Genomic DNA, 288,358 nt, shown 5'->3' with positions numbered 1-288,358 from the left:
CCAATCAGTTTTACCAGAGACGAGCTGCTGAATATTCGACAGCACATGCCAGACAATCTTTTACTGTTTTTTTAATATTCGGACGTTCTGTTGGATATTTTAGTCAGAGGAGCTGTGGTTCTGTACAAGCGCACAAAAGAAACAAACGTGGGAAGTGAGCTGGCATGCTGGTCAAGCTCCGACAGCATGGCTTTCGAACCGCGATGCCAAGCATCCATCTAGCAAATCTCTGCTCTCTTCCTAACAAAACAGACAAATTACTTCTCCCCACCCGCAAAAATAAGGACTTTGCAAATTATGCTGCATTGTGCTTCACGGAAACCTGGCTGAGTGAAGCCATTCCGGACAGCACATTACATCTGCCGGGCTTCCAGCTGTTCAGAGCGGATCGCACCGCAGATTTAACAGGGAAAACGAGAGGCAGTGGAAAACGTTTTTACGTCAACGACCACAGACCTGGACGAGCTCACAGATACTGTGACATCAAATATCAGTTTCTGTGGGGACATTTGCATTCCTACTACGACTTATTTAACATACAACAACGACAAACCATGGTTTACAGCAAAACTCAGACAGCTTTGTCAGGTCGAAGAGGATGCTTACAGAAGTGGGGATAAAATATTGTACAATCAGGCCAAATACAGACTGACAAAGGAAATTAGAGTGGCTAAAAGAAGCTATTCTGAAAAGCCTGCATCAGTGTGCAGAGGCCTGAAAGACTTTACCAACTACAAGACCCCATCCTCCAACACAGTAGGGAATCAACAACTGGCTAACGACCTGAATGTGTTTTACTGTAGATTTGAAAAGCTCAGTCACACAACCCACACCCACTCCAACATTCACAGCACACAAACATTTACACCTCCTGCCACCACCATCCTCCCCTTTCCTGCTACTCAACATGCACTTAAGATCTGTGAAGAAGATGTGTGCCGGGTCTTCCGGAAACAGAAGACAAGAACAGCACAGAGCTCAAATGGTGTTTCACCCACTTGTCTAAAATCCTGTGCTGACCAGCTGGCCCCCATCTTCACACAGACCTTCAACAGATCACTGGAACAGTGTGAAGTTCCCTGCTGCTTCAAATGCTCCACAATCATCCTCGTCCCAAAGAAATCCAAGATCAAAGGACTTAATGACTACAGACCAGTCACTCTGACGTCTGTGGTCATGAAGTCATTTGAGAGACTGATGTTGGCCCACCTAAAGGACATCACTGAACCCTTTCTGGATCCCCTTCAATTTGCTTGTAGCGCAAACAGGTCTGTGAATGATATAGTCAATGTGAAACTGCACTTCAACATCTAGACTAGGGACTTACGCAAGCATACTCTTTGTTGACTTCAGATCGGCTTTTAACACCATCAAACCTGCTTTCCTATGGACTAAATTAACCCAGCTCTCTGTTCCTGGCTCTATCTGTCAGTGGATCACCAGCTTTCTGACAGACAGGCAGCAGCAAGTGACAATGGGGAAATTCACCTTCAGAGCATGTACAATCAGCATTGGTGCCCTCCAGAGATGTGTGCTCTCCCCACTACTCTTCTCCCTCTACACAAATGACTGCACCACCAAGGACCGCTCTGTCAAGCTCCTGAAATTATCAGATGACACTACAGTCATTGACCTCATCCAAGATGATGCTGAGTCTGCATAAAGAAGGGAGGATGAACAGCTGGCCGTCTGGTGCAGTCAAAACAACATGGAGCTGAACACGCATAAAACAGTGGAGATAATAGTGGATTTTAGGAGGAACACCCCAGCATCAACCCCACTCACCATTCTAAAGAGCACTGTGGCAGCAGTGGAGTCATTGAGGTTCCTGGGCACTACCATCTTACAGGACCTGAAATGGGAGACCCACTGTAACAAAGGTTCAGGTTGGGCAGATAAATGTGGAAGCGGGAACCAGTTTCCACAGTTCACGTGAGTCTGTTTTATTCACAAATAACCAGCAATCACTGTGCAGCTTCACTCAAAACATAAGACGGCTTTTCAGCGTCACTCAAAAAAACAGTCTACTTTTCAGCTTCACTCAAATAAACAGTCCACTTTTCAGCTTCACGCAACACAAGACTCTCTCTCAGGGGACAGACATGAAGACTCTGGTCTGCCTGTCTCTCTCCTCTCTCTGTGAACTGGCCGTCTTTTTATCTCCCCCGACTCTCATTGTGAACATAGAGATGGTAATTAGTCACAATTCATCTCAGATGGATGTCCTTACCACTTTCTCTCTCCCCAGACGGGCGCTCGACCACGCCCTCACCTCCACACCCACATAGACTCAATTTTGAAAAAGGCCCAGCAGAGGTTATACTTCCTTTGCCAGTTGAGGAAGTTCAACCTGCCACAGGTGCTGCTGATACAGTTCTACTCAGCAGTCATTGAGTCTGTCCTCTGCACTTCTGTAACTGTCTGGTTTGGTTCAGCTATCAAGTCAGACATCAGAACAATTCAAAGGATATTTTGGATTGCTGAGAGGATTATTGGCACTCCTTTACCCACCCTGCTAGAACTGTACACATCCAGAGTGACAAAAAGTGCTGGTGAAATCACTCCTGTCCCCATTCTCCCAGCACACTTCCTCTTCAAACTGTTGCCTTCTGTTTCCCTCTGGCTACAGAGCACTGAGCACCAGAACAGCCAGGCACAAGAACAGTTTTTTTCCCCTCAGGCCATCCACCTCATGAACAGTTAAAACTGCCCCAAATACTTTCCTTTGGACAATACAACTGTAGAGCTGAGGAGGGTGGGGCCAGGCTGGAATGACGCATGCCCGGTCCCCAATCAGCCTGATGGGGCGCGCGAGGGATAAAGGCGGCCGGGGACGACAGTTCAAGAGAGAGAGAATTGCAGGCAGCTGTACTGTGTGATTATGGTTGTGTGTTTTTGGTTGTTTATTATTAAATATTATTTATATTCTTAAGCCAGTTCTCACCTCCTCCTTTCCACTGAACCCCCTTACACTGGTGCCGAAACCCGGGAAGGAGGAGGGATTCCTGTCGCAGAGTCCTCGACACTGCCGTCCACCCAGGTGAGCGCTGCTGCCATCCGACGGGGGACGGAGTAGCCCGACCACCCGGACGCGGGGAACGGCCGCCGTCCACGAGGCGAGTGGGGACGGGACTCCCCGACTGCCTGGAGTGAGGGAGCTGCTGCCGGGGGCGGAGGAGTGCCCTGCTGTCCCCCGGGAATGTGGAGGGGTCAAGAGAAGACCGCCTGGAGTGGTAGGGCCGCTGCCAGGGGCGGAGGAGTGTACCCACGGGACACCGGGAACGCGGAGGGGCGTTCTGGCCGCTGGGGGTCGGAGGTCTGACTCCGGTCCGGCCGGGGAGGAGCGGCTGCTGTCCGCCTGAGAGGGTGGAGGAGTGATCGAGGACCACGCGACGGCGCATCAGAGAACCGGTGAGTTTCTTTTTCTCTCTCTCCTCTCTCTCTATCTGTCGTTCCGTGTTGGCCTTTCCCTCGCCTATTTTGTTTTGTTGTTGTTTTTCCCCTCCTGTCTCCTCCCAGGTCGAGAGAATTGCAGGCAGCTGTACTGTGTGTTTATGGTTGTGTGTTTTTGGTTAAGTTTATTATTAAACTATTATTTATATTCTTAAGCCGGTTCTCGCCTCCTCCTTTCCACTGAACCCCCTTACAACAACCATGTGCAATTTTTAGTCCATCCATTCCTACTTATATCCATATTTCATTTATATTCTTTAACATATCCTACGTCTTCTTCAATACATTACATCACGTGCGCATAACTGTATATCTGTATATAAAATATTCTAACAACATTATTATGCTATATTTCACTTTTTTATCTGTTATATCCTTTTTTATAATAATTTTATGTCACTATATGTATATATATTTAAATGTATATGTTTGTATGTATGTATATACGTTGCATTCTCTTGCACTGGAAGCTTCTGTCACCATGACAAATTCCTTGTGTGTGTAAGCATACTTGGCAATAAAGCTCATTCTTATTCTTATTCTGATTAACCAGTCAGAACCCCGTTTTTCCTCATCAAATTATATATAACCAGCATCGTAGTGGCACACTGCAGCAGCATGATAACACTCAGCATTTTTCAAGCCTCCTGCAATCATCATTTTCGCTATTTTCTCCTTGTTTTCTCACCTCCATGCCTCATCTCAAGCTTCAGACCCAGAAAGTAGAAGATCAGGGAGCTGATTGAGTATCGTACGAGATCCTGTAATCCCTATCCACAAACACACCAAAGGAAATGTCATTTTCCGGGCATGCCCGAGCCTACTAGACCGAGTGTTAACATCTCAACTATGACGCCGATCTACCCACGCTGCCGCTAAAAGCAACATTTAAACTGCAGCTGACGAAATGATTATGTTATCGAAAGACCTCATAGTCGAGCAAGACAGCATTATTTTAGAGTATTATTTTAGAATGTTATTAAATGCAGCTATCACCAGAGCCCTTATAAAGGGAGCTTACTAATTCTGCTAAAGCAGCAGTTTACCGACAACTTTGGGGCGCTAGACTGGAAAGGAGATAAAGTTCTTTCTTCGGATGTGTTGTCGAAGAGTATATAAAAGATCTCCAGTATCACCTGCAGGGACTGTGGGGGTCCTTTGGCTGATCATGACGTCACACCGTTCTTTTGGCAGCAACAAATCATTTATCTACAGCTGTATGATTCCTTCTGCAGCAGCATACCACCATCCTTCATAGGAGATTTTAACAGGTATATATTTTATATTCATTTTCTAGAAGACAATTCAAGCTTTTAAAGGTATCTTTACATAACTGTGTTAAGCCTGCTCTGTACCTGCACATATCAGTTTTAAGTGAACAGAATTAATTTTAATCATTTGTTTTAAAAGCTTTGGAATAGTATTTACGATGAAAGTTATCTGTCTAGCTTGAACGCAGTGCCGCATTGAAACGAGACTAGGGTTCGAAATTGCATACTACCATACTTCCATGCTATTTCTGCCATTGACATGCGGCGGAGGTAGTGGGGGTGGTGTGCAATTCTGAACTCTCCATAAATATCACTACTCTACAAACTCAGCCTCGGTGTAAGTTTTGTACAATGGTTTTGCATAATGATGGCAGCTTCAGAGCTTTAAACTTGTCATATAAGCATATTTGATTTTATATTTTAAAGCATAATGTCCATCATCAGTTGTTGCAATGTAATTGATGTATAAATGCATGCATGTCCACTGAATACCATTAATCTGTTTGAAAATTTACCTGAAAGTACTTTGATCAGTGGTTCTCCACCCTTTGACTTCAAGGTCTCCCATTGTCAGAGAAAATATTTAAAGGCCTTCCATATAGGGTATTGTATTATTATAAGATATTGCGTTTTAATTTTTTTTTATGAAAGAAACTACTATCGAAAATAGATTAAAACTACACTGTAAAACAAATCCTGTTGTTTCTACCAAAAAAAAAAGAAAAAAAGTGGCAGCTGTGGTTGACAGAATAATGATGTAAAAAATACAGTAAAAATGTAAACAACTTTAAAGATACAACCTGTAAATTTTACAGTTTAAAACTGTTGTAATTTACATGACCATGCTGTCACTGAAAAAAAAAATCAGTGATTATTATGTACTCTTCACCCAAAGATGGGTGCAGAGTATATAATATGTATAATTATATTAATATACAGTATAATAAAAATAAAGTATTAGACTATAAGTACAGCTATAAAAATCTATTTTCTTTTCTCTTTACATCATTATAACTCTCCTAAAATGTACCTCATACATTCCCTTCCAGAGGGACTTTGTTCCCTTCTCACTCAAAGTGCTCCCGCTTGTTAAAGAGTGGCGTGCTGTCATAGCAACCATGTTACATTCCGTTTCCGATTGTCCTATGAAGGCCCTCTCGTTTAAATGAGATTTGTTTAATGGAGGACACTCGGTATACTACAACCTTCAAAGGACGCGTCCTACCTAGCATGCAGCCTTCCAAACAAGACACAGCCATTTTATCATAATACAGTATATGCATCAATGTGCATTTCTTAATGTGAAGAAAATTGGCTTTTTTTTTTTTTTTTTTTTTTTTTTAAAGTTTGTGAGTTAAAGATGGATTGAAGTGAACAAAAAGGTGAGAGAGGGTAGTCTTCACCCCATTATGCACTGCAACAAAATATGATTTTGATTTGTTTTTATTTTGGCTTGTTTTCCAAAATAAATATCTAAAACATTTACTTTAGCAGCTATACTGCAGAATAAAATGAGAATGTTGAATATAATATTAAATATACAAACATTTTAAAATATCTAAAAATCCTTTAAAAAAAAAGATGCATTCACCTGAGAAGCAGCATATAAGATATTTAGACTTGCTTTTAGAGAACAGATCTTGAATATAAGTATATTTTGTCTTTACTGCACTCACAGAAGTATAATCAACTGAAAAAAATACACTTATATACAAAATACACTTATATTTGTCTGTTAAAGAAAGCCTAAATATCTTATATGTTGCTTCTCAAGTAAATGTATTTTTATACAGTTTTAAATGGAAAACAAGACAAAAACACTTCATAACAATAGGATTTTTTGCTGTGATTTTTTTTACTAAATTAAACTTAATAAAAAGTATTTATTTTATTTTATTTTTTCGTTTAATTCAGGGAATGTCATTTAGAGGTATTTTTCAAAGATGATTTTGTCCACTTTATTGTTAGCAAGCACGTTTAATACAACCTTTTATGTCTGGGCATAAGCTGAATAGTCAGTTAAGAGCTAATGATTAATTGTTGCAATAATCACCTGAATAGTCAAATAATCGTTCTAATAATCATTAGATTAGTCGATTATCAAAATAATTGTTAGTTGCAGCCCAAATGTGCTGTCTAGGTGCCGCAACTGTGGCATCTTAGGGCCGAGCAACTATACCTAATGGCATTGCAAGCAGCGCAAATGAGCTGTCCAGGTGCCGCAACTGCAGCATCTACGGGTCGACACTGCAACAGTGCAACTGTGCTGTCAAAAAATAAATAATAATAATAATTAAAAAATAACTGGATAAACTAGACAAATCCCAGTGGGAACACATTTTTAACACACACTAGGGATACACTGCTAGCTACACGTGACTGAAATCCATCTCACTGCAGCCCACATGTCTGGCGGTCAGATCTGCTCATTGGGGGAGGGATCACCTTTTTTGCTTGTCTTGTCCATTTATTTTCTTTTAACGAGGCTTGGGGGATTTTATGTTTGTTCAGCAGAAGCTGCACGCTTCTCTGTCAGCAGCAGCAGCGCACGGGTTCCGTGAAACAGCAGCAGCATATTTACTCATGTCAAGTAGCAGTAGCAGATCTAGTCTGCCAAGAACAAGCCCATACCATGTCATATATATATATATATATTCAGTACTGTACAAAAGTTTCACAAAAACATTTGTCTTAAGATGGTTATTTATATCTTCAGCTTTAGTGTGTCAATAGGCAAAATACATTTTAGATTCCCAAACATTACTTTTGCAAATAGAAAAGATTAGAATAAAAGAACAGGGTGCTCTGCAAGAGATGGCATTGCCCCCACAGAGCCCCTGCTGAACATCAAGTCAGTCTGGGATTACATGAAGAGACGGAAGCAATTGAGACAGCCTAAATAGATAGAAGAACTGTGGCGAATTCTCCAAGAAGCTTGGTACATCCTATCTGCCATCAACCAAGAAAAACTGTGTCCAGGTGTACCTAGGATAATTGGGGCTGTTTTAAAGGCAAAGGTGGCCACACCAAATATTGATTTAGCTTTTTTATGTTTACTGGACTTTGTATGATGTTAATTGATAAATGAAAACCATTTGAAGGAACCATTTGAAGACATCCTCACTATGCAACATTTTTCACAAGTGCCTAAAAATTTAGCACAGTACTGTATATATATATATAATATTAAATAATGTTGAGTACTGTTGAAAAACCATGGTTGGTATAGTCAGAGACTATTTAGCAGAGACGGGCCACATCTAATTAAATGGGAGAAATTGGAACGCCCAGCCAAGCAGCTCCAGTGCCCAGCAGTCAACAGATGTAGAAAGGAAGTCCTGCCTTACAGGTAAAAGAGCCAATTACATTTTAGATACAGACATTGTCAATCAACTCGCTAACCTGCATGCGCATTAGCTATACAAGCCGGGAAAATTGCGTGTTTTAGCATAATATGAGGTAAAAAAATACAATTTATGATTCCAATATTATAACATTTTATTGCTGATTTGAAATATTTTATTTGATAGTAAGCTTGACCAACCATTTTTGAGATTTCGGTGTCCCCCCATGTGTAAAGTAATGAATTACAATTACTCTCATTACAGCACTTGAGTACATTTTTCACATTTTTCTACTTCTTTAAGTATAAATCAATAATAGTAATTTTACTTTTACTTGATTTGATTAAAAATTAAAAAAGTATTCAACTTCTCTAAAGTTATTTTTCACCACAATTACAAAGTACAAAAAAAAAAAAAAAACATAATATTTCGGAATTTTGGGTAAAAAATTAAGTGTAATAGTATAAGCTCTAAATCTGTTTATAAACTAAAATACGCTGTGCGGAAGCCCGCAGGGCACAGCATCATGAGCACAGCAGCTTGCATAAACTGCTTCTGGTGTCCTCTCTTCCCTAGCTTCTCCAAGACTTTCTGCCCTGTCACTATACAAAAACTGTAATACTGTGACTTTCTGCATATTTCATTTTATTCTGGAAAGGAGCCATCCAATCAGGTACAAGGGAACCGTCTGAACACGTTTAACCACTGATCAAACTTCACTTGTTTTAAGGTAGGCAATGTTTTAACTGTGTCATACATTAACACAATGTAGTTTGACATATATGTAGGGATATCTTGTTTAACTGCTAGAAATGAACAGGTGTTTTATTAATAATATCTGATATAGTTACATTTACATACATTGCAATCTTCTTTTGATTTTTCACTGAACATTTTTTCCCGCCATCCTGTTCCTCGCACCATCGCGCACACAGATGGGCTCTACGCTTCTAATAATCCACATCAGTTCGGTATTGTACTCCCGCATTAAATTCCGTAACTGTTTGCCCCTCTTGTTCAAAATAAACTGCTTTAGCCGGTAACACTCTTGCTCACGGTGCTGTACTTACTTCCCTGCCCTGTGCTGCTGTTTATCTGTCTGAAAAGCCTTACCCGCGAGAGGCCAAAAGTGCACAAGGAATGGATGTTATATAAAGAAGGTATAAGAAATCACAAAACATAATGTAACCAAATGCTACAAATTACTTAATAATAATATCTCAATGTTAAATAACCATAATATTAATTAAGACTTTATTATTACAACTGTAATACACTAATATATATACAGAACAGCCACTTTTAGTGTTTGAATCAATCGTATCTCTCACTCAACACTGTGTGAAATGTTTATTTTTGCCTTATTTTATTCAGTTGGCATGTAGGAGTTGATAACAGTTTGCTTAATAATCTCATTCCATATCTGGATAATTGCTGCAATATCATAGAGGATACATTTCCTACTCTATGATATTGCATTATATTAGTTTTGTACACTATGTTAACATAATAGCCAAAATACTTGGACAAACGTAACTTTAATAATGTGTTTCAGTCACAATGAACATTATGTAGTTTAGAGATAATTTAGAGACATTTAGAACAAATGGCTATTTCTATTTAAATAAATGTTGTATTCTTAAAATGTTCTGTTTGTCCAAGAATCCTCTTGCAGCAATGCAGGTATTTGGCATTTAGAAGCTGCTAGTTTAGGACCTGTGAGGAGTCTGTTTCTCAAACTAGAGACTGTGATTTACTTGTCTTTTTGTTGTGCATCTGGGCCATCTACTTCCCTCTCTATCCTGGTTAGAGATTCTTTTTTTCAAAACAGTAAAGCATGGAATAGCCTTCATCTCTCTAAAACAATAGACTTTAGGAGAAAATATAATTTCAGGAGAAATGTGTTTCTTTTTGCCTATTTTTAAAACCAAAATTTGACTTATATATTATATTATATTTGAATTTGTGTGTGTGTGTGTGTGTGTGTGTGTGTTTCTATACACCTATAGGCTCCAAAGTTAATGTAAGTTCATTGTTAATTTCACTGTTCATTTATGTACATGTATATAGTTGCTAATATAGCCTTTAACATTTTATATTGTGATAAGTTTATAATGTTATTTTCTCTCTAATCCACATGAATGCAGAGAGCTCCAATGCAATATGCAATAAGCATTCTATCAAAGGAAACTGAATTATGGATACACAGTATTTCCTTCTGTTAAAGTAATGTAAGTGTCAAGTCCGTATGTGTACCCAGGCTTTATTATCTTATTTTATTGTATTTTTTTAATTACTTACAGGAACTGTCAATCATCACTAGTGAAGCTCATGTCCTCATAGATATACAGTATTAATATTTGAGCTATCTGAGTTGCAACATTATCCACTGCTAATACATTCCTAACACTACCAAGGACCATTAATCAAATCCTTTAAATATTGTAGCCTATTTGTTAGTATCAATAATCAAACTTAAAACTAATTCAAACACAATCAGCAACAATGGGGAGTACTTGCAAAATAGCATGAATAAGATTTTGAAAGAGCAGAGGATTAAAATTAGCTGTGGTGGTTAAATTGTTATTAAAACTCATGACTAAAACTAAAAATTATTAAAAGAAAAAATAATTTTTACATTCATTTTTTAAATTATATTATGCTCAATTATACATGCAGGGAAAATCATTTAGTGCCCATTTGTATATATATATATATATATATATATATATATATATATATATATATATATATATATATATATCAGCCCACCCAATAATACCAAAATCTCATAAATAATATGCAAAGGAGGTCTCTTTAAACAAGAGCACTTTGACAGAAAATTATGACAGTTTCCCACTGAGGGAGCTCTGTGTTCTCTTGTCAAGGAGCAGGGGGTGTGCAGCAGGTGGTTGTGAGCATTGGCGTGCACAGAACGGAGGCTACAGGGGTGCAAGCCTCTGCCCCTTTTGTTCATAAATCTAAAGGTGCTCTTCACAAATGTAAAGGTGTCCTTTTAAGTGGAGGTGCCTTTAAGCTTTAAGAGTGGGGAGATGTAAGCGGAGGTGTCTTACATCTCCACACCCCAAGCATCTTACATCTCCGTAAGATGCTTGGGGTGCTAAGGTCTGTGCATGTCACAGGTTGTGAGTAAGGCTGGCAGGTCACATATGGGGATGGTAGGTTGACAAGAGGAGCCTCAAGCGTTTGCAGAAAGAAGCGGGTGCTTTTTAAAGTTGCCTTTGGCAGTGGTTTTATCATGGTGTAGCTTGCAATAATGTTGAGGGGTCTCAAGACAGACACAGTGAGGTGGAGAAACACCTTAAAGAGGTTTTAATTTTAAACATTTAATTGAATTTAATTTTAATTTTTGTTCACCAAGAGTTTTAATGTTTTGTATGCTAAAACTGGTTTATGCCATCTGACTTTCCAGACTACCCGTAGCTAGAACTAGCATGTGCACCTTCGCAACTCCATTAATTTGGTTAAATTACGTTAATATACTGCTAACCCAAACCCTAAACCTAACCCTAAAAACAATTAGACAAAAACTGCATTCTTTCAACTTCTGTGATCAAAAGAGGTATTTTCAAGGCATGAATATTTGCCACATGGTGGCACTTATCCAGAATTCAGCATATTTGGATCCGACTTTAAGTGGAATAACATTCAAAATGAACACATTGATTTCTCAAGTGATCAAGTTTCTCAAGTGTTGGATCCAATAATGTAGGGTCAGTCTATCATCATCATTTTCACATTCACATTAAATACTTGGCAGATGCTTCTATCCCAAGCAACTTACAGTGCATTTGGTGTGTATATTTTATCAGGCCATACATTTCCTGGGAATAGAACCCATGACCTTTGCATTGCTAGCACCATGCTGCACCAATTGAGCTTCAGGAACACATTTTGTGGCATTGGATAAGTCATTATGAACTATTTTAATACATTTGTAAATTAAATGATTTGTCATATGACCATTAGGACTCAAAACCATACAGCATAAACAGTTTCTCATAAAAACTGAATTCTCTCAAAATCACACATTTCTTTTGTGCATTCTGGAATAGTTTACATTCCAGCATATTCATAAGAATGGGTTTTTGGAAATACCTATGTACATAATAACAGAGAAACACATAATTTTTATTTATTTTTTTAATGCAAAACAGGTAGTAAACTAAACAATGCCACTGATTGCTCTCAAATTGATTAGACCTTCCAAACTCTCTCTCAAATGCAGTGCTTCTCTTGAGCAGCGAGGAAGTAAACACACACGTTTTAATGGTGATTTAATAGAGCCATAATTTAGGGTGCCTATGCAGACTCTAATAGAAGCTATTAAACTGCATCACATTCCCACAGATAATAAGAATTAAAGGTGGTCCAGAGTTATTATCTGTTACTCAGATCATACTACTTAAAGGATTAGTTCACCCAAAAATGAAAATTCTCTCATCATTTACTCACCCTCATGCCATCCCAGATGTCTATGATTTTCTTTCTTCAGCAGAAGATTTTTAGAAGAATATCTCAGCTCTGCAGGTCCATACAATGCAAATGGATAATGAACTATAAAGCTCCAAAAAGTACAGACAATCATGGTAAAAGTAATACATACAACTCCAGTGGTTAAATTAATGTCTTTAATATTTAAGCCCTTTTCACTGTAATTGTTTTCTTCCGTTCCCTCTCTAATGTGCGTTCGTGACGAGGCCCAGTTCATGCTGCCTCTCGCTTGATGTAAGCTGGTGTGGGGCTTCACTGGTTGTTTAGATCAGTGTTACTATCAGAAATAATTATTCATTATTTCTTTAGTTATTAATTGAACCTAACTCATTAAAACCTCATATGGGGCTCCAGTAAATGTAGTGTGCTACGTTTAGGAGCGGGTTTGGTTATTAGCAATAATTAATAATTATCAGAGATAATTATTAATTATTAAAATCAATAGAACATTGATGAGAATCAATGCTAGCTTTTTCTAATCCTTTAAATCAACAATTATCAAAGATAATTATCAATTATCAAAAATCAACAGAATATTAATAAGGATTAACACTGATGGGGCACCACCCTGGAATCAGGGACTAATAACCAGATAGTATAACAGTCTCAATATTAGATTGATTTCTTAGGAAAATCGACATCCGAAGAATATCGATTTTCGGGAAAAAATACAATGAATGAAAGCTTGAATCCGAGCACTGACATCCCGTCAGCATGACACAGGTGTAGTTTATTTATGCAGTAATATCAATTAATAATTAATACAATGCAGTCAATAAACTTCCGACTTACAACTACAAACTAAACAGTGATATGATTAGATATGGAAACTAAAATAATCCTATAACACATAAGGTGTGTGTGTGAGAGAGTGTGTGTGTGTAGGTGTGTGTGTGTGTGTGTGTGTGTGTGTGTGTGTGTGTGTGTGTGTGTGTGTAAGGAGGGACGCGCACAAAATGGCGGATGTGACTCTTGTTGGGAGTATGTCACGCGAGACTTCCAGCCAGGGAATATGGCCGCGAATGTGGGCGGAGAGAAACCAGTCAATGGTAGCTTAGGGACAAAGCTGAGCTTTATCACGAAGCTATCTACTAGCCAAAAATGTGTGCCAGAATGTTTGTGAGGGGTCACGTGTGTGTGTGTGTGTGTGGTTAGTACGAGAGAGAGAGAGAGAGAGAATTAAGTGACGGCCGCAAAGCCGATTTTGCGATCGTGGGAGAGAAAGCAGCTGTTAGTTTATCACTCAGAGACGCGGTGGACGGCTCGTAAACCATCCCGCGTTCTTTGATTCTTTAATGGATAAACTCAGTTTGCCGGTCTCACCTGCGATGGCGGAAATGCACAACAGCCCAATGTGATTGGGGTTAACCTGTGGGATGGGATCAGACTGGTGTGTAAAACGTGGCTGTACGAGGAGTGAGTCCAGTCTGGCCTGTAGGTGTTGAATGTACCTGTACATGGTGTGTGCAATAATTGCGATGATGATCCAACCACTGAGGAGCCAGAGGGCAACCAAACTGATAGGGTGTTCTTGGTAAGATGACGATCTGCTTATGTGACTAGGAAATATAGTGGTCAAGCCAGTCAGTTTGAGACTGAACTTCACTAATTTCATCCCTTCAGCCTGAAGCTGCTGTCCAAGGGTGTCATCAACGGTGAGGCTGTGACCTCTAAATGCGTCCATGATCTCAATTTCTTTGTCATGTTTGTCGACGTTGAGATGATGGAGGACAATATCGTCAATGTGCACCTTGGGGAACCATTAAGAACACCATTTGGTTTGGTAGCCTTAGTTTAGTGGCTGTATCATGGCAGTCGTATGACATTGGGACTTCGGTGACTGGTGTGTTAATGAGCCAGTGATTGCCTGCTCGCTCTACCCTTGTCTCTGTTCCTTCATCTTTGATGGACATGCTACCTTAACACTTGTTCAGGGAGGTAGTTAGTCACCTCTCTAACAAAGGGGTTGCATTTGGACAAACCCAATGAATGTTCTTTGTCTTGGTACACATGTTTAGGTTAGGGATAAGTTAGAGCGAGGGGTCCTCATCATGGTAGGCGAGTGTTGGTGGTGTTTTGAGGTGAATGTGTGCATTACCTCTCTGAAAACCAACATTAAATACAGACTTTAGTCTATATATATTCTGCCTATGATGGTAGATTGAGGATAAATCCTATTTCGAGGTTCTGAGGATTTACATGGATTGGAATTTCAATGCCAAAACTATATGCCAGGTGTATCTGTGAAGGTTGCACAATGGAGATAGTAGCAGATCTAAGGATTTGTTCGACAAGGTCTAGGGAGACCAGGTAAGCTGGTATCCTTCCACCTCTCAGACTGTTGACTGAGGAGCTAATTTCCCTGAGGAGGTCCTGCATTAGATCTCTAATGATACACGCATAAGTTGTCTTCTCTGACAAAGTCCCTAAAGCGTGCAAAGTGTTATTGACAAGAACGGAGTGCAAATTTACAGTGACTATAGTACCCTGAAGGGTTTTATTCAGGCCCTGTAATTGTTCTTATTGGAGTCGTCGTCTCTGCTGGATTTTTGGATGATGGCGACTTGTCCATCTGAAGCTGACGAACTGTTTTCTGGACCAAGTGGTCTCGGTATGTCAACCTGAGCCCACGTGTCCACAATGGCAGTCAATGAGCAGAGCCAATCAGTTCAGTAGGTCCTGGCCAATTAACAGTGGTTTAGTATTAATGGGACATATGTAAACAGGGTCTATTAGCATCATTCTTTGAAAGGTAATGTCGATCCACACCCGTTTTGTGATAGACGACTTATCTTGCGCTTAGCTTGTGATGCTTAAGCTGCAGTTCTGTCTGTAACAGTTTGCCAAGGGAGAGCTTTGCTCTAGCCACCTCTGCGAAGGTGTTGGAACCCATTAGACTTATTTTGGAACCAGTGTCGAGTAGTGCGTGGGAGCTGAATGACCCATGTGTCAGGCGTTGCCCTTACGGTACAGATCGCCCAAGAAGGTCAGAAAAGGAGGGTGTGGCATGTTAGGAGTGACTGTTTTGGGGAGCAACTTGGACCCTGTTCCCCTTTTCTCGACCTACAAAGTAAACTTTGGCGTTAACGGGAGGGGGTACATTGTCTAGTCATACTGATGGGGTTTCAGTGCCGTGTTCCTTTGAGGAGGTCGGCGGACCTGGTGAACAACGGAGCACGTCAAGCTTTGTTACTAACTCAGTCAAGCATCTCCTTATATCCTCCATTTCTTTTCTCCAATCTTGTTCTCTGAGGGGATTTGAAACCTTTTCTACCCACCCACCTACTTGTTTGGGTTTTCGAACCGCGCCTTTCCTTTCGGCCGGCGAACATTTTGTTATTTAGGCCTGCCATGACCCTGGGGGTGTGTCTGGTCACCACCCCCCTGGTTTTGTTGCCTACCCTGCTGGCAGGGTGATTGGCGCCTCTGGGGTCCTGTTCTAGCATTCACCTTAACGCGAGGCATTTCGTTGCCTTCAAACGCTACGTCTGCATATTCCAGGGCTCTGGCGTCACCTTCGTGCCCTTGGGCAGGGCACATGCGTGTCTCTCATGCCAGTTGCACGTATCTTCTGATTTCCTGCATGGTGGGGTTGCCCATTCTGCAGTGCATTGTGACGTCATATCGCACGCACTCGTGGAGGTTGTGAAGGAAAAGAGACTTGAAAGCTCATTCCTCCTCCAGACCTGGTGTGTTACTTCCTTGGAAGTACGTGGTTCTCAGGCGTCTGTAATACTCACGCAGAGGCTCGTGCCTCTTCTGAGTGATGGCGAAAGCAGCTATGGTAGCGGAGGCTTCGTCGATACATACAGCGAATACTCCTCGCATAGGGCTTTACACAGAGCTGAGTAGCGGTTTCGTGTACCAGTCGGTAACGTTTCCATGAACGCATGGACACTCCTTACCGTGGTCTTCCATATAAGCTTGAGTTTTTCACACGATGAAGCGTAAGGCAAGTCAACCAGGCAGTGCTCAATTTCTCTGAGATAATTGTCGATGTATGAATCTCGATTACTTGGATCAAAGCACTCTATTACCCCTGCGAGGGACTCGAGTTGTCGGATGCACAAGCATTGGTGTCGGTATGACCACGGGTCGTACGAGTCATCCGAAACGCCATAGTCACTCGGATCACTATAGCGATGAGGATGACTTCCTCCCCTTCGTGGTGGGGAAGGAGTCCAGTCGACGCGTGGGGGTGGACCCCGGGTTGCGTACAGCTCCCTGGCTAATGGGATTTTGGAGCCGCTTACACCACTCTGGGCTTGAAAATAATTGTCCCCCCTCCGTGGTGTGGAATCAGTCGGTTTGAAACGCAAGGTGGCATGACTGAAAAATGACTGGGGGGGCAACTGTAAGGAGGGGCACCTGCATCCAACCAGTGGGCCGCTGAAGGAGCTTGAAAGGTATCTTGGAGGATGAAGTCAGAGACTGTACCACTAGGGGCAGCTCGGCTCCTAGCGTGTGTCCCTGGGTTTCTCAGGAAGCTATCTACTAGACAAAAATGTGTGCCAGAATGTTTGTGAGGGGTCGCGCGTGTGTGTGTGTGGTTATTATAAGAGAGAGAGAGAATTAAGTGACGGCCCCAAAGCCGATTTCGTGATCGTGGGAGAGAAAGCAGCTGTTAGTTTATCACTCAGAGACGCGGTGGCCGGCTCGTAAACCATCCCGCATTCTTTGATTCTTTAATGGATAAACTTGAATGGTTTTCCGGTCTCACCCGCGATGGCGGAAATGCACAACAGCCAGTGTGGTTGGACCACAATACAGCAAATCAAATTCGTGATAATTAATACCCTGAGTATTAATAATGAGCGGACACGGCGGTCCGTAAACTGTACAAGCAATAACCTTGAAACACAAGAATAACACACTATAATATTCTATCTCTGCCCAGACGTAAATCTCTTACTTGAATCACATGAGGATGCAGAATGTGTGTTCATCCGTCCTTTAACTCAGACTCGGTTCCTCGAGGCTTGGGTGATGATGGGAGGCCATTTCCTCGCTCTGTCGGCGGGTGGTACGGCTGCTGATTCTCGGTGGGCTGGCGGAGAAATTAGTGACGTCGACTTGATTGAAGATGGAAGAGAAATCTTTTATCTCTTCGCTTCTGCAGGCAAACGGATGAAGATGCGGATTGCTCGGCGGTCTCCTTCGGATCCGTTAGAGTGTTCGGTGGAACACAGAGTAATCTCAACTCGTCCAGCGAGATGGAGATTGTATGGCCACAGTTTCAAGTCGGACATTACTTCCTTGTGCCACGAGGCTGCACCTGAGAGCAGCGATGAGCTGCGTCTACACACGGCGAGCAAAGTTGCTAGAAGCAAATCCCGGAAGCATTTCAGAGGTATTTCTACTCCTGATGATGTCATGGTTGAGGTGCGTTCTGTCGTGTGCCTCATCCAATTGGAGTTGAGAGTTCGATCCTTTAGTGAGCAAGGCTTCATGGGATTTGTAGTCTGTTTTGGACTCCCTTTGTTTGATTTTGCCGTGATTTTTATCAGTATAATTTATGACCTGGTATGTGGGGGCCTGAGTTAGGTTTTACGACTGTGTTAGGCCTGCCTTTGTCTTCTATCTGAATACATGAGGCCCAACACTGGCATGTTCAGTTGAAAGCAAAACCAGTGAAGCTTGTGAACAGCGTTCTCTTATAAACAAATTGAGCTGCACTTCGGGTTGTATCGCATCAGTTCTTGTGTGAGCATGCCAACTCGCTTACGTCACGCAAGAGGCTGTGTGAACTGATTCCCCTCATGAATGTGCACTGGAAACAATTACAGTGAAAAGGACTTAAATATTGACCCGTTTTTCACCCAAATCGATCGTATCGCTATAGAAGACATTAATTTAACCACTGAAGTTATATGGATTACTTTTACTATGATTGTCGGTGCTTTTTGGAGCTTTAAAGTGCTGATCACCATCCACTTGCATTGTATGGACCTACAGAGCTGGGATATTCATCTAAAAATATTTGTTTGTGTTCTGTAGAAGAAAGAAATTCATACACATCTGGGATGGTATGAGGGTGTATAAATGATGAGATAATTTTCATTTTTTGTTGAATTATCCCTTTATCCCACTGCTCATTTACCACAAAGAAAAATTGAACAGAACATTAGTTGGTTTAATTCATGGTAACATATTTGGTAATAGCATTGTAAATCTAGTGAGTTGGATCTAATTTATGTATGTGAGTGTGTGTTATCAAGGTACAACATGAAGTGAAACAGTGATTATGAAAGAGACCAATCTAAGTTAGGCATCATTAAAAAATAATCACAGTTTTTTAATTATTGCTTTGCTTGGGGCATATAAAAACCCACACCGAGACGAAGTACCTGCAGATTAGATCTCCCAGAAAGGTCAATAAGTTTCATATCATTTTATTAAGTTCAAGTGATGACTTCAAATAGCTATTATTTGATTTTATATTTTGATTCACAATCACTTGACATCAAATGTTTTGTAGCTGCCAGAGCAGCATTAGCGCAAATTCGGTTTACTGTTGTTGATCAAGCATGACATGATCACACGGAAAGTCTACATGTTGTTTCCGAATGTTGCTGATATCAGCACCATTATGCAGAATTACTGATTACTGATGTAAGCACCATCTCACATCAGACATTTTTGCATTGGTGCAAGTGTGTTTATCTTCTCCTGTGACGTGACTGATACTGCATTGTGTAAGCTGCATGGGAGACACAGGTTCTTGTCTGATAAAACCAGGAAGTAAGGGAAGAGCAGAGGTTCCATTTTCTCTCTAACATTAATTTTTTACTCCACAGATGGTTGGGTTTAGGGTTGGTGTTTGGGTTTGGAAGTAGAGTTAATAAAACATGCATTTCTGTTGACTGTATTACATCATTTACAGCTATAAACAACTCGCTTTACAACTTGCTGTTGGTGCCCCTATGTTGGCACTGAACTCAAGAAAAGTCAACCTTCTGTTTCCGAATTCACTGTGGGATCAAGCTGGATATGAAGCACTACAAATATGGTGAAAGAGAAGAGCTTGAGTCTTTGAACCTTAAAAATAAAAAAAACATACAACTTTATTGTAAAATGCCCATTCTGAAGCTTTGTATCAGTCTCAATGCTTACAGAAAAGGGTGCTCGACATGACTCAAAGAATGTCATCAACATGCACAGCCATGGGTAAATTCAGGACAAAACAACCAGCACTCTGGACAAATATTAATGAAGGATCTGATTCTGTTGTAACTCATACTGAAGCTCACTCAGGCTATCCATATGACAAATGAGTTAGCTTAGGGTATCAAGCTGTCACTTCATCTGAGATCCTTTGGGCAATATGTGGCAACACACACAAGCATGCCTGGGTGTTTTGATTTTTGCACCTGACTTTTCTCCCTGGAGATATTAACAGGAAATTGCTTCTCTACTCAGAAGCCACTTACCTACATTAGATGGCATAATATACTTTGCCAGGGAGAAGACAGCAGTATTCTTATTGATTGTGCCTACTGGACACAGTTGAGACCAATTCACCCTCTGAATAATTCATGTCTCCATTACAAACATTGCCCTAATTGTAATAATGTTTTGACTGCAAATTTCCAGAGAGTCATGGAAAAGTTTTTATATTGATCCACGTTAGCAGAATGCACAAGCAGGTGCAACAGATGGAATACAATTAAAATAATAAATGTGGTCTAGCATACAAGGCTAATGGGGTTTATAAGGATCTCCCATTTGTTGGCTTAATTAAAAATCAGAAAGCACTTTTTTGGATGACTGGTTCACGGTTTGCTCTTTGCTGCCCCCGGCAAATTCATCCCTCAGTTCCTCAACTGTGCATGAAGGCTCTGAGAGCATGAAATATGCAAAGGAAAGTGAAGATCTGCGGTCTGATGTGGAGCTCATAGAATAAAAGGAGATTCTGAATGTTTGCTGACTGCATTCACTCACAAAGTGTAGAGAAACACAATCTTTGTTGCCTCTCATAGTTGGATTAGAAATTACCTAGGCCCCAGGCAAAAATGCCACCAAAAGTGACAAAAATGCAGTGAGAAGATATTGAAAATGTGTAAAAAATAAATAAATAAATAAAATGCCCCTGTAGTGAATTACTCTGTTATCTAACATTTTATATATTTCATGGTATTCTCTTCTGCACCCTTTGGGAGGGCTGCTGTTTTGTTCCTATTGGTTTTGTGGTTTTTGTTTCTATTGCTCATGTTTTTTGTTTGTTTGTTTTGTTTTTTTCTTGTTTCTTTTTTGTGTTTGTAATTTAGTCTTATTTTGTGGCTTTGGAATAATTTGGTTTCATTTTTGTTGGGTTAGGGTTAGGATTAGGTTTCTTTTTAAGGGAGAGAGGCTAGCTCTTCTTTCCCTTTAGTGGTGGTTGTGTCCCTCTCATCTATAGTGCTGTCATCTATATCCAACTTCATATGTGTGGAGTGTGTGTATTTGTGTGCACAGTTGTATGGTGGAGTGTGGTTTCTGTAGACCCATCATTTCCTTATTCTAGCCTGCCTTCTGCTGGTAAGCCTCAGCCCTGTAACTGAGTTTGTGTTTGATGGAGTGAATTTGAATATATTCACTCAGTCAGTGTTTGGGATTGACAACTGCATTTACATACAGGTGTGATTCTTGAAAGCAGTTTGAATACTGTCTCTATGAACTAACAACCAAAGTCAAACCCGTATTCTAACAGATGTAACCATAGTAACAGTGACTTAAAGCATGTCTTATTTATTAAATGACTTGGCATAAATTGTGATGAGCCCAATCAAGGTGTGAGTTCATCCATCAGAACCTAATTAACCAACAGCTGCTTTGAATGCTTTTTAACCATGTGCAGAGTGCAGCTTTTGTGTTGCGCGGCTCATGCCCATGAGCAGCTCTGGTGGAAAACAACGGCTGAATCTTCGGATGAGAAGTAGCTAATATCTCCGTCTTCGTGAGTTAACGAAGCCCCACATAAAACACACGAGATATGCTTGTGTACAGTGCAGCGTGGCATCTTTCACATTAAATGATGTGACAAACAACTAGTTGTCCAGTATGGTTCTGTTCACAAAAGAGAATTGTGAAACCTGAAAATTCATGGGTGTCAGTTCGGTTATAGAATGCTGTTGTCACTCTCATTAATAACCGAACTGTGTGTAAACGTAACCGTATTAAGCACTAGTGGTCGACCGATATGGGTTTTTTAAATGACCAATTGTGATATCCAGAGAGCAGGGTGGCCGATAGACCGATACAATGCCGATATATCACACAATTTAATATAGTAAATAACAAAAATAAAACTGCTTAAAATTTTTTTTATAAACTCTTATTAGCACTATATTTACTCAATTTCACACAAAACTAAAAAATAATATTGTATTTTAAATGGTAGATCACAGTTTCTTCAGATTTCTGTTTAGTCATCAAATTCTAGTAATTTATTTGCACATGAAGAAATATTTAATATATTAGGAAGAAGGAAATAACAGGACACACAGTAGTCCAGCAACCATGGTTGGCATGTGCGCATAAACAATCGCATTTACTCAAAAAATACTGAATCAAACCAATTGTACATACAGTGCATAGTGAGTAAGACATTTACTTATAGCACACATGAAGCGCTTTTACCTTGGGCTGCATCCGAAAACGTAGGCAGCTGATTTGCTACCTTGCTGCCTAATCAGTTAATGGCTTAACTGACATCTGTTTTCAGTGAATGAAACTCTTAAGGTCTCTGAACAGTTTGAAAAGCACCTTATTTTCATCATTCCTCCGTATACAGCCTCCGGAGGCAGCATTTTCCTGGTTTCGGACACAGCCTTGAAGTTGCACTCACACGCTCATGCAGATCCACCGCGAGCCTCAATCTACTGACAGTTTAAACGGCCTGGATCGCCTGCTTGGAGTAACATGGAGTGACTGTCATGATTTGTGAATCAGAGGAACTTTTGATCCTGATCCTGAAGTTTTTGATTCTGGCTGATAGAATACGCGCTTCAGAGGAGGATATTAGATGAGCGCTCGGCGGGAAGAAAACGCTAGATTTTCGTGAGGTTCATGAATTACATATGTTTAAACGAGATATCTGCATATTTGCAAACAGTATATAATACAAGTTTTATTGATATTTGCCTTTTAGCATTAGAAAAGAAAGTTAAAGTTGACAGGTAACTGTTGAGGAGAGACTGTTAGAATATGTGCTTCAGAGGAATATATATGAGCGATCCACAGGATGCTGGACCTTCTGAAGTTGTGTGAGGCTGGGTTATTACATCTGTTTAAACGAGATGTGTGCATATTTGCAGACAGTATATGATATAAATTTTATTGATATTTGCCTTTTTATCATTGGACAAGACAGTTAAAAGTTACTGTTGAGGAGAGAGAGGGAGAATGAAACAGGCGAGCACTTCAACATTATGAGCTCAAATGCGTCTGCCGCAGCTCTGATATGTGGACCGTTTAAATGACACTGTGTTGCATACCAATCTATTATTGTAGGAATGAAACAGGCAAGCACTTTAACATTATGAGCTCAAATGCATCTGCCACAGCTCTGATATGCAGACCGTTTAAATGACACTGTTGCACATTATTATTTTAGCAACACAATGGCACATAACAACAAAACGAACCGTGACTGGTCATTTACATGTCTCAGTCACTTCACATGCAAGCAGGCGATTCTCGGCGCCCTCAAGAAACAAATCGGCCAAACGGGAAAATGTATCGGGCAATGCGATAATTAAAAAAGTCTGAATATCGGCCGATTTATCGGCCTCGCCGATATATCAGTCGACCACTATTAAGCACTCAAAACAGGACTGACACCGTATTCTGCTGCTGTGTGAACGTGGCCTTGGAGTCATGTGTTTTATGGAATAACAGCTCTTCTTAAATATATACTTATATGTGTGGACAGGAAACCTGTGAAGTTGAGTGAACATATTCCAATATTGCATGTGCAATTAAGTGTTGCTGCTTTATTGGTTTGAAGAACTTGCTCTGATTTTACCCAGTTTATTGTGCTTTGTATTAAATCAAGAATTTCTTTTTTTATAACTGGACCCATGTCTCTTGCCCGTGTAGGAAAAACCTGTGTGATCCTTCTGGTTAAACCTGGTGGTTTTATTAATATTTCCGTGGGTGGAATTCCCAGTGTGGTCGACTCTTTTTTCTAACTTAAAAACTACATTTGATATTTTTCATTCCACGCCGCACGCCATAGAGTGATGGTCAATGTAGTGACCATTTCAAGTAAATTATTAATTTACAGTATTTGGCATAAATGGATTTTTATTTTAATTTTTGTTAGAAAAATATGCCTTCATATGTTTGAAATATGCCTTCAAACAATGCAACTGGAAATCTGTTCCAGTGGGGGGGGGGGGGGAAGAATCATACCTGACTAAAATTAAATACTGCATAATTATTACCAGATTTCTGGAATACTCATTTCTGATTGGTCAATCGCACCTTTCAGCTGTCTGATATTTCTGAATAATAACAGAACATCCTGGATAATATATTTCACCAGTCATCCAGCTATTGCCAGTCATCTTTCTTAATTCTCGTATCACTCTGCGAGTTCTACAACAAAGCTAATACAATTATTTCAACTCAAATTAAGATTTCATGTCTATGTATTTATTTATTTGGCAAGTCTTGAAATAAGTAGGATAATGAGCAGAAAGAAAATCATTTTTACAATAAAATCACACACTCAAACCATTGTGTCATGTCCATTTATTCATGTATTTGTTAAGTAATCATTTAATAAGCAGGATAATGTACAGCTAGGCTGTAGTTATCACAAATAATTCCCTTAAGGGTGCTACAAGACTCTCCACTCCACGTCAGTACATAATGCCTTATTCCTGTATATTATCTCTTACTTAAATGATAATTACTGAAACTGGTTGTAAGTTGTGATAATTTGAAGGAACATGAAAAAGATGTGAAATTACGAAAAACATTGATGCAAGTGATGCAGATGGCATGGTGCCATATGTCCGTTTACTCTACAGGGGGAGTTTAATTGCATAGAAAGATATATTTTTGGATTTTTTTATGTTTTATTTTAATTACATTTCATTATAATTATCTATTGAGAGGTGTTATTAGGATGTGCCTTTTTGACAACATTTTGTGTGTTGGTTGGATTTGTGGGTTTATAGAGTCTCATCATGCAATGCCTTACATTTAACATCCTTAAAAACATATCAAATTCTTCAACTTTATGGCTAAACCACAAACTTTTTAATCACATGGTAGCAACAGTGTGTATGCGATTTAAAGACTTCTTAAAAAGAGGTGCAAAGCCCTGCATTGCAAATAAAAGGCAATGTAATCACTTTTCGTTGTTGTTTAAATATGACTTAATCTTGGAATTGTACCTCCCTAGGGGAATATTTAATTGTAAAAGCTTGAATTAATTATTTACATTTAGGTAGCAGAGAGAGCATAAGCATAAAAAAATAAATAAATAAAAAACAGCCTGGCTCATTGCCCAAAAGATCCTGATTGGCCATTTGTAGATGCAGATTAACCAAGACACAATCTACACTGTTTCCTGCATCTTAAAGCTTGATTTTTTTTTCTTGAGACTTTAAATAATTACTCACTGTTGGAACAAAAATCATCTCTTGCAAACCATGCATTCTATAAAAACTGTTTTAATCTAAAGATTATAGATGTGCCTCTACTGTACTGTATATTGTTGCCACTAATAGCATGTATTTTATTGAAATTTAAAAAATAATGTTTCTTTTGGATTTAAAATATGTATATAGTGCTGACATGTAGATTACATTGATTTGTGTTGTGCTGCATTAGCATGCATCACTGTACACCGACATGAGACCAAAGGTGTGTCTGTCAGTGAAATTCTCAAACACTACATGTCTCATCTTATGCTGTTTAAGCTTTAAATTATATTGTAACATCTGGAAGGAAGTCATGAGAACTGGATCTAGATGCGGCGAAACAGTATTTAATAAAATAAAGTACAGAATAACGGGGTAAACACAGGAACAAAAGAAACATCCATGATGGGAAAACACAGGAACAGAGAAAATATACTCAATGGGCACTGGTCATACACAGGAGGTCAAAACACATAACAACTGACCAGGACTAAGCAAACTACAGGGCATTATATACACAATGGAGACCAGACCTGGACCAAGGAGACCAGAGCAGATCAGGCGGACGGTCAGGAGACCCAGAAGACCAGAGCAGATCAGGCAGACAGCCAGGAGACCAAGGAGACAAAGGAGACCAGAGCAGATCAGGTGGATGGCCAGAAGACCTAGGAGACCACAGTATATCAGGCTGATGGCCAGGAGACCCAAAAGACCAGAGCAGATCAGGCGGATGGCCAGGAGACTCAGAAGTCCAGAGCAGATCATGTGGATGGCCAAAAGACCCAGGAGACCAGAATATATCAGGCGGACAGCCAGGAGACCAAGGATACCAGAGCAGATCAGATGGACAGCCATGAGACCCAGAAGACCACCTCAGGGTAGGGACTGAATCAGGAGGCCTGGTTGGCGGCCACAGGGCTGAAACAGGGTCAGGAGGATTGAGAGGCGGCCACAGACCAGAGACTGGAGCTGTGGAAGGTGGAGCTGTAGTAGGCTCGGGGGCAAAGCTGTGGAAGGCGGAGCCATGGGAGGCTCGAGGGGCAAAGTCATAGAAGGCGGAGCCGAGGCAGGCTCAAAGAGTGAAGCTGTGGAAGGCGGAGCCGTGGCAGGCTCAAGGGGCGGAGCCATGGGAGGCTTGAGGGGCGGAGCCGTGGAAGGCGGAGCCATGGCAGGCTCGAGGCTAAGAGTCCAGGATGACTGGGAAATGACCTCAGTGGTCGTGAACATGAGCAGAGTCTCGGGAGCAAACTCTGTGGTCGTGGGCATGGACTGAGACTTGGGAATGACCTCTGTGGTTGTGGGTGTGGACAGAGACTCGGGTATGACCTCTGTGGTCGTGGGCATGGACTGAGACTCGGGAACGACCTCTGTGGTCGTGGGTGTAGACAGAGACTCTGCTACAACCTCTGTGGTCGTGGGCATGGACTGAGACTCGGGAACGACCTCCGTGGTCGTGGCCATGGACAGAGACTCGGAGATGACCTCCATGGTCGTGAACATGGGTTGAGACTTGGAAATGACATCCGTGGTCGTGTGCATGGGCAGGGACTTGGAGATGACCTCTGTGGTCTTGAACATGGGTTGAGACTCGGAAACGACCTCCGTGGTCGTGTACATGGGCAGAGACTTGGAGATGACCTCTATGGTCGTGTACATGGGCAGAGACTTGGAAACGGAAGCCTTTCTCCTCCTCCTCTGGGAGGCCGACGTAGGCAACGCTGGCTCTGGGACGGACGAGGCTTCCAGCTTGTTGGCCATGGCAGGCGTGGGCATTGGCTCGTTGGCCATGGCAGGTGTGGGCATTGGCTCGTTGGCCGTGGCAGGTAGGAGTACTGACAAGCTGTGAGGAAGGGTCTTCGTGACCCTACGCACCAACATCAGTGGTGGATAATTCAACTTGGAGACAAGGGCCAAGGAGGGCTTCAAGCAGGGAGTCGCAGATGGCAAGGTTATGACATGGCGTGGAACCAACTCAGACTTGCCTGGAACATAGCGTGGAGCAGACTCAAACTTGACTGGGACATGACGTGGAACAGACTCAGATTTGACTGGAACAGAGCGTGGAGCAGACTCAAATTTGACTGGGACATGGAATGGAGCAGGCTGAGGCGTTGCTGTGACATGGCATGGAGCAGGCTGTGGCATTGATGTGACATGGCATGGAGCAGACTCAGGCATGGCTGTGACATGGCATGGAGCAGACTCAGGTGTGGCTGTGACATGGCATGGAAAACACAGGAACAGAGAAAACATACACAATGGGCACTGGTCATACACAGGAGGTCAAAACACATAACAACTGACCAGGACTAAGCAAACAATAGGGCATTATATACACAATGGTAATAAGTAAATGAAAGACAGGTGAAAACAATCAAGGAAAGCTGGCAGTGATGAGGGCAGGGAATTATGGGAAGTGTAGTCTGAGAGGAACAGATGACAGGGGAGAAACACAAGGCAAACAACAGTGAATCATGACAGATATACATTCACCTCTGACTCACAAATAGTTTTTCTCCTTCCCTTCATCTTGTTTTCCACTTTTTAGTTTGTTTTTTATTTAGAAGTTATATTTATTCATAAGAGTGACCTCATGTTGTTCTAATTCAAGCATTTTGCTTGTGCTGCACTATTAACTGTGTTCAATTATTTTCAGGTTAACTTACTATATGTGAATGTTTTCTTCAGTGCATATAAAAGAAAATATTCCATCATGTAATTCTCAGCCACTTATTTACAAAGCATGATGACATTTCTTCAACTCTGAGCAGAACACCTAGATCACTGAGCAGTGTAATTGTGCTTGCAAGCTTTCAGGTCCTTCCCATTAGGCTTGCTTGTTACATTTACAACACATTACCACAAATAAAATAAAAAATCTCTTGGAACAGCAGATTCCACAAGAACTGAAGGATGAAGGTTTTGGTGGAAGCTTTGAATCGTCAGCATTAGCATTAATAAAGAATGCAATTCTTTAATGTCTTGCTTGGATGATCTCATGAACGTTGTCCTAAGGCAGAATATAACTCCTGGATAAAAAATGCTGACACTTTCTTTTTCACACTTGCTAGATATTCAAGACATGGCTGTCCAGAATTGAGGGAGAAGATGAGAAAAAATCTAATTTTTAAGCTCTCTGAGCAGCGGAAGATATAAATCCATTCTGAGGCAGTCCTTCTGTCATCTTTACCCTCTGTTCAGATTACAATTTAGCTTGACGGCTGAACTAAACAAATAGCAGACTGGGATGTTTGTGATGAAACACTTTGTGATTTAATGTTTTCTACATATCTCAATCCTGGTATCCAAACACATTATATCAAATTATGATGTCTTTCCAGTGCTTCTGCTGAGCTTTCATTTTATTTTTAGGCCAGCCATTACAGGTTCAAATTCATGAAGTTGTATATGCTTCCAAAGAACAGAGGATCTTGTCAGAGATGCATGACTGTGTACAGCTGGACGTTGCCCCTTTTGGAAGATAAGATCAAAGACACTAGTGGGCCATCTCTTTAATTCAAACCACTTCATCATCCATGGAAAAGAAGGAAATTTACAAAAGGACAGTGGCTGATTTGTATATTTTGTTTGCTGTGCAACTCGAGCGGCAAGAGCGAGTCAGAACAGTAAAACAGCACAGAAGAGTGGCTTGTGTTTCACTGTTAAACTTTTACCTTGTTGTGCAACAATGCAGCATTTATGCAGTGTTATATAGGCTACTATTATGGAAGCAAATGTTAAAAGTGCTCATCAAGTAAATGTAGTTCTACTATCAGTGTTTTAGTTTCACAGATGGAACACATATGAAGCAGAACTGAGCTTGCCTCTATAAATTATTCAAATGTTTTGCTTACTTTCATAAAATTACTTATACTGATGAATTTCCTTGCAGGGTAGTGTTCACTTAATTTGCCCATATTTTCACCATAATAGTGTCACGGCTCTGGTGAGTTCACCGGTTTATTATGTTTTTATCTCTCCCTCATGTCTTGCAGGCGGAGCCGGCACACATGATCAGTGTTTTCATGGGAACGCTGATCATTTGCGGGGAAGCGCTGATCATGCCGCTGATTAACGTGCTATCTACACCTGTTCCACTCTGATTGCACTCCCTAATTTGTAATCCTTGTGTGCCCTCACTGTCTTCGCTAGATAATTGCTTGTGCTGTCAAGCAGCTAACCTTGCTCTCTTTGTCTAATTGCTGCTGTCTCATGTATCTGTTGGTTGCCTATCTCTGCCCATGTGTCGGGAAGTGTGGTTACCTTCCAGTTTGCCGTAAGCCTTTCCTTGCCGCCCACGAATCGCCAGTGGAGGATTCTTTGTCTCTGCCCGCATGTCAGGAATACGACTGCCCTCCTTCGTCCAGACTTTGCTCTCTGCACCACACCACGCTCAACGGACTCTTCCTTCGGATCTGCTCCTGACTTCCACAACGCATACACCTGTCTACAAACACACTCATCCTTTGCCCGCTGCATGGCCACAATGTGCACACAGACTTGTTCCTCGCCTCCTACTACTGCAGCTGCTGCTGTGATTCCTATTTATCGCCAGCACAGTTTATGTTGGCATTTGTTGTTAATAAACCCTTTGAACTGTTCTTCTACTGTTGGGTCTCTGCCTCACTCTCGCTCTGACAGAATAATCTAGCCAAACATGGACCCAGCGGAGGAATCATCTCTTCGCTCCACCCTCTCGCAGCAAGGAGCTCTGCTAGGGTGTCAACATGACCAAATCTCAGCTCCTAATCGGGCAGTGGAGATGATGGCATCGCAGCTTGCTGAACTCACCGCTGTGGTCCAACAACACCACCCTTCTCCCGATCCCAGTCCATCTCCTGAAACACCTCCATCGGCCTTGACGGTTCACCATGCCCCTTGGTGCTCAGAGGCTTGCATTCTCCCTCCAACTCCGTTCTCAGGTGAGGCGGGTTCCGTTAGCGCCTTTCTGTCTCAATGTTCTATGTTCTTCACCCTACAGCCCTCTACGTTTGCATCTGACACGATGAAGGTCGCATGTGTTACAACGCTCCTCTCCAGAAGGGCTGTTGAATGGTTAACTGCCATGTGGGACAACAGGCATCCATGCTGCGCCACTTATCCTCTGAACTTCACCAAGTCGATCAACACCTGACTCTATGCTGCAATCACTGTTGGCACCGCTCTTCACCCTCTCAAGCGGCTGACCATTCCCTCCGACCCACTACTTCGACTAGGTCACCTGAATCTCGCCTCGACACTGAACCCATGCAAGTTGGGAGAACCCCGATGTCATATAAGGAGAAGCAGTGACGCCTAGTTAAGGGACCTTGCTTTTCTTGTGCCTGGCCGGGCCATTTCTCTTCTGCCTGTTAAAAGACACCACTTGTCAGTAGGAAGGGGGTTACTGGTGAGCGCAACACCTTTGAACAAAGCCCCCATACTTCGTACTCTTCTCCCGGCCCGGCTGCAATATGGCTCTGCCAGCCACACAGTCTCAGCACTGGTGGATTCCGGAGCCAAGGGAAACTTCATTGACATCGACTTGGCCTCCAAGTGGTGGCTTCCCAGGGTCCAGTTGGATGAACCCATCACCGCCCACACCCTCAGTGGTACGCCCCTGTCAGTCATCACCCAGTCTACCAAGCCAGTCACCCTCGTCTCTAATAATCACTCAGAACATCTGTTCTTTTATCTTATCCGATCCCCATCAACCCCGGTAGTGTTGGGGCATCCACGGTTGGTAACGCACAACCCACACATAGATTGGACAACCAACACTGTTCTTGCTTGGAGCTCTTATTGTTCATCACACTGTCTTAATTCTGCTGTCTCCCCTGTCCTGTGTTTCATTGCAGGGTGAGCCGGTGGATTTGTCCAGAGTGCCATGGAAGTACCATGACTTGAGGGCAGTGTTCAGCCGGTCCTCCCTCCTCATCGCCCATATGACTGTGCCATTGAACTGCTTCTCCTCCTCAGGGATGGCTGTATTCACTCTCAGCTCCCGACAGGGAGGCCATGAACAGGTATATCAATGATTCTCTGGCAGCCGGCCTCATCCGCCCTTCCTCATTGCCTGCAGGTGTGGAGTTCTTCTTCGTGGAGAAGAGTTATGGCTCGCTTAGACCCTGCATAGATTATAGGAGGCTGAATGACATCACGGTGAAGAATCTTTATCCTTTGCCATTGATGTCCTCAGCCTTCGAAGCCTTCAGGAAGGGGGATGAGTGGAAGACGGCCTTTTAATAGAGGGCACTTTTAATATTTGGTAATGCCTTTGGGATTGGTCAACGCCCCCGCCATCTTCCAGGGGCTTGTAAATGATGTGCTTAGAGACATTGTCGATCATTTGGTGTTTGTTTATCTTGATGATATTCTGATCTTCTCCCAGAATATCCAGGACCATGTACAGCATGTCAGGCAGGTGCTTCAGCGACTGCTAGAGAATCAGATGTTTGTCAAGGCAGAGAAGTGCGTTTTTCATGCACAGTCGGTTCCGTTCCTGGGGTTCATCGTTTTGTCCGAGGGAGTGCATATGGACCCTGCTAAAGTCAAAGCCATCTCCGATTGGCCAACCCCAGATTCTCACAAAGCATTGCAGAGGTTTTTGGGGTTCGCTAATTTTTATCGGAGGTTCATTAGAAACTACAGCCAACTCGCCGCACCTTTGACAGATCTCACCTCCACCCGCAATGACTTTTGCTGCTCCCAGTGGGCTAAAGCCACATTTTCCAAGCTAAAGGAGTGGTGGAGTTAGATGCGTCTGACTTGTGTTGGACCGGTCCTTGTGCAGCACTCTCCCTCAGATGGAAAGATGCATCCGTGTGCGTTCTTTTCTCACCGATTAACACCGGCTGAGCAGAACTATGACGTTGGTAACCGAGAATGGCTGGCTGTCCGGTTGGCCTTGAGCAAGTGGCATCATTGGTTAGAGTGTTCGGGGATATGGTCTGGACTGACCATAAGAACCTACAGTAGAGAACATCCGTAGCGCAAAATGCCTCAGCTCTAGACAGGCTCGCTGGGCATTATTTTTCACACGGTTTAATTTCACCCTTTCTTATCGCCTGGGCTCTAAAAATGTCAAGCCAGACTCCCTGTCTTGATGTTTTGAAATCAAGACCTCCACCATCCCACCGGATACCATCTTACCCACCTAATGTCCGTGCTGTGCTACGAAACACCATGCCCCCAACACATTCCCAATGGGCAGGTTGTTTGTTCCACGGTCAGTTCGGACGCACGTCCTACAGTGGGGTCACTTGTCCAATGTCGCTTGCCACCCAGGAGCTGTCCGTTCCCAGGCGCTCATCAGACAGCGTTTCTGGGGGCCATCGCTTGCGGGGGATGTACAGCAGTTCATTGCCGCTTTCCCCATTTGCGCAACTAACAAGATCTCCTGTAACCCCCTGGCCGGGCTCCTCCAACTACTGTCAGTTTCTTCGAGACCCTGGTCACACATAGCATGGATTTTGTAAGTGGCCTCCCCCTTTCCCATGGCAACACAGTCGTTTTGACTGTAGTGAACCGGTTCTCGAAGGTGGCTCATTTAATTCCCCTCCCCTAGATCTACTCCTGACTTCCACAACGCATACACCTGTCTATGAACACATTCATCCTTTGCCCGCTACGCGGCCACAGCACGTACACTGACTTGTCCCTCGCCTACTGGTACTGCAGCCGCTGCTGGGATTCCTATTCATCGCCAGCACAGTTTATGTTGACATTTGTTGTTAATAAATCCTTTGAACTGTTCTTCTGCTATTGGGTCTCTGTCTCACTCTCACTCTGACAAATAGCACAAACAGTTCTTTTCAATTGAATCTTTTCAATGAATCGGTAGATCGAGGTTCACAAAATTGGTCTGAACTTTTAAAGAGATTTTCATTTAATAATGACTTAAATTTCTGTCTGTTTCTCCTCCAAAGTTATATCAAATGACTTCAGAAGACTTGGTATATATAGTGCATGAGTAGACTGGACCACTTTTATGAGACGTTTGTGGTGCTATTCTGTCCTTTTTAAAGCTTGAAAGCTCCAGTTCCTATTCATAGTAATTGCATGGAAAAGAGTGACCAGTAAATTCTCCAAAAATCATTTGGCAACAGTATGTCAAAAATGTTGCTCATGAAATCGCTCTCTCCTGTCCGAAATTCAAATCACTGTGTTAGAAGTGTTGGTGAATGTATGTGCACATGTGAGCTAAAATAATTTGGGTTTGAAAAGACTTGAGGTTGAGTACTGTAAATAATGACAGAATCTTCATTACTAAGTGAACTATTCCTTAAACTAGCAAGTAAAGGAGCAGCTCCTTTCCTCCTCATGTCACTCATGAGTTTTTGACTGCAATATGTGAAAGGAAAAACATGTTTTGATGCAGACTTCTCTAAGTGGCTGATTCAGCATTAAATTGCAGCATATAATACCGCATCAGTTGGCAATGCCCCTATCTATTTCAAGATCTCCCATAGGTTCAGACTTTTACCCTGCCTCCCAGCACCATCATTCCCTCCTCCACAAAGGTTGAGTCTGAGGGAAGACCCCTCAGCCAGGGCCAGGACCAGGGCCGGAAATCGGCTTTAATCAATCCTATTTACTGTGTACCGCATCATTATTACTCTTTTGATGCAGGGAGGATTTTCACTGGCAGCTGTAGCCTGTAAATAGTGTATTTGAACTGCGGAAAAGACAAAAATGTCCTCTAATCTCCAGGTTGTGCTTATTATGTTCCTAAATTCTCATAAATTCTATTTGACTTTTGTGAGGGCTCATGGTTTTATAAGAGGTCATGGAGGAATATTCTTCAGCAATTTGAAGACCAGAGCACCATCAAAGAGGTGTGTCAGATAAATTGTGCTTTATTTTGTGGCCCATGCCATCAATATATTATGGATCTTACACAATTGTGGTTTTCCAATATGAGTCCATAGGCATTAAGAATTTACAACCGTGTCTGTGCTTTTGTAAGCTCCCTGAAAAGTCACTGAACACTTACTGCTTTATTTCTAAAGGTCACGGTTGCTTCATATTGCAAAACAGAATATTTTAATATGAGATCTGTGATCTATGAAAATAACATACTGTACATCTCTATGTATATACAAATTATGTATTTAATATACAATATATTATTATTGAGGTTTTAGTGAAATCAAATAATTATTTGACTTGCATGTTTTGTTTTATTTTTGAATTGTGAATTGAAACAGTTTGAAATTGTATTACTGAAAGTATTACTGAAATTGCTTTTATTTTGAATTCTTTTATTATTAAATAAAACAAAATTCATTACAAATTTGAAACATGTAGGCCTACATGACTTTCAGAATTTCTTGGTGTTTGGTATTTCCAACTTTTGCTTTAATGGCATCATGATCTCAAGCTGGCATGGATAAGTTTGTGCAAAACCTGATGATCCATGAAGATTTAAGCAAGAATTTGAAATGTTCCACCGAGCATCTTGTGTGCTTTAATGAAAGCAAGGAAATCTGGCTGAAACACAAGACACAGAGAAGAAGTGACAGCCTCTCCAAAGGACTATTCTGGGACGTCCTCTCTGCTGATGTTTCATCACGCTATGTGGCCGGACATTTAAAGGACAAGAGCATGGGAGTATTGTCAACAGCGAGGCCTCTTGGGATGATATGCCGTTGTCTTGCTCTTTGTTCCTTCTTAAGAAATGTCTCAAATGTATTTAGCTATCAAAAGGACAGGAAGTCTGGATATACACAGCATTAAGCTGGTTGATCCTCAAATCAAGTCTCCATTTTAATTTTTATCCTTTCAAAGAATAGATGGAGCTTTCAGAGGGATCTCTCTACTTGTAAATCTGTCTGTGGGTTCAAAGTAACGTGTTACTTTTATCCAAGGTCTTAGTCCAGTTCTTGCACACTGATTAAAATCCAAGCATTTTCTCCATCAAGTAGGCAAGTCTGTGTATTTATTGCAGTCCAATGCCAAAAAAGTTAACATCAGTTAATCTTGAAATATTTGAATTCATAACCATTGTACAAACTTTCCAGTTTAAACTATGAAAAAAAAAAAAAATTGTAATTGCAATGAGCATGTCTGTGTACTTTGAATTCACACATTTATAAACAAATCTGACCAAAATATGTAATATTTGTCTTTCAGCATGCTCTGCACATTGTCTTGGGTGCACCCTTTGATTTGACCTCTTTAAGTAATTTATTACCACTTCAAGTAATTCAGTTTGACTTCATACTGATGTTGCAGCTGATATTTAAAAATCTTATTTTTTTTCTGTCTTCAAGTGTGACCTTCCCAATATAACGAAATGGAGGACTCTCCAGAATTAGCTCTGAAAGGTATCTCACTATTTCCTTCCAGACCACACTACACTGTACGACAATTCTAAATCAACCAAAAATGTATGTTACAGGACAGAAGCCTTTGTTCAGGAGTCACTTCCAAGAGGAGAACAAGGCACTCCCAGCAGCAATGAGGTATGTCAAATATAGACATATACATATAGATATGTATGTATATACAGTATATCACACACACACACACACACACACACATGTTGGTGCAGCTATCATTATGAGGACTCTCCATAGACATAATAATTTTTATACTGTACGAACTGTAGATTCTATCCCCTAACTTCAACCCTAAACCTAACCGTAACAAACAACTTTCTACATTTTTACATTTTCAATAAAACATTGTTTAGTATGTTTTTTTTACGCAATTTGAATTATGGGGACACTAGAAATGTCCTCATAAACCACATTTATAGCAAAATACCCTTGTAATTACCAGTTTATAACCTAAAAAAAAGTCCTCGTAAACCACTTAAACCTGCCCACACACACACACACACACACACAAATATACTGTATATATATACAGTATATAGTTGTTGTTGCAAATATTAAAGCCAGTAATTACATTATTCTTTACTCTTCTCTAATGAAGGAGCTATCAATAATTAAAGAAATTAAAATGATCTCATCAGTTACTCAGCCTCATGATATCCCAGGTGTGTATGACTTTATTTCTTCAGCAGAACAAATTTGAAGAAAAATAGAAAAATATCTTAGCTCAGTAGGTCCTTAAAATGCAAGTGGATGTTGATCAGACTTTAGAAGCTCCAGAAATCATAGACAGTCAGCATTAACATCATCCATACAACTCCATTGGTTAAATTAATGTCTTCTAAAGCGATATGATGTAAAGCATCGCTTCCGTCACCAGCAGTAAGCGTGTGATGTAATCACATTGGCATGTGAGACACGCAAGAACTAATGCATGTACGACACACCTGGAAGAGCAGCGATGTTTACAACAGAGTAGGAGGAATGTTGTACAGAAGCTTCGTTGGTTTAGATCTGTATTTGGTTTAGATCTGTTTGTTTACTCACAATGGTGCATTTGTGTGCTTATCCTGGATGTTTCAACCAAGAGGAGAACATGAGATTACGTCCGAAACATGGCAACGCAAATACATCACTCGAGAGACCACGTGAACTCGGCACTCTCATGAAGCTTACCGGAAGCATTTGATTATAGTTAAAAAGTACATAAATATTGATCTTTTTCACACCAAAAGCGATAGTATTGCTGTAGAAGACATTAATTTAACTGCTTGAGTCGTATAGATTACGTTTATGTTGACTGTCTGTTCTTTTTGGAGCTTCAAAATTGGGATCACCATCCACTTGCATTTTAAGGACCTACAGAGCTGAGATATTTTTCAATTTTTCTTCAAATGTGAAGAAAGAAAGTCATACACACCTGAGATATCATGAGGGTGAGTAAATGATGAGAAAAATTTCATTTTTGGGTGAACTATCCCTTTAAAGCTTGCTCCATTGAAAAAATGTATCAAATAACAAGTGGAAATCATCTCTCCAAAGTAGCCACTTCTGTTTTATCATTTGGTCTAAACTTGCACTGAAGAAATTTATGGATGGCTTTTCTTGGCTTAAATCAATTTTGTGCAATGCATAAAAGAGATTGTATGATAGACTCCCATCACATAGGCCTATCACATAGGCTGCACTTTCACAGCAAACAACATTAAAGGGCATGCACATATGATAAGACATCAAATGTAGAGATGAAAGATCACTGCAAACACTTTCTGCTTTCATTATGCATTAATGTATATTTTGCATATTATCCCCTTAGTCTCTTAGTAACACTTTCTGTCTCTGGGTAATCTCTGGATATAAACCTAAAATATCAACACACACCATCAATTTCCCATCATTTATTTTTTGTTCTTTAATGCTGAAGTGTATAATTATTATTACAAAAAAATTGCAATAAATAATCATTGTTTCCAAACAGGTTTCCCAAACACTCCTCCTGTCTGTCAGGTCAGACAAACAAATAGTCCCACCCCAAACTCATGCTACTGGTTGTGCCAGTGTTGCTATATTGGGCTTGTCGGGATGCTCAAACAAACTGAGCAATGTTTTCACAACATAGCACAGCCTCAGTTTTTACACTTTTCAGGGGAATCAACCTGCAAATGGCATTTTTATAGTTGTCTCTGCATTAAAGGGTTGTGAAAACCCTGTATGATTTTCTTTTTTTCTGTTGAACACAAAAGGAGATGTTAGACAGAATGTTTGACTCAGTTATCATTCACTTTCATTGCATCTTTTTTCCATACAATGAAAGTAAATGGTGTCTGACACTAACATTCTGTCCAGTATCTCATTTTGTGTTCCACAGAAGAAAGACATATGTGTTTGGAGAAACTTGAAAGTGATTAAATAATGACAGGATTTTCATATTTGGGTGAATCCCTAGCTGGGATAGGGGAAAGTATTAATTTTTTTTTTAAATAACAAACCTTAGCATTAAAAAGGCGTGTCACTCACTGACGTGAGGCGTCTCACATAAAATTACCAATGTCAATGTCAAACACCATGATGTGCAAGTATATGATGAAGCAAGTTGATGACAAAAAAGCACCGGGGTTCAACAGACTCAATCAACAGAGTAAATATAAGTCTGAAATCAGACCAATGCCGCAGTGGGTGCTTGGAATCACACTCAGATTCGGACTGCACCAAGCGTCCCCAGTATAAAAACCACCAAAGTTCAGACATGAACCTCTGAATGCCGAAATCTGATAGGTTCTTTGAACTTGTTATCTGTTAGGCAGTCAGCTTACTCACAAGTGATATGTCAAGCGAATCGGCTCACATGGCAAAAGCTGATAGGTCCTTTGACGTGTAATCGGGTAGACAACCAACTTGCGTACTCTCTCTTTGCCTAACGTTAAAATTACTCAGTTTGCAAGCCGGTTTCCCTACAGCACTCTGCAAGACTTTTCTCTGAAACTCTCCACCTTCGCAGCTCCACCTGTCTAGATCTGCTACATGGGTATTGTATTCATGTCTTATTGTGATGCAGCATGTCTGCATGCCTGTTTTGCTAATTGCAGAATTACAGGTGTATCTCAATAAATTAGAATGTCGTGGAAAAGTTCATTTATTTCAGTAATTCAACTCAAATTGTGAAACTCGTGTATTAAATAAATTCAGTGCACACAGACTGAAGTAGTTTAAGTCTTTGGTTCTTTTAATTGTGATGATTTTGGCTCACATTTAACAAAAACCCACCAATTCACTATCTCAAAAAATTAGAATACATCATAAGACCAATAAAAAAAACATTTTTAGTGAATTGTTGGCCTTCTGGAAAGTATGTTCATTTACTGTATATGTACTCAGTACTTGGTAGGGGCTCCTTTTGCTTTAATTACTGCCTCAATTCGGCGTGGCATGGAGGTGATCAGTTTGTGGCACTGCTGAGGTGGTATGGAAGCCCAGGTTTCTTTGACAGTGGCCTTCAGCTCATCTGCATTTTTTGGTCTCTTGTTTCTCATTTTCCTCTTGACAATACCCCATAGATTCTCTATGGGGTTCAGGTCTGGTGAGTTTGCTGGCCAGTCAAGCACACCAACACCATGGTCATTTAACCAACTTTTGGTGCTTTTGGCAGTGTGGGCAGGTGCCAAGTCCTGCTGGAAAATGAAATCAGCATCTTTAAAAAGCTGGTCAGCAGAAGGAAGCATGAAGTGCTCCAAAATTTCTTGGTAAACGGGTGCAGTGACTTTGGTTTTCAAAAAACACAATGGACCAACACCAGCAGATGACATTGCACCCCAAATCATCACAGACTGTGGAAACTTAACACTGGACTTCCAGCAACTTGGGCTATGAGCTTCTCCACCCTTCCTCCAGACTCTAGGACCTTGGTTTCCAAATGAAATACAAGTTCACCCAAATTCTTGAATCGATTTTGCTTGACAATCATAAGGCTGCGGTTCTCTCGGTTGGTTGTGCATCTTTTTCTTCCACACTTTTTCCTTCCACTCAACTTTCTGTTTACATGCTTGCATACAGCACTCTGTGAACAGCCAGCTTCTTTGGCAATGAATGTTTGTGGCTTACCCTCCTTGTGAAGGGTGTCAATGATTGTCTTCTGGACAACTGTCAGATCAGCAGTCTTCCTCATGACTGTGTAGCCTAGTGAACCAAACTGAGAGACCATTTTGAAGGCTCAGGAAACCTTTGCAGGTGTTTTGAGTTGATTAGCTGATTGGCATGTCACCATATTCTAATTTTTTGAGATAGTGAATTGGTGGGTTTTTGTTAAATGTGAGCCAAAATCATCACAATTAAAAGAACCAAAGACTTAAACTACTTCAATCTGTGTGCACTGAATTTATTTAATACACGAGTTTCACAATTTGAGTTGAATTACTGAAATAAATGAACTTTTCCACGACATTCTAATTTATTGAGATGCACCTGTATGCTTGCTTAAGTCAATATGGTTCTGTATGTTCTAGCAGACCTCTCCAGTGTAGCAGATCTAGCAGAGAGTTGTCATGACTGAAATAGGGTTTATTTATAGTACAACTGGTCATGAGGATAATATATCCTCCATGACATGTGAACTCAGTTTGAAAGTCTCAGTCCATTTATATCCATCAAGTGAATGGTAGATTATGTTTGCATCTGAAAATGTTGATGCATTGATAAGCAAGGAAAAACACATTTTGTAAGACAATGAGGTTGGAGGTTGCACACAACCTTAGGTCACTATCTCTGAATATGATAATCTGATTCATCTAAAATATAGCCTGTTTTGTTCCATTTAATAAAGATTCAGTTTGGTGCTATTTATTTTATATTTCAGTATGTAGTATGCACTGTTGAATTCCTGTGATGCACTTGATGAACTTAATGAATGAGATAACAAGATCACAGGTCAAATTCACAGTTACTTTGTAGTCCTGTGTTATTCAACACTGTAAACACATTCCTGCATAATGTTATATCCACTGATCATTAGTTCTCTTGGATAAAATACTGTTAACAGAGAAACTGTAGTTTGTTTGCTTGCTTGCTTGATTGTTTGTTTGTTTGTTTGTCTGTTTGTTCCAATCAATGCTGCGCTCACAGGAACATTAGGCCTTCTGTTCTCATGTTGTCCCTGCACAGATGTGGACGACAAAGGACATGTTTAAAAAATACCTTATTTTTCCAGACCACAAGTCATTCAATCAGAGCCAAGGTCTACATTCCTGCTGGGAGCTGGTCTGCTATAAGCACAGGCTGTTCTACCTTATTCCACTCTGAAGATTAATATCTAACCACATGAGGTCTTGTGGCCCTGGGTTTTCACATGTGGCATAGTAATACATGTTGATATAATTGAGCATTCACTTTGTGCCTTTGCATAAGTGGTGTATGGAGGTAGCGGAATAAATAAATATAACAGAGCATGAGTAATAGAGTGTAATATAATGTGTATAGGTTTATACTTTATGTTGGTTTGCATAGGCGTAATTAGCAAGATACAAGGGGTTCGCTTTTATCAAGTTAATGTGCTTAAAATTGAAACCTAGCTTGAGAAACTTAATTCTGGACTCATAGCTCCCTAAACCCAGACCTTGGGCTAGAAAGGGTACCTTTCTAACCTTGGGAAACAACAACAGATAAAGATGTCACTCTAAGCTTCTGCCAAGAGGAAAAGTCACCTGATAAAGTATGCAATCTGTCCGCCCGAGGAGAAGAAACAGAGGATGTTAAAACCAATCTCAGCCCACTGCATTTTTCCCACTATGAACATAATCTTTTCAGCTCAGAAATGTCAACTGCAATGATGCAAGACTGGTGGCACTGCTGCCAAAACAAACTGGCAAACTGATTAACATCTTTTGCCTAAAGTTACTGCACATTCTGAAAAGGGGATGCTTGGTACTCTGGCAGGTGAGATTCCGGCCTCAGTGGTTTGCAGTGATGATTGCATCCATTAAAGACAGGCTTGTGAAAAATAAATGTATTTGCACCAGATTGTATTTGTGTTGTCTGCACAAGTTTCACATTTGGATAGTGGATGAGATTTTAATTATTTGTTGTAAAAACAAAATAGCAATCTAGAACCCATAAGTGCAGGGTAGCCCAGACAGAACAAATATTAAATATGTCAAGCATAAGGCAAAGGATAGTAGGCAAAGGAGTTAATTTTGTTCAGCTTAAAGAAATAATTCACCCAAAAATGAAAATTCTGTCATTATTGGCTTAGCTTCTTGTTGTTCCAAACCAGTATGCTGTTATTTAATGCTGTTAAGTGGAACACCAAAGGAGAAATGTTGAAGAATCTTCATGCAGCTTTTTGCAATATAACAACAATTTATAGTGACCTCGTATAGTGGCTATCAAACTCCAGTAAAATCAAAGAAGATTTGTGGGCTATATTCCAAGTCTTCAGAAGCCTTACAATAGCTTTGTATAAGCGATAAACTGAGAGTTAAGTTGTTATTCACTGAAAATAACGAAAACACTGCAAATCTCAAATCACATCCTCCGTTACGTATATTCAAAATGGAACGTTATTTTCTATTATGACACACAAGGTCAAGGTCAATTTATTTATAGAGCACATTTAAAAACAAGTGTATAACAAAGTGTTGTACATGGGCAAATAAAACAATGAATTAAGGGGAAATAAAAAAGACTGACATTAAATACAACAAACAACACAATATACATTCATATAAAAGCCAAAGAATATAGATAAGCCTTCAGACGTGATTTAAAAATGTGAAAAGTTGGAGCGGATCTAATGTCCAGAGGTATGTTATTCCATAGTGTAGAGCCAACTACAGAGAAGGCAAGATCCCCTTTAAAGTTCAAGCATGGTGTATGCAGGGGAAGTTTATCAGAGGATCTGAGAGTCCTGGAGGATTGATGATGACTAAGGTGTTCAGAGAGATAAGATGGGGCTAAACCATTTATAGCTTTAAAAACAAATAACAAAATCTTAAAATGAATCCTGTGGCTGGTAACCAATTCTTTCCCTCTTCCTTGTTCCAGTCAACAACCTAGCAGCTGCATTTTGGACTAACTGCAAGTGATACAGAGATGAATGACCATAACCCATGTACAGTGCATTACAATAGACAAGTCAAGGCATGAATAACTATCTCCAAATCTTTAAATGAGAACAATGGTTTTAATTTAGCAATCAACCTGAATTGGAAAAAGCTGCCCTTCCCCAGAGCACTTATTTGCTTTTTAAAATTTAGAGCTGAGTCAAAGATCACACCCAGGTTTTTAGCAAAGGGGTGAACATTTAATGACAGGGTCGCTAGATTGCTAGTGAGATCAGAGAGAGTGCTAGGGAGGCCAAACACAACAATTTCAGTCTTGCTCTCATTTAGCTGGAGAAAGCTTCTTGCTGTCCAGCATTTAAAAATGGCAGAGTATGAATCACCAGAACTAAATGGGACATGCAGGTGTGTATCATCGGCATAACAGTTATATGAAATGTTACATTTCCTAAAAATTTAACCCAGGTGAAGCATATAGTATAAAGAAAATAAAATAGGGCCCAATATGGAACCTTGAGGTACCCACAAGTGAAAGGTGCAGAGGGAGAGGAAGAATTCCCAATCCTAACACTCCTAACACGAGAAGTAATGGCGTTTTGGTGGCAATTTTTTATCTGAATATAAATGCAAATTAAACTTAGAGGTAGAAGGAAAGATTATTAATTAAAAATGAATGCTATAGTACTGCTTCAGAAGACTTGGGATGAAAAGCACAAGTCATATTTACCACTTTTATGTTGTTTTTATTAGTAGTATTTCTTTATTTTAGGAGCTTGAATGGTATGGTTTCTGTGAACTGGCATTGTATGGAGAAGTGCATAAAGATTATTAAAGATTGCAGCATACGGGTTTGGAATGACATGAGGGTGAGTAAATAATGACAAAGTTCATTATCAGGGTGAACAATTAGACTTCATTACACAAATATTACTTCATTATACAAATATTCAAGTGTTTTTTTTATTTATTTATTTTTTTATTTTATTATTATTATTTATCCACTTTTCTCACAATTTGGAATGTCCAATTCCCACTACTAAGTAGGTCCTTGTGGTGGCACGGTTACTCACCTCAATCCGAGTGTCAGAGGACAAGTCTCAGTTGCCTCCACTTCTGAAACAGTCAATCCACGCATCTTATCACGTGGCTCATTGTGAATGACACCGCAGAGACTCTGCATGTGGAGGCTCATGCTAATCTCCACGATCCATGCACAACTTACCACACGCCCCATTGAGAGCGAGGACCATTAATCACGACCACGAGGAGGTTACCCCATGTGACTCTACCCTCCCTAGCAACTGAGCCAATTTGGTTGCTTAGGAGACCTGGCTGGAGTCACTCAGCACACCCTGGATTTGAACTCGTGACTCCAGGGGTGGTAGTCAGCGTCAATACTCGCTGAGCTACCCAGGCCCCTATAACAAGTGTATTTTAATTAAAATCTTTATTGACAGCAAAGGCTTTTTTAATAAACAAGATCATATACACACACAGAGAGCTTCATGAAAAAGACTGATTTATATAGCCTGTCCGTGTATGTAAGAGGCAGTTCAGAGCAGGCTGGCCCTGGATTCTTCTTTTCTCTAATCAGTTGTAGAGTGACAACAGAGACAGTTGGTGGCTGCCCAGGTCCAGACCTTTGGCTGATGGATGATGCATCAGTGAGGAGGGCACTGAACTGTGTCATAGAAAACAAACATGTATACTCAAACACCTGAGCTAACATATTTAAACATGAGGCTGAGGAGCTGAGAATGTGAATCAGTCAGTTGCGAATCATGTTTTGCCCAGTGAAAGTAGGTTTGAGCTGCATTTCAGTGTGAAATATCTGTGTTGAACCTGTATTCTCTTCATTTTGACCAGTGACCCAGTTTCTCCTTTCAGTCTCCCCTATAGTCGGAAGCAAAGTCCAGCTATAAAGGTAAAAATTCAACTAAATAGACATTTAACTCATTCAATGCAAATCTAAAAAAACATAAAACCTAATGCTTTTGAATGGATTATTTGGGTTATTCTGTATACTGTATGTCAACTCTAGAAAAATCACATCTTTATCTGTGAGATGTGAGAAAATCTCATTGGAGAGCTCTGAGAGCTACACTGCTTGACATAAAATAAATGAAAAGCATACATTTTTTACAGTGTTTTCCATCTCCAAGTGAAGGAATGTATTGAACAAAAGCTGAATATAGCCCAAAATCATTCAATGTCCAATACTTTTCATTCTTTATGTTGCATAAACTCAGGCATATATGCATACACCCAGCACAGTAGGGGATCAATGTTTCCCAGTGTCACTATTCCATTGCATTACAGAGCTGTAAATATGAAAAATAACATTCATGCAGCAGGGACATCTACAATAGCACTGAGAGTTTACTTAAGTTACCACATTTACTATTACTGTAAGTTACATACAGATAAATTAAATATTCTCCAGCAAACTCTTTTAAGTGCTCCAATCCTTATTTAATGTGCTGTACACTTTTATGCCACGTAAATGTGAGTGGGTCCAAAATGGCAGCAAACCACATGAGGAAATATGCTAAGTTTTATCAGAGCACAGGGTTAGACAGCTCATTTGAAGCGAAGTAATATCAAATTCAGGTATTAGAAGAGGTTTCACATGCTCAATTTGAAATTATTATTTACACAGGAAGGATTACTTAAGCAGAAAATGTATTGTGCTTATACAATAACATGCACATTTGAGGTAAATGTATTTCACCTCTTCATTCATTAGATGAATGAGCTTTGCATGCAAAAGCCTCTGTTCCAGCCCTCTTGATTCAGCTCGTTCATCATCACTTTTCTCATTGCGCACCAACAGACAGCCCAACTCAAAGCTCAGTGCAATGCTTTGACTTGACTTCAAACCCAGTGACCCTCTCTGTACAGGTTAATTCATATTTAACAGAAAAACTAAGGTTGTATTGCTCATTAAACTCACATTTGGGTTGTAAATAGGCTGTGAATTTTAGTATGATGTTGGAAGTGTGAACTGTAACACGTTTAAAGGAAAGTAAAGATGTATTTTAAATAATCTTTTATCTATTCACACACAGAGTACTTGTGTGATAGAAAATTATGAAAAGTCCATATGGAGATAACCTAGGCCATAATAAATGTATTACACAGCTAACATAAAATATTATACAAAACGTAAAATATTTTTTTTTAGTTTTTTTTTTTTTTACCAAGTCCTAACATTCTAATTTCTTCTCTTTACTGTTCACACTTGCAATAACATTATAGCCTATATTTTTATTTTTATAGATATTTCATATATTAGTATTATCTTATACATTATATAGATAATTATACAGTATTTGATTACTGAAAAGATTGCAAAGATTGTATTCCCAAAAATGAGGTGTAACAAACTCCAAAATTTCCCATTATTAAAATATTAAATATGTATAGGGCTATCGATGTAACGCATTGTAACATTTGTTCGTATTTGGATCAAAAGGAGGAGAGGGACACAGCGATTCCAACTCAGGAATGTCACTTTTTATTAACAGAAAATAAACACATTCGCTTAAAAACGGTGAAGCTTCAATTTAAACACTCAAACGTTGAAACACGGCAGCGGCCAACACACAAACAGCTTCTAAGCTGGGCTCTCTCTCCCTTTCGGTGGACTGGGCCATCTTTTATCTTCCCCGACTCTCACTGTGAACATGGAAATGGTAATTAGTCACAGTTCCTCTCAGGTGGATGTCCTTACTGCTTTCTCTCTCCCCAAACAGGCACTTGACCACGCCTTCACCTCCACATACCCCCACCGCCTGACTCAGGCCAGGGGAACTGTCCGAACTGCCCACTCCGGCAGTTGGCATCCTTCATGTGGTGGAGCCATTGTAGCGGGGCATGGTCCGAACAGAGGGTGAATGCTCATCCCAACAAATAGTAGCGGAGAGTGAGGACCGCCCACTTCATGGCCAAACACTCCTTCTCTATGGTGCTGTACTTCGTCTCTCTCATAGAGAGCTTTCGACTAATGTACAGCAGCAGGCACTCCTCCCCCTACAATTGGGAAAGAACAGCATCCAGCCCCTTATCTGATGCATCCATCTGTAAAACAAAAGGGAGAGAGAAATCAGGGGACTGCAGAAGTGGCCCACCACAAAGTGCAGCTTTTACCTGTGAGAAAGCTAGTTGGCATGACTTGCCATGTTGCAAAATAATTTCTCTGACGTGTTCTCGCCTCTTCCTGGCTGCACTAATCTCATAGAACACCACATCGAGACAACCCCAGGGGTAGTGGTACATAGTTGTCCCTACTGCTTACCCGAACACAAGAAACAAGTAGTATGGGAAGAATTAAAGGTCATGCTCGATATGGGCGTAATAGAAGAATCCCACAGCGATTGGGCCAGCCCAGTGGAAGAGCGATGGCTCGGTCCAGTTCTGTGTGGATTATAGAAAGGTTAAAGCAGTGTCGAAATTTGCACATGCAGCATCTGAGGGTGATTCTGAGATCGCTGCGACGAGCGGGACTCACAAAAAACCCCAAGAAGTGCGCAATTGGGTGGTTGGAGGTACGGTATCTGGGGTTCCACTTGGGCCATGGGCAGGTGTGTCCCCAAATTGACAAGACTGCGGCGATTGCGACGTGCCCGAGGTCCAGGACCAAAAAGGGGGTGAGACAGTTCCTGGGGCTGGCTGGCTGGCTATTATAGGAGATTCATGCCTAATTATTCGGACGTCACCAGCCCGCTGACTGATCTCACTAAAAAGGGAGCTCCAGACCCGGTCCAGTGGACGGAGCAGTGTCAACAGGCGTTCACGCAGGTTAAAGATGCATTTTGCGGGGGGCCGCTTTTACATTCACCCGATTTCTCTCTCCCTTTTGTCTTACAGATGGATGCTTCAAACAGAGGGCTGGGGGCTGTACTCTCACAGGTGGTGGAAGGGGAGGAGCGCCCGGTGCTGTACATTAGCTGCAAGCTCTCGCTGAGGGAGACTAAGTACAGCACTGTAGAAAAGGAGTGTCTTGCCATCAAGTGGGCGGTCCTCACTCTCCGGTACTACCTGTTGGGGCAGGCCTTCACCCTCTGCTCGGATCACGCCCCACTCCAATGGCTCCAACGCATGAAAGATACCAACGCGCGGATCACCCGCTGGTATCTGGCTCTTCAGCCGTTTAAGTTCAAGGTGATCCACAGACCGGGAGCGCAGATGGCTGTCGCTGACTTCCTTTCCAGAAATGGGGGGGAGTGGTAGACAGGCCGAATGTCTCCCCGGCCTGAGTCGGGCGGTGGGGATATGTGGCAGCGGGGGCATGGTCAAGCGTCCATCTGGAGAGAGAGAAAGTGGTAAGGATGCTTGCACCTGAGCTAGATCATATTTAACACCTGTTTCTAATTCCAGTGAGCATGAGGAGAGTGGCATATAAGCAGCCACGCCATCAGCAGAGTGAGAGAGCCTGGCACAAGGAAGGGCATGATGCTCCTGAAGCTGAAGCTGTTACGTTTAATCTGTTATGTTTGTGAAGCTGATGTGTTTAAGTGACTATGTGTTTGTGAAGCTGATGTGTTTAAATGACTATGTGCCTGTGAAGCTGATGAGTTTGTGAAGTTGTAAAGCATTGAAGTGGCCTATTAAAAGTCCTACCTGAGCCTGGAAAAACCTGCTTCCCTGTGTTCTCCTTCCAGTCTGCTGTGAAGCTGTACTACAGTATTTAATTTCATTTTTGCTCTGTGAAGGTCCCTCCTCCCAGTTTTCCTTCATGACATCTTAGACGCCACGGGGCTTACGCCCATATAACAATTAAAACAGGGAAAACCCCGTGGAGGCTTGCGGGACCTCTCGCACAGCAAATAACAAGGGTTCGAGCCACTTATCTCAATTCTGAGCATCTTTGTACACACCTCACCTTAACCCGATTATTTGTATCCAATGCTCCATTTTGCCCCAGTCATTGATGAATGGTGGTTTGGTTACAACCTGAATCCACCAAGGCTTGGTATGTACCCCCCAATACTCACGGGTATTTGGTACGTCCGGCCCAATCAGGGGCGGCCTGTGGAGTGTTGGGGACCAGGATCAACATCCCCACCTCCATCACCGGGCACTGTTCATGGACGTGTCCCGGCACCCGGCACCCCACAACTCCAACAGACTGGCCCAAACCTCATGCCCACATCAGTGGCGGCAGCTTCCCCCACCTGAGAGGAAGAATTGGTAGAGCTGGGGGAGAGAAAGACAGGAGTGTTAGTACACCCCTGAGGACAGGGAACCGGTCTCGGGGGATTGTTCCAATGTTTCCGGGGGAACGGGATATGACAGAAAGAAGAAGGGGAGGGGGAGGGACCGAGAGAGAGAGCGGGGCATGCCGGCCCCCGGGTACGCTGCAAAATGGCCCTCCGCCAACTGCACTGCTTCATCCAGTGATGCCGGTCAGTGGCACTGGACCCACTGCGCAGTTCCTTTCGGTAGTTTGGAGACTAATTGTTCCAGTACCATGAGATCAATGACACCCCTGCCATCACTGGGCTCCTTGGCCAGCACCCACCGCCAGCAGGCGCCACGGAGCTGTTGAGCGAAAGCAAACAGGCGGCCGACTTCGCTCAGCCTCAGGGATCGTAACCGCTGGCGATGCTCTTTGGGACTGCAGCCGACCCGCTGCAGGATGGCTTTCTTCAGCTCAGGGTACTTCAGGAGGTTGTCGACTGGGAGATGTTGGGCCACGAGTTGGGCCTCTCCGGTCCAGTAACAGTGGTAGGAAGTGGACTGCCCATTGTGCCCGCGGCCATTCCAGAGCTTGGGCCACGCGCTCGAAGAGCTCCAGAAAAGCCTCCGGGTCAACTTGTGCCCCCATCTTTGCCAGCATCACATGGGGGTTCACTACTGCCAGCAGGTCCTCCGGCACCTGGCGGACGGAACTGCTCCTCCCCTTCTCGGTAGACGGCCGCAATTCCTCCAGCTCTCAGCGGCCGGCAGCAACCTCCATCCCCAGGCAGATGACCGCAGCTGCTCCCCTGGCGGATGGCAGTGGTGAGGACAAAGCTACAGCGAATCCCTCCTCCCTCCCGGGTCTCGGCACAGGGTAACGGGGTTAAGTGTGCAAGGAGGAGGTGGGAACCGGCTGAACAGTCAACATAAAGTTTAATGTAAAACTCAACATAAAATAAACAAACACACACACATGCAGAGTGGCTGCGTGAGTCGCTCTCTCTCGAACCGGCATCTCCCGCTGCCCTTTATCTCCCTCTCCCACTGATCAGCTGATTCAATGCCGGCCGTGCTCAATCAAGGCCCGGCCACGCGCTCCTTTGCGTCACAGGGATGCAGTTTGCAGAAGACCTTACCCCACTTGACTGAGAAGGACGAAAAAGTTATGGCCTAAGAAGGAGGAAGCCCGTGCTGCAGGAAAGTCTGCATATTTTGTAGGCACCCGTGCTTACATTAATGGAGTCGAGATTCATTTGCCCACGTCTGCTGAAAGATTAAAAAAAAAAAGTCTACAGACAAAGTTCATGTCTATGGATAAAGTCTCCATTCACGGATAAAATTTCCTGTTTATGGATACAGTCCCAATGTGCAAACAAAGTTCCCATCTAAGGACAGTTCTCATCTATGAATAAAGCTCCCATGCGCTGACAAACATTTCCGTTCCTATCTATAGACTAAGTCCCCACTGATGGATTAAGATTAAGTTCCCGTCTATGGATAATATCATCTATGCAGATAAAGTTTCCATTGACTGACACAATTCCACGGATAAAGTCCCTGTCAACGGATAAAGTTCCTGTGCGCGGACAAAATTCCAATTTGTGGACAAAGTTCCCATCTGTAAACAAATGATGAATTAAGTTCCTTTCCATAGGTAAAGTCTTCTGTGCAGGCAATGTTCCTGTCTATGGACAAAGTTCTAGTCTACGGAAATACTCATGCATATAAAAACTGGTATGACATTTAATACATTGTTATTTACTAGTATGGTTAAGGTTGTGCTGCTCTACTTAGCTATAGTTGTCATTTATTGGTGGTTACCTATTAATATTTGGTCAGCTGAGCTACTGTCAGGTTTACACAAATTTTTGTGCTTTTCTTGCACTTGTTATAACATTCTTGTTCATTTTTTTTTCTCTCTTTTTCATTATATCTGTTTTTGTTATCTCTCTAAATGCCAGGGGAATTAGAGATTCTGTAAAGTGTAAAGCTCTTTTTCTTTTTGGGAAAAAATACAACACAGATTTTTGTTTTTTTTTCAAGAGTCACACTCAACTACGATTGATTGCAAACTTCACTGCAAATTCAGCAGGTGTATTAGTGCTTAAGAATAAATTTGCTGGAAAAGTTTTACATTGTTACTGCGACCCTCATGGTCACCCCATGTTCATGGTTATCTCAATCAATAATATCTTTCTGATGAATATTTATGGATACAACACTTTATGTGAAAATCAAGTTTAGCTTGATTTAATTGAAGAAAAGTTTGTATTTTGGCAGGATTAATACCCCTCTGCTATCCTTTGTATGGGAGGAGATTTTAATATTGCTCCAGATAATATGCTTGATTGTATACCACCTACAAATGCCACACCTATTAATTCTCTATTGAAAACATTTATGGAGAAATTTTACATAATAGACATTTGGAGATAAAAATAACCAAACAGTAGAATTTACACCTGGAGTAATAATGATTTTTCCAGACAGTCAAGAATAAACCTTTGGCTTACATCTACAAAATTTTGATTTAGAGATTATTTCTGTTGATATTTTTCCAACCCCTCTTACTGACTATAAAGCTATTTATCTTAGTTTACACTCTATTGAAATTTGAGGCTGTTAAGACAGAGATTATTTATTTGATTAATCATTTTTTAAGAAGGCTAACAGAGAAAAATTATATTGTGCTAATTGGGAACTTTTCAAATTTGAAGTTTCAAAGTATTTTAGAACTTTTAGCAGTCACCTTGCTAGCAGTCAGAAAGAACAAGAAAACAAAATCATACTTGGAATTACTTCACTTCTTAATAAAGGGTCATGTAACTTTACAGATGAAGATAAATTAAATATGGTTGATTTACAAAATAAGTTAGATGACATCTATAAAAGAAAGGCTGAAGGCGCCTTTGTGAGATCAAGGAAAAGATGGCTGGAGGAAGGAGAACAAAATTCTTCCTATTTTTTTTTTTTTTTTAGGTTAGAAAAGTTTCAAGCTACGTTAAATACCTTCCAACAATTAAATATTAATGGGAACATCACAAATGACCCAAAAGAGATTTCAAAATATTGCTCCACTTTTTACAGTAATCTTATTTATATAAAAATGCATGTATTGATTTTTTTATTATTATACATTAAGAGAGGTTAGGAAGATAAGTAACTTAGAAAAAGGCATGTGTGATCAACCCATTAATCTAGAAGAAATAATTGATTCAATTCACAAGTTAAAAATAATAAGTCCCCTGGAACTGATGGCCTAACATCTGAATTCTATAAGATATTTGCTGATCAACTAGCTCTTTTCCTCCTTCATGTTTTTTATGAGAGTATATAGAATACTAGCCTCCCATCATCTATGACTCAAGGATTAATTATCTTGCTTCCCAAGCCTAAAAAAGATCTACTTTTTATTGATAATTGGCATCCTATAAGTCTTTTGAATAATGATTATAAATTGATTGCTTCTATTTTTGCTAAAATAATTAAAATAGTTCTAGATTCTATTAATGATTAAACCCAATCAGGCTTTATGAAAAACAGACATATTTAAAACAACATAAGAGATTAACTGAACATGGGTTTCTTTTGTCCTCTCTAAAAGTTTTCGGTTTTGGTACACTCCTTTTTGTATGTTTAATATGTGTAATTATATAAAGTGTATAATTTTTATGTTTATTAAAAAAAAAAAAAAAAAGTACAGGAATTTTGAGACGAGATTTTCAAAGTTTCCACTACTTGACACAGCGTCCTAAAAATATGGTGTTTATGACGCTGAATACATGAGATGCTTCAATCGCATAGGTCTGAAGCTGCATTCACACTGCCAGCGACTTTGTGGCTTGGTGTCACTACACTCTGTGATCTGTGTGGCTAGTGGGCATTCCTACTGTTTGTCGCTGTAACGTTATTGGAGGACTGCACGTCTGGCAATAACGTTTAAAAAATGTATCACAGATGAGACCTAATACTGGTCAAATTAAGATATCATTACAGTTTGACAAGGAATCAGTTCTCTTGTCTCTAAAATTGTACATTCTGCAGTGTAGATAGTTTTATAAAATGTTCAGCAGTGTTCAGCGTATTAAATCATTAATAAGACAATCAATCTATCATGAATGAATGAATCAAACTCACTCGGAATGCAGACCGTTTCTGACACACTTTTCCACGCATTGTTTTATTATATCCATGCATGTGGTTACAAACAAATGATATAGAACAGTAAAAATCCCTCACGATGCTGAAACTTCTCTGTCTTGCGTGCACTCGTCCCCAGTCTGCCAGGAGACAGATGACGTGAGCTCTGCTTTCCTCACTCTCATTGGCAGTTGCTCGTGAATGTCGCTCGTCATTTGCATAAAGTTTACATTTTCTCAACTTGTCTTGTCGCTCTCCAAGGCGATCTCTGTCGCCAACGGCACGGCAGCTCGTGTTGCCGGAAGTCACTGTGCTCTCACTGAAAATGAATAGGATCGTGTCGCTGGCGGTGTGAATGGGGCTTGAGGCATACAGTGCATCCAGAAAGTATTCACAGCGTTTCACTTTTTCCACATTTTGTTATGTTACAGCCTTATTCCAAAACTGATTAAATTCATTATTTTCCTCAAAATTCTACAAACAATACCCCATAATGATAATGTGAAAGAAGTTTGTTTGAAATCTTTTCAAATTTATTAAAAATAAAAAACGAAAAAAAATCACATGTACATAGGTATTCACAGCCTTTGCCATGACACTCAAAATTGAGCTCAGGTGCATCCTGTTTCCACTGATCATCCTTGAGATGTTTCTACAACTTGATTGGAGTCCACCTGTGGTAAATTCAGTTGATTGGACATGATTTGGAAAGGCACACACCTGTCTATATAAGGTCCCACAGTTAACAGTGCATGTTAAAGCACAAACCAAGCCATGAAGTCCAAGGAATTGTCTGTAGACCTCTGAGACAGGATTGTATCGAGGCACAGATCTGGGGAAGGGTACAGAAAAATGTCTGCAGCATTGAAGGTCCCAGTGAGCCTCCATCATCCATAAATGGAAGAAGTTTGGAACCACCAGGACTCGTACTAGAGCTGGCCGCCCGGCCAAACTGAGTGATCAGTGGAGAAGGGCCTTAGTCAGGGAGGTGACCAAGAACCCGATGGTCACTCTGACAGAGCTCCAGCATCTCTCTGTGGAGAGAGGAGAACCTTCCAGAAGAACAACCATCTCTGCAGCACAGAGTATTTTTGTATTTTTAATAAATTTGCATAGATTTCAAACAGACTTCTTTCACGTTGTCATTATGGGGTATTGTTTGTAGAATTGAGGAAAATAATGCATTTAATCCATTTTGGAATAAGGCTGTGACATAACAAAATGTGGAAAAAGTCAAGCCCTGTGAATACTTTTCGGATGCACTGTACATGTACATAGAGCGGCAATTAAAAATACCGCTGACAAAACGCAACCCATGAGAACAGGACAGATCGACAATGATGGCTGTCAACTGTAGGCCTGTTCAATGATATGAGAATAATAAATATATATATATTTTGAGTTCCTAAGCCACTTTTTGTATTGTCTAATAATCAATGTGTTATTCATCTGCCATGATAATGCAATTTATTTTAAACTGAATTTCAGTCTGTATTATATAGGCTATTTATAGGCCCTACATATTATGTTTAGAAGTATTTGAATTATTAGGCATTATTTCTATTATCTTTATTTGGGGGATTTTCTCAAATAATGCTGTAGCTATGTGATAAATTGAGATTAAATCTGCATGTCATGTAATTAATTTGATTAAAATTTGAATCGATGGACAGCATAATATATGTGCTCCATGTAGCAAAAACATCCGTACTCTTTTTTTTTTTTTTTTTTTTTTTTTTGACCAAAGTTGTAATATTTATTTATTGATCTATTTGTTTATTTAATAGGGACAATGCACGTTAATGAACATCAGTATAACGTACAAGATGTAAACATGCCGGATTTTAGCAATATTGCTAATTTACATCCGTAGTCAATAGGCAGGTAACAAAAACAGAGACATTATAAGTGATAATATACAGATACAAATATACAATACTTTAGTAACAACATACAAGCTAAAACTACGTTTCCCATCAGCCCTCTCTGTGTGATCATTACATTACCCATAGAGCTGTTCTGCTCTCTGTCTTCTGGAAGGTCGTTCAGTCACATTGAGAAGAGCTTTCAACTTTGCCTTCGAACCATGCTCGGACAAGCCGTGCGACGATTTGCAACCTCTGCGGTTCGCTCCAGTCACTATGCTGAGGGACCAGGAAAGGTAAAAAAAAAAAAAAAAAAAAAAAAAGCCAAATAATATGAGCAACATTTATTAATAATGCATGTCTAAATGAAGCTTCCGCGTCTGTATGAATCACCGACACACGGCCTGCACTCATCTGAAGTCTAACCAGACGGCGCTTTAGTTTCACCAACAAAGTGATTAAAATATAAAATTAAATAAAAAGATACGGTCCAGCGTTTGGTTCTGTTTACATTTTTTGTGACAAAAATGTGAAAACACTGGTTGTGATTGTCTTTAAAAAGCTATGTGGAAGTCACTGAATCATTAGCTTATCACATGTAGCTGGTTAGGCCACAGCGCCTCTTGTATGTTATGATTCGTCAGGGAAGACCTTCACTGATCCTTATTATGCATGGATGTCTTATGTACATTATGAAAGGAGGTTGAATTTTTTTTATATACATAATCCTATGAAATTGTTTAATGTCCTTGAATTGGTAATGTCAAGCTGCTGATTGCCAAAATAGTCTTCTGGAAAGTGTATTTGATCTGAAAGATGATTGTCTATGAAATTAATAAATTCGGTGACTTACAGGGTGTTAAACACTAAGAAATTTACTTGACTAAGAATTTAGACACTTGGCAGAGTTTGAGCAGGACTGACATCTATTGAAGTTTTGTAGTCCTTAAAGCATTTTGGTAAGGTCACCAAGACCTTATTCAGTTTAATTGATTTTTTAGGCATTGTTTCTAATTGGAAAATGAAAAAAAAAACAAACAAAAAAAACAAAGTCACAACATAAGGAAATGTTTATGGTTTTTCTTTATTATTTCTTTACTCTGGAATGTGGTTTAAAATGTTTACATTTTCTTTTTCTTTTTTTTTTTTTTTTTTTACAGAACCTGCCATTCTCAGTAGAGAACAAGTGGAGGCTTCTGGGCATGATGGTGCTGTTCTTTGGCAGTGGATTTGCCTTCCCATTCATCGTTGTCAGGCATCAGATCCTAAAGAAGTGAAGCTCCTATCAGTTACACATTGTAAGTTTCTTTAGAGTCCACATTTTTTAATTGAGCCAACTAACTTTTCATCATGCACATTTTGAATACACATTCTTGTATCTGAATGTCCATTAATAATTGTTGTTTCTATCTAAATTTCAACTCTGTCACGTTGTCACAACAATATCCAGTGATTTCTGGTTTTGTGCTTTTGTCTCTTACATTGCTCTTTTGTGTTTTGTTCCTTTAGGTCAATGTGAATCTTGTGCAGCACAGCTCTCAATTTCTTCTGGTGTGAATCCTGTAATGTTATTGTAAATAAAATGACAGATTACATTATTATGTTTATCTCATTCTTTGTCCTAATCTTTCCAAAAACTTGAAAGCATAGGTTGAGCTTTAGTATATTGTGTAGACATGTAAGTGTACTCCAAAAGAGGATCAATTGATAATTAAAGGATAAAGGGCAGACTTGATGTACCTTCATCTAATCTTAAAAAATGAGAAATCTCCTTGTTTTTCTTATGGGTGTTTCTGATTTGCCTACAGATAATAAGGTGATCAGTTTCTTGTGCTCATTCATGTATTTTGTAAAAAAAAAAAATGGCAATTTGTATATATGCACCAACTTTAAGGAGTGATCAAGGTCTGAAGTGTATTGTGAAGTCATTTTCTTCAAAATTTCCAGACTTGTATCAAGTTAGCAACATGTAACTCCCAAAGTTGCTGTTAACCATAGTTTGATTGTGTTAAGCATGACATGTAGTTGCACGAGTTTATGGTATGATGTGATCGTTTGGCAAAACAATGATTACAGAGGGTAGTAGTGCGAGGGTAATTTAAGATCTGGCCTGGTAGCAAAAATCCTGCAAGTGTAATCGCAGGTTTAGTGGCTTTTTCCAAAATACTTGTTTACTGTGCTCATTTCAAACTGGCAAATACCCTCATTATGTGCATATTTTGTTCAATGATTTTCAGTTATGAATAAAGTAAATAATTGAAAGATCTTGACAGTCATATGAAATAAAATGTTTTCTGGTAATTTTTCATTGCTAATTCATTTTTATGCTAATTTAATAAAAAAAAATTTTTACTGTAAAGTTTTTCATATATCAAATGTTTTACACTATTCCATGAGCACCTAGTAACATTACATGAAAAACCTTAAAAGATTTCAGGTTTTCACATGCAACTCTTACCCCAGCAGGGTTCTGTTCTGTAAAAGATTAGATTAGATTAGATTCAACTTTATTGTCATTTTGCAGAGTACAGAACAGAGCAAATGAAAGACAGAAGCATCTAACCAGAAGTGCAAATAGCTATATATATATATATATATATATATATATATACATGCACAACCCTAATTCCTAAAAAAGTTTGGACAGTATGACAAATGCTAATAAAAACAAAAAGAGTGATTTGTAAATTATATTCACCCTTTGCTATATTGAAAGCTCTGCAACTACACACAATATGATGTTGTACCTTGTGAATTTTTTTTATTTTAATTTTTTTTTAATGTACAGTAATTTCAAATCAGATGATTTCAACAAGCTCCAAAAAAGTTGAGACGGGGGCAATTTGACTAATAAAAATTTGATGAGTTGAAATAAGGCAATGTGAAACAGGTGAGGCATCATAATACTGTATACTGTATACGGTATAAGGAGCCTCCAAAATCAGCCTAGTCCTTCAAGAGCAAGGATCATTCAAGACTTGTCAATTTGCCAACAAATGCTTCAGCAAATACTCCAGCACTTTGAGAACAATGTTCCCCAAAGACAAATTAGGCATTTCACCCTCTACAGTGCACAATATTGATAAAATATTCAAGGAATCTGGTCAAATCTCAGGCGTAAAGGGCAAGACAAAAACCACTTCTGAATGTGCGTGATCTCTGATCCCTCAGTCACTGTCTTAAAAAACGTCATTCATCTGTAATGGATATCATGAACATGGGCTTGGGATAACTTTAGTAAGCCTTTGTTAGTCAACACCACTCGGCGCTGCATCCACAGATGCAAGTTAAGACTTTACTATGCAAAGCAGAAGCCCTACATCAACACTGTCCAGAAGTGCTGCCGACTTCTCTGGGCTCGGTCTCATCTTAGATGGAAAGTAGAACAGTGCATCTGTGTTTTTTGGTCCGAAGAGTCCACATTTCAAAAAGTTTTGAAAAACACAGCCATCGTGTTATCCGGGCTAAAGAGGAAAAGGACCATCCAAGCTGTTATTAGAGTCAGGTCCAAAAGTCAGTGTCTATATGGGCTAGGGGTGTGTCAGTGCCCATGGCATGGGTAACTCACACATCTGTGAGAACACCATGAATGCAGACAGATATATACAATATATATATAGCACTTTTCCAGCTGTCCCTGCATTTTCGAGCAGGACAACTTCAAACCACATACTGCCCAGATTGCAAGTGCATGGCTGTGTAAGCAGAAAGTGTGGGTGCTAGATTGGCCTGCCTGCAGTTCTGACCTGTATGGTGCATTATTAAGCACACCATCCAGCAATGAAGACCCTGTACAATTGTGCAGCTAAAGATCTACATAATGGATGAATGGGGGAAAATTCCACTTTCTAAACTTAACAAACTTGTGTCTTCAGTGCCCAAATGCTTAATAAGTTTTATTAGAAGAAATGGTGATGTTTCACAGTGGTAAATACTCGACTGTCTCAACTTTTTTGGAGCATGTTGCATTTTGGGGGAAAACAATAACAATGAAATTCACAGAGTAAAACATCACGTGTAGTTGCAGAGCTTTCAATATGGCAAAGGGTGATTATAATTTACAAATCACTCATTTTTGTTTTTATTAGCATTTTTCATACTGTCCCAACTTTTTTGGGATTGGGGTTTTATATATATATATATATATATATATATATATATATATATATATATATATATATAGAATATATAGAAGTACAGTGTTAAGTAAACAGTTTAAAGTAATGAGCAACTGGTATGATACAGTTTTTTTTTTTTTTTTTTTTTTTTTTTTTTTTAAAGGGTTACATATTGTTTTTAAGTTCTGTATTCAGCAGGCTGACAGCTGAAGGGAAAAAGTTGTTTCTGAGTCTGCTGGTTCAACAGCGGAGACTCCTGTAGCGTTTTCCAGATGGAAGAGGAGTAAGAGCAGGGACGGATTAACCACCGGGCTGATTGGGCCGTTGCCCAGGGGCCTCTAAACCCAAAGGGCCCGAGTTCTAAATCAATAATTTATTTATTTTGAGATACCTATTATAAATCCACATTAATGTCAGCCTTATGTGAAATACCATTTGTTCGACGGAATGCGTGCTGGACAACAGCAGCGCGAGCACAGGCACACGAGTGCGTGCTCAGGGAATCTGCATCTCACAGGTGCAGCGCATTTATTTGAAGGACTACAGAGAACAGCATCCGATTTACAAAACGCTTCCAAACACAACGGTTATGGTGTTATTTGTCGGGACTCGGGAATAAAGAACGTTTATTGCCATGCGTCAAACACAGTCTCAGATAGCAGGGAATAAAGTGCACAGTGAGCTATGAGCCTAAAAAGCACAATACATAGATCTTCAAATGATAAAATTACATTAAAGTTGAACAAAAATAATCTCTGTCACTGCCTGCAACATAGCAGGCCTATTCTTAATAAATGGAAAATGCGTAATTCTTCCCGGGCAGGTTCATTTTCCATGAGGCAGCAAACGTTACGGATTATAGGACATTTTCTGGATGCTTTGATTTTTAAATGATTCAGCATTTAACTTGTATAATTATTGTCTGCACACCAGAGTAAAAGGGGAAAAAACAGTGGCTCACCGTTTATCAAGTGCTGAAACTTTGCCAGGTGAAAAACAATCTGGAATCATGTGTTACAGTCACATTAAGTCCTCTTTGCAACCTGAACTTCATCAGAATGTCGATTTGTGACACCAGCACTGAAAAAGCTTGATGCAGCACTACAAATGGTGAAACAGAATACAGGTGTCTCGAGATGCGTTAATAAATATTGAAATTATTTTTAAGTTAACAGTGTCTAAAAATATGCGATGGTCCTGCACAACGAATTATAAAACAGAACACAGGTGTTTTGAGAATCGTTTATAAATATTAAAGTTCTTTAAAACTTAATGAGTTGTGGCACAACGATCAAAGACGTCTGTCCAGTGTGTGTTTACATGGCTTCGACGCACATGTGAACAACCTGTAACTCGCCCTATTGTCTACTTGAAAAACTGACCGGAACCTGGCCCAAAACCTGTAGGTTTGTCGGGTACTGTCGGACTCAGATCGGGTTGAAGACCTCTAAACATGTGCAGAATAACCGAATAGTGATTTTGGTATTTGAATACCATGCACATCCCTATTAATAACGCATAATTTTGAATCGGTTCATAATTAAAAAGTACATATAACTGGCAGTGTTGCGACATTGCTCCAAAACTTTTCTTCCGTCAATATGAAAAATCCAACCAAATCTGGCAAGTGTCCTGTAGCACATAAAAGTGAATATAGTCACATGACACATCATGGGGAGCCTCCATGGTGTACCAGCCCATGGGCCTCTCAGTTCTTAATCCATCCTTGGGTGAGAAGAATCACTGATGATACTTCTCACCCTTTGTAAGCAGTGTTTATGATGAATATCCGTGATGGAGGGAAGTTGGGCTCTAGTGATGTGTTGGGCGATTTTCACCACTCACTGGAGGGCTTTCTGATCTGAGACAGTGCAGTTACCATACCACACCATGATGCAGTTTGTTAGGATGCTTTCAATGGTGCAGCGGTAAACATTTGCAAGGATCTGAGCAGACAAGTGCACTTTCCTTAGTCTCCTAAGGAAGTAAAGGTGCTGATGTGATTTCTTGATGCGAGTGGATGTGTTGAAGGCCCAGGAAAGATCTTCAGAGATGTGAACACCCAGGAATTTGAAGCTGGACATGCGCTCTACTTTGGCCCATTGATGTAGATGGGTGTGTGTGTGCAGCCTCTCCTTGTCCTCTGATGTTCCACAATGAGCTCCTTGGTCTTTTGAGTGTTGAGAGCCAAGTTGTTGTCAGTGCACCACTCTGCCAGGTGTTGAACCTCTTCCCTGTAGGCTGTTTCATCATCACTACTGATCAGACCTACCACCGTGGTGTCATTTGCAAACTTTTTTACTGAGTTAGACCCATGCACTGGTTGCAGTCGTTGGTGAAGATGGAGAAGAGAAGAGGGCTCAGCACGCAGCCCTGTAGTACACCAGTGTTCAATGTGAGGATAGAGGAGGTGTGGTTATGGAGCTTAACAGATTGTGTTCTGTTAGTAAGAAAGTCCAAAGTCCAATTGCGTAGTGAGGTACTGATGCCAAGATGAGTGAGTTTGGAAATCAGCTTGGATGGGATAACAGTGTTGAAGGCATAACTGAAATCAATAAATAGCATCCTAACATAAGAGTTGCTATTGTCCAGGTGAGTCAGGGCAGAGTGGAGAGCTGTGGTGATGGCATCCTCTGTTGACCTGTTGTGACAGTATGCAACCTGATGTGGGTCCAGAGTTGGGGGAAGGCAGGATTTAATAGGGAAGTGGACCAGCTTCTCAAAACTCTTAATAATTATGGGAGTAAGAATGACCAGACAGAAGTCATTGAGGGCCACTGCAGAATACTTTTTTGGAACTGGTACAATGATGGCTGTTTTGAATCGAGTGGGGACAACTGCTTGGGCCAGGGACAGGTAAAAATGTCCATAAATACCCCGGTGAGCTGCTCTGCACAGGCTCTGAGTACACAGCTTGGAATACCATCAGGACCTGCAGCTTTGCATATATTCACCCTGCTCAGGGTGGAATATACATCACTGGTAGAGAATGTGAGCAGTAGGTCATCAGGCAGAAGCTCAGCTTTAATTGACAGATCAATGTTCTCCATGCTGTTAGATGGTTTGTAGTCTGTGAGGGTGTGAATGCCTGTCCACCTGCGTCGGGGGTCGGAGTTGCTAAAGTTCACTAGTCCACTATCCGCAGCTTATATTTATATTTAGCTTCTTTAATACTCCTCCTCAGATTGGCCCTGGATAAACTGTAGGTTTCCCGGTCTCCAGACCTGAAAGCAGTGTCACGTGCTTTCAGTAGTATACAAACTACAAATGCATCCATGGTTTCTGGTCGGGGTACATTTTTACTGTTCTGTGGCTGGTAACTGTATCTACACATCTGTTGATGTGATCCAGAACGTTTGTGTAGACATCAATGTCCGTGTGGATGTCCTGTGTGGCCCAAGTAGCAAACTCATTCCAGTCTGTGTGCTGAAACTGATGCTGTAGTGTTGAGTCAATTCCCTCAAGCCACACTTTAACAGTCCTCACTGCGGGCTTCACACGCTAAATGATGGGGGTGATCAGATTGTCCAATGTGGGGGAGGGGAATGGCTTTGTAAGCCCCAGAAACACTAGTATAAACATGATACAGGGTGTTGTCTCCTCTCATGGGGCAGGAAATATTTTGGTAAAATTTAGGGAATACAGTCCTCAAATTTGTGTGGTTGAAATCACCAGTGATAAATGCTCCGTCCGGATGCACTGTTTGTAAATTGCCAATAGTAGCGCCAAGCTCTTTCATTGCAAGTTTAAGTTAAAAGCACACATACAGCTCCAAGACAGCACTCGCTTAATGAGTATGAAAATAGACATTCTAATACAGCGTCATTATAATTTTGAAAATATAGAAATTGGTATGTCAGTAGGAATTGTAGACATGCACTGCAAAATCAGACAATAGCTTGGAAGGGTATTGTTTTTCCTCTGAGCTTTTCAACTTTATGCCTCTGCTGGCTGAATTACATATATGAACCCATTATAGTTCAATTAACCTTCCACTGCCAAAAGCTATAAATATCTGTGAACAACACAACAGGGAGGGAGAACTGCAAAGTGACAGGGTAATTTTCAAAAAGAACTGCTTTTATTTCCCTGGGAACTGCTTCAGTCGAGTTTTATGAACATCATTCAAGGGAATGTGGGCTGACATTTTTTAAAATGAGCTGCAAAAAGTAAAACTAGCTTGGCAGACCATCCAAACCATCCTGTTACATTTTGATACTGTACTGTAGGTTGGTTCTGCATCTTGAACAGATTGGTTATGCACAGAGCCGGTCAACCCATTAGACCACCATTCTAAACCATTAGACCGGCCACCTAGGACGGCATCTCATTGGGGGCACCTATCCACATAGCCAAACTCAGAATATTATTTAATATGTTATTATGTGCCTCCAATTGTGCTACTGTCACTAAGATAACAAGTACTGGCAGCCCATCGATACACTCATGCGGGAGTGAGGGGGTGAAGTCCCGGGCATACTTTGTTTTTGCGCGTTCCGGTTCAACTCGCGCCTGGTTGACCATGTTGCCTTTGTGAGTATATTCTTCTGACCGCAAGCGAATACGAATGTGTTTAATGCATGCCCACTGCAACTTCTTTGTGATACTATTTTAGTACAGTCAGTAGCAGGCACATACGTCAGCAGGTCAAGAAAATCTAGGCGGTGTGCAGTCAAGCAATTTGTGTCACACATACTGTGCACGGAGCGATCCGCAACACGGACACCCGGAGTATACTTTGGCTTTACCATACATTTCTACTGCCATGGTAAAACTCAGCTGATCACTGCTCACCACGCTAGTGAGCTTCCACTTTGGTGGGTGTTTGTAATATGCAAATCCAGTGTGTTTGGTCTATCATTGTTTTCAGTACAAGAGCAATAATATCATTTTATATACGCACAAATACAGTTGGAAAGATGCCAGCTAATTTCCGAATGCTCACAATATACAGTGTTGATTTGTTACAAGTTTGCTTACTCAGCCTCAGTATTGCCACAATGAATGCATGCAATCATCATTTGAAGTCGGTTTGATGTCAAAATTAAATATAAAGATGTGATTTAAGCACTGAATACAGCAGTAGATTTTGCGCCCAGTGTTTTCCACCTCTCATTTGCTTAAAGCTCAGAACTCTCTTTTTTGATGCTCTCGGCTGCTCCCCATGCTTGATCCATATCGTTGTGAATCCCACAGTCGACCTTGAGATCATGGCGTTCAGCTCCCATTTAAATAAATTGAAAACGCTCACTCAACTTTGCTCATCACGTGCCAATGAAAACATACGGTTAAGGACGCCTACACACTATAGTTTTCGTTGCGCCAGAGAATGCTACGAATGCATTGATTTCAAAGGGGATGGTGCGTCGGAAGGATGGAGAGGGAAAACGCAAGGGTTTCCAACAGTGAAGCTCCATCATGTGACCAAAAGTTGAAAACATTTCCTGCAACGCAGTAACTAGTCTTAGGTGGGACTAGTTACGCTGTGAAATAATAAAAAAAGATAGTAATTGTGAAGAGAGAGCCTGGAGAAGAGTTTCAATGTTTACTGGTACATCATCAAAAATATATATTTAAAATAGGCATCTCTATCCTTGACTGCCTCTTCCCTCTGTGGTACACCCCTTCCAAACGGACCTTTAGCACTCCCAAGCATCAAACGCCTCATCTGAACTTTCCCTAGTGTGTAAGTGCCTAAGGCTGACAGGTGCTGTGAGGCATGAGCGCAACAGGACCATTCATCAACCAACGATTGCGGTCAAAGGCTATTAAACATATGTACGTTAGTTAGTTTCATGCATCAAAGCATCAAATGAAAAAACTACACATTAAATACTAATAAAACAGAATCTATCACTATGTTTGTACAAAAACCTAGACCAAATATTTTTAAGACATCATGACATCATTCGCATGAAATCTGACATATTAACATTAGTAGTACAAAAGTGTTAGGTAAGATATGATGCAAGATGAAGTGGCAAAAACCATTGGGAGCTCAATACCGAAAAAAGAAGAGGAGTGTAGGATCTTATGGGCAGAATAATTATCAATTTCTACACTGAACGACTTAAATCCAGGATTTACACTGATATTTACTTTAAGTTATTAAAACTAAGACACTTAGGCCAGAAGTCACACCAGAAATTCCTCAAAGTCATAAATTAAAGACTCTGCTCTGCTGGTGCCAAGGAGTCTGAGCTAAAACATCATCTGGCTATTGTTAACTGCCTTGAAAACAAACAGAGTTCTGTGGATGCACCAAGACCCCTCCTCATCCATATTATAAACCAGGAAAAGCTCATGTTAATGGTCATCACGTGACTTATACGGCCATCTCAGCAAGGAGACCCTCACCCCTAAATGACAGAGGTGATGGTTAGTATAATCCTTGCATGACTATCCTCATTGTTCAAGACAGAGATATTGAACAAACTCTCACTAGATCTGAACCACTGAACTCTTTTTAGCAGGGCACAAAACTAATGCTCTGCTCATAACTTTAAATGTACAAATGAACTTTTCAAGTGTATACACATATCAGGATATACCAAAGTAATCCATGAACATTTCACACAAAGTCACAGTACTTTGCTGATTTAACCCTCTAAAATGCACAGAATCTACCTTTTTGTACCAAGATATACACAATACCTAGTCTTGCTAGATAATTCTGAAAATGATGTTGTTATGACCTGTAATCACTTTTCTAACTGACAAATTGATGATTATAATCTTTAATCTTGTTTTATTCATGTCATATTACTAGAATGATAAGCGCATCATGTTTACTATCGTTGAGATTATTTCTGCTTTTCAGGAATGTTTATGTTAATTAATTTTTTATATATTCCATTGTATCTGAGATATTAAAGGAATTTTAAGAGGCTTTTACACAAAGGATCATTAATCACCTTCAGAAGGAGGGACAGAGAGATGATCGCATGGTATCTGAAAAGACACTTCTGACTGGCTCAAGACACCTTTGGGGTGCAGCCAACCTCCGATCAACAAAACCTCCCCGCCTAGGACGAACACTCCCATTCTTGTTGCTTGTTCCTTCTCTGCGCACTTGCCTCTTCCTCTCTGCGCTTCAGCGCCCCTCTGCCCAAGTTCTGCACAATGTAGAATTCAGGAAAACTCGGAACGCAAAGTTCCAAAAAGAGTTCTCTTCTCTGCGCTACGACTCACACATTTTATGGGGAGTCACGAGTCTCCCTTGCGGGAGGCCTCACTTCAAAGCCCACCTCATTATTCTAGCAACTAAATACCCGGCATCCACGATCTTAACAGAGGTCCAAAACATCGATGGAACAACCAGAACTTTCTACTGACACAGCCAAAACAAAGTAAGGAAATGCAACGAAATGCAAGTACATCTCCAGACTTTTGCTAGAAAGTGCTGGTGCTTTATATAAATACTTCGGGTAACCTGATGGCAAATCGAGGTATACTAAATTAAGTATCGATGGTTCTCAAGTCATTGTCTATAGACTCCATAAAGTTCAATTTACTCTTGCAGTTCACTCACCAACCTGTTTTCATGTTCGTCTATGTGTTAGTTAGTTTTATGTTGTAGATTAGAAATAAAGTCTTGTTTGTATTCTAAGAGCACTTGACTAGTATATTTTGATAAATAATCTTGTCAATTGATTTTTAAAAGATCTGAGCTCGAACAATATTTCAACATACAGTACTGTGCAAAAGTTTTAGGCACTTGTGAAAAATGTTGCATAGTGAGGATGTCTTCAAAAATAATGCCATAAATAGTTTTCATTTATCAATTAACATCATACAAAGTCCAGTAAACATAAAAAAGCTAAATTCACCACAGTTCTTCAGTCTATTTAGGCTGTCTCAATTGCTTGTCTCTTCATGTAATCCCAGACTGACTCAATGTTCAGCGGGGGGCTCTGTGGGGGCAATGCCATCTCTTGCAGAGCTCTCTCTGTTCTTCTATTCTTATCTTTTCTATTTGTAAAAGTAATGTTTGTGTCACGTACTGTCTCCCTCATGTTTTCCTCGGACTCTTATTTTGAAGTTTCCTCCTGGACTACATCTTCCACAGTGCACTACCCTCATCACTACCAGCTGTTCCTCATCATCCTCACCTGTCTTTCATCCCCTCATTAGTTCCTTTGTGTATAAATACCTTCCAGTTTTGTTTGTTGTTTGTCAGTTCTTGTCCGTGTAAAGCTTGTGTTAGTTTGTTGATTTCGTTTATGGCACGCCATGTTGTCTTATATCTTCATCTTCTTCATTAAAGCCTGAAAATAGATACATCGCCTCTCTTGCCTCTCCTTCTTCATCATCTCTAGCACAACTTGTGACAGAAGAACTGACCAACAAGGATGTATCTAGCGGCTGTACAGATCATCCTCCTCGAACAGGGGGAGCGTCCAGTTGAGGATCACGTTCGTAAGTTTCTCCTTCTAGCGAATTTGGTGCACTATGATGACCATGCGCTGGTGAATTTCTTCTGAGCTGGTCTGAGTAGTGCACTGAAGGAGCTGATGCCTCCGACGGGTCCTCACTGGACGCTCGCTGATTATGTTGAGGAGGCTCTGAAACTTAGCGGCTCACCATTCTCTGTGGGTAAGGAGAATGAGGATCTTGAATTTTCTCCCACAATGGATGCCATCCAGCCTTCCACGGCTTCTCCCTTGTCACCTTCCATGGCTCACGAGCCAGTGCCCATGCCTGCCACGGTTAACGAGCCAGTGTCCATGCCTTGCCATGGTAAACGAGCCAGTGCCCATGCCTGCCACAGTTACCATCCCAGAGCCAGAGCCTGTAGCCTTGACCGTCCCAGAGCCAGAGCCTGTAGCCTCGACCGTCCCAGAGCCAGAGCCTGTAGCCTCGACCGTCCCAGAGCCAGAGCCTGTAGCCTCGACCGTCCCAGAGCCAGAGCCTGTAGCCTCGACCGTCCCAGAGCCAGAGCCTGTAGCCTCTACCACCCAGAGCCAGAGCCTGTAGCCCCATCTTTCCCAGACCCAGCTCTCACCAAGTTGGTAGACCTGGGCTTTATTCCCACCCTGATCCCCACCCTGACTACCCTTCACCCTCCGTTGGTTCCAGCCAGCATATTGGACACCCTGGTTCCGTCTTGTGCCCTATCCCTTCCTCCTCCGCTGGCTCCACTTAAGACATTCGCTCCTCCTCTTCTCTCTGTTCAGCCAGTTCCCCTCAAGTCACTGGCTTGACCATCGGCCCAGTTGACTCCACAGACAAGGAGATCTATCGACCCTCTGCCCTGGCTGTCTGAAACCTGGACTCCGCCTTGGCCCTCCGATCCCTCTTCATCACCTCCACTCTACGTCCCCTCATTTCCAATGTGGGCCGTCAGCCTATCGGCGTCACCGGGGTCCCTTGTACCTCCAGCTTCGCCTTGGTCCATCGGTCACCTGGCTCCGCCTTTGGCTCCACCAGGGACCTCCTTTCCCCCAGCTCTGCCTCAGTCCTCCGATTCCCCCAGCTCTGCCTCAGTCCTCCGAGCCTTCAGCGCTGCCTCAGTCCTCCAAGCCTCCGGCTCCATCATGGTCCTTTGGGCCTTCAGCTACGCTCCAGGAACTAAGATCCCCAGTTCCGCCCCTCGAGCCTCTCATGGCTTCACCTTCCTTGGCTCCGCCTTCCTTGGCTCTGCCCCCGAGCCTTCCACGGCTCCGCCTTACCTGGCTCCGTCTCCCTTGGCTCCATCCCTCAAGCTTTCAATGGCTCCACCTCCCTTGGCTCCACCTCTCATAACTTAGCCTCCCAGGCCTCCTGATCCTGTCCTTGCTCTGTGGCCTCCTCCCAGGCCTTCTGATCTTGTCCCTGCTCTGTGGCCTCCTCACAGGCCTCCTGATCCTGTCCCTGCTCCGTGGCCGCCCCCCAGTCCTCCTGACTCTGTCCCAGCCCTGAGGCCACCCCCCAAACCTCCTGACTCCACCCCTGTCCTTTGGTCACCTGTTTCCTCCTGCCCCTCCATCTTTAGACACCAGGAGTCGCCTTGTAAGGGGGGGAGGGGGGGGGTGTAGTAGTGATGTCACGTACTGTCTCCCTCATGTTTTCCTCGGACTCTTATTTTGAAGTTTCCTTTCGGACTACATCTCCCACAGTGCACTACCCTCATCACTACCTGCTGTATGAGTATCCCCTCATTTGTTCCTTTGTGTATAAATACCTTCCAGTTTTGTTCATTGTTTGTCAGTTCTTGTCCGTGTAAAGCTTGTGTTTGTTGATTTTGTTTATGGCACGCCACGTTGTCTTATATCTTCATCTTTTTCATTAAAGCCTACAAATAGATACATCGCCTCTCTCACCTCTCCTTCTTCATCATCTCTACCACAACTTGTGACAGTTTGGGAGTCTAAAATGTATTTTTCCTATTGACACACTAAAGTTGAAGATACAAATAACCATCTTAAGACAAATGTTTTTGTGAAACATCTTAAGTGTCTAAAACTTTTGCACAGACTGTATTTGTAATATTATTTTCAATGGCCATGAGAATAGTATTACTCTAAAGAGTTAACAGATGTGTCATACCAAATGAGCATGGCCGAGTGATCAGATGTACACCTTAATTCTTTAAATAAGTGAATTAATCATAATTCCCTTATTAAGCTAATTCCTTACATATAAATTGTGAGCAGATACAATGAGCCTGTTGTATAACAAAGGTATTATGTAACCTCTATCATATGTAATTTTTCTTTGGTGTTAAACAATTTAGATAATGGATGTGCAATAAGTGAGAACGGGGTTTGATAGCCAACAAACTTACTTGCTAATGGTAGGTTAGCATGGCTCATGGACCTTATTATTTTTTTCTTTATAATTGAATGCTATCACAAAATGTTTAACATAGAGATATTATTAAAACAAAGATCTAAAACTGTTCAGGTGAGAGTTTGTTTTTCTTTTCAGTGTCAAAACAAAAAACTAGCCATCACCCAGCCACAAATGTTATTGACGATAATTAAAATATGAATATTAAATGGTGGGGAGGGGGGGTTCTTGCCTAGGGTGCTAAATGGGGCAGGACCGGCACTGGTTCTGCATGGTTGCTTCAGATAAAAGCGTCTGCCAAATGAAAAATGAATAAATGAATGTGTCATTATATCTGGTGAAAGAACAACCTTTTACTAATTGTGTATAAGGTATTGTCTTTATTTTAATGTCCCCTTAAAGGAATAGTTCACCCAAAATGAAAATTATATCATCATTTACTTGGCCTCATGTTGTTTCAAATCCTTTCTTCTGTGCAACACAAAAGGAAATGTTAGGCAGAATGTTACCCTCAGTCACCATTCACATTAATTGCATCTTTTTTTCCTTAAAAAAAGGTCCCTAACATTCTACTAAACATTTCCTTTTGTGTTCTACAGAAGAAACTCATAGGAGTTTGGAACAACATGAGGGTGAGCAAATGTGTAAATGATTTTAATTTTTGGTTGAATGCACCTTTTAAAACATTTAGTAAAAAAAAAAAAAAAAAGCATTGAGTAAGAATGAAACTTTTATAATGACAAAAATCTATTTTGGGGCCTTTGTCATTGACTTTTCTGTTGAATATATTTTTTATCACACTATTGAGCCTCAATATGTCAAGTAATTAAATACAGTGGTTAGTAATATTGATGGCAGCCAATCTGCAGTATAGCATACAATGCATTGTTGTGCGTGTTCACAATGTGCAAGCTGAAACATGGATGCTTTTTGAATATGGAGTTGGTGTTTTTTTATCAGTGGATCAGGTCTATGTTCTGAAGAAAAGTAACAGTTTTTACCCTATTTGTTTCTATTGACTATTGTCCATTTCAAAATGTGATACAACCCACTTTAAGCATCCAAGTATAAATCTTGTTGGCTACTTATTTCACATATTCACTTTAAGTTTAATGGTTAAGGCGGTTATTTATATTCATGTCAGAAGGCTCACGTTAAACTTTTTCCTTGTTTTGTGAGCATGTAATCTCCACCGTCAGCTTCAGTGTGACTTTCAAGCCCTCTCAGTGTTCTGTGTGTGCTGGCTCAGAGTAACCATTTATGTATAACTATAACACTGCTTTGTCCTTGAGAACAAAGATGTTATCATTGCCAGTGCCCGAGCTCTAAGGTCACAAAGAACAGGCCATTAAAACCAACCACCCCTAAATTAAACTCTGCCAGATATGATAACTCTTCCCTTGGGCGTAGGCCCTGATTAAAACAAAGCATATCCATTAACAAATGAATTCCATAATTGTATATTAATGTATAATGATTTTGGTCCATCATGCAGCAATATAAAACTAATGTACCATTAAATTTGCTGTGAGCAATGAAAGTGAAGGCAACAATAAACTGTTTTTGTTAATTGTCGATAGATTTGTACTTGAAATAGCTTTGAGAAAAATTTTAAAATTCTAGTCATTTTAATGGAATGCTACTATTTTACCTCTGGTATTCTTAAATCAGAGTTTTTTAGGTTAATTGTTTGTTTTTATATATACTTTATTGTGTCTTTTCATTCACTACATTGCTTATTATGCCTTATTATGCTTTTGGGGATTTTACCTTTCCTTTAGTGTGTAATATAGCAGTTGTGCATGTAAAATGTCTGCAATGTTACAAAGCACAAAGTCCATGCAAAAGGGAGTTATTCTCTCCCACAGACAACACTGCTCAAGAACTACAAGAAACGGGCTGTTTGTAGTCCAGCCATTTCTTCTGTAAAGTATCTACGTCACTATGTAATACATTTGCATAATGCCCGCCTAAGGGCTACTTTGGCCCGCCCTCAAACAAACGTAGTTATAGCAGAGGCCAGGATGAATTGGGTTAGTGTTGCGCCATGTCGAGAAGATGCTGTTTTCTTCACTGCAAAAGCAAAACCTCTTTGTTTGGACTTCCAAAGGCAGACGAATTGAAGAATCTGTGGTTAAAATTTATTTTAATTATTTAGCAATACAACCACAACCAATGCCGGATTTTCAGGACGGTTACTCCTGAAAGATGGTGCAATTCCCACTTTGTTGGGACAATCTGGCACCTCAGAATCACTTTAAGTATGCTTGATTATTTGTGGATTTATCTGCTACTGAGAATTCAAATGCAGAGTTCCCTATCTGTCACTCATTCGACATTGCGTCGATGTAGTGACACAAGGGGTCACTCTTGGGAGCCCGAGACACCTCTGGTCTTTGATAAAAGGCCAATGAAAATTGGTGAGTGGTATTTGCATACCACTCCCCCGGACATACTGGTATAAAAGGAGCTGGTATGCAACCACTCATTCAGATTTTCTTTTCGGAGCCGAACGGTCGATGTTTACTGAGCTGACTGTTCATTCACCTCTGCTGGATCTGATGGCGCATTTCAGCGGCTACTCCCTCCTCTGCACTGGTGCACTGCAGAGAACTCCCCTGGGCACTTTGGCAGAAATAAGAGAGTATATTTTTCTAAAAGAGTATATTTCTGTAAAAGAGCAGCACATACGGAACATCTTTTTAAAGACGCGTCTTTTTAAAGATGCCTTTCCGTTTGTGTATTATTCCTGGTTGCGATCATTATCTCTCAACTTCTGATGGTCATGATCGCTGTCTTTCATGTCTGGGCGCGACCCACACGGAGACAGCGTTCATGAATGGATCATGTACTTATTGCGAGAACATGACCATGGCAACATTGCGGTTGCGGCTTGCTTTCGTAAGAGAGTCCGCCGGCTTGTCTCACGGAGAGTTCGACCTCTTGTTCGGAGCCCGTGAAGCTGATGAGATCTCGAGCGCAGCATCGGAGAGCGGGCTCATCCAGTCGGATGCAGAAGCCTCAGCTGGGCTCCCCCCCTCGGGTACAGTCACAGGCTGATGCAAAAATGACAGACATGCTTTCCCAGGCAGCCGCGAGCGTCAGGCTAGTGTGGAACCCTCCGCGCTCCCCTGAACCCTCACGGCTTGATGATTGGTCCCTGGGTCCCTGGGTCACCCCTGAGACGGGTGACCCAGGGACGACATAACCCACTGCCTTGAAGATGGTAAGCAGACCACTCAATCCCCCGCTGGAGGGCCGGGAGGAAAATCTTTTGTTGCTTTTTCATTTAATTTCGCCGCATGCCCAAGTGGCTGCGGTACCCAACAGTTCAGCAAAAGAGCAGTTTCCTCGTTCCCTGGGTCACATACCCGGTGTGCACGGCCGTCATCACGACCACCGTCCACCATTCCATTTTGGCAGGTTTGGCACTCCAGCGGGAGTCTCCCCGCCCCTGCGCGCCCAGCTGTGGCACAGATCCGCTCACGATGTGATAGTCTCCACAGGTCACGAGGACAGGCCTCTTCCTCCCCCATCCCAGGCTGTTCCGGGGGTGGTCACAAGGAGCCAGGTAAGTGCTTTGATGTCCCTGAACTCAGCACGGGCACAACATGGCGTGGCACCTCAGGCTCCGCCCTGCCTCAAGGCCCCACCCGCCGGTACATCCGACAAGATTGTCCCCTTGGTCCCCCTTGCCCGGAACTTGGACGCATGGCTTGTGCTTTCTGATCCGCGATGGCTGATCCGGACCGTCCAACTCGGTCCAGATCAGTTCGCCAGGCATCCGCCCAGGTTCAGCGGTATCCACTTCACCTCGGTGAAGGGCGAGAACGCTGCTACCTTGCGCACGGAGATCGCTACCCTCCTACGGAAGGATGCGATAGAACCTGTCCCTCCAGCCGAGATGAAGAAGGGGTTTTACAGCCCCTACCCCTACATTGTACCGAAAAAAGGCAGTGGGTTGCGGCCAATCTTGGACCTGCGAGTACTGAACCAGGCTTTGCACAGACTCCTTTCAAGATGCTGATGCAAAAACGCATCCTAGCGAGCGTCCGGCATCAAGATTGGTTTGCGGTGGTAGACCTGAAGGACGCGTACTTCCACATCTCGATTCTACCTCGACACCGACCCTTCCTGCGGTTTGCATTCGAGGGTCAGGCATATCAGTACAAGGTCCTCCCTTTTGGCCTGTCCTTGTCCCCTCGCATCTTCACGAAGGTCGCAGAGGCAGCCCTTGCCCCGCTAAGGGAAGTGGGCATTCGCATCCTCAACTATCTCGACGATTGGCTAGTCCTAGCTCACTCTCGGGATGTGTTGTGTGCGTACAGGGACCTGGTGCTCTCGCACCTCAGCCGACTAGGGCTTCGGGTCAACTGGGAAAAGAGCAAGCTCCTCCCAGTTCAGAGCATCTCTTTTCTCCGCTTGGAGTTGGACTCAGTCTCGTTGATGGCGCGCCTCACGAATGAGCGTGTACAGTCGGTGCTGACCTGTTTGAAGGCGTTCAGACAGAAGATAGCTGAAACGTCGTATGTCACAACTCGTCCGCCGTCTCATCCTCTGGAGTCAGCAGCACCTCAAGTCGATGCGAGCCACTCACATCCTGGGCGACCTCAACACTGCAGCGGACGCACTGTCACGGCAGGTTACCCTCAGGGGAGAGTGGAGACTCCACCCTCAGGTGGTCCAGCTGATTCGGAGTCGATTCGGGCAGGCACAGGTAGACCTGTTCGCCTCCCAAGAATCCTCCCACTGGCCGCTCTGGTACGCCCTGACTGAGGCACCTCTCAGTATAGACGCGCTGGCACACAGCTGGCACCCTGGCTTTCACCCAGTGAGCCTACTTGCACAGACCCTGTGCAAGGTCAGGGAGGATGAGGAGCAGGTCATCCTGGTAGCACCCTACTGGCCCACCCAGACGTGGTTCTCGGACCTCACGCTCCTCGCGACAGCCCCCCTCCCACCGGAAAATTCCCCTGAGGAAGGACCTTCTTTCTCAGGGACGGGGCACCATCTGGCACCCGTGACCAGACCTCTGGAATCTCCATGTCTGGCCCCTGGACAGACGTGGAAGACTTAAGCGGCCTACCACCCGTGGTGGTAGACACGATCACTCAGGCTAGGGCCCCCTCTACGAGGCGCCTGTAGACTGTCTGTTCGCTAAGTGGTGTTCTTCCCGACACGAAGACCCCCAGAGATGCAGTCAGATCAGTGCTTTCCTTTCTGCAGGAGAGATTGGAAGGGTGGCTGTCCCCCTCCACCTTGAAGGTGTATGTAGCCGCTATAGTGGCACACCATGACACAGTGGATGGTAAGTCCTTAGGGAAGCACGTCCCAATCATCAGGTTCCTGAGAGGTGCCAGGAGGTTGAATCCCTCCAGACCACGCCTCGTTCCTTCATGGGACCTCTCTGTAGTTCTTCAGGGTCTATGGAAAGCCCCCTTTGAGCCCTTGCAGTCAGCTGAGCTTAAGGCACTCTCTTTGAAGACTGCCCTCCTGACTGCGCTCACTTCTATCAAGAGGGTAGGAGACCTGCAAGCGTTATCTGTCAGCGAAACGTGCCTGGAGTTTGGTCCGGGCTACTCTCACATTATCCTGAGTCCCCGACCGGGCTATGTGCCCAAGGTTCCCACGACCCCTTTTAGGGATCAGGTGGTGAACCTGCAAGTACTGCCCCAGGAGGAGGCAGACCCAGCCCTGACGTTGCTGTGTCCAGTGCACGCTTTACGCATCTATTTGGATCGCACGCAAAGCTTTAGAGTCTCTGAGCAGCTCTTTGTCTGCTGTGGTGGACAGCGGAAAGGAAGCGCTGTCTCCAAGCAGAGGATCGCCCACTGGCTCATTGACACCATAACAATGGCATATCATGCCCAGGACGTGCCACCCCCGGTAGGGCTACTAGCCCATTCTACCAGGGGTGTAGTGTCCTCCTGGGCCTTGACCAGTGACGCCTCTCTAACAGACATTCGCAGAGCAGCGGGCTGGGCAACACCCAACACTTTGCGAGGTTCTACAATCTCCGGGTGGCACCGATTACATCCCGTGTAGCGGCACGCACAAGCAGGTAAGTCTGGGACAGCTGGCTGGGTGTATCGCTTGCGCATAGTGCCTTTCACCTCCCCTGAGCTGAAGCCATGTGCTGTTTACTCCCAGTAGTGTTCACAAACTGTGTTCCCTGGATGATTTCCTCCAAGCCCTGTGGCAGAAGAGTTTGCAGAGAAACTCGCTGTCGGCTCAGTACATGTACTAACTAAGCCCTGTACTGGGGTAGGTGCTCTGCATGTGGTGGTTCCCTGTAGGTAACACCATGCGACATATATCTTCCGCTAATTTGTTACCCTGTTGGTAAACTGTGTCTTCCTTGGGCAGAGTCCCCTCTGCCCCAGTCACCATGCTTGTAGAAACTCCTTCCCCCGCAGGGTAGGACCTACCATGGGACTTCTCCACATGACATACTTCCAACAAAGCTCGGCAAGACCATGTGACATATTTCCACTCAAAATCCCCCCCCCCCCCCCTTGGGCAGAGTGTGGTCTCCGCGGTGTCTTCCACTTGGGAGTGACACCCCCCTTACTAGACCTGGTGGCCCCAGTCGGTTAATTCCTTTTTTGGGGAGAGGAAAAAATGAGGATAAGAGGCCACGACTGGGCTAGCCTGTCTCTATCCTTTGGGCAGTCGACTTGTCCCCAAAGTGCCGTTCGACACTCATAACAGTGTTGGGGGAGGTTACGTGTTGGCCTGGTGCGCTGGCTACGAGGCACACAGTGGTCTGCCCGTCACTCACCTCCAGTTCACGTAACACAGTTCAACCAGTTGCGGCATTTCGTATAGGGACCCCTAGTGTCACTACATCGTCACAACATCAAGTGAGTGACAGATAGGGAACGTCCTGGTTACTTGCGTAACCTCCGTTCCCTGATGGAGGGAACGAGACATTGTGTCCCTCCTGTCACAACGCTGAACTACCCGCTGAAATGGCCGGGACCTTGTCTCGGCTCCTCAGCACAAAACCTGAATGAGGGGTTGCATACCAGCTCCTTTTATACCCGTATGTCCAGGGGAGTGGTATACAAATACCACTCGCCAATTTTCATTGGCTTTTTATCAAAGACCAGAGGTGTCTCGGGCTCCCAAGAGTGACCCCTAGTGTCACTACATCAACACAACATCTCGTTCCCTCCATCAGGGAACGGAGGTTACACAAGTAACCAGGATGTTTTGTGTTGCAGCTACTGTGAACACCCAGTGCACAGTTGTAGGCCTCTGCTAACCTGCTAGCTAATGTTATTGTGTTGAAATAGTTTTGCTAATCAGCTGCGGTCCCACTTTTACCTACAATTGTGTAGAATTATGCACATTGTTTGTCGTTTATCATGGATAGTGATCAAGTGTGGAGATGGATTTATTTTTACAAACGGTCATTTTACGTCTGCAATCCACGGTAGTGCTCGGCTAACTTGCTATGTAAAGTTATTGTTTTGGTAAGGGTTTACTATTCAGCTGTGGGCCGGCTTTTACCTAAAACTGTGTAACAAAATGTTCGATCTCAAGAGTCTTATATAATTATAAGTTCGGCTACACCCATTCCAGCAAAAGATGACTAACTTAGATGCACTACGTGTCTTTTACTTGAAGCTTTGTTAGGTTCTCAATATCAACAGTGCACTTGTAAGAAAGCTACAAAATTAAAACTTACCACTGTGAAACGTCCTGCTCAAGTCGTGCTTGCAAAGGTGGTTCGGGTCAATCAGGTTGTTCTTCCAAACTTTCATTATCGGACTCGGACTCAAACTGATATGGCAAAAACCAATGCCACTGTTACCATAGTTACCAGTGGCGCCTGCAGCTGTACAGCCGTATGCACTGTGCATACTATGAGTGCTCCAACTGACCTGAGAAATATTTACTCTCAGAATATTTCACCAATCATGAAATGTGTCCCGTATTTCTGTTGGCTGTTTAAAAGTACTAGCAATGCACAATTTGCGAATGAATCATTCTTTTGAGTCGGTTCTTTTCAGTGAATTGGCCAAAAGGGCTTGCAAAACAGTCTGAATTTGTGATTCAGTACAATTCGTTCAGAGCGCTCTCTCGCGGAATCATTTGGAGCAGTTTCTCACACAGTAAAACAGTATCGGGATATTTATGAATGCAGTGCTGGATACAGTGTAAATTTACCTACAGTCAGCTGAAACAAAAGGCTGCATTATTGAGAGGTAACTTTGAGAAACTTAAGCTAGTGCTGTGTCATGTGAACAAGAGGTCATTCAAATTGAGAATGTTTTATTGTTAGCTCGCACTGTTTTTCAATCGTTTTCCATGTAAACATTCACTAAATGGATGTCTTTTGACAACTGCATCACATTTCACCGTTTTTAGCACATTTCACAGGAGCGCTGCATTTTTAAATGCTGTGTCAAGTTAAAAAGAACTTCTTCAACAGATAAAAACACGTCTTGACACTTGCGTTCTGTTCTATTTGTTGTGGTGCGTTTTGCTTTTTTAGCACGAAAACATGCCTGTCTGAACGGTTACTGGAAGAAATGCTTTAGCCAATAGTTACATGAATGCTACTCATACTCGAGAAAATTAAGAAATGCTTATCACCAGAATTGAACACTTTGGTGTTGTTTTTTGCAACAAAAAAATTCTCACGGGGGAGCAGACCCCCCTAGATATAAGGTTTATTAGGCAGATTTAGAGGTCTGCAACCCACCCCGGGCCAGATGGGACCTGAGAACCCCACAGGTTTCGGGTCGGGTTCAGGTTTGTAATTAATGAAAAAATAAACAGGTCTTGTTTCACGCACGCGTTCTCACTCACAGATACGCGCGAACGGACGAGTTAGGGGTTGTTCAGGCTGAATGTGTTTTTGTGCACGTCTGTTCTATTTTCCCATTGTTTAAACACTTGCTGGATGAATGTCTTTGACATTTGCACTGTGTCTCACTTTTTCTTCAGCGTCTCGTGCAGGACCGGCACTGTTTAAACACCATGTCAAATAAAAAAAAATTCACATTTTCAAAAACGCATGTTGAGACACCTGCGCTCTGTTTCATTCTTTGTGCTGCGTCTGCATTGTGATTGACTGGAACACATTAAGATCGGAAGAGAAAAACGTCTTGGTTACTTTCGTAACCTCCGTTCCCTAATGGAGGGAACAAGACGTTGTGTCGATGTAGTGACACTAGGGGTCACTTTTGGGAGCCCCAAACACCTCTGATCTTTGAGAAAACGCCAATGGGAATTGCCGAGTGGAATTTGCATACCACTCCCCCAGACATACGGGTATAAAAGGAGCTGGCTCGCAACCACTCATTCAGGTTTTGTGCTGAGGAGCCGAGACAAGGTCCCGGCCATTTCATCGGGTAGTTCAGTGTTGTGGCAGGAGGGACACAATGTCTCGTTCCCTCCATCAGGGAACGGAGGTTACAAAAGTAACCAAGACGTTCCCTATCTGTCACTCACTCGACATTGTGTTGATGTAGTGACCCTAGGGATCCCTATACAAAACGCCACAACTAGCTGAACTGTGTTACGTGGACTGGCGGTGTGAGATGGGCAGACCACTGTGTGCCTCGTAGCCAGCGCATTAGGCCGTCACGTAACCTCCCCCAATGCTCCTACAAGCATTGCATGGTCCCCAGCACCTCGGGGACAGGATGACTGCCCAAAAATGGGGACAGGCTACCCCAGCTGTGGCCTCTTCTCTTCTTTTTCTCCCCAAAAAAAGATTTATCTTTTGATCGACTGGAGGCCATAAGTGTCCGTGGGGGAGTCCCTCCCAACGGGAAGACACTGTGGAGACCACATCCTGCCCAAAGGGAGGGTAGTGAGTGGAAATACGTCACATGTTCTTACCGAGCTGAGTCGGCATTGCCGCATGTCCACGTGGTAGGTCATACCCTGAGGGAATGAAGCTCTACAAACATGGCAACCAGTGGCAGAGGGGACTCTGCCCAAGGAAGACATGGGTTTGCCAGCAGGGGAACCATCTCGTGGAAGATACATCACACAGGGTTACTGACAGGTAACAGCGCATGTGGAGCATCTACCCCAGTTCAGGGCCTACTAGCACACATACTGGGCCGGCAACGAGTTTCTCCGCAAACTCGCCTGCCACAGGGCTAAGGAGGAAGGACATCCAGGGTCCACGACTTCGTGAACACAACTGGGGTGAAAAGTGTACGTCTTCACCTCCGGAAGGGGAAAGGCACTATATGCAAGCAGTACACCTGGCCAGCTGTCCCGCAACTTACCTGCTCAACTTTACCCCAGCCTGTCTTGGAGGTGTCTGTCATGATGACGATATGCCTGGAGACCTGCTCTATGGGAACTCCTGCCCGTAGAAACACCAGGTCCGACCAAGGGCTGAAGAGGCGGTGACAGATCGGCGTGATGACCACGCGATGTGTCCCGTGGCGCCATGCCCATCTTGGGACTTGAGTCTGAAGCCAGTGCTGAAGCGGTCTCATATGCATCAACCCGAGCGGTGTGGCCGCGGCCGTGGATGCCATATGCCCAGGAGCCTCTGAAACTGTTTCAGTGGGACCGCCGTTCTCCGCCTGAACGATTTCAGGCAGTTCAGCACTGACTGCACATGCTCGCTCGTGAGGTGTGCCATCATCGAGACTGAGTCCAACTCCAATCCAAGAAAAGAGATGCTCTGAACCAGAGAGCTTGCTCTTTTCCCAGTTGACCCGAAGCCCCAGATCCCTGTGCGCACATAACAGATCCTGAGAGTGAGTTAGGATTAGCCAGTCATCGAGATATTTGAGAATGCGGATGCCCACTTCCCTTAGCTGGGCAAGGGCTGCCTCTGCGACTTTCATGAAGACACGAGGCGACAGGGACAGACCGAAGGGGAGGACCATGTACTGGTACGCCCGGCCCTCGAAAGCAAACCACAGAAAAGCCTGTGTCGAGGTAAAACCGAGATGTGGAAGTACGCATCCTTCAGGTCTACCACCGCCAACCAATCTTGATGCCGGATGCTTGCTAAAATGCGTTTTTGCATCAGCATCTTGAACGGGAGTCTGTGCAAGGACCGGTTCAGTACTCGCAGGTCCAAGATTGGCCGCAACCCACCACCTTTTTTTGGTACGATGAAGTAGGGGCTGTAGAACCCCTTCTTCATCTCGGCTGGAGGGACAGGCTCTATCACATCCTTCCACAGAAGGGTTGCGATCGCCATTCTCGCCCTTCACCGAGGTGAAGCGGACACTGTTGAACCTGGGCGGGCGCCTGGAGAATTGAATCGCATAGTCGAGTCGGACGGTCCAGGTCAGCCATCGCGACGGGTTGGAGAGCGCAAGCCACGCCTCCAAACTCCGGGCAAGGGGGACCAAGGGGACAATAATGTCGGATGTACCGGCGGGTGGGGCCTCGCGGCGGGGCAGAGCCTGAGGTGCCACATTGAGGGGGCTTGAGCCCCAAACCTGTGGCCATGCTGAGTCTGGGGACATCAAAGCACTTACCTGGCTCCGGATACCCACCATAGCACCGGTCAGGGACAGGGGAGGAGGGAAATCGTCCCCGCAGTCCATCAGAACCGGCCTGGCGTGGGTGTGCGGGGGGGCCACCCTGGAGCGCCATACCTGCCATAAAGGAATGGTGGACAGCAGTCATGATAACGACAGCCGTGAGCACTGAATATGTGACCCAGGGAATAAGGAAACTGCTCTTTTGTTGAAAATTTGGGTACCGCAGCCCCTTGGGCATGCGGCGAAATCAAAGAAAAAGGGAATAAAATATTCTCCTCCTGGCCCTCCACCGGGGGATGGAGTGGTCTGTTTACCACCTCCACTGCAGCGGGTCTCCACGTCCCTGGGTCACCCGTCTCAGGGGCACTTCAAAGCATTTCTCGGGTTCTTGGCGGCAGGTTGTGAGACGGGAGGTGTCTGCTTCCTGCCGGTGGCTCCATGCCAGGGCCGGGCCACGGGAGCCAGTGTTGTTGCCGCAGGGGGACGCCCTTGGTGACGAGCAGATGGGGTGCGGGGTCTTGATTCACGCCGGGGAAGGATGTGCTGAATAGCCTCCGTCTGCTGTTTCACCATCAAGAACTGCTGGGAAAAGTCCTCGACAGTGTCGCCAAATAGGCCAACCTGGGAGATGGGGGCCTCAAGGAATCGTACCTTCTCAGCCTCCCTCATCTTGACCAGGTTGAGCCAATGGTGGTGTTCCTGTACCATGAGGGTGGACATCGCCTGCCCGAGAGACTGCGCCATGACCTTCGTCGCCCGGAGAGTGAGGTCGGTCGCCGAACACAGCTCCTGCATCAATCCCGGGTCAGAACTACCCTCGTGCAAATCTTTTAGCGCCTTGGCTTGGTGTACTTGCAGGAGAGCCATGGCGTGCAGGGCAGAGGCGGCCTGTCCAGTGGCACCATAGGCCTTAGCCGTGAGACACGTCATAATCCTACAGGCCCTGGATGGGAGTCTCGGGTGGTTCCGCCAGGTGGCGGCACTCTGCGGGCACAGGTGCACCGCAACCGCCTTATCCACCTGGGGATTGCCGAGTACCCCCTGGGACCGAGGCGGGGAGCCGCTGGGGTGGCTTTCCCTCTTACAAAAGAAAGCCTCGACCGCAACGTTGCCATGGTCATGTTCTCGCGGTGAGGACATGACCCGTCCACGAACGCTGTCTCCGTGTGGGCAGTGCCCAAACATGTAAGGCAGCGATCGTGGCCATCGAAAGCGGAGAGGTAATAACCTGGAAATACACAAAAAAGGAAAGGCATCTTTAAAAAGACATTCCCGTAAGTGCCACTCTTTTAAAAGAAAATATGCCCTTTCAGAGGAAGAATATACTCTTTTAGTCTGCCGAAGTGCCCAGGGGCGTTCTCTGCACTCCACCAGTGCAGAGGGGGAGAAGCCGCTGAAATGTGCCGTAAATCCAGCAGTTTGTAGGTGAATGGATTGGTGGAAGAATTCAGCTCAGTGAAATACAACCGCTCGGCTCCGAAGAGAAAATCTGAATGAGTGGTTGCGAGCCAGCTCCTTTTATACCCGTATGTCCGAGGGAGTGGCATGCAAATTCCACTCGCCAATTCCCACTGGCCTTTTCTCAAAGATCAGAGATGTTTGGGGCTCCCAAGTGTGACCCCTAGTGTTACTACATCGACACAACATCGAGTGAATGACAGATAGGGAACCTCAACTCCAGCAAGCCTTTCACAGTGGTCCCTCATCAGCACCATATATTTTGTGTTCAATTTGTAGGCGATAGTTAAGACATGACATGCTTCTGTGGTTATAAAGTTCCGTATTACAAATGCCACAAAGTACTTTATTTTTGTCACAAGTCCCATCTTGGTTTGTTTTGTACAAAAAAATATGTGAAGAGGTTTTTTCTCCAACACAGAATCACCCTTGTGGGTTTTTTTGTGGTGTATACAACATTGTAAGTTGCCACCCTGTTCCAACTAGTGAATAAAGCTGAGTAAACAGAGCTGAATAAAATTCCAGAATCTAATGCCAACATTGGTAATGTGGTCTCAGACTTTTGGACCACGTTGTATCAAATTAAGTGTCTGTCCAGTGTTAGCCAAGTACAAAGGGCTTGTTTGTGGGCAAAATATAAATTTGCAGCTGCTGACAACATAAAGTGCTTGCCTGTAAATCCTGAATATATAGTTGTAAGTTTGAATATATAAATATAAATTGGAATAAATAGCTGGAAATTCTGAATAAATAGTTGTAAGTCTTAATATATAAATATAAATCAGAATATATAGTTGTAAATCCTGAATATATATTTGGAAGTCTGAATATATAAATATAAATCAAAATATATAGTTGTAAATCCTGAACATATAGTTGGAAGTCTGAATATATAAATATAAATCGTAATATATACTTTTAAGTCTGAATATATAAATATAAATTTGAATATATACTTGCAAGTCTGAATATATAGTTGGAAGTCAAAATATATCGATATAAATCTGAATATATAGTTGTAAATCCTGAATATAAAGTTGTAAGTCTGAATATATAAATATAAATCAAAATATACAGTGTTAAATCCTGAATATATAATTGTAAGTCTGAATATATAAATGTAAATCTGAATATATGGTTGTAAATCCTGCATATATAGTTGTATGTCTGAATATATAGTTGTATGTCTGAATATATAAATATAAATCTGAACATACAGCTGTAAATCCTGAATATTTAGTTGTAAGTCTGAATATATAAATCGGAATATATAGTTGTAAGTCTGAATATATAAATATAAATCTGAATATATATTTGTAAGTCTGAATATATTTTTATAAAATCACTTTGTTATCAGGCTTACTGATAGACAAGCTCTAATTTTTCATATCTGATTAAAACAGTTAACATACTTAATAAAAAAAAAAAAGAATTGTTTTACACCATGACGGTCATAATTAGCCACATATAACTAACTGTAACACCCGAGGTTGTTACCCCTCCTACCAACCACCAGAGGGAGCCCTCTCCCGAATACTAACTCTGTACCGTTTCTTCATTGGTTACTTCCTGTCTGAACTATATAAATACCATGCTGTTTCCACTGTCATGTTGCAAAGTATTGCCAGCTTACCCTGCCTTATCAAGTGGTTTTCCATTGCCCTTACTGATTGTTTATTTGTTATGACCTTTGCCTGGTTCCTGGATTTTCTACTTTTTGGATACCCCTTTGTTTTGTTTGCCTTGTTGGACTGTCTTTTTGGTTTATTGGATTATACAGCCTGCATAACGACTATCTCTATTTGCCTGCCGATTTGGATTGTTTGTTTGTGTTCTAATAAACTTCCAGCACATGGATCCTAACACCGTCTCCATGGCCAGTTCATTTCAATAAGTGTTTATTTATATATTCATTTTGGTGGACAGTTGAGCTTGTAGAAATGAACATGCCCTGTGATGGTCACGACATATGCCGCTGTTAATGTCTGAATAAAATCATCATTGGTCAATATTTTATTTTTTTTTATTAAATTTTTTTACTCGTACAGAAGGAAGTGTATAACATTACTAATAAAACATAACAAAATAAAAGTGCCAGGGGAAGGTGGTCAAAAGATTGTTTACACTCTCTGGCTCTCTCAGCCAGAGAGTGTAAACAGTTTTGCAATTTCTGTACACTGATTTATAAGGACCCCAAAGTCTAAGGACCCTTTGGCATCCATGTTGCAGCCAGCCTTCAATTTTGTAAAGTAGGAAAATAATCCAATTGGTCTGGATAACTGATTTGTACAAAACTGAATTATTTAGACATAGGATCTGCTTTTAATTACACATTTTATTCAAGAACATCTGTCTATGATCATGCCTGAAAGTTATAACTACTGTATATATTCTGATTTATATATTCAGACTTACAACTATATATTTATATATTCAGACTTACAACTATATATTCAGATTTGACTGGCGGCCAAAAGTTTGGAATAATGTACAGATTTTGCTCTTATGGAAAGCAATTGGTACTTTTATTCACCAAAGTGGCATTCAGCTGATCACAATGTACAGGTGCTGGTCATATAATTAGAATATCATCAAAAAGTTGATTTATTTCACTAATTCCATTCAAAAAGTGAAACTTGTATATTATATTCATTCATTACACACAGACTGATATTTCAAATGTTTATTTCTTTTAATTTTGATGATTATAACTGACAACTAAGGAAAATCCCAAATTCAGTATCTCAGAAAATTAGAATATTACTTAAGACCAATACAAAGAAAGGATTTTTAGAAATCTTGGCCAACTGAAAAGTATGAACATGAAAAGTATGAGCATGTACAGCACTCAATACTTAGTTGGGGCTCCTTTTGCCTGAATTACTGCAGCAATGCGGCGTGGCATGGAGTCGATCAGTCTGTGGCACTGCTCAGGTGTTATGAGAGCCCAGGTTGCTCTGATAGTGGCCTTCAGCTCTTCTGCATTGTTGGGTCTGGCATAATCGCATCTTCCTCTTCACAATACTCCATAGATTTTCTATGGGGTTAAGGTCAGGCGAGTTTGCTGGCCAATTAAGAACAGGGATACCATGGTCCTTAAACCAGATACTGGTTGCTTTGGCACTGTGTGCAGGTGCCAAGTCCTGTTGGAAAATGAAATCTGCATCTCCATAAAGTTGGTCAGCAGCAGGAAGCATGAAGTGCTCTAAAACTTCCTGGTATACGGCTGCGTTGACCTTGGACCTCAGAAAACACAGTGAACCAACACCAGCAGATGACATGGCACCCCAAACCATCACTGACTGTGGAAACTTTACACTGGACCTCAAGCAACGTGGATTGTGTGCCTCTCCTCTCTTCCTCCAGACTCTGGGACCCTGATTTCCAAAGGAAATGCAAAATTTACTTTCATCAGAGAACATAACTTTGGACCACTCAGCAGCAGTCCAGTCCTTTTTGTCTTTAGCCCAGGCGAGACGCTTCAGACGCTGTATGTTGTTCAAGAGTGGCTTGACACAAGGAATGTGACAGCTGAAACCCATGTCTTGCATACGTCTGTGCGTAGTGGTTCTCCCCCACATTTTTGAATGGGTTTTGTTTCACAATCCTCTCCAGGGTGCGGTCATCCCTATTGCTTGTACACTTTTCTACCACATCTTTTCCTTCCCTTCGCCTCTCTATTAATGTGCTTGGACACAGAGCTCTGTGAACAGCCAGCCTCTTTTGCAATGACCTTTTGTGTCTTGCCCTCCTTGTGTAACGTGTCAATGGTCGTCTTTTGGACAACTGTCAAGTCAGCAGTCTTCCCCATGATTGTGTAGCGTACAGAACTAGACTGAGAGACCGTTTAAAGGCCTTTGCGGGTGTTTTGAGTTAATTAGCTGATTAGAGTGTGGCACCAGGTGTCTTCAATATTGAACCTTTTCACAATATTCTAATTTTCTGAGATACTGAATTTGGGATTTTCCTTAGTTGTCAGTTATAATCATCAAAATTAAAAGAAATAAACATTTGAAATATATCAGTCTGTGTGTAATGAATGAATATAATATACAAGTTTCACTTTTTGAATGGAATTAAACTTTTTGATGATATTCTAATTATATGACCAGCACCTGTATAGTCAGGACATTAATAATGTGAAAAATTACTATTACAATTTGAAAAAAAAAAAATGTTCAGAACTTCTTAAATTACTTCAAAGAGTTCTCATTAAAAAAAAACTCCTTCACGTGCAGCAATGACAGCTTTGCAGATCCTTGGCATTCTAGCTGTCAGTTTGTCCAGATACTCAGGTGACATTTCTCCCCATGCTTCCTGTAGCACTTGCCATAGATGTGGCTGTCTTGTCGGGCACTTCTCATGCACCTTACAGTCTAGCTGATCCCACAAAATCTCAATAGGTTAAGATCCATAACACTCTTTTCCAATTATCTGTTGTCCAATGTCTGTGTTTCTTTGCCCACTCTAACCTTTTCTTTTTGTTTTTCTGTTTTAAATATGGCTTTTTCTTTGCAATTCTTCCCATAAGGCCTGTACCCATGAGTCTTTACTGTTGTACATGCTGTTGAGTGCATAGAATTCAGTTAAGCTATCAGTTGAGGACATGTGAGGCATCAATTTCTCAAACTAGAGTCTCTGATGTACTTATCCTCTTGTTTAGTTGTATCTGGGCTTTCCACATCTCTTTCTGTCCTTATTAGAGCCAGTTGTCCTTTGTCTTTGAAGACTGTAGTGTACACCTTTATATGAAATCTTCAGGTTTTTGGCAATTTCAAGCCTTCATTCCTCAAAACAATGATTGACTGACGAATTTCTAGAGAAAGCTGTTTCTTTATTGCCATTTTTGACCTAATATTGACCTTAAGACATGCCAGTCTATTGCATACTGTGGCAACTCAAAAACAAACACAAAGACAATGTTAAGCTTCATTTAACGAACTAAATAGCTTTCAGCTGTGTTTGATATAATGGCAAGTGATTTTCTAGTACCAAATTAGCAATTTATCATAATTACTCAAGGATAAGGTGTTGGAGTGATGGCTGCTTGAAATGGGGCCTGTCTAGATTTGATCAAAAATAACTTTTTTTCAAATAGTGATGTCCTGACTATACTTTATGATCAGTTGAATGCCACTTTAGTGAATTAAAGTACCAATTTCCTTCTGAAACAGCAAAATCTGTACATTATTCCAAACTTTTGGAACCCGTCTGGCAAAATCTATACCTTATTCCAAACTTTTGGAACCCGTCTGGCACCAACAATCATGCCATGGTCGAAATCACTGAGATCACATTTTTTCCCCATTCTGATGGTTGATGTGAACATTAACTGAAGCTCCTGACTCGTATCTGCATGATTTTATGTACTGCACTGCTGCCACATGATTGGCTGATTAGATAATTGCATGGATGATTGTTGGTGCCAGACAGGCTGGTTTGAATATTTCTGTGACTGCTGATCTCCTGGGATTTTCACACACAACACTCTCTTGAATTTACTCCAAATGGTGCCAAAAACAAAAAACATCCAGTGAGTGGCAGTTCTGTGGATGGAAATGCCTTGTTGATGAGAGAGTTCAACAGAGAATGGCCAGACAGGCCATGACCTGACAAAGTCTATGGTGACTCAGATAACCACTCTGTACAATTGTGGTGAGAAGAATAGGTGAGCAGATTGGCACTGTTTTGGCGGCATAAAGGGGACCTACACAATATTAGGCAGGTGGTTTTTATGTTTTGGCTGATAGCCATGTTCACACAGCAGCAGAATGCGTTTGTCAGTCCTGTTTTATAAATCTGAGTATCGTCTGCATAAAGTAAAAACTATCCTGCTAATGTCTCCCAGAGGAAGCATTTATAAGGAGAAAAGCAGAGGCCCTAAAACTGATACCTGTGGTACTCAATACTTAACTTTCGTTTGATCTGACAATTCCTCGTTTACACAGACAAAGTAGTAGCGGGCTGTTGAATAGGACCAAAACCATGCTAATGCCTGTCCACAAATGGCAACATAATTCTCAAGCCTCTTCAAGAGAATGTCATTATCTATGGTGTCAAAAGCAGCACTAAAATCTAAAAGCACTAGAAGAGAAATGCTCTTATCATCTGATTGCGGCTGAAAGTCATTTGCAACTCTGATAAGTGCAGTTTGATAGGTCTAAATCCTGACTGAAATTCTTCATATATACCATTTCTCTGTAGAAAAGAACATAGTTGGGAGGACACTACCTTTTCTAGTATTTTCAACATAAATGTCATATTTTAGATCAGTCTATAATCAGCAAACTCTCCAGGATCAATAAGTGGTTTGATAACTTTCAGCTTAAAGTTTCTTCAGACATGGCCTAAGGATAGTAAGGAGTTAATAGTATTAAGAATAGGTTCTGAGATTACAGGAAACACCTCTTTTAAGAGATTAGTTGGTACTGGATCTAACATACATCTTGTTGCTTTTGATGTTTCAATAAGGTTTGTTAGCTCTTCCTTACCTATGACAGTGAAGGATTGATTTTGCTCGTGGGGAAAATTATGAGACACTGTTTTCTGCGGTGCTGTAGCAGATGATTACATAATTCTGTTTTTATTTATGATTATTTCATTTTTAGCAGTAATTCATGAAGTCATTATTATTGTGCTGCGATGGAATATCTGGTTCAGTCGAGGTTTATTCTTAACAAATTTAGCCACAATACTGAATAAACACCTAGGATTGTTGTGATTATGTTCTTTTCTTTCTTTTCTTTTCTTTTCTTTTCTTTAATGTTCTAATTTACATTAGTGGTCTTAGACTTCAAACCCCCATTCCTTATGTATCATATTTATAATTATGTGATTGACAATAAAACATGACTAACAATAAACATTTTAATAAATTCTATTCCATAGCTCAAATCCTGCATCAGTGGCCCTTTAATTATTTTTGAATACTTTAATTCAAAAGCACTTCAGGTCCCTACAATTTGATTCCAGAGAGAAGACTGCTTTGACCAGTGGGTCAAAAGTCATTGCAATGCTCAAATGTTTTTCACAAAGATCGGTAAAGCTTTGAGTGGATTTTTCTTATCTCAGATCAGCTATGTAGGCCTGTCTTTCCTGAACCATTTAGTGCCATTTTTGCATGGGCAAGCATGAGAAAGGGCTGCAGAATATAATTACTTCTTATAGAAGCCAAAAATTGTCTTCTGTATGAAACTGATTTAGAAGACTATTTCTTTAAATTACTCTTTCTTTTTCAGACTCACAGTAAGACAGACTGAAATTAACCAGCAATTTTAACTTATGATAAATGAGCCATATTCTGTAATTCTCAAATGTTATTAAATAGATTAATCATGACTTCATTAAAGATGTATCCGTTGGGTTGAGCAGCAGATTAAATAAGTATCCTATATGCCATCTCTTCTTATATGTCTGTTCAGCTCTTTCTTAAACATATAAAGTCTTTCAGATATTGCTCACCAACAGTCTTTATGTAATCTTATGATCTTAAATAAAATATAATAATATTTACATATTTTAACCATAAAACAAGACAAAAAATTTAGTAACCCCATTCGATAAAATTTAAACAATTATCTTAGCAATATTACACACACTTCAACCTCTTGACATTAAAAAATAAGTTAATAAAAAACATGATTTTCTTCCTAATGTCCCACAGCACATTTTATGTACAGTACTATATCATAAGGGATTTCGGTAGATTACCATGCAGGGGTTTCATTAACATCACTGTTGTGTTTAGGTTATTTGTCTGTGAAAACTCATAGTACATATGTGTTGGATGTTGACTTTGAATGGGACAGGAGATTTCAAAAGGTACAGGTATATGCAGGGATGGATTAACCTCCAGGCCAATTGGGCCATTGCCCAGGGGCCTCTAAACCCAAAGGGCCCCGAGCTCTAAATCAATTATTTTTTTATTTTGAGATATCTATTATAAATTCACGTAAATGTCAGCCTTATGTGAAATATCATTTGTTAGGCCGAATGTGTGCTGGACTACAGCAGCACGAGCACAGACACTCAAATGCGCATTCAAGGAATCTGTCTCACAGGTGCTGCGTGTTTATTTGGAGGACTACAGAGAAATGCGTCTGATTTACAAAACGCTTACAAACCACTGGGGGAGGTGTGTGTGTGGGGGGTGGGGGTTGGGGGCATTGGCTTACCCTTTATCATGCACTGAAACTTTGCCAGGCGAAAAATGATCTGGAATCATGTGTAACAGTCACATTAAGACCTCTTTGTAACTTGAAGTTCATCAGAATGTCAATTTGTAACACCAGCGCTGAAAAAGCACGATGCAGCGCAACAAATGGTGAAACAGAACACAGGTGTCTCAAGATGCATTAATAAATATTGAAGTTATTTTAACTAAACAGTGTCTAAAAAAATGCGACAGTCCTGCACAATTAATTGTAAAACAGAATGCCGATGTCTTGAGATGCGTTTATAAATATTAAAGTTATTTTAAACTTAACAGTGTCTAAAAAAATGCAACGGTCCTGCGCAATATGCTGAAAAAAGTGAGTTTGACAATGATCAAAGACGTCCATCCAATGCATGTTTACATGGCCTCGACGCACGTGTGAAGACTATCGAAGAATAAACTGCACCTGCTGATGGTGTTGTTTATTTGTTGTTAACACCTGATTCACCAAAAGAATTATGCAAATCGTTAATACTGCAACTACGTTAGTCGCTTTGGATAAAAGTGTCTGCCAAGTGAATAAATGTGAATGTATATACTCCAAATACAAACACAACATACAGTCTATGAAGGTGTCATCCGACTATTGCAAGACTTCAGTGTTTCGCCAGTGATTTAAACAGGGGGGTAACTGTTAGTCTTGATCTCTGCATTTGTCTCTCTCTTCCTTCACACAATCCTTCTCACTGACCAGGCCTTTTCTACTTGGTCTTAGAGGGAGAGAGCTAAAGAGCAGGAGTCGGTTTGTGTGTGTTTGCAAAAGAATGTGACTAACTGAACTGATGACTGCTTATAAAGTACCTGAGCTCCAGCTAAGGGAGGACAATATGCAGAGCTGTTTTCCATCTAAGGGAAGACAATATGCAGTGCTGTTCAGCAAAAACATCAATGTTTGTTTATCACCTCCATTGCCCTTGATATGTAATCTGAAGAAATGTACTTTTGTGTTTCTTCCTTGCAAAAGCAGTCCGTCTCTTCTTTTATCAAGATTAAGTTTTACAGAGTAGATGTGTTCATCATTGTAGCTGAAAGTGATGAGATCAACTTTGTTTTTTTGTTTTTTTACTTAAAATCTAAATCTAAAGGCTATTTGAGGTCTAAATTTTTTTCCCCAGGAGCTTAAGCAGCAAAAAATAGTTCACCCCCAAAACAATCTGTAATAATTTACTCACCTAGATGTTGTTTCAAACCCATATGACTTTCTTTTGTATGCAGGCCACAAAAGGAAAAAAAATTCAATAAATATCCCCATCCGCCAACAATAGCAGATGATCAGCCTGGTCTCATGAACTAATTGACCATGACAAAATTTTTGCAAAATGAAATTATGTGTCTTATTACAAGTTTGGCTGCAGTTTCACAGTGAAATGTCCAGCAGGGGGTGCCAAAAGCGAGTAAAAATGGGTGTCATAATCCGATGAGGTTATTAAGGTGAATATTAGATGGAAGTTTTAAAGAGTAAAACGTACCTACCTAAACTAGAACTTTAAACAAAACCTAACCAACAGTGTCCTAAAAACAAATCAGATCTGAACAAAACAGACATCCTTACCCTTAACCAACACCTAAACCAAACCAACAGTGTCCTAAAACAAAATGAGAAATGAAAAGCAAATGTTCTAAAGCAACCACGTCATTTTGTGTCGCTTCATTGACACTCTCGTCTCACGTGTCACCTTACATGCTTGACTGGCCTCAGACTGCATACTTCAGAGTCCAAAGTCCGACGCTCAATCAGGTGAGCTTCTGCGGAAGCTAATCATGTTGGAATAAGTGTGTAAATGTAAACGGGTCTGTAATACAAGTGTTAAAGGAATCAACAGCAGTTGTGGCATAATGTTGATTACAGTGGCGAATTCTCAGGGCCAGCAAAGCCTTCTCTGCTGGCGTAACATGCCAAATAAATAAATATTTTTCATCCTTTCATTCTCAATCACCTTTTTGCCTATGTATTTTTAACCGCTTTCCACTCTTAATTAATCTACAAACAAATAGAGAAAAACGAAAAGCTTATCCAGTCAGAATTTATTCCTTGATGCTGACAACTGTTTCACAAATCGCATGCCTGAAGCAGCGCCTGAGTCTGAGCTCCACCCCCTCAGGCCTTCAGAATTTCTAAAGAATCCCTCAACAGTGCAAACGAATGAGCAACTAAAGTCAGATTGTCAGATTCATCAGCCAATCAGATTGATTTATTTGTTCTTGGTGGGTGTGATCTTCAGGATATGTCTCGGTCGAGGCCTTCTAGCTGGCCTTGAGTGATGCAATCACGCTTTAAGTGATGCATGTAATTCAAGAGCGTAAAGCACGAGATCTTACTGAGTCGGCTGTCACTGCCACTTCACCACTGAGAAAGAGATCCTTACGGATTTAAAAACACGAGATGTTCTGCATGACCGTGTGATTGCTCAATTTATTAAACAGGAAAGGAGGACTGATTTTCACTTCAAGTAAATTGGTAAGTGCTTTTTTCATTGTTATAGCAACATCAGGAGTTTTCTAAGTGTAAATTAGGCTGCTTGAGCATTCACTGTTGGATCAAGTTTTGAAAAGTAGTGCTGCATTCCATTCAACTCGGAAAGTCGGATTTTACAACTTCCTACTAGGAAAAGTGCAATGGAATGCATCTTGAAGTCAGAATTACAACCAGTAGGCTTGTGCATATATTCTCAACTCCGATTTCGCCGAGATGCAGGGGCATGATGTCACACAAACATGTCGACACTCAGGGAGATATACAAAGTAAGTGATAAACATTCACTTTAATAAGTAATATCGATAAATAAATTTGTTTCCACATTTCATGATATTAAAGATTGTTTAACAAATGCCTGCAGAAACAGGTGTATAAAACATGGTAAATTATAATCTCTTTTGATAATCGTACACATGAAGCACAAATGCTAGCGCTGCAGCAGTGTTTATCAGTTGGGTTGCTAGGAGACATCTCTAATGAGAGTCAAACCCCTGCTAAGCTAACGGGAGCACTGCAGTTCTGAATATCGGGGAATGGAATGCATTTATGGTCGGAGATATCAAGTAGGAATATCCCACATCCAACTTGAATGGAACGCAGCATAACCGTGCACCCTGACAAAACGAAATTTATTGCAAGCAACATTTAAATCTCAAATATTATTAGATAGATTTTTCTTTATAGACCTCCTTGGTAGATTCATATGAAAAATTATGATTTTTGAATGTCTGTTCGGGAGACCTTCATTTACAAAAACAATCATACTGCAGTTAAAATTAGGCTTGCTTGAGCATTAAGTGTTGTTTCAAGTTTTGGCTTTCGTGCGTGGACGTGTTTTTAAAATGTCAGGTGGTATTACTAGTTAGCTGCGACATAATGTGTGATGCCCAAAGGCATAGGGTGTCTTATTCATTGTGAAACTGTGTTTTCTTAATGGCATGAATCACACTGAAGGCCTAGACTTTAAATGCATGGCCCGCCACTGGTTGATTACCAAAAAATTAATTTTGACTCATCCCTCCTTTTCTTTAAAACAAAAAAGAAAGCATTGAGGTTACAGTGAGGCACTTAATGTACAATGGAAGTGAATGGGGACAATGAAAGTGAATGTGGCCCATTTTTGGAGGGTTTAACCATACAAATATGAAATGTTACATCGTCATGGTAACGAAGTTGTAAAATTGGCTGTAACTTTACATAGAAAAGGTTATTAAGCGATTTTATCACACTAAAACCATGTTAACACACATATTGTTTATGTCTTGTAACGTTTTTCAAATGATGCGTAATAGTAAAAGTGTTTTGATATCATAACATAGCATTGTGTGAAAAATAAGTGTTTATAAAGTCATAATCACCCTATGTATACGTGATTTGTGTGAAAGTGAATAAAATGCACAGTTGTTTGTTTAGCGCCTCGTGTTAATTTCACCAGGAAACTGTGACGACATAGAATTCGGCACGTAAATGTCAGTTTGCAAAAATGTACATTCATTCTATGAGACTACATTCCAGTTCATAGTGACTCACTTTTAAGCTTCAAAAAGCACCCACATGTATCATAAAATTAGTCTATGTGGCTTGTGCAACATATTCCAAATCTACTCAAGATATAAGATTTTTGGGAATCAAGTCATTTTTCTTTAAAAAAATTTTTTTCCTTTTTTTCATTTTACAGAGCCATTGTGTTTGCACTCTTCAGGAAGTCAACTTATAAATTACTTAAAGCTGTCTCTGCACATTAAACTGGGTCAGGTAAAAGTATTTCAGCATAGAAAAATTACATACTTCACAAAAAAAACAAAAAAAAAACATCAATCATTTTATGTTATATAAAGTAATTAATATAAAACTACATTCCTTGTATTAATATGAGCTTCTCTAGTCCTGCCTTCCCCATAACATCAGAGCCTTGCTGCATGAGAAAATTATAGGCTAAATGGACTCTAAAGAGGGTTCTCTAAGTAGTCTTGTCCTGTCATCTTTTGTGCTCTGCAATCTCTGACAGGCTCTATTTTTGGTTCAAGCTACATTACTTGCTCAGAGCAATCGCTGGCATTACAATTTCAGTAAATGAGCCATAATTTCGGTTATGCAATTATCTAATCAGCCAATCATGTGGCAGCGGTGCAGTGCATAAAATCATGCAGATACGAGTCAAGAGCTTTAGTTAATGTTCACATCAACCATCAGAATGGGGGAAAAAAATGTGATCTCAGTGATTTGGAGCGTGGCATGATTGTTGGTGCCAGATGGGCTGGTTTGAGTATATCTGCAATTGCTGATCTCCTAGGATTTTCACGCGCAAGTCTCTAGAATATAATCTGAATGGTGCCAGAAACAAAAAAACATCCAGTGAGCGGCAGTTCTGTGGACAGAAATGCCTTGTTGATGAGAGAGGTCAACAGAGAATGGCCAGACTGGTTTATGGTAACTCAGATAACCACTCTGTACAATTGTGGTGAGAAGAATAGTATCTCAGAATGCTGTTCTGAGATGCAGGTTGGCTCTGTTTTGGCGGCACGAGGGGGACCTACACAATACTAGGCAGGTGGTTTTAATGTTGTGGCTGATCGGTGTGTGTGTGTGTGTGTGTGTGTGTGTGTATATATAATATATATATATATATATATATATATATATATACACACACAGGGTTGGGAGGGTTGCTTTTGAAATGTATTCCACTACAGATTATGTGCTGTAAAATGTAATTTGTAATGTATTCCATTAGATTACTCAAGGTCAGTAATGTATTCTAAATACTTTGGATTACTTCTTCAGCACTTGTTTTGACTAAAAACTCTGCCAGTACAGTAAGACAAAATACACATGTTAACAATACATATCTGAAAAACTTAAATATCTTATGTGGTGTTGTTTCTAAAACAAGATAAATCTAATTTATCTTGTTTTAAGGATTTTTAGATATTTTACAGGAAAACAATACAAAAATAATCAAGAATAAGATTTTTGCCCTAAAATCAATCAATCAATGTTTATATAGCACATTTAAAAACAACCAAGGTTGACCAAAGTGCTGTACAGTCAAAAGTATACAAACCAAACAAGCAAACATTAAGATGCACTCACAGGGAACAGAGAAGATTCAAGGAAGTTTAAAAGCCAAAGAAAATAGATGAGTTTTAAGTTGAGTTTTAAAAACCGAAATAGAAGGGGCAGTTCTAATATGAGTCGGGAGACTGTTCCAGAGCTTGGGACTGGCGACTGCAAATGCACAATCTCCTCTGTTTTTTTAAGTCTGGATCTAGGGATAGTAAGCAGGTCAAGATCACTAGATCTAAGATATCTAGATGGTCTGTGAGGGTGCAACAACTCAGAATGATATTGTGGGGCCAGATTGTTTAGGGATTTGGAATTTTTTGATGGGGAGTCAATGCAATGAAATCAGGACTGGTGTGATGTGGTCAAATTTATGTTTCCCCTTTAAGAATCTGGCAGCCGATTTCTGGACTAATTGAAGACGGCAAAGAGAAGAATGGGAGATTCCAAAATAAAGCGAGTTAAAATAATCCAGATGCGATGAAACAAAGGCATGAATCACGGTTTCGAAATTGCTCATGGACAGGAAAGATTTAACTTGATAGATGATAGACATGATTTAACTACAGCGCTTGTTTATCAAATTTTAGGCTGCTGTCAAACAGTACACCCAAGTTCCTAGCACATGAAATACTGTATGGGGCAAGAGAGCCTCAAAGGTCTTACTAGAAAAAATAATGATCCAATGTGAATTTTCTTGATAAAAAAAAAATATGATCATGCCTGGTAACGTGCATGTAAAATGGCTAGAAATAGCATTTTAGCTTAGCGTAAAGCTGATAATGTCACATATTGTGTGTAATAGAGATGATGAAGAGGCGATGGATCAACTTTCAAGCTTTTAATGAAGGAGATGAAGAATTCAAACAACATGGAGAACAAAGAACCAAATAAACTTCACACTAACACATATAGTACACGTACGAGAACTGACAATGAACATAACTGGAGGGTATAAATACACAAAGGAACTAATGAGGGGATGGAAGACAGGTGAGGATGATGTGGAACAGATGGAAGTGATGAGGGCAGTGCACCATGGGAAATGTAGTCCAGGGGAAAACTTCAAAATAAGAGTCCAAGCGAAACATGAGGAAGACAGAACGTGACAATTTACACAAGGTTTATTTCCATTTCTTCTGCTCCAAACTTACTTCAGACTTACATCTCTGTCTGCTCATATGCTCACATCATAAGAAAGTGTTTCACAGCTGTTCAAATGCACTTTGGATCGTATCATTTATATGGATACATGTTTTCCATCTGAAAGGACTAAATATTAAATGAAACAAATGACAATAAAATGCAAAGTAATCTCTTCAGTAATCAAAATACTTTTTGAATGTAACTGTATTATAAATACCAATGATTTAAATTGTAACTGAAGTGGAATACAGTTACTTATATTTTGTATTTTAAATATGTAATCCCATTACATGTATTCCGTTACTCCCCAACCCCGTATATATATATATATATATATATATATATATATATATATATATATATATATATATATATATATATATAGTACAAACTTTTGAAGAGACTTTAAGTCTACCCCTCAGAGCTTTGATGTCATTCCAGTCAAAAATTAAAGGTGCGGGGCCTAGGTAGCTCAGTGGTAAAAGACACTGGCTACCACCCCTGGAGTTCACTAGTTTACTAGTACAAATCCCAGGGCATGCTGAGTCACTCCAGCCAGGTCTCCTAAGCAACCAAATTGGCCCAATTGCTAGGGAGGGTAGAGTCACATGGGGTAACCTCCTCATTGTCGCTATAATGTGGTACGTTCTTGGTGGGGCGCATGGTGAGATGAGCACAAATGCTGCTGTGGATGGTGTGAAGCCTCCACACATGCTATGTCTCTGTGGCAGCTCGCTCAACAAGCCACATGATAAGATGTGTGGGTTGATGGTCTCAGACGCAGAGGCAACTGGGATTTATCCTCCGCCACCCAGATTGAGGTGAATCACTACATGACCATGAGGACTTAAAAGCGCATTGGGAATAGGGCATTCCAAATTGGGTGAAAAAGGGGAAAAAAATAAAAATAAAATAAAGGTGCACTCAGTAATTTTTTTAAGTATGTCGATGTGGCTTACATTGGCTTACACTGACACCAGTGGCCTGGATGCTGCATCATTCAAATGCAGTAGTTGTAGAAATTCACTATGCACAGAAAGCCAGGATTAATTTAATCCATGAATGAAAGTGTCCAATAACAGGGCAGTTACTAAAATTAAGCTAGTATTCAGCTGGTCAAGTAATGCTAACATGGACGTCACTGCTCCATGTAGAATATGACAGCTTTTATAAGGTTATTGATATGACTGAACTCTTCATCTCAAATGAGTGGTCATGATTTTATACGTTTCAAAATTACTATTCATTTCTTTAGAAGTAAAACTTTTTAAATAAGGACAACAATTACTGAGTGAATCTTTAAAGATGGCGATACTGTGAATAAGGTCCATTGGAGCCAAGCCAATACAGTGCCAGGCACCTTTGCCGTATCAGCTAAATAAAGTCAATAAATCAGATCTCCAATTCAAGACACACAATTCAACACAAATGCTACAGCAATATGATGAATTTCCCAGGAAGACAGAGTGAGTGTGTGAGAGAGGATGGGATCACTTCAGTCCTATTCATTCAGAGGCCACTGAAAAGTTTCTTGTGCCTGAAAACTGTAAACAGGATTTATGTATTTTAATTAAGTATTGGTAGAATTACCTTTATTTACGAGTGCAGAGGCAGGGCTGAGAGAAATGGACTGTTGCTTGTGTCTTGGGACTTGTAATTTTCATTTTCATTGTTCCTATGTCACAGAAACAAATTGTCACAAAATGCTCGTGTGTGCATGCCACACATGAGCACACTACACATTCAAATGTCGGAGTCATTGATCTGTATGGGCAGTTTCTGGTGCAATCAAATTTATGGATCGGGTAATTGAAAATGCCCTCGGAATTTGGCAGGGGGTGGAAGCCGAGAGAGAGATTGCCAGAGAGGGAATGGAAGTGGAACACTGTACTGTTTTCAGCATTCAGCACAAATCTCCATCTCAGCTCTTCTCTTCCTCCGTATATTTTAAGTCAGGCTGGCACAATAAAACATTCACGGTTATGTGCCATGAGTGACAACTTTTATGCGTTGTTAATTCTATTGTAAACTTGTAATGAGGTGAAACTGAGACAAACACATCACATTTAAATAGGGCCTGTCAAAGTTATATGTAATATGCAATAATAGATAACTATAAAACTTTGTGACTGACGTTAGACTGAGACTTGGTGGATTGGGAAAGACAATCTCATTGTCCTTCATAATTAACTATTCATAAAATAGTTGTCCTGTCACTTTCAGGGCTCTACACTCTCTACTCTATGGTTTCAGAAAGAATATTTCAGTCCTTGCATTAAGGAAAATTTACTCACTCTCTCTAGCGGGAAAACTGATTTGAGAGAATCTGAGAGAACTGAAGTGCCACTGTTGCTTTGGTAAGAGGGACCCCTGCTGGAGAGATAACTTCTGTTAATCAAGATTTATGTGTTTGTTGTTTATGTGTTTATTTTTCAGTTGTTTACCAGTAAAAACAACAAAACACACACGTAGAATGTAAAGTAGTCATCTGCACTCCCTTGTGAGTGTACTTAATGGACATTATGTGCAGTGTCCCACAGTTATTGCATTTGTGTGCTAACTTGCAAGCTCGTAAATGCAGCCACTTTAATATTTACTTGCTATTATTATTTCACTATAATAATAATGTATTTTCATTTGCACAGACCACACTCTCTACACATTTTATATTTACATTAAAATGTAAATCAAAACAAATCATATTAACAGCAAATACCAGAACAAGTAGCTGAGAGTACATGACGCTTGTTCAGCTAGGCAATAATCACCAAGAAGAAGCTCTTAACTGCAGATACATTTTATTGAAAGAACCAGCATAGTTGTGTTTTGTCGCTGATCCCCAGCATACAGAACTGGTGAGCTGGTGTCAGGCTTCCAAGCTAGCTTAGGGGGATAATTCACCCAAAAATGAAAATTCTTATTTAATCACCCTCATGCCATCCCACATGTGTATGACTTTCTTTCTTCTTTAGACATTTTTTTAGAAGAATATCTCAGCTCTGTAGGTAATTTCAATACAAGTGAATGGTGGACAGATCTTTGAAGCTCCAAAAAGCAGATAAAGGCAACATTAAAGGAGTTATATTTTGGTCTGTTCTCACTCAGAACCCATTGGATCACTTCAGATGACATTGATTTATCCACTCTAGTCTTATGGATTACTTTAATGATGCCTTTATCTGCTTTTTGGAGCTTCAAAGGTCTGGTCACCATTCACCTGCATTGTATGGACCTACAGAGCTGAGATATTCTTCTAAAATCAGCATTTGTGTTCTACATAAGAAAGACAGTTTTTAATATGGCATGATGGTGAGTAAATAATGGGAGAATTTTTATTTTAGGGTGAACTAACCATTTAACCAGTATAGAATCCTTTGTCATCCAGCCTTACCAGGAAAATTTTGCTTGTTGGCCAGCTTCACCGGCTAACTTTTGCAGTTATAAGCTAAATGCTGGTCACTAGCCAGCTAGCACTAACCATCATACACTAGTCTTTACTATCATAGAAATTCTTGCTGGTCTAAGCTGGTTTTTTAGCAGGGAATACCATAAATCATATGCAGGATACTGCTGTATACTGTACACTCAAATAATAATAATTATAACAGGCTAATAATAATTTTAAGATTTACGCATTTTAATTTCATAACAAAATTCAAATCATATTGAACTGAATAATCTTTAACAAAATAAAACGAAATATTTTAAGATCTATTAATTTAATTTTGTTAATTGTGTAAATTAAAAATTGCACAAATCAATGTGATGAAATTTTGTTATGAAATTGAAATGTGTAAATCTTAAAAACAGGCTAAAATATTGTTTAAGTGTACATACAAGTATTTAACTTTGTGGCTGAATTTATAAATAATATTCCATATATGAATGTGTTGGTTTTCTACCAATATAGCCTAAACTGTCTGATTTGTAGGTACCAAATGTCCCCACAATGATAGTACAAACTTTTTTCAGCTACATTGTGAGGACCAGTCAATTATTTAGTTCTTGGAATTTGGTTTCCAACACTAAGGATCAAGAAGTTGCATGATCAGTAGAGGGAACCCTTGTCATACCTATATCTTTGTACTAGCTCATATTTTTTTCTATCCAGTTTTGAAACTCTGAAAAGGCACTATTCTCTCTAAGGCTGTTTTATAACATTATGAAAAGCACTGTACAAATAAACTGAAATTGAAGTATGTGAGAATGTAAAGTCTATATTTCCCCCCACTCTGCTTTGGTCAGTAATACCAAATCCAAAAGCTTTAATTCATGTGATTATTAATGTTTAAACTGGCATTCCAATCTTTGCAATACCGAGATTAACCAAATGAGGGCAACACAAAAACAGTTTTAAAAAAAAAACTAATCTCAAAGGGATAGTTCACCCAAAAATGTTAATTCTCTTTTCTTCATTTACTCAGTCTCATGCCATCCCAGATGTGTATGTCTTTCTTTCATCTGCTGAACACAAACAAAGATTTTTAGAAGAATATAACAGCTCTGCAGGTCCATACAATGCAAGTGAATGGGTGCCAACATTTTGAAGCTCCAAAACCCACACAAGGGCAACATAAAAGTATTCCAGATGACTCTGGTGCTTAAATCCATATCTTCTGAAGTGAAATGATAGGTGTGGGTGAGAAACAGGTCAATATTTAAGTCCATTTTCCTTCACTTTCCCTTTCTCCTTGTTCTGTTTTTAGTGATTCACATTCGTGCATGTCTCCCCCTTCTGGGCAGGGAGGTGAATTTATGATAAAAAATGACTTATATATTGATCTGTTTTATACCCACACTTATCATACTGTGTCTGAACACATTGATTTAACCACTGGAATCATAAAGGATTACTTCTATGCTACCTTTATGTGGATTTTGGAGCTTCAAAATTTTGGCATCCATTCACTTGCATTGTATGGACCTACAGAGCTGAAATATTCTTCTAAAAACCTTAACTTGTGTTCTGCAGAAGAAAGAAAGTTATACACATCTGGGATGCCAGCAGGGTGAGTAAGTGATGAGAGAATTTTCATTTTTATGTGAACTATATTTAAAGCCTCTTATCATATAAGGCTCAGTTCAGGGGTTTTCAAACTGGGGTGCGGGAACCCCTAGGGAGCCGCAAGGGGGTGCTGGGGGGTCAGCGTAAAATTTAATATGAATTAAAGTAAATCAAAGTAATTTCAGCAAATTAAAAAGTGAGCTAAAAATAAAAAAATAAATAAAATTAACTTATTACAAAGTATATATGTTCCAGGTAATATTGATATGATATCTAAATCCTGGATTTAACGTCAGTTCATGAATAAAGTGCATCAAAATCAGCCAGTTTCATGATTCTGAACTGTGAACCAAATTTCAACTCCAAAGTGCAAACAGACCTGACCGTAAACCTGATAGCTTCACAGTTGTAACATCACCTATGCACTGCTAAGCTTGCCAAAGGAATCTGCAAATTTTAATGGAATCTGATGTCTGCTTTGTTCAACTAATGAACTGATGTGGTTAATAAAGGAAATTTGTTTCCCTTTGGGAGCCCTAAGAGTAGCTTTCAGTCTGCTTGTTTGTTTATCTTTTCTCCTGCCACTGAATAGGTCAGAACTTGATACTCTGAAATGAAGCAGGCCCCAAGGCATCTGAGACAATTTCAGTTTTTTCTGTCATTGTTATGGTCTCTCATAAAGGAGCTCTTGGATGTGATTTGCCTGGGGGCGTTCGGAGAGAAAGCTAATGAAAAACTTGAGTGGAGGGGAATAAACATCACTGATTCAGCCCAGAGAATATGTACTATAGACTCAAGAGGGAACAATTTGTTTCTGAACTTGGAGCAGTCTAAGCCTTATTGATACATGTAACATGTTCTTTCTTGAATGCAAACATGCTTGTATGAAGCTTATGGGATCTGGTGTTGTTCTATTAGTGAAGGAATATTCAGTTGAACAATAACTTAATGTGTATGTGAGCAATTACATCATGTAGGTTATGTTACAACTTCTCTATATGTCTCTTCTCCCTGTTTGTGCATATGTTTGTCAGCCTGTTTTTTTTTATATTTATCCAACACATCCAACCTCTTCTGCCATTTCATTCCTCTGGGAAAAAAAACAAAAAAACCATTTGCACTGTACATAACAGATAACAGATTTGTATTAGATTGCACTACATATGTGTATGTGTGTATGTATGTATGTGTGTGCCTGTGTGTATGTACGTATGTGTATAACTATTTTTTATTTTTTATCATTATCTATGTCTTGCTGCTGTTTTTGTATTGTTTTTGTATTGTTGTACACTGGAAGCTCCTGCCACCAAGACAAATTCCTTGTATGTGTAAGCATACTTGGCAATAAGGCTGATTCTGATTTATGCTTCTTATGGTAGAGTGTTTAGAGCAGAAGGCTTGAACAGGCTAGGACAGCAGTACTCTCTGAGGGCTCCTGAGGAGGCTGCAGTCACAGATGGGCAACTGCCATGTACACTCACTCTCATCCTCATCAGAGCCACAAATGGTTACTGCTTTTCAACCATCACAGAGAAGATATATTTTAGAACTTTTTCAAATTCACATACTTACCAGAATAATTATGAGGCAGTTTTCCTATGCACTGCACGGACACATTTAAGCATTATCTTACTATTGATAAAGTATGCAAATAGATAACAAAAGCACAATAAAAGTAGTCCATACAACCCATGCATTACATTCCAAGTCTTCTGAAGCCGTGCGATAGCTTTGAGTGAGGAAAAGACCAAAATCCAAGTTGTTATTCTCTGATAATCTCCATCTCTGCCAATACTCTCAAATCTCATTAGCTGTCATGTGATATGCAAGAACCAATGACCTTTGGCATCAAAAACATCAAACCTGGAATAGCATATCTAAAGGCAATACTAATGTGAATGAAGTTTGTGAGCTCCATTGGAGGAATATTATCAGCGAATACATTTTAGTCCATTCCTCACACAAAGCTATTTTATGGCTTCAGAGTACTATAGTGAATATATATATATATATAGTATGGGCTACTTTAACCCTTAAAATGCATGGTGGTTTCACCAAATATTATTAAATACCTCATGTCTTTAGCGACCCGGGATGTCGGCACAAATCACAAATGAATCAAAATGCCCAGCTAGTGTCATATTTTCCATTTATTTTTCAAGAGAATTAGAAAACAATAGAATAGAATATATTCTGATATATATTGATGTTTTATTTTTAATATATAAAAGAGATGATGCAACAAATATAAAACAGGATTCATTACTTTCACACTGAAATTTCATGAGATGCAACTGGCTGTCAAACAAATATTGAGCTACACATAAAACATAAGCTACACATATGCATTTTCTCGGGCACTTTTTCAGTCTAACTTGACACACAACTTGCATAATTTCAGTAGTACCCCAAATGACAATAGCCAAATGATACTGTTCTTGTGTTAAACTTGCTATAGTTTACTGCCACAATGCTTCTTTGTAAAAAGCAATGTCAAATGTAAATCATGTCATTCATTGAAACATCAGCGCCACCTTAGCAAGAAATAGCATGTAATGTATAATATGTGTACACGCTCATGGAATACTGATAATTCACCATTGTCGCAGAGAAAATCAATGTGATATACAGTAGTAGTCATTTATGTGAATATAGTCCTCATTTGTCTTGTAATAAACAAATAAATATATATCCTGTGATAGTAAACTTATATAGATATGAAATAATCATTCAAAAATATAATATATGGAAGCACCAAAAAAAAAGTGACTCTGATACATATCTTGAGTCTCTAATGACCCTATACACTTTTGGTAATTAAGCATTTATAAAAAAAAATATTTTTTGTTTTTTGTTACACTACACTAGAAGAGAAAAGTTGAGTATTACTAAAGAGGTGTGGGCATGACTCAAAAAATGTAATGATGTACAGGGGGTGGAATAAGGTTCCAGGCCATTAAAGACCTGATGAATGTATTTAAAGGGTTAACTTTTGGTGAGGGTTTGTTCTTTTTTTTATTTATTTTTTTTATTTTTTTTTAGCTTTTCTTGTATGGAAAAGAGCAGCTAGGACATTCTTACTAAGATCTCCTTTTTTGTTGTCCGGAAGAAAGAAAATCATACAAATTGGAGTGAGCTCACTATTCATTTAAGGTAACTTGCACACATTTATAGTTTTGTTTTTTGTTTTTTTCTGTGAACACATTCTTAGAAATAAGTCAATGTATAAAAAGGCCCAAATAAGGAAGTCAACAGGTCTTGCCAGGTAGATCAAGCATCTCCTGATCCTCTTGTTTGGGATTATTGATGTTTTTCATGCCATGCTATACAGTTTTTCCTTAAAAAATCATTTGAATTCATCACCACAACATGAGGTCAGAGTGGGGCATGTTAACATATGTATTAATCCAGCATCAATGTGCTTCTGTTATTTACCCTGTAGAACTTTGATACAGTAAACATGACTTCAAATGACTAATTTTTTAAGAATGTTTTTGCTTAGTAATAAGGTTGTGTGACCTTAAAGCAAACAAAAATGGGCTATTCTTGCTGAAAAGACCAGCATTGCTGGTTACCAGCATATGTTGTGTTTTGAGTGCTGGTCCCCCACAGCACTGGATGCTGGTGTGCTGGTGTCCTCACCAGCTTCATCAGAAGGAATATGCTGGCCAACCAGCTTTACCAGCTGGGTTTTACTGTTGAAAAGCATGGCTATGCTGGTCAACCAGCCAGATCTACCAATTCGTAAATGTTAGCAGGCAAGATCAAGTTAGCTAAAATTACACAGACCAATCCTTATGGCACTATATATAATCCTTATGGCTTTACATTTATGTAAGCTTACCTGTCCAATAAGAAGAACACCAATTCAGGGTCGGTTTTGATCCCCAAATCTGAACGAAGGTCCCTCCAGGAATCAAAAGCCCTGCCAATGTTCACTTTAGTTTTCGCTCGACCACGATCACGTTCCCGCTTAGCCAGAGGGGATTCAGTAGATAAATGTTTATTTTTTTGTTTTATTTGGCTTTGTGTAGGAGTCAGTGTTGTGCTGGGTGTTGTGCTGGGAGCTGGACGTTTGCTGGATTCCATCTCTAAGATAACATTACCTAGTGTTGCAGTTTGTTGTCGCTGTTGAATAGTGGAAGCACTGAGGCAAGGCTCTCGGGAGCGTGCATAAACGTCACATCCTTGTGACTGGATTTTCCCAGCAAAAGCAACCTGCTCCCTTCACATGAAAATCAGTCTACAGGCTTTAATAGGAAAGCTAGGAAGTCCGGGAAGGGCCGTTCACACATTGGCAAAAAAAAAAGGAAAATTGTTACATATTGCACCTTTAAAGAAAGAAACTGCTTAGACTTAGAAGTATGTTTTTGTCATTACTGGCAATACATGAGCTATTTTTATTACTCTGCTTGTTGAAAGCACATGCAGTGCAGAAAAGTGGAGTTCGGAATGGCATACTACCCATACAACTGTTTCTCTTCTGCCATATGTACTTCTGCCATAAGGCAGAAATAGTATTTGTAGAATGGTAGTATGCTATTATGAACACAGCCTTTCTGCACTGTCCTTTTGACAAGCAGAGTAATAAAAATAGCCCATGTATTGCCACTAATGATAAAAGCATGCTTTGTGATCTGCAGGCAAATCAGCATCTTCTCTGAGACCTACAACAGGTGTTGTTTTGATTAGTCAATTTGGCACAAATAACAAGTTCACCATCACTAAAACAGGAAGACATGCTTTACCCAGAATAAAGCAATGTAAAAAATAAATACATAAATAAATACATTTTGGATTATCTTAAAGGTGCACTCAGAAATGTATTATGTTTTAGACTTACACTGACACCTAGAGGCATGTTTGCAGCATCATTTAAACAATAGTTTTCAGTTACCTATATGCCTGTCACATATTCGCTGTTTTCTGTCTTGACTTTTATGTTGAAATTCTGGTTTAGTTCCCTGTTCCTGTTTCCTGTTAGTTTTGTAGTCCTTTGTAGAGACTATTTCCTCAGCGGCTCCGCCCCCAGAGACTATTTCCCCAGCGGCTCCGCCCACTTCTCCAGAGACTATTCCTCCAGTGGCTCCGCCCGCTCCCCCAGAGACTATTCCTCCTGCGGCTCCGCCCGCTCCCGCAGAGACTATTCCTCCTGCTGCTCCGCCCGCTCCCCCAGAGGCTATTCCTCGTGCGGTTCTGCCCTCTCCCCCAGAGACTCCTCCTACAGCGGCTCTGTCGCCTGACCCTGTCCCTGTCCTGTGGCCGCCTCCCAGGACTCCTGACCCAGGCCCCACAAACAAGACAGCCTCGATGACTATTGCGGCCGACAAATGCGACCTCCAGAGGATGCAGCCTTCCAAACGAGACACAGCATTGATTGCCTTTGTGGACTAATTAAACAAAAAAATTGCATGACATATTCTTGTAAAATGTCAACATGAACGATCGACAGATGTAGGTAAATTTGTACCAGCTCGCTAATAACTCTACATGCCAATATGTACATGACCGATTTTAACTGACTGAAGAATGGTGAGTGGAGCACTAGGTCACACCCACCGATGACGTGGACCAATGGCAGTAAGAAGGTGAACCTTGTTATCACTGATGAAGGCCTGTGTGCCGAAACATGTCGGTTGAAAAAATGTTCTCTCCTCTAAAAGAGTTACTGGATTCATTCTCTGCATTTGTAAGGTGTTTAAAAGCCAGTCAGAAGTTTTTCTAAATGTTTGCTCCAGCGAGCTGCTACAAACCACCGAAACAAACTAAAAAAACACCTACTTTTCGGCCAGATTTAGTTCTAAATGACATCACACCCATTCGTTCTTCGATTTCATATGAAGTATTCCTTGGCCTTAAGCAACAACCACCCTGAACACCTTAGCAACTACATAGCAACATGCTAAAACACTCCAAATACCTCAGTAGACTCCCCTGTCCACTGTGTAAAGTGCTTTGAGTGTAATTTCAGAAAAGCGCTATATAAATGTAACGATCATTTGTTCATTCACTCAGTAACCAATTACTGTAGCAACGCTCTGTCAGCCACCCACAACACCCTAGCACTGTGACAGTGAGCACCTTTAAAATGTCATTCTTATTCATTTTAGTTTATCTCAAGAAAACTACATTAAATAGAATGTCTTGCTTCGTCAGCACGAAGTGGAGAGTATAATCTAGCTCTACTGCAAGGTAACAAAAAATTTTAAGTCATACGCTATAAATACAACATAGGGGTCATTGACTGAGGTTTTGAACAGACCATTCACATCCTCTCATTCCACGGTCTGTTTGATGGAAGCATATTGATCCATCTTACTCATGAGTGGCTTTATTGAATCATCTGAATAATCTCTGTGATTGATCAGGTGCAAAAGTCACTGTTGCCAGTGATAGCATCACATGACAAGGGCAATCAGCCTGTCATTCTTAACCCACTCTGTGGTTTAGCTCAACTGTAAGAGATTTCACAAATTAGAAATTAGGTTGTTTACTGTTGTATAATATTTCACTAGATATTTTACTCCTACATATACTTGCTTACCTTTTTTCTATTGTTAAAAAATCCATGAAATTGTTTGACGAGCACAGTATAGTTTTCTGTGTTGATGTATTCCCTATTGAAATAGGAGGTTGGGGCGGGACATACAGAAGGGCTTGTACCTTGTTTAAAAACAGCCAGGTGTCTTTATTTTATGTCACAGCCATGAACATGATTTGCTACTTGCTGTTGCTATTCAGAAGTAGGTGGTATTGGTGGGAGAGACATTCCTAAACTAGAGAGCATTGGATAAAATTATTTAGTGCAAAATGAGTCATCAACATTTTTGGTCCATTTTCTCAGAAAAGACTGTAAATTATGTAGCCAGTGGTTGTAAAGAAACAACACAGGATACAAAAATATATTTTTAGGGGTTTATTCTGATGGCTCTTTAAAAAAAAGAGAGAGAGAAAAAAACAGCAGGCGATGGGGCCATTTATAAAAAAAAACTATTTAAAAAAATTAAACGGTAAAATGAAAAATTGAAATTAAATACGGTAGAGGCTAATGTTAATTGAAAATACAAACAGGGCATGAGCCTAGCCATATGCTTCAGCATACATCACCTTAATGCATGCTTATATAATTCACAGCATTTTATGCATTTAAGTACTTGCTTAAATCACTCAAAGCATTGTATGCATTTTTAACTAGGCTTTAAGGACATGTATAACCATTTAAACAATAAAATTCTCATTACACATGTTCACATAATTTGGTCTATAAATCATTTAATAAGAAATTATTAATTATAAATGTACATACCCAATCCTCGCATGTGCACAGAACGTGGTCAGTCTCAACACATGCAATCCATAGGTATTCTTCAAAAACAAACCATATCAAATACTCAATTTTAACATACAACTATTCTGAACACATATTTAATGCAATTTATAAGCATTTTGTGTAAAATTTGATATTTACCTGTCACGAGATGTTTGAAGGAAGGACTCAGATGCAGAGAATATCAAATGATACAGTTTTTATTGAAAACACAGAGAAAAGTGAAATGATGGATGATAATCAACTGGAACCTGGCACAGGTTGCAGAGCTGGCTTGAGACTGAAGATGAAGGTGATGAATCAGGGAGGTAACACCCGGGCAGAGAGTGACGGCAAAAAATCCAATGGAACAACAGGGTAAGTAGTCCAGGGTAAGTAATCCACAATGAGGAATAATTCCAGAGAGCATTAGTCCATGGGAGAAAAATCCAACATCAAAACAGAACTGGGAGATAGATAAAAAAGAAAACAAGACCAACTGGGAGGCAAGAGTGCAGAGACAGGTTAACTAACACTATCTGGCTCACACGACACAAAAGGGAGAATATATAGGCACAGTTAATAGGGAACAGGTGTGGGTGACTGCCCCACGAGCTTAGCGATAAAGTGTCTCCAAGGAAACACTAATCACGCCGGCCACGTGGCAGAGGAAAACACATGAGGAGAACGAAAATACATAGACACACAGAAATAAGCCAGTAACCCGAACGAGGCTGTTACATTACCCAAGAATTCTCAACCAATGAACAAAACCGGGAGCTCTCTTTTACAACGTATCGCTAACCAGCACACACATGCAACACGAGAGAGTGCCGAAAAGCAGGTGTTGCAAAACTCCGCTTGGCTACATTCTTCCCTGCTAAAAGTCATTGTCCCCGATGACTTAATACATATTGTTCACTTCTTTAACAGCTTCCCTAAAGAACACACTACCCAGGCTTGTTAACACCTGAGAGAAGACTTCAGGACTGAGTGAAGTAGCATTGCATGCTGATTTTGTCTCATTAAGAGTGTATGCCAGCATTGGCTCTTTTAGTTCTTCTTGGTACTGATACAAGCCTTTTCATCTCTGGTTCAGACACTCTAGGAGCTGTGCCAGTGTCAGGTTCAACCATCTCTGGACCCGACACTCTAGGAGCTATGTCATTGCTAGACTCAACTCTCTCTGGTTCCGAACCTTGTTGTTCAATATTCCCTAAAATCAGTACAGGTTCACTTATAAGGACTTCAGCAGCTGACACAGGGTTTTCAGGGTTCACTTTCTCCGTCTCTTGCAGACTAAGATATATGACCTCTTCTAGCACAACAAAATCAGGATCAGAATGCACAACCTCAAGCTGCTCAGAAACAGATTCTCCCCTCGATTGTGGTGTTGTGGGAGAACAGGTTTCAGTCATCTCTGGCTCAGGAACAGCGTTAACACAAGAGTGCAAGTCAACTCTATGGACTCTCTTTATAGGAGCACCCTCAAGGGGCTCAATAGTATGTGTGGTACCTTGCACATCTATGACCCTCTATACAGTACGACCCCATGAATCCTGTATTTTGTTCCTACCCAAAAGTCTGTAATGCAAGTATACCTGCTGACCCACATCAATCACAGGGCAATAGACCCTGTCATTCAGCAGCCTTGTGTTCAGCATATTCCATGGCTTTTTCATAAGCTTCTCTCAATATGTCTGGGTGAATCACTAACCAGTCATGTTTTCTGTCCACAGTTTGCTCTTGACCTTGCACTGCATCTATTGGAAGATGCAGGTTGACTCCAAATAGCAAGTAATGTGGTGGGTACCTAGTGGTCATGTGGTGTTACATTATAAGCATAAACCAACTCAGGGAAGTGTTTTGGCCAACACTTTTTCTTTTCAGGGGGAAGTATACGTAATAGATCATGGAGTGTTCTGTTAAAGCACTCGCACTGAGTGTTTCCCTGAGGCCGACAGGGTGTGGTGCAGGTTTTCTTTACATCATATTATTTACACAGCTCAGCAATCACGTTGCTTTCAAAATTTCTGCCCTGATCAGGATGCAATCGTTCAGGCACACCATATTTCATGAACCACTCTTTCAGAAGGATCTTGCCAGTGGTATCAGCCCTCTGATTCTTGGTTGGAAATGCCTGTGTAACTTTGTGAAAACATCAGTCACAATGAACACGTTCTCACGGCCATCAGTGACAGGTTCAAGTACAGTAAAATCTACTGCCACTACTTCAAGGGGCTTTGAAGCTGTGGCATCTTGGGTAAGATGCATCTTTAACACTTTTTTATCCACTGCTTCACATCATTATACATGCCAACCCAGAAGCATCGTTGCCTCAACAGGTTTAGTGTGCGCTCAATGTCCTGATGTCCCATACTGTCATGAACACTTTCAAGGACCTTTTCTTTCAGACATGAGGGTAAGAGCAGCTGTTGACATTTACCACGCTGATCATTCACAATGTGATACAGCAAGCCATCCAGCTCTCTAACACACTTCCACTGCTTATCAGTGATAGTACAGACTTTGATAGACCAGATCTCTGACGAGTGGTGGGCTTTTTTTTACATTCCAAAAAGGTTCTGAAAGAACTGAGAGTGGGATCTTTCATTTGAAAATCCTTCAGTTCAGCTGTTGTATAACCCAGCAGATTAGACGCACTTCCTTAAGGGTTACTGCCTTCGTCTAATCCATACTCTAAAGCACAAATCTGTCTAACCCTACAAAAATGCTGGGTTATTTCTTCAATCCAAACACTGGGTTAAGCCTGTTGGGTCATTTTATTGGGTTATTTTCTCAGTGTTGGGTAGTTTTTGTGTAACCCAGTGGTGTCAGAACAGCCCAGCAGCTGAGTTACCTGACCCGGGCTTTTAGGATCGACTTCAGGAGTGAGCGGTTCTCAGCACTAGCAAATTGGAGGATTTATTCGGTGAAATAAGGTTTTCAGTCAATGTTTGTATCTATATAAATATTACTGTACACTAGAAAATGCAAAGATACTGTTCCATAATCAGAACAGGACAGCTCATATGACAATACTGTTATTGGATGTAATGCTAGCTTCATTCACTTTGGCTTTGCTAACTTGTTATACCCACCGGATCTTGAATACATTTGTTATACACCTTTTCTGACTTTTGAGTGATGCAAACATCTCCTTTTGTCAAAATTCTTCTTAATTCAAAGTCTATAACACCTAGTCTACACCGCACGTGAGCAGTGCGTCACTGACACGAAAGCCGTTTCACATCACTCGCGTCACATGCTTCAAGGCTTCAACACCGCTCAACGCAAGTGTCATGCAGAGCTTTGACCACATGAAAAGCATGGGTCTGAGAACATGTATTTGAGTAGAGCAGAAAAAAGACCTTGGGATTTATTTGCAGAAAGTATTAAAGTTAATGTCCTGGGATATGCTGGAGTTTTTAGGATGCTCAAAAACATGAATGGAAATATTAATTGGTAAAAAAAATTATGAGAAATTCAATATCGTTTTTAAATATTTCTTGTTGCTTTGTATTTTAAAAATGTGATCAGTGAGACAAATGCTTAAAAAAAAAATCACAAACTGGAGCAAAGTTCAACCTGTTATTGCACAGACGCATATTTATTAACCGTGCTTCCTGTATTCTAATGATGCGGAATTGCTAACATTTTGGGCTTATATATTTCTTTAACCTTTTCCTTTCTTTATGTCTGTCTTTCATAGGTTAAATATGTGTGAAATAAATATTGTGATGTATCTCTAGCAGGCTAAGATGTAAAGGCATTATTGCCTACATCCTGACAAAGCAATACAGGCGTACACTTAGATTTCGTATTTATTTATTTAAATTTAATTAAGTTTGTGGATTTTTTTATTAATTTCATACATGAATTATTATCAACATCAAATTAAAGTTGAAAATGAGCAAGGCACTCAATCTCCAATTCAAAATTATTTTATTATGCAACAAATCATTACAAAACTAATGCATATCAGCAGACTAGCTGCCTTTGTCAGGGTATGAGAACAAACACACACCAGTATCTTATTTTAGAGATACTTAATTGGCAGTGGCCAATGAGCTTCAATCATTAATCAATCATTCAGTTAATCACAAAGCAGAGTATATTCACATCCACATAATATAATATAAAGACAAAATACCGCTCGAAAAAGTCAACAACATCATCATATATATGCAAAACAAAACACAAGCCTAGAGATGGCATCAGCAGCTGCATTATGCCATCCTGGGCGGTATTTCACCTCAAAATCGAAAACGGCTAATTAAGTGATCCATCTTTGCTCAATTGCACCAAGCTTGGCCGGTTTTAGATGGCACAGAGGTTTGATATCTGTGATGACCACAAACTTGGAACCCAGCAGATAACCAAAGAATTTTTCAGAGATAGCCAATTCACTTAACTGGAAAACACTCTGGTCTATAAATCATTAAATAAAACATGATTTATTATAAATTTACATACCCAGTCCTCGCATGTGCACAGAACATGGTCTAACTCCACACATGTAATCCATATGCATCCTTCAAAAATAACCCATAACAAACACTAAATTTTACATACGACTCTCAACACATATTAAATTCAATTTATAAGCATTCTGTGTAAAATGTTATATTTACCCAAGAATTCTCAACCGTTGACAAAACTGGGAGCTCTCTTGCACAACGTATGTTCTCATGTCTCTAACCAGCACACATGAGCAACAGGAGAGAGTGCCTGAAAGCAGGTGTTGCAAAACTCTGGTTCTTAAAGGGGCCACTTCCAATATATGATAAGAGTGAAATTACATGAAATTTCTCCACTTGGTTACAATTATAAAAGCGTGCATCTACTAAAAGTTCAATTTTGTCAACTTTTAAGAGAAACCTAGCATTTAGATGACCTAAAAGCTAACAGACATGGACTAAAAGCCACAAAAACTAAAATGTTCATCTCATCTAACACATTTATATTCCTAAAACCTTTTTCCATTCCCATTACATTGTGGTTGTGGAAACGTGAACATGTTCAGTTCTCTTTTGTAGTTCACTTCGATGCTGTGTCAAACTGATGTTATGGAAACAAGTTTGTGGGTCACGAAGCCCTATACAATTGTAGCAGGATAGGCTGTCACCTCTCTGTAAAAGTGATTTGTCACACCCATCATGTGACTGATTATGATCAGCACCCATGCTTTTGTGTATTTTAATGCTAAGACATGTCACCAATGAGTGTGTCACAGTCATGTGGCCGCCTGTTCTGGGGATGGACTGAATCGCCTGCGAAGCATGTGCTACTAGCGGTTTGGCTAACTGGTACTCTTTGTTAACATAATGATGCTAACGTTAGCCTACCTGTTGTAATCGATTTTGAAGATGCTTTTCAGAGCATTGTTCAATCTTAGGTATGTCTAATCTTTGTTCATTCTTTGGCTCTGCTTCAAGGCCAAATTTGTGCATGGTAGTAGGGCTGCTCGATTATGGCAAAAATCATAATCACGATTATTTTGGTCAATACTGAGATCACGATTATTAAACACGATTACTCATCGACTTTGAAAACATCATGCATTTATTGAACTTTTTTTTTTTTTTTTTTACTTTTTATTGTATTTTTAATAGTGGATTTCCTTGAATAAAATTCAACTGAAAAACAATATGTAAAACATGTAAAATATATATATATATATACTTAAATAATGTAAAAATAAAAATAAATTAGATCAAAATAAATAAGATCAACTATGTTATAGTGCATTTCCTCAACCAACTGAAAACTACTAAACATTTATTTAATATATAAAAATGATAAATAAAAATAAATTAGCCCAAAATAAATTATATCAAATATGTTGTAGTGCACTGCCACAGCCTACTTAAAACTCCTATATATTAAACATTTTGGTAAACTATATTCAACATATTCCAGTCAGTAACTAGAAAGAAATTAAAGGATGATTTAGGCCAAAATGGCTAATGCTGGTAGGGCTGATCAAAGTAATCTTTTAAAAGTTTTTAGCCAGAAACACCAGCCTGTTTACATGGTCTGGTTTCAGAGATGAGCGCAGGCAGATGACAATATTTCCACCTGTGCTGAAGACCTTGTGAACTTGTGGTTGGGATGCACAGGTACTTTCTTGCCAAGTTGGAGAGCCGTGGGTAGAGCGCCCGGGATTCCCTCCACCAGTCCAATGGGTCCTGCTCAGTGTCCAGTGTCCCTGCCTGGAGGTAAGACTGTAGCTCAAGAGCTATGGCCTGATCCTGTTGCAGAGCAGGTCCTGCAGCATTGCCTACAGTGACCTTGAAGAAACTGCCCAGGCCCTTCTTCTTCTTCTTTGGTCCAGCAGCATCATCCATGTCATCAGCAGGCATCACTGCTGTCTCAAGAGGGGTCTTCTCCTTGGAGTGGACATATATTATAAAGAAAATAGGAATGACATGTTTAATCTGACTAAATGGTTATGGTTATTAACGTTCATACCTAGAATTACATTATAACAATTTGACAACACATTAATTCACGTAATTTTATTTACTGTCATATCTCTTTTTTATTTATTATTATTATTATTATTACTACGATGACAGTCATCACCATCTTCATCTCAGTTGTCAGTCTGTCTTGGATGGACCCTCGATTGTCTTCACTGATATATTGTAGCGTGAACCTCGGGTCCAGGGCAGAGGCCATGTCAAGCAGCTCTTGTGTTGCTGTGTCATTGTATTTGTCATTGAGATCTACTATCTTCATTTTGATGCTTTTGGTGAGGTCTGTGTCATCCTCCTGCACTGACAGTATTGAGCTGATGAAGAGGTGGAGGGTTGGTTTAAAAAAATACACACTTACATATTTCTCCCCAGAAAGTGCATCTGTGAATTCAACCAGAGGGCTGAGAGACTTCTTGATGGCCACCAGTACATCAATGTCCTGCCACGAGAGGATGAGATGTCTGACTTTTCGGTCATTTGAAAAGACCTGGGCAATGGCCTTCTGCAGCTCAAGGACCCTGTCGATCATGGCCTGCCTAGATCCCCTTCTGGTTGAACATTCTGTCTTTAGTGAGTGTTCAGGCAGATTCAGCTTCTTCTGTGCCTCTGCGAGCTCCCTCTTTTTTTTTCCAACTATAGAAAAAGCTGCTAACCAGTTTCTTGCAGATCCCCATCGCACGGTCAATCCTGGGATCCTTCATTGCATTCTCTAAGATTACAACATTATATATTTAGTATCATGATGATCATCATAACCTTCATTGAAGTATCATTTGGCATTTGGTGTGTGTGTGTGTGTGTGTGTGTGTGTGTGTGTGTGTGTGTGTGTGTGCGCGCGTGCGTGTGAGTGAGAGAGAGAGAGTGAAATCATCAGAGTAGCTCACACGACATATGTTAATTACATATTGTTATAATATTTATCATTATTAGTGTGTGAGAGAGAAAAGAAGAGAGATCATCACAGAGTAGCTGACCATGTTAGTTACTTATTATTCTTATTGCTGTTGTTAAAATTACATATTACGCACAATCAGGAGGAAGGAATCCTACTCACCTATGGCTAAGTGAAGTCTATGCCCGAAGCACTGGAGCCTCATCCATCCATTGATGTCATTCGCCTGCTTTATGTTTGAGGCATTGTCCGTAGTGATACAGACGAGCTTGTCCTCCTTTAAGCCCCATGCAGCCATCGCTTTCCTCAGTCCATGGGCGATGTTTTGCCCCGTGTGGTCTTCAGGAAAAAAATGCCGTTTGGAGACACTTCGTCTTCAAATTGAAATCGGCGTCGATGTAATGAATTGTAAGACAGATGTAAGGCTCCATGGTGCGGCTTGACAATATGTCTGTTGCAGTGGCGAAGTATTCGGCTGTAGACACATCATTTGCAACTTCCTCACGGCATTTATTATATAGGGCAGGCAGTGCAACTCTGGTGAAATGGTGTCACGATGGCATCGCGTAACGCTTGTCCAAAGTGTTTACCAGTTTCTTGAATCCCTGGTTGCTACCAGTGCTAACTGGACACATGTCTTTTGCTATGAAGAATGTGATGGCATCTGTTATTTCTTTATGTCTGTGAGAGCAGGATGGGTAGGACGTTGCATTATAAAAAGTGTCCTTAATCGATTACTGTTTTGCGGTGGAAGAAGTCGCTTTACATTTCGCTGTTTTTTGTTTGTTTATAGTTTGGTCATAAACTACTTTGTGATTGAATTTCAGATGATTAAACAAATTGGTCATATTTCCATCTTGCACGTTATTTCTTTTTGTTCCACATCGGACTCCATTGACTCTTGAAACCAAATTGTTTCCAAACGGCTGAAATGGTTTTACCTTTCTTGTCGACCAAAGGCTCTCTTTCTGTCATCTTTGCTCGAGCTGAACTAAAAATGCCACAGCCTGGCGGGCAGTGAGTTTGGCCTTTTAGGGAGGGGCGAAAGTGCACCGCTGTAAAGAAAAATGGCGCGCAGTTTTTAAAAAGACAACAAGAACATTGCGAAACAGAATGCGGCACAATAATCATTTCATCTCGATTATTTTGTTTTCATAATCGTCGGGAGGCCATAATCGAAATTGAAATTGAAAATTCTATTAATCGCACAGCCCTACATGGTAGTTCATGTTTTATGTCTTATTTCCCAGTTTAATTGGCATCCTCTTGTGTGAAAGTCAACTCGTAGCTGCTTGTATGTTCCCACACTGATGTATCATCATGGGTTTAATAAACAATCACATATTTGGTGCGTAAGCCCATTTGATCTGTGGGGGTGCCTGGGTCGGTTGTATTATTATTATTATTATTATTATTATTATTATTATTATTATTATTATTATTATTATTATTATTATTATTATTATTATTATTATTATTATTATTATTATTATTATTATTTATTTATTTATTTATTTTTTTGTGATTTTATGGTTTCATTTTAGGTACACCTATTGGTCTGGTATAACAAGCGGTATCCTCCCACTGCCCAGGTTACGAGTGTGTGTGGATTTCTGGGACCTATCATCCCTTTTTTCAGCTTGCGTCTCTGCTGTTAAGCCTCAGCCCTGCAGTTGTTTTATTCTGCATTTGTGTATGATTCTTCAGGTGTTGTGATGTGTAATTGTTCTTCCCTCATAGCAATGTGTATGCAGCCAGAAGACCTGTGACTTCACTTAAATATTGCATGTGCAATTACCAAGTATTGCCGCTCTATTGAATTGAATCCTCCCTGATTTTATCCATTAAAAAAATGTTTTTATAAAGAATTTATCTTTAGGTATTTGAACTCACATCTCTTGCCCTTATTACATGTAGAACGAACCTGTGTATAAGAGTTCCCTGGGTGAAATTCCCAGGGTGGCGAAGACAAGTTTATTTATTTTATTTAATTTAAAAACTTGACCTGGCATCTTTACTTGTTGAATGCCACTCGCCGCTCCACTCGCCACACAATCATGCCAAATTATTGTCTGATGCTGATTAAGCCATGCCTAATAAGGAGTAACATCATGGGCTCCTTATAAGCGCCTGCATGACGCCATCCTTTCAGATTTTCTCCACTTCAAGTGCATAATTTTGTGTTGTTCTATCAACTCATGTCGAAGCGAGGATTATGTTCTCCTTTTTGAGTGGCAACATGTTAGGGCATCATTGGAATCAGCTTTTCTTAACCTGAATTAAAAGGATCATTTGACATTGTTAAAAGGTTGGCATAACATTAATGAAGATGTGAACACCTAAAAATGTAATTTACCAAATCTTTATCAGTGTAAAATATGTATGAATACTGTAATGTCATACTACGAACATTACTTTAATGATATTTTAACAACATGTATTCCAAATATTTACATAACATCGGCCAAAGTTGTTGGGACTTGTTGGGAGAGGTGTGTCATTAAATTCTTTATCCAAGTCACTGCAAATTACAGGTGGCATCAAGGCTAAATGGTCAGCACTGAGATGTGACTTCACTTCACAGGGCAGACTAGGCCAAAGAAGCCGGTTCAGAACATGTCTGCAGGGATTTTCTATTATTTACAGTCTGCTTTCCTGTGGACTCAATGCAAGTTGACAGCAACCATACGAAGCTCATGAATAAAACCTTGGGTGCTTAAGAGCAGGAGAGAAATGCAGATTTTGATGCCCATGCTGCCACTGGCCAGGGGTGATGGGGAGAGTGTTTTGAGGGGTTGGAAAAAGAAAATTAGCTCAGCTAATATTGCACAGAACAAGGCTCTTGTCACTTGTCTATTGTGGCAAATGACAGGACTTTCTCTTTCACTTTTCTCTTTCTCTCCCAGGAAATGCACAAACTGATAAAATGTATATCTTGAATGCACTGTTAGTTGCTTTGGATAAAAATATCTGCCAAATGATAATGATAATGAAAATGCCAAAATCATTTGATCAGAAACCATTAATAAAAAGGCTGTTTTCATTGAAGCCAAAAGCACACTAAGTTAACGATAGCTTCATGCACCATTCTTGAGCTGTCTTAAATATAAGTGGATTCCAAAAGTCTAAGACTGCATTAAAAACCTGGAAATAAACATAAGTTTTTTGGATTTTAAAATTTATTTGGAATTCAAAAGTATTCAATTGAAGCATTTCTGTAGTGGTCTGACTTTTGGACCCCACAGTGTATACATACGTATATACATAGGCAGAAAACATTTATTATTGGTAATTAAGCAGATGCTTTTCATCCAGCTGATTGCAGGACTTCCCTCTGCAGCAACTTGGAGCTTGAGTGCGATGCTCTTAGACCTCAGTATCTCTGAACACTTGTCAAAAACTCATTTAGATTTATTTTGCCAATCCCAGTGGCTCCAGTGTGTCTTAATAACATACCTTATTATATCACTCATTATGTCTTTGTATACATAACAGAATTTTGCCTGAGACATGGATTATGGACTGAATACAGCCACGCAAATGCTGTTGGATTGCAACATGATAAAACATATGTTTTATGCAAATCATATGTTTGAAAATGCATTCATCCCTCACAACCAATCTGGACTATTCTTGTTTCAAGGTTTTGCATTTTCACGGCATTTGTGCATTTTTCTTTGGAATGATATGTTCTTCAGGTGATATGTAATATGTAAAGTATATGTAATTGTGCACTATTAGATCCAGAATGTGCAATAAGAAAGTAAATGGGTCCATTTTAAATTTATGTTGACTTTAAAGCTTTCATCCTCTGATGATGTCATCCAGCTGGCAATAGTTTTCTGAAGGGAGGGCAAAATCCACACTTAATGGATTGATCAACAGGGCATGCAAATCACTTACCTTCTTAAATGATACCAGCACCATAAGCAGGACAGTTTAAGAGTCAGAAACTTGTACTAAGGGCTCAAATGGGGCACCCGAGAGCGCCTCTAGCACCACAGATAAATTCCATGAAGAGACTCGGATAGGGCGAAAAGGTCTAAGCCTGCGTACTCCGCACATTAAGCGAGAGACAAGAGCATGTCTACCAATCGAAGCCCCATTTGCAAGCACATGGTCAGCCGCTATAGTGGGAACATAAATGGGGCCAGGTCAACCCTGACCCCAAAAATTCCTGCAAAGACTCCCACACTGCCAATAGGGCAGTGAACTGGAACTTCACTTTGCGCTGAACACCAGGAGGCGAAAACATACCACTCAAATGTATACAGTTGATTGAGCTCTAGCATTTAGAATGGTATCAACCACAGAGGGTGATAAACCATCATTCATAAGAGCGCCCTGTTGAGGGGTCAAACCCAGAACTTACATACTGTAAGTCTAGCCAGGGGTGCCAAATGCTGCCATGCGCCTGAAACAACAGGTCTGTTCTAAAAACGCATACAGGCTTGCTTTCGGCCACTGATAAGCCAATACATCAAAGCCCAGCGGTGCTGAGGCGAGAAGGAAACCACAGGGGACAGTGTGAGGACTCCTTCGAAGCGGCCAGGTCCATGTCCGCTCTGCCAAACCTTCTCCAGATCTGATCAACAATCTGAGGATGTAATGCATATTCTCCAGCTCTCAAACCCTGTCTGGACAAGAGATTCGCTCCCAAATTCAGATGACCCAGGACATGTACTGCCTGGAGAGACAGTACATCGTCCTATGCCAACAGAAGAGTGCAATGTGTCAAACGCAATATGGCACAAAAGTGCACCCCCTCTCTTGTATACATCACTTTAAAAGGACTATTTCGGATGCATCAGTGAGTGATATCCCTTAATGGATTTCATCCAACACTGAAAAGGCCTTGCATACAACATGCCCAGGGAAAAGATAGTGGATGCCATGATCATAAACCTTAACAGCTTGTGAAACATTCTGACAGGGAGAACACTTCCCTCTCTGAACATTGTTGAACATTGATGTAATGATTGAACACGAGCTGGAGATAGACATGCCAGTATCGCCAGCGGGTCCATTTCCACACCTAGAAACAGAGTCTATTTTGAGTCCGGCATTTTGAACAGGGCGGATTGCATGAACATGGGGAGAATTGTGGAACAGGCTGGCTTATCACAACGGCCCCAGCAATTGTAATGAGGGGACAGCTTGTGATGCTTACAACAAAGTTTCTTGTGTACATTGTGCCTTTTGCCTGAGTTTAATTATGCATACCCCAAGACATATGCATATACTATATAATGGGGGGGGGGGCAATGTGCGGTGCTTATGACAGTATGACTCAAGACACTCGGCCATGGGGCAGAGGCAAGACTTAAGTAGTGGATATTTAATGCTCATTCTCCAATGTGAGCCACTGGGGGAGAAATAATACAGAAATAGAACTGCACCTGGAATTTCTTTTTTTTTTTTTTAAACAAGCGAATGATGACCATTGGTCTTCCATGCACAGCCTCCAAACATGCTGAGTCTCGAGTGTCCGGTGTGTATTAAACAGAAGACTCACACGAGGGGAAGTAAGAATGTGACTGACGGAGAACTCAAATCACAACTCCTTAACGAAAACTGCTTGGAAGGACAGCATAATCAGTGAGTGCAGAACTATCACAGCTTAAAAGGAGTGAGGAGTGCGATGTCCATGCCACCATTGAATAGGAACAGAGATAGCAAGATAGTGGAGAGATAGCAGGTTGGTTTACAATCACTGAATTAGAAGAATGCTCTTTTCTAGCCTTTTCGGTCCCCAGGCCAGAACCCCGGCCTCCCAAACAGGAGAGAAAGAATTAGAGGCTGGGGCCATGCCCCGAAGTGCCTCATTCACGTTGGGACCTTTCTAGAACAACACTGCTTGGAAGGACTGCATAATCAGAGAATGCAGAACTAACACAGCTTAAAAGGAGTGAGGAGCGCAATGTCCATGCCGCCATTGAATAGGGACAGAGATAGCATTGTGCGTCTCTTCTCCCGCAAAACAGCCGCGCATCCATGAGTTCCACAGTCTCACCGTCTCCAGATGGGACCCAGGAAGAACAGTAACACCGAAGCACCCCGTGTGTTGGTTCACAATCACTGTATTAGAAGAATGCTCTTTTCTAGCCTCTTTGGTCCCCAGGCAAGAGAAAGGAGAGAAAGAAAGAGAGACCGGGGCCGTGCCCCAAAGTGCCTCATTCACATCGAGACCTCTCTAGAACAACACAATATTAGAAAATAGGAAAACAAGGGCCTACCTTTTCCATCATTTCCATGACGAAACCTCCAAACCAGTGTTTGCTGATGGTAGCGGCCTGTGTGGTGTGTAACAGCACTGAACTAGGTCATGCGCCAGATATAGGAGCATCTTCGTGTGCCGCTTCTGCTCGGAGCAAGGGAGATAAACACAAGGAAAAGTCCAGTGTCCATCCTGAATCCTTTTTCTTATGACAAGAGCAGGAGCCTCAAGGCTCAAAGCTCAAAGCTCATGTGGCTCCATTTCAGAGACTGCATGGCACCAACACCCTTGGCTCATCACAATGCAGGAATCTGCACATGAAACTGCTTATTTCAGACAACATTCTTATATTTGCAACTCAAAAAGGGAGAACATAATTTTCGCTTCGGCGTGAGTCGTTAGAAACAACACAGGCTGAGACAAGGTATGTGCACTGGACACTAATAAGGAGCCCATGATGTAGCTCCTTAGGGGCATCACTTAAGGTCCATCAGCCAATGAATTGCTGTGATTGTATAAGGGCTTCAGACCACGTGACCACTACATGTTCCCAATGCATCATCACACAGCGTAGAGGTCCTATGAAAGGGAATTAAATTTAATTTATGTTGTAAGGTGGGTTTTTCAACCCTACAGTGTCAAAGCCCAAGGGCTAATGATAATTAATCATTAAAATAATCACTATTGCATAATTTAAAAAAAACAAAAGTAAAAATGCATGTTCTTGATTTAAAGGGATAGTTCCTTCAAAATGAAATTTCTGTCATTATTAACTCCCCACATTTTGCTCCAAACCTACAGTACTTTGTGGAACACAAAAGGGAAAGTTAAGCAGAATGTTGACTGACAGCCTAAGTCACCATTTCACTATTTCACCACTTTCAATGTTTGGGTAAGAAAAGCATCAACATTTTTCTTAGCATGTTTTAGCATGTTGCTAGCATATTTAAGCATTTTGCTAGGTGTTGTTAGCATGTTTTAGCACTTATCTAGGCATGTTTAAACATGTTTTAGCTCTTAGCTAGGTGTTGTTAGCATGTTTCTATCATGTTTTAACATTTACACTGGCAGCCAAAAGTTTGGAATAATGAACAGATTTTGCTCTTATGGAAAGAAACTGGTACTTTTATTCACCAAAGTGGCATTTAACTGATCACAATGTATAGTCAGGACATTAATAACGTGAAAAATTAATATTACAATTTGAAATAAATGTTCAGAATTTCTTAAACTACTTCAAAGTGTTCTTATCAAAAAATCCTCCACGTGCAGCAATGACAGCTTTGCAGATCCTTGGCATTCCAGCTGTCAGTTTGTCCAGATATTCAGGTGACATTTCACCCCGCGCTTCCTGTAGCACTTGCCATAGATGTGGCTGTCTTGTCTCACGCACCTTAGTCTAGCTGATCCCACAAATGCTCAATGGGTTTAAGATCTATAAAACTCTTTTCCAATTATCTGTTGTCCAGTGTCTGTGTTTCTTTGCCCACTCTAACCTTTTCTTTTTGTTTTTCTGTTTCAAAAGTGGCCTTTTCTTTGCAATTGTTCCCATAAGGCCTGCTCCCCTGAGTCTTTTCTTTACTGTTGTACATGAAACGGGTGTTGAGTGGGTAGAATTTAATGAAGCTGTCAGCTGAGGACATGTGAGGCGTCTATTTCTCAACTAGAGACTCTGATGTACTTATCCTCTTGTTTAGTTGTACATCTGGCCTTCCACAACTCTTTCTGTCCCATAAGGCCTGCACCCCTGTGTCTTCTATTTAATGTTGTACATGAAACTTGTGTTGAGCGGGTAGAATTCAATGAAGATGTCAGCTGAGGACATGTGAGGCATCTAATTCTTAAACTAGAGACTCTGATGTACTTATCCTCTTGTTTAGTTGTACATCTGGCCTTCCACATATCTTTTTTTGTCCTTGTTAGAACCAGTTGTCATTTGTCTTTGAAGACTATAGTGTACACCTTTGTATGAAATCTTAAGTTTTTTTGGCAATTTCAAGCATTGTATAGCCTTCATTCCTCAAAACAATGATTGATTGACAAGTTTCTAGAGAAAGCTGTTTCTTTTTTGCAATTTTTTACCTAATATTGACTTTAAGACATGCCAGTCTATTGCATACTGTGGCAACTCAAAAACAAACACAAAGACAATATTAAGTTTCATTTAACGAACCAAATAGCTTTCAATTGTGTTTGATTTAATGGCAAGTGATTTTCTAGTATCAAATTTGCAATTAGCATGATTACTCAAGGATAAGGTGTTGGAGTGATGGCTGCTGGAAATGGGGCCTGTCTAGATTTGATCAAAAATGGCTTTTTTCAAATAGTGATGGTGCTGTTTAAAGTCTGTGCTGAGTTTGGTGGATGTAGCTTGAGAGCTCTAGGAGGAGATACAGTCAGATATTTTGAGTCTAATAATAGTACTTAAATAGAATATCAGTACTTTCTCAAGCCACCATAATTAAATGCACATTGCTATCATAATTATCAGTGTGATACACTGCCTTCCATGTCAGTTAAATCATGTTGTTTTATTATACTTTGATAATATGCATACTGAAGCTCTGTTGCTTTTACAAGTTGTTTAAACACAAGCCATGTTGTACATCCATACTTCAATGAGCTTTATAAATAATTCATGAAGACAGTGCAATAGCAACCAGAATCTGATTGCAGACCAATATAAAAGGAGAACACTATACTCTGTGTAGCCTGAGGTGGCCCAGTAGTAAAGCATCATGGATCAGCTTCCCTCAGTCCCTCAGGGGAACTCTGGTAACTGTGATGTGGATACTCACTCAATACCTGTTCTTGCACATCTGAATCAAGACAAGCATGGGAGGACTTTTACACATAGACAAGGAATGTTGTTTCAGATGCCCAATTAAAACGGCATAGAAGACAAACTCATATAAACAGAATGGAAAATGAGCACATACACATTTTCTCCTGAACTGTGTGGCCTGTCAGCCATGTACACACATTATTCTGCGCATCCATGTGATGCTAGAGGTACATTGAGTAGACAATTGTCACATGTGAAATATGTGGTTCATCTCAAGGGTCAGGATGTGGAATATGAAGATAACAACAGAATAGATTTAGCTCATCTTGACAAGGCTCCAGCAAGACAAATGAAGTGTATATTATATCTAATGTATGCAGCTGCTGCATACAGTAGGCAATATGTTGTTTAAAGGAATACAAGTTACAAGTTCATTGCATGTTAAGCTCAATCGACAGCATTTGTGGCATAATGTTGATTACCACAAAAATTAATTTTGACTCATCCCTACTTTTCTTTAAAAAAAGCAAAAGTCTGGGTTGCAGTGAAACACAATACAATGGGAATGAATGGGGCCAATACGTAAACATTAAAATACTCACTGTTTCAAAAGTATAGCCACAAGACATAAGCAATATTTGTGTTAACATGATTTTAGTGAGATAATATCCCTTGCTAACATTTTCTGTGAAAAAGTAATATACAATTTTAATATCCAATTTTACAACAAACCCTAAAACCTTAAAACGACCACAAAAACGCTAATTTAAACAACTTTACAGTTCAAATAATACACAAGTTTTAGAATAATTAAAGTGCTTTTATAAAGTTCTAAGCTTCACATTCCTGCCTTTAAACTCTCAAAAAATTGGCCCCATTAACTTCCATTGTAAGTGCCTCACTATAACCTCGATTTTTGCTTTTTTCAAAGGAGGGACGAGTAGAAATTATTTTTTGCTGTAATCAGTATTATGCCACAAATTCTGTCGATTGAGCTTAACTTGTTTTGAACTTAGAATATTCCTTTAAGATCTGTTTTTTACCACAATCTTGTGTACAACTTTTTTCATGTTAAAATACTTTCTCCTATCCAAGCATAGTATTAGATAAGTATAAGTAAGTAATTCATAGTTTGATTCTCCCTAAAAAGTGTAAACACTGCGACTCTGTGGTGTTATCAAAACATTATAGCATCCTGACCAGCCTGGCTCAACCAGTGATTTCAGTATAGGGTGGAATTACCTGTTTTTTGACCAATGGCAGATGAGTTGGAGTGTCTGGGAAACCTGTTTGAAAACAGTCATTATTCCATTTGGAACCACTAGTGCCACAGAAATTACAAACTTCGTGCTAGGATCCATTAAAAGAAAATAGAAAAACTGGATATATCAAAAAATTTGACAAGACCTCACAGTCACTAAGACTGCCCATGACTTGACCTTAATTTTTCCATAACCTGAATTTTTAATCTTTGTGTGCGAAAGCCTCCTCCAGTACTTTGAAGAGTTTGCTTGAAGACTGCTTAAACATTCATGGATTTCCCTCATTTTAGACATGTAAAATTCACATTCATTTATTTTTAAGGACACTGACTGCTTTTGGACATTTTTTCTCTCAAGACATTCAGGAAGATAGTGATAATACTAAAATTCCCTAGAGACACGTCCTGACCGAGACTTCGTATATCACTCAGGCAGTTTTAAAGTTTTATGTTAATGCAGAGAAAGATTTATTGACATTTGGACCTCATAGTCTAATGTGGTCAGCTGTACAGATTGTATGCCTTTGGGTAGAAAGAGTAAGTCTACATGTTGGATATCCTTTTTATTTTGGTTTTAATTATGGTTCAGTTCATCTATATAATAGCACAAACTGGGTTACATGACTGTAAAAGCAACATAGCATAAAAGAAGAATGTAGTGGCACCCCAAAAGTAGGCCTATTTCGACACACTGACAGATGTGTTGCTTTAATAGTAAAATATCAGCACAAGTGGCATTTTATTTTACTGAGAGATACCAGAAGCACACTATTCAAAACATTTGTTAGGTTCTTAATTATAAAATAATAGATATACCAGTCAAAATTAAGACAAAAAGTTATTTGGTGTCAAATTAGTGGGGCATGTCCTCGTTAATGTGATGAACTACACCTGTGGTTTCTCTGCTAGGGCACCCTTGTGAACTTGGAAGACTGCTTTTATACATGGATTAAAAGTCATCTTGGGATTTGTTGTTTAACATTTACTGCAAAATGGCTGAGAAAAGGTCTAGCAACATTTGTTTGCAGATGCTACTTGATTTGATATTCTTAAGTGTTCTAATATTTTGGGGGGCCACTGTAAGTGTGTATGGCAGTATAACAAATTTAAGTGAAGAGGCAAAGAGTTTAGCCAAGTCATTTTTCCCTACATGACATAACCATATGTAGCAAACTTTCACACTGGATAGTACATGTAGTGCAAGAGATCCTATTTTTCACAGAACTGTTCTCAATACCTCTCTATTTATAGCAAGAGGCTTCGGTAGTGTTTGTAGTCTACTGTCTTCCTTACAATACACACACACAAACAAACAAAGATATCAGTAATGACGTAGTGAGAGGCTAGTCCTCCTCATGTGCTCCTCCAACTAGCTACCAGTGTAAGATGGATAAGCTGCACCCTGCTATGAATCTCATTATCCCTGGTCTGACAGACGCCATGGCAGCAGCAGCCTTTGGAGCAGGACAAAGAGCTAACCCTCACCCCTACAAATCATCCACACAACACAAGCTGGCTTCCAGCAGTGCAGCCCAATCACACTACCGAGACAACACTGCCACACAACTCTGAACTCAAAGGAATGAATTATTACAGATTGTATGGGAGTGTTTTTAAATGCAATTCAAAAATCTATATATACATATATAAAAGAAAATGCCAAATGTTTTTAATAACTGGACACATACTGTACAATACAGTATTTTTTTCTGGGCTAAAGTATCAAAATAAAGATGAAAATGATTCAATACAAATTATGTATTCTCATTAAGAAGCACAAAGGCACACCTGAGTCTAAAAAAAACTTTTATTCCCCTTGCTACTGAGAGAGTGTCAGTGACAGGGGGCAGACAATGCTGTTGAGTGATTTGGACCTTTTTCACATTTTCAGTTTGGAAAGCAGAAGTAAACTGGAGGGTAGATGGTGTTTATAATCAGATGAGTTTCTGCAGAAATTAAAGGAAGACCAGTTCTTGACAGTTATGTCCACTTTCCAGGTAAAAGCTAACCTGGTTTCTATCCTCACAGGCTTAAACATTTAGGTTCAAATCAGTTCAGCTAACTGAAAACTTCCAGGGTCGGCAACTGCAATGTTACAGGTAGCGTTCATATCAACATGACAGAGGCAAGTGTTTGGTCGCCTACTCTGACATTTTAGAAATGTCACTGAGCTTAATATAGTCTCCACAGCACTTGAGGCAGATATGTTTTGACTGTAGACAAGAGGAACAATGAACACAGATGCATCTGCAAGTCCTCAGTTCCCATGACTACATCAGATTAATGCCTGATTACATCCATCCAGCTACATCGCTGCCTCCTCTCAGGCACAGCTGAGATATATGGCCTTAACAGTAAAGACACATAAACACCAGCTCAGTTAGCCATTAAATTGTCTGTAGAGCTTAGGCAAATCTAGAAAGAACTTAAAATAAAAGAGGTGCATAGCAAATAAATACATAATGTGTAAGCATTTAATAGCAATAAACATTTAAAGAGACAAAAGAGAAGTCAGAAACTGTTTTATTCTGGCTAGTTCTGAAATGGCATTTAATGTTATCACAGGACAGACATGGCCCTTGACGTATGAGCATAAATGTCTTGTAGTTGACAGAAAATGTGTAAAACTGATAAAAATAACTATACACACTCATGCGTCCAAAGCCTATGAAAGTCATACATAAATTTACACTGCCTTCAAAAAGTCTGCATGTATTATTTAATTATATTTGCATTTGACCTTACAGACTTTTGGGGTAATGTGCACACATTCATATAGAAGTATTATTCACAATTAAAAAAAACAAAAAAACAATAGCCAATAAAGTAATTCTCAACAGAACATAAGAATTCATTTTCAGTTATTTAGTGAAGTATAATATTAGGCAACACTACTGTTGCCTTCACATTCTATTGGAATTATCCTACTTCCCACTTCTTAAGTCGTAATTATGAGCACATCATGTTCAAATGCTTTTTGCTGGAAACATGGCAGATGGCAGGTTCATTCATGTATATTTCTTGGGGAACTCTTATTTTGACAGTGTAATACATGCCAGCCAACTGGCTAACGATAATGGAATTTTCGTCAAATACACTATATGGCCAAAAGTTTGTGGACACCCCCTTCTAATTAACAAATTTGGTTACTCCATTAAATCCAGTTTTAATGTTACTTTATGTAATGTCTTGGGCTTTGTGTGCTTCCAAATTTGTGGCAACTGTTTGGGGATAGCCCTTTTCTGTTCCAGTATGAACAAAGTGAGGTCCATAAAGAAATGGTTTACTGTGTCTGGCGTGGAAGAAATTAACTGGCCTGCATAAAGCCCAGACCTGAACCCCACTGATCACTTTTGGGGTGAACTGGAACAGCAACTGTAAGTCAGGCCCCATCGACCAACATCAGTTCCTGACCTCACTGATAGCCTTGTGTCTGAATGAGAGCAAATCCCTGCAGCCGTGTTATTACATACAGTGTAGTGGAAAGCCTTCCCAAAAGAGTGGAAGCTGTTATTACAGCAAAGGGGGAAATTGATGCCTAAGGTTTTGAAATCAAATATTCATGAAGCACATATGGTGTCCACAGACTTTTGGCCATATAGTGTACATGCTGTTTTTTCTTTGTAAAAATTTACAATAAGCATCAAATAGTTCCTGATATTCGTAAATGTATATGACTGAAAAGGCAAGTGATAATATGGCAGTTGCCTTTAGAAAACTGAATAAAACCACCATTCAGTATTAAAAATGTACTCTCGTCCACCATGTTGAATATTTACATCTTCTCCCAACTCGGAAACCAAAATTATCCCAGTTTTACCTTAAATATCCTCATTGCTTTGTCCAGTCTATCATGCTGCCATTGAGCACGTTCTTACACCGATTATACTTAATGTTGTTATAGCTGACAACGTACACTGGTGGCCAAAAGTTTGGAATAATGGACAGATTTTGCTCTTATAGAAAGAAAATGGTACTTTTATTCACCAAAGTGGAATTCAACTGACAAAAATGAATAGTCAGGACATTAATAACGTGAAAAATTACTATTACAATTTGAAAAAAACATTCAGAACTTCTTAAACTACTTCAGAGTTCTCATCAAAATATCTTCCATGTGCAGTAATGACAGCTTTGCAGATCCTTGGCATTCTAGCTGTCAGTTTGTCCAGATACTCAGGTGACATTTCACCCCACGCTTCCTGTAGCACTTGCCATAGATGTGGCTGTCTTGTTGGGCACTTCACACGCACCTTAGAGTCTAGCTGATCCCACAAAAGCTCAATGGGGTTAAGATCCATAACACTCTTTTCCAATTATCTGTTGTCCAATGTCTGTGTTTCTTTGTCCACTCTAATCTTTTCTTTTTGATTTTCTGTTTCAAAAGTGTCTTTTTCTTTGCAATTCTTCCCATAAGGCCTGTACCCCCGAGTCTTCTCTTTACTGTTATACATGAAACTGGTGTTGAGTGGGTAGAATTCAATGAAGCTGTCAGCTGAGGACATGTGAGGCATCTATTTCTCAAACTAGACACTCTGATGTATTTGTCCTATTGTTAAGTTTTACATCTGGTCTTCCACATCTCTTTCTGTCCTTGTTAGAGCCAGTTGTCCTTTGTCTTTGAAGACTGTTGTGTACACAGTTTTTTGGCAATTTCAAGCATTGTATAGTCTTCATTCCTCAAAACCATGACTGACTGACAAGTTTCTAGAGAAAGCAGTTCCTTTTTTGCCATTTTTTACCTAATATTGACCTTAAGACATGCCAGTCTATTGCATACTGTGGCAACTCAAAGACAAACAAAAAGACAATGTTAAGCTTCACGAAAACAAATAGCTTTCAACTGTGTTTGATATAATAGCAAGTGATTTTCTAGTACCAGATTAGCAATTTAGCATGATTCCTCGAGGATAAGGTGTTGGAGTGATGGCTACTGGAATCAAAATTTGATCAAAAATGACTTTTTTCAAATAGTGATGGTGCTGTTTTTTTACATCAGTAATGTCCTGACTATACTTTGTGGTCAGTTGAATGCCACTTTGGTGAAAGTACCAATTTCCTTCCAAAACAGCAAAATCTGTATATTATTCCAAACTTTTGGCCACCAGTGTATGTGGTCATATAAATGCATTAAACAGTGTTTCTTTATCGGTGTAAGGTAATGAACGGCGTAAGAATAAACCAGTCGACATGGGTAGACGTTTGCCCATTATGCTGATTTTGCGTTGCATGTGAACACCTTTACCGGCGTTCTTCCCAGCTTGTCAAATGTGCGCTCGTGTTGTGCGTATGCCTCTTCGCGGTTTAACGTCAAAAGCAGAGAATAATGCGGTTATTTCAAATGTCTTGTAAGCGCAGATTTCTTGCTTTGGCAGATTTTTTTAATTAGATGGTTTTTAGATGTTATCAGCGTATTGGTATGCATCTAAACAGGTTAATTGTCACAATCAGTTTGTCTATTTGTCTATGTCATTCTCCAGAAACACATCACTTGGACTCATGCCATACTTCTTACTTTTTCTATACATTTTACTGTGTTCCATAAGCACCTGCCTATAACCATCCATGTGTCTGAATCATGTTTATTTGTCCTCTATATATATATATATATATATAATATTATATTATTATTATTATTATTATTATTATTATTTATTTATTTATTTTTTGTTACTGTACATGTTCACTTAGTTTTTCAGGGGTTCTTGGTTAAACTGTCTTATGCTTTATTACCAATGTGTTGCTTGGAATTATTTAATTAGAGTGAGGTTAAAAAACTTAGAAGAAAATTCAAGAAATCTGATAGTTAAAATGTCAAGAAAATTTGTTACAAATGCCTCATCTGATTGAAATCTGTCCCAAATGCACAATTTTGTAACCGTCATATATAGATGAGGTGGTGTGTTTTGAATATAGATAAGCTATTTTTTATCATCGCACTTTAATTTCGTTTCTTTTTACTTCACTCTGTCTATAACAGATCTCATGGATATGTGACGCGCATGTATGTGAATCGGCTCGACGCTCTGCTTGTTGGGTCTGCGCATGAGCGGGGACGCGCAGCTAGAGAGGAGTGGGACTGGGAGCAGCTGTGGCAAATGTTCCACTAGTCCAGCAATCTCGAGAAGAAAAGGTAATTTACGCCACAAGAAAACACTTTTAACACACGCATTAAGCGGAATCGAGTGAGGAGACGCGTGTCGGACACCAGCGATCGGCTGTGAAGCGCTTAGAAGTAGCAGATCGGTGCGTTTTCTCAACTCACTGGCAACAAAATAACAGCCACGAAAAGACTGACAATAAAAGCTCACATTCCCGCGGGCTACAAGCCACAACTGACACCACACCGAACCGGGGAGTCGAGCCATCAGCCTCTCATCTACTCAGGCATTTAACCGAGTAATTTTTCAAGATCCCCTTTTCTTTTTGTGAAAGCCTGAAACTCAGGAAACAATGAAGACCTAATTCATGTGCTAGCCGCTGAGCTGGCCCTGCGTGAGTGTGTGTGCTCCTCTCTTCTCTTGGAAACTTTCTCCAAGATTGGAAGAAGCAGCTTTAACACACTCATAGAAGAAGCTTAGGCTCTTCTTGATTTTTGCATGGAGGTGAGGGGCGAGGACAGGGGATCGGACGGCAGCAGAGGCCCCGACTCGACCCACTTTCCTCTTTACTCCAAGCCCGCTCGAGTGATGATCTATCCGAGCGCTGAAGGAGAAGATCTCACGGGGAGAGCTGCTGCTGCTGGCTGTGAGTCCCCCTCCTCAGACGGGCCAGGCAGCAGCCGGATGTCCCCCACTGATGGGTCCTCGGTCTTCCCACCTTTACCGCCACCTCCACCGCCGCCGGGGTTCGGTGCGCACGGGAGTGTGGATGAAAGTGATCAACAGGATGGGCCGGAGTATGAGGAAGAAGAGGTTGTTTTCCCCCTCTCAGCGCCGCCCACCAACCAGTAAGGATTCACTTCTCTGACATATATCATTCCGATCATTTAAAGGTGCACTCTGTAATTTTCCCTCATTAAAAAAAAAAAAAGTTTCACTCCTAAATAATTGCATTTTGACACGTTTATGTATAAAATCACGACCACTCACATAATGCGATGAAGACTCCAGTCATATCCGTAGCCTTATAAAAGATGTTTTATTTTACATTGAGAGGGTCCCCTCACGGGGGCCGCCATGTCTGGATCACATGACCAGCCGAATGCTGGCTGTTAACTTTGTGTCAGAATTACTGTAATAACGAGATGACAACTTGGAGATTCTTCTCGAGCTATTTACACCCATTGGACTGAGGAATTATTTGTTTCTATGGCAATGCTAATAATGCCAAAAGGGATCGATGTGTTTCTTTCTAAAATATTTGATCACAACATTAATTCCTTAATTCACTTCTATATGTTCTTTAAATTGTTTGAGAAAAGAAAGTGATCCAGGTAACAGTGGCTACCATGAAATGTAGTGTCTATTCCAAAACCTAGTGAGCTGCCTTCGGATGCAGCATTTTAAGGTGGTTTTCACACTGGGCACGTTTGCTGCGGTCCGAATACGAGCGTGTTTTTCATGGCGCCCCCTGCAGCGTTGGTCTAGTTTCAGACTCATGTTTCTGTCGAACCCCGGTGCTTTTCCGTCATCAACTTGCGTCTTCACAAACATGCACATGATGGAAAGCACAACGCGGGTCACTGTATTTGTGTTTTTATTAATTTTGTGTCATTATGGGGTCTGGGTAGCTCAGTGGTAAAAGACGCTGGCTACCACCCATGGAGTTCACTAGTTCGAATCCCAGGGCGTGCTGAGTGACTCCAGCCAGGTCTCCTAAGCAAACAAATTGGCCCGGTTGCAAGGGAGGGTGGAGTCACATGGGGTAACCTTCTCGTGGCCACTATAATGTGGTTCGTTCTCGGTGGCACACCTGGTGAGTTGAGCGTGGTTGCCGTGGTGGATGGCGTGAAGCCTCCACACGTGCTATGTCTCCGTGGCAACGCGCTCAATCCACGTGATAAGATGCGCGGTTTGATGGTCTCAGATGCGGAGGCAACTGGGATTCATCCTCCGCCACCCGGATTGAGGCGAATCACTACGCAACCACGTGGACTTAAAAGCGCACAGGGAATTGGGCATTCCAAATTGGGTAAAAAAGGAAAATAAATAAATAATAATTTTGTGTCATTATGCACACCAGAGTGAACGACACTTGCGTTGTGCATGCTTCGCATGCCGTAATTCAGCAGTTGTACATGTCCAGGGAAGGAGACTATATCTGATGCTCACAAACGATTTTTTTGACGACACAGCTGGTTGCACGCTCGCTCACTCACATAAATAAAGGCACCTCACCTTTTCTGTGTCCCGCAGCGTTTCCCTGCCACTCATGATGCACGTGTGTGTTTGTTTGTTTTTGTGCAGCTAATGATGCCATCATGCTTAAATCGGCAAAAACGCATGTGCAAGTCATTTTACTTCCTGAACAAGTGCGGACCCGAGTACAGGTTGCTTTCTCACTCATGTGAACCGCGCCACAGTTCCAGTGCAACCAGACTCAGACCACCTCCTACAGGTAGTCTCTGGTTCGGTACTGTGGTCTGCTTCCTGGTCCGCAAAACAGCTTTCACGTTACCAAATTTTAATGCGAACCGTGCTCTGTTTCGGACTAAACTGCCAGTGTGAAAGCCCCCTTAATTATGCTGCCTCCTCAGATATGTCGTTTGGCGAAATTATACTGTCATATCCCAAAATGCACTGTGATGAGCTCAGTGGAAAAATAAATCCAAGATGGCGGACGAAGCGAGGAAAACTTTGATCATAAGTAGACTAATAATCCATTCAGTGCTAAAAGCTGTAGGTAAAAAATAGTTTAATGTGATGGAAAACTGACTACTCAAAATATGTGTGCTATGCATATTTATGCTCAGAGTATTGCATCGATCCTCTCGTTTCACCTTTATTGAAATCAGTTGCGAGTTGAATCTCCCGAGTGCTGTGCTATGGAGCACTATAGACCATTTTCCGCAGACTGTGATGACGCACAAAATCTGGCAAACTTTTAAAATGAGTTTAAATGGATTATAATTAGTTAAAAAAAAAAAAAAGAGTTAACGCAGATGCAGTGAGGTTTCTAATACAGCTGTTTAGAGAGTGACAGTATGTGCCATCTTCTCTCTTCTGACTGTCGTGATCCATCGCTCTAAATTTATTTCTTCATTTGGAAGTTGTGGAAATAGTGTCATTTTTCTTTTGATGTTTGAGCAAATAGGCAAGGAAATTATATTTGGCATGGTATCTCATTCACTCCCATTCACTGCTATCGAAGTTTAATCTTCAATCGTTTACTTTCACGTTCCAATACCCAGAAGTGAGAGAGAGTCCATTTGAATGATTTGTGGAGTTACTGCTGTAGAGTGTTCCAAATTGCTCTCTGATGAAGCTCCATTTCATTAAGGATACTGCCATAAAAGACTGCTGTCTATCTAGGCAGGAAACTGTGAGATAGCTGACTAAGTTTTGTAACAGACCCATGATATAAAACAGAAATGCCTTTAACTGTTGTGGCTGCTACCATTTTGGTTAATTTTACATGACCTCACGACTGGAAGTCGTTGCTTTTGTAGAAATCCGAGTTTACAACTTTTAATTACGAGTTCTACGAAGACATGAAAGATTTATAAATTGAAATCTCGTAATTACGGTAATCCTGATATGAGGTGAGTGCACTATTCATCTCAGTAACTGTTATTGGACACCATCACTCATTGATTAAATTAATCAAGGCTGATTGTGAATAGTATATTTATACAGTGGCATTGATAACTGTATTGATAAACTGATGTTTGATGCTGCATCCACACCCCTAAGTGTCAGCATAAGTCCAACATTACTGCCCTATTGACCAGCACATGAACAAAAAAATACTGAGTGCACCTTTAACCCTCATGTTGTGTTCCTAGTTAATGCTATCCTATTGGACTAAAACTTAATGACTTTGCTCTCACAGGGTATCACATCTTTTACACTTTTGGTGGCCTATTAAAACTGCTGATAAATCTCCCATTATACTATATTATCACCAAATATTGGATTAGATCTTTTTGCCAACTTGTTTTCTTTCAATTAGCACAGGTTTTGTATTTCTTTTGGAACTTATTGATCGTAGGCCTCATTAACCCAAGCTTATGCACCTCTGTTTTTGAGTGAAAAAAACAATATTTGTGGATAATTTTGGCAATATTAAGCAAAATAAGAAAACATTCTGTACTATTTATCACACTAGTGTGCTTTAATGTTTAACCAGGAAGTTTGTTTTGAAATGATATTATTTTGTACAAAATGGCATAAAGTCACACTTGTGGTGTTCTCAGTCAAAAATGACCAGTCATTGAAAAGAAATGGAGATCAAAAATAAGAGACAAATTGAGTGTTCAGGAGCATGTTCATCATGTTCATGTTTACATATGTGCATGTGTGCTTGCAAACATAAAGGCCTCGGACCTGTGCACTCGCACATACACATACGTGCACTAACACACATGCTCACGTACACACACAAACTCTTGAGTATTACGTGCTTGTGCTTGCAAACATAAAGGCCTCGGATCTGTGCACGTGTACATACACACTCACATGTGGACTAACACACCCACACACACATACGTGCACACATGAACACACACATACTTGCGTACACGCACAAACTCTTGAGTATTACATGCTTTTTCACAGAGATTAAATTTATCCTTCCTTGAACTGCATCCAACATCCATTCATCCATCCAACATTACCACACACAAACATGCATGCACGCGCGCACACACACACACACACACACACACACACACACACACACACCAGAACTGCCTTTGCCCCACAAGTGACCCCTCTCCAATAGAATCAATAGAATTATAGTGTTCCCGGTCAAAGATGACCAGCCATTGAAAATGAATGGGGAAGATCACAAAAAAATGGATTTTATTTTGAAATACTTTTATTTTCTGAAAAGGGGCACAAAGTAACACTTGTGGTGTTCCCTGTCAAATATGATCATTGTGACAAAGAAAACTGGCCTAAGCCTATTTACACATTAACACTGTCATATAAAGAACATTTCATGGAACAAAAATACCAACACTGTTCATATTGCTGTTTATTTGCTGATTATTTTCTAATCAACAACAAATCAAATCAACGAACACCTGGTGGTTTTGTGTCCTCATGCACATGACTGACAATAGCTTTTTGCATGTGCCTTGCAAATGTGTGCTCTGCATTTGAAACACACAATGCTTGATGAAAGAAAGATCATCAAAGAAAGATTCTATTGTAGAGGGGTAACTGTGGGGTGAAAACAGTTCTTGTGTGTGTGGTAATGTTGGATGGATGAATGGATGTTGGATGCGGTTCAGGGTAGGATAAAGTTAATCTCTGTGAAAAGAAAGCATGTAATACTCAAGAGTTTGTGCGTGTACGTGAGTGTGTGTGTATGTGCGCGTGCACAAGTCTGAGGCCTTTATGTTTGCAAGCACACATGCACATATTTGAACATGTACATGATGGACATGCTCCTGAACACTCAATTTGTCTCTTATTTTTTATCTCCCCCATTAATTTTCAGTGGTTGGTCATTTTTGACTGAGAACACAACAAGTGTGACTTTATGCCATTTTGTACAAAATAAAAGCATTTCAAAACAAACTTCCTGGTTAAACATTAAAGCACACAAGTGTGATAAATAGTACAGAATGTTGTCATATTTTAATATTGCCAAAATTATCCACAAATATTGTTTTTTTCACTCAAAAACAGAGGTGCATAAGCTTGGGTTAATGAGGCCTACGATCCATAAGTTCCAAAAAGAAATACAAAACCTGTGCTAATTGAAAGAAAACAAGTTGGCAAAAAGATCTAATCCAATATTTGGTGATAATATAGTATAATGGGAGATTTATGAGCAATTGTTATAGGCCGGTAATTTTTGACCGAGAACACCAAATTAGGTAAAAAAATTTAATCCCAGCACAAGGGTTAAGATTTAAAAATCACTTTATGGACTATTAGAAGTTGCAGGCCTACTCCTGGCTGTATCTAACCTAGTGAACTCCCTACTTAGCATTTTGGGCATTATTGGCATGCTGATATACATATATATATGTGGTTGCTGTTTAGGTAGGCAGCTTACTAGGTTTTGAGCCATTGACTTCATAGAAAAATCATAAAAACTAAAAGAGAAAATATATATACTATAGGCTAACGATTCCTATTCATAGGCTTATTTACATTTAGGTGACACTTTTATTCAAAGCCACTTTTAAATGACATGTTTGTATTTATCATTATTTACAGAATAAGAGGTTATGTATTAAACAAGCCAATTATGCCACTTAAATTATATTATGGGTTACCCATATAACTTTACTTATAAGTTGCGCTCCTGCTAAGTGCTATTCCATCATGGCTAATGTAGTTTCAGACGCTCGAGTCTGCTTATCAGACTTTTTATCACTTAGTTTTGTTTTATAGTGTAGTTGTGACCTTTTCATATCATTACCATGGTGGTTTTATATGGATGCAGTGTCCCTGCCAGGAATGCCAAATGCCTTTCATCTTTCCTGGACTTCCTTTTGCACACATTGTGAAACAGCAGTTGCTGATAAATGTGGCTGACTATGTTCTGTGTCACCTGTAATCATATTGGATCAGCATTTGACAAACAAGATCAGTGGTTGAATCTAATGAAAAATGTCAGGATGGTGACACTTTCTGTTCCTCACAAGCCTATATCAAGACAAGCTGGATGATAGCATGAAATTTATTGTGGCCCCTTCTCATATCTCTTGTTGCTCAAGAGCAGGCTGATAATCAGGCCTGAATTTTTATATAGAGACTGTCTTGTTTGAGCTCGTCCCACAAGTAAGCCGAAGGTATATCAACATTTTTGGTAGTTTTTTTATTTTTAGTTGGTCTACATATTTTTCCATTGCTCAAACCAAATCTGTTATATTGATTCAGTCTGTGTTTCAAAGTAAAAATTGTGAATTTTCATGATGTTATTTAGGAAATAACCTAATTTCCTGTTAGTTGTCAGTGGTTTCCTTGAAAGCTCTGAAAGTTTTCACAAAAACCGTGGGGGTGTACTAAAGTATTTGAAGGCTAAGCCCACTTCGTTTTAAGTGTCCTTGATTTTGTCTTTGCTTTCAGCATCCTAGAATGTTTTTTGGACTTTTTGTGTTTGCGGCATGAAGCAATATAGAAAATTACAGAATTCCCTGCAAATATGCTGAAATGATTTTATGAGTTTGACCTGTGATTTGTGCATTGCCGCTCTCCTGCACACAGTTTTTGGCTCTTGACATTCACTGTTGCAGTAGGCTGGTGACCCAATTAGAATGAAAGTTTCCTCAGAGCTTCCAAATGATTGACTTTGACAGACATAGCTGGCTGTAAGGTTGGGCTGTGTAGCTCTGTGATGCACCAGTGCTGAAGCAGAGGTGCTCCATATCTTCTATTGCTGCTTGCACTCAGTGACTGCTGAATTTGGGCCACAATAAAATTTTATTCACATTTCATCCCTTATCTGCTCAAATGGCTTAGACTATGACATAATGAAAGCCATATAAGCATCAGCTTATGGCTCAGTGCACGTCTACAAAGAGCAATTCCTTAGCAGTGAGGAGGAAGCGTGTGTCCCATGCAATACAGGTGACATAAACTACTTGCGAGGTTTGGCTCTGTTGTTATATTGATATGGTGTCAGAGAATATGCTAGTTTTTAAAGGGATAGTTTACTCAAAATTCTGTGATCATTTATTCACCCATATGTCATTCCACAGAAGAAATAGTTATGTGGGTTTGTATCACAAGAGAAAATCTGAAGGCTGTGTTGGTTGCTTCCCCCCCCCCTCCCATGCATTTAATTTCATTAATTAAATTTGCAAGTTCTGTTCAGTTTATTTATATAGCACTTTTCCTAATACATGTTGTTCCAAAGAGTAGTGCTTTATAGTGTTGTCACAATATCTAAACTTCAGTAATCGATACCAATACCTGTAAAATTTCATGATTTTTATTACCAATTTCTATACCAAAGCTAAAACAAGCTGATTTCTACATTAAAGGGATAGTTCAGCAAAAATGAAAATTCTCTCATCATTTACTCACCCTCATGCCATCCCAGATGTGTATGACTTTCTTCTGCTGAACACAAAGATTTTTAGAAGAAGATTTTACAGCTGTAGGTCCTCACAATGCAAGTGAATGGGTACCAAAATGTTTAAGCTCAAAAAAGCACAAAGGCAGCATAAAAGTAATACAACTCCAGCGGTTAAATATATATCTTCAGAATTGATATGATTGTGTGGCACATTGCTGCCTTTGTGCTTTTGGAGCTTCAAAAGTTTGGTACCCATTTACTTGCATTGTCAGGACATATACAATGCTGAAATATTCTTCTAAAAATCTTTGTGTTCAGCAGAAGAATGTCATACACATTTGGGATGGCATGAAGATGAGTAAATGATGACCAAATTTCAATTTTTTGGGGGGTGAACTAATCCACTAGTATTTTCTCAATTTTCTCAAAACAAACACAAAAAAATCTCCACACATACCTTCATCACTTACATAACTATATTCATTTCATTTCTAGATCCACTTAAGTAGTTTTTTCTTTCTTTCTTATATATATATAATGAGGCAGAGACTGTTCCTACAGACAGGACTAGGCTGAATGGCAACAAAATGTGGCACACTTTCTCGGGGTTAGATGTGGTCCTGCATCTCAGAATGTGTGACTAAACTTTGTTGCACACTGAAGACAGCCACGATCATTCTCGCCTGTGCAGTTCATGCATAAACAGTGATGCTAGCAGTGGGATAAATATTTCACAGATGCTCTCTACTGCTTAACATAGACAAACAGGAGAACGAGTAAAGAGCAGGGCAGCACTTATCTGAAGCACCAGGGCTTGAAAACAAACAGCACTTTGGTTAAAGAGCAAGTTGATGTAGTTTCCACAAAGGTCATAAATGGTTTCCCTTGGAAGAGAGAGAGAGAGAGAGAGGGAGAGAGAGACCACATTTACATGCACTTAAGAAAACAGTTTATTCAAGGATTTTAGCAGAAAGCGACATTCTGAAAGGTCATGTAAACAAGAACACTGATTTCCTTGCACCATTTAAGGGATTAAGAGAAAGCAGTTTAACACACCTAGGTTTCTCTCGGGGAACGCGGCTTAATGTGCTCATGTAAACGCATAAGCAGCGTTCTGATGGGTGTTTGAAGAGTGCGCGTGCGTGGAACAGACCAGGATAACAAACGTCATAGGATGGAGCCCAACAACATGTCAACACAGCTGAAAAAATTCAACAATTCTTGGAGTACAGTGGGAAAATCACAAACTATAAATTTTATACACATGAATGTAAAATATTGAATGTCCCTAATGTCCGCATATATGCGCTTGTACATTGGGGGAATCCCGGGGTTTTATGTAAGAGGGAAACCTCCAATACTGCATCACAATGCAGCTGCAGGATAGTAAGTTAAGGAAACAAACACAGCAAGAACTCTGGAATATCTGTGAATAAATTGAATCAACAGAGTAAAATAGTGAAGTCTTCTTCGGATGCCATGTGTGTTATTTACACAAGCGTCGCGGGAAATTTACGTTGCTGTGGAGAAAGCTGCTTAATGATCTAGCCGCTTGTATACAGGAGAAAAGAGTACACCGTATACAGTGCACGTAAATGGGAACGCTGTTTTCTCGCAATAAGCCGCTTTCTGGTGTCCATGTAACCAGTCAGAGAGAGAGAGTTTAATTTGGAGATCAACAGGAGTGCATGTTGTGTCTGCTGGATAAGCAATTGCTCACCAAACTTGCTCTCATTCAAGGGCTAATTGAGCACCCACGATGGTTAATTGCTTTTTTACAAATGATTGGCCTTCGGAATGCCAAGTGCTATCCTACACTGAACTGCACAGACTGTTGGTTCCTTCAATTAAATGTTTTCTTCATGCAATCAGAAGACGTTTCTCTTTCCCTTTTTTTTTTTTTTTTTTTTTTTTTTCTTAAATGGCCCTGAAAATCTTCTTTCGGCTGCTCCCATTAGGGGAGCAGACCATCCGTGATCCGCATATTTGACTTGGCACAGGTTTTTATGCCGGATGCCCTTTCTGACGCAACATCCAGTGGCTTGGGGACTCTCACTCACCTACGGGGCAGTTTAGAGTCTCCAATTCACTTAACCTGCATGTTTTTGGACTTGTGGGGGAAACCGGAGCACCCGGAGGATACCCAACACAAACATGGGGAGAACATGCAAACTCCACACAGAAAGGCCCAGTTGAGCCGGGACCTTCTTGCTGTGAGGTGACAGTGCTAACCACTGAGCCACCGTGCTGCCAATTAAATGGCCCTGAAAATATAACCAAATAATTTATTTAAAAGAATAGTTCAGCAAAAAATAAAATTATCACATCTTTTACTCACCCTCATGCCATCCACAATGTTTGACTTTCTTCTGCTGAACACAGATGAAGATTTTTAAAAGAATATCTCAGCTCTGTTGGTCCATTCAGTGCAAGTGAATGGTGGCCAGATTGTTGAAGCTCAAAAAGCATATAAAGGCAGCATAAAAAAGGTAATCCATAAGACTCCATTGGTTAAATCAATGTCTTCAGAAGCAATATGGTAGGTGTGGGTGAGAAACAGATCAGTATTTAAATCCATTTTTACTATAACTATCCACTTTCAAACAGCCCTTTAAGGAATATTCCGGGTTCAATACAAGTTAAGCTCAATCAACAACATTTGTGTCGTAATGTTGATAACCACAAAAATGAATTTTAGCTCGTCCCTCCTTTTAAAAAAAAAAAAAAAAAAAAAAGGGAATAGGGAATTTTTTTTGAGGGTTTAAAGGCAGAAATGTGAAGCATATCATTTTATAAAAGTACTTTAATTCTGTTAAAACTCGTGTATTATTTGAGCTGTAAAGTTGTTTAAATCACCATTTTTACAGTCATTTTAGGGTTTTAGGTTTTGTTATTACATTGTCATGGCAGCAAAGTTGTAAAATTGGCTATAACTTTACTAGGGCTGAAACGATTAGTCGAATAAAAAAATTGTCGACAAAAATTTTCGTTGTCGAATAGTCGTTTGATCTTAACGTAACATAAGATCATATGAAACTCTAATGATTACACACAAGAGCAGCACTGCAGCTCGACTGATGAGAGGAAGAAAACACATCTCACAGTCCAGATGCACTCTAAACTTTCCAAACAGCTTCAGGTAATGTAGATCGCAAAGTATGAGGGAATTATAATGCAAAAATACAAAATAAGTACATACAGAAGCACTCTTGTTGTGGAATAAGCGGAGCCGGAGCTGACGCTCAGCTTAAGCAAAACTTGCGTTTCGAGTTTCTTTAAAGGAAACACCCTGGTGTTACATCATCAGTGCAGTTCTATTTAATGCGTTATAGCTTTATTAAAGTTAAAATAATAAGGAAACTGGCATTTCTCTGTGCGGTCAGCACCTCTTCTATGAGTTGCGCAAAGTGTCCCGATCTAAGGGGGAGAGATTGAAACTGCACCCGGCTGAGGTACACTCTGTTGCGGGGACACCCATCCCTCGAGTGCATGCGCTTAATGCAGCTAGATTATAACGCGATGGCAACTTATTGAATCATAATATATGTCACTGTGCATTTCTTATCATGAAGAAAATTGGCAATACGCAGCTTTATTAATAAGAGAGAGTTTGTTTTTTTTGTTTTTTAAAGATGGATTGAAGTGAACAAAAAGGTGAGAGAGGGTAGTCTTCACCCCATTATACACAGCAACAAAATACATTTTTTATTTATTTTTGTTTTGGTTTGTTTTCCAATATAAATATCTGAAACTCCTTCACCTGAGAAGCAGCATATAAGATATTTAGACTAGCTTTTAGAGAATAGATCTTGAATATAAGTAAATTTTGTCTTTACTCCACTTGCAGAATTATAACCAAGTGAAAAAATACACTTATATACAAAATACATTTATATTTAAGATACATTCTCTTAAAGCAAGTCTAAATATCTTATGTTACTTCAAGTAAATGTATCTTGATTTAAGGATTTTTAGACAATTTTAAATGGAAAAAAGACAAACACTTTTTTTTTTTTTTGTAGTGAAATTTTTACTGAATTAAACTTAAAGTAATTTTTTCCCCTTTAATTCAGTGAATGTCATTTAGAGGTATTTTTAAAAGATGATTTTGTCCTCTTTATAGTTAGCAAGCACGTTTAATACAACCTTTTAAGTCGGGGCACAAGCTGAATAGTTGGTTTAGAGCTAATGATAAATCATTGCAATAATCGCTGAATAGTCGAATAATCATTCTAATAATCATTAGATTAGTCGATTATCAAAATAATCGTTAGTTGCAGCCCTAAACTTTACACAGAAAATGTTAGTAAGTGATTTTATCACACTAAAATTATGTTTACACGCATATTGTTTACATCCTGTGGAAATACTTTTTCAATAGTATTTTAACATAAAAAAATTGGCCCCCATTCACTTCCATTGTAAGTGCCTCATTGTAACACAAATTTTTGCTTTTTCAAAGAAAAGGAGGGGCAACTAAAAATAAATTGTGGTAATCAACATTATGCCACGAATGCTGTCAGTTGAACTTAACTTGTGTTGAACCCGGATTATTTCTTTAAATGCCCATTCACGAGAGGTAATCTTTTGTTTTTTATGGATTTGTATTCTTCGTACATATCACCACTACTGGGCTGTTGTGCAAATATGAATTATGTATTCTTTTCCTTTCCATTATTCCTCCCTTTTTTGTCTTTCTCCTCCCTGCCCAATTGGTGGTGAAAGGCACTAAGAATGCGAATCGCCAAAAAAACAGAAGAGCTAGATCCTCTCATGCATTCACATGCATGACAATGTGTTGAGGCAACAATTTTATTATGCATTTTTTCAGCATTCTTTCAGAAAATGCTTGACCACATTAGGCTCATAGTGTAAACATATTAGGCTCGTAGTGCATCCTTATACATGGCCAAGAATTCAAAGGCTTTATTCACGCTCTTTATTTTATTGCAGTAACTCAGTGGCATAATGATTGATGTCATCATGAAATCAGACACCCATCTCTCTAAATGATAATGTCTCGCCTGTCCACTTGTGTTTACATTGTCCAAAACGCATCTTAATACCAGGTGTAAGCGGGACTAATACCAAAACTATGAGGCTGTTGCAAAATGGATGTTAATTTCAATTTAGGCTGACAAGGGTTTAGACAGAACCAAATTGTATAGCTTCAAAAATTATACTAATTTCTACTACTTCAACATAATAACATTTAACTGTCATAGAGCTGTGACTTTCATTTCTTTAAAAGAGACACAGCCCTTTTCAGCTAATGACAGATTCATGGATCGGCGTACTGCACTCTTTGAGTATGTATAATCCATCCCTCCTGTGACCCCGTTTCAGCTCCTGCCGCACAGTAACCGCTCGCTGAAGATGGGCTCTTTAGTCATCCATCTGTGTGCAGGAGGACTGTCCCGTGTGCTGAATCTAACAAGCTGTGACACTCCATCATGTGTGAAGAAAAACAAAGCTGTTTGGCAGCTGCTCCCAGACCCCGCTCCTCTCCACCTTTTTTCCAGTGTGGAAACTTTGGAAAAATGTAATCGGAAGTCCAGGTGATTTGCATGATGGTGGGTTGTTGAACAATCCAGAAGGTTACTGATGTCGAGTTTGCTCATTTACAAAGAGTGTTACGTTTTTATTGTGCCGTTACTGCGTTTTTGGCTCTATAAATGACATTAGTTCACTGAAAAATGTCTAACTTGTATGCAGTGATTTTTTTTTTTTTCATGGAACAAAAAGTAGAAATGTTTTATTAATTTTTACGCAGCTCTTGACAAATAATGACAAAGGGCTGTCAAGCTTCAAAAAGGACATGCAAGCTGTCAATTCAACTCAAGCACTATATTCCAAGTCTTCAGAAGTTTGTGTAAGGAACAAACTATTATATTCACAGCCGAAGCTCGTATCTAGCCCATGTCCTCGTTGGGATTACAAAATGGTAGGTGATAATTTTATGGTAAATTTTTGGCATATTTTTTGTTCCTTTATGGATCTCAACAACCGTTGTTACTATGAACTGTAATTGTATGGCAATAGCTATGAAAAATGTCTTGCCCCCCCCCCCCCAAAAAAAAAACTGGGGTTAGGACAACATGAGGCTGAATAAATTATGACAGAATTTACATTTTTCGGTGAATTATTCCTTTTAAGTCTCTTAAGTGGTGGGCTGCTTTTGTCCCCCCACTGATCTTAGTGTCTCATATCCCAATCGTCCCCTCCCTTCCCACCCTGCCCGCTCTCCAAGCCATTTCATACTCATCCTTTGCATTATTTGAGTGACTGCCTTCAAAGAAGGTCTTCAAGCAGGCAGCAAAGGCGAGATATTTTCCAGGAATTGAACATATTCTAGAAAAATGGCTCAATTCTCCAGCATATCTTCGTAAAAGCAGTACTCTGAAGAAGCTATAACTAGCGTGGATTATAACACTTTGAGCATCAGCTAAGTGAGGTGGACCCCTCCTCCACTGTTCCCATGCAGACAGCGTTTCTGCTCAGTGACTACAGTGGAACAGCAGGTTCTGTGGGACATGGCAAAGACCAAATTGAAGGTTTGTCAGTTATGCCTGGTGGGACAGAGGAGACAGACCCCAGCGACTCGGCAGCAGCAGAGCTGGACTACTTTGTGAATGAGTAAGAGAGAGCCGGACAGCCCAGGATGCAGCAGAGGACGAATTCAGCGTAAGTGGGACACATGGGTGCTGTTTTCTATGCTCAGACTGGAAAAATATGGAGTGAATATGGAGATATTTTTCAAAATGTATCTGTTTTGCCCTGTTTTTCTGGTCTGTTCCGAAATAAAAATGAATGCACTTTTATTCTTATGGATGAGCATGATTCTCACTAGGGCTGGGAGGTGTACCGGATTTTCGCAATATATTTGTGATGATTTTACAGTAAGACATATTGTTTTAATAGTGTCTCTGATTCAAACTTCTGCAGCAAAAACAGAAGTAGAGTTAAGTTTGTTTCATTCATGATACATTTGTGATGATTTTGCAGTAAGACAGATGTTTTATATCATCTCTGATTCAAACATAAGCAGCAAAAATGGAACTAGAGTTAAGTTTGAATCAATTCCATTAATCAGTACAACATTATGCCAAGACATTGAAGATGCTAAATCGCAAACATATTTTGATATATTTAACGGTGTTACCATGGCGAGGCATTAAATTAATGGCAAAAAATGGGAAACAGGAAGTTTCTCATATCTTCTGTGTGCAATGTGTGATTTAGATAAAAATTGAGATGTATGCTTAGTCTTGGGGGCTAATCACATGGATTTGACTATTTTTGGGTCACGGTCATAGCGCCACCACCTGGCAGCAGGAAGTGTGGCTCTTACAACAGACTTTAAAATGGTCCTCTTTAAAAAACTCAGTTTGCTTGAATATTGTTTAGAATAATGTCAAATGCCAAATGCATGTGTCCACCTTGCATTGTTTTCCGAAAGCCACCGGGTGGAAATGGACCAGTTCTGCTTGGGCCCGTCATCGCTGCTTGCAGCTATATTTTATTAAATTAAAATCCTGATATGTCCTAATGTGATTATTAAACCATGAAAGGCTGCAATCTTAGCCTGCATGAGCTGCGTACTTTAAATGATTGTGTGAAGCCGACCGCTCATACACTGGAATCTCCACTTACATTAAGAATCATTCATGTTTTTTGAGATGACAAAGCAGAGCACTAATACCCTGTGAAGCGCACTGCACATTTAGACTATATATAATTAAATCACAGCATTTGTGCTTTAATGATCACACTTGGCCATGTAATGAACTGTTTAAAACAGGTTAAAATTTAAAATTCCATTCAAAATAAAAGCATGATACAGAAAACAAAAGCATGATTCAAAATAAAAGCTAGATGCCTGAAATTGAAGAAATTACAACAGAAATATATTACAACTGTATGCTAAAGTGTAATGTTCATAGTAGTAATATTAATAACAATAAATAATGATTCATAATAAATTAAGCAATATATCACAAGCAAGAGTGCTGTTGTACTGAAAAGTGTGTTAAAAAATACAATGGTATTTTAAGTAATTGTTCTGTCACTTGTTAAAGTTTTAAGAATTAATTTGATTAGACACTATTTTGATGATTAAATTAAACTTTAAAACATGGAATTCTGAAAAAATAATAAAAGAAAAAGGAAAACAGGATTTGGGAAGAAAACTAAACAGATTTCAATAGGTCCCTACTTAAAAACATTAAGCAATGCATACTTAATTGAGAAACACTTGAAGGAATCATGCATGTCTTTTTAAATGTATTATTTACATTGAAATTAAACTTTAAATAGGCTAAAGGAGTGTTTTCAATAGCGCATTACTGTATTAGCATATTTTTGCAATGTTATGAAATTGGTATCTAAAACCGCAAAATTTCACAGGTATCAGACTGTGTACTGAAATTTTGGTATCGTGACAACACTAGTTAATATAAAATGCTATCATTTAAATATATTTTTTTTTTTGTGTGTGTGTTCGTTTATTGAAAAACTGTGGAAAACATGCCTTGATTTATTTTAAATGTGATTTTTGCTGTGTTCTTACATAATTTTTTTTATCTACTTTGCAACAGTGGCTGTTTGGTTTAAATTAAGGTTCATCAGATTGGGGAAAAGAACACCCTTTTAAGCCATTTCAGAACAAATACATAAATATTAAGATATCGAATATAATAAAAATACTAGTAAGATAAATAAAAAATGACAAGCTATGTTGACCAGCCCTAGTCCTCACTGAAGATTTTTTTGTCTGTAACATTTAACTTGGATATGTTATGATATTTTATATAATGTGTCTCTTAAGCTTTGTTCATACTAATATGTTTTTGTTTGAAAAAGCATTTATTTTGCCACGTTGGCTTCTCATCCACACTGTAACGTGGTTTCCCTCCACCAGAAATGGTGTTTTGACAACACTTTCTTTTACCGCCTACTTTGGAAAATGATGAAGTTAGGAAACTGGATTTTTCTCATTAAGAATTATGTGTGGATGTTGCTTTAGTATGAACAATAATACATCTAGTTCTGGCATAATGTAGTTTCCTTTATTTTGAATTAAGTCTTTATCTCAGGTTGACAGACCAGAATTTGTGGTGTTGCTTGTTGTGCAGTTTGTCGAATTAGTGACTTTTTTTCATTATTAGTTTTTCAATCCATTGTGTTGAGGACAAAGTTGATGACTCATTTTATACGGTCCACATGGTTTTATGACGGTGACGTCATTTCTCTGCGGCTCAAATTGGAGACTGATAACTGAGATCACAAAGTTTGCCAACAGTTCTTTGATGGCCTCCTTGAGATACAGGCTCGGAGTCCCAGATGACAGCTAGCAGCATATTCAAGCAGCACGGTTGATGATGTAAATTAGTGCAATTTCATTACTCTGTGATGCTGATGAGTGTTGACTTGACATCTTTAGAGGTGTTTCTGTAGACGAGACCCATCGAGTGAGAGCATTTAAGAGAGCAAGAAAGAGTGAATAGGACCCCTCAATCAAGTCACAGCAAGCCCTGACTGCCCTCACTTCTTTCAAGATGAAGTGTTGTAAATTGAGAGGTTCAGTTCCTTCCCTGATAGCTGGCATGGACTAACCACAAAAAGGTCATGTCCTGTTTTCAGTGAGCCAACCATGAGGATATAACCAAAAGGAAGAATATTGTTCTGCATTGCTGGTATCTTGTCAGGATCTTTTCATGCCATTTTTTGTGAATAATTCAAAAGGCTCTTCCTTTTTGAGGCTATTAGGATCTGACAATACAGCCATTGTCTGGCAATCATAACAGATCCAAGTGCTGAGAGATTTGTGCTTCAGGGAGCCTGAATGCAAAAACATCCACTCTCTCGTAAGAGTTAATTTGCAGCCAAATGAGATTTTTACTTTGTATGTGAAGTACCACTTTTCTTGTGAAGTGTCATCATCATGTACCTTACATGGGTTAACAAGCATATGGTTAACTAGTGCATATTTCTCACTCCTATTTATGGATCAGTGCTCTTCACATCCAATTCACTGTTGATCGTTTCTTAAAAGTGCAGTGTGTACTTTCAGCCAACAGTTGGGTTCTGGAAGTTAAACTGAAAATGGCGTTTTCATTTTCAAAATGTTCTCTGTCCACACTGCCGTTTTCAAACATTTTCCAAAAGTTGATCTTCCATACTGAAACGTAAGAAAACGCTAAAATCCCCTTACTGCGCATGTGAAAAATCGCCATTGCATGTACGGTCTTAAACGCAATTGTACTTGTGTTCCGTTGCCAGACACCAATTCCGAGTAAACTTCCCCTTGCCTTTGAAGAAATGCAATGTGAATGTTGTACAAAATAACATTCATCTTTAACAACGCTGTCAACGTGGATATCGGACACAACAGTGCCGCTGTAACACTGGCTGCCATCTTGATTGTTTTGGTTGAATGGATCACATGACAGCGTCACATGACAACAAATACGTCAACATTTTCAGATATATCCATTTTCCTAGTCCACACTGCAATGTGAAGACAGCATTTTCGGAAGAGCGTTTTCCAAAAGCTCAGTTTTCTCTGACAAAAACGGCAGTTTTTCCAGTGTGGACGGAAGGCCAAAACATAGAGAAAAAGATGCGTTTTCAAACGAAAATGTAATGGTGTGGACGTGGCCTTAGACTAATTGATTTTTAATGAAAACCTTTTAAGATGGACCTGCCGTAAGCTCCATAGTTGGTAAACAATGCTTTATGCTTCTAACAAAGCCATCAGTCCATGTTTCGACATAATAATAAAAATAAAAAAAAAGAAGTTTGATTGTGGAATTCCTGGTTAAGAACTACACAATCCACTTTTTACTGAAGAGCACCCCAATCAAAGAATGGTGGCAAACAAACTAAATGAAGCGATCAAGTTGTAGGTCTCCCTACAAACTACTTCTGTATTTATATATCTGAATATTTCTCCCCTTTTTCTCCCCAATTTGGATGCTCAATTCCCAATGCAAAATACTGTTTGCTAGTATTTAAGCTGATCAAGTGGCGTCATGGTGAAATCGTTAAGATGGTTAATTTAACCTTGAAATTAGTTGAAATTTTTGCCTACGGTGGGTAGGGGACTGTTTGAAAAGTCCACACATTGTGCTAAAGCGTCAGCTACCATTGCACTCTGCCCCCGTTCAGCAACTCTAGAGAAAGTGTCCTGTATTTTACAACTTTTAAAGTGGTAACCCTACTGCTAGCTACACTTTTGGACAAATTTGGAAAACGTTTCAGCAGAAGTTGACTAATTTGACAACCTTTTATGGATGTCCTTTTTTATCATGTAAGGAAGAGTTGTGGTTAGTTAGGGTTTGTCACTTGCAAAAATAATTAATTTATTTTGAAAATGGTAAAATTGACAAGTCCCATTTTTTACTTTTAACTTTGTTTTTTTGTGATTAACATTTTTATTGATTCACACAACAAAGAAAAGCAAAACATACAGAATCAACATTTAACCCCTACTACCACCTCTCCCAATCACCAACCCCACCCCAACCCTCAACAAACACCCCTGTGGTTACACAAAAAATATATTACACCGGTCTTTTGACAGTTCTTTTCTGCTCCCCATGGCTCAGTATCTAGCCTGCTCAGTGCATCCACGTGAGAGCTAACAAACTCATTGACTATTTATACACAGACACTAATTGCAATTTAAAAAGTCACAGGTGTGGGAAATTAACCTTTAATTGCCATTTAAACCTGTGTGTGTCACCTTGTGTGTCTGTAACAAGGCCAAACATTCAAGAGTATGTAAACTTTTGATCAGGGCCATTTGGGTGATTTCTGTTATCATTATGATTTAAAAAGGTGCCCATCAACTATGTGATGATAAATGGCTTCATATGATCATTATCCTTAAATAAAAGACAGGTTTTTTTTTTTTTTTTTTTTGCATGATCAGTCATATTTTCAAAATCAATGCCAAAATTTCACAATTTCTGCCAGGGTATGCAAACTTTTGGGCATAACTGTATAATAATCACACACATCAATAACTACACCGCTCTCCACTGTCCCACCCTGATGAGAGCCCTCCAAGAACGGTAAATATTTGCCCCTTTTCCCAACAAACAAATCCAAATTCCCCAGTCTTCTAGATGACCCTTCTTCGAAAGCCGCCACCCTCCCCATCTCCAAGCAGCATTCCTGAAATGGGGGCACTCCAGCCGACTTCCATCACCTTAAAACAATTTGTCTGGTGATCATGACACTGGTTAGGACCCAATTTTTTGTGTTTATTTCCTATATTGATGACCGCCCCATTGCCTAAAATAAAGAGTCTGGGGCAAAATGAAATTTGAGTGCCCAATACATCACACATAAAACTCTGAACCTTCAACCAAAATTCTTGGATCTTAGCACACCACCAAAAAACATGGGTTGTGTCTCCAACTTCTGATTTGCATCACCAGCAGGTGGGTGTGTCTTTAAGACCAAGCCTATACAATCTAGAGGGGGTCCAATAGAATCGATGTAAAATCTTGAATTGCATAAGGTGCACCCTTGCATCTCTAGATTCAGACTTGACGTTTTTTGAATCCTAGCCCACACTCCCTCCACCAATACTAAGTTTAAATCTTTCTCCCATAATCTCTTGATAGAAAAGCTCCGTCCCCCAGACTCTGAATTAGCAGGGAGTAATACACTGATGCCTCATGACCTTTTCCAAAAGCAGTAATCACCACTCCCAGAGTGTCTGCCACTTTTATGCTGCTCCCAAAAATAGTAGAGCAGGTGGCGCAGCTGTAAATACCTAAAAACTGAGATCTGGGAATCCCAAAATGTTGAACCAAATTTTCAAAGGATCTCACACTCCACTCTCATATAGGTCACCAAGTGTATTAACCTCCCTCACAATCCACTCTGACCAGCAGAAAGGGGAGTTATTAATACATAATTTTGTGTTCAGCCATATGCTTGAGGCAACATTTAAATATGTCCGAATAAAACACTCTGGACACTTTTGTCCATATCGGGTGCAAATGCGAGATAACGGGGTGTAACTTAACTTCTCCGATTAGTTTGATAGAAACCAGGGAGGGGCTCTCTCAGGTGGAAGCGTCCAATGAGCCAAATGTCTGAGACTGAATACATAATAATAAAACAAAATCTTGGGTATGCCTAGCGCACCTTTGTCAATCAGCCTATGCAACTTACTGAAATGTAATCTGGGACATTTACCATTCCAAATGAAGGACTTTGCTATGCTATCAAATTGCTTGAAATACGAGAGGGGGACATCTATAGGGAGAGACTGTAGCAGGTAGTTAAATTTTGGAATACAGTTCATTTTAGTAACATTAACCTTCCCAGTCATATATAAATATAATGAAGCCCACCTGCCCACATCGCTCAAACCTTTTTATTAAAGGGTCAAAATTAACTCACATGAATTTGCTGGGAATAAAACACCCAAATAATTAATGCCCTGTTTGGGCCACTGGAAGGCGCCCGGCTGAAAAGCCATTACCGGGCAGTACGCTGTCAGAGCCAAAGCTTCGGATTTAGACCAATTAACTCTGTATCCTGAGAACTTAGAAAAGCAATTAATAATTCTGTGGAGGCAAGGCATAGATCTAGTAGGGTCGGAGACAAATATTAAAATATCAAAATCTTATGCGCCACACCTCCCACCATCACCCCTGGAAAATCATCCTCCTTTCTTATCGTGGCTGCTGATGGTTCAAGGGCAAGACAGAACAATAAAGTGGAAAGAGGGCAACCCTGTCGGGTGCCCCTTATCCAGAGTAAGATCATCTCAAATTAATCTGTTCATTTATACCGCTGCTACTGGGTGTCTATTAATTAACTTAATACAACCAATGAAAGTATTCCCAAACCCGGACATTTCCAAAATCTTAAAAAGATAATCCCATTCTACCATATCAAACGCCTTTTCTGCATCAAGTGAGATGGCAGCGACCGGACTCTGATCATTCGCCACTGACCACATGATATAATGATATTATGAAACACCTAATGTTGTCAGAAGAGCTACAGCCCCGAATGAACCCCACCTGATCTATATGTATAAGAGATATCATAACTTAATCGGTTAGCCAAAATTTTTACAATATTTTAACGTCTAGCTGGATCAGTGAAATTGGATGGTAACTCTTACACTCGTTTGGATCTTTGTCCTTTTTAAGAATCAGACTGATCCGGGCTTGCGTCATGGTTGGCGGAAGCGTTCCATTCTTTAATGATTCCATATAAACTTCTAGCAAGAATGGAGCCAGTTCTGTAGCATAATATCTAAAAACCTCAACGTGGCAAAGCCATCTGGCCCCGGAGCCTTGTCTGTAGGCAAGGCCTTAATTACCTCGCCAAGCTCCTCCAAGGTTATTTCAGAATCAAGGGAATTTTTTTGCTCAGCCGTCAGTTTAGGAAGTTCTAATGTTTCCACAAAGTTTCTAATATCCTCATCAGTAGACGAAGATGTGGAACTATAGAGATCAAGATAGAATTCTTTAAAAGCATTATTAAAATCAATGGCTAAGGTAAATATTTCACCACCAAATGATTTCACTGAGGGAAATGTAAGGAAAAAAACTCTCTCTGTTTTATATACACTACCGTTCAAAAGTTTGGGGTCACTTGTCTGAAATGTTTCTCATGATCTTAAAAACCTTTTGATCTGAAGGCGTATGCTTAAATGTTTGAAATTAGTTTTGTAAATAAAAATATAATTGTGCCAACATATTTAATTACAAAACTAAAATTGTATTTAAAAAAATACGTTTTTGAAATGGATGACATGGACCAAATAATTAAGCAGCCACTAAGTGCCCAGCATATAGATGAGAACTAAAAATTAAAAAATACTGTTTAAAAAGCATCCCAGGGTGATACCTCAAGAAGTTGGTTGAGAAAATGCCAAGAGTACATTTCTGCAAAATCTAGGCAAAGTGTGGCCACTTTGAAGATGCTAAAATATAACATAGTTTTGATTTTCATTTTGAATTTTTTTAGTCACAACATAATTCCCTTATTTCCATTTCTATGATACCATAGTTTTGATGACTTTACTATTATTCTAAAATGTGAAAAAAAATTAAAATAAAGAATAAGTGACCCGAAACTTTTGAATGGTAGTGTATCTAGCCAGAGGTTTTCCTGCCTTGTCCCCTGACTCAAAGTATGACTGTCTTGCCCTGAATAGCCAAAACTCCATCTTCCGTGACAAAATAGTATTATACCTGTATTTCAATCGGGTCAATTCTCTTGAGGCCATCAGACGACATTCGGGGCTTCAGCTCTGTCTCTGCACTTTTAATATTTCATTCCAACTTCACGAGTTCTCGTACTTTGAATTTTTTGGTGAATGAGGCACACTGTATGATCCGGCCCCTAAGAACTGCTTTAAGTGCCTCCCAAGCCACGCCCACAGAGGATTCTGAGGACCAGTGGTCTCCATATAAACATTGATTTCAGCCTTTAACATTTGTTGGAATTCAGGATTTTGTAAAAGGCATACATTAAAGAGCCAACTATATGATTTCCTTTTCTGCATATGTGGCAACACCTCTAAACTCACCAGAGCGTGATCTGAGACTAAAATGTTTCCAATTGAGCAATCAACAACAGATGAAATGAGGGACTTATATATATATATATATATAATATATATATATATAAAAATCTATTCTAGAATAAATCTTATGGACTGATGAATACAATTTATAGTTCCTACCAGATGGGTTCAGAAGTCTCCAAATATCTGTAAGACCAAGATTTTTACACATCCTGTGAAGCGTCAATGTTGCTCTAGTGGGCTTACACACTTTTGCTTCACTATGATCAAGGATTGAGTCCATCAAAAGATTAAAGTCTCCCAATATTATATCATGAGGGTTGCAAGCGGCTTGCAGCATCCCTTCGAGATCTTTAAAAAAAGCCCTGATCATCAACATTAGGTACGTAGATATTAGCCAAAATAAGACTTTGCCCCTGAATTTCTGCTAAAACAATAATGACCCTTCCTAATTTATCTTTAGTCTGTTTGAGACATTTGAATTGTAGATGCTTACTTATCAGTGTAATGACTCCCCTGCTCTTACTTGAGCCAGCACTAAAGAAAACATGTCCACCCAATATCTTCCCAAATTTTTCAGCTTCCTGCAGGGAATGATGCGTTTCTTGAAGAAGCACTATCATATTTCTTACGCTTAAGAAGAGAAATAACCTTCCTTCTTTTTATGGGGTACCCCAACCCATTCACATTCCACGTGGAGAGAGACAATCTGCTCATTAACATTTTACATATGAGAAAAATAGACAGAAAAAACAGAATTATAAAGACCACATTCCAACATTAGTGCAACAGTCAAACCCCAAACTTACCCCCCAAACAAAACAAACAGAAAAAAGAAAAACGTGCGCATTAACCCTGTGCATGACAGCGCCAACTGGCATCCATCCCTCTAAACACAAACAGTATGTGTACACCAACGAGAGCCCCCGCGACAACTTTGCCGTCGGATTGATCAAGTCTGGTGTTTCTGTAAAAATGTTGTGAGACAGAATTACACAATAAAAGATAATCACTAAAACAAACTCCAGTCAATAGGTGGAATAAACACAAAGAACGTGTAGATTCATCCACATAACTGTCCCAAAGGTATGTTACTCAAAAAAACAAACTCCAGCCGATAGGCGGAACCAGCAAATAAAAATAAACGGCACTAATTTTCCTTGGACAGTCAAACGAATGTTCAGTGAGCCGGCCTATTTGGCTGTTACATGAGTGCAACAAATGACCTAATCACTCCAATGACTTGCAAGAAATACTCCACTAAACAAACTCCAGCCAGTAGGAGGCATAAGCACAAAGAATGTGCAGATTCACCCACAAACAGTCCCAAAGGAGTGTTACTTCACACAACAAACCCCAGCTGCTAGGCGGAACCAGCACAAAAAAAACAAAAAAGGCGCTTCGTTTCCTTGGACAGTCAAATTAATGTTCAGTGAGTAGGTCCACTCGGCTGCAACGTGAGTACCACAAAATAACAGATTAGCAGATAATTCCCTCTCCGTTGACTCCAGATAATCTATCCGTTTCTCGACATCCCCCACTCTTGTAACCACCTCAGAGAATTTCGTCTCCATGGCAGTGATTGATCGTATTACAGCAAGATTCTCCAAGTCAGCAACTACCTTCATCAGCATTGCCGACATGTTCAACAATTCTCGCTGTATTTCCCTCACTTCTCCGGCCAAATCTGCTCCCTGGCTCAAGGCCTCCGGGGGTTTGTCAGCTTGAGCACGTAAGTGTCTTTTAATGTCTCCAGAGCCCGAGGATTTTGAATTCTTTGACATCGGTTGGCCGATATTAGCCTTTCACCGATATATCGGTATCGGCGTATATTTTACCGATATGCGGCAATATGAAAACTTTTTTTCAGAACATATAATGCAGAAAACAATGCATTAGAATTGGTGTCATAGCGTAGTTTGTCCAGCAGAGCGTGCTCTGACTCCATTGTTTACAGAGCTGAACTGACGGTGGCTCTGCAGAGTTGAGCGTTGTCTCGGTAAGTTGTTAACTAGTTTGAAATACATATTGGAAACTTAATAACCCCATCATTTTCCCTTTTCAATATAACTAATATAACATTAACCATGTCCCTGACAACCATGTCACTCATGTCTGTTTGCTGTTAGCCAGCTATAGTTTGTCAGTGCAGTAAGTAATGTAGCAGATTGAAAGGTAAACATCAGATCATCTTTTGCAGCTCAGCAAACAACAGTGCAGTGGTGGATTGTGTCTGAGTGTTGATTTCACGCTATGTTGTTACCTAGTTGGTGAGACACAATGCTGGAAAGTAAAATAAACAATGTCCGTCTTTTACTCTCTGTGACAATGAGCTTATAGCTAACTAGCTACTCATGTAGCTACTTTCATTGTTGTCAGATGAGTGGAAGTTAATGAGTAAAAATTTATTCACTGTTTTGTTTAGGATTCACAGTTTGGTACCCCCTTCAACCGAACAATTCCAGTTGTTGCATTTATAAAATGTAATATTTAGAAGTCTGGTTTTCCACCGTTGAAAGTTTCCCCTGAAATTGTATAGCAGAATATGGTGTAACACTGCTGCCGCTGTTATCTCTTGACTCAGCAGTATTAATATAGTCAGCATTTGACTGATACTAAACAGTACTGATGTTTATTTAGCTATTTATTTTATTTATTCTTTATTTTAATGGTCAGCATTTGACTGATACTACACAGTACTGATGTTTATTTAGCCATTTATTTTATTTATTCCTTATTTTAATGGTCAGCATTTGACTGATACTAAACAGTACTGATGTTTATTTAGCTATTTTATTTTTATTTATTCTTTATTTTAATGGTCAGCATTTGACTGATACTAAACAGTACTGATGTTTATTTAGCTATTTTATTTTTATTTATTCTTTATTTTAATGGTCAGCATTTGACTGATACTAAAAAGTAATACTGATGTTTATTAAGCTATTTATTGTATTTGTATTTATTCTTTATTTTCTCAGTGTTCATTTCTAGAATTTGTTGACAATGTATAATAATTATGTCAAATATTCTTTGATAAAAACATTTAAGAAAGCAGCCTCCTGAGTACCTTTGCATAGTCATATTGGTGCAAAATCTGTGAAAAATGTTTTCATTCCAGCTCAAAAATTTAATATATCGGCCACCATATCAGTAATCTGTGAATTTTCGCTCTCTAAAATTGGTATCTGTATCAGTCTCAAAAATCCCATTTCGGTCGGGCTGTAGAACAGTGTATCGAATCTCACCGGTTTATGACATTAATAGTGTTAAAGGTAGCAAAGTGCACAGAGCTCACCGTTGCATGGTGCCATGTGACTCCCCTAACTTTGTTTTGATGAATTTGGGTCGTCCACCTAAGCAAATGGGGGTGTCAGCCGTTGTATTCAGTGAGCACCATCAATGAAAATATTTTGTGTAATACTCACACAAACGGAAATTATGCTTTCACCTGCTCCTTGTCACTGGATGCTTGGCACAGTACACACGTCAGCTAAATTAAAGTATTACATTCCTGAGATAAAAAGAGAGACCATGATGACATTTGCTTTTTTATTTAGCTTCATGATTTTAGTTAATTGAGGACAGCAGCCTGTGATCATGCACTGACATGATCAGTCATTCCTCAGGAGGAGGAAGGCTGTGCTTGTCTCTATCCATCTGGTGGCATGAGAAGATCTGTTGTACACCAGGCCTTGTTGTCGGCACAGGAACTGAACTCCACCACTTTATCTAAAGAATGGTAAAGTCACAGCCATGAACCATGATTTGCTCATCAGTTACAGGTGGTATTAGCGAAGGGACATTCTTACCCTGTGTCCAAATGAGCATATTTCGCTGCTATGCCAAATGCAGTATGTCAGTTGAGTAGTATGTCCCGAATCTTCAGTATTCGTAAAACAGAAGATGAGAAACACCCGGATTACCTACTACATCCACAGAGATTTTGAAGGGGGCATCCACTGGAACACATTTCATATCACATAATTCCACGCGAGCTGAGATGTCATATTCAAAACTCTGAATTAAAAAAAAATGGTGGAGAACTGTGAGTCAGGCACTTTAACTATAAGATCTATATTCTGTGCATTCATAAAGTATTATGTTGTAGCCTTATGCTAAATTGCTGATTTGGGGATTTTCTGCCATTCTTCTCTACGGATCCTCTCAAGCTCTGTCAGGTTGGATGGGAACCGTCAGTGGACAGCCATTTTCAGGTCTCACCAGAGATGTTCGATTGGGTTCAAGTCCGGCTCTGGCTGGGCCACTCCAGGACATTCACAGTTGTCCCTAAGCCACACTTGCATTCTCTTGGGTGTGTGCTTATGCTCATTGTCCTGTTGGAAGGTGAACCTTTGGCCCAGTCTGAGGTTATGAGTGCTCTGGGTCAGGTTTTCATTAAGGATATCTCTGTGTTTTGCTGCGTTCAGCTTTCCTTCAACCCTGACCAGTCCCCCAGTCCCTGCCGCTAAAAAAACACCCCCACAGCATGATGCTACCAACACCATGCTTCACCGTTGAGATGGTATTGCACAGGTGATGAGTGGTGCCTGGTTTCCTCCAGACATGATGCTTGGAATTGAGACCAAACAGTTCAATCTTTGTTTCATCAGACCAAAGAATCTTGTTTCTCACAGTCTGAGAGTCCTTTAGATGCTTTTTGCAAATTCCAAGCTGGCTTTCATGTGTCTTGCACTGAGGAGAGGCTTCCGTCTGGCCACTCTGCCATAAAGCCCAGATCGGTGGAGTGTTGCAGTGATGGTTGTCCTTCTGCAAGTTTCTCCCATCTCCACACATGATCTCTGGAGCTCAACCAGAGTGACCATCGGGTTCTTGGTCACCTCTCTTACTAAGGCCCTTCCCCCGAATGCTCAGTTTGGCCGGGCGTCCAGCTCTAGGAAGAGCCCTGGTTGTACCAAACTTCCATTTTAAAAATTATGGAGGCCACTGTGCTCTTGGAAACTTTCAGTGCAGCCATTTTTTGCCCAATGAATCCAAGAGAAGCATTCCTGTGTGACTCTTGTTGTATGCGATCATTGCTTGGACATGATGATCTCGTCTACATCATGTTCATCATCCAGGACCACAGTCCCTCTTCATCCGGCCCACACTGTCTGTATTTGTAGTAGCCTGTGATTCATGTGACCACTGAAGGTTTAATAGACTACATTATCCTGTGTGCTAATAACCCTGTTTTGCTAATGCCATTTTTTAACATGCAGAGCTGAGAGGCAGTGCCTCTGAGAAGAAAACGCTGCCTCTGGGAATTATAAGGGACTCTTCTTCTGCTAACGTTGCAGTTTTACTCAAAGGACTGCTTCATAAGTCTGTTTATTCAATAAATTATTGTAGAGAGAAGAGGAACTTAGCCTAGTTAAATCTGCAGTGTGCAAATTACGCCTACACACTAACAATGTGGTTGATAATGTGCACCAATTGTGTCTATGTCCAAGTGTCTTTCTCAACCTTCTGTTGTTAAATTATCAGTGTTTACCTTTAAGACTATTTAATATGTGTTTTGGACTGGGGTAGTATGTCAGTGCTGTGATAATCATTTGTACTTGAGATTCATTTCTCAACTTCATTGCTCACAAAACCAAAATAATGGAATACAGATAAAGCTCTTTGTTTGGATGCTAAAATATCCGTTGTTCTTGGGGAACGTTACTCAATTTACTTTGCTTTCATTTCGTCCTCTCAAAGTTAAGCAGGCTACTGCAAATATAGCAGAATATGCAATCCCAGAACACACAAGTGCACCCAGACCCAGTGTCTGTTATTGTGTTCATTTAGGCTAGTCATTTGAGCAGTTTGTAACTTGGACTGCTTGATTTTGAAACAGTGAGATAATTAAATAGTAAATTTTTATAATTTTGCAATATTCTAATCCTGACTTTTCATAAAAAGAAGCTGTAATAAGAATTATTTCAACATTAATTGCGCAGCCTTACAAAAGTGCCATGTAAAAGATGTCAAAAGTACCGGTACTTTGGTACCAAGTCGATACTAAATAAAAATATTTGTCACGATACATATGTTTCTGCAGTATCGGTAGTACCGAGCACTGATTAATTCGGTCCCAGCGTGCTATCTGAAGCCCCATTCACACTGCTAGCAATTGTATCGCTGGATGCGACAGGAGACCATTCATTTTCAATGAGAGCTGGCGACTTCCGGCAACTCAAACGACAGCAACCATTGGCGACAAGAAGTGGGCGTGTCGAGAGATGCAACAAAGTTGAGAAAAGTTTAACTTTATGCATATGCGGAGCGATATCGCACAGCGACTATCAATGACAGAAGACAGTGGAGCTCATTTCATCTGTATCCTGTAAAACAATGGAGCTGAGTGCAGGAAAAATGGAGTTTTGTTGTCATCGATCTCACTGTTCTAAATAATTTGTCTGTAACCACATACAAGGATATAATAAAACAATGATGCGTGGAAAACTGTGTCAGAAATTGACGGCAGTGAGTTTGATTGATACATTGAAAGATCGTTCATTGACATGGTTGAACATTGCTGCAGTTTATAACACTACCCTCCAGAATGATCATATTTAGCGGGATGATGTAGATTGATGTACCAGAGATTGTTGATATAGACCTGATAAACAGCAGCACCATCTTTGATTATTACAGTGAGGCTATGAGGGATAGATGTACAGTCTCTTCAATGGGCCATACTGCAAGTGTTTTTGGATCGTTTCATGGACAAAACATTGAAAAACATGTCGTTCCAAGAACATTCAGTAGACAACTCCCAGATAACATGAGTTGTGGAAAATCAGATGGGATCTAGGAGCTTAATAAAGCCTTATACTGTGTGTGCCATTGAAGAGACCGTATGCTTTACAGCCTCGTTTTTATTCCCATTAAAAGTTAAAGATGGCAGTACTGTGAATAAGGTCTATTGTGAGTTTAATTCATACATTAATAGATTGTTTGTCTTGTTCATAGTATGATGCATTGAGCACAGCTGCAGTTTATATAAAAACAAATGATTCCTAGTCAAATAAGAATGGTCTCTCAGTTTTACTGTCAATATATCTCATCTATGAATCAGATTTTCTAAAGCTATGGCCAGTTGTGCAGCTGACCAATAACGTTAGAGCGACAACAGCAGGAACACCCTCAAGCGACACAGAGAACAGAGACTAGCGTCAAAATCGCTGACAGTGTGAAAGGGGCTTGACTGACACACGACTGCTTTCAAATGCTTACACGCTCAGTTGACCATGTGTTCTGTTACTCCTATTACACTGGAATACACAATTAATCAAATTCAAAAAGTTCGCAATATGTCCTAGTGTGATTATTAAACCATGAAAGTCTGCAATCTTAGTTTTTATGAGCTGTGTGCTTTAAAGAAATGTGTGAAGCCGACCACTCATACACTGGAAACTCCACAGACATTGAGAATCATTTGTGCTGTATGAAATGACAAAGCAGAGCACTTGTAGATATATTTATATATTTAAATCACAGCATCTGTGATTTAACGATCACACTGGGCCGTGTAACAAACTGTTTATCCAGAGAAGTTAAAGGGATAGTTCACCCCAAATCTGGGATGGCATGAAGGTGAGTAAATGATAAGAGAATTTTCAATTTGGGGTGAACTATCCCTTTAACGGTCATTTCAGTGCAAGTGAATGGTGGTCAGACCTTTTGAAGCTCCAAAAAGCAGATAAAGTCAACATTAAAGTATCCGTTCGACTCCAGTAGTTTAATCAATGTCTTATGGAGTGATCCAGTGATCCAGTCGGTCTTGGGTGAGAAGGGACCAAAATATAACTCCTTTTTCATTGTACATTGTAATCTCTAGGCACGGACATGATTTCAAGCTTGATTACACTTCCCAGAGCTTGATGCATGTGCATAGTGCTAGATGGCGGTATAGGAAGTGTAATTGAACTTGAAATCATGATCGCCAAGGAGACTGCTGTCAAGATTTATAGTGAAAAAAGAAGTTACATTTTGGTCTGTTCTCACACAAAACCAATTAGATTGCTTTAGATGACATTCATTAACCCACTGGAGTCTTATGGATTACTTTAATGCTGCCTTTATCTGCCTGTATGAGCTTCATTAGCCTGGCCACCATTCACTTGCATTGTATAGACCTAAAAGCAGAGATATTCTTCTAAAAATCTTCATTTGTGTTCAGCAGAAGGAAAAAGTCATATACATCTTAGATGGTACGAGGGTGAGTAAATGATGAGAGAATTTTCATTTTTGGGTAAACTAACCCTAAAAGTTTTTGGCAAAAACACACGTTGAATAAAAACACGACTCCAAAATAAAAGCTACATGTCTGAAATTGAAGTAATAGCAACATAAATACAGTTGTGCTCAAAAGTTTGCATACTCTGACAGAAATTGTGAAATTTTGGCATTGATTTTGAAAATGACTGATCATGCAAAACCTGTCTTTTATTTAAGGATAGTGATCATAGGAAGCCATTTATTATCACATAGTTGTTTGGCTCCTTTTTAAATCATAATGATAACAGAAATCACCCAAATGGCCCTGATCAAAAGTTTACATACCCTTGAATGTTTGGCCTTGTTACAGACACACAAGGTGACACACAGGTTTAAATGGCAATTAAAGGTTAATTTCCCACATCTGTGGCTTTTTAAATTGCAATTAGTGTCTGTGTATAAATAGTCAATGAGTTTGTTAGCTCTCACATGGATGCACTGAGCAGGCTAGATACTGAGCCATGGGGAGCAGAAAAGAACTGTCAAAAGACCTGCGTAACAAGGTAATGGAACTTTATAATGATGGAAAAGGATATAAAAAGATATCCAAAGCCTCGAAAATGCCAGTCAGTACTGTTCAATCACTTATTAAGAAGTGGAAAATTCAGGGATCTCTTGATACCAAGCCAAGGTCAAGTAGACCAAGAAAGATTTCAGCCACAACTGCCAGAAGAATTGTTCAGGATACAAAGAAAAACCCACAGTTAACCTCAGGAGAAATGCAGGCTGCTCTGGAAAAAGACGGTGTGGTTGTTTCAAGGAGCACAATATGACAATACTTGAACAAAAATGAGCTGCATGGTCGAGTTGCCAGAAAGAAGACTTTATTGCGCCAATGCCACAAAAAAGCCCAGTTACAGTATGCCAGACAACACCTTGACACGCCTCACAGCTTCTGGCACACTGTAATTTGGAGGGATGAGACCAAAATAGAGCTTTATGGTCACAACCATAAGTGCTATGTTTGGAGAGAGGTCAACAAGGCCTATAGTGAAAAGAATACCATCCCCATTGTGAAGCATGGTGGTGGATCACTGATGTTTTGGGGGTGTGTGAGCTCTAAAGGCACGGGGAATCTTGTGAAAATTGATGGCAAGATGAATGCAGCATGTTATCAGAAAATACTGGCAGACAATTTGCATTCTTCTGCACGAAAGTGGCGCATGGGACGCACTTGGATTTCCAGCACGACAATGACCCTAAGCACAAGGCCAAGTTGACCCTCCAGTTGTTACAGCAGAAAAAGGTGAAGGTTCTGGAGTGGCCATCACAGTCTCCTGACCTTAATATCATCGAGCCACTCTGGGGAGATCTCAAACGTGCGGTTCATGCAAGACGACCAAAGACTTTTCATGACCTGGATGCATTTTTCCAAGACGAATGGGCAGCCTGCAAGAATTTGGGGCCTAATAGACAAATATTACAAAAGACTGCACGCTGTCATTGATGCTAAAGGGGGCAATACACAGTATTAAGAACTAAGGGTATGCAGACTTTTGAACAGGGGTCATTTCATTTTTTTCTTTGTTGCCATGTTTTGTTTTATGATTGTGCCATTCTGTTATAACCTACATATGAATCCCATAAGAAATAAAAGAAATGTGTTTTGCCTGCTCACTCATGTTTTCTTTAAAAATGGTACATATATTACCAATTCTCCAAAGGTATGCAAACGTTTGAGCGCAACTGTATAATAAAATTATAGTAATAGTATAGTAATATTAACTTTAGTAATATTAAGAACAATAAATAATTCTTAAAAAATTATATGATAATAATAAGTAATATATTACCAGCAAGAGTTCTGTTGTACTGAATAAAAGTTTAAGAAAATGCAATGGTATGTTAAAAAGAAATTGTTCTATTTTCACATGTTAAAATAATTAATTTGATTAGACACCATTTTGATGATGAAATTAAATTAAATGTTAAAACATGGAATTATATAATAATTAGAAATAGAAAAAATAAACCAGATTTTAGTAGAGCCCTACTTAAAAACACTTAAGCAATGCATGCTTAATTGAGAAACACTTGAAACATGCATTTATTTTAGGTTTTTATTAATGTTGAAATTTAACTTTAAATAGGCTGAAGTTCAATAGTGCATTATCATATTAGCATATTTTTTGCTGTGGTATCGAAATTGGTCCAATTTTTTTAAACTGACAGTTAGTAGTGTAGTCTAGGGCATACGCCATATGCCCACCTATCTTTCAAAGGATTTTGCGTGTACCCCCCTAATATGAGTTATAAGTTTGGCCACCAGAACAGCGAGGAGGCTTTTGACCCATAACTTTTAATTATACTGAGGTGATGCGCAGCATAAAATCAGCATAAATACCTTGATAAAATCACAGTATGCCCACCTCTTCAGTCACTACAACACCACCACTGACAGTGATCCTCTGTATTACCAAAGTCTTTCTAGCAGGTCAGTCCAATGTCAGCCATCTTTGGAACGCTCTCGGGAGGCGATTTCCAGTCATGTCAGTGCAGTTCCTATCTGCTTGAATGGGGAAAGACCGAAATCTCAAAAATGGTTCGTCAAGATTACGATCAAAGAACAAATTTCAAATCAGCAATAACATTTTATAATAATGGAATTATAAAGTGTGCTTCTTTACCTCATGTTACGCTCAGACACGCTTTTATCCTGGTTTGTATAGCTAATGCGCATGCGTGTTAGCTAGTTGATTGACAGGCAATGTCTGTATCTAAAAGGTGATTGGCTCTTTTACTTGTAAGGCGGGACTTCTTTTCTATATCCGTTGAACGCTGAGCGCTAGAGCTTCTTAGTTGGGCGTTCCAATTTCTGCCATTCATTTAAATGAAGTGGCCCATCTCTGCTAAATAATCTCTGGTATTACTCATCTAAAATGTTTTTTAACAGATCTACTAATTTGAAAACACCAAATTACTTGTTGATGGCCTCTTTCCTTTGCACAGTGAGCAAGACCAGAGAAAATCCACAAGGAACTGCTGCTGTTTTACAGGCAGCACAAATAAATCTAACCAGCACAAAACATATTTAAAGGGATAGTTCACCCAAAAAGTATTTTTTTGTACCATCATTTACTCAGCATGTTGTGTCAAACCCATTATGACTTTCTTCAGTGGAATACAAAAGGAGATGTTAAGCAGAATGTTCACCTCAGTCACCATTAACTTTCATTGTAAGGAAAAAAATAATTCAGTGAAGTGAATGGTGACTGAATCTAACATTCTGTGTCTTTGAGTGTGGGAGAGCTGCATGTCCACATGATGACAAACCATCTGCAGTCGGTGTGGCATTTCTTCATGAGCAGGATTCTAAAAATATAACCTTGTGTTTGTATGTTGCTTTCTCATCTCACACCTCCACTATTCACATGCCATCACTTCCTCCTCACCACATCAATACATCTATATCTGCTGACTTCTCTGCTGTTATTCTCTTTGAAAAGCTACCTTTGTAGATTGATCTTGATGGCTGTGCCCTGTTGCCCATATTTGAAGTGCTAATTGACCTACTGTGGTCATTTGAATGAATTAACTGTGCAGACAGAGCTTGTCCAAACAAAGTGCAGGACTTATTGTGAGGAGTTTTTTCAGATGTTGCATGTCAAAGCTAGCCAAGATGATCAAAATGACCTGCCACTGCACAAAAAGTATACAATGAAATATTCACAGCATAAATATACAGTACAACCATGGTAAATTGCAGCCCCTAAATTGCACTGTTAATTCAATTCTACATGTGCAATTCTACATTCTTTTTTTGCATCAGAGACTTTTGTCATTAATATACTTCCATAGTTCTCGATTCCCAAATCTATTTTTCCCTGTCTTTCTCTCCCTTCTAGTCCTTCATGCTGCCTCCTGCCTTGACCCCCTGATGCAAAACACTTAAATCAGACAAGAGTGTTATTTTTTTTCTCTCTCTCCACAGGGACTAAAAACCTCTGAAAAATTAACAAAGTGTTATTAGAAAAGCTACTGTTTAATTTAGAGAGCTGCATGTTTTTAATAGCTGAGGCTCTGCAGTAAAAGCTTTTTAAAATTTCACGCTGTGCTGAGGCAGCTTTTTAGAGCAAGATTTTACTTTCAATATATCTGGATGGGTTTGTGTCACAAGAAAACTTCAGTATCCTTTCTTGAAGCTTTCCAAAAATATCCTTGGCAATCTCTGCAGGTCTCTCTTTGCAGATTTAAGCCGAGGTACTGCATCATTGCAAAGCTATTTTTCAAATCTGTAGGCCATTTTTGAAAAAGATTAACTAAACTTAGGCTTGATGATGTCAGCATGCCAAAAAGAGGCATGTAAAAAAAAAAAAAAGCAGCAATTTGCAACATTCAGAGTCACACTAAAATTAATGCTGATGGACCAAATGGAGGAAGCAACTAACTTCCTGAATCTGTGGTTTCTTTCAGATGGTACCATGGAAAGTTGGACAGAACCATTGCAGAAGAGCGATTGCGTCAGGCTCGGACACCGGGCAGCTACCTCATCAGGGAAAGCGACCGGCGGCCTGGCTCCTTCGTGCTGTCCTTCCTCAGTATGACCAATGTGGTCAATCACTTCAGGTGAGCAGTGCTGACTGGACTGTACAGACCTCAAGGGAAGTATTAATTAAAGCTCAGGAACCCCCTTACATTCTGTTAATATTTGTGTCCCTTAAAATGAACAGTTGTTTACAGTCTGTTTTGTTATTGATTTATTTTAGTGGTCCTTGTTAAGGCAAGAACTGTCACTATCACAAGAAAGACTATTATGGCTCATACTTCGGTTTGAAGTTGAGTTGAACTCAACTCTCCCTGCACGGTTTGTGCTAAAGACACAAATGATACCTCAAAACATGTGACTTGTTAATGAGAGGTGTGCTATTACTTTTTTAAGCAATCAGACTTTATCTGTTTAGGTCTGAAAAAACAGGTGGTAAAATCTCCTTGATGTGGAGACCCACTCCATATCGTTACAGGTGCGACCTTTTGACTTAAGGCAGTAAACAACCAGCCACAACGCCCTATAGCAACCACATAGCAATGCATTATCAGCTACTCAGAAGAGAGTTTAGTGGTCACAGTGTTTCCTTGGCAATCCCCCCACCTCCCCCCAAGTATTGTGGCTGCAATTTATGCAAGAGCAAGCATCACTCACATTTTCCTCAGGAAATGTCAAAAAAAATTAATAACTAAGGTCTTATCAATTATCTTGACAACATTTAAAAATCTTTAAACTGATGATTTTCTAGCTGGAAATTGTTTTGGAATTAAATTATTATAGCACTATAATTTTTCAGAAATAGAACTGAATGTAATTGTCAGGATTTTGTTCAATTGCATTATGATCTTAGAGGGTTTAATTAAAAAAAAAACCTTCCTTGTAGGTTACTATCTAACTTACTATCACTGTGACATTTAGTATTGAATGTTAGTTAAGGAGATATTTAAGGTTTGCTGGCGAAAACTTGACAGGCATTTCTATATGGTTTAAAAGATTATTTCTTAGGTAAAAGCTGGAATAGGGAACAAAAATGGTATGATAACATACTCACATCTACAAGTTCTGAATCATAAATCCTCAAGACATTATGAGGAAGGGTTACAGTTCTGGCTGTTTTTCATCAATGCAACTTGTGCCGCTCATGATCCAGTTATCGACAATCTGTGTGTGCGTTTCTTTTTTCTTTTTTATTATTATTATTACAAAGAAGGTTAGGAATATTAAATTGTCTGTGACATATGCTTGCAGAGTTTTGAATTGTCTCTTTGCAATAAAGCACTCACATTTAAATAACATGACCATTTGTATAACTAGAATGTTATACCTACCCACTGCATTTTATTGTATTTTGTTCTAGTTGTGTTAAATATATTTGGAATGACCCACACAAATACTTGATCACTGTAAATGTCACTCTATTTCATTCTGGCATTGTCTTGTAAATTTTATGAAGGCAAAAAACTTCACTCCTCTTGTGCGTGTGTTCAGGATCATCGCGATGTGTGGAGATTACTATATTGGTGGACGGCGCTTCTCATCCTTGTCAGACCTCATTGGTTACTACAGCTATGTGTCTTGCCTACTGAAAGGTGAAAAACTGTTGTCTCCAGTGGCTCCCCCAGAGGTACGATCGCAATCTGAAGTTCAAAATCAGAACTTCTAGTTTTACAAACCATATTAAGGATGGGTCAGGATGGTCAACCATCAGAGCACCGCATTGGTAACAAATTCACCACCATCAACAATAAAATTACTGTTGGACTACAAGTTGCCTGCTATGAGTAATGTTCTCATTATTATGCATAACCAATAGTTTTGTGCAGTTGAAGGTTATAGCTGATCAGCATTTTTTATTTGTTGAATATCTGCCAGTTAACTAATTGAAGGGCTGCACTTAATGTCCATACAGCTTAGAAGTGCATCTTTCGTACTGACAGCCCTCACACTAGTCGATCTGAATGATAATCAAGTCAGTATGAAGTTTTACACATCCCTGAAATATATTAAGTTAATGTGTTTGTTCCTTGATTTTTTTTTTTTTTTTTTTTTTTTTGTGTGTGTGTGTGTCTGAAGTTGTTTAATTGGAATTATCCAGGTGCAGCATTACATTTTGTCAGTGCTGATCATAACATCAGCATGTCTTTCTTTAGTCCCTGTGTTTTCAATGTTGCTGTAACCTCGCGTTCTCTTTCCAGCCAGTGGAGGACAGGAGACGAGTGAGGGCCATACTTCCATACACCAAAGTGCCAGATACTGATGAAATCAGGTACAAACCTTCTTACACAGTCATTCTAACGTACATTTTAGATGAACACTGTGCTAAGTGTTTAGTCGGACTGTGTTCTGCATGTGAGGGTAGCTGCAGTATTGAGTTTACATTCATCGTTTACAAATGTAATAGAATATAAGAATGTTGCAAAACAAAAATAATAAGCAGTTTTTCCACATCGTCATTAAATGAGTTTTTAATATTCAATCTAAAATTAGGGGCAGTATGACTCTGCTGGTGGGCTTATGCGTGCATATGCACTGCCTTGATTGTTGTTGTGCAAAATAATAAATGTTTTCAGATTCTGCCACATGCTTTGAATTTTTAAATCAGTCCAAAACTCACTTTACTCTATAGCCACTTTTCATTGAGCTTGCATTTTTCCATTGAACCTACACAGTTAGTAAGTAGTTACTTAAATAGATGTTTCACCTCCGTAGCCACTTAGCACAAGTTACCAATCTTTTTACTGTCGTGCTCAACGAGCAATGCAGAGAATAAAAAAGCTGAAAAGACTGCTTTAAATTTCTATAGCAGACTAGTTCTCACTCCCACATACACTGTATTGCCAAAAGTATTCACTCACCCATCCAAATAATTGAATTCAGGTGTTCCAATCACTTCCATGGCCACAGGTGTATAAAATGAAGCACCTAGGCATGCAGACTGCTTCTACAAACATTTGTGAAAGAATGGGCCGCTCTCAGCAGCTCAGTGAATTCCAGCGTGGTACTGTGATAGGATGCCACCTGTGCAACAAGTCCAGTCGTGAAATGTCCTCGCTACTAAATATTCCACAGTCAACTGTCAGTGGTATTATAACAAAGTGGAAGCGATTGGGAATGACAGCAACTCAGCCACAAAGTGGTAGGCCATGTAAAATGACAGAGCGGGGTCAGCGGATGCTGTGGCGCATAGTGCGCAGAGGTCGCCAACTTTCTGCAGAGTCAATCGCTACAGACCTCCAAAGTTCATGTGGCCTTCAGATTAGCTCAAGAACAGTGCATAGAGAGCTTCATGGAATGGGTTTCCATGGCCGAGCAGCTGCATCCAAGCCATACATCACCAAGTGCAATGCAAAGCGTCGGATGCAGTGGTGTAAAGCATGCCGCCACTGGACTCTAGAGCAGTGGAGACGCGTTCTCTGGAGTGATGAATCACGCTTCTCCATCTGGCAATCTGATGGACGAGTCTGGGTTTGGCGGTTGCCAGGAGAACGGTACTTGTCTGACTGCATTGTGCCAACTGTGAAGTTTGGTGGAGGGGAGATTATGGTGTGGGGTTGTTTTTCAGGAGCTGGGCTTGGCCCCTTAGTTCCAGTGAAAGGAACTCTGAATGCTTCAGCATACCAAGAGATTTTGGACAATTCCATGCTCCCAACTTTGTGGGAACAGTTTGGGGATGGCCCCTTCCTGTTCCAACATGACTGCGCACCAGTGCACAAAGCAAGGTCCATAAAGACATGGATGAGCGAGTTTGGTGTGGAAGAACTTGACTGGCCTGCACAGAGTCCTGACCTCAACCCGATAGAGCACCTTTGGGATGAATTAGAGTGAAGACTGCGAGCCAGGCCTTCTCGTCCAACATCAGTGTCTGACCTCACAAATGCGCTTCTGGAAGAATGGTCAAAAATTCCCATAAACACACTCCTAAACCTTGTGGAAAGCCTTCCCAGAAGAGTTGAAGCTGTTATAGCTGCAAAGGGTGGGCCGACGTCATATTAAACCCTATGGATTAAGAATGGGATGTCACTTAATTTCATATGCATCTAAAGGCAGATGAGCGAATACTTTTGGCAATATAGTGTATATAAGACCTATGTTAACCACATTCAGGACATGTTAGGGCTCATAATTTTGAAGAAGCAATTCCAAAATATCAAAGTAATACTTATCACTAGGGACATCCATATCTAAAATGATTTCTGATCTATCTAATCTATCTGAAATGTTCTTTTTGAGCATTGAATATTTCTTAAAGCATTTGGTCATTTTGTGTCATTTATATTTAATGATCTCTTTGGTGTCCAAATTTATAATTTATTGTGTATGTCTCAAGTTTTCTCAAAGGAGACATGTTTATCGTTCACAATGAACTGGAGGATGGCTGGATGTGGGTTACCAATGTTCGGACAGAAGAACAGGGCCTTATTGTGGATGATCTTGTGGAGGAGGTGGTAAGTGTTTGAGGAGAGTCTGAGGTATTGTCCTGTAAGAGTTTCTTACAAAGGACAGGTAAAAGATTTCAGTATTTTTTGTATAATATTGCACATTGATTAATGGCTTTAACTTTGTTCTCAGGGACGTGAAGAGGATCCCCATGAAGGGAAAATGTAAGTAAATTGTTTAATTTGTGAACTGTTCTAGCTGCAACTGTAGAAGAGAAGTAAACTACAGATAAAAAATGTCTTTGCTCAAAATGCTAAAAAGCATGTACTAAAATGTTTTGTGAAGTACAACTGTTAACCTCATAAAATTAACAATGCAGCATTTGTGTAAATTTTTGTGATTTAATTTATATATATATATATATAGAAATGCTATTTTAAGATCAATTACTGTCCTTGTAGCTTGGAGGTTTTTAGAGGCATAGTTTGCCCAAAATTGAAAATTCTCTCATCATTTACTCACCCTCATTCCATCCCAGATGTGTATGATTTTGTTGATTTTTAGAAGAATATATAAGCGCTGTTGGTCCATTCAGTGCAAGTTCCAAAACGGACATAAAGGCAGCATAAAAGTAATCCATACGACTCCAGAGGTTAAATCTATATCTTCAGAAGCAATATGGTAGGTGTGGGTGAGAAACAGATCAATATTTAAGTCCTCTTTACTATAAAATCTCCTCTCTGCTCAGTAGGTGGGGAAATGCACGAAGAATGTGAATCGCCAAAAACAAAAGAATGTTAAAGTGAATGTGGAGATTTATAGTTACAAAATATACTGAAATATCGATCTGTTTATCATCCAAACCTATCATATTGCTTCTGAAGATATGGATTTAACCAATGGAGTCATATGGATTACTTTTATGCTGCCTTTATGTGCTTTTTGGATCTTAAAGAAATTCTGGCAACCATTTACTTGCATTGTATGAACCTACAGAATACAACATAATTTTCTCAGCTGTCATACTTTAGTTGTACATGCATGTCTCTGTTTTTTGTGCCCAATGAGTTTTAGTTCAGTGTGCCATTGCATAATCAACGCCTGTCAGATTAAGTGTCACATTCTGCACTTGTGCTCATGAATATAGATATACACGTCAGGCCTGGGGTGCTGTCCCCCCTCTCCCCTATTTATTTATTGTCTCATTTCCTGTTTCCCCTGTTTTTCCTCTTCTGTCCATCTTGCTAGCTGGTACCATGGGAAGATCAACAAACAAGAGGCGTACAACTTGCTAATGACAGGTACATGAGCGTGACATTAACTGATGGCTATTACATGTTTGTGCACTCAGATTAATAGAAAACCCTGTCAGGTGATATTACACTGCTGTGAAGCAACCAGACTCAAGGAGAATTTTCATAGCAGCATAATCAGTAGCTCTGCAAGCAATCCATTTTACTAGCAGTTAAAAGTAACATCATAATTATTTCACAAGGAATAGTTCACCCGAAAGTTACAATTCTGTCATTATTCACCCACATGATGTTCCAAATGTTCCATACACATTATTTCCAAACAATGTCAGTTTATAGTGACCACAATTGTTAAGCTTTAAAGAAGGCAAAAAAAAGAAAAACAGTTGTATCATAAAAGTTGCCCATATTACTTGTGTGCATTATTCCAAGTCTTCTGAAGCAATATCATGGTAAATAATGACAAAAGATTCCTTTTTGGGTGAACTATTCCTTTAAGTCAAATTACACATGTCCTAAGCAACATGTTATATTCATAAAGGCATTGGACCCATCAGGTATCATGTTTGACCTCATTTAGACTCTCATTATTGCAGATCGCAAACTTTTCCCAACATTCATCAAATGCTTTAGCTTAGTCAACCATTTTAGTATTAGAGTCAAAGAAAAGCTGTCCCTAGATCCCTTCATAACTGCCATTTAAGTCCACTGAAAAGTTCTTTTAAAACACCTTTTCCCCTTCTTTCTCAGTTGGCCAAGTATGCAGCTTTCTGGTCAGGCCGTCAGACAACACGCCGGGCGACTACTCGCTCTTCTTCCGTACCAATGAGAAAATCCAAAGGTTCAAGATCAGCCCCACTCCAAACAACCAGTACATGATGGGAGGGCGGTACTATAACAGGTAGGACTTTAAAGTGCTGAGACAATGCCTGAAAGCTTCCCTTGAGGTCTGACTGAAATATACTGTCTTATGGTATCCTGCCCTGAAATGCTTCATTTGCCTTTTTATAGAGTATATTTGTTTACATCGTGCATCCTCATCACATTCATGCATGTTCACTATTCACTATATCACGAATGTCACATTGTTCAGCAAATGGGGAGAGAGTCATTGCAAATTAGTGGATTCGAACACTACTGCACATTATTTATAGTTGTACATACATATTGTGTTCACGAAGGAGGAAATCTAAAATATATTTCCAGAAATCCAATTTCAAACCACATGCGTGGTTTGGATTTCCTGTGTTTTTTGTTTTTGTTTTGTTTTTTCGCTGTTCACACTACAAACAAGATATGTTGGATATGGCAAAAATCGGATTTTTGCTGCCTGTCTGAACAAAGCCTTCAAGAGATTAAACTAGGGATGCACCGATACTTTTTCTATACATTTTCTCTTCTGATTCCAATACCAGAAATCTCTGCATCAGTCGAGACCAATCCCGACTCGATACCAGTGTTTTTATTCTTAATCATTTTAGAATATCTATACCTCACTGTGTGATACTAATTGGGGGTACTCATTTACAGGTGCATCTCAATAAATTAGAATGTCGTGGAAAAGTTCATTTATTTCAGTAATTCAACTCAAATTGTGAAACTCGTGTATTAAATAAATTCAATGCACACAGACTGAAGTAGTTTAAGTCTTTGGTTCTTTTAATTGTGATGATTTTGGCTCACATTTAACAAAAACCCACCAATTCACTATCTCAAAAAATTAGAATACATCATAAGACCAATAAAAAAAACATTTTTAGTGAATTGTTGGCCTTCTGGAAAGTATGTTCATTTACTGTATATGTACTCAATACTTGGTAGGGGCTCCTTTTGCTTTAATTACTGCCTCAATTCAGCGTGGCATGGAGGTGATCAGTTTGTGGCACTGCTGAGGTGGTATGGAAGCCCAGGTTTCTTTGACAGTGGCCTTCAGCTCATCTGCATTTTTTGGTCTCTTGTTTCTCATTTTCCTCTTGACAATACCCCATAGATTCTCTATGGGGTTCAGGTCTGGTAAGTTTGCTGGCCATTCAAGCACACCAACACCATGGTCATTTAACCAACTTTTGGTGCTTTTGGCAGTGCGGGCAGGTGCCAAATCCTGCTGGAAAATGAAATCAGCATCTTTAAAAAGCTGGTCAGCAGAAGGAAGCATGAAGTGCTCCAAAATTTCTTGGTAAACGGGTGCAGTGACTTTGGTTTTCAAAAAACACAATGGACCAACACCAGCAGATGACACTGCACCCCAAATCATCACAGACTGTGGAAACTTAACACTGGACTTCAAGCAACTTGGGCTATGAGCTTCTCCACCCTTCCTCCAGACTCTAGGACCTTGGTTTCCAAATGAAATACAAAACTTGCTCTCATCTGAAAAGAGGACTTTGGACCACTGGGCAACAGTCCAGTTCTTCTTTTCCTTAGCCCAGGTAAGACGCCTCTGACGTTGTCTGTGGTTCAGGAGTGGCTTAACAAGAGGAATACGACAACTGTAGCCAAATTCCTTGACATGTCTGTGTGTGGTGGCTCTTGATGCCTTGACCCCAGCCTCAGTCCATTCCTTGTGAAGTTCACCCAAATTCTTGAATCGATTTTGCTGGACAATCCTCATAAGGCTGCGGTTCTCTCGGTTGGTTGTGCATCTTTTTCTTCCACACTTTTTCCTTCCACTCAACTTTCTGTTTACATGCTTGCATACAGCACTCTGTGAACAGCCAGCTTCTTTGGCAATGAATGTTTGTGGCTTACCCTCCTTGTGAAGGGTGTCAATGATTGTCTTCTGGACAACTGTCAGATCAGCAGTCTTCCCCATGATTGTGTAGCCTAGTGAACCAAACTGAGAGACCATTTTGAAGGCTCAGGAAACCTTTGCAGGTGTTTTGAGTTGATTAGCTGATTGGCATGTCAAAATATTCTAATTTTTTGAGATAGTGAATTGGTGGGTTTTTGTTAAATGTGAGCCAAAATCAACACAATTAAAAGAACCAAAGACTTAAACTACTTCAGTCTGTGTGCATTGAATTTATTTAATACACGAGTTTCACAATTTGAGTTGAATTACTGAAATAAATGAACTTTTCCACGACATTCTAATTTATTGGGATGCACCTGTATATGTAAAGAAACAAACCTCTAACTACAAATGTATAGCCCATTAAAAAATACTTTATTGCTAACTAGTCTAATGGATAATGTAGCAGCAAAATTAACAGTAATTCCAGTTAAATTCTTAGTTGAAAAGAAGTCAGTTTTATTTGCACATATTTATCAACTTGTATCTGGACTTAAAAGCATTCAGATCTCTTTTTTGTTCACTTTAGTTGTGAGATATAAGTCCACTTTTCATTCACACAGGGTTTTTAAACCCTGTCAATTTAAATATTGTTGTAATTTGTAAAAATAATAATAATGTAAGTTATTATTATTATTATTGACTTTTAGAATTTTATAATACAAGAGTAATATATTTCAGTTGTGCACCTTTGGCTTTAAAACCCTCTGGCTTTTATTTTGACAGTCAGATTACTTCGGTATTTTTGTAAGTGTCTTTATGTGGGCTAATTCACAGTAGTTTAATTAGCTTCTTATTCAAAATCAGGTGAAATGCTCCCCTGGTGCCGTTCTCAATGTGTTTTACAAGCAAACCGAACTATTGAGCATCTATATCTGAGATGTTGTTTATGTGGTGTGCTCAAATAGCAGCGAGCACTTCACCAGTCTGCGCGTGCTTATGTGTGCAGAGCAGATGTGTCAGCAGGGCAGCGCCATCACTGAAATGCGCTGCGAATGCATACTGTATTTTTACTTATAATACTTAGCCTTTTGTGATTCACAAAGCTATCGCATGTCTTCAAGAGTATTTGAATAAAATGCATGAATCATATGGACAACTTTAATAGTGCTTTTATGGTTCTCTTATGTTATTTTTGGAGCTTGACAGTAATGAACATGACTAACACATAGTATCGGATTTGGATCGGGCTCGTCGGACCGATACCCGATTCATTTAAAAACGTCAGTGTCAGAGCCGATACCAATCCAGGTATCGGATCGGTACATCCCTAGATTAAACTCTGGCCTGTACCATATTTTGACTTGGAACTGATTTAATTCAAATGTATTTTGGCTTTGCAAACAATAATGTAAATCTCATAGCTTTATATACAGCTGGTCTCAAATAGTTTTTCCTTTAATGCTTTTCTTGGCAGTGTTGACGATATTATCGAACATTACCGAAAAGAGCAGATTGTGGAGGGCTACACTCTGAAAGATCCTGTCTCTGTCCAGGTAAATAAAAGAAAGATCCATCCAGTGAGCTCAGTTATTGCTGAAGATCACAATAGTAAGCATAATACTGCGTTGTTTATGCTCTTTAGCAACAAGAACAAGTCCTCTCCGACTTGGTCGATGGCAACGAAATCTATAACACTATTCGACGGAAAACAAAAGATGCTTTCTACAAAAATATTGTCAAGAAAGGATATCTTCTCTTCAACAAAGGTAAGGCAAAGATTAGGCAGGCAAAAATTAGTTCAACCAAATGCAGTCATTGTTATTGGGTGGCTGACATGAAATTTCAAGAACATTCAAGTAGATTCAGCACTGGCCAGTGGTGTGACATGCTATAATTCATCTTCAACTATTTTAAACCAAACTTTTCTATAATTATTATACATACCATTGTTACATACCATCTGTCACACCGCAGGACCTTTTAAAATGAACTAGTGAAGATAAAAATGGTGAAAAATCTAGAAGACAATGTGACTAGCTATATACTTAACCTTAAGATATACACTTTCCATTTGAAATATGTACATTTTAACCATAAAATGTGATGTTGAATAAAATGTTAATGGACATAACAGGTCAACTACCCTTTCAGCACATTAAAGTGTGAGAAACACGTTTGTAATGTTTGTATCAATGATCACTTATGCATAGTGGGGCTTGGGTTAATCACAAAAGGATGTGGATAATTCGTAGCACACATAAGACCCATGCGAGTGTGGTTTTGTGAAACCGTGATCATTTTTCATGATCGTCTCTGAAACACAAAGCAGCTCAGATGAGAGAAGCAGAACAAAAAGCAAAGTGTTTACCTGAACACAGAGCTGTCCAGTTCAATGGGTATTTCAGCCTTTGGCGGTGCTCAAGAGATTGGGTGATTTGTGGGGTGCATTGGGTGATCAAAGGGTAAAACGGTGTTCTAAGTTTTGAAATGAATTTGACAGTTCTGACACCTTTTCTTGTTTTGTACTTAGCTGGTTTGATGTGTGCTAAAATCTTTATACCTGAAATCCCTGCTGAAATATACAGCCTCCCAGTGCAAAATTAACATTCTTGTCTCTTAAAAATGTTGGACCTTCATAAATCAGGTGATCTCTGGTGGTTTGGGTCCCATAAAGAGAATTTTACAGCTTACCATAGAGCTGCATGAATATGACAAAAGTCATAAATGTTGATTAGTTCCCTAGATGTAATCATGATTATTAATCTTAATTAACACAATTTGTTAACTGCGTGCCACATTGTTAACATAAGCCAAACATCTACAACAAGCTGAGAACTGTTCCTGAACTGCTTCAATGCTGTTTTATGCAATAATAAATCAAGACATTGCTTAAACAGTGATCATCACATTGGTCCTCTTACCTGCATGAAAAACAAAACATGATAACATTTTGAATAAATGAGACATTCCAACAATGTAAAATGCTTCCATCTCATTATAATCAACAAAAGCTATCACAGGATGTTTACACAGTTAAACACGACTGTTCGAGCCATGCAGTTCGGTGTGAGTTAATTTAAGGTTCACACTCTCTGAAACACTCACGATATAAATAATAAAGCTGTCTACACTGCAGAAATAAGCTTTTATGCCTTGTTGATTGTAATGGGAACATTCTAGTGTTGTCGTGTTGCTCGCTTACACTTACAGTAAGTCAGAAGTTTACATACACTTAGGTTGAAGTCATTAAAACTCATTTTTTAACCACTCCACAGATTTCATATTAGCAAACTATAGTTTTGGCTAGTTGTTTAGAACATCTACTTTGTGCATGACACAGGTAATTTGTCCAACAATTGTTTACAGACAGATTGTTTCACTTTTAATTGACTATATCACAATTCCAGTGGCTTAGAAGTTTGCATACACTAAGTTAACTGTGCCTTTAAGCAGCTTGGAAAATTCCAGAAATGTATGTCAAGCCTTTATGCAATTAGCCAATTAGCTTCTGATTGGCTAATTGGTTAACTGGAGTCAAGTGGAGGTGTACCTGTGGATGTATTTTAAGGCCTACTTTCAAACTCAATGCCTCTTTGCTTGACATCATGGGAAAATCAAAAGAAATCAGTCAAGACCTCAGAAAAAAAAAAACAATTGTGGACCTCCACAAGTCTGGTTCATCCTTTGGAGCAATTTCCAAATGCCTGAAGGTACCACGTTCGTCTGTACAAACAATAGTATGCAAGTATAAACACCATGGGACCATGCAGCCATCATAACGCTCAGGAAGGAGTCGCATTCTGTCTCCTAGAGAGGAATGTAGTTTGGTGCGAAAAGTGCAAATCAAACCCAGAACAACAACAAAAGTAGACATGTGTCTATATCCACAGTCTTATATCGACATAACCTGAAAGGCTGCTGAGCAAGGAAGAAGCCACTGCTCCAAAACTGTCATAAAAAAGCCAGACTACAGTTTGCAAGTGCACATGGGGACAAAGAGCTTACATTTTGGAGAAATGTCCTCTGGTCTGATGAAACACAAATTGAACTGTTTGGCCATATTGACCATCGTTATGTTTGGAGGACAAAGGGTGAGGCTTGCAAACCGAAGAACACCATCCCAACTGTGAAGCATGGGGGTGGCAGCATCATGTTGTGGGGGTGCTTTGCTGCAGGAGGAACTGGTGCACTTCACAAAATAGATGGCATCATGAAGAAGTAAAATTATGTGGATATATTGAAGCAACATCTCAAGACATCAGCCAGGAAGTTAAAGCTCGGTCGCAAATGGGTCTTCCAAATGGACAATGACCCCAAGCATTCCTCAAGTTGTGGCAAAATGGCTTAAGGAAAAGTCAAGGTATTGGGGTGGCCATCACAAAGCCCTGACCTCAGACGATAGAAAATTTGTGGACAGAACTGAAAAAGCATGTGCGAGTAAGGAGGCCTAGATACCTGACTCGGTTACACCAGTTCTGTCTGGAGGAATGGGCCAAAATCCCAGCAACTTATTGTGAGTAACTTGTGGAAGGCTACCCAAGACTTTTGACCCAAGTTAAATAATTTAAAGGCAATGCTACCAAATACTAACAAAGTGTATGTAAACTCCTGACCCACGGGCAATCTGATGAAATAAAAGCTGAAATAAATAATTCTCTCTACTATTATTCTAACATTTCACATTCTTAAAATAGTGATCCTAACTGTCCTAAGACAGGGAACGTTTTCTACGATTAAATGTCAGGAATTGTGAAAAACTGAGTTTAAATGTATTTGGCTAAGGTGTACAGGGCTGCAACTAACAATTATTTTGATAAACGATTATTCGGCGATTATTGCAAGGATTAATCATTAGCTCTTAACTGATTATTCAGCTTGTGCCCTGACTTAAAAGGTCGTATTAAACGTGCTTACTAATAATAAAGAGGGCAAAAACATCTTTTAAAAATACCTCTAAATGACATTCACTGAATTAAAGGGGGAAAAAATGCTTTTAAGTTTAATTCAGTTAAGAAATTCACTGCAAAAAATCCTATTGTTATCAAGTGTTTTTGTCTTGTTTTCCATTTAAAATAGTCTAAAAATCCTTAAAATAAGATACATTTACTTGATAAGCTACATATAAGAAATTTAGATTTGCTTTAAGAGAATGTATCTTAAATATAAATGCATTTGAATATTTATTCAAATAATTTTGCACCCCTACCATTGAGTATCGAGAAGAGTAATGTGCGTCAGTCAGATCTTAACTTTTTGCCTGTACTTCTGCAGGTAAGGGCAAACGCTGGAAGAACCTGTACTTTATACTGGAGGGAAACGACGCTCAGCTCATTTACTTTGAGAGTGAAAAGCGAGCCACCAAACCCAAAGGACTGATCGACTTGAGCGTGTGCTCTGTGTACGGAGTACACGACAGTCTGTTTGGCAGGTATGAAACTGAAGTAATGCAACGCAAGCCACCAGTGCCATAAATTGTGATAATGGTACAATTAAATGTTTTGTATGCATCAACAGGGGAGGGTTGGGAGAAGGGAGGACACAAATATATACTGGGGCCCCAAAAGTATTTTTAAGCACTTTTTAAGCCACACTTAATGTTTGAATGTCATTGCATTAGAAAACAATATATCAAACAAAGTTGCATATATATATATATATATATATATATATATATATATATATATATATATATATATATATATGCAACAGAACAATGCTCCAGCAGAACAATGCAGTGTGTGTGTGTGTATATATATATACATACAGTACACTGATCAGCCACAACATTAAAACCACCTGCCTAATATTGTGTAGGTCCCCCTCGTGCTGCCAAAACAGCGCCAACCCGCATCTCAGAATAGCATTCTGAGATGATATTCTTCTCACCACTGTTGTACAGAGTGGTTATGTGTGTTATCGTAGACTTTGTCAGTTCGAACCAGTCTGGCCATTCTGTGTTGACCTCTCTCATCAACAAGGAATTTCCATCCACAGAACTGCTGCTCACTGGATGTTTTTTGTTTTGTTTTTGGCACCATTCTGAGTAAATTCTATTGACTGTTGTGTGTGAAAATCCCAGGAGATCAGCAGTTACAGAAATACTCAAACCAGCCCATCTGGCACCAACAATCATGCCATGGTCCAATTGACTGAGATCACATTCTTTCCCCATTCTTATGGCTCCTGACCCGTATCTGAATGATTTTATGCACTGCACTGCTGCCACATGATTGCCTGATTAGATGATCGCTGTTGGTGCAAGATGGGCTGGTTTGAGTATTTCTGTAACTGCTGATCTCCTGGGATTTTCAAACAACAAAACATCCAGTGACCTAATATTGACCTTAAGACATGCCAGTCTATTGCATACTGTGGCAACTCATAAACAAACACAAAGACAATGTTAAGCTTCACTTAACGAACCAAATAGCTTTCAAGTGTGTTTGATATAATGGCAAGTGATTTTCTATTACCAAATTAGCAATTTAGCATGATTACTCAAGGATGAGGTGTTGGAGTGATGACTGCTGGAAATGTGGCCTGTCTAGATTTGATCAACAATGACTTTTTTCAAATAGTGATGGTGCTGTTTTTTTTTACATCAGTAATGTCCTGACTATACTTTGTGATCAGATGAATGCCACTTTGGTGAATTAAAGTACCAATTTCCTTCCGAAACAGCAAAATCTGCACATTATTCCAAACTTTTGGCCGCCAGTGTATATGTATAAACAGCACATGCAAACTTTTCAAGTAAAACATTTCACAAAAAAAGTTTTTTTTAGGTTTTAAATGATGAAACAATAGAAATGGCATTCAAAATGTGGACACAATATTTGGACACTTTCAGGTTGTCAGACATTATTAAAAAAAAAAAAATATATATATATATATATATATATATATATATATATATATATATATATATATATATATATATATATATATAGTTAATGTAATGAGTTAGACCTATTTCTACTCTACTAGGACACCTGTGTATACATGAGGGGAACTGACTTGCATATATCCACTAAAATGACCTTGCAACCAGTTGGTTAAAAGTAATTGCAAAAAATCAATTCAAAATCAAAGCATCATATGTTGGCAAATGCCACTTGGTTTGATATATTCTTATCTCATACAATGATATTCATGCATTTTTAAAGTCTCTAAACGCTTTAAGGTGCCACTGTACTAAGCTGCAATGCTGATTTTTGTTATTTTTATGTGCAGGCCAAACTGTTTTCAGATTGTGGTTCAGCACTTTAGTGAAGAGCAGTACATTTTCTACTTTGCTGGGGACACACCTGAGCAGGCACAGGTACACATCACCTCATTAGTGTAACTCGGACAGTACAACAGGCTTTGTTTGCACTGCACCCAACTCTGGTTTGATTTTCAGATCCAATCTTTTCCAAATTTAATTTGTAAGCGATCAGATCTGTTTGATCAGACTGTGTAGTCAGTATCCAGTACATCTATATGGGTTGCCAAAGTAATGACATGAGTGTCAACAGAATTCTAAGATGCTTTCTTCTACAACAATTTAAAGTAGCTGCCATTGTTAAAAGAGAGGACAAAAAACTAGAAATTTTGCCTCTCATCTTGGTACTGAACTCATGAGACAACATAAGCTTCAGAGGCATTACTGTATTTTTCAAATTCATGTAGATGCTGTGTCCAAAACCTCTTACTCGTTATTATACTGTACAGTGAATGCCACAAAGTCGACTATGGGGAAAGAGCGAGCGAAAATGTATGAATTTGCACACAGCGGTAGACACTATTGCACATGTATATGACGTTACAGATGCCAAATGAATATGAAAAACTACTTGAAATTCAATCTGGCCATTTAGAAAGGAAAGTATTTCCACAAATCTGCTTTTAATTAGATTTGAAACCACATACGAATGATCGGGCTTGTAAAATCAGATTTCATGGCCGACAAAAATCTGTCTGAACAAAGACTGTCAATTTGTAAATAAATGCTAAGTCTTTCTACCAATCATGTGTCACACATTCACAGGACTGGATGAAATGCCTGCAGACATTCTGCAATAACCTTAGGAAACCCGTACAGACCACATCCAACAAGCGTTTGCGCCAGGTAAGATAGACCAGCCATTATGTGTCAAGTCTCTCTTTTTTTCATGAAACAGTAGCTGCCGTGTCCCACTCATACCTTAATTGTGTGAGTGAAGGTGTTCAGATATCTTTAAATGTGGCATAAGGGCCACAGCTGAGCTCCCTAGATGCTGGTGAGAATGTGGATGAAAACCCCTTACAGAGCACTTGATCCCCCAGACAGGCCATTTACACTCATCGGCCACTTTATTAGGTACACCTGTACATCTACTTATTCATGCGATCATGAATAAGTGTGGCAGCAGTGTAATGTATAAAATCAAGCAGATATGGGTCAGGAGCTTCAGTTAATGTTCACATCAACCATCAGCATGGGGAAAAAATGTGATCTCAGTCAATTGGACCATGGCATGATTGTTGGTGCCATATGGGCTGGTTTGAGTATTTATGTAACTGCTGATCTCCTGGGATTTTCACAAACAACAGTCTCTAGAGTGTAAAGGGAATGGTGCGAAAAACAAAAAAACAACCAGTGAGTGGCAGTTCTTTGGATGAAAATGCCTTGTCGATGACAGAGGTCAACGGAGAATGGCCAAACTGGTTCGAGCTGACAGAAAGGCTACGGTAACTCAAATAACCATTCTGTACATTTGTAGTGAGCATAATAGCATCTCAGAATGCACAACATGTCAAACCTGGAGGCGGATTGGCTACAACAGCAGAGACCACGTTGGGTTCCACTTCTGTCAGCCAAGAACAGAAATCTGAGGCTATCATTTGTGTACCTCATCAGGAATCCAGATTTGTCAGACCAGGCAGTGCTTTTCCAATCGTCTACTGTCCAGTTTTGGTGAGCCTGTGCCCACTGCAGCCTCAGTTTCCTGTTTTAAGCTGACAGTAGTGGTACCCGGAGGGGTCTTCTGCTGCTGTAGTCATCCTCCTCAATGTTCGACGTGTTGTCGAAATGCTTTTCTGCATAGAACTGTTGTAATGTGTGGTTATTTGGGTTACTGTCACTTTCCTGTTAGCTTGGACCAGTCTGGCCATTCTCCTCTGACCTCTGTCATTAACAAGCCGTTTTCGACCACAGAACTGCTGCTCGCTGGATGTTTTTTTGTTTTTCGCACCATTCTCTTTACACTCTAAAGACTGTTGTGAGTGAAAATCCCAGGAGATCAACAGTTAGATAAATCCTCAAACCAGCCCATCTGGCAACATCAATCATGCCATGGTCTAAATCACTGAGATCAGTTTTTTTTTCCCCATTCTGATGATTGATGTGAACATTAACTGAAGCTCCTGACCCATATCTGCGTGATTTTATACATTACACTGCTGCCACACGATTGGCTGATTTGATAATTGCATGAATTAGTAGATGTACAGGTGTACCTAATATAGTGGCCGTTGAGTGTAGACTGAAAGAACATTGTCATCTTCATTACCATAGGGATATTTTTTGAAAGGATGTCCACATGTCATCCGCCACTGACATCTCATCACTTATTCATAACAGTGCATGGCAAAATCTAATTTTCGTCTGCTGTTCTCTGCTTTCAGGTTAGCAGTTTAGTCCTTTATGTTGAGGAGGCCCACAAACTTCCCATCAAACACTTCACCAACCCCTACTGCAACATCTCGCTGAACAGCGTGCAGGTGGCAAAGACTCACCCAAGAGAGGGACAGAATCCTGTGTTCACGGAGGAGTTCATCTTTGAGTGAGTGTGTTTTGCCTGCCCTGTCTCTCAAAACTGATTTAGAGGGAGATTGTTTGGTTCTGATTACCTTTTCTATCTCACAGTGATCTGTCTAGCGACATCAACAGATTTGAAATCAGCTTAAGCAACAAGACAAAGAAGAGCAAAGAAAGTGACATCTGTGAGTATCATTGTCTGGTTGTTAACGCAACTATTTTGAATGAAGCCAACAACCAAATTACCGTACTCGATTTATTTCTGTGATACCTCATGTTATAAATGGAATGTGGGTTCAATACGAGCTTTACTGACTGCATTTATGGCATAATGTCAATAATTTGACACATTTTGAAAATAAATATATATAGAAAAATAAATATGAACTTTTCAGTAAAAACAATTGTTCGGTAAACTTGTCCAAATTGTATTTTTTTTTTATTAACAGTTTTGATTGATTCAAAATGGCAAATTAAATGGACATGACAGAATTTACGGAATCAATTTATATGGGATTATAACCCTTCTCTCTCCACTTGCCCTCATCGAGAGCCTTCTAAAAAGGCTAAATAGCTGCCCCATTTCTTGTCAAACAAAACCATGTTGCCTAGCCTTCTATCCGACATCTCCTCAAATGCCGCCACCCTGCCCATCTCTGTGTACCAATCCCGAAATGAGGGCGCACCAGCCAACCTCCATCCCCTCAGAATGATCTGTCTACCGACCATGACTCTGGCTAGGACCAAATTTCTTATGTATTATCCCCTATACTAATGACCGCTCCATCGCCCAAAATACAGAGTCTCTGGCAAAATTAAAATTGACTGTCCAATATTCTTGGATCTTAACACATCCCCAAAAAACATGAGTTATGTCCCCGTCTTCTGATTGGCATCGTCAGCAGGTGGGTGTGTCTTTAAGACCAAGCCTATACAATCTAGAGGTCAATAGACTCTATGTAAAATCTTAAATTGCATCAGACGCACCCTTGCATCTCTAGATGTAGACTTGACGTTTTTTGGAATCGTAGTCCACACTCCCTCCTCCAATACCAAGCTTAAATCTTTCTCCTATAATCTCTTAAAGAGAAGTTGAAGCTCCGTATTAATAAGTCCCCTTTCTGCTGGTCAGAGTGGATTGTGAGGGAGGTTAATACGCTTGGTGACCTGTATGAGAGTTGAGTGTTGAGATCCTTTGAAAATATGATTCAATGTTTTAGGATTCCCAGATCGCAGTTCTTTAGGTGTTTACAGCTGCGCCATCAGCTCTGTACTACTTTTGGGAGTAGCTTACACCCCCCAAAGCGTCAGATATTCTGGAAGTGGTGATAACTGCTTTTGGAAAAGGTCATGAGGCATCAGTGTATTACTCCCCGTTAATTCGGAGTCTGGGGGGATGGAACTTCAAATTGTATTTTTAAGGTGGGACTACTTTTCTTGGTGGATAACCTTTAGGTAACGTGTAGAACGCAACAGTAGGTTTCCGGAAGAAAAATCTCATTCATTTTCTACTTAGACCAATATTTTGCGATTAACTTAAACTATCAACAACTAAGAATCAATAATTGGATATTTTTCCATTGTTTTTAAATTGATTTTGTCATTCGCTGCGCTTCATGAGATTGTAGTTCGTGTCCTCAAATGGCTCAAAAAAATAACCACTTTCCCCTTATTAATAGACAATCATTGTTTTCAATGATGTTCATCCTGTACATATCTTTTAACATTTCAAAAAAATGTGTTTTGGGTTTTCATGACCCTTCAAAGACGTTAGGTACACAGTCTTGTACCTTTGTCTATTTGTCTGATTTTGTAGTACTCTGCTTCAAATCAAAGTCTGTAATGTTGTAGTTTACCTTGGAGCTAGTTGGTTTGGTTCATGGCATAGAACTCTTTTATGAAGAATTTTATGAAATCTCTATTAAATTTTTTTTTTTTTATAGGAATATACTTCTGGAACCAAGATGCCTGAAAAAGTGGCCGGGCACTGTTGTGCTTTATTAGCCAAATTATACCTTTGAGTGGTGTTTGAACCATTTAAACAGTTAACAATCCTTTCTGGTATCCTTGCGTATAATTTATCGATTTTGCTGCCGTTACATGGTCATGTCATTGAAGTTGAAAATTTGGATAAAACTTTATGCAGACAAGCTAAGTAATTTCATCACACTAGTCTAATGCCAACACTAATAATGTTTAGCTTGTTTGGCTACACTTTTGATATTTTAATGCGTATTGCATGGCCCAGTGTACTTCCATTGCAAGTGCCATACTGTAACTGCTCAGTTTTGCTTTTTATAAAAAATAAAAAATTAGGGACAAGTCAAAATTATTTTCTTTAGTAACTGAAATTATGCCACAGATGTTGTCAATAGAGCCTGCCTTGTACAAAACCAGGAACAGTCTTTTATACCATTCACAGGAGAAGTCACTCCTTTTTCTTGTACAAGTGCAACCTCTGCTGGTAATATGTGGAAAGAAGCATGTCTACTGCTCCTCTGTCATTTGTTTTTCTTTCATATTTTTCCAGTGTTCATGCGTTGCCAGCTGAGCAAGCTGCAGAGGGGCCAGATGAAAGATGAGTGGTTTCCTCTTAGCTCCTATGTGCCTCTGAAGGGAATTGAGCCAGGCTCACTCCGCGTGAGAGCGCGCTACTCCATGGAGAAGATCATGCCTGAGGAAGAGTACAGTGAATTCAAAGAGGTGAGTGTAGACATGGCCATTTTTCTTGCTTTTTATACTTCCAAAATGGTGCTGTTGCACAAAAAGATGGAGTTAATTGTACTTTGCTGTCAGTGCCACCGATTGGGTTTTTTCATGGCCAGACGTATGTTAATTCCCGCTTACCCTTAAAATCCTCCCCTAAACGTTACCCTAAATAATTGTTTCTTTATTCCAGTGAAGACCAATCTTAATGCTATGATATTGTAGAGAATTGTGTGCTTCCAAATTTGTGGCAGCAGTTTGGGGAGGGGCTTTTTTTTGTTCCAGTGTGAAAAGGTCTATAAAAAATTGTTTACTGAGTCTGGTGTGGAAGAACTTGGACTTGGCTGCACAAAGCCCAGTCCTGAATACCTTTGGGATGAATTGGAACACCAATTGCAAGTTATCGGCCAAACATCAGAGCAAATTACAGCAGTCACATTCAAACATCTAGTTGAAAACCTTCCCAGAGGAGTGGAAGCTATTGGTTTTGAAATTAAATGCTCAACAAGCACATATGGGTGTGGTGTTTTGGTGGTAGAGTGTACTTACTTTTTAATTGATGTTGGGGATCTATACATTACAGTAAATCAATTGTGAATTAATGAACTGGCTTAGTTATGCAGTCACTGAATAAAATCCATGAACAATATCAGGCATTTTCACACAAAACTTGCTGACACTAGTCCTGAAAGCTCTCTCTGTCCATCTCCAGCTCATCCTGCAAAAAGACTTTCATGTGATCTATGCACTGGCTCACGTGTGTGGGCAGGACCGCACCCTGCTGGCCAGCATCCTACTCCGAATCTTCAGACACGAGCGAGCTGAAGCTCCATTGCTGAGGACGCTGAACGACAGAGAGATTAATATGGAGGGTAGGGCTCATTCCATTTACTATTCACAGTTCAATATTTAAGAGCAAACAGATGTCACCGCTGACTTTGCAGCATCCCTCATGCTTGTTCATCATGGTTCATCTGCGGACACTGTGTAGAACACGAACACTCTTCTCACGTTGATCAGCTGAATGTCTGCAGTAGATTCAGAGTTGAGTTGTCACAATACTGGTATTGGTCGTATCGACTCAAATGTACAAATCCAACTATAGTAAAAGCTTGGCATATCAGTATTGATTTGGTTAAAGCTTGGTTCATGAATATTAGGGTTAGATTATATAAAGGAAGCAAGTAATGTCACTGTGACCTATTTAATATTCACAAGTTAAAGGTGCAGTATGTAAGATTCAGAAACCCTTGTTATTAATGACACCTGTGGCCGTTAAATGAACTGCAGCCAGCTACCTGTTGCTCTGCTTGTGCACACACTCCATAGGGATGCGAGCGACCATCGACCAAAACAATGACGTAATGTACAAAGAGACAATGTGATTCACTGGCATCATGCTGACAGATGAGGTAGCATAATTAAAATTACACCGTTATGATTGTTTTACTACAAACTTTGAGACTGTATATTATATTTGACTCTCCAGTGCTGGAACAGGTCTAAAACAAAGTGTGGATAGGTCTGGCTTTGCGAGACTGTAGTCACTTAGTCAAGTAATCACTTTTCTTTGCATGATACATTGACTGCATTTATAGGATAGCCTATGTCGGCGTTAGCTAGCTAGCCAACTTTATCAATAGCTGTTAGCTAAATTTGGTGGATGATGACAGTAGCTGTTTATAAAATTGACTGTACATTATAAATATTTTGACACAATTCAGTATTGATGTGATTCCATCACAACTGTCATTTTGATATCGATGCCCTATTGTTTTATAATAATAGAAGTTGCGTTACACTAATGAATGGGTCTTTTTGCATTATCTTGAAAATTGTCTAGCATTCATTTGATGTGTTATTGTAGTTTAGCTAAAAATTACACAGATCTATCCTTATGGCACTATATTTCACGTGCTTTGCAGTTATGTGAGCTTACCTGTCCAATAAGAAGAATGCCAATTCAGGGTCTGTTTTGATCCCCAAAACCGAACGAAGGTCCCTCCAGGAATCAAATACCACGATCACGTTCCCACTTAGCCAGATGGGATTCAGTAGATACATTGTTTTACAATTTTTTTTTGGCTTACTCAGAGTTTGTGTAGGAGTCGGTGTTGTGCTGGGGGCCGGACGTTTGGCTGCTGAATAGCGGAAGAGGTGCACTGAGGCAAGGCTCTCTGGAGCACGCATAAACTTCACATCCTTTGGATTTTCCCGGCAAAACCAACCTGCTCCCTTCGCATGAAAATCAGTCTACAGGCTTTAATGGGCAACCTAGGAGGTCCGGGAAGGGCTCATTTTTTAAGTTGCGTTACAAGCCGTTCACACATTGGCAAAAAAAGGGCGAATATTACATGAAAATTGTTACATATCGCACCTTTAAGACTTCGCTATACTGCCCTACAAAGGCAAAACACAATAAATGTAAATATGTATTTTATCAAAATTGACTTATAACTGAAATCCTATCTATTGGACTGATCTGTCCTGTGACAAATAGGTTTGGCTCAACTTTGCACAAATTCAGAGAAAATTTGATTGTTTAAATGTTGGTGTAGTTACTGCATTTCACCTTTGTAGGACAGCATAGGATTTGTAAATTCACCACCAGTGTACCAAATTTAGTCTATATTAAAGTCGAAAATGATTGTTAATAATTTTGGGATCGATTTTGGGATTCACTTTATATTATGTGTCTTTAACTGCTATGTACTGAATCATTTGATACAATGTACCTATTATATACATATGTATTGTTGCATTGTACTTGCATTTAAAGTTTCTGCATTTAATTGCATCTTTAGTTACACTATTAACCTTACCTCACAACCTAACCCTGCTCCTAAACCTACTTGTACCTCAAACTCTGTAGTGGCTACAATCTCTTGAGAAGTTTGCAGAACAACGAGATGTACCATATTTTCCAAATATAAGTCGCATTTTTTTCATTATCTGAAAGGCCCTGCGACTTATGGTCTGAAACAACTTATATATATATATATATACACTATATTGCCAAAAGTATTCGCTCATCTGCCTTTAGATGTATATGAACTTAAGTGACATCCCATTCTTAATCCATAGGGTTTAATATGACGTCGGCCCACCCTTTGCAGCTATAACAGCTTCATCTCTTCTGGGAAGGCTTTCCACAAGGTTTAGGAGTGTGTTTATGGGAATTTTTGACCATTCTTCCAGAAGCGCATTTGTGAGGTCAGACACTGATGTTGGACGAGAAGGCCTGGCTCGCAGTCTTCGCTCTAATTCATCCCAAAGGTGCTCTATCGGGTTGAGGTCAGGACTCTGTGCAGGCCAGTCAAGTTCTTCCACACCAAACTCGCTCATCCATGTCTTTATGGACCTTGCTTTGTGCACTGGTGCGCAGTCATGTTGGAACAGGAAGGGGCCATCCCCAAACTGTTCCCACAAAGTTGGGAGCATGGAATTGTCCAAAATCTCTTGGAACTAAGGGGCCAAGCCCAGCTCCTGAAAAACAACCCCACACCATAATCCCCCCTCCACCAAACTTCATAGTTGGCACAATGCAGTCAGACAAGTACCGTTCTCCTGGCAACCACCAAACCCAGACTCGTCCATCAGATTGCCAGATGGAGAAGCGTGATTCGTCACTCCAGAGAACGCGTCTCCACTGCTCTAGAGTCCAGTGGCGGCGTGCTTTACACCACTGCATCCGACGCTTTGCATTGCACTTGGTGATGTATGGCTTGGATGCAGCTGCTCGGCCATGGAAACCCATTCCATGAAGCTCTCTACGCACTGTTCTTGAGCTAATCTGAAGGCCACATGAACTTTGGAGGTCTGTAGCGATTGACTCTGCAGAAAGTTGGCGACCTCTGCACACTATGCGCCTCAGCATCCGCTGACCCCGCTCTGTCATTTTACGTGGCCTACCACTTCGTGGCTGAGTTGCTGTCATTCCCAATCGCTTCCACTTTGTTATAATACCACTGACAGTTGACTGTGGAATATTTAGTAGCGAGAAAATTTCACGACTGGACCTATCACGGTACCACGCTGGAATTCACTGAGCTCCTGAGAGCGGCCCATTCTTTCACAAATGTTTGTAGAAGCAGTCTGCATGCCTAGGTGCTTCATTTTATACACCTGTGGCCATGGAAGTGATTGGAACACCTGAATTCAATTATTTGGATGGGTGAGCGAATACTTTTGGCAATATAGTGTATATTTAACACACGTGCACCAAAACGGATGAAAACATCACCCTTACAAAAAATCGAAACTAGCTGCAAACTTGCCGCAAATGAGCTTGTGATTTCAAATTTGCAGCTCTTCACTGGTAGTTGTGAACCTCCCGCAAATCTTTGGCAACAATGGACAATTTGCCGCAAAGCTCATTTGCATGTGAAAATTATCTGTGCTGAATTTGTTGCAAGTTTGGGGCAAATCTGCAGTGGATTCTCAATTGTTGGAAGGGCAGTCACAGAAATGGTAGAAGCATTTTAAAGTTGCCAATTCAGAATATTTTGCCTTAACAAAGTACTTTATGCAACCAGATTAAAGGGATATTTCACCCAAAAATGAAATTTCACCATCATGTCATCCCAGATGTGTATGACTTTCTTTCTGCTGAACACAAATTAAGATTTTTAGAAGAATATCTGTATTTAGAAGAATATAAGTGAATGGTGACCAGACCTTTGTAGCTCCAAATATCACATAAAGGAAACATAAAAGTAATCCATATGACTCCAGTGGTTAAATTAATGTCTTCAGAAACAATATCAGGTGTGGGTGTGAAATAGATCAAAATGTAAGTCATTTTTATTCTAAATCTCCACTTTCACTTTAACATTTGAAAGTCACATGTGGTGCCTGTTTAGTTTCACTTTCACATCTGAAAGTGAATGTGAAAGTGGAGATTTACAGTAAATAATGACTTCAATATTGTTCTGTTTCTCACCCACACTTATTACATCACTTCTGAAGATATAGATTTAACAACTGGAGTCAAAGGATTACTTTTATGTTTCCTTTGTGATTTTTGGAGCTACAAAGGTCTGATCACCATTCACTTAATTGTACGGACCAACAGAGCTGAGACATTCTTTTAAAAATTCTTCGTTTGTGTTCAGCAGCAGAAGAAAGACATCATACTCATCTTTGGTGTCATGAGGGTGAGTAAATTATGAGAGAATTTTCATTTTTGGATGAACTATCCCTTTATATATTATATCCATCATAATATTATTGTTCTAACAAACTCTAGTCCGCTGTCAAACGCAACTGCCCACAAAATGATGTTTCATCACACTTGTAGTAAAAACATTCAGTCAGTGAAATGGATAAGTAATACATTGCAAAGAGGGTTGCAAAACTTGCATATATCAGAAATATCCACAGTCACTAACGTTAATGAAAGAATAGAATACAACAGGCATATTGTTTTACTCACAGACTAAAAGCTGTTTATTTGTGCACAGCATAGTTACAGATGTTATAAACAGATGTGGCTTACTTGTCACGTATGTATCATGAAACAAAAATAGAAAATGAGAAACTGTTACATACGATTACTTAAAGCAAATTCTCCCGTTTAATACAAGCCCCAAAATACCGTGATATGATGTGTAGATTTTTAGGTACTGTAATCTTCACAGAGCGTGTTTGACGTCTGAACCGGCAAAGTGCAGTAAGGCGGCTGTTCTCGGGTCCTAATGCCCACCTAATGCATCCTCTGTCTGTGCGACTTTTTTCTTTCTCTCTCAATGTGATTTTGACCAGGTGCGACTTTATTTCCGGAAAATACAGGTAGTTACACAATTAATACATTGTATTGTATGTATTTTAAAGTTAGTACATAGTATTTAAAGAGACTTAATATAAATTGGGACCTGATATAATCTTGGATTGTTAAAAGTGCAAGTACATCGGCACCAAGTTCAGTTGGGTTTTGTTCTGGTATTGCAGATGAAGCCACAACACTCTTCCGTGCCACTACTCTAGCCAGTACTTTGATGGAACAGTACATGAAGGCCACAGCCACACCTTTCGTTCATCACGCCCTCAAAGATACCATACTTAAGATCATGGAGAGCAAGCAGTCCTGTGAGGTAATGTAATAACATGGAGAACAGTCTTTTTTTGGCAAACATTTTCTACTGGACATGTCATGTTCCATTTTACTCTCAGGATTTCTTGTATGGAAACCTGACTCTTCACATTGGTCAGGTTTCCATCCAAGTTGCGAATTTAATTTGAGCCAAAAAAATCTGAATATCACAATGAATACAGTTTGCGAATAAAGCAGTCTTGGGAGGGCCCATGTGTTGAAAAATGTAAGAAAAGTGGAAATGAATGTTGTAGCTACTGGGGAAGACACTATAAGGCTCTTTTATTAAATGTAATAAATTACTTGGGGTTTAGAGCATGCAGACACAATGCTCTGATGAACTTCACATTTTCCGGCAATTAGCGGCAGATCCCTATGTCTGGAAGCCTGAACGTTGAGGTACCGGTAATAGTTGCCAATCATTTTGATAACTACAGCATTTCAAAATGACCAGAGCAACATTTGAGGAATGATATTGGTCTGCTGTTTAGTCCAGTTATGAATTATTCTGTAACATGACTTTTTACGAATCTTTATTTTATCTGATTCCGTCATGGTTTATAAGCATGTCTTCTTACTGAATAAAATAATTATACACCTCATTTTGGAAATTTTATTCAAATCTTAGTGTTTCCATGTAGCATTTTATGTAATATCCAAAAATGTGCATAGAAAAATGCAAATAGAAACCCAGCTGTTGTCTTGATGTGTTCAGTGTGTCTAATCCAAAAGCAGCAGCATGTTCTTTCTGAAGTCCTAGTCCTGAGTAAAATGACTTTTGTGAAGTCTTTTGTGTTGGATAGTGAATTGACTTAAGTAGCAGTCAGAAGCTCAATCCTTTACCCTCATGTGGAGTGTTCTCTGGTCACCCTCTGTAGCTGAACCCATCTAAACTGGAGAAGAATGAGGACGTTAATCTGAATCTAGCTCACCTGCTCAACATCCTTTCGGAATTGGTGGAGAAGATATTTATGGCTGCTGAGATCTTGCCTCCGTAAGCACAACAGCTCACCATCCCATACTGTTTTATCAGTAATGAAGCCTTATGGATGTGGTGCCATACTGTGTATACTGATTGTCCATACTATGCCATGGTATGGACAACAACGTGTATATGGGTAGCTGACAGAAAATGTTTATTAAGTTGACCTGTCCTGTGGTGGAACGTGCTAAATCTATTTTAAGCTACATTTTTTAATTTCTTTATCATTATCATTTATTCAGTTTTATAATCTCATTAAGAGACTACATGGAATATTTGTACTTTCCAAAATTAATTTGTCACACCACAGGACCATTTAAAGTGGACTATCAATGGCAAAAAGAACCAAATATTGTGAAGAACTTAAAAGAAATAATGACCAGTTACGGGACCTAAGAAATACCCATATATACACCACTCTGTTTATGTAGTACTTTACACACTTTCTTTTAAGTTACAACAATTTAAATGCATGCCGTACTGTTCATACAGCCCTGTCAATATGGTATTACACTGTTCATACTTATCGTTTTGTTCTACTGTATGTCGAGCTTTGCCTTGAAGCTTCATGGTTGTCTCTCTCCTTTCTTAAGGACACTGAGGTACATTTACGGCTGTCTGCAGAGGTCTGTGCAGCAGAAATGGCCCACCAACACTACAATGAGGACCAGGGTTGTGAGGTAACACATTGTCAAGCTGCATTTGCATACATTTACAGAAGAACATGTAACTAAAACATTTTTTTGTCTGTCCTACAGTGGTTTTGTCTTCCTGAGGCTCATCTGCCCTGCCATTCTCAACCCCAGAATGTTCAATATCATTGCTGGTAAGTGCACAGCTGCATCAAAACCTCCTTCTGCCAGATGCAGAGGTCAAGTACCTACTCAGATAGCGATTTCTTTATGCACCTGTAAGAGCTTCAGCCACACAGAAGAGCACTTTACAGTCCAAATAAAGGTATAAACTTGAGTGACTAACAGTTGACAGGATTTTGTATTTGTGTATTCGGTTTAGTTTTATGTGACGCTGTGTTCAGAATAGAATACTACTACAGTTAAAGTCAGACGTTTACAGACACCTTAGCCAAATACATTTAAACTCAGTTTTTCACAATTCCTGACATTTAATTGTAGAAAACATTCCCTGTCTTAGGTCAGTTAGGATCACTACTTTATTTTAAGAATGTGAAATGTCAGAATAATAGTAGAGAATATGATTTATCTCAGCTTTTATTTCTTTCATCACATTCCCAGTGGGTCAGAAGTTTACATACACTTTGTTAGTATTTGATAGCATTACCTTTAAATTGTTTAACTTGGGTCAAACATTTTGGGTAGCCTTCCACAAGCTTCCCGGGTCATTTTTGTTGGCCTCCTTGTTCGCACATGCCTTTTCAGTTCCTCCTACAAATTTTCTATGAGAATGAGGTCAGAGCTTTGTGATGGCCACTCCAATACCTTGACTTTGTTGTCCTTAAGCCATTTTGCCACAAATTTAGAGGTATGCTTGTGGTCATTGTCCATTTGGAAGACCCATTTGCAACCAAGCTTTAACTTCATGGCTGATGTCTTGAGATGTTGCTTCAATATATCCACATAATCTTCCTTATGATGCCATTTATTTTGCAAAATAAAAAAATAAGTCCCTCCTGCAGAAAAGAACCCCCATAATACCATGCTTCATGGTTGGGATCGTGTTCTTCGGCTTGTAAGCCTCACCCTTTTTTCCTCCAAACATAACAATGGTCATTATGGCCAAAAAGTTCAATTTTTGTTTCATCAGACCAGAGGACATTTCTCCAAAAAGTAAGATCTTTGTCCCCACGGGCACTTGCAAATTGTAGTCTGGCTTTTTATGGCGGTTTTGGAGCATTGGCTTCTTCCTTGCTGAGCAGCCTTTCAGGTTATGTCAATATTGGACTCGTTTTACTGTGGATATAGTTACTTGTCTACCTGTTTCCCCCAGCATCTTCACATGGTCCTTTGCTGTTGTTCTGGGATTGATTTGCACTTTTCACACCAAACTACATTCATCTCTAGGAGACAGAATGCGTCTCCTGCGTTGTTCCATGGTGTTTATACTTGCGTACTATTGTTTGTACAGATGAACGTGGTACCTTCAGGCATTTGGAAATTGCTCCCAAGGATGAACCAGACTTGTGGAGGTCCACAATTTATTTATTTTTTTCTGAGGTCTTGGCTGATTTCTTTTGATTTTCCCATGATGTCAAGCAAAGAGGCACTGAGTTTGAAGGTAGGCCTTAAAATACATCCACAGGTACACCTCCAATTCAGTACACCTCCTATCAGAAGCTAATTGTCTAAAGGCTTGACATCATTTTCTGGAATTTTCGACGCTGCTTAAAGGCACAGTTATCTTGTGTATGTAAACTTTTGATCTACTGGAATTGTGATTCCATTTAAATGTGAAACAATCTGTCGGAAAAATTACTCATGTCATGCACAAAGTAGATGTCCTAATCGACTTGCCAAAACTATAGTTAGCTAATATGAAATCTGTGGAGTGGTTAAAAGATTAGTTTTAATGACTTTAACCTAAGTGTATGTAAACTTCTGACTTCAACTGTATAATATACTTACTGAAGACTGAACCATATACACTTCACACTGCCTAAATTTAAAGACAAAAAAAAAATTGATGGATTTTATGGATTTAAAAAAAAATAAAAAAATAAAAAAAAAACCTGTCAATTAATATTTTTGATAATATTTTTAACATCCACAAGACTGATCCCTTGAATTAGACATGCCCCCTCTTTCCCAAACCCCGCCCTCCACAGATACCGTGGCATCTAACACTGGGCAGAAGTGCGTCTTCTCGGTTGTCAAACACAGCAGTAGCAAAATAGCACCCTGAATTGACAACCGTTATGAATCTGAATATGGCAGCGGTAAACCTGAATGAACCACTTCAACTACTACACTATGAGAATGCGCAAAACGATTGACCGGCAGAAAGCACATCAAAGTCTTCTTATAGGCTGATCAAAGAATGTGACTGTGGCCTGCAGACACATTTTTATTTGCTGTTTACACAGTCTATTGCCATCAGAGTGACCAGTAAGATATCTCAGGACACTTATTTCAGAGGTATCTTTCAGGGAGATGGAACATTTTCTTCATACCATAACCATTCCATAAAAATTGCTTACAGCACCCTTAATACTTGAGTATACTCATTATAAGCCTGTTACCAGTATTTTGGGAACCAGGTTCAAGCAAAGGATTTAATTTAATTATGGGGTGCTCCAAGCTGTAAAGCTGCAAATCTACAGCCTGCAAAGTAGTTTATGTACATTTTTAAAATGATTAAAAGTTAATAGATTTTTAAAACTCTTTGGCTACAGTTTGGTCTGCTATACTTGCATTATACTTAAATAATTACACACGTTCCGTCTACTAAAATTGCATGCCATTTTCTATAATTTACTAAAATAGACAAAGGACTAAATTAAAAGAACAAATTAATCAAAAGAAAAAAATAGTAAAAACTACAAAACAGTCGTGTCACAGCCAGTTTAATGCAATATTAAGGACTGTTAGACTATAAAATGTGTTTCTTTGCAGACCCTCCATCATCTACAGCTGGTCGAACGCTCACCCTGGTGGCCAAGTCTGTGCAGAATTTGGCCAACCTGGTGGAATTTGGTGCCAAGGTATTTTTGTTTCCATGCTGTATTAAAAAACGAGCTACGCATATAGGTGTCATAAATTGCTATGAATAATGTAACAGTGGTGGTATTGAGATGTATTTATTATGATGAATGTGTGTTGCAGGAGCCTTACATGGAGGGAGTGAATCCTTTCATCAAGAACAACAAACAAAGGATGATCATGTTTCTGGATGAGCTGGGGGTAAACTGCCCTACATCCAATTTTAAACCAGCATGGGTTGCCTGTGGCTCAAGATGATGTAATCAGTGAGTGGGTTTCTAAGAACCTTTTCTTTGTGCCATTTCTCCAGAATGTTCCTGATCTCCCAGAATCTATCGAGCACTTTAGGACTGATTTGTCCCGTGACTTTGCTGCCCTGCATGAGATCTGTGCTACACATTCTGATGAACTCCGCACCCTCAGCAACGAGAGAGGAGCACAGCAGGTAGGTTTGCCTAGTGATACAAATAAAGAAATGTTACAATACATTGAATAAACACAAGCTCTGTTCTAAAAACCAGTGAGCTGTCTGGCTGCTCACTGCCTTACACGACAGCATCGTAAGTGGAATAGAATGCTCTACGTAGGCAGAAACTAAATACAGTCGAGAGAAATTACGAGATACTCTTAATATTAAAAAATATACATAGCAAAATAGTTATGATTTAAAACAGCGACTGCGTTAATTCACTTGTGCAGAAAAACATATTTGGCGATGCCGAGATATAAACGATTTTGACTTTAGACTTAGTAAGATTTGGTCAGTTCATCTCTCATCTTTCCGCAGCATGTGTTGAAAAAGCTGCTGGCCATCACTGAGCTCCTCCAGCAGAAACAGGTGCACTACGCCCTGTCCAACAGCAACAGGTAGTTCCACCTCAGTCTCTTTGTCTGTCAGTTTGTCTCCGTCTCCATGGAGTAGCCAATGGGACCTCTGCATGCTCCACCCTCATCACCATGTCAACTCCCGCCCTCCCCATATCTCCCATCACCCCTTTGACCGTGCCACGAGAACTATGCAAAACTACAGCTGCGAAACAAAACGGCTGGACTCCGAAGTCCGATACCAATGACTTTTGAAATCGTTCTCCCAGATCATCCGTTTGGACTGTTCACAGTATCTTGGGTACATATCAATCTAACAAACGGGTCTAGCTAATGACCCATAGAATCATGTTATTAAATACCAGTTGCCAAAGTGTATCTCTTTGTCTGCTTGATCTGAAAGTGAACTGACACAAGGCTGCAGCAATCCTTGTCTATAACTGGATAATGAGCTATAATGCTTTTTATACTGTAATTTGTTACTGATTTACATGGCTATGAATATGCAAAATGTGCTCAGACTAGTGTTCTTTGTCCTTTTCCCTGTTCCGTTTAGTTTGAATTGTGCTGTAAACTGGATTTTTTTTTTTTTTTTTTTTTTTTACCATCCTCAGAGAGTATGATTATTTTATATCAGAACAAATAAATTCTCTTGCTGGAATCATGAGTATATAAATTGAGGTAACTTGATTTGTTTTCCATATTGTACAATATTTTTGATTGGTTGAGTATTCCCTGAGACAAATTCAAAGCCAGACGTGTTCTCAGGAGAAAAAGTTAAAGATGTTTACAGCAGTGAAATTTATAATAGTACAAATTGTATCAGGAATGCATGCACTTATTAAACATGTTTTATAAAGTACTGACTGTTGTCTGTCTCAGATCAGCCTGTGTAAACAGCTTTTGAATATGACAAGACAGCTGTTGTCCCACCTCTTAAGGTATTTTGGGGAATGTCTACATTGCTGTTCAAATTAAAAGCAACTAAATGGCCAAATGGTGGCATAGTGGTTAAAGGTCCGAATTGGTAAATGAAAAGTAGGTTCAAACCCTGCCAGAGGCAATTCCTGAACTATTACTAACTTTCACCAAGGCATTTAACCCCAGTTTGCTGTAAGGTAACGGTCTCTGTATTAAGTGAATTATGAAACTCCTTGAATTAAAGGGTCTGTAAATTACTCTTTCTTTGCACAGCCTTTTGGGAGTATAAAAGAATGTCACAAAATATATATTTTCACTGAAGAAAAAGTTTTATATGAAAACTTATTTTTGCTGAAGTATTTACAACCTCGTTTGGCATAAAGTGCAATCACTGCATCATGAAATACCAATGCACAGTTCTCCAAAAACCACAGGTCAAGGATGTAGCTGCTTTAAAAACGTACAGAAGAATTTTCTTGTCACACTGCATCCAAACCCTCATCTGTCCACTCCTACAGAATATAAAATCATGAGATTCCTGTGGCAAACAGAGGATTGTGCACCAAAGGACCAAATAATCAGTTCTAACTTACTTCATCAGTAACCATCTGCCTTTTCACAACATGATCATCATCTTCATATCTGTGTTTTCTTTTCCTGGATGACATGGACAGAAGAAAGTGTTCATGAGGAACTTGCATCAGAGCACCATAAACCATTCTCGTCAGATGACTACATTCATTTAGTGACTGTCTTTGGTGATCCATTTCTCTCACACATCCAATCATGCAAGCTAGTGCATCACTGTAGCTTTTAACTGTGTAGTAGTTACAGATCATATATGTTTAGTTTGTTAATGATCGTGTCAGTTTGTTGTACTTTTTAAGAAAGTGACCTCAACAGTAAAGAACAAGGTAGGTATTTAGAGGTATTGTGAATTAGAAGGTAGAAATCTAATCAATTTAAGTAATCTTCAAAAAATATTTGAACAGTTTAAAGACAAGCTTGCCCATAGTATGTAGCACATTAGGCACATTATCAAAATAACACATTTCAAGGAACATTACACCTCCAATACAAGTGAAGCTCTATCGACATCACAAGTTGTTGTCTATGGAGCAAGACATTTCACTGGGATAAAATGTAAAAAGTCACATTCAAAATATAGCAAAAAAAAAGATGTGATTATGTCCTACAATTTGAATAAAATCCCAATAATAATTAGAAAAAGTTCAGTTTCTATATAGTCGCCTTTTTCTTTGTATGCCCTCGCTTCAATTTAAAATACTTATCAAAATTACAAAATGTGCTTTGAAGTGAGGATAAAAATATGGATGAATATTGTCAATGATGAAAGATTTAGATCCCCACAATGTGTCAGTAATTTTTTATATTTCACTTCTAGCAGCCATGGTTATACTGCTGAACCAAGCTGTTCTATCTGTAGAATCCACTAGCGCTGGCCACAGAGGAACATAGCAGATTAATAATAATAAAAAAAATAATTTTTTAAACATTGGCACAGTTTTTTTTTAGTTTTTTTTATTATTATTCCGCTTAGTTTTTTTTTTTTTTTTGCAGATAACCGATAGTTCCAAAAAGCAACTAGCGGCACAGATTAATCAGTGAAAGCGATATTATAGTCTACCTCTAGTCAAAATTGTCTGTGGCTAAGCTTCTGATAATAGAGCTTAACTTGTTTTAAACCTGGAACATTCTTTTAATATGTTTGTAACGAATGAGATGCGAATGCATAGCATTGATCAACAAAACACTTCTGAAAGAGCCTGAAATTATATTATGGTTCACTAGCAATCCCTAAAAAATTCATATAAATGAGAAGGGTCACCATCCTTGAATTGTTCTTTATTTTACAGAACTGAATGTACCTTTATGGCTGTAGCCACCACTATCCAGGTCCTCTGAAAGAAAAGGCTGATAGCAAAGACAGCAAGACTCGTTCTACCTAGATGACAAGGACTGCATCTGGATGTGTGAACCATTGACTTAAGATCTCCAATCACCATTTGTTGAAGTTCTACTCTGACTATATTTAGGCAACATAATGCCAAACTTGAATTCAACCAACAGATTGGAAAACTTGAATTTACAGATGAACCATCAAATGTATGGATCTCCTGGATCTTCCCAAACTACAAATCATGAAACTCCAAAAGAATAACAGTCAACCAAATGTTCAAGCAGAAATCAGAAATGACACCTGGCTCCATACTGAAAATCCCCAAATCCTTCATTAAGACTACTGCAAAATCAACAGGGATCTGTCCGACTTGGAACCATACCACTGTCAATGATGGTCAAGCCATCAGCAGTTAACAGACTTCAACTAGACTGACATCTGCAGCCTACAAGAACGTCCACACTGCATTGCTCTTGACCATCAGGGAAGCAAGATGCACTTATGGTGCAAGCCTTAAGAGACCATCTACACTCAATTTTACCTCACAATCTCATCCTGTTTGCAGGTAGGCTTAGATCCTACAGATTGCAACTGATTATTATCTTACCTTGTGAGCTTCTTTGCCTGACAAGGTGATGCTGCATCCTGACTTTTTATCTGAAAACCAGTGTTTGTGTGTGATACATGAGCAGATCAGTAAGGCAGATTCAGTTTTGGATGATAGATTACAAGGTTGTGGTACCTAATGCTTGGTGCATGACAGTGACTACTTTTAATAACCTTCCCCTGATCATCCACCTACCCTACAACTCCAACAAACTTGAGCTCAACTGAATTCTATTGCTTTACTCCAGACTTGTCTGAAGAGATTATGGTTCCTGATTAATTGTGTGTTAGAAAAAGAATGGAAACCATCAAGACCTATCGACTATCAAAGTACATTAAATATTTTAATTTCAGCCTGATCATGTATAGCAGGTTTATTTCTGAATTATTAACTCTTCATCCTTTAAAACTTCAAAACGTGAATTTACCATTCAAGTAATGCTTTTGATTTGACAATTTATTAGATGACTCTACAAAGTTCTTTTTGTTTGTTTTTTTAAACAATTCAACAAGTAGTAACATTGGCCTGTACTCCCTGATCCCCTTACAAAAAGTACTATGGTGGTACCATTGCACAGTGATGGTATCAGATGGCAATACCATGGTACTTTGGTATATGTTCATGTCCAAAAAACATGGTATTATTATTGTGCCAATGCACCATGTCCAAAAAATTATAATACCATGGTACTATATTTGTCTGTGGAAGTAGGTGTAATTTCACTATCGCTGACTTGAAACAGCTCACTTTGTACTTGGTTTCCTGTTTTTATCTCTAGCTGCAGTGGGGGATTCTTTAAAAGTACATTTAGCAGCATTTTATGACCCAGCAGATCTGTGAAGCAGCATGACACAGATGTATTTATTTATTTTATTTTATTTTTTGTATTTCAGGTAGTTCATGTATTTTTATTTTTCTATTTTATACAAAAAAAAACAAACAAACAAAAAAAACTTTTGCATTATGGATACAAAACACCATGTGACTACCCCGGCTAAATATATCTCTTCCTATCATTCGTTTGGTGTGGTTTTTAAATAGACATCTTCCTCTGCCCAGAACTGTAGGTACTTTGTCATCATTCTTTTTCCATAATAGAAGCTTCATGTTGTTTACTTGACTGTACTCACAAGTTTGTAGCAAATTCAGTATGAATCCTTTCCAGCTTCTGTTTGCAGGTATGGACCTCCTCAGCTTTGGGAAGCTCATACGCTTTAATAAGACCTGTTATTCCTATAATTAAAATGGTCACAATCAGTTTTCTGGCATATTACAGCTTTCTCATAAGTCTTTATATGAACCAGGTCAAATTGGCCCATAACAATTTTTTATTACTATGTTTATAGCATCTATAAATACATGAAATTAATCATTTTAACATTGTTAGATCCAGACCATCTCCATGGAGGATGTCAAGAAGCTTCACACCAAATAGTTAGTTAAGTTTATGTAAATCTGTGTTTAAAGTTTAAATGGGTCAAATTGACCTGGAATTGCATTCAGTTAAAAAGATGAATTGTTGTTTTAGTCCAACTTAAATTGAACTTTTAAAATGTATGTAAATGTACTGAATAAATTCCTCCTCTGTTGCAGCTGGATAGTTGGGTATGAGGGGGCTAGGATTTCATTGGTTACTCAAAGTCTGCTAAAACTAATCAGACCCTGAGGTGAGTATTGGGTTGAAAGAATGTAAGGTTACTAATGGGTCTCCTTTAGTTTTTTTTTTGTTTTTTTATGCATTTCACAGCAAAACAGATATTTTATAAGCTAAACATCCCACAATAGAAAAAAAAAAAAAAATTACAGGGCACTATTTACCAGACAGACCATTAAAGATCTGAGACCTGTTATGAGAGTTTTGCAGATGTGTTCCAAGTTATTCATCTCTTATCTTCTGACATTTTAACAGATAGACATGATACTTAGATCTCATTGAATCATACATCTTTGAGTGGGTCTCCTTGTCCTCAAGCCCCATGCATTAGGTCAAATATCTGTAAATGTCAAAAAAACATTTCCATTGTCCTGCCATCTCTGCTGTCAGAATCTTTGAATGCTGAAGAATTGATCAACCTACACCTCCATCTTGAGGCCAGCACGTGCAGCACTGTTGAGGACAGCGGTGAGAGCAATCTGAGCTGGAGAGAAGTGGAGTCTGATCTGATCAAAAACCATTTAGTAACTTACTTTTGGACTGATCAAGATCCTTTCACACAAAAATCATTCAGCTGAACATAGTAACTCGAGTAAATAAATAAACCTTCCTTATTATACAGCTCTCTGAAATACTTGATTCTGATTGGTCAATCACAGCATTTTGTGGTCAAATATTTTTATACAATGAACACTAAACTGTATAATTGACTGTTGTCCCAGTCAACCGATTTCCTACATAGTTGCACTAGTTTCATATATCTCATATCATTCCATGGTCTCTTTAATCACACAAAAAATATATAAATGTCAACTCATTAATATTTCATGTCCACTTAATTATTTATTTTTAAAAATTAGCCATGTAATAAATTGGATACTGCACAGTCAGCTGGTCACAACTGCAAAATAAACCCCTTCAGGGTGATACAAGACCTGCTGACCAATTACTGACCTTCCCAAGATGTTGAGAACAACTTTCAGCAAGTAGAAGTGAAGTTGAATCTGACTCACCTTCAAGTCAATCAGAAAGCCCGATAAGGATTGTGAACAACCAGATGGAAATTGAGCTGCTGTATAAGAAGGAGCTCATACTCCAGAATCTGTTCTAGAGCCCTCTCCTGTCCTGCAGAGGTTTCCTGAAGGTTGCCCACAAACTGAGTGCTGGACACATTAAACTCATCCACATTACAGGACAAATATGCACATGTCAAGCTGCAAAGGTAAGTGGGGAAAGTCAGAACCTGAAAGTCTCATATACTTTAATTCCTGATCTTATAACTCACCGATTCCACACCGCTGTAACACTTACATTATTGTCCGAGGATTATACTCCATTAAAGAGTTCAAATAGAATCTTCGAAAATACATACAAGATGTGCCCTGGAAGATGAATACAGGTTTAAAAATTCAAACAACATGGGGACAGAAAAAACTTTTAAGAGATATATCTTTAACAGATATTGATTACCACAACAGATTTTGGCATTGCAGGCTTAAACATGGTGCAGAAGTCCAGCAATCTCTTCTCATATTATCTGAAAAGCACCTTTTCCTCCCATTTATTGAGAAACATGGATTCATTTATCTCAGGCTGAAAACAAGATAGAACTTGTTAGAACTGAAAGATGATGGAACAATTAGTGAACTCAATTCAATATTACAGTGTGGTTTATGCTACAAGTCACTCAGTTTTCCACTGTGATAATTCTGGGACTGCCAAAAAAAGATTAGGGTTCTAATTAAGAAATTCAAAAGAAAAGACAATCTTAAAAAAGACAAAAAGAAACTTGCATTGACCATGAAATGCAGGTTTTATTGTTTTTATCTTATAAGATGCACACATATGTTGTGTTAAAGAGACAGTTCTGCCAAAACTGAAAATGATCATTATTTATTTTCCTTTTGTTCCAAACTTACTTCCTCCTGTGTATGGAAAAAAGATGCAGTGAAAGTGAATGGTGACCAAGGCTGTCATTCTTCTTAACATCTTTTGTGTTCCACAGAAGAAAAAAAAAAAAAGTCATGTGGGTTTTGAGCAACATGAAGGGGAGTAAAATACGCCATATTTTCGGGGGTGAACCATCTCTTTAAAGGTGCACCAAGTAATTTTAATTTTTATTTTATTTATTTTTTATTTCGTCCTGGACCTACAACGCAATAGTTTTCAGTTACTATTAACAATGCAATAGTATAAATGTATTTTTTCATTCATAAATTCATAAGTCATAATTAACTTAATCCATGAGTTAAAGTGTTCAATAAGATTGACCCTGTTAACATGTACTTAAGAAAACGGTTTATTTCAGGGTTTTTGCAGAAAGCGGCGCTCTGAAACGAAACGTCATGCCAACAAGAACGCGGGTTTCCTTACACCTCTTAAGGGATTAAGAGAGAGCGGTTGAACACAATTAGGTTTCACCCGGAATGCACTCTTCTAAAACCTTTTGAAGAGTGCGCATGTGCGTGAACACACCGGGGTAACACACGTCATCGGATGGAGCCGAACAAGAACTAAACAACCCAGAAAGACTTCAACATTTCCGAGAGTACAGTAGGGAAAGCACATACACAATAAACTATACTCATTTATAAACACCAGTGTAAATTGTCGACTGTCCCTTACCGTGTACATTGGGGGAATATCCGTGTTTTACGTAAGAGAGAAAACCCCACTATTTAGGGATTAAAACATTATGATGTGCACTGGTCTTATACTTCATTGTGTGTGTGCGCGCGCATATTTGCACTGCTTTAACCCCTCTTTTTAAGTCCCGCCTTCTCGCACAACAATTGGTCGATTATAAGAGGCTTGCAGCAACTATTGGCCAAATTCCTGCCTGTCAATCTCTCCGCGAACGCGCAAAGCGCTGTTGTGTTCGGCATCAAACAGCTGCTTGACAGTAGCAGCAAATGACAGCTGAGTGAAAACAATGCCCAAACGAAAGTGCAAAATTCCCATGCTTTCGTCCAGGTCGAGATCCGTGGGAAGCAGAATGTATGACATGTAAAGCTGGAACTTATGTGTCAGTTGCTAATAAAGGTGCAAGTGATTTAGAAGCACACATTAGCTCTCCGAAGCATAAAGGGTCAGCAAAAGGTGAAAGTTCATCAGGTAAATTAACAAACTACTTTTTGCGACCAGGTAAAATTGTTATTACATTGCTTCATTTTCCATGGCCATTCAAAATAATAGTAATAGTAAATGAAGGTACACTCATGGCATCACATATTTTATTTTAGTACATGGACATTCAAAAAAATGTTGGACATATTTATTTAGATATATTTAAGTTATGCTAATAGAGTGTCTTTTTCACTGTATTAAAGCTTGCATTCATAGTAACACTGTTTTGAACCCTATTATTCCAGGTGTCCTCTTTTTGGAAAACCAGAATATGGTCACCCTACCACTATTGCTGCGCAATTCCGCTGCAGGTCGTAACAGAAAGTTAAGGAAACAAACAAAGCGACAACTGTGGAATATATGTAAATAAAGAGAAACAACAGAGTAAAATAGAAAAATGTCTTAAGTGTCGCGGGTGTATTACGTTGCTATGGAGAACGCTGCTTTCTCACCAAGCTGGATGTATACACAAGTTAAGAGTATGCCGCTTATACGGTACATGTAAACAGTGTAAACAGGAACGCAGCTTTCTCTCAATAAGCCACGTTCTCGCAATACGCTGCTTTCTGGTGTCCATGTAAACGCACTCCTTCCTAACATGGTAGCCCCCATGTGGGGACCCTCTCCATGTAAAATAGAACAGCTTTTTTTTTAAGGTTACTGATCTGATTGCTGTCTTCATCTCATGTGAGTGTGCATGATTTTATACACCTTTCAAAATTACTATGCATTTCTTTAGGAGCAAAACTTTTTTAATGAGGGAAAAAAAATACTGAGTGCTCCTTTAAGGGTTACGTTTAGCTTGCATGTATAAAAAATATCCCTGTTATGGTTGGTTACTTTACCACTGGACAGGGCTTTCGAGCAGAACTTCTGATTTGCCTCTATTATTAATTTTTCCTCATTATCAAAAGTCCAGAATTTCTTCTGGGAGCTGTTGTGAAGCATGGTCGCGAAAAAGGCTGTGGCTAAAACAATGCATTTATGGTTATGCAATTAATAAGTGTGATCCAACATTAAGTAGTTTTAAGGACAGTATGACAAATATGTAAATATAATCAGACATCTACTTACTACTGCACAAGAGCTCAAGTTAGTGTGGTGTATTACCGAGGAAGCCAACTAAAGCAGTTTTAAATCTCATCCAAGGCAGGCAACATCTCAAAAGTTAAATATTTCAATCACATACATCTTGGGCACACAGTGACGGTTCTGTCAGTGTTAAACGAAGATCGGCTGAACAAACATCAAACGTATTTCAAAAGTTAAACTACGCATCTTTGTTTAATCATGTTTTCAAACGTCGCAAGAGTTTGTCGCATGCAGCTCACGCCACCTGGCGCTTTTCTGATGACCTCGGCTCGTTCACAAAAACATGGCCACAAGAAAATATACCCGTAGAACAATTCAAGAAAAAGAGAGTCTTCTCGAGAAATATGATCAACTCTCTCTAACAATGTCCCAAAGCGCTGCAGCGCGTCTGCTAAATGTCTCACCGACTTTGCTTAACTATTGGCGGCTCCGGAAGAGGACTGTTAAAAAAGCCAAGTGTAACTTTAGTACAGTTGAATCTGACAGAACGCATCAGCTCGAGGCTGCACTCTGGATGTGGATCGATACATCGCGTGAAAACGGTATGGCCGTCGATGATGTTATGATTTGTGAAAAAGCGACTGAGGTGGCTGAAAAAGTGGGGTTCTGTACTTTCTCGGCCAGTACAAAGTGGTTGACAAACTTTAAAATCAGAGAGACAGTAATACGAGAGATGTTCGAGATCGACCAAAGTAAACCATTAGAAAATTCCTCATCTGACAATAATGCAGTGCTATGGTTTCAAAGACCAACGCCAAAACAAAAATTTACTTGTACAAGGACGCACGCAATTGAAGCTGCACTCTGGAGGTGGGTCGATAATGCTTGTGAGAAAGGTATTAAGCTAGGTGATTTAATGATTCGCAGAAAAGCGCCCCAAGTGGCTGCACAGATGGGTTTCCATAACTTCAGGGCAAACACTGACAGGTTTACACGCTTTAAAGCCCGGGAGGCATCAATACGTACGACATTCCACATTGGCCGAGAGGAAGGCCACGACAGCCGGAATAATCCACCAGAAGAGTCCAGATCTGATAATGATGAGGTGGTAAACGTCGTACCAGGGGTGGATTTTGCATTCTCAAAGACGCCATGTGTTGAAGCTGCACTCTGGAGGTGGATCGATAGCTCGTGTGAAAAAGGTATCATCGTAAATGATTCAATGATTCGTTCCAAAGCGACTCGGCTAGCTAAGGCGATGGGTTTCTGAAACTTCAGGGCAAAGAGCAACTGGTTCACACGCTTTAAAGCCAGAGAGGCAATAATATGAGAGACATTCCTCATCGACCGAAAAGAGGGCGACGACATCTGGAATAATCTGCCGAAAGAGCCCAAATCTGAAAATGAAAAGGCAAGAAAATTAGTACCAGGTCCAGGGATAAGTCTTGCATTCGCAAAGACGCCATACGTTGAAGCTGCACTCTGGAGGTGGATGGATAGCTCGCGTGAAAATGGAATCGTCGTAAATGATTCAATGATTCGTTCGAAAGCGACTCGGTTGGCTCGGGCGATGGGTTTCCGAAACTTCAGGGCAAAGAGCAACTGGTTCACACGCTTCAAATCCCGGGAGGCATTAATACGAGAAAAGTTCAACATCGACCGAAAAGAGGGAAACGACAGCCAGAATAATCCACCAGAAGAGCCCAAATCTGAAAATGAGGAGGTGGTAAATGTAGAACCTGGGATAAACATTGCATTCGCAAAGACGCCTCACGTTGAAGCTGCACTCTGGAGGTGGATCAATAGCTCATGTGAAAAAGGTGTCATTGTAAATGATTCAATGATTCGTTTAAAAGCAACCCAGTTGACTAAGGAGATGGGTTTCCGAAACTTCAGGGCAAGGAGCAACTGGTTGACACGATTTAAAACCCGTGAGGAAGTAATTCGAGAGATGTTCCATCTCGAGCAGCAAGAGGGCGATAGTGAACATAATCAATCACAAGAGCACGAATTCGACAACAAGGATGTAACGATCCTGAGAATCAAAACTGAAAGTGAAAACTCGGATTACGAAATATTTGAACAAACTGAGAATGAAAGGGAATCTGATCTCACGAGTGTAACTGAACAATCCGATGACATGAGTGTAACTAAAACCAACAATGAAAGTGAACAGTTCATTGTTCCAAAATTTGAACCGACCCTAGACAACGCTGAAATCGGTGGGACTTCACATCCTGTCACCGTTCCATCACTGTCACAAATGCAGGAGGCGATGAAAACTTTGTCGGCTGGTTTACTCTACAGAGGATTTTGTAACTTTAAACTTCTTCACCAATTTGAAGAAGAGGTTGATAATGTTTTGAGGAAATCGATGACCCTGGAAATGCAACACACTTTTCAAGCCTAATCGTGGGCTTAAAAGAATAGTTCAGACAAAAATGATAATTCTCTTATTTACTCTCCCTCAAGCCATCCCAGATGTGTATGACTTTCTTCTGCAGAACACAAACAAAGATTTTTAGAAGAATATTTCAGCTCTGTAGATCCATACAATGCAAGAGAATGATGACCAGAAATTTCAAGCTCCAAAAAACACAAAGGCAGCATAAAAGTAATCCATACAACTCCAGTGGTTTAATCACGTTTTCTGAAGCGATCTAATCAGTTTTGGGTGATAATAGAACTAAACAGAACTCCTTCAATATAAATCTTGACATCAGCAGTCTCTATGGCGATCAAGATTTCAAGCTTGATGACATTTCCTAGAGATTGACACACTCCCAGAGCACTTTGATGGCACTAAGGAGTGTATTTGAGCTTGAAATCTTGATCGTGTTGAGAGACTGCATTGGCAAGATGTACAATGAAGAAGGAATTAGATTTTGGTCTGTTATCAACCAAAACTGATTAGATCGCTTCAGAAGATGTGGGTTAAACCAATGGAGTCTTATGGATTACTTTTATGCTGCCTTTCTGTGCTTTTTGGAGCTTCAAAGTTTTGGTCACCATTCACTTGCATTGTATGGACCTACAGAGCTGAAATATTCCTTCAAAAATCTTCTTTTGTGTTCTGCAGAAGAAAGACATCATGCACATCTGGGGTGGCATGATGGCAAGTAAATAATTTTTGGGTGAACTATTTCTTAGTGACATTCGTCATCCTGAGTTTTGGATCTTTATGTTGTTTCAAAAGGTTTTACAAAACGAAGTTACCTGGCACAGTTTGTTTTTATACAGTTGCCAAATGGCCACATGGGGGCGCCAAGTGTTTATAATAGCCTACTTTCATGTTTGAAATGTGTGGTATTCAAGTATTATTATTTTTAATCCAGCTTTTATTATATATCATTGATGTGTATCACATTTTTTAAGATTCCTAATTTCATGTTTTATATGGTTCTAGAGTTCAAGTTAATTTTGTGAAAAGAGAACATTTGAATTCTCTTGTATATCTAATATTAGTTTTTTTTTTTTTTTTTTAACCAAAGCCGTTAATAAAGAATACCGTGTCGTTGACACTTCTCTCCTCTCCTTTCTAACCAAATAACCATGAAAACACAAAATATTTGTTTTTAAAAAGCCGAGCAAACCACTGAAGCCTAGAGCTGCTCGACAGAATAATTACCAGCCCTAGTTGAGTAGCGCTGTGTAACCTAATTTGCATAAACATGAGTAATTTATGAATAATAAATGCCCTTGTGTTCGGCGTGATCCATTAATTTGCATATCGCCATGGCACTACAGTTATTTTTCCTGAGTGCTGTGCTACCATGATGCGATAAGAGCCTGCACAAAACAGAATCAAAAGGTGAGTATTTACTGCCTTTTAATACTCTTTAGTCTCTTTTTGTTCTGAAGATTATATATATATATATATTTTTTTTTTTTTTTTTTTTTGTTTATTTATTTATTTTTTTTATTTATTTGCCTAAATACTTGTGTCAGCTTTTCATGACTAAGATAGGCACAGACTGTTGTATGCTGTAGGGATCATGTGAGTGATGTGGATACAATTACTATCATGTACCAGTGCTCTGTCATTGTGTGAATTGCATAAACATGATGTTTAGTTTCATTATTGATGAGACCCAAGCTCTGTTGTATAGACAGCTGGGAAGACACACTGGCAAATTGGTGCATCATGAAAAAAAAAAAAAAAATTATGCCAATTACAAAACTAAATATATTTCTGTAATGACAGGTATTCAGATTATTATCAAGTGTGTTTGTTGAATTCAAATCTCATATCCACACGTTGCACAGATATGGACAGAGAGACTAGCAGAATTCTACTGCTGTGTACGGTTCTGAATCCACCAGAGCCCAGCTCAGAAAGGCTGATTTTGGGTTGCCATGGAATTTTACAGCTTGATGTTTTGTCTGTATTAGTATTAATGGAGAAGATAAAGGTGTCAGTGGTTTTATTCTTAGAATCTAATTAGATTTTGTCAGATGACTTTGAGTATATTGTTAACCAGGTCTGTTGGCTTGTACTTGTGTCTGAGAACAGTCATAGGAACAGTCTGCTCCATAATGTTTTACAAATGATACACACTGATGGTTATAAATAAATAAATGTCCAGGCTTGGCAAAATTGATGGTGCAGATTGATAGAAATAACTGTTGCTATGATGAACAACTGTCACTGTATACCCTAATACCATTAATATGCTAGAAAGAAGTCTGATATTATTGTGCTGATGTTCCTTGTTGATTTCCGAGCAAATCTATAAGGCTCTAATAAACATGCTTTATGCAGATATTGAAAGTAATTTTCATTGGCTCATCTTGAAGGAGTGATGCGTGGCATTGACCCTACCCACTATACCAGATTTCAAAATGCTCTTTTGTTGGGAGCATGGCAATGTTGATCCTTGAAAAGGCTTTCATACAGTAGATTTTACTTGCATATTGCCAGTCCCATGAAAATGATTGTCTATAAGTTACACGTTCTACAAAATAGCTCATACATATTGCGAGAACACCCATTTAAATGATCCGTTGTGGCCTATCTTAACAACTGTCAACTCATCAACATAATTTCACTTCTGAATCTACAGATCCTGGACTCATTCAGTTTGGTGCTATATATATTATGTAAATGTTTTCAGTTATGTAAATTTGTATCCTATAGCACTTCTCAGCCACTCTAGTGAGTGCAGTATCTTAGATATCGTTTGTATGTACATTTGTACATTACTAGTCTTCTTTTGTCACATGATGAACATTTTCTTTTTTTACAGACAAATATTTTGTTCCTCTTTTCGTTCATCTGTTCTTATGTAAGAGATTTTATAAGTTAAATATTTACTGCATATTACTTTATATTTAAAGAAATATTCTGGGTTTAATACAAGTTAAATCAAGAATATTTGTGGCATAATGTCGATTACAACAGAAAAAAATATTTTGACTTGTCCCTCCTTTTTTTTTTTAATTGTTTTTATTTTATTTATTTTTTTTATCCCCTTTTCTCCCCAATTTGGCATGCCCAGTTCCCACTACCTTCTAGGTCCTCGTGGTGGCGTGGTTACTCACCTCAATTCGGGTGGTGAAGGACAAGTCCCAGTTGCCTCCACTTCTGAGACAGTCAATCCGCTCATCTTATCATGTGGCTTGCTGTGCATGACACCGTGGAGACTCACAGCATGTGGAGACTCATGCTATTCTCCACGATCCACACACAGCTTACCACACGCCCCATTGAGAGCGAGAACCACTAATCGCGACCACGAGGAGGTTACCCCATATGACTCTACCCTCCCTAGCAACTGGGCCAATTTGGTTGCTTAGGAGACCTAGCTGGAGTAACTCAGCACACCCTGGATTCAAACTTGAGACTCTAGTCTCGTCAATACTCGCTGAGCTACCCAGGCCCCCCCTGTCCCTCCTTTTCTTTAAAAAAGCAAATATGTTGGTTACAGTGAGGCACTTACAATGGAAGTGAATGGGGATAACCTGTAAGCATTTAAATATTCGCTGTTTCAAAACTATAGCCACAAGACAAATACAAATAAACAATATGCGTGTTAACATGATATTAGTGTGAAAAAAAAATGCTTACCAACCTTTTCTGTGTAAAGTTATATCCAATTCTACAAATTCGTTGCCATCAGTATGAAACTCCGTAAACCCTAACACTCAAAAACTACTGTGAAAACAACAATTTAAACAACTTTATAGCTAAAATAATATGCTCAAAGATTTAACAAAATAATTACTGTACAGTAAGTGCTTTTATAAAATTATGAACATCACATTTCTGTATTTAACCCCTCCAATAACTGGCCCCATTCACTTCCATTTTAAGTGCCTCACTGTAACCATGATTATTTATTTATTTTAAGAAAAGGAGGGATGAGTAGAAATTATTTTTGTGGTAATCAACATTGTCACAAATGCTGTCAGTTGAACCTGTAATATATATATATTTTTAATGCAAGTCTTGTTGCGTTGCATAATATCAGCAAACTGCAAAGCCAAATTGTTCCTTAGAGTTATTTTTTCCCCCCAGAACAACACATTTTACTTTGTTTTTTGAGAGTAATTGAAAATCAGTATTTCGACTTTTTTTTAATTTTAATTTTTATTTATTTTTTTATAAAAAATAACTGTTCCCAAACACAAGTTTTTGGTTTCAAATTTGTCATATATCTGGATGTGTACCAGACACTGGCATGGAACAAAGGCAAGCCCGGGCATTCACATATCATCCACTCTTTATGCAAAATTAATGCATGCACCCCCATGACAGCATGATTTAATTTCCTCCTTTCATTTTCTCTCACCCGTTGCCATGGACACCGACAGAGGGCTGTTGTGATATTAGCTGCTACAATATGGACAAGTGCAGCTCTCTACATGAAGCAAACAGCTACTAAATCACATGACCTCATCAAATCTCTATTCTGCTTGCAGACCAGCTGGAACTGTGCCATGATCAAGGGATGTAATGTATTCATAGCTTACTTACAATTTCAAAATGGAAAAAAAAAACAAAAAAAAAACATTGTCGATTTGTGTCAGGTACACTGTTCAACATGCAAACAAATTGGAAATATTACAGAGTATATACAGAAAGCAATGGCAAAACAATGACTGCTAAAATGAATTGGAGAAAAACAAAAAAGACAACAGGCTGAAAATATTCTCATAGCACATTATAGAAGAATGCAAGATGCTATTGGCTTGTGTTCCTCATTGCAACTAAGAGTATTGCACTAGGCAGAGATGGCGTCATAGCACCATGCATAGTGTTAACTGTGTTGCCACTCAAATCATGTTGCCTGCAATAACCAAATGTGTGTTTAAGCATGTGTGTGGAAGCGTATTAGTCTTCATTGTCAGTCAGCACGGGAATATGTATGCCTGTGAATTCAAGTGTGGAGATCAAAATGTTGCAAGTTGGCACTGGGCATTCTTCCCCTACAGCTACTAACACACATCACAGGTCCTATCCAGTCATCTCTTTTTAGTTGGGCTCTGTCTAGGTTCCTTAGCTTAATTTTGCATCCTTTTTGTTTCCTGCATTCAGGGCATCCCTAGCTGTAAAATAAATCTCTGAATGAGATGCAGAGACCCACTTTAGGGTTCAATGTTCCAGAATTTTAGTTCCAAATATGAAGCTCATGGTATAGTTGCACTGATAGTTCACACATGACAACTGAAAATTCTGTCATCATTTATTCAACCTATAATGTTGTTCTAAACCTGTATGACTTTCTTTTATCTGTGAAACACAAAAAGAGATGTTAGGTAGAATGAAAGCCTCAGTTACCATTCTCTTGCATTGTATGGTGACTGAAGCTGTCAGCCCAGAGCATTCTGCCCAACATCTCCTTTTGTGTTCCACAGAAGAAAGAAAGTCACACTGGTTTGGAACAACATTATAGATGAACTCTCTTCAACTTTTAACAGATTTTTAGAATGGGTGTAATTAAAAATGATTGTATAAAGATACATTTATTTTAAGTCTTTTAATACTGAGCTTTGTATGAGCATTTCAAAATCTCATTACTGCAGCAAGTGATAATTTATAAGTGGACACTCTTGTGCCGCCGAATCTAAATTGTTCCCACTCTCATTTTGATATCTCTCATTCTCTCATTCTGATACACTTCTCAATACTGTCAATATAGCTAGAGGCGAATAGATAATCAGACAGCAATCAGAAATTGAGATCTACCATTCAAAGGCTATCTCACAGTGATAGTGCCTGAGAGTGCAAGCATTCATGTGAAAATCCAATCCTTCACAGTACACAGCCCTCGCAAAGCTTGCAAAATGACCCTTTTATCAATGTGCCATGTCTGTAGCTCTCCAAATAGCCAGTGCACTCTCAAGGCACAGATGCATGTACAAACCTGGCTGAGTAATGTATGACCTGTCTTCACAATGTTCTGGGTTCCTGACCATGTCTCATGTGTGCTGTTTGAGAGAGTGTGTGTCTATGTGTATGATGTTTGGAATATTTCGAAATGGCTTTATTTCTTATGTGCGTATGTGTGGAGAGCATTACATTTCTTATGTAGCCTTTACATTTGGAAATGTTATTTTCCTGATAGCCTTGAGAGTGTTGATACAGTGTCTCAAAACAGACTGCTGTTTTACTGGGCTGTCTTTTTTAGGGCATGCGGGGCTTACTAACACTGAGATGAAAACTAGTCATCATCTTGAACACAAATTACTTATTAACTTGATTTTCAGGATATATTGGCGTGAGAGTAATAGGGTGATTCTCACAAACCTGTCATGAAAATGTCATGTCATATTTCACCCTAAATCAATACCAAAAATATTAAAATTAGAAAAGGAAGTATATATTGTAAATATATGCTAATTGGATGCAGTTGGTTGGCACACTGTAATGACACGTCATTGATAAACACTAGCTTAGCAGTCTGCATATGTAGGTATTTAGAAGCTGAAGATAAATAGATGCATTTAAGTTTTGATCACAGCAGCATATATATGAAATCCATTTATTACCACAGAACAATTCCGTGTAATTTACTTATAAACCATGAAGTGGGTTGGTTTTGTGTGTGTGCGTGTGCGTGTGTGTTTGTGTTTGTGTGCGTGCGTGCATGTGTGTGTGTGTGTGTGTGTTCTTTAAGTAGACTGTACCATAATACCATAGCTGATGGTCCGCTTGTGGTCGTGAAGTCCAAAATAGTTTGTGCAATATTTACATACTAATTGTTTAATATTCATAATAACAACACCAATCTCAGCTAACAGTACTGTTTCTTTGCCATTTTTATCAGTAACATTTCCCATGCTTCATCCTTTTTATTTTTCAAACTCAGGAAACATAGTTAAAAATACAGTTCAAAATTATGTAGTGTTAATAAAATATATAAATGTTCATGTTTCATTATGCCATTAATTTATGTTTTGCAATTGATTCCAAAAGGAAAAGAAAAAAGAACAAAAAATGGCAATTGTACCCACTTCATCCTCAAGATGGCACAACGACCTCATTGTTTGACTGGGTGGCTAGCGTAAAAACATGCCCAAGTCTGATTTGATTACATTTCTACATTTTCTCCCTAGTATGCAACTTAAGGTCCACATACATGGCAAAGTAGCAACATCAAGAAACTATAAATATTTTACTCTGCTTTCTGTTTTCTTCTCTGGCTTGTTTATGTACTTCTAACCATATCAGAGAGGACAGAGTTCAAATTATTATAATCCGCCAGTGGAGTCTGGAACTACTGTGATTAAAAGGAGCTGTTGATTAAGGTATTGGCCTTTATGGGCAACTCTTCTGTCTTTCTTTCTTTACTCATTGCATTCACCTCTTTTCTTCCTGAAAGAGACCAAATGGATCCCAGCAGGTGAAAGTAAAGAAACGTGAAAAGACGCCCCTTTTGGCTCTGCTTTCAAGCCAACACAATACCCCGTCCCACCTCTTTCTGTCTGTAGTTTCCTACCTGATTAAACATATTCCTATGAACCCATTGGTAGATGGTGCAAAATCTAAATCAACAAAAGCTGTACGTGCCCCTCTTAAAATTTAAAATCCTTTTAACAGTAGGCTTCAATTAGCTTTTATTTCTTGTGTATGGTGAGTGTGTGTGAGAGAGAAAGACAGACAGAAAGCAAGAGGGAAAGATGTCTTTTATAAGCTTTAATGCAATAGTTTACTTGCTGATTAATTCTGAGATTTCCTGGATAAATCTGGACTCATTATCTTTCTTCCTTCCTTCTTCCTTCCTCCCTACCTTCCTTCCTCCTTTCTTTCTTTCTTTCTTTCTTTCTTTCTTCTGGTAGTAAAGTATTTTGCTTAGGCTGGTTGTTTATGAATGAAAGACATTTTCACCTTGTCAAGTTTGAGCAATTTTTTTCTTAAATATTTCATATATTTGCTGCATTAAACAACATAAAATAGCAAAATCATAGAATCTACACCTTATTGATTTTCATCATAAATGTGTGAAGTTTGTGATTTGTATGGGATAACAGGTTCACTTGTTTGGTAGAGTTTAAGTTTTTGGTGCTTATAAATGTGTGCAAATTGATTCTATTATCAGTGTGTTAAAGCTCCTTTTTGTCATTCAAATGACAGTTGTATTTTTTTATTTTTATTTATCTGCCTCATCCTCCATGCAGTGTTTGGTGTTTGTTGAGTGACATGGGAGCCAGTAATTATTGATGTGAGTGTAAGAAAAGGGATGAGAGAAAGAAGGTATGGCATTGTAACATTTGGGTGACATCCTACATGACAATTATATACACTAAAGCATTGATCAGCACTCTATCATACTGTTTACCTGGATCACCTTTACTCTGGATTTTACTCTGGTGGTAATTTTAAAATTTTGTGTGCAGTACACACGTACAATTAAATAAATCCTGTGCATCAAAGTGGTACACAAGTGTATACAATATATTATTATTATTATTATTATTATTATTATTATTATTATTATTATTATTATTTTAGCCCAGTGGATGTTAAAATCAAAGCATATTATTGGGGTGGGAGATTACATGGAATGGCCTCAGTGACTAGTATGCACTTTAAATTAATAGCATTGCAATACACTATAATTTATTTATTTTTCTCCATTTTGATGGACATATTAAGTTTTATTTTCTGGCATGATATATTTATATAATCCCTTTATTACATACTTAACATTTAAGTATTAGTTTGATGCTTCATGACTTTTCTTTACATGATATCTTAAGACAAATGACTTATGACCAAAATTATAAATGCTTTAAATGTCCTCCATAAAAATAGTTACATATATTTGGGGTTCAGAGACCGCAGATTTAAAACATGATTAAATGTAATGCATTTCCACATGCTAATATACTCTCATTGGTGTACACAGTATAGCAGTACATTCCTGTCAGTTATATTTTTAAATAGCCAGTTATAGTTGGTTGTATTTGCCAAGTATTTTCAAATTGACCCAAAAATTCACCTTTTAGAAAAAAAGGTATGTTTGCATTGTGATACAACAGATTTGTTAAGTCTTCAATAATATGTCAAGTGGGTGTTGAATTAGTCAGAAGATTATAATTTTTTATATTATTAATACAGGACAGCATAGGGGTCTCTGGGACCCCAAATATAAAGAACATACCTTAAATTATATTAGAACATGAACAGATAATAATATATAATTACGATTAATATACATTATGTAAATAATGCATAGCAATAATCACAATGTTTAGGCTAACATAATTTATCAATTTACAGATATAGTATTTCCATAATCTTAATTATGGCTGAATCCCTTTTTTTAAAGACAAGCAAGCACATTTTTTTTATATATTTTCTTTTATAACTATCAATATTGAGTAAAATGATATCTAATATGTAGCCAAGTCTTTGATGTGTTATCCTTTGAGATTGCACAGTAAAATTTGTAAAATGAAATCTTTTGATCTGTAGTTAAAGACAAGCAGCAACGTGTGATTTATCTCTCTTATGCTTATGGTGATTGACAAACCCATTGGAAAAGAATGGATGGGCAATGTCAGTTGCAACCAGAGGGGTGTGGGAGAACACCCACAACCCTGTGGTCACCTCCAGGCATGCTATCACACACACTGACAGGCAGGCGTAATGCCACGGCACTTCACACAAACATAGCCACACTGACAGTAGACTGACCCAGGCTGACAGCACCAGGAGGAAAGAGGGGGGTTGGCAGGAGTCCTCCGTGTGTCCGTCACGGTGTGAGCGTTTCTGGGTGTCAACGACTTCTTTCCTCCAGTACCCTCCAAACCCTTCGCATAAGAACACGATCACTTACCCAAACCTGCCTGACCTTACTGTACACGGATCACTGTACATTAGCAGGCGAGATTGACTGTAGTGCTTTAGATAAATGCAGAATGTCCTGTCACTGATTAATATATGATGTGTTTAATTAAAAGACTTGTAGACAGGAGATGTGAGCCAACTTGATTTGGATAAGTTAATCTGGCCAGACAAGACTAGAATGGATGTGGCTCATTGCCAACTGAGCACCCTCTTTGGTCATTTAACATTATGGTGTAGAGATGCATTGGCTGTAAGTCAGAGGTTTACTGTCACAAAAGCTTGGGATGAATCTATGGGGTTCAAATCCTGTGGATCTGGGCTGTCTTCAGCATTACATGCTATAGAGGGGACTTTGATGTTAACAGTTAGTCCATGAATTGACCAGTCAATATAAGAAGAGGCTTTAAATTATGCTGAGATACACCATAGAGCTCTAGCCCATGGCTCTTTTGTCAAAGACAATCCTTTGAAGTCATCCTATAAAAAGACAGTAAAGGTTAAAATGTGCATTGGAGGCCTACATTTGTAAGAAAATATGAGCCATATTTCATGAGCAAAAATTGCAACATATGACAGCCCTGATCACGTCGAGGACTTTTATTTCAATTTATGACAGCAAGGCCATCGTCTGTTTTCATCCTGTGTTTACGTGTGAAGGGAGATGAGGAACGGCATTGTCTTTATGTTTACGGTGGGAGAGGTGTACTCTATGATTCCCCTTGAAGTTTCAAGAGATGCCAGTGAAGATGCAGGCCTCTGAAGTTGATAACCCCAACGTCATGTAGCAGATGAGAATGACTGAGTTTTTCTGAGCCCTGTTGAGATCTATACTCGTTAAGGAGCGTCCTCTCAGCTGTTCGGTAAAGAATCCTTAAAAAGTTGACCTCCAGGGCAAAAAAGAAAAGGTGGGGTACAGGTAAGGTGAAAAATAAACATCAACATGATGTACAATTCCCCATTATACAAAGCTCAAGAACCTCTTGTTTTAACAGCCAGTCTATGTTCATTTGAAGAAGGGTGGAGAGGAGAGTGGAGAGAAAAAAGAGAGAGAGAGACATCAGAGCGAGAGTGAAGACAAAAAAAAAAAAAAAACAGTGTTGACAGAGATGCACAATAGAGTGAGGAGAAACAAGGAAAAACAGAAAGGAAAAAATATGTGGTAGAAGAAAAAGCAGAGGACAGTTGAGTAGCGTGTCAAAGCTTTGTCCACCTCAAGATGTGCTCTATGTTGGTGTCTTTAAGGTCTTTTTGATCCATAATCCACAGTCTGGTCTGAAGCACCAGGTGGTTCTAGTTCAATTCCCATTATGAAGTCCTTAGTTTGTAGTATGAATTATGAAAGGATCCATAGTTCATCCTGTTCACACTGAGACGATGACCCTATTGACCCTGTACTGGAACCAAGGGGAATCAGGTAGAGCCTCATCTTGTGGAGGCACCAGATTGAGCCTCTTCAGGTCCCTCAAGATCATTGAAAGCAGGTTGTTGACTGTCTCTAGGTTGCCAAAGCCATGGAGCCTTGCTGATAGTCATGAAAGGGCCGAAGATCACCTGTCATCTGCCTCATCACATCAAAGTCCTACGAAGAAGCTCCTTGTGTGCGATCTGCTCATGAATATACTGGGCAATCTGATCCCTTTTTTAAGCGAAACAAGGATTTGATGTGTTGTGTTTTTGAGCACAGATGGAACATGATAAATTACCATCCCTCTCAAAGTATGTGGAGTATTTTTTTAGGTCTTTTTAATGGTATCATCGTTTTCTGATTAGTATTAAGACCCCTGAGCTCTGAAGTAAAAGGGGTTTATGGTGTCCCCCTCGAGCCCTTGCTTTTACCCCTTAATCCTCTGGCTAATAAGTTCATAGCCAGCCAATATGCCCTGGTGCTGTTCAGGAGGGTGAGGTATTGCCCCATGCTCCTTACACTGAGCGGACCCATTTCTCAGGTACCTCTCCTGCTGACCGACCTTTTGTTCTATCGGATCAGTCCACTCTATGGCCAGAATAGTCTGAATTGATTAGCCCTGCACTGTATAATTGCCAGCAAATCCCCCTGAATCGTTTCCCATCCATTTGAAAAGGACAATGTTCGTTCTTTTTTCCCTCCGGCTTCTTGGCGCCCCTCCCCCATTCCCCTCCTTTTCATGCCACTTGGTTTGTTCACCCGCCCCACACCCCAAGCCACCTCATCGAGGTGAGGTGAGAAGGGGGGAGGGGCCGGAGGAGAAAGCGTTCCTATTTTGGACGAGCCCCCTACCCGAGTGCTGGCAAAGGATGAAAGCAAGCGGTGGGTGGACGTGTTCTAATCCGTCACCCCGGAGTGTGAGTGGCGGGCTGATCGGAGTTCTTACCTGCCGGTGCACAGCCAGGGTGGGGAGGACAGTGAGAGGAAACAAGGGAAGGGGGAAAGCTGAGGTATAGATTGAAAAGGAACTGTGGGGATACATGAGGGATTATTCAGGGGCCGAGGCGCCGGCATCAACTGCCCCTGCATCTCCACTCATTCAAACGAGAGGCCCAAAATCTTGGGTTGGGGCAAAAGTCCATCACTCTTACTGAGAATATTGTTATGTTGGAGTAGACCTGGAGGGTTGATCAAATGTGCCATGTCTTGAACAAAAGTCTATCAGTCTTCAATTAGTTGGACAATTTTAACATGTTTTTAATTTGAGATGTTCATGTCTAAACCCCAACACACAGCTACAATTTAGGTTAGGCTCTTTCAATCTCAAATCTCGAATGTTTATGATCATTCCACACTGTAATTTAAATGGATAGTTTACCCCAAAATTAAAATCCTGTCATCATTTACTCACCCTTATATTGTTCCAGACCCGTATGCCTTTCTTTCTTCTGTGGAACACAACAGATGTTAGGCAGTCTGTTAGCCTCAGCCACCATTCACTTTCAATGTATAAAGAAAGTCAAAGGGGTTTGAAACAAAATGGGGGTGAGTAAATTATGACAGAATTTTCACTTTTGGGTGAACAATCCCTTTGATGGTCACCAATTTATTTTAATATCACACATAATATGTTCGGCATCTGCCATTTACCCAGAAATCTTAATGCATGAGACCTACCTTTACAAGACTGACATCACACAAGGTATCCTTGGGCTGGGTAGAATATATTTTATTAATTTATAGTTGTAAAAGGTTTGTTTATTGGATCTTCATTAACGTAATGCATTCTGATAAAGCCAATGTCTAATTATAGCATGCTTTTATCCTCTTCATGCATCATGCAACCTCACCTTGAAAAACACTTGTCCTTTATACGAGGACAATATAAACCATAATCTCAAAAAATTTGCATAATTTTATGCTAACCTGGGGCAATCTTGAGTGCTTTAGTAAACAATTTTATGAAAAGGTTTGAATACACATTTAATTTTATATATATATATATATATATATTTTTTTATGATAAAGCTGTTCTAATATCTTAAATTGGTTCCCAGCTTTGACCAATATGATGCTATGCTTGTTCTTCATCAATGTCTGTGTCTCATTCAACCTTTAGTGACCTTTTTGATTTGGCCAATGGGGAAAGTCCTCTGGGAAAGTCTCAGAAGAACATAGGTTCAGGCTTGTAAGGGCTTTTACCCCATCCCATCTCTGACCAGGCTTGTGTTCAAGTTTAAACAAGCTCCTAGATAGAAGGCCCTCATGGGGTTTTAACAAATACAGGAGCTATTGTCTGTTCAGAGCAGTGACCACAAACAAATTGTATATCTACTAACAACATGACCCTGGACTCAAGTGAGTGGCCACATGCGGGGGATGTCTGACTAATGAGATGGTAACTGAATCGGACCAGTCGAAAGACTGATGAAAGAGCAACATTTATACAGCAATGTAGTTCTGAATTATTTTAATAATATTTTGACAGAGGTTAAAAGACCATTTGACCATCTTTTTTAATCTAATTTTTAAAAATAAAATGCTGAAATTGTAAAGTAAAAGGGTTAGTTCACCCAAAAATGAGAATCAAACATGATTTATCTAAAAATTAAAATATAGCTTTATTTCCTTCTTTGTAAGAAGAACAGAAAGAGATGTTAGGCAGAATGTTAGCTTCAGTCACTCATTGACTTTCAGTACATCTTTTTGCCATACAGTGAAAGTGAATGGTGACTATGGCTAACATTCTCCCTAACATCTCCTTTTGCATTCCATAGAAGAAAGAATGTCATATGGTTTGCAACATCATGAGAGTGAGTAAATGGAAGAATTTTCATTTCTGGATGTACTTTTCATTTAACATATTGCAATCCTGGAAATCCAATGTATGCTTTCAAATGGAAGAACTGAGTGTGTGATTGTATTCAGCTTTACATTAACACACTCAGCTATAACACACTTAACAATATTAATGAGTTGATAATTGTTTTTCTTCCGTGGTCCTCTCCACTGCAGTCCAAGTTCACCCCAATGGCAGGTCATGTCCTTCACAAAGGGAGTCTGCAACATTGACAGGGTTTCAGGCCAAAGGTCATATTAGTAGTGACCACTAAAGTGGCTGATGATGAACTGGTCAAACCCCCATTCTCAGGGATCTTCCCCTCCCTTTCCACCCAAAACGAGCCATTTCACCAGTTTATCTATTGGTTAGATCCATATGGAGGGCAGGGCTCTTAGTATAGATGACATCCCATAGGTCAAAGGTTAAATAACCAGGGCTGTTTACAGGGAGAGGAGTTAGTGAACATGAACGAAATGCACCAGGCTATGTAACTGATGATCATTAACATAGATAATCACCAAAAAAGACATGCTTGGATATGTCAGACATTGTTTTAAGGATACAATCTGTGTACAAATCTTGTTAATTGTGTGGAATAATTTGAGAAAGCACATTTCTTTTGTAAAGCATGTATGATCAATTCTGCAACAGTACCGTGGTTCCTTGCAAAAAATATGCATATGCTTAAATTAATATTTAACTTCTGTTTAGCCCATATCTGAAGCAAAAAGGGGTCTCAAGGGACATTTCTTAGGGGTCACTGCCCTGCCCCTGCTTCATGTCAGGCCTCCATCAGTCATTCTTTCCCATGTTCCCTATTGTCCCTCAAAGACTCCTCTAGTGTTTGACCCAGTGTGGATTGGTGATGGGTAGATGACAGACCTGGGGTGTCAGCCTGCCTTGATGCTTAAATTCTTGAAAGGCTCCCTGAGAAACTGCGTAACTGGGAGTGGTGGATTTGACCAGGTCAGCATGTGGTTATTTTCTGGCTTGCTGCCCCTTTAAATGCCTTAAGAGCACAGGGTCTGTAATCAGTGCATTCAGGAGGGATGTCCCTTTAACTGTGTGTGTGTATGTGTGTATGAAAGATTGAGAAAGAGAGTAAGAGAAATTAGAAAAAGGATGGCCTGATGGTAATGTATGGTAAAATCGTAAACTTTCAAATTTTGCAGAAACTAGATGAGATCACTGCAGTGGTTGTGTCATTGCTGCATGGTTGTCTCAGATTGACTCATTTGTTCTGAGAACTGCAAGTGGACAGTGAACAGTGGCACTCACATTAAACTACTGGAAACAACTAGACCAAAACAGAAATATGAACCTGTCTGGCTAGATAAATAAGAAAATAAATCTATATGATAATACTCAAGAAATAAATTTTTATCTATACAAGTTATAGGATTTTTCACCTTCAAGACCACTGTAATTTACAACACACTTACCTAAAGTGAATATTAAGCAGCCTATAAATCTACGCCTAGACAAAACAACTAAATTATGTTTCATTGGTTATTTATTTGTTTTTGTTTTTCTGTGTTAAAGGTGAAGTGTGTAATTTCAGTGCCACTAGAAGTACCAAACAGAAGTGCAAAGATAACGACTTTTCAGACAATTTTCCATAACACTTCCCCATCCTTCATTGGTCAGACAAAGATATAGACTCACCTCCAAACTCACACTATTGTTTGAGCCAGTGTTGGTTTGGTCAGGATGCTGAAACAGAAATATTTTTATAGCACCACAGAGCCACAGTGTTTATACTTTTTGAAGAAATCAACCTGCGAATGACTTCTAGTTGTGCACATTAAACTGGAACAGGAGAAAGTATTTAAACTTACACACCGTAAACAAATTTTACATTTGATGCTTTGGTTATTAGTATCACATTTCAGGAGAATTTTTATTTGAAATGTTCACCCAGTTAAAATAAATGTCATACTCTTCTGCATTTATTTGGCTCTTCTGCCTCAGTTCACAGTGTGCATCACAGCTGTCTCTGTCCAATAATAGATTCTTTCACTGTCAGCCATTTTCTCACTCACGTCCTCCTCCCCTTCTCCTCTCCGTCTTTAGCATGGGCAGCCAAAGGAGGCAGATTTATCTGCATCACCCTGCCATGATGACAGAGTAAATATTCATCCAGACGCCCAAGGTTCCCACACCATTACCGGGGCATTCACTGTTGGCCCTGCCGGTACAATCCTTAAAGGGACTGTTTAGAATGAATTGAGCTCAAGTATAGTGAAGGGCATAGAGTTCTCCAACAAAAGTTCTAATGTAATTATTCAAATTTGGATTGTGTTCAATAGGATAAGTGGAGAATAAATATGGGCTCTAACGTTATTGACAGTGATTTAAAGATCAATGCAATCTAGTTCTGTAAGACCATAGTTTAACAGTGCTGTTTGAATATATAAAAGTTAAAATATTTACTTTTGTTGGTTAGTTATTGATTTATTATACTGTACTAGTGCATGACTGACATATTGAATGTGTGCAGTACATGATTTTGTGGTAGTTTCTGAAATGGCCACAAGAGCAGTGCATTTCCTTTCAAAACAGTCTCTTTTAACCCTTATGTTCTGTTGAAATTTACTTTACGTTCGTAATGTTTCTCTGTGTCCAGAGACCCCATTGCTCTGTGCTAAAAAAAAAAAAAAAGAAAAAAAAGAAAGAAAGAAAAGAAGATTATTTTCCCTTCAGATTCTTTTTATATGGTATATACCTCTCATCTAATTAAAACACAGCAGCAGCAGCAGACATCTCTGAGTCTGTATCGCTCTGTTTACAACAAATTTTGAATGCACTTTTTAGAAAGTTGACTGTCACCCAGGACAGCAAATTTCTGCTTCTGTTTGGGGACCATTTTTCCTGAAACACACTGAAGAAAAATACAAAAAAACAAATTAAAGTAAACAATTTGCAGGCGTGAACTTTTACATCTACAAGGCAATTTTAGCATGTCAAAATTAATTGCATTAATTTATGTTTTATATCTGGGGTCTGTGAGGCCCCAAACATCTGTAAAATATTTCATTTTGAGGAGCGCATCTGAAACATGATGTCAAGTTGAAATATTGTTTATAATCAGTTCTCATAAAATTATGATAAGATAAAGTCATGGAGAATTGAGTAAAAAAAGTTTTAATCTGATACTTCAATGTTTAGTATGTATTTACGAGCTTTTAAAATGACCTAAAATGACAGAAGATGAGGGTTAACCAGCATTAACTTCTTCAATGGTGGACTTAGATGAAGCAAAGTATTTGTCCTTATCAAGAAAATATTTTTAGATATTGCAGTTAAACTTGGATTTAACACAAAATCCAGGTTTAACTGTTATATCTAAAATGTTTTAGTTTGAGTCTCATACAAAGAGAGTATATACAGCTTTACCTTTGATTGGTGGTCTCTGAAATATGTATTTGTTTAGCTTTCCTGAGATTTTATCCATAATATTTGTGTGGTGTTTGAATCTGTTTGTTAATGTGTGTGTGTGGGTTGCTCTATTGCTTTGTGTCATACTGGGAGCCCCTCCTGAGAGCCAGTGCACAACACTGGGGTGGGTGCAGCTGCAATGGCTTTCATCTCCTCAGGCACTCGGTAGAGAATCACAATATACAGTATATGAGTGTCTATGTGTGTGTTAGAGTGCAAAAGAGAGCAAGGGGCAAGGATGCAGTGTCTGTCATTTGAAGCTAATTAAGGGGGGCAAAAAAATATATATATATATATATTTCTGTACCTCAGACCTCACAACTTGGGTTGTAACTGATAATTTATATTGGCATCAGACAGGAGAAAAGGGAAAACTCTTTCAGTGTATTTGTACTTTAACATTGGTAAGTCAAAATAAATTAAATCACTTGTTGAGGTGACTACATGTTTCACTCTCTCTAAAATGTTAAAATATTAAAAATATACAAAATCTGGAATTTCATGATGAAGAATATTGTTTTTATTATCATTTATCAACCTTATGTTTAAATATTATTAGTTTATTGAAGAATACAGTATATTGTGGTAACCCTTTACAATAAGGTTCCATTTGTTATCATTAGTAAATTGATTAGGTACTGTATAATAAACTAACAATGAACAGTATTTTAACAGAATTCATTAATCTTGGTTAATGTTAATTTCAAAATATACTTTTGTTCTTTGTTAGTTCATGTTAATTAATGTAGTGAACATACATTCTGTATGTTAACAAAAACAACCTTATTATGATGAACATTTTTGAGGGACATTTTTGTAGTGTGTTCATCTCCTCTCCTGGAGAGTTTGTTTCAGTCGATCATCCACTGCGACTCCCTTCTGTGCTACGTGTGGGGGAAAACACTCGTGTGAAAATGGCCATGAGAGAATCTCAGAAGCTGCCCACGGCTACACCTTTTGCTTGCTCGGATGCCGCTTATGGTTGGGCTTAACATTTTAGCCCCTGTGGTGTGCCGCAAGGCAAGAAGTGATACCTGCAGTGGGAAGCTTTTGCCTCTGGGTCTCTGCACTTTCCCTCTGCTTGGATTTAGCTCACCCTTACTTCAGTGATAGGGCACTTACAGCCTAATTTAGGCTTACCTATGACATACCCATGACATCTCTATAAACATGCACTGATCTCAGTATAAAATGTAGAATTTTGTTAAAATCAGCCAGCCCAGGGACCCCCTAGTTTAAAAATGGTAACATTGCAATAACATTAACAGTAACAATTTCAGTAATAACATTAAAAAACAATCAACCATTAATGCCAAAAAAATGAATAAGTCTATACACCAAATTAACTACATTTATAAATATTTTTTGAAACAGAGAATATTTTAATGTTTTTAAAAAAGCTGTATGTTTTTTTTTCTTTTTTTTCTCATTTACAGACCCTCTGCAATGGACCCGTAGGAGCCTCTGGACCCTGACTGAAAAATCTGGGTTTAGGGGAAGATCTTAAAGAGGCAAAAGTCAAATCATGGCATCAAAAAGATAAGTAGTTCAGATGTTTTCCTATCCTTTACCTGTCCATTCTGGACCTGAGCAGTGACCGTTAAGGTTCATTTAAAGCCTCTAGTATTTGTGTCAGCACTGTTAAGCATGCTCTAATCTAAGTTAAACTTGGCTCCGGGCATAAAGAAGCTTTTCTGCCTTCTAGACTTCTCTGTAGACGTTGCTGTATTCTTACTGCAGCTCTGATAGCCCTTGTCGGTTCTGTATGGTGAGAGTCCTTATTAGGGATGGCACTGCTCTCCCAGCTTATTCAGAGATGTGGGGGCTGGCTCGATCATAAGTAACTGAGGTAAAAGGCCACATCAAAGTGGCTCCCAGTCATGATTTGTGCTCAAGTCAGCACTCAAGGCCTGTTGTTTCAGGAATGGGTATAACTATATGAAACTAAACAAAATGGTCCATATCCCGGCAACTGCTAAATAATTATTGAAAATTTTTATTAAATGATTGGGTTTAGCCCTTTAACACTGGTTTTCCAGTGCTCAAAGCAAGCAACATTGTGATATAATATTATAAAATGATATATAATGATCCAATAAAGCAAAGGTGAGGCTGTGCATTGATTTTTACCATGGGTAAGGGGTGTTCTTTGGCATGACGCAAAGACTCCAGTGGCTTATTGCTTTTATAAAATGTCAGCAATAGCAATGTTATTTAAAAACAATGTTCAATAAACAGTGACATTAATAAATATTGAAATAATAATTCTTCTGTCATTTCATTCATTATCCTAACTGTAGGCTCTTTGTGGTTGCAAAGCAACATGGTGCATCATGGTGCATTCACATTGTGTTGGAATCATTTTACAGTCATCATCCAATTAGAATTCTGAGTCAGAGCTATGTGTTTTAAGAAATATAACGACATAATTCGGCTCCGGTAATTTCCTCTACTTGTAACTACTGTATACCACTACTAATGATGAAAATGAAAAAAAAAAAAAAGTGTGGATAAAATAACATTCTCCATTTTCAATAGTCCTATTGAACCAAACAGAACCAACTAACCAACATACAATGACGTAAAAGCATGTTGCGTGCTCCTTTATCCGTTTTAGCAATATTTTAAACAATTTAAACATTAAACAGCATGCCTTTTTTCATTTCTCCGGCATACCACTCAATACAAACCTGGAGACACTTTCTTTTCTCCTTTTGCTAGGAAGCTTTTATCCTCAAGTAAAGCATACATGACAGTCGAATGTGTCTGTGGCACAAGGCAGTAATGATTGCATGAAATTACAGAGGCTTCAGCAGCAGCTCTCAGGTAGCTGGATCAGCTCTCTCCCCTGCCTTACTTTCTCTCCCTTCCTGCCTCTCACAAGCTATTCAAAGGGAATGTATAACTGAATATAAGATGGAGCGGGCGTCTTTCAAGGGCCAAAGCTAATGAGACATTTTACCTTGAAATCAGAGCAAGACAGGAGGAGACCCTGTAGAGCTGAGCTTGCATAGGGGGATCACAGTTGGGCCTGGATCCTTCAGAGGAAGCGAGAGACAGAGGGAGATATAGAGAGGGTGTGATCCATTCCACAGAGGAATAATTCTCTCAACGAGAGTGGATTATAACAGGTAGGACATTTTCAAGCAACGAAGTGACCTCACAAAAGAAAATAGCTTGTTCGACGCTAACGTTGACCCACTTATTTTTTTTCTTTTGTCTTGGGCGACACCCATACATCAGAGTTAAGTCTCTAAGACTTGGGTTTCAGGTGAATGCAACAATTACTCTCATTTGGAGGGGCACAAGCTGGAATGGGGTTGGCGTGAGGTGAGGAGAAGGGAAAGAAAAGGTACTCTTAACAGTTAGCAACACCGGCATGGATCAGAGAAACAAGTTATACGAGGCCAGCGATGAAAGGGAACTAAAGATTTGTGTTCTGAGGGGTCCTCTTTTTAATCAGGGGCCCAAGAGATCGAAGCAGAGTGGTAGCCACAAACTAGTGTCATGCTAATAAAAGGGTATGACAGTGTGAATGTTGGGTGCCGCTAGTTATCTACACGCTAATTAACGTGGTACCAGGAGCGAGATGGTTATTTGTGTAGTATTGAGGATTGAGTGGAGGTGGGGACACTGAAGTGTGGGGGGAGGGTAAAGACGAGCAGCCTAAGGCCTTCCATCTTTTGTCCAATTGTATAACTGCATACAAAGCCAAACAGGCAATCTACATTTTGCCCATGCTAATCACCGCATTCAATAATGAAAGTCATTTTAAGGCCACAGCATATTTTTGATTGAAAGATGATGAGGGAAGTTATTTATTTTTCTTAATATAGCACACCAAGTAATGGGTGCTAATTAGAAATGGCATGCTGCCATGGAGATCTAACATTTTATTTGAGAAAACACGCATTTTTGTGATTCAATTAATTTGTATACTTCACTTTGATTTGATTAAAAAAGTTGACTTTAAATATTTTAAAGTTATGACAGCAGTACTCATTACAGACAACACCATGCTCTCAAAAATTCCTCCTGTTCACTCAGGTTGTCGGTCCTTTTTCTGAGTTTTTTTTTAATAGTTCGACCATGTTGCCCCTGAGCCTGATTTTAGAAGACCCTTGTGACCTCTGTCTGGCGTAGTCCTCATCCCCTCTTTTCCCACAGACAATCCTGCAAACGGACCCATGACAAGAGGCTCAGCATATGGCCCCAAGCCTTTCTTATTGTCTGGAGTGGCGGGGCAGGACGGGCCGCAATTATTGTCACCGTTGTAAGATGGGCGATGTGTCTGGAAGACCAGACACACGGCAGTGTGACATGATCCCAACAACTCCTCGTGCCCTTTCCCACCAAACCACAATCTCCTATCAGACATCGGCTTTGCAAATGTTTTCTTGCAAGGTCTTTGTTAATATCAATGCCCAAATTTCAGCTCAAACTCTTAATGTCATGATGTTAAAGGGAAAAATCACCCAAAAATGAAGATTCTGTCATCATTTATTGACCTTTGTTGTGTTCTAAACCTGCAAGACTTTGCTTCTTCCTTGGAACACAAAATGTTAGGCATATTGTTGGGGACTGAGAGCCTCAGTCTGAATTCACTTTCACTGAAAAACAAAGAGCTTTTTCCTCTTGTGCTCTACAAAAGAAAGAAAGTTCATTTTTTCAGTGGACTAACCCTTTAACTGTGATCTTGTCAAGTATATTGATTTGCTTGGCCAGGAGAGGGAAAATAGTTTGGAGTCTGTTAAATATCTTGATCAATTGTATTGTATCAGAAATGGCCAAATACCGTATATCACATAAAAAGTGGCTTAAATGGTTTGCTGCCACAGCTATCCACATAATGAGTTTAGACTAACCACTATGTACATTTAATATGTGAAGAGCTATTTTTGCCAGGTGTCAGCTGTCAAATAATGAAAATATATTATCCACAAGTGTTGTACCATCTGCTTGTGCCACCCTTTAAATATAGTGTAAAAACAGTCAGTGTGTTTTCCTAAACTTTAAATTGACAGAATAATAATGGATCACACAGCACCAGAAGATGATGAGGTATGTAAAGCACTTAGTTAAAACAAGGTTTCTGTCATTCCTGGAGCTTGATGTAAAATTCTCATTCATCACTTTTTTTTTTAGGACAGGAAGTTGCCGATGGCAGAACGTATCCTTTTTTGATTTGTTGAAACTGACACTCTGTGAGCCATTTTTTATATGAGACATTACAATTATGAAATCAATTTATTTCCCACATTAAAATGAAACTTACCCTCCCACTCCCTCATGCCAGTCCATGGTGAAGATTTGTTGAATAATCTGGATGTACTATGTTACATGTTTTAAATTCAAAGGGTATGTGATGGTGACCGAGTTATACATGTTATTGCACAATTTTCTATCATTAATATTTACTAAACTGAAAACTTTATTTCATTGCCTTTTGATAACAATTAAAATATTTAAAAGCATTTAAAGCATTGACAGTGCTGACAGATCACAACTGTGCCCGTCCCCGTTACCCAAACAATTCATGATTTCAAATGCATGTACATATAGAAGAATACTGTTCTGTTCTATACCTTTATGTCTTCTGTATACTGGACAAATAGTATATTTGTTTCCAACATTTGATTTTAGTATAGAAATGGAATAACATTTACAATTGTAAACAAATGCATACATCATACAATCTAAGACACACACAAAAAATTTAATAAAATTAGTAAATGGATAAAAAAAATGTTGAACACATTTGAGTAAGATTGAATAAATAAATGTCTCTTTTTTTTACACACGTCTTTCCTCCTCTTCTTTAAGATTTTATTATTATTATTTTATTTACTTCATTTAATCATATTCATTTCATATTTGATGCCAAGATGGATGACCTTTAAAACATTATTATAAATCAAGAACTGAATTACAAACATTAAAATTCATTAAAAAGGTCATTTTAGGAAACTCAATAAGAGTTTAAGATTTGAAAGCAATGTGATGTGAAAATTCCTTATTAGGAGAAAAATCTGCATTTAAGAGGAAGCCCCATCTTGCGGGTACCATATTAATTAAATTGTTGCTCGGTAACAGTGGCAAACTGTTGGTAAATGGGCAGGGTTTAGTAAAGTGAGCAGGGGTAGTTCACACAATGGGAGCACTTCGCCTCTTTACCATATTGAAATATGTCCCTTACAAACTTAAAGAGTAATACAGCCTAACCCTTATTTCCCCTTGTCTTTCAGGCCTGCAATTAGAGGACATAATATAAGTTTCTCACCTCCATTGGTGAATTATGGGAAATCAGCTCCTGTGACCTACTGAGATACCATAGACAGATCATGTCTCCAGCCACTGCACCCTGGCAACTGCCTCCAGTGGCAACACATTCCCAATAACAAATACATCTGTACCTATAGGATCATTGCTATGGCCACACAAAAACCAAGAGCAGCTGCTGGAGAGTAGTCTTATCTGTGACTTAATGTAAATGTCATGTCTAAATGATCTTCTATGAGCATGTTTACCCTTCCTGGTTAGAGACACATTGTTGAAATTATGGCTTAATTTACAGTCATGCACTGGCACAATAAAATTAATACTTACTAATCACATGTATCTTATAAGTTTCCCTTTCAAGTAATAATAGAACTGTATGGACTTTTCACTTTGAGCTTTCTTTTTCTTTTCATAGAGGAATAAATATATTTTCCCTATTTATGAATAAACTGACATAAATCCAGTACTAACTAAATTTTGTGTATTTCTTCCTTCTTGTTCAAACAGCAAAGAGACTCTGTTTCATGTGGACAGTAGATAAGGCTTTTGTCATCTTTAGTCACTGATTTTTAAGTAAGCTCTCATTTTCTATACTCGTTAATGAAATAATGCAAAATACTCACTCTGTTCGCATAACTGAGTAACTTTGGCAATAGTCCTGGTATGCTGGATTCTGAATGGCAGTGTCTCATGGGTGCTTCAGTTGACTGGCTGCTGACCTATGCTGGACCGCTAGCCACAGTTCAGACAAGAGGCACAAGAGGCACATCAATGGCAACTGAGGGCTAAAGAGGATTATAGATCAGCAGACATAGAAAATAATAGTGTACATCTACTTTCTATTGTATATAAAACAGAATATTTGCTTTTTGTGCCTTATGATCAGTTAAAAAAAAAAAAAAACTGATAAAGACTGTATATTACAATTTAAAAAATATTTTATTTATTATTATTATTATTATTATTATTATATACATGAATAAATGTATGGTAGCTCAATATTGCACTTACCCACACTCTTTGGTCAAAGATTCAAGGTTTACAAATACCTTAAAGTCAAACCTGATATTTTCCTAAGCATTTATTTCTTGCTTCTCCTCATCTCTTTTCAGATTTTCTTTATTTACTTAGTTCTAATGCTGAAAAGAGTGATATATTAAGGATTTTAACAGCCTATGACAAATTTGAACTATACTTAAACGTTTGTTTCATGTTTAAAAAGTTTAATGTTGAATTGTATCCATATATTTAAAAATAAAATCTTAAATATAGGCTAGAAGCATAATAGTCATGTACAACTAATCATTATATCTCAGCAGATCTCAGGCGTTCATATATATAAGGCAAGCTTGTTATTACATGTGGCTTTCACTAAGGGGCAGTCACTTCTGTTCAAACGTCCTGATGTGAGTTTATCTCCTGTATTTTTCTGGTTTATTTAATTGCATTATAAGGGACACTATAATCACCTTTCCAAATTTTAAATAAAATATTACAGAAAGAAGATGATAATAATAATAATAATAATAATAATTATATATATATATATATATATATATATATATATATACACACACACACACACACACACACACACACACACACAACTGGTCAAAAGTTTTGAAACACTTGACTGAAAAGTTTCTCACGATCTTAAAAATCTTTTGATCTGAAGGTGTATGCTTAAATGTTTGAAATTAGTTTTGTAGACAAAAATATAATTGTGCCACCATATTAATTTATTTCATTATAAAATTTACATTTAATTAAAAAGAAAAAGTTTTTGAAATTGATGACTTGGACCAAATAATAAAGAAAAGCAGCCAATAAGTGCCCAACATAGATGGGAACTCCTTCAATGCTGTTTAAAAATCATCCCAGGGTGATACCTCGAGAAGTTGGTTGAGAAAATGTCAAGAGTACATGTCTGAAAATTCTAGGCAAAGGGTGACTACTTTGAAGATGCTAAAATATCACACAGTTTTGATTAATTCTGGATTTTGTTTAGTCACAACATAATTCCCATAGTTCCATTTATGTTATTCCACAGTTTTGATGACTTTACTATAATTCTAAAATGTAAAAATATATATATATATATATATATATATATATATATATATATATATATATATATATATATATATATATAATAAAGAATGAGTTTCAAAACTTTTGACTGGTAGTGTGTATATGTGTGTGTGTGTGTATATATATATATATATATATATATATAGTACTGTGCAAAAGTTTTAGGCACTTGCGAAAAATCTTGCATAGTGAGGATGTCTTCAAAAATAATGACATAAATAGTTTTCATTTATCACTTAATGTCATTCAAAGTCCAGTAAACATAAAAAAAAAAAAAAAAAGCGAAATCAATATTCGGTGTGACCACCTTTGCCTTTAAAATAGCACCAATTCTCCTAGGTACACCTGGACACTTGGTTTGGCTTCTTGGTTGTTGGCAGATATGATGTTCCAAGTTTCTAGGAGAATTTGCAACAGTTCTTCTATCTATCAGACCGTGTGGCAGAGCCCGCTCCCCTCTCCTTTAAACGTGATTCATTTATCTAAAACAAATAAATACAGGTGCATCTCAATAAATTAGAATGTCGTGGAAAAGTTAATTTATTTCAGTAATTCAACTCAAATTGTGAAACTCGTGTATTAAATAAATTCAATGCACACAGACTGAAGTAGTTTAAGTCTTTGGTTCTTTTAATTGTGATGATTTTGGCTCACATTTAACAAAAACCCACCAATTCACTATCTCAAAAAATTAGAATATGGTGACATGCCAATCAGCTAATCAACTCAAAACACCTGCAAAGGTTTCCTGAGCCTTCAAAATGGTCTCTCAGTTTGGTTCACTAGGCTACACAATCATGGGGAAGACTGCTGATCTGACAGTTGTCCAGAAGACAATCATTGACACCCTTCACAAGGAGGGTAAGCCACAAACATTCATTGCCAAAGAATCTGGCTGTGCACAGAGTGCTGTATCCAAGCATGTAAACAGAAAGTTGAGTGGAAGGAAAAAGTGTGGAAGAAAAAGATGCACAACCAACCGAGAGAACCGCAGCCTTATGAGGATTGTCAAGCAAAATCGATTCAAGAATTTGGGTGAACTTCACAAGGAATGGACTGAGGCTGGGGTCAAGGCATCAAGAGCCACCACACACAGACATGTCAAGGAATTTGGCTACAGTTGTCGTATTCCTCTTGTTAAGCCACTCCTGAACCACAGACAACATCAGAGGCGTCTTACCTGGGCTAAGGAGAAGAAGAACTGGACTGTTGCCCAGTGGTCCAAAGTCCTCTTTTCAGATGAGAGCAAGTTTTGTATTTCATTTGGAAACCAAGGTCCTAGAGTCTGGAGGAAGGGTGGAGAAGCTCATAGCCCAAGTTGCTGGAAGTCCAGTGTTAAGTTTCCACAGTCTGTGATGATTTGGGGTGCAATGTCATCTGCTGGTGTTGGTCCATTGTGTTTTTTGAAAACCAAAGTCACTGCACCCGTTTACCAAGAAATTTTGGAGCACTTCATGCTTCCTTCTGCTGACCAGCTTTTTAAAGATGCTGATTTCATTTTCCAGCAGGATTTGGCACCTGCCCACACTGCCAAAAGCACCAAAAGTTGGTTAAATGACCATGGTGTTGGTGTGCTTGAATGGCCAGCAAACTCACCAGACCTGAACCCCATAGAGAATCTATGGGATATTGTCAAGAGGAAAATGAGAAACAAGAGACCAAAAAATGCAGATGAGCTGAAGGCCACTGTCAAAGAAACCTGGGCTTCCATACCACCTCAGCAGTGCCACAAACTGATCACCTCCATGCCACGCCGAATTGAGGCAGTAATTAAAGCAAAAGGAGCCCCTACCAAGTATTGAGTACATATACAGTAAATGAACATACTTTCCAGAAGGCCAACAATTCACTAAAAATGTTTTTTTATTGGTCTTATGATGTATTCTAATTTTTTGAGATAGTGAATTGGTGGGTTTTTGTTAAATGTGAGCCAAAATCATCACAATTAAAAGAACCAAAGACTTAAACTACTTCAGTCTGTGTGCACTGAATTTATTTAATACACGAGTTTCACAATTTGAGTTGAATTACTGAAATAAATGAACTTTTCCACGACATTCTAATTTATTGAGATGCACCTGTATGTCTGTTTTTCCAAGTTAAATGTTCATGCAGGCATGTGAACGTAATGTTATAGAGTGCATTTGCATTATGGAAAGTTATTTCAAGTTGTCTTAGAAAGACCTTTTCAGTGCGAAATGAAAGCGTCCAGGTTCTTTAACGTCCTACAAGCGTCCGTGTTCGGTCTATTCATTTGTGGACAAAAAGGACAAGGTTAGGTCATCCATTGTTACAAGTTCCCATTATTTATTTTGGCACTCTCAACTGAGAAAACACAACAATGAAACTCTCAGTATTTAGCACAGACAGTGGTTCGGTAATTAAAAAGATACCTTTCAAGCGGATTCTCTCATTCGGCACAGGACACAACGACCCTCAAAAGGGCTGTTTGGTGTGCCAGATAAAATGGTTTGTGTGAATGGAGACTTCTCAGGAAAAGAAAAGAGCCTCTTTGGCTGTTTGTTTTGGAATTTGTCTCACTAATCCAAGAGCGGTGACCAGAAGAGGAGGCCCAATGTACCATTTCATATGAACAGTAGCACTCAGGACAACATTACGCCAGCATCGCATGGATGAACACTATTCACTGTGTGAAATCTGGACAATTCATTTTCTCTACTGTGCGTGTCACATCCCTCCATGATAACTCTAGTTTTAAAAGACAAAATCCAAAACTGTGTAGGCTATTTGAACTTTAAGGGAGGGGGAAAAAAAAACACTTCATAATACATCAACAAAATAGAGGTGGAAAATGACAGCAGCCTTTGCAAACACTAAAAGAACAAGAACAATGTAAATGCAAAAATGTGGAACAAAAAATGAAGAAAAAAAAGAAAAAAGAATGGCATGACATTTCCTTAATAATCATTTATTAAACAAACTGAAAAATAATAAATAAAGATAAGTACTTAAAATATTAAAAGACCAACAGATCCATTAAGGCCCATGGATTTTAAAACAAGATCCCAGCTACGTCCCTACCGGAATACTGAAGATTTCGGTGAAAAGCAAGTGATTTGTCTTTAACATCTCAACAAATTAATATGGATCAGGTCTGAGCCTAAATATAATGTTATTTGGCATTAGAATTAGAAATACTTAAAAGACATTGCAGTTATTGAAAATACCTTAAAAGTGGGGTATATTTAGTAAGGTTAAATTTTTTCATTCAATATTGGTCACCCATCTGACGATTATCAAACATTGTGACTGTGTACAGCTATACATATATATATATATATATATATATATATATATATAAAAATTACTTCCACCATCTGACTGTCAAGGTGTACTGCTGATGATATCGCACACTCGCAATATAAATGTCACTGAAAGACCACAACAAAAATTCACATTTGTAATTTAACTGAATTTTTTTTTTTTTTAACACCAACGTTACAACATATTTGGCCATGTTTATTAGGGGCCCCGAGTGTAATGGATTCGTTCACAACATAAAATCAATTTACAAAAATAAATGCATCGTAACTACAATTGAAAAATCAGGAAGGATGAATACATTCATTGTCTGCATACCCTCTAAAAAGGTGAGAATAAGACTTTTACAGTAGGTTAACACTTAAAAAAAAACAACAAACAAACCAGCTTAAAAACACTTCAGATATGCCTCTGTGCTGTGTTTAGGAACTGTAGTGCCGAAATCTCTCAAAACTGACATAGATATTATTACCCATGTAATCAAGCCCCATGTTCTGCTTTGGCTTGTACACTAGAGAGTGCTTTTGCGTGCGTGTTTCTGAATTCCAGCAGGACGTATAGTATACACTCACAGGGGACCGGGGAATACAAGCTTACTTGGCACCTTCAAATAAAACAAATCCAACCCTGTTATTTGATCTATAACAGAAAATCAATAGGCTCTGTACAGAAACATGGAGCGTGATTACAGGATCTGTTTGATCCTTCTGGACCCCGAAATTTAAAAGCGAAATATTTTGACAGGGAAGCCACTGCTTTAGACAGTGATTAAGCATTTTTACTTGATCAAAATGCCCCTTTTAGATTTATACCCACAAGCAGCAGGGGTGAATTGGAACCTGCAGGCACTGATGTTAACACACAAACGTCACTCGCTCACACTCACACACACACACTCACACACACACACACACACACTCACACACACACACACACACACACACACACACACACACACACACACACACACACACACACACACACACATAATTAAATTAGCTCTCAGTCTTCTACAGTCAAATAAATGCTTCTTAAGAGAAAGGCTGGCTTCAGTCCCTCTGAAATGGACAAATGAATACACCTTTAATACATAATTTCCTCATCATTCCCCGTACTCTACTTGTCCTCGACTAAAACACTGTTTCTTCCAGAAAGGGGTAAATTCACTCAAAGATCAGATTCTGTCATTTAAGAACCCTCATGCTGTCCCATATGACATTCTTTCCTCTGTGGAGCACAAAAGAAAATGTTACGCAGAACGACAGCCTCAGTCACCATTCACTTTCATTATATGGTATAAAAATGTAATCAAAGTGAATGGTGATGGTGAAGTCATACAGGTTTGGAACAACAAGAGGTTGAGTAAATGCTGTAACATATGAGAAATGACAACCTCCCCAACAGCAGAGCCAAGTTTCTACTTTGGAGAAGTAAAATTACTAAAAAAATAAATAAAAAAAAAACTATTAAAACCCTTAGCTGTTTTGAAAATCATCCATTTTGAACTCTACAAAATAAAATACAGTATGACCACAAGTGATCCCTTGCTTTCCCAGAGTTTGATAAGACTTCAAAACCTTCCAAATCATCTGCTGGTTCACGGGTACCATTCCCTTTAAAATCAGCTTCATTTTGAGAACTCCTTCAGAGGCTATCCTTCATTCATTGATGCTTCAAAGCAATCCCACGAATATGACTGAATTCTTACTATCGTCATTTTTGTATTTGTTAGGTTAAACTATATTTTCCTCAAAAGAGAAATTAAGTTCAATGAGGAAGCCCGTCAGAGAAAAACTCTGCTGATATGGTTGCGAGGAAGGGAAATGTTCCAGGGCCTTGTGCTGGATAAGTCAGTCGGAAGAGTCCGGACTCTTGTGGGCCCCAATCCCTCCCGATGCTATGCGGCCATCAGATACTGGTGGTAGAAGAGGCCGAAGAGAGAGGTGGAGAACAGGCAGGCGGCAATCCACCATGTGAAGAAGGACAGGAGCCCTCTAAAGAGCAGGGGGGTGAAAACAGTCCTCAGCCCCCCGAGAGCAACTGATAACTGGGTCACAGTTTGAGAAGCCTGCATCTCTGCTTGCCCCAGCTCAGCAGGGTTAGAGTCCTCATTTGATAGACAGGGCAAACTCTCTTCGGGGTAAATCACCCAGGAATATCCACCTGGGTGTTAAAACAAGAGTCTGAAAAATTCAAGAAACCCTACAGGGGCAATTGTAGTTATTTTTGCCAAATGCGTTGAGAAAAACCTTAATACACTCACCTAATGTCTTTAGCAGCAAAGTAGTATGTAACAGCATCACCAGAGGTGCAACATACTGTAGAGCTATTACACATAGGTAGTAAAAGACTCGGGCGACCTGTGAGGAAAAACAAATTTGCAGTTAGAACATTTAGGCAAATTCACTTCAAAACAAGCAACTTCGCAGGAGAGGAGCTCATCAAACAGACTTGCAGAAGCCATCACTGGGAGCTTAAGTACAGAGGGAGGCTGCGAGCAGATGTAAGACCAGACACCCCTGCGACATCTACAGCCATTTGCGAGTCTCACTTATGGCTTAGAACATCAAACAGGCTCTTTTTCCTCAGCTCCAGCTGTGGAGTGCTGTGAGTTTTGATCCTTGCGCTCCACTAAACTCAAATGGCCTCCTCATTTCGGAGCTTTGAGGGCAACAACGCCATGCAGTCCTTTTTTATCCCCACATATTTCCACCTCTGAGGAATGTCAATGCAGTAATGCAGGCCCCTACGGTGGACGCCACAAGAGGGTCCCTGATTGCGTTTATTAACCAGTATCAGATGAGACATCACAACAATGTCCTTGGCACTATATTGAAGGTGGAATTCTTGTAATATTCATATCAGGCAAAATAAGATGGCTTTGCATAGTCAAGGAAGACTGTTTACAAAAAAGTACTGTGATAACTTACCACATAATACTTTATCAATATTCTAATGCAAAAAAAAAAAAAAAAAAAAAAAAAAAACATTTTTTAGTTACATTTTTCACATTAAATATTTTTGGTGAAAAAGTCAGACCATCACTCAGAGCAACTGTGTAAGAAGACAAAACATATGGCCACATTAGGTCAATGCACACTTAATTATTGCTATTCCACAAAAAAAAAAAAAAAAAAAAAAAAAATTGTTTCTGTGAAAGAATGTGGATGCTCTATAAATTCTCATCCCTGCCCAGTAGGTGGTGATATGTACAAAGAATGCAAATCACCAAAAACAAAAGAAGAAAAATTCTTTGAAAAGAAGATCGCTGAGGAGGGTTGTTTGAAAGTGGAGATTTATAGTAAAAAATAACTTAAATATTGATTTAAACATTGGAGTCCTGTGGATTACTTTTATGCTGCCTTTATTTGATTTTTGAACTTCAAAGTTTTAGACCCTGTTAACTTGCATTGTTTGGATATACAGTTGAAAAAAACTGTGGACCTCCAAAAGTCTGGTTCATCTTTGAGAGCAATTTCCAAACGCCTGAAGGTACCACATTCAACTGTACAAACAATAGTATGCAAGTATAAACACCATGGGACCACGCAGCCATCATACCGCTCAGGAAGGAGACGAATTCTGTCTCCTAGAGATGAACATAGTTTGGTGCGAAAAGTGCAAATCAATCCCAAACAACAGCAAAGGACCATGTGAAGATGCTGGATGAAACAGGTAGACAAGTATCTATATCCACAGTAAAACGAGTCCAATATTGACATAACCTGAAAGGCTGCTCAGCAACGAAGAAACCACTGCTCCAAAACCACCATAAAAAAGCCAGACTACAGTGCACATTTTTTTCACAAAAATTTAACTGTTTGGCCAAAATGACCATTGTTATGTTTGGAGGAAAAGGGTGAGGCTTACAAGCCGAAGAACTCCATCCCAACCGTGAAGCATGGGGGTGGCAGCAGAACTGATAGAAAATTTGTGGGCAGAACTGAAAAAGCGTGTGTGAGCAAGGAGGCCTACAAACCTGACTCAGATCAGTTCTGTCTGGAGGAATGGGCCAAAAGTTCAGCAACTTATTGTGAGAAGCTTGTGGAAGGCTACCCAAAATGTTTGACCCAAGTTAAACAATTTAAAGGCAATGCTATCAAATACTAACAAAGTGTATGTAAACTTCTGACCCACTGGGAATGTGATGAAAGAAATAAAAGCTGAAATAAATAATTCTCTCTACTATTATTCTGACATTTCACATTCTTAAAATAGTGATCCTAACTGACCTAAGACAGGCAATGTTTTCTACGATTAAATGTCAGGAATTGTGAAAAACGAGTTTAAATGTATTTGGCCAAGGTGTATGTAAACTTCTGACTTCAACTGTACAGCTGAGATATTCTTCGAAAAATCTTCATTTGTATTCAGCAGAAAAATAAGGTAATTCACATCTGGGATGGCATTAGTGTGAGTAAATGTTGAGAGAATTTTAATTTCTGGGTGAACTATACCTTAAAGTATTTGTTGTACAAACCACTGAAGCCCAGTCCTTCCAAGATGAAGGAGAAACAAGTGAGTAAAAGATTGCATTTTATCAGTTTTGTAATCACAATACACTAAACAAAGAATCACAATATTATCGCATCGTGACCCAGATATCATCACATCCCTGCCAATTCCCAACGGCAACAGTTTACGATCTCAGCAATTTTTGAATGTGATAAGCATAAACAAGGCACTTTCCTACTTTTGTTTATCAGTAAAAACATAGCAGGACAGTTTGTGAAAAGAGTCTACGCACCATCTTTTGGAGGTCCACGGTGCTAATGCGTCCCGCTTCCTTCTTCATCTGCAAAACAGCCTTCTGGGCCAGGTTGAGGTAGGCCTGCAGATGGTGCCGCATCATGGCTAGTCTCAGCACACAAAGAAGCAGGATCACCCATAGACGCAATGTGTCATACGTCTTCTCAGACATTCTGAAAGCAATAAATAAATAAAATAATAATAAAAAAATAATAAAAAGCCAAGCCCAAATGTATCCCAGTGGTAATGTTTCTTTTTCTAATCTACTGTCATTTGCTATTACAACAATAATTTGCTATAGCTTTACATTACACAACTATTAAAACAAACGTCCATGTTGTTAAAATAATTTAATTACACTGAATGATGGGGTACTCACAAAGGCACATTATCTTTCCCAAATGTGGGATTACTTATGTAATCCTTTGTTAATGGCTTCACCCACAGCAGTACCATTATTAAGGGGGCCAAGAAGTTGATATGCAGCAAAGTCCTGAAGGATAAACAGATTAAAACAATAACAACCAATTAGACTTGGCAACTAACAACAGTATAAATTTCAGTGGAACAGTAAACACCAGCAATTATAAAGTGCCACCTCCTTAAATGTAATATTTCCCCTGTACAAGATGCTCATCTTTTCAATATAAAAAGGCCACTCATTGAGAAAGTTGGCACTAGACACTGAAAGACTATAGAGATGTATTGCAGGCCTAAATGGAAGCACATATGGAGAGTTGGTCACTCTCAACTGGATTCGCTAGATTAGATGTGTTGTGCCTAACCCCTCTTTTATAGCAGAGTAGCCTAGAGCCCAATGCTGGGCACGAAAATAGAGAGCAGGTCCATCCGTAATAATACTTACAGTATCTGCTAACTTGCTGAGTTTGTATTCACGCACTGGTTCAATTCACGGATTTATATGGAAATAGGTTGGTAATCACGATATTTCAATAAAAACAACAAAAGCTGGTTTGAGGATCTCTAATTTCATGAACACATTATTACTACTGCATTGTTAATAAAGCTCAAAAAGTAAATAATATTAATAATAATAAAAACAACATTTTGGACCCTATTTATACCTGTATTTAATACTATCCACTTGTGATTGTATCATCCAAAACAGATGCAAATACCAAGTGTAAATGGGGTCTAAAAGAATAATCAATTTCTAATCTATATTCAATCAATAAAAGAATAATGCACATTATAACACATTTAAAAAAAAATTAAGTTTTAGTTGTAGAGGTATACACAAGGCAAGCTTAACATGCCTGTTATTACTGTACAGTACAGTTTCTGTGCTGAAATAATTAAGAAGAAATCCCTTACGTATACCACAGCATTTAGTCAATATAACGAGGATCAGATTAATATGGTTTGCTGTTTTTTATATATATATATATATATATATATATATATATATATATATATATATATATATATATATATATATATATATATAAACATTTACTGTGTGATTTTGCAGTTGTTGAGGGTGAGGGCATCAAGATGCATCTGGGCCAATCGCAGGCCAGGGAAGGTAAGGAAGGCTCCAATGAGAGAGCAAAGCAGTGCCAGGATCAGTTTAAAGGTCAGTTTGGATATGGGGCCCCTGTGGAGACAGAGGAAGAGAGCAAGGCCTGTTCACAGCAGGGAAGCACAAACCATCACATACACAGCTTAATCCCAACACACAGAAACATGGTATACTGTACACACACACACACACACACGTTACTGACAAAGAGGAAGGGGGTATACTAGTCATACTACTCACTGGGACTCAAGGCCTTGGTTTTCCAGAAACTGCACAGCACTTTTGGAAAAATTTGCAAAGCCTGCAAAAGGAGGAAGAAAATTCATAAATATACACTAAAAATTGCGCAAATTGATAAAATATATCCTGCAACCAAGATCCAAATTAACCATTGCCCAGCACCAAATTAGTGTAAAACCGACTTTGGCTATAAAAATGGAGGCACAAGATTAAATTGCAATGCAAGCACAATAGTCTGACCCTTGCTGATATAAGTGATGTGAACAACTGTAACTGACAAACGACTGACAAAGGATCTACAAAATAAAAGTGTGGTGACTATTGCACAATGTAACTAATTTTTTATACATTTTTATAATATTTATTGTCACAACTTCAGGACTATATGTGGTGACACACTCTTGGTATTAAGCGACAAACCAAACAAAAATATGAGGAACAAAGTCACAATGGGCCTCGGCATGCCATTTAACTGTGAGACTGGCTAGTGCACAGCTAAATAATTCCTTTATCGAATTTCTGTTTTTTCTTTTCTTTTTTGGATTTTTCTCCCCTTTTCTCCCCAATTTGGCATGTCCAATTCCCAATGTGCTCTAGGTCCTCATGGTGGCGTAGCGATTCGCCTCAATCCAGGTGGCGGAGGACGAATCTCAGTTGCCTCCGCGTCTGAGACCGTCAATCACATGGCTTGAGTGCGTTACTGCAGAGACCTAGCGCGTGTGGAGGCTTCACGCTATTCTCCGCAGCATCCACGCACAACTCACCACGCACCCCACCGAGAGTGAGAACCACATTATAGTGACCATGAGGAGGTTAACCCAACATGACTCTACCCACCCTAGTAACCGGGCCAATTGGTTGCTTAGGAAACCTGACTGGAGTCACTCAGCATGCCCTGGATTTGAACTTGCGACTCCAGGTGTGGTAGTCAGTGTCTTTACTTGCTGAGCTACCCTGGCCCCCTCCTTTATCGTATTTCTTATGAAACAAGACCAAATACAGTTTATGTTTCTAATAAGAAAGGATTATGGCCAGTAAACATCCAAAACTCAACAGCCATTGTCAGGCGTGCACAAAGATTGATTTTGACCTTTCCTACAACTATTAAAAAAAGTTCATGTTAAAATAAAATTGCACCAAATTCCATTAGCAAGTCATCATGGCGTTATAGTCAAAGATAAATTTGGAAAAACCTGGTAGCTGTACCTGTCTCAAGGCCAAATTCCAGGTAGTTCTCTGTGACAATAAGAATAGCCATGGCTTTCACAAAGAAGGCTGCGGCAAAGGTGATGCAGAGGGATCGCTCGCCGCCCTCCTCTAGTCTGAAGTAGTGAGCCGTGAGGGAGAAAAGGATCTTCCTGATAGCAGCTCAAATTAAGGAACACATATATTTCACACAGGGAACTTATGTACATTAGACTGTAAAACAAAGTGAGCAAAAAAGTGTGCACATCTTCTTTAAAGTCCTATTTTGCCAGCAAAATAATATAACAAAGTAACAGTAGACAAATCAGCCACACTAAAAGTTAGGCTTAAAAGAAGATTCTGTTCCTTTCTGGCACACTGCCCGCTATACTTAGCTCAAAGAATATACAGTAAATAAAAAGTATGTTACATTTGTACATCTAAAAATGCTCCATACTTTCTCGCAGAAACTGATGCAAGGTCACAATTGTTCTGTACCATAAATGTGAGGTTCACCTCAAAACTTTTGAACCTCACAATCTCAAAAATTTTTAACTAAATAGTTGTCTGTAACTGAAGTGGCACTGCTTTCATGGATTCTACATAAAAATACTTGATTACTGAAGATGGTTTGATGGTCCTAATCAGCTCCAATGCACACATACCATCCTATGTTGCATGACTTGTAAATCTCACATATAGTGTCACAAATGCGTTTAAGTGCGGCTTCACACTGCGTCAGAGAATGCTGCGAACGCCTTGATTTCGATGGGGATGGTGTGTTGGAAGGACGGAGAGGGAAATGCAAGGATTTGCTACAGCGCTGCTCCATCATGTGACCAAAAGTTGAAAATATATAAACCTTTGCTGCAACGTACTCAAACGTAGGCATGCATTGACCAGTGGGAACCTTGGAAAGCGAGATTAGTTGCGCTGTGAAATTGAAAACACATGGTGGATAAAAACTCATGCATGCGGTGTATTCATTCCCTGTCCTTTAGTATTTTCTCTGCCAGGCTAAAAAGATAGTAATTGTGGAGAGAGAGCCTTGAGAAGTGTTTCAATGTTTACTGGTACACTGTCGAAAAGTTATATTTTAGATAGTAACAGAATCAGCTTTATTGCCAAGTATGCTTACACATACAAGGAATTTGTCTTAGTGACAGGAGCTTCCAGTGCACAACAATACAATACAGCACAGCAACAAGACAGAGATAATAATAAAATATAATTAAAAAAATAAATAAAAATAGAATAAAATAAAAACTGAATATAAAATAAAGTATATATAGAATACACAATAAAACATTAAATCTCTAAGACATCTTTATCAGCGATTGCCTCTGATAGAAACAGACCTTTCACACTCCTATGTGCCAAATGCTCCGTCGAAACTTTCCAGAGTGTGTATACGCCCTGAAGGGATAGTTGACCCAAAACAATACAATTGTCAAAATTTAGCCAACTGTATGTCATTCCAAACCCATATGACTTTCATTCTTATGAATATACTGGTTTGTCTTTTAAATTAAGTGGCAGCTGATAGTGACTTGTTAAAGCTTAAAGGTTAAAAAAGCAAATGTGGCTTGTACGTCATATTTAAAGTCTTCTAAAGACATACAACAGGCTTTGATGAAAAATGACCTCAAATTAAAGTAATTGTTTAATGCAAATGATGACATGAGAATTTGTTTTTAGTGCTAATCAAGACAAGTACCTGCTTGAACACATTAGCCACCGTGAATTAGCTTTTCTCATCATATGCCTTCAGAGGAGTCACTATCAACTGGACCAGAATATGCATTAATATTTTCCTTTCTTGTTCCACTTAAGAAAGACGTACGTGTTTGAAATGACAGGAGGGTGAGTAAATTAGGACAAAACTTTCATTTTTTGGGTGAACTGTGACTTTAACACACCCCATAAAACAGAGTCAAAGCAAATTTCCCTAAGATGAAAAGCAACAAATTAGAAAACCAAAAAAGACAGCAAATACAGAGAGAAAATGCTGTGCCTCTGAGTTATGATGGCTTGCTTGTATGTGCCTGTGTTGATTGTACTGGTCAAGGGTCAATCATTCAACTTGTGGCTCCATCGTGCAAATCTGCAAGGCAAGCGAGCGTCCATCTGAGGAAATGTTTCAGTGACCATCACTTTGACAAGGCCATTTTCCCCACCGCACACTCTCCATTGAGATCAGGAGAAATGGCTCCTTCCTGTCCACATTCATCAATTTGCACACATAAAGACCTATCATCAACGTCATCATCTTCATCACCCAACCAACCTGCCACCTTCCTTCCTGCCTGCCTTTACTTTTCCCAGGCAAATCAGTCCAGTGGGCCGTGAAAATTGGGCCTCCAATCTTGTGTGGCAGGCTGAGCTTGGTGAAAGGCAGTGCTGAGCGGAGAAGATTGATCTTTGTGGACTGTGCTGGGGTTAATGTGTGTGATTTGGTGAGCCACAAGAAGAGGAAAGTAGCAGGTTGAAGGCAACAGGTGCAGCTTTCATCACTCACACGCTAGACTGTCTCAGCTCCAAGACTGTGAAAATGGAGCTTCTCGACAAGGTAGTCTTTTATAAAGGTTGTTTTAACATTTAGGGACCACAGACATGTAATAGAATAAAGTTTTTTTTAAAGGTTCCTTAAATGGCTCTGTTAAAATAACAAAAAATATGTTCTTTATAGGAGTCATATGACGACAACATCAGCTATTAGAAACTGGTTATTGCTACAATTTCTGGTGTTTCAAGGAACTCCATCAATTAGGCTTTACTAAAACTCTAATGCACTTAACTAATATTAAAGCTACACAATGTAAGATTTTTTGTTAGAAATGAACAACATTTCATTAACGTGCAAGTACACCAACAATCTGTCTTCCAAGCAATGTTTTTGCCTCCCCGATTCACTATGGGAAGCCTATAATAATTACTTTCATTTTAGAGCTGTTGGGACATTTTTGGCAGGAAATTTAATATTTCCGTCAGTCATACGTACTTATTTGCATCATGTCTGTAAATATAGAAAAGAAGGTCCAGCTACTGCACGTGTATATATGCGGTGATAGGTGTGGTGGTAGTTTGAAGCTGAAAGCTTGTAGCCACAACACATGAGCAACATTGACCATGGGTCATTCAAAAAGGCAACCCTCTGGGGAAATCACCCATTTTCAAAATAAAAAGACCTCGAACCGAGAAGAGTCTGCAAGCAAAAAGGGAAAGCGTCATAAAAGTCATAAAACATGAAACAACATCAGCATGGCTTCTTCAGATGTGGTGACAACTCCGAGATCTGAAAGGATTTAAAACTGACCAAAAGATGGCTTTTTCTTGTTCATCAAGTAAGATATTTTTTGGACTGATAGTTAGCCAGGAAGCTCTCTTAGCACGGTAGTTCGTTAGATAGTGTTAGCCACTCTAATGAGGCATTTTATTATGGATTGTGGTACTGCAGTGCTTGATTTCATTTTCGAGAAAGGACAATGAAAAAAAAACCTGTTATGCTGGTAACAACTGCAGTCTCTAAACCAGTAACTACCTTAGTCAGTTTGCCTGCTAGCTAAGTTATAATAGTTTCACCATTTGATATGCTACTTACTTGCTAATAAGACATATTTTCTTCCTTTTGTTATTTATTTATTTTATTTTTTTGAGGGGAGGGGGCGAGTTTTGTTGTTGTTAGTGACTTTCGCTCTGATAATTTGGTCACCTGTAACCATGGTTAAATCGGTGCTCCACAAATCATCAGATTGACCCGCGCAGAAGAGCAGAGCCAAAGCCTAGCTCACCTAATTACCAAAACAGTGTTCCTCCGCAAGTAACTAGCAGTTCAATGCTTCAACCGCTAGAGGGCCAAAAGTTACATAGTGAAGCTTTAATGAAAAGGGGTTGATCACAGTGATCGACTAGTCATCCACCAGCCAACTAGTTGATCCACCAAACAACTAGTTTATCCACTTTTAATATATTTTGAAAAATTTGAGCCTTAAAGAGGAAGAATTAAAAGACGCAACTTCTCAGAGAGTTGTTGTAGATATAGAGCCTATATATTAGTTGAATATTTGTCAATTATCCTCTTCAAAGGCTGCATGTGGATTCAGTCTGCACTATTTTTCAAATGTTGGTCTATGTACACTTACAAAATAATAAAAAAATTCAGTGTCTCGTACATTAAGTGTTGTGTTTTTAAGACATGTGAATTTAAAATCTTGAGAGTATCTTGAGATCCCTGTGTCCAGCAATTTTTGAATAGAAGAATGTGAATGCCCTCGAAGAAACACATTTTATCAGTCTCTAGTGAACACAACGCTAAAACCTAATTATACAGAATGACTAGTACTGACTAGTAATTTATTTCAATATGCACATTTGCAAATCTCTATTAATGAGTAATACATAATACTGATGCTTGAAAATACTGAAAATTACAAAATGTTATGACATTTGAATGAAGAAAAAAATAAAAAGGAAGAAAGTAATAACTCCTTCAGTCATTCCAGTTCAAAAAGGATACATGACAAAGGCCAAGACCAGCAGACTCCACACCACACTAATGTTCATCTCCCCACTGGGTTCGGCCACACAGAAGTACAGTTCATTGATGAGATACACCACTGTGGCTGCCACCGTAAAGTCCACCAACCACTGGAACTCAGGGAAGTAGTGCAGAGCTAGATAAATGAAAAACAGGACCTTCAGGAACCAGCCTTAGTAAGAAGATCCTTGAAAATGCATCATGTTTGATATTATGAAGATTTGCAACTGGTATGAAAACAGGTCTATCGCTGACTTACCCAGTGTGTCCACTTCAGCAATACACTTGGTCTCCAGCAGAAGGTCAATGTCTTTGGGAATAGTCAACGGCTTGTTCTCTAAGTGGCCATTGTGTTTTCTGAGAAGCAAAAGGAAAATGCAGCACATATAATAGTCATGCATTAAAATGGAAATTCTAGGCTTAAATTGAAAAAAAAAAAAAAAAGAAAAAGAAATACCAAGCACATACTGGTCCTGTTTCCACCTGGTATTACCATGTGTCTTTAACCCTATAACGCCACATGTATCAAATATGATACTCAACGTTTGACAGCTCCTGTCTCACTCTCTGTTCAAGCTAAAAAGCCAAAAAACTTATGGTATGTAAGTTTATGGCACCCTCTAGTAGTTATTTGTGAAAAAAAGTGGTTTCAATGTTTATATCAATCCATTTAAAATGGCGGCGGTCTTCCACAACATTTTTTATTTTAGGACAAATGACAGCTTATTTTAATAAAGTAAAAGAGACAGTAATGATTATATTGTTACTGATATTTTAAAATAAGTATTTGCTGAATATAAGCAACTTGTGCTTGGTTAAAATTTTGTATATTATTTTATCAAAAAAGCATGTTGAATTTTCATGCATCAAATATGACACAATAGACGTTTGAGGAATATCTCTCAATCACCATTACACTCCATTCATGCCCACTATAAAAATAAATCAATAATAAAAAATAAAATAAAAATCACAGAGCTTTGAAAATTCTGACATATACTTTTTATAAGATATATTTAAAGTGTTAACTAATATTTCTGTGTATTTTCATATATGCAGCCTGCTCTGTCATTATAAATATCTCTATATTTTATTATATTTTACATTACAAGCTATGATGATGTCATCTTACCATCAGTTCCTGAGACCCAGCAAAAAAAGTTTACTGAAAAAAAATTATATATACAGTTGTGCTCAAAAGTTTGCATACCTTTGGAGAATTGGTAATATATGTACCATTTTTAAAGAAAACATGAGTGGGCAGGCAAAACACATTTCTTTTATTTCTTATGGGATTCATATTCAACTGTAGGTTATAACAGAATGGCACAATCATAAAACAAAACATGGCAACAAAGAAAAAAATGAAATGACACCTGTTCAAAAGTCTGCATACCCTTAGTTCTTAATACTGTGTAATGCCCCCTTTAGCATCAATGACAGCGTGCAGTCTTTTGTAATAGTTGTCTATGAGGCCCCAAATTCTTGCAGGTGGTATAGCTGCCCATTCGTCTTGGCAAAATGCCTCCAGGTCATGCAAAGTCTTTGGTCGTCTTGCATGAACCGCACGTTTGAGATGTCCCCAGAGTGGCTCGATGATATTAAGGTCAGGAGACTGTGATGGCCACTCCAGAACCTTCAACTTTTTCTGCTGTAACCACTGGAGGGTTAACTTGGCATTGTGCTTAGGGTCATTGTCGTGCTGGAAAGTCCAAGAGCATCCCATGCGCAGCTTTCGTGCAGAAGAATGCAAATTGTCTGCCAGTATTTTCTGATAACATGCGGCATTCATCTTGCCATCAATTTTCACAAGATCCCCCATGCCTTTAGAGCTCACACACCCCAAAACATCAGTGAACCACCACCATGCTTCACAGTGGGAATGGTATTCTTTTCACTATAGGCCTTGTTGACCCCTCTCCAAACATAGCGCTTATGGTTGTGACCATAAAGCTCTATTTTGGTCTCGTCACTCCAAATTACAGTGTGCCAGAAGCTGTGAGGCGTGTCAAGGTGTTGTCAGGCATATTGTAACCGGGTTTTTTTGTGGCATTGGCGCAGTAAAGGCTTCTTTCTGGCAACTCGATCATGCAGCTCATTTTTGTTCAAGTATCGTCGTATCGTGCTCTTTAAAACAACCACACCGTCTTTTTCCAGAGCAGCCTGTATTTCTCCTGAGGTTACCTGTGGATTTTTCTTTGTATCCTGAACAATTCTTCTGGCAGTTGTGGCTGAAATCTTTTTTGGTCTACTTGACCTTGGCTTGGTATCAAGAGATCCCTGAATTTTCCACTTTTAATAAGTGATTGGAAAGTACTGACTGGCATTTTCAAGGCTTTGGATATCTTTTTATATCCTTTTCCATCTTTATAAAGTTCCATTACCTTTTTACGCAGGTCTTTTGACAGTTCTTTTCTGCTCCCCATGGCTCAGTATCTAGCCTGCTAAATGCATCCACGTGAGAGCTAACAAACTCATTGACTATTTATACACAGACACTAATTGCAATTTTAAAAGCCACAGGTGTGGGAAATTAACCTTTAATTGCCATTTAAACCTGTATGTGTCACCTTGTGTGTCTGTAACAAGGCCAAACATTCAAGGGTGTGTAAACTTTTGATCAGGGCCATTTGGGTGACTTCTGTTATCATTATGATTTAAAAAGGAGCCAAACAACTATGTGATAATAAATGGCTTCAGATGATCACTACCCTTAAATAAAAGACTAATTTAAATAACATTTCACAATTTCTGCCAGGGTATACAAACTTTTGAGCACAACTGTATATATTTTATTCATATTGTATTTGATGTGCTGAACTGAACTGTGATACATTTCAATTCATATTTATAGACCAAGGAGAGAAAGTTGTCATGGCCAAACACTCAAACATTTGGTATCTCTGAAAAGACCAGGGAGTCCTCTAATAATACCCCAAGATTTACCACTGTAGCATGTATAGGCTAAGAAAAATTAAATAACAAATGTCCTATACAAAAATTAATTGCTGGGCCTCAGCATGATAATGACCTTTAAAGCCTTATGTATCAAATTTGATACATTAAAAATCATTATTATTATTATTTTTACTCTTTTTATATTTTGTCTAATGGTACTAAAAACAGTTTAATGTCAAAAAATTTGAATTTTCGGACAATTCTTTCATATGTCAGGCTTCACGGGGTAAATGAGTCTCCTGTGACCACTTGTGTTTGGATTTCGAGGAGAGGGTCACTGATTTTTATGACGACATAACCTCAATCACTATGCCAGTGTGTTACTGCATGATAATAAACCACAAAAAAGCCATAAAAGACAAAGTGCAAATTTGATAATTTCGAGCAGAATTATCAATTTATTTGTATTAACCTGAGCTTTATATGAGTGTGCTTGTCTTCTGTGTCTCTGCATGTTGACATCAGACACACTAAAATGATCCGTGAAGTTCTCATACTTGTACATGTATTTGCTTTTACAAATTTTCAGACTGAATGGTTCATTCCATTCAAAGTCGCTCATAACCGGCAAAGCTTAAACACTTGTTTTAGTGCAGTGGTTGATTGACAGGTGAGGGGTGGTGGATATTTCTTTCCATTTATGGAGATTCCATTTCCAACTATCCATTTAATGTATGCTTTTCATATGCTCTTTTGAAAGAAACAGCAAAGAAAAACTTCAAAGTGATGAAAACCATTTTATTACCAGAAACCATATTCTTTCTAAAGCACATTTCTCAAAATATCTGGGCCCAAAAGAAAAAAAGAATAATAAATAAACATACACAATGATTACAGTATGTTCAACCAAGAATTAATTTACCTTAACTTTTTATCCTCTGCAACCCAGATAATGCAAAATTATACAAATATAAAAATTCCATGACGAGCAAGTAAGAAGATACAATTCACTCATTTTGCGAGAAAACGAAAAAGCAGATATCAACGTGTGGGATCTGCACCAGCCCAAAGCAGATTTAGTGGAGTCCTAGCAGTGGGTTCTGTTTCTATTGGAAACCAAACACTACAGTTTGCACATTTTACTGGGGATTAGAGGAGCCCTCCTTGCTGTTGAAAAAGAGCTAAATCCATACAATGTTCAAATCAAACATATTTTCACCCATCCCTAATGCTGTCTGCATGACAAAGAATGGAGAAATGAATATTGGGATGTGCTGGGAGCTGTGGGATATTGGAAAGGGGCACAGGCCTCAGAATGAATGCGTCTAGTATGCAAGCTTTCTGCCCCATGGCTCTGAGCTAGCTGAACCTAAGATTCTTGGAGCTCTCCTTTGGGCCTCTGTTGTTTACATAGGTCAGTGTGCACAATGGTGGTCGGCACAAAAGCACTGTGGGCATCGTAGTCTCTCTGCACAGCATCGCAGCATACCTACCTGACAAAATGGCCCAAGAGCTCCCTGCAGAGAATAAATGGGCTTTTGTCTGAGAACAGGAGGTAGGTATAATAGAGCTGACGATCAAAACTAAGCTGCTAGACACAGGCTGGTCTACCTTTTCAGAGAATTAGCATTGTGTGCATAGGACACAACTTTCATCCACAGCGGAATATGAGCAACAATATTGACAATGTTGTAGTTCCCATAAAACGAGCTTAAAATACTTGTCAAAAATACACAAATTTACAGAATACCAATAAAGCTCATGTACCTGTCTTTCTTGCTCTTCCCTCCTTTCTGCTGCTTTCCAGCCAAGGCCCTCAACTCGTCTTCCGTGGGGTGCTGGTACCAACGCAGGCTACCAAACACAAGGAGAAGTTATCTCATTATTTCTGATTTCAAATAGGACTAACTCTTAAAAAACAAACAAACAAAAACATGTTTAATAAAGAGATTATTTTTATTTTTTTTCATTGCTATAGTCAACTTTGGCTTTTTCACAGGGTGTTTTAAGACATTAAAGGGACAGTTCACCCAAAAATGAAAATTCTTAACATGAGGACTTTTGAACTGTACACTATGCTGCTAGTTTAAAAAGGTTTGCTGTTGAATTACAAAACTTACATGATGCTAACAAAATGAGCAGCTTTTTGTTGCAACTTTTGACAGCAAACATTAGCACAACCCCTTCAACTTTGTTTAAAAACCGTCATGTCACAAGCCCTGAGAGGGCCGTGCTGCTTTCAGTTCTTTTTCCATGTTTCCTTACTAATGAAAGATCTTAATTATGAAAGTCTCCTGGGCAAAACTTCAAGCCCTGCGCTCAAGCCAGAATTTTCCCAAACTATTTTTACAGTCAGAAAACAAACCCTGATGAATTATTGAGCACATTCAGAGCTGTTTACTCTAAACACATATGGTGCTAATTAAAGGGGGAAACAAGCGTGGCTTGTACTTTTGTTAGCGGTTCTCTCGGGTCGTAGCACTTTTTGATGATACCCTTTGGTCTCACTGACGCTTCATAATGATGCATTTTTAATGGGATCTTAATACAAACAATACAACATGGGATATGACTGCAAAGAGAAGCAGCTACTTTGGTTTGTGTTGTTATGGCTGCCTTTTAAATTTAGATGCCATTTTAGTTTGACCATTGAGAGGGACATCGGAGCGACACAGTAGGCTGTGCTTCCTCATTACCTGCCACTGCAGAGGAGCCATCGCGCAAAGGAATAGTGGGGTATGATCTTCTGAATCACGCTGGCCATTACCATGGTAACCACCAGCTGCACACTGATTACCCCCTGAAGTAAAAGAGTGAAATATTAGGACACTTTCCGATCGCACTAGCAAGAATACAGAACAACATTCAGACTAGTTTAAATCAACCTGAACTCAGACAAACCTAGTAACTAATCTCAATTGCAGTTGGTGTTGGCTAGAATAAATTATTTTAGAGCCAGATTAAGGACTGTGAACTTCAAAGGAAGTTGATAGTCTTGCAAAATGAGCAACACCAAAATTATTTTATTACACTATTTGCAAAGGTTTTATCTACATACTTACAACAAAATAATAATAATAATTCTCTAGCAGCTATGGATTACAAAAAAAACAAAAAGAAAGAAGTTTGTTTTCAGAAAGATTTTTAAAAAAAAGATGCTACTAAGAATTTGCTCACTGTGTCCAAGATAAAACTCCACATGGAAAGGGCAATAAATTCAATTTTGCACAGGTAATAATCTCTGAAAAATAATCTTGACTTCGTCAGTCAAGCACCTACTCTATAATTGCCTTAAACACCCCAGCATCAAGCTATCCCAGCTAGCGTGGGGGAAATGCTGGCATCAATGAGCAATCTCACCATCCATGCGTGTAAGACACAGAGTCCTGCCCCAGTGTTGAGGAGACGGTGAGGTGCATTCAAACGATCACTGATCCGCACAAATTGCCATGTGCCTAGCTAGCCATTTAAAAACTCACAAAAGAAATTTACATCTCAACATGGCTATGTTACTCGAGAAGAGGGAATTATGAATCATGTTCTAGAGCAATTCAATCAGACAGAATCTTCTCTTCCTTGTTACCTTGAATTTGCAATAACATTGCCATAAATCAACCTTTGCACCTCTCTGGCCCTGTTTGCACCCGGTACTTAGATCCGTCTTGGATGATCTGATCACAAGCAGTCGTTCGAGATAGATCACTGTTTATACCTGGTAACAGATATCTCATATGCATCATCTGTGACAATTGTGATTAGAGGTGGGCTACAAAATCGATATGTTAATGTATGCAAAAAAAATTAAAAAATTCTCACAATACTGTATCAATATTTGTGCACCAAAAATCGAAATTCTTATTTAAATTTTTCCACATTAATGTTATGGTCATTAGGGCTGCAACTAACGATTTTGATAATCGACTAATCTAATGATTATTAGAACAATTATACGACTATTTGGGTGATTATTGTAACGATTAATCATTAGCTCTTAACCGACTATTCAACTCATGCCTTGAGTTAAAAGGTTGTATTAAACATGCCTACTAACAATAAAGAGAACAAAATCATCTTTTAAAAATACCTCCAAAAGACACTGACTGAATTACAGAACATGTTTACTTCAGTAAAAAATTCACTGCAAAAAATGCAAAAAAGTGTTTGTCTTTTTTTCCCATTTAAAATGATCTAAAAATCCTTAAAACAAGATACATTTACATGAGAAGCAATGTATAAGATATTGAGACTTGCTTTCAGAGAATATATCTTGAATATAAATGTATTTTGTATATAAGTGTATTTTTTCACTTTTTCACTCAAGTTCTCTTTAGAAATTTGTATAGCCAATTTTATAGTTCAATTCTCAGAAGACTGCTTTTTTTAAAAGGTCAAAGTCAAATGTCCTTAATAATTTGAGGGTCAGTATTGCTTATGTTCACAAATAAATCATTACAAACAAATAATTTCAGACTCTTTATATTAATTTAACAATGCATTTGGTGATTTGGTAACAGTTCTCTAAAGTCCTTTATTTATGAGAAATAGTTCGCAGTTTTGAATCCCAAAACAGCAAAAATAAAGAATCGAAATGATATTGAATCATGACCTAGATATTGCTAAAATATTGTATCACCAGTTACCTTGTGATTCCCACCCACTTGTATTCGGATTTCGACACACATCACTCAATACAATAGTGGCAAGTCATGAGAAAAGTTTTTTTTTTGTTTTGTAAAATCGCTTCAGATATTGTTGAATTTACCTCGAAGCACAAACGTGACGTTTTAATGAATTTCTACATTATTTTAGTAGTACCTGTTTTAACTAAGCTTCGGGTGTGCATGTTCATCATCTATGTCACTCCATGTTGATATCAGGCACACTAAAAATGTTCTGTGAAGTCTTGGGCATGTGTTTATATGCCATTTTCCAAATTGTCCATTCGGACGCATTATATTCTTTTAAAGCCACACATAACAATCAAACTTTCAAACCTTGTTTTAGCACAATGGATGACTGACAGGTGATATGGCGGCCATTTGATGTTGTCAGGGATGTTTCAGAGTGGATTAGCATTAGCATATCACTGAATGATCTTCTTTCACCTCCTTTGTAATTTATATTTATAAATCACAAGCCTCTCAGAGGAACTTCAGGAACCCCACTATTTACTCCACAACACTTACAAGACTGCCAGGCACGTATACCACTGGGAGGTATTGCACAGTGTCCTGAGACACTTGACTTAATACACGCTCGATAAGTACAAAATGTACTGAATGCCATTACATAGGATACAAAATATCAAACCATGTGGAATCTAATAAAAGACACTTTGAAATTTTCTTCTGTATGCAGAGAAAGCTGCTTTGCTACAAGATCAATGAATCGCCTTTAAAGGAATAGTTCACCCAAAAAATGAACATTTGCTGATAATTTACTCACCCTCAGATCATCCAAGATGTATCGGAGTTTCTTTCTTCATCAAAACAGAATTTAAGACTTTTAGGATTTCATTTCAGGCCTCCTCCTCTAAACAATGCAAGTGAATGTCCTCCATTTTTTGACGGTCCAAAATGCACATTTAGGGTGCATCAAAATAATCCACACGACTCCATTCGACAAATAAGTTCTTCTGAACCCAAACGCTTGATTATTTTTAGAAACAAAACAATACTTATATACTTTTTAACTACAAATGTTCACTTCCATACATCTCTGTGACGTGCGTTCATGAGAGAGATGACGTAAGCTCGTTGGTAAGGTCACGTGTGTCAGGAAGCGCAGACTATTTTGATGCACCCTAAATTTGGTACTATTCCTTTAACTGACAGTTTACAGTCAGGTTGTCTTGGATTACTCCAGAAGATCTAGCTTCCTTCAGATTTTTGTTCTAACAGCACTGACTACCACTGCAATAGTCGAACAGAACTTGACAGTCTTGTAAAATGAGCACCACTAACATTGTTACATTACACTATTTGCAAGGAAGTCTAATATATATATATATATATATATATATATATATATATATATATAACTCAGCAAAAAAGAAACGTACCTTTTTCAGGACACTGTATTTTAAAGATAATTTTGTAAAAATCCAAATAACTTAACAGATCTTTATTGTAAAATTGTTTAAACAATGTTTTCCATGCTTGTTCAATGAACCATAAACAATTAATGAACATGCTCCTGTGGAACGGTCGTTAAGACACTAACAGCTTACAGATGGTAGGCAATTAAGGTCAGAGTTATAAAAACTTAGGACACTAAAGAGATCTTTCTACTGACTCTGAAAAACACCAGAAGAAAGATGCCCAGGGTCCCTGCATGAACGTGCCTTAGGCATGCTGCATGGAGGCATGAGGACTGCATATGTGGCCAGGGCAATAAATTGCAATGTCCGTACTGTGATAGCGCTTAAGACAGCACTACAGGGAGACAGGAAGGACAGCTGATCATCCTCGCAGTGGCAGACCATGTGTAACAACACCTGCACAGGATCGGTACATCCAAATATCACACCTGCAGGACAGGTACAGGATGGCAACAACAACTGCCCGAGTTACACCAGGAATGCACAATCCCTCCATCAGTGCTCAGACTGTCCACAATAACCTGCGAAAGGCTGGACTGAGGGCTTGTAGGCCTGTTGTAAGGCAGGTCCTTACCAGACATCACCGGCAACATCGTCACCTATGGGCACAAACCCACCTTCGCTGGACTAGACAGGACTGGCAAAAAGTGCTCTTCACTGACGAGTCACGGTTTTACACCAGGGGTGAAGGTCGGACTCGCGTTTATCGTAGAAGGAATGAGCGTTACACCGAGGCCTGTACTCTGGAGCAGGATCGATTTGGAGGTGGAGGGTCCGTCATGGTCTGGGGCAGTGTGTCACAGCATCATCGGACTGAGCTTGTTGTCATTGCAGGCAATCTCAACGCTGTGCGTTACAGGGAAGACATCCTCCTCCCTCATGTGGTACCCTTCCTGCAGGCTCATCCTGAAATGACCCTCCAGCATGACAATGCTACCAGCCATACTGCTTGTTTTGTGCATGATTTCCTGCAAGACAGGAATGTCATTGTTCTGAGCCCGGATCTCAATCCCACTTAGCAGGTCTGGGACCTGTTGGATCGGAGAGTGAGGGTTAGGGCCATTCCCCCCATAAATGTCCAGGAACTTGAAAGTGCCTTGGTGGAAGAGTGGGGTAACATCTCACAGCAAGAACTGGAAAATCTGGTGCAGTCCATGAGGAGATGCACTGCAGTATTTAATGCAGCTGGTGGCCACACCAGATACTGACTGTTACTTTTGATTTAGCATTTTCCTGGTTTCGGACGCAGCTGTGAGCCTCAATCCACTGACAGTTTAAACAGCCTGGATCACCTGAGTAACATGGAGTGACCATCATGATTTGTGAATCAGAGGAACTTTTGATCCTGGTCCTGAAATTTTTGATTCTGGCTGATAGAATACGCGCTTCAGAGAAAGATGAGTGCTCGACGGGAAGAAAACACTGGATTTTCATGAGGTTCGTGAATTACATCTTTTTAAACGAGATATCTGCATATTTGCAGATGGTATATAATAGAAGTTTTATTGATATTTGCCTTTTATCATTAGAAAAGAAAGTTAAAGGTGACAGGTAACTGTTGAGGAGAGACTGTTAGAATATGTGCTTCAGAGGAATATATATGAGCGATCCACAGGATGCTGAAGTTGTGTGAGGTTGGGTTATTACATCTGTTTAAATGAGATATGCGCATATTTGCAGATGGTATATGATATTAGTTTTATTGATATTTGCCTTTTCATCATTTGACAAGACAGTTAAAAGTGTCAGGGAACTGTTGAGGAGAGAGAGGGAGAATTAAACAGGCGAGCACTTTAACATTATGAGCTCAAACTCGTCTGCCGCGGCCCTGATATGCGGACCGTTTAAATGACACTGTTGTTGCACACTGGTCTATTTTGTAGTAACACGATGGCATGTAACAAAAAATGAACCGTGACTGGTCGTTTACATGTCTCAGACGCTTCACATGCAAGCAGGCGATTTTCGGCACCCTCAAGAAAATAATTAAAAAATAAATAAAAAAAATCGGCCAAGCGGGAAAAATTTTCGGCCTCTGCGAGCTTGCATTAAAGCAGAGAACTTAAACTCATAGACGTAACAGCTGTTCCGGGCAGACAAAAGACTTCGACAGCACTGGTGGAACAGACATAGCAGCGGACTTTTACACTAAACACTGTGATGAGATCAAAATCACACGTCAGAATGGACCGCATTCCATAACCGGACCAGCACAAGCGTTTCTTGCTGCAGTTCTACTACTCACACTCCTAGCATGTTGTTCCTGAGGTGAGGCTGTTAGACGGAGCGCTGATTCTTTTGCCTCTTCTCCATGTGTCTGAATATGGACAGGATAAGATCAAAATCACTCGTTAGAATGGACCACAGTCCATAACCGGACTGGTGCGAGCATGTTTGTTGGCCGGCCGCTGCCACGCTCCAAACATGAAGCAGCTGTGCATTTGGGGAGGCTGTTCTGTTTAGATGACACTCATATTCCATTGTGTTTTTTCGCCGTGTCTAATCATAAAGAGGATAACACAACGGCTTGTTCAAAAACAGAAGACAATGATGAAAACTGAAAAATCTACATCAAGCAAATGTTCTCAGGATTTAGATCTAAATGGTTTCCCAGCGTTATATCTTTATGGCAATGGAGTTGAAATAGGGCCTACTGGATAACTTTACAAAGACATGGTTAGTAAACGATTTTATCACACTAGAGTCATTTTGACACGCATTATGCTTAAGTACTGTAGCTATACTTTTGAAAAACAGTGTGTCTTTAATGTTTTGTTTATTGAATCAATTTATTTTTGTATGTTTTCTTTAGAAAAAGAGGGGTCAAAATTATTTTCTGTGGTCATCAACATTATGCCACAAACTTGTTCTAACTTGTATTAAACCTGGAACACTCCTTGTAAGAATAAATATGTAAAGTCTTAAAGCAGTGCTGGTTTTAATGGTAATGTCTGCTCTGAGTGCTGTTCTCACTTTATTTTCAAAAGTTTTAACAAAACATCCATATCTTTTTGCAGATTTTCAAACAGTTCTATTGTCTTCACTCTTCACACTTTTATCCCATGATTGATTTACAGCAAAGTGCCCAAAACACTTATCATAATGTGATGTTTAGCCATCTCTGTTGTGTGTGTGTGTGTTTGGAAGTAGCTCTTGACAACCTCCTGTCCTCCCTCCCCTGTATAGCCCACATTTTTACATTTGTTCCCGCCCCTTCTATGAGTCTGTTTTCAGTCTGAGGTGTGAATGGTTGGTGCTGAACTAGGGGGTTTCATGACACTTTAATGTCTGCTCAGGGTAACTTTCAAATCTTCATTCCAGATATTACGACTGACGTAAGAACAAGAATAAAATAGACTTTGTTCATACTGTCTAAAAAAAAAAAAAAAAAAAAAAAAGTCTGCTTATGACTATGGAAACAAAATTATAGATTTTCTATATTCTAATTATAGATATTCTAATTAAACAATATCACAAATGAAAATAAAAATATTTTCATTAACACAAATGAAAGAGTGTTGATTTCCTAAATATTAGCATGGCTGTAATTAGGATGTAGGCATGAAGTTGAAGGCTAAAGGACTATTTACACCAAGTCAGTTTATTCGGCGCAAATGTTCATTCTGAACAAGCTTTTGACTATAGGAACTAGGGCTGTATGATTATGACAAAAATCATAATCGTGACAAAAGTCAATGCCCATGCCAATTTAACTGTCCATGGATATTAATGGGGCAGTTTCCAAGTAAATTTCCTTTACTCAGCTCAAACAATCAGAAAAAAAGATATGCCTAAAGGCCCCTGCACACTTTAGAACAAAATCTGGCAAAAAATAATGTGTTTTTGAGTTTGTTTCGGTGGTTCGTAACAGCTTACCATGGCAAACTTTCAGGAAAATTCTTACCGGCTGCTAAACACCTTCTTACTGCCATTGGTCCACGTCACCAGTTGGCGTGACCTGGAGCTCCACTAACTTTGAGGCGGACAGATAATTCCCATTCAGTGAGTTAAGATCAGTCAACATGAACTCACTGGCGTGCAGTTATTAGCAAGCTGGTGCAAATTTACCTACATCTGTATGATCGTTCACACAGAGACATTTTCCAAAATCATGTCATTCGATTTTTTGTTTAATTTGTCTACAAAAGGAATCAAATACTCTTAAGAGCCCATTCACGCAACATATCAAACAACAGTTTGGTATGCTGCTTCATTCATGTGACATTTGCAGCCGAAAGCCATTCACACATTTGTCCAAAGTAAGATATGCCGATTATTCTTTTGTCTGTATTCTGCCCATTATTACTTTGCAGTAGTAGGATATCAGTGTCATCATAATTTACAATAAAAGTGTAATTGGCTCAAATTATGGCTGCGTAGTGTGTTAGCACACCGTGATGCAAAAGGAAAACATTATAAATTACACATTATCTACTGCATATATTTTTCTTTTAATCATCTTCATGTAGATAAAACAGCTTCTTTTACTGCCCTTGTGTGAATTCTACTTACTGTATGAGTCATAACTTCATTGATAACACAGTTTAACTGAAACTCATACTGATGTTTTACATGTACTCTTGAGCATCCTCATATTTACACTGAACCGTGGCCGGCGTCTGAATGTTCACAAGCAGTATGTCGTTGCTCAGCTGTTTCAAACTCATTTTTGGCTCTGAGCGAAGAACAAAGAAAGACTTCGCCGTGAGTGTGCTGGGGCCCTTAGGATTCCGACCTACCCTAGTCTAGCCATTCTCCTTAAAAGCGTGACATAAAAAATATGGGACAGCCCCCTTGCTGGCCAAGTTTGATCTGTAATGTAAGGTCTCATTGAAGCTCATGTGAGGTTGGGGCAAGAGAGATAATTGAAGCAGCATGGGACACTTATCTGCCTCACTGGCTGTGACCTGGATAGCACAGGAGCCAAATGAGCTGTGAGGGGGGCCACCAAAGATAACCAGCGGGTCAACACGCTCAGTCACCAAATGAAGAGTTGCTGTAGTCATGTGTAGATTTAGAGATTTTTGAAAATATCCTGTGCCTGCCAACATGTCATCATTAGAGATTTTGTAATGAACTTGATTGCTCTACCCATCTTAGCTCTCATGTACTGAGATTATAAAATAACCAGGGTACAAAGACTAATGTCTTCATTATAAAAGAAACCAGTATCCATCAAAAACTAATCTGTAACCTAATAATGTTATTATTAATATACTAATTACACCACCTTAATATGCCACATACATTACATAAGCAAACTATAATGTACTGCCCACAGCAAATTAGAACTAAAACTTCTGCAAATAGTTAAATATTGATGCCGCGCTTACAGAAGAAGTTTGCTGGAGGTTAACTTTTACAGAGTCATAGCTCATGTCTTGAATTGAAATGTGAAAAATTAGGAGTCAAAAGTGCTGAAACCACGTTGTATTGTGTTCATCCACTGGTGTTATTTTTTCAATGCAGTTAAGACACAATATAACTCTTTTCTAAAGTTGTGAGGTGAGAGATCTTTTGTAGTGCCAAACTTCCAGTGCCCTTCCATGCTGTTTCCCACTGGAGGGCATTTTGAGGTCAAGTGGAGGTTGAACTCTAGTGTAGGTTACCTGCACCAGGTGAGGCACAACCTTTTGCCACAATCATTATGACATCTCCAGCTCAGACAACCACCATTCAAATCAAATTAAACTGTAACATTCTTAAATTCTGTTAAGAACACATACATACATGTGCAGCCCTGAGATGTAATAGTCAGCTCAATTCAAATGTGTAAAGATATGACCCAGATCTTCACAGCCAGCAGAATGACTGGAGGCATCTATAATCACAATGAGCAAATAAAAGCAACCCTCTCCTTATATAACTCGTAAACACTAATGCAAACATAACACTAGTATTTGCATTAGATATCAGCAGATCCAGTTGATCAGATCAGTGCATTACTCACCATATTGATGCTGCAGTGCGGTGATAGATCTCAACGCCGGCTGACACTCTGAGCTCCCCTAATCGGAAATCCAGCGGCACGGAGCACATAAGCCTGCCTTGCGGTGCTGTTATTGGAGATTACTGTGTTGACAGGTAAACTGAAGACCCTGTGCACGCCTAACTAAACATCCCCACTGACAGTCAAACGATTCACCCGCAGATCCACTCTGTGTTTTCAACTGCAATAGAGGTCACGCCAACGCTTTCCGTATTGAGCTGCCAGTGACAGCCTGTACAGTTTAATGACTGCAAGAATGTCCTAAGCATGCATAAGTATGCGAAAATACACTTTAAGATTAATTCAAATACAATTATATTCGTAAACATGCCTATTCTGACGTAAATTCGAAAATATATAATTCTACTCATGTAGTGTTTGAAACAGGCACTATTATAAGTGACTAAATGATCTTGTAGGACCCCTTCACCGGAAGCAGTGGTAGGAGCACACGTGACCTTTTCCTACCGGTGTTGTTAACCCTGTGCTAGATAACACACTTGTTATTTTTGTTTGTTATGACTGTATTGTTTTAAGTTGTGATAGTGGACTGGATGTGATGAATGATGTGTTAAAGGTGTTAACACTTTGTGGAATCTTTCATTTTCATAAATGCGAGGTTATTGCTTCAAAACCCAACATTAGGGTTTTCTGTATTGATTCAACATCATTATACGTCTTCCCCCTTGTTTTTCTTCAATAAGATGGCGATAAAAAAAAAAAAAAAAGAAAAGAAATGCCTTATTAGAAAAATAACTGTTCAAGAGTGCGTGATCTGGAGGTTTATATTTACACTTTATGTATTATTTTTTTGTTATTTTATATTTGTGACTATTTATGTGCTTTATTTTTTTATTCATGTATTGACTTTTTTATTTTATGTTGTATTAGGCTGGCTCCTTGCTGTAGGCTTTATCCCCTGTACTGTTTCTAAATTTAAAATTAAAGCACAAAATCCCTATGCAGGACTTTGATCGTGATCAGTGTATTTTATTTAGTTGTTTTGAAATACCAGAGTGAAACACCCATTGGTGATAAAACAATAATGTAATCACACATTTTAATAAACATATTATCACTGTAAATCAACTTTATTTGCCTGAGCCTAAATAGCCTGATGTCTATAATAGCCTATTTATGACAGTGACCTTGTCAGGTATATCTTTTAGAACTGAAAACTGATAATTATCTATTATAAAACTAAACTGCATGTTGTAATATCATTAAATATGGAAAAATACTGTTAAACCATTTATAAGTTTGGACATATTTGACTAAATTCATTCCATCTTTAAAACTTTTTTATTAAAGTCTTTTTTTATTATTATTATTTAATGCTTCAAATACGTTTCATTCATTAGTCTTGTAAACAATATAAATTGTAAACAGTATTTCTTTAAAAAAAAAAAAAAAAAAAAAACATTTTAGTTTTTGTAGTGGATTAGTTGGACTGGATATTGAAGGAAAAGAAGCAAACAACTGCTCAGCATACAGGGGAACTCCTTCATTACTGTTTTAAAACACATCCCAGTTTGATTCCTTGTGAAGCTGGTTCAGAGTGTGCAGAGCTGTAATTTATACAAAACTATGAAAACACTAAAATACAAAAGTGTGTTTTATAAACTTATTTTAGTACTAGGCTACATAATTCCAGTAACTGCATTTGTTTACGTTTCATGCAGTAGTTTTTATTAATTTGCTATTATTCACAAATGCGGAAATTGTGAATGATAAAGAGTGAGTAGGTGCATCCACACTTTTGACTGGCAGTGTACAAATCAACATGAATACAGCCTCTATTCCCTGTCCCTGTGTACAGTAAACAAGATCTCTCCCTCCCATATATAAAAGACCAAACACAAGCATTTATTGGGGGGGTGTCTTGTGGGGTGTTGCCAAGATGCCCCTTACTTACATAATTATTGTTATTTTTATTTATTTTTTTGGCAAAATTTGTCAAATGTTTCCATTTATATCACCTAATTGTATGTTGTATGATGTATAATCATCCTATACATTTTAATACGCATATGATGCCTATCTATGCATATATACTGTGTATTTTTAAGTAATGTATTTATTCTTGGTGGAAGATGTGCCTTCTTAATTCCAGTGCAGCCACTGCTCTCAGCACCAAAACACAACAGAAATATGCTTCTGTTTCTCTCATGAATCAGTATATACTGTAAATATTCTCCGATTTGAAAATATGATTTCCTTACTAACATATCTGGACTGTTCAGATATAATTGTTTAGAACTATCCCTAAAACTGAAGAGGGGGAATTCTGAGAATATACTGTATATACTTGATAATGGTAGAAATCGGATTCAATTAGAAATATTGTAATTGAAATACACAAATGAAGATAATAAAATGAACATTTCCCTTCTCTTTTTATTGTTTGTACAGTGTGGTGGAGAGTTGCCTTCATTATTATCCTGCATGCTTATTTTTGGATGAAATACCATATCTGGGTCATGAGAGATCACAGTCAATTTTCACAGGCATTTCGGCTCTTTATCCAAGTGTTCTCTTTGGTGTCTGTTCCCTTATCTCCAACTTCCTTGCTCTGCAATGTCCATACACACCGTGAAAATACCACAGCCCAGCTTTACATTCAGTCAGACATCCTTGTTACTAGATAGCACTCATTATTCATTATTATTATTATTATTATTTTAAAATGTACATATTTGGAAACATTGCATCCAGTTCCTATCTCTTATTAATTAAACATGATTTGAAATGTGTGCCAGTGTTTGCCAGCCGCTCTGCCCTTGAGAAACAGGGGGTGAAAGAAAGAGTTCTGCTACAGTAGCACAGCTGAATTATACAGTCCTATTTATGTATCAGTATAATCTAATTTAAATTATAATACAAACATATTATTAAAAAAAAAACAAACAAAAAAAAAAAAAAACAAATGCAAACACATCTGAATGATTTTTGTTTGCTTTTATGTTTGCTTGTATTTTTGCTTAAAAGACAAAGAGTTTTCTGTTGTCGCATAAACATAATTTAGGGACTTGTTCACTTAAAATGTTAAGAGTGTGTTCATTTTCCAGTCTTTAATAATAAGCAGTGGCTTTTTGACTTCATAATAAAAGATATAGATATTTTATTGTTTTTAGTTTAATTGTATTGTTATTTTGAAGTTACTGGAAATAAACCCAGTCTTATATACTTTCAGTTAAGCATTCAAATTCCATATTGTTTGAAGGAATGCAAGTGTGGCATTTATATATATATATTCAGTCCACTTAGAAGTATTATACTCTTCCTATCAAATGTCATATGAATTTTCTAGAGACAATGTTATTTAAAGGAATTACACTGCTGGTGCTTTTGTTGCATATATATGGATGACTTCTCTCAGTGTAAATGTCACCTCAATGCACTGTTGACGTTAGACCCTGGTTGCATGCCCCAAACATCTCTTACAAAGGAAACAATGGAAGGAATATGTGCCCTTTTTTATTATTTATTTATTTGTGAAACCACAGTGAATATTGTGGCTGAAACACATGAAATTCTAATAAATAAATAAACACTTTAATCTCTCATCAAAGGCTTACAAATGGTTATGTTGCATGAGTAAGTCAAAGTCATTCTGGAACTAACTCACAGGCAGTGTTGGGTAGTAATGGATTACATGTAATCTGGATTAGTTAATCAGATGACAAAAACCAACTACTTGTAATTAGATTAAATTACAATTTAAATTCTCTTAATTACATTACAGTTACTTTTTAATTGATTACATGGTTATATATTAATCAGGCAACTGCAGGAAATTATAATTTATTGATCCCTCAAATTCTTCTTCTTTTTGAAAACTGTACATTTTCTCCCCCCATTTTTAATTAGCCTACAGCTGATATGCGTTTGATAAATCATCCAGTGTTTTCGCAATGTTTGTGATGTTGATTCACAAATATAACTGGCTTGGCTGCGTTTCCCGATAATGATTGATCTTTGCTGTTAAGAGTGTTTTCTATGAGCGATTTTACGAATGTTCGTTATTTTTTACATGCATTTCCCAAAACTGCACTTAACATGAACGTGCGAGGATGCGCTTTACAGGTGAATCTCAATAAATTAGAATGTCGTGGAAAAGTTCATTTATTTCAGTAATTCAACTCAAATTGTGAAACTCGTGTATTAAATAAATTCAATGCACACAGACTGAAGTAGTTTAAGTCTTTGGTTCTTTTAATTGTGATGATTTTGGCTCACATTTAACAAAAACCCACCAATTCACTATCTCAAAAAATTAGAATACATCATAAGACCAATAAAAAAAACATTTTTAGTGAATTGTTGGCCTTCTGGAAAGTATGTTCATTTACTGTATATGTACTCAATACTTGGTAGGGGCTCCTTTTGCTTTAATTACTGCCTCAATTTGGCGTGGCATGGAGGTGATCAGTTTGTGGCACTGCTGAAGTGGTATGGAAGCCCAGGTTTCTTTGACAGTGGCCTTCAGCTCATCTGCATTTTTTGGTCTCTTGTTTCTCATTTTCCTCTTGACAATACCCCATAGATTCTCTATGGGGTTCAGGTCTGGCGAGTTTGCTGGCCAGTCAAGCACACCAACACCATGGTCATTTAACCAACTTTTGGTGCTTTTGGCAGTGTGGGCAGGTGCCAAATCCTGCTGGAAAATGAAATCAGCATCTTTAAAAAGCTGGTCAGCAGAAGGAAGCATGAAGTGCTCCAAAATTTCTTGGTAAACGGGTGCAGTGACTTTGGTTTTCAAAAAACACAATGGACCAACACCAGCAGATGACATTGCACCCCAAATCATCACAGACTGTGGAAACTTAACACTGGACTTCAAGCAACTTGGGCTATGAGCTTCTCCACCCTTCCTCCAGACTCTAGGACCTTGGTTTCCAAATGAAATACAAAACTTGCTCTCATCTGAAAAGAGGACTTTGGACCACTGGGCAACAGTCCAGTTCTTCTTCTCCTTAGCCCAGGTAAGACGCCTCTGACGTTGTCTGTGGTTCAGGAGTGGCTTAACAAGAGGAATACGACAACTGTAGCCAAATTCCTTGACATGTCTGTGTGTGGTGGCTCTTGATGCCTTGACCCCAGCCTCAGTCCATTCCTTGTGAAGTTCACCCAAATTCTTGAATCGATTTTGCTTGACAATCCTCATAAGGTTGCGGTTCTCTCGGTTGGTTGTGCATCTTTTTCTTCCACACTTTTTCCTTCCACTCAACTTTCTGTTAACATGCTTGGATACAGCACTCTGTGAACAGCCAGCTTCTTTGGCAATGAATGTTTGTGGCTTACCCTCCTTGTGAAGGGTGTCAATGATTGTCTTCTGGACAACTGTCAGATCAGCAGTCTTCCCCATGATTGTGTAGCCTAGTGAACCAAACTGAGAGACCATTTTGAAGGCTCAGGAAACCTTTGCAGTTGTTTTGAGTTGATTAGCTGATTGGCATGTCACCATATTCTAATTTTTTGAGATAGTGAATTGGTGGGTTTTTGTTAAGTGTGAGCCAAAATCATCACAATTAAAAGAACCAAAGACTTAAACTACTTCAGTCTGTGTGCATTGAATTTATTTAATACACGAGTTTCACAATTTGAGTTGAATTACTGAAATAAATGAACTTTTCCACGACATTCTAATTTATTGAGATGCACCTGTAAGTGCTACTTAAGAGAGACGCTGTCCATAAACGTGAAGTGCTGAAATGTGACCGTATTGTGCTGCCCGTCATTGCAACTTCATTATATTTGTTGCGTAACTTTAAAAACATTTGTAATTTAGTTCACTGGAAATATTTACAAATATTTTCTTAAATGTACAACTTAATTCACAACATAATTGCATTTGGTTTTGCAATTGTTTTGTGCAGAACGATATATTTCTTTTACACAAACACTGCTTCGTTTATCAGATGTGCATTTTAATCTTTCGTTTTCAAAATTTGCTCTGTGGGTCGATATGAAAGCTTCCAGGATCAGTGAAGACAGCGGATGCCTTGTGTATGGTCCTGCTAATGACAAGCATTCATTGAATATAACGAGGTTCACCGTGTTATTGCGGAGCACAAAATAAGGAGACGCATGGAAGCTGCGCTTTAGGGATATTCACCAATCAAAGGGAGATCTGCTCTTTACTTCCAAAAGTGATAACGGTAACAGCAATGCTACACAACATGTGCGGTACTACACAACATGTGGTGCGGGCGAGAGTGCCCTTTGGAGGAGACGAGGATGAGGAGCCAATATACCATACGGATGATTTTCATGCACGGCAGCAAGTTATTGACTTTTTCCTTCTCTCTCTGATTGTAATTTTTACAGTTCTCTGCAACAATCATCGCACCACTTTGTTGTTACCAACTAGTCCACAAATAACTTTTATTTGTTCACTTATTAATTTATCTGTTCATCCGATATTGACTAACCATTTTATGCATTCATTATTAGTATTATTGTTGCTGTTATTATTATTATTATTATTAGCCTTTTCGGTTAAAAAAATAAAACATATGTATACTGATATTAAATGAGCATAAAGTGTAGCTATAGGTGTTTAAATTGTATTAGGTGTAATTTCACATTTGTCCAGGTGTCTGCATAAGTTTGTGTCCTTACAATGTTCTTAGCGCTGTACGATTACTTCAGAGCACTCCTTAATCTACAAGCATTTTCAAGTACTACTTAAATTATGATGCTTTTGGGAAATGGGCCGCAAAACTAAGATGAATCGTAAGATGGATTCTACGATCTACTTAGGCTTACGATGCTTTTGGGAAACGAGGCCCTGATCTGTTACAACACATGGATGCATTTGTAATGCCACACTTGCCAGAGTAAGAATACTTTAGGTGGCATTTTTATTTCACTCAGTAACTGACAAATAGAGTAAAACAAATGTAATCATTTCAATTCTCATCTTTTGACCTAGTATGTAAGTTTTCCTAAATACATTTACACAACATTATATAAATGCATGTGACATCAAATAAACAAGATTGAGGTCAGAAGTAATCCAGTAGTAATCTTAAAGCAATCAGATTAGAGATTATGTTACTGACTACAATTTTAGTCATGTAATTTGTAATCAGTACCAAATTACAATTCAGAAGTAATCTACCCAGCACTGCTCACAGGCATGGTGCAACACGATTCAATGGCTATAGAGTAGCGCTGTGTCTTTCTTTACCATTAGTGTCCTCTGAGTGAGGCCTTTTGAACAGATGCCAGCAGCTCTGAAAGAGGGGTGGACTGTCTCTGAGAGGGCTGCTTTGTGGGTCCATCGGGTCAGACAGATCCCCTGCTGTGAACTCCCACACCTTACAATCCTACTCTCTCCCTACTGGTCCCACTCTGTTGTCACAGAGAAGTGCCTACCTAATGGCCAGAGCCCCTTAAGCCCAGTGCTGCTCGGCTGAAATGGAGATAAACCTTCTTTTTTTCTTCTTTTTTAAAGCATTTCCTTTGAAATAAGCCACACAGAATGTCAAGCAAAGTGGATGTTGAAAAGTTCTCATACAATTTTAAATGACCCTCAAAGGCCACTCTTAAAAATCAAGTCCAGCTGTCACACAAAGACATCCTGACCAAATGGCCCAATGTGGTTATATATATTAAGTCTACGCTGAAGGCATTACTTTGAAAAAAATGTGCCTTAGCTTTATGGCAAGTGCATTCCAGAAATGTGTTAATTAAAAGAGAGGGGAGGACGGGCTCTCCAGGAAAAAAGAGAGAGAGAGAGAGACAGAGAGAGAGAGAGAGAGAGAGAGAGAGAGAGAGAGAGAGAGAGAGAGAGAGAGAGAGAGAGTCCCCCTAATTATAAAGAAATAATTTTACCATCACAGAAACTCAGCACAGTTCGGCAAGGCAGAGACTCAGGAGGACAAATAATTTGGTACCATTGTAAGTTCCACAAATTTACTGACACTGTAATAGTTGGCAAATACCATATCTGGTTTAAACTCTGAAAGGAACTACTCCTGTCACAAAAAGACACATTCCTGTGTGCCATATACATCCCAACATCGGAGTCCAATATCAGAAAACCATACAGATGGGCTGAAAACAGCACAGAAGTGTACCAGAAAGCAATAAGCAACCAAACAATACATCTGCTCTTAGATAACTTTCTGGATACCACTTATGCTCACACCAAAGAAGATGTTAATTTGGCTGTGAAAGATCTAAATTATTTATTTGAAAAATCAGCAAAACTGTCAAAATTTAAAACAAAAACTGGACACAGTTTGATCAAGATTGTCAGGAAATTCGTAAAAACACAGAGATCCAAATAACACAAAGATTCACCTTCTTTACTGTGAAACATTAAAACAATACAAACATTTTTGTATTGAACCAAAAAAGCACAATACACCAAAAAAAAAAAATAAAAAAAATAAATAAATAAATAAATAAAAATAAAAAAAAAACTGACAATAATCAAGAAGTCAGTCAATACAAACCAATTTTGGGACAATTGGATTAACATGAAAAAACTGACCATGAAGAATTGGCAATCCAAAACAGAGAAATATGGGAAACCCATTTCCAAACATTATTTAATAAAGTAGAAACTGGCACAAATTGTAAGCTAAATCAAATAAATAAACAACTGGAAATACTAGAATTGGCAATCAAAGATAACCAAAACCCAGATCTTCCTATTACCAAAAAGGAACTTAAAGACAAAATTAAAACTCTAAATCCCAAAAAAGCATCTGGATCTGATGGGATATTGAATGAAATGTTAAAATATACCAGCACTAAATTCCAATCAGCCATTCTAAAATTATTCAATGTGATTCTGAGTGTAGGTTACTTCCCTAGGACTGGTAACAACCATCTTTAAAAATGGAGATAGATTTGACCCTAATAATTGCAGAGGCATTTGTGTGAGTAACATTTTTGTACACTTTATTGACTTTAAAAAAGCATTTGATTAAATCTGGCACAATGGATTATTTTACAAACTTACTGAAGTGGCATAGGAGGTAAAACCTATGACCTCGTTAAATCAATGTACACTGAAAGTAAATGTGGTGTAAAAATTAGCACAAAAAGATTTATTTTCCAGGAGCGTGGAGTGAGACAGGTTTGCTGTTTAAGTCCAACATTGTTTAACATTTACATCAATGAACTGGCTACCAGTCTTGAGCAATCTACAGCCCCTGGTCTCACTCTATACGACTCAGAAATCAAATGTCTGCTATACGCAGATGACCTGGTTCTGTTGTCTCCCACTGAATAGGGTCTACAGCAGAACCTGGACCTGCTAGAGCAATACTGTCAGACCTGGGCCCTGACAGTAAACCTCAATCAAACTAAAATCATGACCTTCCAGAAAAGATCCAGATCCCAGGGAACGCAAGGAATATTTACATTAGGAAATAACCAAATAACACACTCATCACACTACAATTATCTAGGATTAAAAATCACTTCCAGTGTAAACTTCAACCCTGCAGTGAATGAACTGAGAGATAAAGCTCGCAGGACCTGCTATGCCATAAAACGACAATTTCCTATAGAGATACCTGTTAGAATTTGGTACAACTTTTTAGAATCAGTGATTGAGCCGATTGCCCTCTATGGCAGTAAGGTGTGGGGTCCACTGACAAATCCAAATCAAGAATTCACCAAATGGGAAAGAACATTCAATTGAAACCCTGCATACAGAATTCTGTAAAAATATTTTACAAGTACACCGGCACACAACAAATAATGCATGCAGGGCAGAATTAGACAAATATCCATTAATTATAAAAATACAAAAACGGGCGATCAAATTCTGGAAATATCTAAAGCACAGTGTCCCCTACTCATACCATTATAAAGCCCTGCAATACCAAGAGTTGAGCAAAGAAACCAATCCCCTCTCTCAGCTGATCCGGAGCTTTAATCCCGACGCTTCACCAACATCTACTAACCCTCATCACACTAAAGATCTGGACCAGAACAATACTGCTAAATAATTAGATACAGCCAAATTACAGCACAAACACTACAACAGAGTAAAATGCAAAGCTATCTTGCCCTAAAAAGAGAATACACAACATACTCCAACATACTTTACTTTGTCTCTTCCTAATTTTTTTAATAATAGTTTGTTTTTCCTTTAGTGTGACTTTAAACTTGTGTAAATTTGTATTATTTAACATTATCCTTTTTAGTTTCTTTTTCTTATATTATGTTCATTGTCTTTGTTTTGCACTGTTTTATTTGTATGCAGCTCAGCTGTAAGCTTTGGCAATACGAATGTACAAAATTTGTCATGCCAATAAAGCACCTTAAACCTGAAACTGAAAAGAGATTGATAGTGAGAGCGAGAGAGACAGACAGAGAGAGAGAGAGAGAGAGAGAGAGAGAGAGAGAGAATTATCTTCATCAGTAATTCATCAGTAATTACCCCAGGCTTTTATACGGAGTCAGTCAGCAGCCTTATTATTTTGCATTGGATTGTTGATGGACATAAAGGAAATCACGGACACACGCACTCTTGATTTGGCACATCAGAAAAGTAAGTTCACGGGATGAAAGCAGTAGAGACGCACTTTATTAATTGCATGTAAGAACGGACCGGATTTTTTTTTTCTTTCTATGGAACAGACATATTCTCTTCGCAAAATAAGCATTGGTGATTATTTTATGGCACCATTTTTTAATGGCACTGGAGGATAATGTGCACTGACATTCATGGTAAATAATAACTGATTAACATTTTTTATTTAGGTTTTATTCAGGTTATTCCATGTCTTTAAAAGCCAGTATGGGTCAACGAACGCATCTGTCTGTACGGCCTAAGGGGCCGTTCACCCCGAACGTTTCCTTGCAGTTTAAATACTTTGTAACTTGACACGGCGTCTAAAAAAACGCGATGGTCAAAGACGTCCTTCTAGCGGATGTTTACATCGGGAAACAATTAAAAAACAGCGCTGAAGGACACTACGCGTTCTGTGTGAACGGCCCTTAACGCTTTCTGACTGAACACGTTTACAGTTTGAAATGAATAAATAAACGCAATTAACTATTTGTGTACAGATTTTAGGTGATGTTATGTCACCAGTTTTAATAATAAAGGCCTACTGTAGCCCACAGCTTGCATGGTTAGTGAAGTTATCAATTATTCAACTATCGTAAACATGGCTATCTGAGGTAACGCTTTCAAGCTTACATGGAGCTGTTGAAGTTTATAGATTAACTAAAAACACATGTTGTGGCGATAACGAGCTTGACCTTTGGGTTAAGGGTGTTTGGCCAGCATTTGACCTTGACCTCTATGCACACTATCTGCTACCCTCCTCTTGTTAAAGTCATATTGATTCGAAGTCCCCAGAGATCATTCACTGACCACTCATTTAACTCCATTCATTGTCATTTATTTGGCAGAAAATTGTGGTGAACCTCTGTAGCCTTTTTCAAATGCTTTGCACACATGTGTCTATTTATTCAGATGCCTGTTTTGCTGCAATGTGTGTCCCTGTTATTGAAAATAAATAGAAAATAGAAAAATTTTACCTTTTGTCATTTACATCATTAACCTATTTTCCATGATGCGCCACTTTACAGTATATTTATACAGTACACACACACACACACACACACATACACACACACACATTAATAATAATACAATAATAATATTCATAATAATAGTAAGCTAATACATTGTTTAATGCACTTTAAAAATACTATTTCTCAGAATTTACATGATAAGAACATTCATAATAAAAATATTTTATTTATACACTGCCTTTCTGCAGTTTAGCATTAATGAGTTGCTGTAATGCAAATTGGGTTATGGCCATTCCATTAAATAAACAGTTACCTTTTTGAAGACCATATTATTCTTTTTCCTTGATAGTATGATTTCTAATGTCTGGTGTCTTGTACAATACTTTATTATACTATTATTACTGAATAAGCACAAGACATTATGTATTATAGTTTATGAAAATAATTTTCCCTATTTTGTGCTTTATAATTCCCATGTTTTACAGGACATGTGCATTCACATCATACAACACTTTATCATACTATATACTATAATATTACTATTATTATTGAATTAACAAGCACACCACACAATATATGTTAGTTCATGAAAATAATTACCCTTATTGAGCTTAACATGTTTTACTGTATATGAGCATAATGACATTCCTCAGTACATTCACATCCTGCAGTACATACACACACATGCACATTCACTCATGAACAAACATGCTTTAACCAGCTTAGCCGTCCTCTCAAATACTCTACTGTAAAAAGAAGCCTTGAAGCACTGACCACGCAACGCGCCGGCAACCCCTGGAACAACAGCCCGCTGGAGAAGTTCTCAAGGAATGGTTTTTGGGTGAATCTCAATGTGTGTTCTTTTGTGTTCTTACGTTCTCGTGGACTCGTTCTACGTCATCATCCACTGCCGAATTTAGATTCCAATCCTCAAGAACGTAAGTACAGAGAATGCAGGAAATTACCCGGATGTGTCCCTGAAATCAAGGATGCAACGGATGATGACTTGTGGGCAAGAACTCGGTACTACAGTGCCAGACGAAGGACATTTATCGTTTTGTTTTTTTCTCAAGAGTTTCCCACTGTAAGCTCGAGAAAGTCTGACAGCTCGTGAGAGTCGTTATTCTCCGTCAACATTTGTGGTTTATTTTTTGTGCATCATTTTGGTACAGTAATAAACATGGAGAGAATGAGTGTTTACAGACTTTATTCTTTTAACGTGTCACTAGTCCTGGAAAACCTCACTGGTGTGATAATATTAATGCTGTCACTGGTGTGAATGCCAGTAGTTCTCTCACTGGATTCAAATGTCCTGTGATGGTTAATTGCACAACAGGAAGGTCGCAGCACATCTCAAAGCTTGCAATAGATGTGTTCTACGTCCTCCTGTCCTTCCAAGTTCGTTCTTCCAGGGATGCTTGACAAGACCGGTCTTAATTAGAATGCAAGTTCTCTGCGTTCTTTGAATTGAGACTCACCCTCTGTCTGGCTAAGAAGTGGGGGCTGGGGCGTTAGCATAACAAAGGCCCTAGAGCATGTGAACTTGAGGAACCTTTCGAACTTGCAGCTCGACAAATGAATGGGGCTAGGGCCTCCTCATAGAGCTCCTCCACCACTCTACTATTCTTGGCTAAATTGTTAATCAGGGTAATTTAATAAACTTTTCAATATGTCCCCATCTCTCATCAGGAGAGGCATTCACAGCCTCTGGTCCTCTTTCACGCTCACACGCACACACACACAAAAACAAACCTTGATCCCTTTTATTATTTGGCTGGTTTAAATAGGCAGCTGTTGCTCATGGGTCTCTGCACAATTGAAATGTATGCTGCGTGAGTGCACGCACACGCGTGTGTGTGTATTTGGTGGCAGTAGAATACCTCTGTACATCAATGACATAAATAACACAATCACAATCAATCACTTATGGCCATTATGGCACAGGGAAATTAATCAGAAAATATCAAGATGTGATGCATTTTATTTTGTTGCTATTTACTCTGAAAAAAAAAAAAAAACATTTGAATGATGCATTGATGTTAATGTTTCTCTCTATCTCTGCTTCTCTCACACTTGTTCTCTCTCGAAAGAGAACACATGAAAAAATGACAGTTGCTCTCGCTAAACAAATCAACTCAGGTCTGACATATTTTTTAACCATCTGCAATGATTTTAGCTTTCTATCATGCTAGCTGTTGGAATGTCCTCTAAACTTCCTCTTATTTTGATAACATCTCAGGCCTTGTCATTTTCTAGTACAAATTTTGAGGCTCTTAACAATACATTACCTCAAATTAAAGTGATGTCATCTATGGGCATCACATAGGTGTGTTTGTCATGGCAGAGTGATGTCAGTGCAGTGGCGGTGTGTGTTGATGACTCAAAGCGTAGGCTGATGTATATAAGTAACGCTGAAGGTCCTGGTCTGTCTCAAGACCCCTTAAATACAGCACTAGTAGCTTATGACTCAGTCCTCCAAATGATTCCAGGATATATTGCATATATGGATGTGTGCATAAGTATAAGACTGTACCTTGGACAGCACTTCACAGACGAGGGCACTGTCGAGAGGTTGTGTGCAAGTGGAGACCTCTAGGGTTCAGTCCTTCAGCATCTCATCTAATGATGCAAATCTGCATTCAACAGTTTCTTAGTGCCAGCAGTTTGTAAATTTAATGATTTTTTTAAATACTTTGATTGGTGTGTCATTACGACATTACGATATGTATATACACAATATACAGTGGCGTCAAAATTGTTTTGGATACTTAAGCCACATTTAAAAATGTCTTTGCATTATTTAACAAAATAATAATAATAATAATAATAATAATAATAATAATAATAATAATAATAAAAGGTATAGGATTATTTGTTTAAACAGATGCAGATTCCAGAAGCATCTTGGTTTGGTATTTTGTCATTTTATTGGTGCAATGAAATTCAGACATTTTTAGTGTGACTTAAAAATCCAAAAATGTCCAAGTGCATTTTGAGGCCACTAAAAGAATGTGTTTAATACAAGCTAAAAAAAAAAAAAGCTCAAACAACAGCATTTGTGGTGTAATGTTGATTACCACAAAAAATATTTTCAAGGTTTATTTTAAAAATAGCAAAAATCACAGTTACAGTAAGGCCCTTACAATGGAAGTGAATAGGCCTAGTCCATAATCATAAATATTAAAACATGCATTGTTTCAAAAGTATAGCCACAAGATGTGAACACTATATAGTATATGTTAACATGATTTTAATGTGATAAAATAGCATCATAGCATTTCAGCTAACACTGAAATTATGTTAACGTACTTTTGAAACAGTGTGTATTTAAATTTGTATGGACTGGCTCCATTTACTTCCATTGTAATGCCTTACTGTAACTGTGATATATATATATATATATATATATATATATATATATATATATATATATATATATATATATAATTTGTTTTTTAAATATACAAGTCAAATGTTTTCTGTAATTGACACATTATGCTACAAATGCTGCCAATTGAGCTTTACTTGTATTGAACCCAGAAAGTTCCTTTAAGTGTTTTCTGTGCAAAACATTATAGTAAGACCAGAATGATATATTGTAAGATTAGGATTTCATGGTATATTCCAATGCAGAAAACAGTCTTTAGCAGTCTGGAGCTTTTTTCAGTCTCTTGTTAATTTTGGTTGAAAGTTTTTTTTTTTTTTTGATGTCCCTCCATTATGTGGAAGCTGACATGCATAGAGAGGATGGAGGTACACACACACAGTCACAGACATACTATATTCCCATGCTCTCAGGGTGATTTGCATCAGAGTTAGCCATGATTAGGCCTCTCTCCCACACATGAATACAGACATATAGTGGAACGAGGCTGGCAAAGACCACTCCCTCTCTGTTAATACAATAAGGATGTCCTGTGTGTGATCTGCAGGTGCCTGCAATGTCAATAATTTGTCATAATTCGCTACTGAGCGTTACATTTGAGTCTTTAGAACTTATTTCCACAACTATAGATATACATGGAAATTTTCTTGGTACAGAAAAATACGGAGGCATGTAACAAAATTTACCAGCAAGATGAGGAGAATTGGAAATTAAACCTCTTGGTTAAGTAATGTACATTGTTAGGTAATGGGAGGAACAAAAGATAATGCGCAAATGAAAATATGAAATGTGCAAAAAATAATAATAATAATAATAATAATTTATATATATATATATACACTCTTTTTTACTTAAAATGACTAAAAATTACATCTGAAACATGATAATCATGGATGTTATTATTTTATTTTATTTTATTTTTTTTGCTGAGAGGGACACGTGTCTCAAGTTCAAGTTGAAGGCTTTAGTGAGTTTGGCAGACGACATTTGGTGTCTGACAAGGCAAGTAGAGAAAGAATATGGAAACAAATGAATGATGGGTCTCAGCACCTCCGCCGTGGTGTGAGCGCTGGGTGAGGGGACTTTGTCTAGACCAAACCACTTTTGTGAGTCCCCTGTGATCCCCATGTCCTTTCAGAATAGAGGAACTTGACCCGGGGGCACTGGCTTTAGTAACAGAAACACATGGAGGTTTAATTTATTTGTGGATATCAACTAAAAACCAAAAATCTATATCAATATGAGGTGTTTTAGACAGAGATTTTCGGGATTAATGAAGATTTGTCCTATAATCATAATAAAATTAGTTCCTTGAGAATGTGAGATGTCATTTGTTTTTTGCATATTAATGTCTGCATCTCATGAATCGAATCAAATAGCTGTCATTTTCAGCGAGACAGCAATAGTGTGCAGTCTGACTGACTGGTTGATAAGTCAGCCCATTGGATAATGGAAAGGGACACACATGACTACATGTGCAGTGGATTCAATAAGGTTTTTGGAGAGTCCAATAGACCTTTTTCACAGACTGTGAGGACACGTTTCCGCCTTATGTATCATCGTAAATCTCGCCAATTTTTTTAGAACATACATTTAAAAAAAATGTATTGTAAATTTATAACATTATGCTTTGTGTTGTATTACCCTAGAATTAGTTTTAAAAATGAATTACCACAGCTACAAGGGGGTTTCTATTACAGCTGCTAAGAGAGTGACAGTAAATTTGGCATCTTCACCCATCTGACTGTCTTAATCCACCACTCTCTATTTTTTTCCTCTTCTGGAAAGTCATTCAAACGTAATAGTGGATTTTTTCTTTTGGTCTTGGAACAAATGGGTAAGTTAAAATAATGTTTACTGTGATCTCCCATTCACTCCCATTCATCGCTGTCGTAGCTTACCCTGCAAACGTTTACTTCCGCATTCCAAAACCCGGAGTGTGAAAAAGGTCTATAAGGACAGCATTTACACACAGAGAATGGTGAATTAAATGACTGCTAATGATAGCTAAAACTGACCTCAGTAATTTTCAATTGTGTGATTAATGTCCGTGATTTGAAGTTTAATAGCACATTGGCCATCTTTTACTTTTACAAAGGCTAATTAACAAAAGCATCAGGCACATGTATGATTGCTTTTCTTGTGCAAAGAGAAGAAAAGGGTGATTGATTAAGCTATTTAAGTGTATTTTTCCCCTACTGAACATGTTACTAAAATTGCTTTCATATTTTTGGTTCTTAAAACAAGGGCTTAGCCAGGAAATTACTTTTGGGTAGGCCTCAACAAAAATGGTTGGGCCAAAATTTCGCCCAAATTTATTTATTTTTTTTTTTTTTACCAAATTTCCCTTAACAACAGAGAAGCAGCACATTCAAACAGTTCTTTCACACTTCCAGAAATCTGAATTTATGCAATTTCTTTCACTAATTTGTAAATATATATTTTAAGTCAAAGAATAATTTCTAGGGTTGGACATGTGAACTGCATGCTCTGCGCCCTTTGCTAGTTTCAATAATTTTTATCTCATAAATCGGTGAGATTCGATACACTCTGATTCTTAACTGTTCTAGGAAGACAGTATGTGAAAGAATTCAAAATCCTTGGGCTCTGGAGACATTAAAAGAAACTTATGTGCTCAAGCTGAAGCCCCTTGCTGTAATACGTCGATCGATCACTGCCATGGAGACAAAATTCATTGAGATGGTTACAAGAATGTCGGATGTTGAGAAACGGATCGATTATCTGGAGTCATCGGAGAGGGAATTAGCTACTAATCCACTAGTGACCAAGACAGACTTGGATCGCATTTGGGAAAAGTTGGAAGACCTTGAAAATCGTAACCGGTGAAACAACATCAGAATTGTTGGAATTCCTGAGGACGAAGAAGGCCGAGATATGGTGAAATTCCTAGACAGGCTCTTCATAAGTCTGCTCGACATAACAGGCCATAAGCTGGAAATTGAGTGACCTCACAGAGTTCCGGCTTG

The 288,358-nt window shown here is 39.1% G+C and overlaps 4 protein-coding genes, 1 long non-coding RNA gene and 2 pseudogenes across 10 annotated transcripts; 4 read left to right on the top strand and 3 right to left on the bottom strand.

Moving 5' to 3' along the window:
- The first annotated feature begins 54,921 nt into the window (after window positions 1–54,921).
- On the top strand, window positions 54,922–56,372 carry LOC127432902 (cytochrome c oxidase subunit 7C, mitochondrial-like). The gene is made up of 3 exons (XM_051684421.1): window positions 54,922–55,070; window positions 55,935–56,072; window positions 56,284–56,372. The coding sequence occupies exons 1-2, from the start codon at window positions 54,996–54,998 to the stop codon at window positions 56,049–56,051; spliced, it is 192 nt and encodes a 63-aa protein (XP_051540381.1). The 5' UTR covers window positions 54,922–54,995; the 3' UTR covers window positions 56,052–56,072; window positions 56,284–56,372.
- A 57,367-nt stretch (window positions 56,373–113,739) lies between these two features.
- On the bottom strand, window positions 113,740–118,202 carry LOC127432883 (E3 SUMO-protein ligase ZBED1-like). 2 transcript variants are annotated; one of them, XM_051684389.1, is made up of 3 exons: window positions 117,348–118,202; window positions 116,400–117,002; window positions 113,740–116,203 (listed from the first exon to the last, which is right to left on the bottom strand). In XM_051684389.1, the coding sequence occupies exons 2-3, from the start codon at window positions 116,820–116,822 to the stop codon at window positions 115,820–115,822; spliced, it is 807 nt and encodes a 268-aa protein (XP_051540349.1). In that variant the 5' UTR covers window positions 116,823–117,002; window positions 117,348–118,202; the 3' UTR covers window positions 113,740–115,819. The 2 variants fall into 2 exon arrangements, with proteins under 2 accessions (XP_051540349.1, XP_051540357.1); XM_051684397.1 differs by having other exon boundaries at window positions 116,652–117,002.
- A 14,939-nt stretch (window positions 118,203–133,141) lies between these two features.
- LOC127432820 (ras GTPase-activating protein 1-like) lies at window positions 133,142–202,935 on the top strand. Its single transcript, XM_051684254.1, has 25 exons — window positions 133,142–134,397; window positions 169,840–169,992; window positions 171,401–171,536; window positions 172,108–172,178; window positions 174,240–174,357; window positions 174,482–174,513; window positions 175,538–175,590; window positions 176,293–176,443; window positions 179,751–179,829; window positions 179,919–180,042; window positions 183,548–183,704; window positions 185,510–185,597; window positions 186,306–186,386; window positions 187,925–188,082; window positions 188,166–188,242; window positions 190,588–190,760; window positions 191,476–191,635; window positions 196,713–196,855; window positions 197,733–197,848; window positions 198,430–198,516; window positions 198,595–198,662; window positions 201,424–201,512; window positions 201,634–201,711; window positions 201,821–201,955; window positions 202,298–202,935. Exons 1-25 carry the CDS (start codon window positions 134,048–134,050, stop codon window positions 202,379–202,381), a joined length of 2,961 nt encoding a protein of 986 aa, XP_051540214.1. The 5' UTR covers window positions 133,142–134,047; the 3' UTR covers window positions 202,382–202,935.
- A 3,978-nt stretch (window positions 202,936–206,913) lies between these two features.
- LOC127439723 (cyclin-H-like) lies at window positions 206,914–211,064 on the bottom strand (annotated as a pseudogene).
- A 176-nt stretch (window positions 211,065–211,240) lies between these two features.
- Window positions 211,241–214,119, top strand: LOC127432826 (uncharacterized; annotated as a pseudogene).
- Window positions 214,120–214,224: 105 nt separating this feature from the next.
- Window positions 214,225–238,672, top strand: LOC127432916 (uncharacterized). Of its 3 annotated transcripts, none has more exons than XR_007895812.1 (4): window positions 214,225–215,407; window positions 233,013–234,402; window positions 234,550–234,707; window positions 235,744–238,672. It is a non-coding gene; the product is annotated as an uncharacterized LOC127432916 (long non-coding RNA). The 3 variants fall into 3 exon arrangements; XR_007895815.1 differs by having other exon boundaries at window positions 233,013–234,707; window positions 235,744–236,637; window positions 236,722–238,672; XR_007895813.1 differs by having other exon boundaries at window positions 233,013–234,707.
- Window positions 238,673–242,854: 4,182 nt separating this feature from the next.
- On the bottom strand, window positions 242,855–282,848 carry LOC127432834 (transmembrane protein 161B). Of its 3 annotated transcripts, none has more exons than XM_051684294.1 (12): window positions 282,761–282,848; window positions 261,077–261,180; window positions 260,148–260,234; window positions 255,742–255,839; window positions 255,462–255,618; window positions 250,967–251,118; window positions 249,761–249,821; window positions 249,455–249,595; window positions 248,357–248,470; window positions 247,976–248,150; window positions 245,492–245,588; window positions 242,855–245,391 (listed from the first exon to the last, which is right to left on the bottom strand). In XM_051684294.1, the coding sequence occupies exons 2-12, from the start codon at window positions 261,148–261,150 to the stop codon at window positions 245,126–245,128; spliced, it is 1,422 nt and encodes a 473-aa protein (XP_051540254.1). In that variant the 5' UTR covers window positions 261,151–261,180; window positions 282,761–282,848; the 3' UTR covers window positions 242,855–245,125. The 3 variants fall into 3 exon arrangements, with proteins under 3 accessions (XP_051540254.1, XP_051540236.1, XP_051540246.1); XM_051684276.1 differs by lacking the exon at window positions 282,761–282,848 and adding an exon at window positions 270,431–270,575; XM_051684286.1 differs by lacking the exons at window positions 261,077–261,180; window positions 282,761–282,848 and adding an exon at window positions 270,431–270,660.
- Window positions 282,849–288,358: the final 5,510 nt, after the last annotated feature.

This window comes from Myxocyprinus asiaticus, chromosome 4 (genome assembly GCF_019703515.2).
Source record: "Myxocyprinus asiaticus isolate MX2 ecotype Aquarium Trade chromosome 4, UBuf_Myxa_2, whole genome shotgun sequence".
Lineage (NCBI taxonomy): Eukaryota > Metazoa > Chordata > Actinopteri > Cypriniformes > Catostomidae > Myxocyprinus > Myxocyprinus asiaticus.
Note: the sequence above shows the minus strand (reverse complement) of the source record. Positions and strands in the feature narration are given on the sequence as shown.

Coding starts and splice junctions, on each gene's coding strand:
- LOC127432820 (XM_051684254.1), top strand. CDS start 134,048: ATGGAGGTGAGGGGCGAGGACAGGGGATCGGACGGCAGCAGAGGCCCC. Junction 176,444..179,750: donor GGAGGGCGGTACTATAACAG/GTAGGACTTTAA, acceptor TTTTCTTGGCAG/TGTTGACGATATTATCGAAC. Junction 201,513..201,633: donor TGGTGGAATTTGGTGCCAAG/GTATTTTTGTTT, acceptor TGTGTGTTGCAG/GAGCCTTACATGGAGGGAGT.
- LOC127432883 (XM_051684389.1), bottom strand. CDS start 116,822: ATGATCGACAGGGTCCTTGAGCTGCAGAAGGCCATTGCCCAGGTCTTT. Junction 116,204..116,399: donor TGACAACTGAGATGAAGATG/GTGATGACTGTC, acceptor GTCCACTCCAAG/GAGAAGACCCCTCTTGAGAC.
- LOC127432834 (XM_051684276.1), bottom strand. Junction 260,235..261,076: donor TGGCTCCTCTGCAGTGGCAG/GTAATGAGGAAG, acceptor TGTGTTTGGTAG/CCTGCGTTGGTACCAGCACC. Junction 248,471..249,454: donor AACAACTGCAAAATCACACA/GTAAATGTTTAT, acceptor TTTATCCTTCAG/GACTTTGCTGCATATCAACT.
- LOC127432902 (XM_051684421.1), top strand. CDS start 54,996: ATGCTCGGACAAGCCGTGCGACGATTTGCAACCTCTGCGGTTCGCTCC. Junction 55,071..55,934: donor ATGCTGAGGGACCAGGAAAG/GTAAAAAAAAAA, acceptor TTTTTTTTACAG/AACCTGCCATTCTCAGTAGA.